This window comes from Poecile atricapillus, chromosome 1, assembly GCF_030490865.1.
Source record: "Poecile atricapillus isolate bPoeAtr1 chromosome 1, bPoeAtr1.hap1, whole genome shotgun sequence".
Lineage (NCBI taxonomy): Eukaryota > Metazoa > Chordata > Aves > Passeriformes > Paridae > Poecile > Poecile atricapillus.
The window spans coordinates 170,378,474-170,611,175 of NC_081249.1; the positions used below are offsets into that span (position 1 = coordinate 170,378,474).

Sequence of the window (232,702 nt, forward strand, 5' to 3'; positions counted from 1 at the left end):
TTAAAACTTTACCACTGTAAAAACTGTTATGTTCTAGCAGGAAAATCCAGGAAGTAGTACTCTGCAATATTATCGTACCAAGGGAGAAGCCAAGTAATTTCAAAAGACCTTTCAAAATCTCATGTGTGACAACAAGGCAAGGTCAGAAAAGGCCAATGACATTTGTCTCAGAAGGTAAGAAAACCCCAACACGGTTGGGGTTGTCACACAAAAGCTAACACACAGCAGTGGCTGAAGGCTACATGGAAATTGATTCAACACACTGCTTCAGCAGGATCTCTCTGGTGTCCAGGATATCTTGAGCATAAAAACTGACATCTAACTAGCTGACACATTTCAGAAGCTTTCATCCTAAAGGTACCTGGGGATAAACCTGGTGAATTTATTAAGTATGTCAGACACTTAATATGGAACCTCTGAATATTTAGAGCATTGCATTAGAAAAGGTAATAGCATTCTCTGCATCAAACTATAATCAGTTCTTTGCAGAGGGGCATAGAAAGCACTTGCAGATTGTAAGACCCAGCAATGAGTCCATTAGAGACCCACTGACAAAGGCATCACTTCATACACGTGTGACACATCTACTACAAAGAACCGAATTCCTGTCTCAGACCTTACATGCCACTGAGTAAAACCAAGAAAAAGAAAAGAAAGTCTACTCCTTTGCCAAGAATGAAAAGGAATGTTAAAGACAGCCATACTACTGGTTCTGGCAGGAGATACTCTTGGAAGAAGTGTGGTGACTCCACTTTAACAACTAATGAAAACACTAGCAAAGGCCAGTGAAGGCACAACAGCATACTGTTGAATTCTAGGACAAAAATTAATTAAAGCTAAAATCTTCAACACTTGAGAGATGTTATCAGCTCCACAAAATGTCCACTGGAATATCCATGATGATTTGGCAAGGCATAATTCAGAAAAGTACTTCTGAAATCTCGCAGACTTCAGTGGTATCCAGGCAATTGGTATATGCTGTCTTGGTCAGAGTCTCCTGAATTATTTTCCTTCAGAAGCATTTCACAGAAGTATCTGATGACAGCATGGAAGAACGCAAGATACCTGCAAGGATAATTCATAAAAACAATAGCTAAGGGCCTGAAGGAGCCCAGTTTTCTTGCTAAAATGTTTCAGGCAAGCTTCTGCAAAACATCTTTCTGTTTTAGAATATTTCTACCATTTCTCTTCTGTTTTTCAGAGATCCCATTCCTGCATTCCTTGCAAACCCAAAAACACCCACTGACATCATTGGGCAATGCATTGGGCATTGCATCAGGAATACAGGACTAAGCCAACAGAGGTTGTGGGTAGCCAAAACTGTGCTGGAAACAGTTCATCCTGGTTTGGTCAAACCAACTTTTGAAATCACAGATGGTTCAAAAATTGTGACCCTCCTAGGGTCCTAGCAGACCCCACTCCCTGCCATGCTCAACACAGAAGACAGCACTTCTCACCTCCTCAACCCTCACAAGCTTGGACCCAGAAACCCCTTTTCCTACACTTAGGGAAGCAGTTATTCCTGCTTCCCAGCCCAGCCCCATTCCCTTAGTCCCTGGCCCCATTCCCAGAACCAATTCATATGCAATGGGCTACGATCCTGCTGGTGAAGAAGGGCTAAGGGAGACTGTCTCAAAAAGATTTAAAATCTTATTAATGAATACAATATGAACTTCAAAGTCCTACTGGGGAGCACTATTTGTGTAATGGCAAGAAAGAAAAACAAATGTATCTTGAATCCTGACACTACTAAAGGCAGTTGAGAGAAACACCCAGGGAACCAAGATTTCAATCAACATTTGATTTGAGACTTATTCTTGTAGTGGATGGAAGGAATCTGCCTGAGAGAAGCATAGAAAAGGAAACTGGATGGAAAGAAAACAGAGATCACAAAGGCAAAGTGCAAGGGTTGAGAAAAAGCTAGAATGAATTACAACAAAAGCAGCTAAAACAAACAAACAAAACCATGTTAGTTAAAATGGGGGAAAAAAGCTTTGTTGGTATTAACTCAATAGGCTTCCTGTAAAGAGTCAATGGGTCCTTAATTTTCTGTTATTAGTACTGTGCTTAAAGAACTTTAATCATCTTTTTACAACCCAGACATACGACCAGCAAATAACCCCAGGCACATAAAGAGCAGGGATGCTGCAGATTCAGGACTTACTCTGCTATCAAACTGGCAAGCTACTTTTGGCCACTAGCTTGCAGGGGAGGGAGCAAATCCAGCCCTCAGCATGAAGATGTCTTATTCACGTACCAGTTGCTCCCATGCAGCTGCCAAAATCTTGGGATGGTTAACCACCTCTCTTGTCCTGAGCATGTTATGATCTACTACATTTATGAAAAAAACTCAATTCTTGGATTTAACAAGTCTCATCCAGCTATTTACTGCTGAAGGTTGTAAATGTGTGACCCCTGTCCCAAACCCTGAGGAAAACATAGGACCTCAAACACAAGACTTTGTTGAGAAAATTTCTTTCATGTAGGGGGATGACTCTAAAGCAAAAATCCTTTTTTCTATATTAGAAATATTTTCTATATTAGAAAAGAGCTGGCAGATCAATATTATATTGTAAACTTGGTTTCTCCCTACCCTGCACAGCACTGCACCAGTCTTTCAACTATAACTCCTACCCAGTGAAGCAGGAAGATAAAAACATGATTATTGTTTTCTTTACTTTTCAGGCAATGATAGTATACAGAGAGAAAAGAAGACAGGACAATGTCAGTATGACTAAGACCTTTAAATAGATTGGTTACAGTTCTGAGTATTCCTTCTGCAAAACTGACACCGAAATACAAGGACCAATTCTTGGTAATACTTCTTGTTTTCCCAGACAGCCTATCACTGGTACAAACTCTCTCAGACTTCCTGCCAGTCTCCTTAGATTTTGGATGATGTTCAGAGATTGAACCCTCTGGATTACAAATATCCACAGGAAGAAATCCCATTTTGCAGTTTTCCTCCTATTTACCTTCTCTGCAGTTAAACGTCTTCTGCTCCTTAGTCTCTTCTCTACCTCCAGCAGAACATTAGTTTCCCTGCTTCAGCAGAGCCAGTGTTCAGATGTTCCAAAGAAAGAAGAGCTCTAAAATCTCACCAAATTTCTCCATTGTACTTTTTGACAGACAAGGAAAACAACTTTTGACACTAAGGGTGTTTTTAATTATCATGGGGAGAAAGGACCTGAAACTACATTTCCCAACAGGCATGACAAATTGATTTTTATGGTGCAGAAGACTGTCATTAGCTGGCCACTACATTATTGTACTCACACCATAACAATCATTATAACAAGTGGATCAAAAGTAAATCACCTGAAAACTAAATAAATAAAGAACATTCACACCTCAAAAGCCAAATCAAAATTAGCAGAAGTATTCCTATATTTCAGCAGCCTTGCTTTCTATGAATACATTTCACGCTTAATATTCCATTTCCAGAATTATTTTTCACTTAGTTGCTATATTCACTTGCAACTGAAGAATGGGAAAGCCTTCTTTCAAGCCTTCTTTAAGTCTAAATCCTTTTGTGCAGCTTTGCTTTTAACTTTATATTTGGCTTTGAAGGAAAAAAAAAATTAAAATACCACAGTGTTTTCTTCAATCTTTTCATTAATTTCACAGAATTTCTAAAAACATGCAAGCCACATATCAAAACTTTAAACTACAATGTTCCATCTTGGGATCTGAAAGATTCTGCAGTTAATATTCACTGCAATTAGAATTCTTTATTGGGCAGTGGAATCTGTGTTCAATGGCATCTGAACATTGTTCAGTTATAAAGCACTTTTACAAAGACTGAGGCAAAATTTTCATGAAGTATCTGATAGTCAAAGGGAAACGTTTTTTGAATTAAGCAACACATATAAAATTTCACAACCTTCTTTGACAGCAGATGAAATTCACCTTGTATATCCTTGACCAAATCTGAAGTAAATCGGTTGATACCAGTGGAATGAAACTGTTGTCAAAACACTTAGGGCAGTCCTACCTCTTTTGGAATTAGTTGTAAAACTCACAATGACTTCAGATCCCATACATGTAGCTCACAGGCACAGTGCTGCTCCTGGCTGGCCTACTAACCTTTGTGACTTTACACATGCTACACTTCCCCTTCCAGTCTCTGAGGAAAACCCTCTGTGCTGTTGAAGGTTCCTGGCCTAAGGTATCTTTTTCTTTGTTTACTGTCTGGCTGCATAGATGTCTGGCACGGATTTCAAAGTACAGTAGCTCAAAAAAATTCTCTGTGCATATGTGCATAAACCCTGTAGTGGATTGCATCACACATCCTGCATCTGAAACTAAAAACCTTTACCTGGTTCTCTTTGGTATTTGTGGTTTTTGAAGCAGGAAATAAAATGCAGCTGTATCAGTAACACACCTCAGTAGTTTAACATCATTGATTAAAGTGGATTTACTCCAGAATGACCTCAAGTAAATGAGTTCATTATATTTTTATGTGTGGAAGAAAAAAATCCAAAATACTCTGAGTTCAGCACTGTTCACCTAATCCAGTTTCCATCTGTGCCAACATTCACGGTACATACAAGAAATTCTATACTGTACAGTTACTATATTACATTTCTTATAGTTTTGCAAGGCTTGGCACAGTCAAATGCTCCAAATAAATTCAAAAGCACATCAAAAAGTACCAACTTAGTATCAACAAAACAAGTCCCTCAGATCAATAAGAAAACTGTTCTATGAGCTTCCAAGGAGGTTGCTTAATGTATTGGAGTGGATTGTACTGAACTTGCTGAGGTCAAGCATTTAAGCAATACTTAGTTTACATAACCTAGTGATACACAATCAGAATTGAATGCCCAAATGAATGAAGGCAGAAATAGGAAAACAGCAAGTTAGATTCCAGCCCACCCTTTATATATATGACATAAATATATAATTTTTTATCTATGTCCTGCTTCAGTGAAACACTGTAATCACTCCTGCCACTACTGTCCTGGATTCAGCTGGGATAGAGTTAATTTTCTTCCTGGTAGCTGGTGCAGTGCTGTTTAGGTCCAGTATGAGAGTTATGTTGGTAACACAGATGTTTAAGTTGTTGCTGAGCAATGTCCACCTCAAGTCAAGGACTTTTCAGTTTCCCATGCTCTGCCAGTGAGGAAGTGCACAAGAAGCTGGTAGGGGCATAGCCAGGACAGATGAAGCAAACTGGTCAAAGGGATATTCCACAGCATACCATGCCTGGTATATAAACCAGGAGAGCTGGCCAGGAAGGGCTGGGCACTGCTGCAGGATGGGCTGGGCACGGGTCAACAGGGGGTGAGCAACTGCATTATAACTGTGAAATCCAATTCTTTTGGATTTTATTCCCCCCCCATTTTTATTATTAATTATTATTCTTTTATTTTACTTACTTTTTTTCAGTTATAAAAGTATTCTTTTCTAAACCCATGGCTTTTACCACTATCCAATTCCTCCATCCCACCAGAGTGAGGGGGAAGTTAACGAGGGGGAAATTAGCGAGGGGAAGGTCAGGTCCATGACACTTAGTTGCCAGATGGGATTAAACCACAATAACCACAAAAAGGGTTTTTTTCCCTTTTCATATTTAATAGTTGATTTTGTACTCCAGTCTACCATTGCTTACCTACCAGCCTTTCTAAAAAGGCTAGTGCAGCCATGGCACAACAGCAGTACTGGAGTCACAGTGAATCCTAAATTGTGATAGATTCTTGGTACAGGTGTCTCTTCTCAGACCTTGAATTTCTCACACGTCATGGATCTTGTCAATTTAGACACAGTGAGAGGTGAGTTCTAGCCTTTTCATTCCAGGAAAAACAGGACAAATAGAGAATGTACAAGGTCCTGGGAGGATTAATCAACTCCTCCTTTACTCTGGACAGTATGTGCTGGCCTAACAGGAAAAATCTGACCAACAAGACTGAAATCTGGCTTTTACCCACTCCTAGTGAAAGCAAAACTACTATGCAGTCTAAATAGATGAATAAATTTCTTTCAAATTAATTAACATCCTTGATCTTAAAGCATTACCACATCATAGGTTATTATTACTGTTATTCAAAGAAAGGCAAAAATCTAGTAACTCTTACAGAATAGTTGGGGTTGGGAGGGACCTCTAGAGATCATCTAGTCCATTCCCCTGCTAAAGCACCTATGGTAGGTTGCACAGAACCATGTCCAGGCAAATTTTCAGTACCTCCAGAGAAAGGGATTCCACAACTGCTCTGGGAAGCCTGGTTCAGTGGTGTGTCACCCACACAGGAAAGAAGCTTTCCTCAAATTCAGATGGAATTCCCTGGGTTCAGATTTTGCCAATAGTCTCTTGTCCTGCCACTGGGCACCAGTGAAAAGTCTGGCTCCATCCTCTTGGCATCCACACTTAAGATATCTGTATGCACTAAGATCCCCTCTTCTCTTCTCAAGCCTGAACAGGCCCAGCTCCCTCAGCCTTTCCTCACAGAGATGCTCGAGTCCCCTCATCATCTTTATTGCCCCCGTTGGACCCATGCCAGTAATTCCTTGTCTTTCTTGAACAGAGGAGCCCAGAACTGGACACAGAACTCACCTGGACCAAGCAGAGGGGCAGGACCACCTCCCCTGACCTGCTTACAATGCCCTAATGCACCCCAGGATACCATCGGCCTTCTTGGCCCCCAGGGCACACTGCTGGCTTATGGACACATTGCTGTCCACCAGGACCCCCAGGTCCTTCTCCTCAGAGCTGCTTCCCAGCAGGTCAGTCCCCAGCATGTGCTGGTACAGCAGTTTATTCCTCTCCAGCTGCAAACCCTTCATTTGCCTTTGTTGAACTTCACCTGGTTCCCCTCCACACAACTCTCCAGGTTTTGCTGGATGGCAGCACAGCTCTCTGGGGTACCAGGCACTCCCCCAGCTTTGCAGTGCCAGCAAACTTGCTGAGGCTGCACTCTGGCCCCTCACCCAGGGCATTGATGAATAAGAGGAATGAGATGGGACCTGGTGCTGACCCCTGGGTGACACCACAGGCTACAGGCCTCCAACTGGACTCTGCTGCTGATCACAAACCTCTGAGCTCTGACACACATTCAGTTCTCAGTCTACCCAACTGCCCACTCATTCAACCCACACTTCCTGAGCTTGTCCATGAAGATGTCAGGCAAAACAGTGTTAAAAGCTTTGCTGAAGTCAAGGCACACAACATCTACCACTTTTCTCTCATCTACCCAGCCAGTTAGTCCATCCTAGAAGCCTGTCAGATTGGTCAAGTATGATTTCCCCTTGGTGAATTCATGCTGACTGAACCTGGTAACTTTCTTTACTCACACATGCTTAGAGATAACATCTAGAATGAGTTGTTCTATCATCTGTCCAGAGATGGAGGTGAGGCTGACTGGCCTTTAGTTTCCTGAATCCTCTTTCTTGCCATTTTTGAAGACTGGAGTGACACTGGCTTTCCTCCAATCCTCACGTTTCTCCTGTGCTCCATGACCTTTGAGAGTGGCCTGACCTCAGGCACCTCTATTCTCCATCACCATGGAGAGTATCTTAGCAATAACCTCTGCAGTTCCCTCTGCACTGGTGGGTGCATCCCATTGGGATCCCTGGGTTTGCAGGTGTCACATTTGCCCAATCTCTAACCCAATCCTGCTCAACCAAGGAAAAGTACTCCTTGCTCCAGACTTTCTCTCCTGCCTCCATGGTCTGGGATTCCTGAGAGCTGGCCTCAGCAGCAAAGACTGAAGCAAACAAGGCATTCAGTAACTCCACACGCTCTATTCTTCATCACCACAGCACCCACCCCACTCAGCAGCAGGCTCACATTTTCCCTTTTGTTACTGATGTACTTGAAGAAACCCTACTTGTTGTCCTTGACATCCCTTGCCACATTTGATTCCAAGTGGACCTTTCCATAATTTCTACTACACATCTGAAGTGGAACACAGATCTGGACATCTGGACAGAAACACAGTACAAGTTTGTGAGTGGACAAGCATGGATTTCTACAGGTAAAAGGGTTAAGCATGCTGAGTTTCCCATATTTCTTGATCAGCTGATCCTAGAGAGGAGCTCTAAAGCCTGCAGTCCAATTCTGGCTTCAAAACATTGCCAGTTTGCCCTCACTGCTTGGCAAGAAACAGCAAAATTGTGTTAACAGTTTCTTTCAAGAATACATGTTAGTAAGTGCCAAATGACAGTTGTAATGACCCTGATGCATTTCTCTCCTTAGGGCTTTTTTGTTTAGAAGCTGGTTGCCGCCCACGAAGAAAAAGATCATTCTTTGTCATGAACTCTCCCATCACCCTGAGCTTTCTCCACTGCCACCAGCACTACACCTAGTAAGAGTAAAGTAAGAAACCACCTCCTATTTTACAAAGAGCTACTCCCACCTGGGATTATAAACACCAGAGCATGCATTAAAGGCTTGCTAAAATGCAAGGAGTCTTTCCATCAATTTTAACAGGCTCTTGGTCAGGTCTTGAGTCTCTATTTTTATGAAATCACTCATTTCTTCCCCTGTTTATGTCAAGAACCCTTTTAAATCCATGCAGAAAAACTCTATTTGGACTTCTGTCAGGGCAATGGTTTAATCATAAGTTAAATTAAGAAGTGTCACTGCAGCCAAAAGAAAGAAGCTAAGTCTGACACGGCACCTGTGCACTGCTTCTCTGGCTCAGCATTGACCTTGGTTGACAGGAACATGTGCCTGAAAAATGCACCCATGGGGAAACTCATCACAACATGAACAATCACAGTAGAATGATAAACACCCACACTGCACAAGAAAGCTGCCAAACCCTCACAGCAGCCAGGAGTCCAAGTGCATCTGGAAAGAAGTGTACCAAAAGAACATGTGTGTATGCACAAGTATGTACATATGTGTTTGCACACACTCTCTTGCCCCACTTTGTGCCTAGAGCACCATGTTTCATTATGTAATAAAATACATGTATAAAAATACTTTTCTGCTCCCTTATGACAGAGACAACTCAAATTATCAGGTTCCCTACATGCAATCATTATGGAAGGTTATGATGTCTTGCAGTGATTTAATCCTACTGATCCATTCACATACATTTTTCTCCTTAACAAGATAACTGACGTGTTTAGCTTTGAGCAGCTTAGCTTTCCTTTTAATAATTTATGATTACATGCTCCCACAAGATCATCAAAGCTGTGAGGAGGCCACAAAAACACATTCAGTAAGAAATTAGTCTGTGTTTCCTCTTAACTAATGGAAGAAACAATGGGTTTTAAATGTTGCATGGATGATTTTCTTGCACATGTGGTCTTATGCAAGATTCATGCTGTAAAAGTCTAAGGTTGGCAAACATCTTCAAGGATGAACTGAAGAGCCAAAACAGTCTTTATGGGCTCAGATTAGTTCCCCAATACAGGTACTTGCACAAGCAGAACTCAATGTATTCATGCAAAGATCACTTGAACCATGAAAGATCAGGTGCATTCAGTGTTCACATTGTCAGAATAAGCCTTTCTGAAAGTGAAATGCAGAAACGACCTGCTGTGCCAATGAAGACTGAAAACAATTCCTGCTTTTTCCTATCATCTTTCATCTAAAATATTTGCTGTCTCCTGCCACATCCAGCTATCCACAGACCAAGAGTAATGAGGGCAATAAAAGAAGTTGAAGATTCTTAGTTCTTCAGCATGAGAAGTATATTTGTAGCAACACAAGCAAGATTGCAAGAAATCCATTTTTTCTGTACCTGTATGTCAATCACAGGAGATCTGTATCACTCTTGTAAGAAGGAGACTTGGAAAAGAGTTGCAACTCTGGTGAAATGTATGGATATTCAGGGCTTAAGCAAAGGTGTAATTGCAATCTGCCTGTAAGAATGTCTGATAAACTTCAATTTGGAATGCCAAATCTGACACCTTTTAGGTAGCTTTCACATTGCAAGTGCCAACTCTGCTTAAGACGTGTGAAATCCTTGATGTGGCTAGAAAAAGCTGTGGATCAGCTCAAACAGCTGATCCTGCAGGGTGCTGAGCCGCTCAAGTCCCTTCACAATCACTGGCGGAGTGCATTCTTCCTGCTCTTGCCCACATGTGTGCATTGCAGCGTTTAGTCATGTAAATATGGGAAGAAACAGTGCATGGTTTTGTTTTTGTTTCAAAGACGGTCTGTGCCTGCAGCCTTGCCAGAGCCAGATGCTGTAACTCTGCATAGTGCTATTCTGCAAGATGGGCCAGAATCTTCCAGTCGCTGGGTGTGGTGGGTGCGAGGTCGCCTCATTAGCATTGTTTGAAGCTGCGTGGGTAGTTTCCATTGTGGTCTAGCAGCCATGCAGGACACACCCAAAGAGGCTGGGTAAACTGCATGCAGGAATTAGCCCACGCTAAATTCCACACTTCCACAGCAGGATTGCTACCCCTACTCCAGCAAGTTAGCTGAAAGCCTGGTAGGTAGATCTCCAGAGAGAAAAGATGGGTGAACTACTCAAACAGGAGGCCCTTCCTTCTCCATCCTACAGCACAGGACATCACCTTGGTGCTGAAGAAAAAGGTATGAAGTGGCTCACTTGAAATAAAGGTGAATTTAGTAGTAGGAGGCAGATCTGCTCAAGGGAGTGTCCCAAAGAGAGAAAACACCAAGCTGTCATGTCTTCAGCCACCTAAGCTGGAAATTCTGGAAACCCTGAGCATAAAAGGAGTAACTTCCTACTAAGGGTACAGAAAACATGGAAATCCCAGTATTTTCCAGACTTTCTGATTGCTGAACAGTAAAAACAGATTGCCAGCTGGGAGCTTGGAAGCCCTACAACAGACTTCCAGTCAGCCCACAAAGCAGGGCTGCCAGAGCACCACTGATAGCATGTAGCTCTGCAACTGCTCCGCAGAGCTGATAGTCAGAGTCACCTGTCAAATGCCATTTTAAATGAGAAGCTGCAGGAACCAGAGAGCACATTTATTTAAGAAATAAAATGTTTGTTGTTTCCAGCAGGAAATTATTGCAAAAATTCTGGTTGGCAGAAAAATTTCTTTTCATTTCCCAGATCAATTTTGACCAAAAGCCTCTCCCTTCGACCCCCAAAAAAATTAAGAAAACAAGATTTCTCATGAACCAGAATTTCTCTTCTTCAGCCAATTTAAATCAGTGAGAATTCAAAGGGAAAAAAGGAGGGAGAAGTACTGTTAACCAGTATAAAACTTCTCAAGACCCTTTATATTGCCAGACTAGTTTTCCTGTAGTCATAGATATTGATACCAGAAGCAGCAACAGCAATTTCTTATCTCCACCTTTACATGAGCCAAACTTACCGAGGCTTAACAAGTTACCACATGTCAGCAGAATCAAGCAGTCTTTCTACATCCATAGCCCTTAAGCAGCACAAGACAATGTGGTTTAACACAACCATTTTTGTTACTGGCTAAACCAAGTTTCATTGCCTTAAATATGCGTCAGTCTAAAAGTATAAACACTTCTATTTTACCTATACTCTATTTTACTTATAGAATATCTCAAGTTGGAAGGGACTGACCTCTCATTAACTGAGTTAATTAACTAATAATTAATTAATTACTGGTTCTATTTACCCAACTGTTTCAGATCAAACTTATGTCTGAGTCTTATGAGAAATCCCTCCCAATCACGAAATGTGCTACAGATCACTATTTAAGTACATCACTCTTTTTTGTATAAGGATGTGCTGCAATGCCCAGTTTATAGATTCTAAGGGGAACCACATTAAGTAATCTAAAAGTCATGCAGGAAATCTGTGGTGCAGCAAAGCCTCAAACTCAACATCTACATCCTACATCACTTTTAAACACTGGTATCTCCTCAATGATTTCTCCTTTGAGACTACCGTCTGTCTCAGTTTCCCAGGTTAGTTGTCAGGAGTGCTATATTATGATCATTGAAAATAATGAGATTTCTCCTATTGCTAGCAACTGGAACTTTGCAACTAATTTTAACAGGAACAGGCTCACTGAATTCAAAAATCTAAAAATACTACAATTCTTCCCTTCTATTGCAAATAGAGCAGTAGATTAGTTAACAGTTAGAGGGACTATGTATATATGTATGAAATAATAGAAATATGGTCATTTAGAATATGCATGCTGTTGTGACAACAGACTTAAGGTTTACTTCTGTAACCAGAAGCAACCTGAATACCCATGAAACATCCCACATCTGACTTCTGGCTTGTTTACTTTCTCAAGGCCCGTGTTAACTTATCTCTCAGTCCATAAGATTCCAAGTCTGATAGAGATTTCAAACTGCTACCATTTAAAGGTAACTGCAACAATTTAAAAGGAAAAATAGCCTTCATCTATGGGAAGTATTCCATTATTTTACCTTAAAATAGAGATGGGGGAAAAGGCACATTTCAACGCTGAGGTCAATATACAAGAGTACTAGCTGACCCTGCAACAGGACTGTCAAATGTAAGGATCAAATATCCCATGGTTTGCTGTGATTAAGGACATACTCACTTCTCAGCATTTGCTGCAGTTCTGGCAAGTCGTGAGACAGCAGACTTTAAATCTGTAACATGACTGATAGAAGTGTTGTTTTTAAAGGTTGAAAATGTTTTAGCACTAAATATTAAGTCACTCAGAGATTAGAATATGTATGGGATCAATTTTTCACCACATTTCATCAGACTTCTATGCTGTGAAAAACAGTGGGGTTACTCTGGCATAAAACCAACACAATGGAATGGAGACTCATACCTGTGGTCACTAACGTGGCCCAGTTGTATATACAAAAGGATATGGGGGAAAAATATTAAGAAAGGGTGTCAAAGTCCAAACATGTTCTAAAATGACTTTCCAGTGTGACATTAAGTTGACACTGTTTTTTGATAAATACTTTGGTAGCATTTTTTGAAGATAGTCTATGAGTCTCACTTTTCACTCATCATTGGGACTGCAGAATTTATGTCCATATCAATTACAGAAAGTTGCACCATCTTGCCACCAAGATGCAGGTGAGCCTTTGCAGTAGGACAAACTGAGTGACACAAAAGTCACATGCCATGCAAAGTCACAGACGGAAGCAGATTCCAGCAAAAAGCCTGACATCATTCTAGCTGTTGGGCTGTGCTGTCTCCATTTCAATTCTTTCTCAGACAGTTGGGCTGTGCTCTCTTAAATTCTCTCTCAGACAGTTTCTTACTGAATCCAAGACTACCTTTTGAGTTTTGCCCTTGGTTTATGTTCTCATAATAATTACACTCATTTAATGTCAGAGGAGATTCATGAAGGCCACGAGAAGATAGGCCAAGCAGTATGGAAGAAATTTCTGTGTTAGACAAAGCTGTGAGACACAAATCATGGAAGATGGTACTCTGGAGAAAAATGGCTTGGCAAGTTGAAATGAAGGCCATAAAGTCATAAAATTATAGAATCATTTGGGTTGGAAGGACCTTAAAGCTCACAGCCTTCAGTTAGAAAATTCATTTAAATCAACCAAAAATGAGAAGGTCCACATTGCTCTTTGCTCTTTTGGGTTTGTTTTCTTCAGTTTAGATCAGCTCTGCCTCTGAGCTCCTTCTGCCAAACTCTTGACAAGTTTAATTTTGAAAACTGACAACAACAAGGAAGCTTTTAACTGTTTTTATATTAATCTACTTCAACTCATTTTTATCTAGCTAGAGGCAGGGTTTAATCAATTACAGGTTCTTTTTCTAAAGAAGGCCTCAGCTCAACTTAACCACAGTTTACACTGTGGCCTACATTACTAAATTCCAATGGCATTTAACTTTTCAAGGTCTTTCTTTAGAGTGGTAACACTGAGTTTTACATGATACACAGACAAGGGTTTAGGAAATGCCAGATGGTTACTCCTGAAAGGATTTTCTGATGGACTACGCCACCACTAATGGAAAACTGAAGAGCACACTTAGCCAGAACATTGTCAGACATTAGGATTTCTCACTACTCATCACACACACACAAACAGAAAAAAAAAATCCTCTTTCATGCTTACTGGGAAGCTCCTGGAAGAGCCCAAATCTGCATTCCCTGCAAACCCCCAAATTCCCTTGGATTTCGCTAACAATTTTGAGTTGCACAAGCATAATTCCCTCTCCAAATAATAACTACTGCCAGAGCCACAAAAGGCATGACTCTCCTACAACTGTTAGCCAGAAGATTTAGCCTTTTTGAGTTCAAGTTGTCAAGCTATTCACTAGCTCTGGTAGTTCCAGGTTCAATTCCTGGTAATGATTAGGAGAACATTTACTTCACAGGGAAAACAGAATCCATCTCTAAGTACTACAAAAATTCTTAATATAGAGGAACACCTTTAGTTTTATTTTACTAGGCATAAATGTATACCCACATGCTCTCTCAATACATGATTGGGGGGAAAAAAGCATTGAAAACTGATTTGTAAGAGGAGATGCAGATTAATAATAAATGGTTATATAACACAAAATGGCACATAATATTAGGAATCATTAACTGCAATAAAAACCAGATGTCGCTGTGTCTGTAACAACCCCAAAAAACTCTACTTGTCTGTTACCTCTGGGGTTTTTCTTTTACATATACACTTACATGTTAAAACTTGCAATTTCCATGGCAAAGACAAGTCAGGGAGCTTTTATGTCTGAGCTTATGAGCTTTGATAATTTTCTAAATTTGCCTAGCATAAAACACATAACAACTTCAAGCAGATGACTCAAAAAATCACATAATATTATCTGTGTATGTATTTACAGCTTATGTTTAGGAGGAAAAATGCATTCAGTGAGAGAATGACATCTTTTCAGGGATTTAAACAAAACACACCAAAAAAATCAGAGAGGAATTAAGGCTTACAAGCAGGAAGATATACAGCAATAATTGCATAACAGCCTCCCTGATTTTTTTGCACTGGCTCAAGGAGGCTTACTGTATGAGCACACACTCTTTGGTACACTGCAGCTAAACACAGAAACTACTTAAAATCCCAACTCTGGAAAAACTTCTGAAAAACTTAATTTGAAATTCTGCTGCAGTCAGTGGGACATGCTTATCCATATTTATATGCTTGGCAGCTGAGGACCCAAAAGATCTACAGCAGGTTCCTCTTTCCCCTTGCACATTGAGGTGCTTTCAAATTCTACCAACCATTTACAGAGCTCCAGCTCTCAGCTGAATAAAATGCTTACAATAATCTGGAGAGCACAGTCTAGACAACCCTCATCCTGAGAACATATTTGCTACCACAGGGCACCAAAAGTCTTCAAAAAATTGTAAAATAGACAATTTCCTTCCCTTTGGAAAGAGTGAAGTCCGCTGCATGTGTTAACTTGGACTCACCATAACAATTGCTTTTTCCTCCACAAAATTTATTAAGGGCCTAATATCACACTCCATTCCTACAGTGATCAAATTCTACAAACACATAAATTATCAAATATCAGCATGTAAACTGTTACAATCCTTGTTGTCGGGAACAGTAAAAGTGTATGTTTAATCAAAATGAAAATTATTGTCTAAAGCAATAGGATACTTGTCATCTGTCTTCACAGAGAACAAAGTGCAAGCTCTTTTTTTTTCAGAAAAAATAACATTTATTGATGATATACAAATGTTAAGAAAGAAAAGTATAAACAAACAAAAGCTGTTTCGTCAAATTCACTAACAGGGACACAAAAAGGAAATGCCAAGATGCCTTACATTAATAAGATGCGGTTTATGACAGGTAGAAAGTTAACCCTTTCAAAATCATAGAATGGGTTAGGTTAGAAAGAACCATAAAGAATACCCAGTTCCAACCCTGCTGCCATGGGTAGGGACACCTACCACTAGTCCAGGGTGCTCAGGACCCTATCCAGCCTGGCCTTGAACTCTTCCAGGGATGAGGCACCCACAGCTCCCTTGAGCAACCAGTGTGTCACTACCCTCATAGTGAAGAAATTGTTCCCAATATCTAATCTAAACCTGTGCTCTATCAGTTTAAAGCAATTACCCCTTGTTCTATCACTCCATGCCCTTGTAAAAAGTCCCTCTCCAGGTCCCTTTTCAGCCCCTTTAGGTACTGAAGGTATCTAAAAGTCCTCCCAGATCCTTCTTTTTTCAAGGCATGAGTGATGCTGAAAACCATGAGACTGACTTACCTCATTTCCCTGCATAGTAAAATCTGTTTGTTCCACAATGGGAAAATCCCCCTTTTTTTTTTTAGTAAACTTCAAAGTTTATTTTGGTGCAAGATTCCCCTCAGAAACAGCGATGTGACCACCTAACCCAAGCTGGAGTGTGGTAATACACATCCATACTGCCCATCCTCCTGTAGCATCTTTTGCAATGTGTGCTGTTCACACATTGCAAAAACACTCGTTCACCGATAAACTCTTTATTGGGAAATTAGGTAAACTGGCCAACTATGTGTACCAATAATGGTAAAACTGATAAAAACTGGCTAGAGGAACACACATGCAGGAGTTTATAATAAGAGAGAGGAAGCCTTCTGGAGAGGAAAGAGCAGGGAAAAAGATAAAAATGGTCTCTGAAAATTCGAACCGTTTATTTTGTGTTTGTATATAACGTGTATTTACATTTCACAATAATAATAACAGGATCCACCAAGAAACAGTATCACAGTATGAGGAAAGGCCCCAACAGTTTTGCACAAGACTCTGCAGGGAAAACTTGTTCAGGAAAGGTCTTCCCCAAGACTCCTACCAGAACCTGCAAGCAGTTTGTAACCTGCTCCCTGGCAGAGCTCAGACACTCACAAATTGAGATGACAGCTGGGCATGGTTTTATGGAGCCTAGCAAGGCCCACACAGCGCAGTTGGGTGCCTGCATCCCTTTGCAGACCTATCTGCTAGAATTTTACTCAAGTTTACGCAGGCCATCTGTGTAACAGCCCAAGTGACAATGCCGGTGCACCGCCACCCACCGCACCAGTGACTGAGCAGCAACGCCGTCTCGCTCTTTTCAACCACCTTCTGCCACAGATCTCTCCACTATGAGCCACTAAATTGGAAACAAAAATCCATGCATGGCCATTTCTCATGGAAAGCAGGGTTAAACAACCTGAGCACCAATCTGTAAGGCAGTGGGAGTCTGAGAGGCAGATGCCCCAGCAGGGACAGATCTGGTACTGGTTACAGAGCCACAGCCTCGAGAACATTTTGAAAAGCTTACATATTGCACAGTTCCTTAGCTACTCCACACTGTGCTTCTGTACACTGCACTATAAAATCTCCCAGTGCAGTAGGTGGGCTGGCTATTTTTAAAGTGCTTTGGATGAGTTTAGGCTGATTATTATGCCTCTTTAATTCTCCTCCTTTTTGCAAAAGAGACTGAGTTTTGACTCAGAAATAAATACGTCTGGCAAAAGAAAACAATGTCAGGCTTTATGTAAAATTTACGCTGAACATAAAACTAAGTCTAAATACAAGGCAAAACATCTTGATAAGTGGTTAATAAGTTAATAAAGATACTATTCATCAACCCACTGGAGTTGAACATTACAGTGATTTATAGTTCTCTGGAATGTTTTTTACCGGTGTATTTATAACTACTTGCACCACATGGTCCTCACATGGCTAACCAGCTCTGCAGGATCTGTTTGTTATTTAAGAAAAGCATATTAACGAAATCTTAACATAAAGTGAGTGACCAGAAAATATAGTGACAGATATTATATTTTATAATCCATACATGAACTAAAAAATTTACCAGACCATTCTTTAAATAACTGTTAACATATTGAGCCAGCAGCAGTAATTCATACATATTAAATAAACAAGAAAGTAAAGGTTAAAATGGAAAACTGTTCTGTTGCTGTAAAAGTGAAACCTAGTGAGCTCCAAAGCTCACAAGATTCTGCTGAATCCATTCTCAGGTTAAAGAGTTTGAAGCTCAGCCTCAGGACATGTTTTAATTCAAATTTAATTTAATAACAAAGTGTCTCACTAATTCTTCCTGTCAAGTTAGAGGAGGATGTTGAATGCACTATCTGTGTCTTTGTCATGCAGCTGGCAGCAATGGTGGACTTTCCTAGAGCTCTGCAGGAGTAGCTAAAGAAGACCTCACCAATTCTCACTACATGAGCCGGCACTCAGTGTTCCGACTGCACTCCCAGTTGCTGCAACAGAAGGGTTATGAACTCTTGCACTTCCACAAGTCCATTTCAAACAGACTTTCAGTGCCAGTAGTCTTGCACAAAAGCATGTTTACAGATTTGGAAAATGAACAGAAAAATAATGCAGTTGCTCTCATGTTAAAATTTAACTGGACTTTAAATATTTTAGGATCCAAGGTCCTATAATTCACATCCAAATATAGACATAGACACATAAGGAATAAGATAATTTTAATACAAAGATAATTCCTAGAACATTGTTTGAGCTTTATTGACTAGTTAGAAAGACAAACTAAACAGCTAGCTTATCCTGGAAAGCATGAGACCCTTTTTCACAAATGACTGTGATCTACTTATTGGGACACAAGACTGGACTCAGCACATCTAAACTGATTGCATGCACCCTCTGGCTCTGAACTTTGGTTACCTTCCTCCTTGTCTCTATTCTTTTGAGATCTAGCATGAGCTGTATTAACACTTTTCCCTGGTTTTATCTAGGTGGCTTGACTTTGAACTGGAACAGAGCAGAGGAGACTTGCTTGCACAGCAACCCCCAACTTTCAACCACACGGCAACAATTAACAGCAACTTCTGTCACCACCTCTTTGCACTGAATAGATACCTCTGGGCTAACAGACCCTTGCACAGTAGCCCCAGGAGCCTGAGAGGCTGCAGAATCATCAGTAAGAAAACCCACAGTCCAGAGTCTGACATGTGCTGCATAGACTAACACAAAGTTACATTACAAGCCCAAATGAAGTTTGAACAAAGTGCAGCTACAGGCAACCCCTCTGTTCCGTTTCCAGATCAAATAGTTTGTGTGTTTGAACACTTCTGTTTGTTTGTTTGTTTTGCATCTCTTTCTGAGACCCTCTTTGTCTGACCTGAGTGTACTCCCAAGAGCGCTATCTAGACCAGTTTATTTCTCACTGTAAGTGCTACATCAGCAGCTTAGCACATTGGAGAGCTTCTTTCTAAATTCAAAATTGCCCTTGTACTTGGAGGCGTACAGCATGTACTTGAGAGCATCACAGGCATATCAGTTTTTCTCTCTGTGTATCCAAGGATGATGTTGCAGGGTACCATCTAAATCATCCCACTTGCAATTGTAAATAGTCCAGCGCTACTTTGCCCTCTATGCACAGTCAGTACATCCCTGAGACATGCAGTCACTGCAAACCTTTCTGCTGTTAAAGATGAAATGCTGACCCACAGTCCTATGACTATATGGGATCATGACCCATCAAAACCTGGTATTTCTGCAGCACAAATATATCCTGTGTGCTTATACAGTGATTGGAGCATTTTGATACAGTGCTGAATCATTTTGAAAAGTTGTAAAGTCATCCAGACCACATAAAACCTCTGGAGAAATGGGGCGGGGGGGGGGGGGGGGGGGGGAAGGCAGGAATGAGAGGTAGAAAAATTAAGACATTACTAGAAGTAGTCTGTGAACTTCATGAACCAGTTACAGAAACCCCAGATGCAAAACACAGTATAGAGCTAAATTCCAGCACCCATTACTCACCCTACTTTTGCAACATGAGTAAGTCATGTGTGGAATAAGATACTGCTCTGCATGAGACATCCATGGTTCAGTATAACCTGGACCACACTGCATGCGGGATTTTCTGTCCCAAAGCAAAAAAGCAAATCGAATGAAGAAAATAGAAAAATATGACAGTGTGCAAGTTCCAGGTAAACAATATCAGAAGGACAAAATGTGAGTTGCAGCTACATTTATATACACCTTGAACTCTGATTTCAGAGTAGATACACATAGCATGTTGTTATCAGGCATTTGCCATGGGGTAGATGATTTTGTTGGACCTTCTGGAGGAAGCAGGGAGAAGGAATGGTCAGATATTTTTTATCATCTTTAAAATGACTGGAATTTATTTCCAACTTTGTTCCAGCTGCAGCTCAGTTTGTTTTTTTTCCAAGATTCTAAGCATACCCTACCCGATGTGTGGGCTAGGCAGGCTTTAGAAATGGAAAAGAAACAAATTAGGAAATTGTGTCTTGCTTTTTCATTCTGTCTTTACTTTCTCAATCTTTCACCATTTCACACAGATTACAAGCTGTATCCCCACAGAGAAATGCAGAGCATGTTAAACAAGGAGCATTTTGATCAAATAACAAACTCTGAACACAGCTGTCTCCACAGTCAGTGATCCAGACTCCTTCTGCATGTCCTTTCCCATCACTAGTCATTCCAATGGAAGCTCCACATTTCCTATCTTCCGTGCTCTCCAAACACCTTCTTCTTTCCCTTTTCCACTTCCACTTGCTTCTTTTCCTCCTGTATACATAAGGAGCTACCTCCACACTGCCATATCAATCTCTCAATTAAAAAGGTGACATTTTATATCCAAAATAAAAAACCAAGCAATTGTGATTAATGATGAAGGAGGTAGGACTTCAAGAACAATGCACCAAGGAGGCAAAAATGTCTGTACTGGGCTAGTGAAATCTCTCTGTCGTGGCCTAATGACAAAAGGAAGCCAAACTGAAAACCCTGTTTGGAGCCTAACCTGTTAAGTTCTCAAATTTTCCATAAATTAGTGGTTTGGGGATTTCCTGTGTGGCAGCTGGCATCCAGACTACCATGCTTCATATCCATACATAAATTTCTTCAATTAATTTTTCATTGCCCTCTCATTTTGTATTTGTGAGAAACTAATTAATTGTTGTTTGAATCTTTTTACAGAACTAATACACAATGCTTCTATTAGTACCCTGTATCACTGCTGACATACCACATCCAATCCATACAGCCATAAAGTTTTGTTTCACATCCAGTCAGTAGTCACAAGCTGGTATTATCTTCCACAATAAAGCCAAAACAACTATCATTATATCACATCTATTTTCTAGCTTCAAGCAAGTGTATAAGGCAGCTTTGGAAAATATTCTCAACATACGTTTTCCAATTCATTACTCTGTAGTGCCAGTGGTCATGTAGTGCAAATTAACTTGTACAGTTTTGGATGTAAGCCTGAGAGTGAATGCCAACCACTGATTTTCCACAGCCCAGACTACACACATTCACAAATCATTGTAATACATATAATAATGCTTTGTGAAATTGTAAGTCTTAAAAGAGAGTTAATGTTGCCTTAAGAAGATCAGATGAACAAGGTAGTCACTGTAGCAGCTTTAACCTACTTTCCAAGTGTTACTGGACAACATGTGATGTATCTATATGCAGAACAGTGCTTGTATTTGGAAACATGATTTTCAAGAAATTTCAAGTTTTGTTGACAATTTTTCAAGAATCTGTGTAGTTTCTGCAGCTGCATATCATAGGGTTTTCAAAATGGGTTGACTCAGACACACCCAAGTATTCTTGTAGGGCTCTGTTATTTACAAGCCACTCTGTTTAAATGGCAGTTATGATTTGGCTATACTCATTACTTTGTTTTCATTGTCTTCACATACTTTCACATGTCTTTGTCTTGATACCATTAGGCTTCTTACCAATATGGAGAAACTTTAGATTTACTCCTTCAAAGAATTAATGGCCCCAACCCAGAGTCCCACTGACCACAGTGCATTTTGGTTAAGGTAAAACAGGCAGAACACCGTCAAGAGCAACCACAAAATCTAAATCTGAATTAGAGGGATAATATGGTCTATCTTTGTACTTTTCTGCAATAACAAAACCTTCACAGTGGCTGAAATTCTGACCTCACTAACACTAACCAACTCTCTCTAAAAGATTTCACTAATACGGTTTCACTGGTACAGGCACCTTACAAGTTAATTCACTTCTGCTATTATTTGTAATTTGAGAACCAGATGCATAGAAAATTATCGGAATGTTTACTCCTTAAAAATCAGTATAAAGACAGATAGGAGGGATGGAGAATCCTGAATATATAAACTCAAAAGCTTAAGCAGTCAGTACCAATTTTTCATATATCTGACACAATTTTCTTAATGGTTGCATCATAATTTACTAACGGGGCATTTGTCTTCTTCATTTATTTTCTTTCCCTTTTTTTCCCTTTAAATTCACAGCTGAAAATCAATGCAAACTCATTCAATGATTTCCCAGGAGAAAACTTCTATTTTGTAAAGTGAACATTGTGCTTTTGGGACCTCTCTGAAAACTCTTAACAATGTTACACCCTTGGGCCTTTCTGTCTTCCAATTCCTAGCTTGAAAGCTTGCATTCTCACTAGCTGTCCCTTTTTAAGTATGCTTTTGTAAAACTGCACTGAAGTGAAAAATGTTCATGAAGAACTTTGGTTTATTATTTTAAATAGCAAAGGTAGCTCTCCTGCCTCAATTTTGGCATCTTACAGTTTTTTGGGGTTTTTTTAACATTTTGGCCAAAAATATCAATAAAATAAAGTAATTTCCAATGTTACAGCCAACAAACTGATTACATTATTACTGGATAACATCACCTCTCTGGAATTAGGCTGCTAGCTGAGGTCTTATTATAGTGGTGAATTCACACTGCCATGGTTAGCATGGTTAGCAATGTCAGCATTTCAATTATAATAGTCTCTTCCTCCTCCTCCTCCTCCGCCTATCTTTTCTCGAAGGACTGAAATTTGGACTTAAAAATGAACTTAAGGGTGAAGGACTGACAGCATAATCCATGTCACTAAATCCATGGCTTATCATTTTAGCACATTTCTGACAAGTAGCTTTAGAGTATTTTTAAGTATAGGCCCGACTTCATGCCTTCATCCTATATCCAAAACTTAAGTGTGTATGCAGGATATGTATCATTACCATTACCTTTGTGGCTGGAGCTTCTTAATAAATAAATAATCTCTTCATATCAAGGAGACACTGCTTTAAAAACTGTCCATCCAGCTGACAGCTTGGACTGAAAGATGTGTGTTGCTACAGCCTCAAAATTGTGTTTCAAAACAGGGATGTTACGCACGAAGCCTGTTTCTCAAAAGCACTGCTGGTGCTGAGCTACGCAGCGTAAAGGATCTGAAAACACTCCACCTGGGAGCTGTGAGAAAAAGTGGGAGACCCGCTGCAGGCTCGCCATTAAGACGTCCGCCATACGTTTTTGCTGGGACGTGCCAGGAGGGCTCCATGGAAACCGCAGGCAGCTAAAACCCTGCCGCGCGTTCCCCGATCAGGGCAGAGCACAACGGTGATGACACGGACGCTGCCGGTCACTCGGGCTCCGAGTCCCTGTCCCGGTCCGTGCCCCGCGTCCCCTCCCCGCCCCGCGTTAAGGTTCTGTGTTTGCCCTTGTCCGTGGGCGGGCGGGCGGCTGTCCCGTCCCCTGGGCGCACGCCGGACGCACCTCGGGGACGGCGCGGGGCACATGGCCGGGGCTGCGCTCGGGGCCACGGCCGGGGGTCGCCCCGGCCCCGGCCCGCCCGCCCGCTCCAGCCCTGGCCTCGGAGCGCAGCCCCGCCGGGCAAGGGGCGCGAGGGACGGCCCCCCCCTCCCGGCCCCGACGGTCACTTACGTTGGGGGCGGGTGCCGCCGGGAGCGCTGCCGGCCGCGGGGACGGACCCCGGCCCGCCTCCGACAGGGGAGCCGGCCGGGAGGGGGGCGGCCTCCCGTTCGGTGTCGGAAGGGTGAATATTTGCCGGAAACCCGGGCGTTTATTCCACTTGGCAGAAGCGGAGGGGGTCGGGGAGGGGGCATGGGTGCGACTGGTGGCACGCGGTGCCCGGGGAAGGGGGCGAAGAGCGGGCCCGCGATGTGCCCGCTCGCCGCTCGATCCGCTGTGGGATCCGCTGCCCGGCGGCTGCCGCGGGCCGCCGTGAGTCACCCCCGGCCGCGGCAGCGTCAGCCTCGCCGCGGCGTTGGCAGCCAGACGAGCCGCGGCGCGGAGCCGCCGCTGTCCTCGGATGAACCCGGCGGGGCTGCCAGCGCCAGCCGAGTGCGCGCAAGGCGAGAGCCGAGGCTGTGCCGGCGCGGCGGCGTGCGACACCCCTGCGGCGGGGATGGCGGAGACGGGGCGGGGGGCGGGAGCGGGGGGGGGCAGCCCCTCGGCGGCCGGGCCGGAAAGGTAAGCGTGGGACAGGGAAGGTGCGGCGGGGGCACGGTCACGCAAAGGGCACGGTGCGGGGGGAGGCGCTGCCCCCAGGGCCGCGCGTCCCCGAGGACGTGGCTGTGGCGGCCCAGGGCTCTGGGAGGAGATGGAGGGGAGCGTGGGGGGCGAAAGCCCCTCCGCTCCAGGCACGGGGCGGATGGCTTCCGACAGCGGGGATGCTCGTCGGAGCGGACGGCAAACCCCACCCGGGCCCTGTCCTGTTTAAATAAGAAAAAGACAGCATCCTCTGCCCCGCGGCGCAAAGATCCGGCTCCTCTTGGGCGAAAGGTGCCTCGTTGCCCAACAGCATTACCTCCCTTTTCCCGGCCGGGGGGAGCGGCAGGAAATCGGGGCAGCTGCCGGCAGCTGCTGGCGATGTCTCGAAAGAAAGCCGCAAGCAGGGTCACGGCCGCTGCCGCGCTCCCACCGCCGTGTCCCCGAGGTGGCGTAACCCGGGGGAGGGGGGTTCATGGGCTTATCCACAGCCTCTTCCCTTGCTCCCACCTGTCATCTTTAGTTTTTCTTTATTTCTTTGCTGTCCGCCCACCCCATCCCCTACAGCTGGAGCGATGGAGTCCCTAAGGACAGGGCAGGTTGCCCACGCGAAAGCACGGAGAGTTTGATCCCCGGGAGGACATCTTTTGCCCTCTGTCCCTGACCCGGGTGTTCCCAGCGCCGCGCTTCCCGCGGGGCTTTCGACGAGTCCTGGGCACACCGGGCTGGGCTCCGCCGGGGGCGGTGGGGCGCCGCGCTACCCCGAGGAGCCGCGCTGGGAGGTGGGATGCGCCGGGAAAGAGCTCTGCATAAGGGAGACGAGACCCGGGAAGAGGGCTTTTAAGGAAATTCCCCTTCGGTGATGTGAGGTGGGGTGGGAGGGACGGAGGCCCTCTTTGCTCCGGGAGGGAGAGACCTATCCGCACACGCAGATCAGGTCGTCGCAGTGCAGCAGGTGCTTCCGAACCCCTTCGCTTCTTCCCCGCTCCGTCTCTGAGAACAGCGCCCGAGGGAGCCCACAAACACCACCTTAATAGCCGTAATAATTAAAAACAACAACAACAACAAAAACCCCCTTCTGCCTGGCCTTAATGATCCTTTACACACATTCCCCAGCCGCTCCCTCCCCCGTCCCCCCAGTGAAGGGCACTGATTATTCGCACTCCTCTGTTTGCCGAGAGCGCAGCCTGATGAAAGGACTTTATCCTCGAGTGACTCCATCGCTTGCTCCTCCTCCTCTCCCCAGCCTCGCTTCGCTCTCAGCCCTAATTGGGCTCTTGCTAATATGATTAAAGCCCAGTTAAATGTTTCTTGATAAATCTTGTCAAGAGAGGATCCCCCTCCGTCCCCTCCCCTCTCTGTCGGTTGTCAGAAGCCCGGTTATAGACAGGACATGCCCGGCTCCTGCTGTTCATACTCTGGTGGGAAGTTGGCATTTCACAATTGTTCCTTTAACAGGGTTGTTTTGGAGCCGGTCCTGGGGATTGTTCCTCTTCAGGCCGGGCTTGCTGATAAGAACCGCCCGTGGCTTTTATGTAACACGTTAGGATTTGGTCCTGGTCCCAAAATCGCACTGTTTCTTTAGTCTTTTATTTCATACCCACCCTCCCCCTCCTGCTCTCGCTGCTCTTAGTAGCCTGTTCCCGGAAAGGCTCTTGATCGATGCGAGCCGGCCAGGCGCGATCGTCCGTGTAAGAGCAGCGCGGGTCCCAGCGGAGCTGCGCGGGGGCGGAAGGTGCGCACCGGGGGCTGGTCCCGCACAGCCCGCCGCTCCCGCCCCCGTCTCCCGGGAAAAGCCCGTTTTCTTCGGCTCCTCTCTCCACACTCGGAGCCTTCGAGAGAGGGCTTTACTGCCCGTGCTGTGCGAGCCGCCCCGATCCTCCGCAAGTTTTGCGGCAGCAACACGGCAGTGAGCGCGCTCTGCCCTTCACCTGCGTCTGTTTCCTTGTGGTTTCACTGCAATTGAACTCGGGGGTTAAACCCTATCCCGCCCCCATTATCCCTGGGGGAATGTGGTTGAATTCGTAGGAATTAGGAACCAACAGTCGGCGTTGGAGGGTGAGGCTGGTCCCCCGGGCGCCGGGCCCCCTGCGGCCAGCCACGGGCCGGCAGCGCTGCGCCTGTGCCGGCGGCACGGACCGGCTCGCCCCCCGTCTCGGGGGGGCTCCTTGGTGGGCGTGTTGTCTGCTCGCACTTTGGTGTTCAGTTTTCTTTGGGATTTCAGAGGTCCGGCAGGGTCTGTTCGAATGTGTTTGGTTGCTGCTTCAGCCTTACTGGGCTTGCAGGCTGAGGGGGCTGTAGTTGTCGAGGGGGGGATGGGAACGGGCTGTTTGCTGCCCTGTCGAGCCGTGTAGCCGTGGCCTGGGAGTCCTTCGATCCGCGGCTGGAGGTGGTATTTCCCGATGGCACAACCTGGCTCTGGCTCCAGCCCGTGCCCCGCGTGCCGGCAGCGAGCTGCTGCCCCACCGCATTTCCACGGGGGGCATGCACTGCCTTCACCAGTGGGAAGCAGGGACAGGGGTCGCCGAGGGACACGGACCGCTGCCTCTCTCCCACAGCCCGGCGAAGTACTCCCCAATCCCTCCCGCTCGCCACCGTTTCAGCCCCACAGGCTGCTTCTCTTCTTGCCCGAGGCTCTCCCGGGGACAGGCGGCAGCGCTGCCCCGTCCGCCCTCGGGACCGCCGCTGCGGGGACGGGCCTGAGGGAGGCAGCGGAGGAGAAAGGTCAAAACGAAAAATCATCCCCAGCCCCGGGGAACGCAGCTCCAACAAAGGCGCTTGTTCCCTGGGCAGGGGAAAACCCGAGCCAAGGGACAAAACAGCGATCTCCCTCCCCGCCGAGCCCCGCTGCCTCCTGCGGGCGGCGGAGCCCGGGGCGGCGGGGCTGAGCCCGGCGGGACGGGCGGGGGGCGCGGGGCCGGACCCGGGCGGGGACCTGCGTCCCGCTGAGGTTTCTCCGCCTTAGTTCGAGCTAGCGGAGCGTCGGCCCTCCTCAGGCGAAGTTTGAGCCGCGGTTTGAGGATGGTTCTCTCTCCCTGCTCGTTCCTTCCCCTCTCCCCTGTGTGTTCCCCCTCCGGGGGGGGTCTGGGCTAGTGCGAGACCACAAGAGCTGCGGCCCCTTTGGCCCGGGACTGTCGATTTACCCGAGAAGAGTCCTAAATAAGCAGCTGTTTGTGCTCTAGCTGGAACGCTGGAGGCTTTCTAAGAATGGCGCTTTTCTTACACGAGGTTTGGGGTTTTTTTAATTTAATTTTATTTTTATTGGTACATCGAACCAGCCTACAGCATTGCTGGCGTCTTTCCACCAGGTGTCTGGGGCTCAGAGAAAAATTCAAATGAATCTGAAAATTGTGAGACAGTTTCCCTCCCCTTCTCCAAAATAAAATATGAGAAAGAATTGGTACAAACTGTCCCGGAAGGGATTCTAGATGGAAAAAGAAAAGCAGCTTCACTCCACCAGAGCGGTGAGGACCCAGAAAGGCCTTCTGCAGTCAGGAAGGAATCAAAGCACCTGGAAGATGGAATTTGACTGGTTTGAGAACCAGCTTCTGAGATGTGGTTACCACCCACAGCGAGGAACTTGACCCCAGGATCCAAAAAATCCCTTCTAGTACTCTTCCTAACAAATAATATTTTGCTTTTCTATACAACAACAACAACAAAAAAATTTAAGTACATTGTACACATTAAACTACTCTGCTTCACAGCACTCTTGTAGGTATGAGTCCCTGTTCCCGTTCTACAGAGGGGTGAACTGGTTTGCTCCAGGGGTCATGATTGGAGCTGAGGGCACTTGCTCGGTCCTGAGACCCAGAGCTCCCACCACCACCCAGCACTGCTCTGCTCACCGAAGTCCTCTGAGACACTGATGCTGTTAGGGATTGAGAGAGGGCTATCTGCAAATACAAGGGGCTGCTTTGCAAGATCCAGGAAATACCAACTCTGATCCAAGTATACAATATGAGGAAACATACATGCAACTGGGGGATTTAGGTTTTAAACTCTCAGTGTTTGACTATTATAATTATTTACTTAAATGCCACTTAGTCTTGATAAATAGTCCTTGTTACTTTTAGAAGAACCCAGCTGTACTTACTGAAAGATTTTCTACTCACCTGACTTAAAAAGCAATCATTTTCTGTCTGAATAAATAGAGAGGACTGACTGATGCTCATGCTTTCGATGTAGACAGCAAAAGCTAGATTCAAACCTACTTGCTTTTCTTATGCAAATCTTCTCACAGGATTAGAAGGGAAAGTAAACAGCAGTCCAACCTTAAGATCTTTTTTCTTTTTAGAAGCAGCCTGTTGTATAAATCTGAAATAGAAACTGTTTTCATTTGAAGATCAAATAGAAGTTATCTAGTGAAGATGACAAACAGGGCAGTATAATCTGTTTGCATTTTTGGGAAAAGGATAGCTCTGGTTTTGTTTCAAGGCAAGGAACTTTTAAATAATATTTAACGAAATAATTGACCTTGATGTTTAAACTACAACTTCCTTCATGTCATTAAGCTCATTGTTTTTTAAAAAAAATGTTTAGTATCTGAACTCTGGCATTCATTCTGCTAATCTCATAATAACATTTGTTTCATGTGGAATTTTGTTTGATGAACTCATTGGTGAAAGAGTAGAGAAAGAGTTCAGAACAACTCGAGCTTTACAGCTCATTTATATTTTTTCTCCCTGAAAAAATACCAAAAACATCCTTATGCAGAATGACTTTTTAGGAACAATTTTTCAGATGGATGGATCAAGAAGAAACTTTCTACAGCTGAACCATAAGCCTTGGGACAAACTGTTCTTTTAACATGCATTCTGACTTTTAAAAAATATTGCAGTCCTTGACTACAAAAAAGTGATTTTGTGGAGTTTGTCCTCATGATAACTAGGCTCTGAGTCTGCTTTTGAAATGTGAGAGAAATGGAACTAACTCCATAAAGTGTGTCTGTCACATAAAGCTTTTAGGACAGCCTGATTCACACTGTATCCTGCTCTTTGTTCAACTGACAGATTTCCAACTGCAGAATGAGGCACATATCTGGGGACTGCTATTATCTAAGCTAAATATGTACATTTTGGATCAGTTCTATTTTATTTGAACACTCACAATTTCTGTTTGGGGATCTTAAGCATGAAAGGATTGCAGTGATGTGCATTTTATTAACTATCCATCATTCTTTGTACATGCACAAAGGTGCATAAACATACACATTTACTAGTCTCTCTGCTCTGCAAGAGTTCAGAAAATTCCATGCAAATTTTTTTTAAAATAAAAGCAAATAAGGAACCAAACGACATACACATTACCATACAAGAAAATAGGAAAACAAACAAGGTGGGGAGAAATAAAAGCAATAAATGAACAAAGTTTAACTTAATTTTTATTTGTTTGTAAATGAAAAATACCATGGCAGAAGTGGATTTTTTTTTCAGTCATGTGATCCTTGAATTGCAAAACACTGGTATCTACCAAAACACTGTTTTGTACCCTGCACGTTGTGTACTCACTCATAGATGAAAGCTCTTCCTTTTTCCCTGCTGGCACACATTTTTTCTCTCCAATGAGCTCCTACTTTCAATACGCAGATGTCTGAGAAATCAGGTTGCTTCCCAACAAAGGACACATAGTTAACATTTCTGCTGATAAACAATATTTGAATTCCCACCACAGGGTACAAACAGTCAGTTCAATAATGTTTAAAGACCTGGGATCTAGAGAGCATGATGGTGTTGCACAACTGGAGATGTGACGTTATCTGGCAATCTGAGCAGGGTCACACCGGTCATAGGAAAATACAAATTCTGTGTCAGGAATCACATTGATGCAGGTTTTCTCAACTTCACACAAGTGTTACGTAGTATAAAAAAGAATAAATTGTCAGAGCCATCTCCCACTTCATCACTATCCTCCATCTCTTCTTCCCCTATGGCATAATGGGCATGGGACATCCCTCAGAGCATGCCATTGCAGTCCCTCAAGTTCCTGTCCCCAAGTGACTAACTGGTGACAAACTGTGTGGGACACAGGGCAGCACCCACATCACACCAGTGTGTTTCTAGGAGGCACAGCCAAGGGGCACTTTCTTTTACCCCTTTAATACAATCCTCAATCCTGTTGGGGTGACTCAACACCAGCAAGTGAAGGGAGGTGGCAGCCCCCATCCAGTGGGGTTATCGTGCAGTTTCCCTCCATAGGTTGCCTCCCTGCCTGCCAAGTTATATTCCTACCACTTACGCAGCTGCTCTTCACTTTTACATGGAATGAGAACATGGCACCTGGGCATGGCAGATCTTGACCTCAGATACTACAGATGCTGCAAGAGTAGCAGCTCTTGTTCAGCTGTGGTTACTTGCAGAAGCTACTGGCTCTATTTTTTTTTTTTAATATTATGAGCTTCAAGAAAAATAGTACAGTAACTCTTACCAGTGAATTAGGTGCTACGCCTGCTACAAGCCACATCAGACCAATAGCCTGTGTGTTTTGGGCTATGCAGTAGGCACCTAAGCTGAAAAATCTTTTCCCAACAACCAAAAATACCTTGCAACACACAGGCAGAGACAGAAGATGACATTTCTGTCATACAGGGCATACATGCTCATTACATCTTCTGTTTCTGTGATGGTGATTTGTGAGGAACCAACCTGGCATATTGCCTCAGCCCAGGGAGTAAACTTCATTTCCTCAGCACAAGTGTTAAGCAGGCAGCTGTGCAAAACCAGACTTCTTTCTGAGATGGAATGCACTGTTCTTCCATATTCTCCTGAGGATGATTTACCTTGAGATTGTGCTAGACCGTGGAAATTCTCTCACCCCAATATTTATATCAACACCCGTCACTCTTGTTTAGGGAACCAGAAAGAGTAACTGTGTTCTTTCATCAGTCTCTGGTTATGTTGCTTTAGAATCTTCTATCCTAAAAATCTCTTCTTGTCAGGCATGGTTATTCTTTGTATCCTCTGCTGAACTGGTATAGAGAATTTCTGCACACTGCAAAACAGGCAATGAATATTTCCCCCTGTGCCAAATTCAGTGGTTCTTATGGATACCATGTCAGTCAACTTGCAAAGAGCTTCAGGGTCTGTAGGTAACATGAGCTTAAACAATACCTGCCTGGATACATCTCCCTGCCTTTTCCTCCAAACATATCTGTGGGTCTGTCAAGAGAAGGTGCTAAGGGCGTGAATCCAGAGAGGATTAGGACTGCTAGCCACTGCAGCATGTCCCTGCTGCCTGCGCCTTACTAAAGCACAAAAGTCTTGTGATTGGCATGTCCTCCACTTCACTGGGTTACATGACACATGCCAGAAAATGTGTCAACCCACTCCCCATCTCTTCAGCATTATTAGCCTGGGGAGGGAAACACAGCCAAAGAACACGCACACAGCTTTGACAGGTTCTGCCTAATCCACCCACATAATGACATTTCTTATGCTAAGTGCCAGAGCGGTGTAGGGAGGCCACTGTCTGTACCAGCTGCTGGCAAGTCAAAGTTAGTTTCATGGTTATGTTTAAGATATAGCCTGATGTTACGTTAAGAAGTCTTTGTCTCCTGTGGTGCAGGGCTCAGAGAATGACATCAAAAGCCTTCCTAATTCACCCCCCGGGTCATCTGATTATAGGCATGGCACAGAGCCATGCTGCCCCAGGAGACCGTGACTCACGATGACATCCATGACTATCCTCTTATTCCGTGGAAGGAAGTAATGTGCCCAAAGTGCTCCGAGCATGAAACAACCAGGAGTAGATTACATCCTCCCTCGTGTCAGCTTAGCCCTGCTGGCTGTTGGGGCAGGCATGGGGCAGGCAAGAGCAGCCTCTGATTTCCCAGCCTTACCTCAGGGAAGCTGTTTCTCCCCATGCTGGGACAGACTGTGTGAGCAAGCCACACGAGAGGGTTTTGCTCAGCCAGGCAAGCAAGAGGACGCTCTGTCTCTCTTCTCCAATGTGGTGCAGCGTTACATCACAAAGTGAAACATCCGTCCCTCCTCCAATAGGCCAGGCGTATCTGATCATGAGGATGCTGTGTGTTCTCCATCCCTTGGCATTTCTCCTTGTAATTAGTCTATCTGTTTCTGATTTATTTATTTTCAGGCAGTCTTCTGCACCCTTGCTCCCTCATTTGGGCACATGGGGCAAACCACAGACTTGCCCTTAAACTACACAGAAAAATAAAATCAGAAACAGACTAACCACAAGAATCAATAGCAAGGGGCAGAAAGCACATGATTGGATACTGGAGCTTCCTTCAGAGATCCATCTGCCTCAAAATGTGATGTAACTAGGCTCACATACCACATCTGCAAAAGGGGGTAACAGATTCGTGTTCGTAACCTGACTGGCAGGGTGAAACTATGCTGGCTCAGAGAAGCCAAGGCATGTTCAAAAATCACTTCTAAGGAAGAAAAAGAAGTCCATTTTGTGTTCACAGAGCTAAAGCAATCACTTTCAAGTCTGACGTTATTCCTGTTAGTGTTATTGTTGCTTCCTAGAATTTAGGCTTGAATTTGGCAGAAGTCAAGAAACCAAGGCATACACAGAACCATTTGTGAGAATCAGTGTGTCTGTGTGCATGGGCCAATTCTTTTCTGAATAAACACCAGTCCCTGGGCTGCTGTGTAGTGTCGATATAAGATGGCAGTCAGACATGTAGGCTCATACCCATGAGGCAAGGCTATTTAGGGATGCAAGTTACCTTTTTTCCTTACAAATAAACACAACCAGAGAACGAACCACACCTTTCAGTGCCATTAAAATATTTGTGTTATATCCCATGGTGTTCCTTTTTTGTCTCCCAAAAGTAGCATCACTGCTTGGGAGAGAGGATCAGGACATTAATCTAAAATAGATGAGCAGTAAGAGAAATGAAGGACAAGCAGATGAGTATAAATATCTTCCTGCATATCCAGAATACAGAGGCTGTCTGAAAACCTTGTGATTAGAGTCAATACACTCGATGCAGCCACACAGCCAGTGTGCACTGCTGTCATTCCTATACTGAACAGCTCATTGGATACCCTGTGATTCTGCAGCCCTTCATCAGGTGAATGATGTGTAGTTGTTGTTCATGAGATAGATCAGACAGTACAGAAACCCTCCAGACAGAAAACTCTGCTTGCTTCTGACTAGGAAGAATAAATCTTTTCTTTTGGGATCCGCAGAAATACAGATGCAAAAGCAGGACGTGGGTAAATGAGAGAAGATAAGGTATTGCCCCTGAAAGCAGAACATCCTGTCTTCAAAAGGGTGAGTACTTCCAAACTTTCCAAATATTTCATTGCCCTCCAAATAGATCACAGGTCTGCCCCTCTTTCCTTTCCAGATGCTTTCCAAAATTCTAAGTCATACTAGAGGCAGGCAGAAAGCTGAAGTTCATTTTGAAAAAAGAGACCAAAAAAAGAAGTGAAACAAAAAAAAACCCTGAGCATGCCTTGATTTCTGTAGTCAACCTCCCAGACTCTGCCACAGAATTTTGTACATCTCCATGAAGATGTGGCTGATTCTGGTTGATTATTAGCAGAACTTGAGGCAGCTGTATAAACAGCAGATTTGTACACCTACAGGTCTTCATTCATTTCCTCCAGTGAGGTTTTTAATTTGACTGGCAGCTAGCCTATCTGGGCAGCTGATAAGAGAAGAAAAAAGTCGTGCTCCAGTCCTTGCATCGCCACTGCCTTTCCTCTGGTTCTCATCACAGAAGCATACAAAGAATTAAAGAGCTCTCAATACATTTATAGCCAAATATTTACCCTAAGCGAGGTAGATTATATTTGCTTATTGTACCCATTGCCACACTGGCATGTGTTCAAGACTGTCTAATTCCTTGGAGGGCTATTGAATAGTTTAAAAAACCCTTTGTTTATAATAAACCGTTTGGCAATGAGTGCACATTCAGTGTTGTCCAGGGTATAGTAGCTCCAGAGCTCACACGCCTGGTGTTTGGGCACTTGGCGTTGTCTCACTTCACAAACAGAGCACTGGGGACAGTTCTGGGATGCAGCCAATTTACCTTCATCTCTTGCAGAGTTATTAAGAGTATTTTGAAATTCTCTCAGGCATTTCATGAAGAGAAAAGATAATTCAACCATGGAAATATTCTTCAAGGAAATACAACTTCATCTTAATCAGCTTGCTTTTTTGAGACCATAGTAATTTTGACAACATTTTTAATGGAGACAAATTAAAATATTATTTACTGTAAATTATATTTAAATTATTGTTTTCTATAAAGTGAAAACATATAAGTAGTTCCTTGTTTTGTTTAATCTTGTTTTGAACTTTATATAGCATTCGTATATTTAACATTTCTCCTACTAAATTGAATATTTTAATGTCATTATAACTTTCGGGCTTTCTGGTGTGAGAATGATTTGACACTTATGGAACATTTCCACCATGCCAAATATATTTTCTTGGAATTTTCAATCCCTGAAAACTTCACCACCTTCTCTTTTTCTCCAAGTGTTGGAATTTCCCATAGGATTCTGTTTACTGACCAGCTCTGCTAAAATTTCTTTCTCTATCAAAAAAAAGGGGGGGAGGGTGTCACAAATGCACAACCGTAAACTTGTCAGGATGCATTTCTTATTGTTGGCTCATATGTTGCCCTCTTTTGGTAGCTTTTGTATTGTACTACACATAAAATATTTAACAACTGCTGCAGCAACTCAATATCCAAAGGGGACTGTGTGCTGAATGTTAAAACTAAGTAAATGCATAAAGAGAGCAGCAGGTTGTGAGTTTGGCACGTAAAGATCTTATAGAGACATCCTGTTGGGAGAGGCAAAGCACTAGTGTATTAATAAAGCAGCACAACATAAAACTGGACTGTAAAGGTTAGTGAGAAAGAAGAAAAATGAGAAAGATCTGTACTCACTCATGTGAATAATTTAACCCTATATCCTGACTTCAATCCTCTGATGAGAAACCTGACTTTGAAAAATTTGTTCCATCCAGATTTGTAAAGGGAAGTTCTGCCCTAATCATCACTCATTTGGTCTTTCCCTGTTACTTATTTCATAATCTATGCAAGGGTTTTATTGAGTTCTTGAGGGTATTGACTAGTAAAACCCAGAAAAGTGCCTGCTAATTTTCCAGGACTAAATCCCTACCAAAGTCAACACTTTCTTCACTAATTTATTTTTGAATGATGAAATTAAATCTGCAGCGATTTGCTAATACTAGCTATAAAATCATGTGATAGTTACAGCATTATAAGCACAGATTCATTATTTAAGCAAAACACTGAAGTGTTAATTTTTTCCAGAAGAGAGGTTTTTACCTACTATTTCTGACTAACATTTTTTAAAAGCCCCTTCTCAGTCTGTGCCAATGATTAAGAGTCTAAAGGAGATGGGTATTCACCTCCTCTTGACTTTCCAAAAGAACTGAGTGCTAACTCCCCCAAAATACCGTTCTTAGAGAACAAACTGCTCTCTACTTCTGATAATTCTCAGTTATAAGCACAATAAATGGTTACACAGAAGAGATATTCCCACCATATCTGTGATTCCAGTTCAGCATTCCACAGTCCTATTCTTCAAAGATTAATTTTCTTTGGTTTGAAAACCAGCATCAGGAATTCAGCTCACAGGAACTGCTTTATGAACAGTCACAGAGATGATTTCAGAGCTCAGAAGGGAACTGTTCCTCCCACCTTGAATTGTGAAGGTTCTGTGGTAACTATAGGAATTCTTGGGATAGGGAAGAACTCTGAGCCTTCCAATGTAAAGACATACATTCTCTGATGCTTTATTCTAAAACCCCCAGCAATATGAACTCCTCTTGAAAGACCATCTGACAGCCTTCCAATTTTCACCTTAAAAAAATACACCCAAAAGGCATGATTTCACTGCCATCCTCTCTCTGTTATGTAATGTTGGCTGGTTTAAGACTTTGCAGACCTTTGTTCCATGTCTAAGAATGCAGAAGCCGAGCCTCATGGTAATAAATGACTGCCTGGTGATTTTGATGCAGCCAGTATGCACCTTTTGGTGGCCAAGGGCTCAGAGACTTTGATTGTGTTTCCTCACAGATCTAACCAAGGCCCTTCCTGCTCCAGGCTAATGAAATGCTTTAACATGTGCACTGTTTAACCTGATATGTAGTTCCTTTGTTAAAGCCACCTAGCAGGGCTGTAAAGGGAGTTGTAAATCTGCAGCACAGCTCATACACTTTAAGCTAAGTTTATGCTTAATGAGATGTTTGGTTTGAGCCTGAGTCTTTCCCCCAAGTGTTTTTTCCAGCCTTTGAATCGTTGTGGGATTTCTTCCAACTCCTTCCAGTCAGTCAGTGGCTGGCAATATTGAACACAGAGTTGAATGTAATAGCACAGATCCTTTACGTAGGCACTCTTACCTCCCTGCTTCATGGTACATATCTGTATGTGCACAGCTTTTATAACTGTGCAAATTCATATCTCTCTCCCATCTGGTCCTCTCTCCACTATACCTTGAAACTGTGTCAGAAGTAGTGATGGCCAGGACGTGCATTCCAATGAATCCTGGGGTTTGTTTGGTTTGGTGAGGTTTTTTTTGTTTGTTTGCTTTTTGTTTTATTTTTGGGGTGGTTTTTTTTTGTGGATTGTTTGGGTAATTTTGTGCTTAGCTTTCTAGTATCTCCCTTTCCTTTGATATCATTATCTGCTTTCTTCTGTTTGCATTCTTTCCTGCTTTAGTATCATCACCACATTTCACTATTTTGCTGTTTACCTCTACTTTGAGATTACCATACAGATACTAAATAGAACAATGTCTGTCAAAAGTCCCTGACATGACCTACAAGACACTTCCACAAGCTACAACAATTGATCATTGCTCTTTGTTTACATTCTTTCTCCCATTTTAGTCTACACAGCAGTGTTCTCCGCCAAAACAATTGAATTTTTTTCTCTCAACACGAATACCTGAAACAGTGTCAAATGACATATTCAGTGCTCCATATATGCACTCACCCACATTCCCACCATTCTGTGTATCTCTCAGTTCACTCACTGAGGGTATTGCCTTGCTTGCTGAGTGCCAACTTGGAGCAACCTGGCCACAGCCTACAGCCTCAGTCCCCAGATCTGTAATACACAGAATTTATATGTTGCATATTAACATGAAAGGCACGTTTAATATGTTTTAGTTTTTACAAGACCATACTACTTGCTGTTACTGATATTATTTGCCTCAGTGTTTCCTTGGGATTAGTTGGACTATTTAAGCTGTAAGAAATATACAGAATTTGGCCTAAAATATTAAAGACATTGCCCTTGATTTATGACCTTTGAGGTCAGAAACTACCATTAACTATCCTGTCTAACCTTTTCTGTCACAGACATTACCCCATTCCCTACATACAGAGCCCAAAATTTCTGCTTGGCTGACATGTGTTTTCCAGAAAGGGATTCAATTTTGATATGTACACAATTGCTTTCTTGGGCAGTGTGTTTCAGCAGTTCATCACACTTACTGCTACAAATCCAAGCCTCAACGCTTGCTTAAATTTACTTGGCTTATATTTCCACCCACTGATTCTTGTAATATATTCATCTGATGCAAGACACTTTTTTTCTTGTTGTGAAGGTAATTATACACTGTAATCCAGTCATCTCATTTTGGTAAGGGAAACAAAACGTACTTTCCAATCTGCAAGCAGTTCTTGTGCTTTTTCTCCCACCCTTTTTCAGATTTTCTAGCACCCACTGTGCTGCAGCACACCCCAGCCATATAAGTCAACTCATATATCCCTGCTAACTTGTTCAAAGAGGGTGTTATTCCTTTTCCACACCATCAGATTTAGTCCTGTGTCCAATTGCTTCCCCGCAATGATCCCACAGACTTTTCAAGCACCGTCCCTGGGATATGATTTCTATTGCATTAATACAGACACCATTTGTGCATGCTTTAAAATCCTTCTTTTCTACAGAGGTCTTGCTTACCAAATTTGGGCTGCTCCATCTTCACAATTTATTTATCATTCCACCAATTTTAATTTTCTCCCTAATTTACTAAGCATAGTTTAACTAGGGATGTACTTGTCTCTCAACTATTAAGACAGTACTGGGGCCTGCCAAGTGTAACACCCATTTCTGCAAACTGACTCCAGAGCTTTCCTTCAGAGTTGACAGCTGCTTTTTGACACCTATCAGTTAGTCAGTTCTTAATCCACTCAGCAGTCACTCAATACCTGTTGTACAGTACTCATTTGTATTAAATGCTTAGACAGAAAAGGCAAACAAGTGCATTTGAATGCCAAAAAAATGGGTTTAGAACTTAAATCCTGGAAAGTGTTAAAAAGTCTAATCCCAACTGGTGCCTAAACACTTATAAGCACACAGACTTACGTGACTCATTGTAGGTCCACAGTTATGAAACCTCATGCTTTGTATATTTTTCTGTTGATATGAATTTCTCTTATCTGTGAAAGAAAAACTTAGACTGTTGGATAGACCACACATTGTCCTTTGTAGCCACACACACAGAGCTTTCTGTTTCTCTGCATCTCCAAAGGTAACTATTCCTTTTCAAAAATAATTGGCAATGTCAGTGTAAATCTTTCAGATACTACTTGTCATATTATTGAGTTCAGATTATGCAGCTTTGGTGACTTTCATCCGTATATTCAAGTATTCCCTCGTCTGTTTCTATCGATAGGATTTATTTATTTGTGTCACAGTGTTTCTTTCTTGTTAATTGCTTCAAGTTATTTTATGTAATTAAAGACAGATGGTAAAGCAAAGTTCAGTATCTCATCCATTTGTTAATCGGTGGCTTATGCAGCTCTATAAATGTAGCAGGGATGTTATGATTTTGGTGTTTTGTGTGCTGTGCTTTAAATTAAATACTGGGACCAGTTCCGAGTTATACTGAAGCCAATGACAAAAGCTGCCATTGACCAGGATCTCACAGTGGGAGACCATGGATGAGGAAAGCTGTGAGCCAGCTCAGTGTGGTGTTTATACTTTAGAGAGGCACACAGCTCACTCACTCCTACACCCAGGTCTCACCACAGACCTTTGCATCAACAGCTTCCACAATGTGTCGGGGCAAATGAGCAGCCAGGTCAGAGCATTAATGAAGAGGTTTATGGAAACCCACCACTGGTTTCAGCATTCTTTTGGTTTATTCTATTTTGAGGGAATTACTTTTTTATCATATGCAAAGGAGCAAAACATCTGTTTTCATTAAGGACATCTTGTTCTTCAGATTAGAGGAAATAACCAGAAAAGGAATAACAAACAGGAGTCTCCAGAGGGAAAAGAAGCCTGCCACGTGCTCTCTTGGGCAGCCATCTTGAACTGATCCAAAGCATTGGCAGCCTGGGAGCAGCCCAGCCGGATCCCAGATCCCAGCACAGATCCCTCACTCCCGCACAGTTCATGCACCACTCCCAACATGTTCATGGGCTTATTTCACCCCAGCTGTCTTTTACCTCCAGATCAATCTGGACAGTACTCTCCTTGCCCTGCCGGCTCTAGCATACTGTGTTATTTTGATGCCCTTATCCTTCCTCTTCCATAAAGAAAATGTTCATGGCATTCTTGCTGGCTTGCCTGTCTGTACCCTCAGCACAGGCACCAGCAATGGCTTTCTAACCAACTTACTTGCTCTCATCTTTCAGTCCAACAAGCAATTTGGCTTTATCTGTTTTGACTCAGTACAAGCCTGCTCCTATTGTTTCTCACATTCTTGCATTTCCACCACAGTATGTGTCTGACAGAAAAGCAATTCCTCAATTAGACTACAAGGGGTGTGCTGGGAATCGCAAGTCAGCCTAAGGATTTATGTGCTAGACCGAATTATCGTAACTGACACAACACTTCCAGCAAGTGAGTTTGGAAATACCAGAATTTCCCCCATCCCCTCACCACCACCACCCACTCCCCCCCACCTCCACTCTCCATTTTTTCCTTGGGAAAGCCAAATTAGAGAGAGTAAGGATTCCTCATCGCTACTGTGAGTCATGCTCACATTGAGCACATGGCTGGAGAGGTCAGCGATAAGGGTTACTGGACTTCAATTACAGAAAAAAATGGATTTTTCTAAAAGGCATCACAGTCAGAGCAACATGAAAGAAGAGGAATGCAGAAGCCACCAAGGCCCCTAAACCACAGGTAAAAGGGAAGCAGAGATGGACTCATGTTTCTCAAAAGAATGAGCAGAGACAAGTGGCATAGGACACTGCCCTTTTATTCAACTAATCTTTTGACCCCTAACATAAACTTTTATTTCCTCACCATGAATGTTTTGTTTACCAAAACAACAAATTCACCTAATTTACTCAGACAAGGATGGGATTTTTTAAAAGTGTTAGCACCACTTATTCTGGGGAACAAGCAGTGAGGCATATTTGAAAATAACTGAGTAATTTCTGCCAAGCAGGTGTCATGCCTAAACTCTATTTAAAATTCAGACATTGAACTTTAAGCACATGCTTAAGTCCTAATAAGAGACAATGCAATTCAAGCAAAGTGTAATTCAGCATGTGCTTGGCTGACTGCTTGAATCAGGTCACAACCAGTGAAGGATTATCAGCACCACCAGTCCAGCCATGGCTTGTAGGGTGGCACTTGAACTGCTGAATCTGCTATAGCAAGTGGGTTTTTTTTTCCTTTTACTCATTTTTACTCCTTTTTTTGTGTGTGTTCCTGTAAAACAGGTTTCACCCTTCAGGAAACCATCTGTATTTGGCACGTATTTGGCACATTTAATCTATTGTAAAAGAATGACAGTTGAAAATTTCAAACTGCTTCAACTATAGAGAAAAAATCTTCTAATGTTGATGCTGAAACAGAACTTAAAGGTTGATAGGTTGATAGTTCTTTTTTAATTGTTAAATGCTAAAGCATCAAGCAAATACACTTTACAGTCTATTGCATCAGGCTCTTTTTCAGTAGGTTGGCTCCTGCCAACAGCAGGTTCAGAACTGCCAGTTCTAATTAAAAACTTTATTTTAAAGATACATTTCACAGTTTATTCGTGGCATCCTGAGAAATTTAAATTGCTGGATTGAGCAAATGGATACAGTTTCTTTTCTATTGATTCCCAAGTGATGGCTTCAATTAATAGTTTTAGCAATTCACAATTGATGTACTATTGCTGTTGAAATATTTTTTTTTCTTTTAGACAAGTCACCTAGAGTGTATTCTCCAAGTTGTACCTATTTCTTTGCACAGGGTTTATCTAAATTTTATTTTCTTTTTTAATTTTGCATTGCATCAGTCTAAAAATGGCCAAAGATTATTCTGACCTCAAGAATTTCAGAAACAAATCTTTCAGTAGTCCCAGTTGTAACGAACAGACAATTGCCATCATAAACTCTGTATAAGTAGCATTGTGAAATCTCTGATTTATAAGCATATTGCATAGCAAAAACTATTTTGATAAGCCATGATTTTCCCTGCTATGTCCAGCTCTCTGGTTGCAGAAAAATATGAGTGAAACAGTTTTCTGCCTTCTAGATTTAGTGGGAAAATAGCGCCTTCCAGAGCTGAACACCAGATCTAGAAATGTCACACCTATGGGGGCTAAATTTTACTGAGGCTTATTTCTCTGCCACCTAAGGCGGAGAAATAATTTGAATAACATAGAATAGAGTTACAAAGGAGAAAAATATAGCCTGTGCTTTCATCATGTTTTTATAATTATTAATCAAATTCACAGTATATATTCTACTTCAATGGCTGCCACTTTTAATCTTGTATTCTTTATAAGCTTTTCAGATTAAATATATAGATTGTATGTTCTATGAAGTGATTAAATAATATATTATATCTTTATTTTGTTATTTGGTGATCATTAGCTGCTGTAGAGCATGTTACCAGCATCAAGTCCTCCAAATAACTTGTACAGACACTATCACATCAGAAAAAATCATTACAATTCACTAGCACCCTGTCTGCATTTTCACAACGATATAAATACACCTCAGTTGCTTAGAGAAGTCAGATGTTTGCATTTACCAACAGGTTTTAAGCAGGACACAGGGCAGAGATTCTTTAAGAGTTTCAGACTACAGGCAGTATCTTCCTAAGTTTTGTCATTGAGATTCACCCCTGTTTTCTGATCAAACAGAAACCTTCTGGTTTTGGTGGCTGAATAACAGCCCTGAGGCAAGCACAACTGTTAGCATTTGAAAGTGCTAGCTAGGAAATATTTAATGTGCTTTTAGCTACTTTTAGCACCATTAAACTGTCGGGGGAAAAAAATCACAAACAAACAAACATTAAAAACCCCGTCAATCCTATCTGAGGAGCCAGCTCTGCTACAGACTCTCCTCAGGTCTACAGACCACAGCTTCAAACCCACTGCAGAGTTTGAAATCTCACTCTTAGAGCAGCTGAAAGCTCTTTGCACCTGTATGTTTCTTTTTACAGTAAGAGCTGGATCTGGTTTCAAATGCAGGATAAAGAAAGACATATAATTTTGACTTAAGAGACATTTAACTAAACCGCCAATATATTCTCTTAATTCAAAGCAGGAATAGGATGAACATCTCCAAATCCAAAGAATGTATTATATCATCAACTCCTTGTTTTTAAGTGGTTCCAAATCATCAAAAAGATTGTGTAAGAGCAGCTGATTCCCAATATAGATATCCTTTTCTTGGGCACCAAGTCATGCCAAGACCCTGGCTGAAATTTTACAAGCGTCTCAGATTGTACTTTAAATAATAGTTATTAGTCATAAGGATTGGCTACCTTTCTTTTCTTTGAAAAGAAGCTATAAATGTATCAACATTTACTCATTTCTGAAATCATCATATTGTTCTCCAAAAGAGTTGGGTTAAATTTACAAAATTCAGAAACATATGTTGTGGGACGTGTTTGGGATACTTCTGCTTCTAAACTAAAGTTTAAGAGTATGTGTCCCATCCCAGCTGTGAATTCTATAAAAAGTATGTTCAGTCAGAAGTACAAACATTTCTGAAAATTTCTGAAGGTGAGATTTCCTCCTTATTTATGTAAAATATTTTCTTCTTGAATAAAAATAATCTGATAATTACTTTTATTCTCGCATTGGTGTACCAGTTCCAAGGACATTAACTAGGATTCTAAGTTAATAAATGCTGTATGAACAGGGAGAAAGCAAATTTTCCCTGCCCCAAGGGGTTTGTAATGTAAACTCCTAATTTAAAATTCATTAATTTTACACATCACCTTACATAACAATCACAATGCCATAAAGGAGTGAACACATGCTTGTAATTAAAGCCATGGAAGTCTCATCCCATTGTATGAAAAATAGCTCTATCATAATGGTCCTGAGTTTGTGCCAGAATAGCAGCTAATCATGGGAGAAAGATGATCTAACACTTACAGAACATGAAAATAGAAATGAAACATTCTGGTTCCAGCCTATTTTCTCTAGACTTGCTGGGTGATCTTGTGCGTGCTACTTAAGCTTTCCACCCCTCAATTTACCCATGTGCAGAACAGCAATAACAGTATTTATTTGACTCAGAAATGTTTTGTAAGAATAAATTCATAAATCATTAAGTCTCTTACGCACTCTCAACACACTTTCTACACAGCACCCATTATAGACTCTTGAGAAGCTCACAAGAACTACTGGTTTTAGCCCTACAATGCTTCTAAAAAGTAGAGTTCAGGGAATATATGCAGGAGCAAACAGGTCTATCATGGTCAAAACCTTTCTCTTCCTGTGCTATTTGCATTTCACCTCTAATATGCAATAAAGATAAAGCTAATCAAATTCATTTTGTCACATCATGACTTAAAACATTTTAGCAAATATATGTTCAGAAACTCAGACCAAGATTTTCTCCGTAAAACTTGTAGAGAAACTCCTTTGATTTTTAATTTGTATACTGTTTTTCTAAGGGATATCAAATGCTTTAGAAATTGAAAAGGTCACAGTAATACCTTACAAGGAGAGAAATTCTGGTAAATGCTACTTTGGATGACTTTTCATCTTAAAAGAATGCAGGGATATTGCTCAATGGTCATAGCATCACTGTGCTTGTACCTAGCAGGAAATGACAATACCAGATCATCAAGGTCAGTAGTCCCATTCATTGACAAAACCATTCATGATATGAGAATGAATGGAGTGTCTTGAAAGTTAGCAGTCTCTGATTCTCTGTGCAAATTTCACAGTTCAGGACAGTCTATCAGTGGCATACTTTCAGCATGTAATCGTCTGTAAAGTCACGTCCCAATAGAGATAATGAGGTCCCATTCATTATTTGCCAAAGAAGTGCAGCAATTTAAGCCTGACTCTCTTCTGCTGGAAAATTAAGTGTTTGAAATTTGGACCTGATCCTACCTTCACTGAAGTCAATGATAAGGCACCACCTGATTTCAAGGGAGCAGCAGCAGACTTTTTGTAATGCAGAGATCACATTAAATTCACTTACCCTCGCTCACAGAGTGAAAAGCAGGTCATGGGTCTGATGTTTGAAGCAATAATGAGGAGGCTTTAGAAACTAAATGGGATGTAGCTGATTATTTTAGCACAAATTGAACTGAAGTACTAATGACTTACCAAGCATTATTCTTATCTGTTGCACAACCAGCACATGATGATGTCCAGAAATAGTGTAACATCATACTTTGTTCAGCAAAAGGCTCAAGGGCTGATACTCTGTTCGCTCTAACTGACATAAATCAGGAGGCAACCTCACTAAAGTAATTGAATTACATAAGACTAAAATTAGTGAGAGGAGAGTTAGACCTGAGAAGGACCTCTCTAAGCAGTGAAAGGGAAGGTGTCACCTGCCCTCATCACTGTCCATCTGAGTCAAGGACCACCCCAGTCTGCTGAGCCCCAGCAGGGACTGCAGCAGTGCTTCTGTCACAGTCTGTGGCACTTTTGCTTGGGAAAAAAAAGGGTTTAAGACCAGAGAAAGAGTGACTGGATGGGGCCACCCCAAAGGAAGCCACAGGGAAGATCAGACACTTGAATTTTACTGTGATACCAACTTGTCTCAGTCAGACCCAGGCCAAAGAACAGGGCTGCTCTGAGCCAGTTTGCCTGGCCAAAGAGCTGGCACACAGATTGCAGTGAATATCCTGGAGATCTGCTCTCTTTTTGAAGCTTGTCCTATCTCCCTGACAAACACAGCTGCCCCCAGCAGAGAGGCATTAGCTGCTTCTGACATGGGCTCCCAATATCCCATATTCAGTGCAACATAATCTTTAAAGTTTTTCTCCAGTTTTAATGCAGTTTACTCACATATGTCATTCAACCCTCAGCGAAAATGCAAATTTCTTGGTCCCGTATTCAGCTCTACTCCTTCTTAGCCATGTCACATTCCCTACTACAACACAGTGATGTGCTCTGAGCACTGTCCTGCCATGTCCCCCCACAACTGCTCACCAAGATCCTGCCCCCAGTTGCAGAGTGCTCCCACAAGTCCCTGGATTGTCCAGAGGAGATCACAGCCCCTCATAAAATCCTGCCGTGAGTAGCAGCAAGATACACAGTAAGGCTACAGGTGACCATACGAGATCCCATTTGACAGAGAGTAAAGGAGCATTTTTCTAACACCAAGAACTGAAAACCAGCCTTTGAGCAGGACTCTGAGGCTGACAAAGCCATGCCCTTCCCTATTCAATGAGTGTTTCTACATTCTGAAGTCAGAGGGACACTGAGAGTATCACCAAAAAACCGCTTCCATCTTTTACACAAACCCAGTATCACGCTCTAGCAAGAGAGCCACAGTATTTTCAAACCAGTAACATGTTCATCAGGAGAGCCTTAACTCATTCCTCCCCCTATGCCCAGCAAACACTTGTACTTCTATAGCTGTGAGCATCTTCTTTTATGTACAAAAAGCTAAAATTAAGATTAATAGCTCCTGTGCAGAAAATCAGCATTCATTATAATGAACAACTCTAGCTTGTAAAGTTAAGGGGTCTTTTATATAATGATATTCACCAGCTGAATATCTTTAAGCAGTATTTTAGCTATTTTATATCTGCAAGTCAGCATCTTACATGGCTCAGAGAAATTAACTAAATTGAAGACTTAAACTAAATCAATGCTCAGCAGAACTGTAGCCTTATTTTTGGATGCCAAGCCACACTACAGAAAACTTTGTTAGAAAGCAAAGAGAATGTTATTTTTCAACAGAACTTCTGTGTGTGTGTGTGTGTGTGTGTGTGTGTGTGTGTGTGTGTGTGTAAAGGAAAACATTATTCACAGCTAAAGTTACCCATGAAGTACAAAATCAGAAGATTAGGAATACTGAAAATCTTATATATACTATAGATTAGGAACAAGAAATTATTTTTCTATAATACCTCACACTTGAGAAGTTTTAATTAGAAAACAAAAATTAAGTCTGTCTGATAACATCAGTGTGATATACGTCTTCATTTACAAATGGGTAAACTGAGACTGAAACGTCCTTTGTGCCAATTTGTGCCTTACCCAATCAATCAAAGAACAAAACAGCACAGACCTTCTGATGTCCTGGCTTCCACTTCACTGGTCAAACTTTTACCAGATCACATCTCATGCCAACAGGACCACATGCTAACAATCTCTTTGTATTTGAGAGTGGGACCCAGAGTTTTCAAGTCCATTATTGCAGTAACACTTCATCTGTTGTATTCCTGTCTATTAGTTTAGCATATACAACTGTTTTTACAGCCAAACAAAACAAGTTTAGGAATTCACATATTTTTATTTTAATTATTAATTATATTGTTTTCCAAGAACCTCATTTAAAATGCCATCAAAAGTCTTTTTCTCATTTGTCAAAAGCCTCACTAAATTTATTCCCCTTTTATGTGGTACTGGATTATTTACTCTTCATTTTCTGCAAGCCCTGACTAGTTACTAGATGGCAGACATGTCATGTCCAAATCCCAGAAACCTGCTTATTTTACTTCATAGGTCTTTTGAGGGTTTGGCTGTTTTCCTGATCTTGCACATGTGAGCTCCATCTTTCTGCGAATGCATCAGCCAGCCTGCCTGAGCTAGTCACAGGCAGGATTAGTAAAATCAGGCATCTGCAGATGTTAGGCTACCAAAAATGAATACCAGTGCTGTATTTCAGGGGCTTTCATTTGGTGAAGGACTGTGGGACTTGGCAGGGTGGAGGGAGTTGGGATACTCCTGCACGATAGCTTATCTGCATGAAAAGGAGCGTCAGTGTTTATAGGATTTAGCAGCAGCATGGCTAATGAGGACAGAGCAGCCTGACCCGTGGAAGTGTTGAGCAACCACAACTCCCATTTACTTCAGCACTTTTGTAGATCAGATCCTCAAGGATTTTTGCTCTTTGGAATAAGCCAATTGTGGTCTGCATCAGCCTTTTCTCTTGGCAGTGGTGGCCCACACCATTCCTTGTTGGCTTTGGCCAGCTGTGACCAGCATGGCTCCTGATCACAGACCATGTGACACAGTTATTTTTAGCATATCAAATTTTCAGAGAGACTAAATACCCAGTTTTTGTGAAGTTATTGAAATGCCTGTTTCGTCTTTTTCAAAGCATTTCTGTCTCCAGGTCCAGCAAACTGCTGCTTTTGACAAACTACAAGACACCATATTGCTACTGAGCAGACTGTGCTTGGGAGAAAAGAATCAATTAGATAATAAAAGTGTTAGAGGATTTGCTTATTTTATCACTTTGTTTATCCTTTGGGTTGTATTGTTCCATCAAGAAACCAAAGCATGAAGAACTACATCACAATTTCTCTTTGCTCTGACTCACACAAACCAAAAAAGATGGGTCAGTGACGGCTGCAGTGAGCTGCACCCATTACCACTCATGTCCTTTGGAAGGAGCCTTTGTTCATTTTTTCCTCACTTCTGGCTACTCTTCAGGAAGGGCCAATAAGGCGTGAATCTTCACTGATGATCTTCTGCATTGTTTTCTCTTCTGTATTAGTAGGAAAGAAAAAAAACTAAGCAGAGCAATATAAAATTCTGACTTACAGAATGTTAAGGGATTTTTTTTTGTCCCACAGACTTTACTATCTCCCTACGTCATTGCCATTGATTCATCTGTTTCACTGTGTGTAAAGCTCATCCTCTACTAGGCTGAATAGCTGAGTTATCATGAATTGCACGACTCATACCAAGGAGCTTGTTTGCAGTGTTTTCGTAAGGAAAGAAAATAACCTGACTGACATAGCTGTAAATGGATTGATTTTTAAAAATATATCAGTTTTCTAAAAAAATTTCCTGAAACTAATTGCAATGAGTTTCAACTTTTCTACAACAAAAGAGACACAAAGGGGTCTACACAACCAAATTCAGTTGCACTGCAAATTGTCTACCTACCTGGGTACCGATTCCTTCTTTGTCTGATTGAGAATACAGATACAGGCATGGGACTGCCACATGACTACTTTACTGCAGAGTTCATCTGCCTCCTTCCATCCCCCTTCCCCCATTTTCTGCCAATCTGTACTTCCTCCTTACTGTCAAATGCTCCCCTGGTCTACCTCTAAAAATGTAGCCCTTAAAATATCCTGACAAGCTCTATGGACCTGTACAGCATCAAGGAAAATTTGGCTATCAGAGGACTATTTGTCACACACTGAACTTAGCTCTGAGCTTCATTAGATCCACATATGGAGCTTCAAGGGTATTTGTTTGGGATGGGCTGTGAACTTAACCAAAGGTAACTCCCATTCACTGGCAGATGGAGGAGGTGGTGCCAGTAACATTACTGGGTTCAGAAATACAACACAGCTTGTCATAACATGTTGCTCTGGCAACATCTGTTAACAGCCCACAGAGCTATGTAGCACTTAAGCCAGATATAGCCATAATGTAGTTTTTTGCACTGAGCTGCAGCTATTTGTACCTTTCCCAGACAGCAACATGTATTATTTGCTCCTGGCCTCAGAAAACCCCACCATCTCCTTCAGGGTTTATTTCCATTTTTCTGGCATTAGGCTACAATGCCATGCCAGGTATGTCTCAGTAACAGCCTTTTTGGAGATGTCAAACTCAGAATTACACCAAATTCCTTCAGGCACTCCTGATAACACCCAGCCAGAGGCAGAGTTTGGTCCAGACATCATTGCTGCTCAGGCAATGGAGCTAATTTCTTAGAGGAATTCCTCCCAGCCTCACCAGCATCATTCCAGATCCTTAACAACATAACATCCAGTTTCATATACTCTATTCAGCAAAGGGAAGCTAGCCTGGCACCACTAGGAAAGACTATAGAAAAAAACATTTTTGCTTTTGAGTTCATATATATGACCATTTTGATGTGTTACAGCTGCAAAAGGATTTTCAAGGGCCAGCGTAGTCTCCTACTAGCCATGAGGTCATATCTACATGAATCCTCTATGGCAAATGTAGTCTATAAAGAGGGGTAGGTGATAAGGAAGAAGACAAGGACTTCTGTTTTCTCCTGCACCATTAGGATTTTATCACAAATCACAACTTTTTTATACTTTTAAAATTTTGAATGTACAATGCATGAAAGGGGTGACAATTTCCAGAGTGATAATTACATGAGAATATTTATGTTGTGATAAGGGAGCCCTTCAAGGTGTCTACAGAGACAGAAGTCAAAAGAGGTTAATGCATGCCACAGCTGTGCCATACCCTTCCTCTGGGTCTAGTAAGCCTGGTGGGTTTTTCCACTGAAACAGCAAGGGATTTTCCTATCAGAAGGCAGTTGGTATCAGCAGATCTCTCAGCTTATCTAGATGTTGCATCTCTTCCAATTTAAATGCTACATCAATGGTTATTAAGTCTGCATTGCAAAGAAATAAAACTAAGGAGAACATTCTGGAGGGTGCTCTGGATTCCATTAAAGGATTGAATTTCTCACTATATTACACTTTTTCCATATGGCTGAAACATGGAGCTGAATACACTTGTATACTGCTAGTGATATAATCCCAGATGGTGACAAATGACCTCATTTCAACAGCAACGTATAGATCTTTATGACACCAATACTCAGCCATGCTCTTGGGATACTCTCTCCAAACAATGAATGACTGGCAGATAATATAATGTTTAACTTTTGCCTTCACTTTTGTACATACTTTATGGCTAACACTGCAGAGCTACTCGTTCGTTAAGTACTCAGCCTTGTAACAGCGTTCAGATGACACAAGATATTCCCTGAGCTGCCAGCCAAGGATCTCCTTTGGCCTGCGAAGGTCAACTGTGGTGCAGGCAGTGTGTCACTATGTGTGTGAAAAGATATGCTCTGGCAGGGTAGAAGTGAGCTGATAACGTCTTACCCCTGCTTGGGCCCTTCAGCTGCCTCTTGGGGAAGTGTGAAAGGCTGCCAAGCTCAAGATGTGCTGCATCCTGCAATTTGGCTTTCCAGAGAAGAACAACCCCTCCCCCCAAACTCACCCACGCAGTTCTTTACCCCAAGAAGAGGTCATCACACAAAAAGTAGATAGGAGAGAAAAAGAGTGCACACTTGACTGTAACTGCAAAAGAGAGAAGTCTGGAGTCCTCTTGAGATGTTGTGTAAATGGAAAGCAATCTGGGCTGTCTCCATTTTTTACAGAAAGACCTCTGTGCTTTTGTGGACTTCATGGCCTGCCAGATGGAGACAGCTCCAAGTAACACTGAGCTCTTATTGCTGCAGAAAACCAAGGAGAACTATAACCCCAAGTACTGCAGGTGTAGGAGGGAGTACTTGTTCAGATGATGATTCATGTCAGCATCTGAATAAATAAGGTCAGACAGCCAGATATTATTCCAGTGAAGGGGAGTTGATTTGTTTGGGGGGCAGAAAGGAGGGGCTGTTTGTTTGTTTCGTATCATAACAATGTAAACTTGGCCCACTCTGACTTGGTTTTGGTTCTTTTTCCCAAGATTTAGTACTCATTTATTTTAATTAAGACCTCAGTTCAGAAGAACATATAACTGGGTGTAGCCTACCTGAACTGGAATAGCTGTATCAAAAGCATAAATCCTAATGTTAGCATCCACTGTGTAATCAGCATAATGTAGCCTTTATAAACATATCTGCAATCTGTTTTAAGGAAGATGTCTCCACTACAGACCATTAAAAATAAAAAATCACTTGCCTCAAAGGGGTGAAAAAGGATTAATTAGTTAGTGCTCGTGTAGCACTGTGAAGATACAAATCGTGGGACTGTGTTTTTAGTAAGCAAAAGATGCCAACAGGAAGCAGCATTGTTAAAGGCACGAGGACTAACAATGGTTTTGTTCTCGCATTTGTAAATGATTCTGCTACTGAAAGGTGTTGGCCTTTCAGCCTAGGAGACTGAAATCCTCTTTCTTCACCCAAAAGGGCCTTCATGGGCTGTGCATACTTTCTCACACTCCCTCACTAGTGTTCCTCACTCTTAGCTTATAGATGTTAGACAGTAGCCTATTCTCCATAGTCCTTTTATTGCTGGCCCCTGCCTCAGCTGCCAAGAGGGGTGCCATTTAGACTCATTGTTATGGTAGCTTTTATGATCTAGACATGGTGTCTAGGATCAGAGACTTCCTAGCAATTTTGCATATGCTGCTGCACTGTCATCAGAAGAGAAGAACTCCTAGTAGCCAGAAATGTGGGCAGAATTCAAAGCAATGACCTACAGATGAAAGGCACCCCATCTGGGCCAGTTAAGCCATCCAGACCCTGAATGCCAGCTCTTCACTGAATGAAACCGTATTGTCATGTGATGCTCAGAAGGGGAAAAAAAAAGAAAAAAGAAGCAGTTTTAACATATCTGTGGAAAACTGCTGTCTAAAGCTAGGGCTACAGACATTCAAACCTTGCTTACATAATATTTCTATCACGCACAATCCTCCCACCCAACTCTCCACATCATGCCAAGGTGCTGGAGGGAGGTCTTGTTCTTATTTATGCAGCATGAATACAAAATCAGAGAGGGTGGCAGAAACTTTCCACAGAAAGGTATGGTCCCTTGGCATGCTGAGGAAAATAGTAGAGCAGGAACAGCTTGTAAATGAGGGGGGAAGAGAAGGATTAAAGAAATTGAAATAACGGCATTCAAGTATTTCCTCAAAAAACAGGATGACTGCAGTCTTTTAAACCCGAAAACTCAGGGGATAAATACAGAGCAAAGCATCTTTACTCCCTATGTTTGTTATATTGCTCATTTACACAAGCAAAATCCTTTTTTACCCTGTTGTCCTCAGCTCCTTTTTCACCCCTTTGTCCTCAGCTCCTGACACACATATGACCTCTGTCCTCCTTCCTTGCAAGCAGAGGCCAGATGAGGAAGGTGGTTTTGTCACCTGGAGTTAATTTATTCCAGTCTCCGCTGTGCTGTGCTGCTGTGCTGGGGTGGAACCTTTTCAGATGTCGGGATGACAGGAGAAAGAAAAACGAAGCAGCAGAGTATGTGTGGCGGGTGGCCGAGTCATCCTATCACCACGTATTTGTGTAGTTTCTTTTAGTGCCATCCAATCTTTCCTTCTGTCCCTAAATGGCCTGTGTTGAAAATGTCCCTGCTTACAGTTGCTCAACTGGAATGAGGACAAATTGTTTGCAGTGGCCCCCTTCCAAATGCTTGTGCTGTAACTTTTGTCTTGACTAGTCTCTGGAGATATCTCTAGAGTGAGTTTCCTATGACTCGTTTGTGCTACCCCTAAGTCATGTCAGATTTTCTTCCTCTAGTCTTTCAACTTTGCAGCAGAAATCTTGTTTAAAACACCCCCTTCACAGAAAAATCCAGAGCAGGCAGAGGCTTAGTGCTGTTATGTCACAAGGTCCCCAGAGAATTAAAAGCGAGGGGGTTGGGTCTCAAGGGTGCCCGAGGTTACAAAGGGGTTCTAGTGGGCAAGGAGACCCACAAGCACAAAAGGGAATGGCCACATCAAGCAGCTCTGAGTAATTAATCCCAGTGACGTTAGGACTGCACTGCCTTCCACGCTAAGATATCAGCCACTTTAGTAGGTAGAAATGCCTCATCCCTTGGCCCTCCAGACCACTTCAGTTCAGCACTGAAGGGGTGATGAAGGTACTCTTCCCCCTCACACTCACATGTGAATTAGTCCAGGATGACACAGCATCAAAAAAAAAAGTGGGTTAGCAAAGCCTGAAGAACTAAGCCAAGAAAGGAAGGGTTTATAGTTCCAAAAAACCATTTGATGAAGTTTTGCACGTAGACTCATTAATAGGCGTTACAGAAGAAAAGGTTCTTTCCTCCCCTGTTAGATGTATGACCTGTTAGACATGTATATTTATATGTGTATATATATATATATAATATTTTCCAAGGATAACTGAATTCAAAGGCCACTGTCTGCTTAAATATTAGTTTTTCATCAAGTGTACAATCTGCTTTTAGAAAAGAAATGCAGACAAATATATTTAATGCTATGAAATGGTCTCCTTCAACACTACTAGGGTAGAAAACCAGGCCTTATGTAAAGCAACTTCCCTGTCCCTTTACACACTCTGCAGACGATAATCTGAGCATCCTCAGACTGAGGGAGGGTGAAGCCAGGTGCTGGGACTTCCATGATTCCTCACAGAGCCCCTGGGAGTACAAGGGCCGTGATGGGGAGCAAATTGCAGGACCATCAGCCCTTCCTACCTCTTGGTTGGAAGTAACTAGCCATCACAAACACCTGTTTCTGGTTCCCCAGCAGGACTTAGATTTCCCAGGGTTCCCAAGTCACCATGGAGCCCTCCTATGCAGCCCCCGTCAAAGCACCTCAGCACCTTTTGCTTTGTGTCACAGGAAATGGGAATGTGAAATAAAAAGAGGTCAATAGAGCTTAGTGAAGGCATCCCATGCTTCCAGTCATGGGGTTGTTCACTCTACACATTGGGTGGTGCATTGTTGCCGCTGAAGATGAATAGATCACACGGACACAGGTCGAGGTGTGGTGAAAGGAAGAGAGCGTTTATTTTTCCTCCCAGGATTTATAGGCTCCTGACCACAGCCAGGGATTGGATGGTCAGGATAACACTTTCCCACTGCACTGGCCATGAGAGATGCCCATCACAAGACGTGTAACAGAAAGAATGTACACATATCTATGTTTACAGTTACTGTCCTGGGAAAGTCTTTAGAAAACCATGTCAGCAAGCTCAGAAGCTGAGTTTTCAGGGCAACAATGCATCACTTTGCAATGGCATCTCCTGCTCTGTGACCATTTTCTGGTCTCCTGACTCAGCAGAGAGGTTATCTCCACTGCAGACATATCCCTGTATCTCTGAGATAACGTTACCAGCTCGAAGTGGACAGAGCACAGCCAGCCAAGGCATTCCAGACACTAGGGGTTGCTCAGTGTTATGAGGCTTAGCAAATACAAGGATTTTGTATGACTTTGCCATTATTCTGGGGATTTAAAATCATTGTCACTGGCTCTCTTTTATTCTTTTTTTTTTTTTCTTCTTTCCTTTTTTTTTTTTAACACAACCAGTGTCATACCGTGTCTCTGCCTACCAGTTAGCCAGCCAAATGATTGCTTGCATTGCACCAGGATCTCACAAAACACTAAGACTATTTTGTTTTTCATTAGCACTAGAGGGGAAAAATAAACAAGCTGGGCTCATGGTTTATAATTGCATATGTAATTACCATTTTAAGACCACTCTTTGCAATACAAATTATCTCACTGCCCTTTGTATCATCTCTGCAGTGCCTCTCAGAGCAAACATAAGCCATCTCTTTTTTGTCCATCATGCAGCCAGATTCCAATCTCGGATGTGCTGAAAACAGTGTGATGTACCTCTAAAAATGATCTGCTCTGCTAGCAAACAGTGACCAGTATTTGGAGCCATGCCTTGACATTCATTCACTATGTAGTTGGAAGAAGAACCTGTCCAGGCCAATCTTTGGGTCCAATCCAGCTGGCAAACATTTTATAGCACAGCAAATTTTTGTAGAGTTACTCCTGGTTTGCTTTGTTTTCAGCATCTCAACAGATCCATGGGAAGAGATCTGCTGATACCACAAAGGCAGAGTCTGCACTTGGCATGATTGGTTTCTTCCATATAAGTCGTAGGGAAGATGAGGAGCATATTGTCAATAAAACACAGACATTATTTACAATTCAACTTCTGAAAGCTGCCATAAAGTAGTGAATAGCAATGAATAAGCCCAAAGCCATTTTACTCTGTTTTGGTTACTACTTTATGCTCCCAGAGCTCAAATGTTCAAAGGGACAAAGCAGAGATGCCCAGAGGAGAGGAAGTCTCATTCTAAGAAGCCATAAAAAGAAATGCATGGCCACAGATCAGGGGATAATTTTATGTCTCACATGTTTTCTGACCCTATGAAGAGCAGCTTTAAATTGTTGCTCTCCTTCTTGATTTTAGTGGAGGCTGAAGCAGACACCATAGTTTACAAAATAGTGGGTGGGCATGAATCCTGAAAAAGTAGATCCATAACAAAATCTTGGTCACTGAGGCCAGAAGGACCCCTTGCCTACCCTTCTGTCTGTGGCAGGATTGATCTAATTACTCTATAACTGTTCCTGCAGATGGGTGTCTGGCCTTGAATAACTCCAACGACAGTGATTGTCCAACGGCTGTTGGCAGCTTGTCCAACTGCCGAACAGTTCTTCTACAGTTTTGTCTAATATTTAACCTAAAACTTCCCTTCTGCTTCAGCCAATTATTATTTGTCCCATCTCTGTTGACTAATGAGAATAATTGATCCTTGTCCTCTTTATAACATTCCTTTATGTCTCCCCTTATTATGTTCCCCACACTCTACTTTTGCCTTTAGGCTAAAGGTGCCAAGTTATCTTAACCTCTCCTCTTAGATCTGAATGCCAGACTTCTTACCATCTTTCTTCCACTCTAAATTCTTCAATTTGTCCAGATTTTTTCATACAGAATTGAATGCAGTTACTCCAGTTATGCTTTAACCAGTGCCAAGCAGAGCGCAATAATTACTTCAGTAACCTTACTGACCCCATCTAATAACAAAGGCAAAATGCAGCATGTAATTAAAAGCTAAAAAAATAACTATTTTTAAAAGCTAATTGCCTTAACAATCAGAACATTCTACAGCTCAGAGAACACACACTAAAGAATTTAAAAGTTATTGTTCATTCAAAAAACATCTTCTTCAATTATATTCCGTATACTGTATTTTGAGCTATGTTCAGTTTTACTCCTATTAGGAATGGTTTGCACTGCGTCTCTCACACTCTCTCACCGTCTTTTTATTTCCTGGAGATTTAACTCCTAGAAGCTCCATGGGGTCCTTTCTACAGTAGGGATGATCACGAAGGATTTTCCACTGTTTTGAGACCTTCTCCAGCTCCACCAGTATGGCCCAGCAGAGAATTCCCACTCATGCTTTTGATCTTTTAGACTATTACTATGTCTTCCAGCTTCACTAATGTCAGTGGAGCAGAGCCAACAGTGAGGCATTTTTAGAAAGCTTCCTTTACAAGGACAAAATATTCATCTCCTTTGCCAAGTCCATGGTGCCCTACCTTGAATCCCCTTCTCTCTGTGGTCTGGCTGGTTTTCTTTTAAAGGGCCGTCTGTCCTCGTCACATCATCAACATCGTACATGCCCACCACAGTCTGTAACTGCACATACTCCTGCCTTTCAATGGATACCTCTTCTGGAATAGAAATCATTGTTACAACCAGCACAAATGATTCAACACTACTATCAGTCTGCTGACAACAGCCATTCTTGGAAAATGGTTACATGAATTTCTGGAATCCCTAAAAATAAACAGATTTGGCTCCATTAACAGGAATGGCAAATTCAGACTGCAAACTCTCTTGACTGAGCCAATGCATTTAATTAAATTGGTTTGCTATTACGCTGATAAGCAGAGATATGACTGTTGTTAGTAGACGTAATAGTTTCTATTCTTGTTGCCTCATAGCACCTTAATTAAATTACAATTGTTCTGTTGGAAAACATGTCTGTGAACACCTCCAGATAGACAACACAGGAAAATATTCCTAGCAATATAAAAATCAGGAGTGTGATACTGCGTGGTAGATAGGAAAAAAGGAATAGGGCTAAGATTGCAGTAGGGAAGATTCAGATTTGACTTAAGAAAAACCCACCTGTGAATCATTGGAATATATCATCTGGGCATTGGAATAGATCATCTTGATTTTCCTGTACTGTGTATTCTTCTAGTACAAGTTAAATAAACAGCTGACAGGAATGACTCAGGCGTAATTGGTCCTACCTTGTTACACACAGATGATTGAGGTACTTTTGAGGACCCTTTCACCTCTGTTTTTCTATGGTTGTATTTCACTTTAAATTTCTGTAAAATGAAGTAAACCCCTGATCTCATTTACACACATCCGAGCCTCTCATATTCTATAAAATCTGTACATTTACAAATGAGGTCAGAATTTGGCTTCCAATAATAACACATTGTAACATGCCAGCAATTCCTCCATAATATGGAAAAGAGCAAAGTCCCTTGTTGTATAGGTCTTTTCCCTTAAGCAGCACATACAAGGCAAAATAATCACTGCTTTTTATAGCTAGACCTCATCCAAGCACTTGTGTAAGACCCTCTCATATAGCTAAGTAAAGTAACACCTCCACACATTTCCACCTGGAGAAAAGACAGCTTTGGAGGTCTGAATGAAATCAAACAGAAATACCACCTGCAAATGTATAGTGTAAAAACCAGGCATTGCTTGGAGTCCAGGCAAACAAGAACTTAAAAGACCTTGTATGTTTGCATGGTTCTTTGGTATTTAGGTATTTTCTTCTTTCTTTGTTTACTACAGTGTTCTGGATAGAGATTAAATTTGATATCTCAGTATCTGCTTTTTTTCCACTTACCTTGAAATAAGATTTGCACACATTTTTGTAGCTAGATTAAAAATGGCTAAGTGCTCTTTTAAACAATCCTCAGTGCTTTCAAAGGAGTTGTTCATGGCCTCTTACACAAATACGTCCCTAGACCCACATCAGGAACTGATCCCATCCCATCCCATACAAATACTTTACCCTCTTTGTCCAGAAGCAGTAAAGCATTCCTGCCTAAAACATGCCAGGACACAAAATCCCCATTGTATTCCACTAGCAAATTCTGCAGTAGGACTTAGTTTAAAGACTATTTGGGTTGGTTAAAGGCCTGCCATGGACTCAGTGAGGTTTGGGACAGACCCTTAACATACGGGTCTTAAGGACAGGAGAGCCTCCCTTTACACTACAGCTCTTAGGGAAATCACTGAGGTCAGCAGAGGCTGATTGTCTTCAGCAGATCACTGAGGTCAGCAGATGCTCAGTGGGAAAAGAATTTTGTGCTGATCCAAAGCTATCAGAGAAATAAGAAGGTGGGAAGACTGAAGAGGGTGAGTCCTCCCCACATGTCATGCAGACCCAGCTGGAAAAGCCAACCAGAAAGGTTCTTTGGAAATGACTAAAGAGGTCAGCACTCCCACATTGTGTAGAAATGATTGCATGATGTGGTTTTCATTTTTAAAATAAATTTAAGATTCCATTCCCTAATTCACACAAAAGCTAACAAAATAAAGTGGTTTTTAATGATGTACAAATCAATATTATAAAAATAAGTAAATATTTTCCTTGGGAAGAAAATGTCAAATACCTCATCCTTGTAACATGCTAGTTTGTATTTACACAGTGTACAATGTCCCACATCCCCATCATATGTCAGTAGCATGAAAATTTTTTATCTGCCATGTCTTAAATAAAGCTTGTGTTGCTGTCTGCAGTGTCCTTAAGCTAAATGTCATAGTCTTCACAAGACTGAAACAGAACACAGAGAGCAGTGAGCAGTAACCACATTAAGGTTTAATGCTGATAAACACAGAAGGTTTAACACTTGGCAAGCCAAAATTCCCCTATGACCTGAAGACATGCAGATCATGACCTGAGATTTAAGTGCTGCGTTAAGCAGTCAAGCTGTCTCCCTAAAGAAAAGACAAAAATAGCCAAAGACTTGCTGAGCCATTGGGTTGGCATATGTCAGGTGAGACCAGGCCCAAATCAGAGTCGTCCTGTAGCCATGTGGGGCCAAGCCTGACCTAGCCCAGCTTTTCTAGGCAGGGCTTCCTAAGAAGAAGGATTTTCAGAGGTGCTCAACACCCATTGTCCCCACTGACCCCCAGGGAAGAGGAGCCCTTAAGCTATCATGCAACCAGTCTCAACAAAAAGCTTCCGGTATTAGCTGGAGGGAGAGAGACAAAGTGAAATTACTTTCCCCTGTGTTTTCCTAACCATGACGGTGCCCCCTTGCTTTTCCTGTGTCCCTTCAAGAACTTCTCCTAAAAGCAAGTGCCACAGTCCTGAAAAGCTTGGGGATAGAGGTGGAAAGAGAAGGAAGTAGGGAAAGTAAAATGTGAAACAAAGGTTTTGAACGAAATGCTTAAAGATACGTAGGTCAACCTTTGTTTAAAAAAAAAGGGAAAAAAGGTCTGCAAGGCAGAGAAGTTGATTTGGAAAGATGAAGGTCAGCAGAGCAACAGCTCCAAACACCAGAGATAAAGAGGAGGAATGCAGCAACAAGAGGGGAGTGTTAAACAGCTGCCTGGGGGAGCTTAAAAGGGATGTTCAGCATGCTCAAAACACTCTAATTTTGCTATAGTAGATCTGCTTGTGCCAAATTCCCACACAGAAAAATGTCAGGGACATGAGACTGACCTTGGTATCATGGTTTTACTTCTCTTGCTTTCTTCACTGCAAGCTGTGTTTAGTTTGTGAATACACAAGTGTTCTATTCTCAAGTATTTATTGCATTCCTTACAAGATATTTTTGAGTTGATCAATATGAAGCTTATCCATGAAGTTACTATACAATTCCTACAGGATTAAAATTGGACATTTCTCTGTTTGTTGGTAAATTGCCAAATGCTGTTACAAGTAACACTCAATTGTAATAAACTTTTATTTAAGGTCCTAAGGTGCTCATTAAAGAGAGATGCATATATATATGTGTGTGTGTGTGTGTGTGTGTGTGTGTGTGTGTGTGTGTGTGTGTGTATGTGTGTTAAATTAGGCAATAAAAGAATCCCATGCTGCGTAAGACCTAATCAAAAGGCAGAATTTCCAATCTGGAGGGAATATTATTTCAACTTTCATTTCCATCTAAAAACAGGCCAAGAAATCAAAATATCGATGAAATTCATTGGTGGAGCACAAATAGCAGATTAATTTAGGTTTGAAAATGTCTATAGACAAAACGCTGTTTCTTCCAATTGAAAATATAATTGTCCCAGGTTGAAAAGTCCTGGAATATGATCCTCTTCTTAAATGGCTAGAAATCAAGACTGTTCTGCTAGAAATCCATGAAGTTACATTGGTGGAAACCTTCACATGGGTAATAAAAATACACATAATTACAAGCATTTGATAAAGCCAAGTGCTTTGGAAAGCTTTACACTTTCAAGCTTCAGGTCATAAAGTAACCTAGGAATCAGGAGGAAATTTCATGGCTTATCCCCATGGCTGTGATACTGGAGGCCAGGCAGTCTCTGCCTCATCAGGACTGTGGGGAGCACGTCTGCCCAGCAGAAATACAGGAACATCCATATTCTATTCCGTTTAGCAAATGCTGGGTTTATGGCACACACAAGACACAGGCTAGTGAATGTGACCGGGGAATGGCAGGGTCCAAACTGGCTGCTGGGCTTCACAGGCAGCTGAGAGACAACAGGAGGAGGCAGCAGCCGGCCCTGCAGTGGGAAATACTGGCTGTCAGAAGCAGCCAGGCAAGATCTGGCAATGCACTCCCAAAGAAAGTGGAGACAAGCTGTCTGCCCGGCTCTCTGAATGCAGAAGTTTTGGACCTGTGAGCAAAGAAACTCTCTTCAGACATTTGACTCCTCTCCAGAGTTCAGGAAATTAGAATTCAGTTATATTCATTGTGAGGGATACGAGGTGTCACGCCATTCTGCTACCAAGTGCTCCTTTTACTGAAGATAGCTCAAAACTACTCTTCCTGTTTGGGCTTTTCCTGTTCGTTTTTTTAAGCAAGATTCTTTCAAAAGGCCATAGCCCTCAGGCCAAAAGGTAATCTTTAGCCATCCACTTCGTTTTTCTGAGAAACCTGGTACCAACCCTGGTTGAAAAGTGTCAAAAAATACATGGATGTTTATTCCCACACAAAGCTTGCTCTGCAGGGAACCTGGGGACAGTTCAAGCTCTGGACAAGGCAGATGTCTTATCTGTATCACCAGAGAGTCAATACCAGCAAAATTGCCAGCTGACTTCTGATGTAAAAAGCAGAAATTGAAGACAAGTGCTACTACCATTTCTTCTAAGAGCGAGGACAAGCGTGTGACATTTGTACCACCAGCTGTGAAGGTGGTCCCCATGTCAGGAGCAGCAAAAACTACAGTGTGGGGAAACTGTAGTTTTAAGTCTGGCATGCAATAAATATTTTAAACACCATAAAGTTCAAAGCTGAGCATCAAAATTCAGGATGTTCATTTGTCCCAAATCTAGTCACTTGAACCTCTGAACATGACTACAGCTGCTGCTTGTAGAGGATTGTTAGGAAAAGAGAGAAGAGCCTTTGGAGTACCTCATCTGCAGGCACTCACTGGTTGTTCATCATTTTTTAAAAGTTGAAATCACCATCTGGTTTGTGTAAGGTGGTAGGGCTCTAAGGATTATACAACAAGGTAAAATAAGACTTGAGGAAATTAATGTCCCAACTTCAAATTTGAGACTTTTAGAGGTATTCAAAGGAGTTAAAACCCAATTGCAAAACAAGAAAAAAAAAGGCTTTTCCAGAGAAACTATTATTACAGTCCAAAAAAGAATGCTGAATACACTGAATCAAGAGTTTTATAGATAACTTCAGAACTAAGCTGAAAAAACAGGTTGATTTGTCCCCAGCCATTTATACTTAGCTGGGGGTAAATAATTTCCAAGATAAACTTAGTTATCATCTGAGTGAGAGAATGCTAAGGAAGGATCAGTCAAAACTCTTCCTATAGAGAGACATTGTTCATTCCTGACTCCAACCTCCCAAACCAATTCCATTCTACTACAGTCTTCTCCAGCCTCCACAGTGACTTCGTAAAGTCAAGCCCAAAGGAAGTGCAACACAACCTAACTTCAAGTCATTGAACCCTCACACAAAAGATGGACAGACTTTGCCACATAATTTTATCCAAATTTTTCAGGTCCCAGGCTATGACATTGGCCATCTAATCGTTTCTCCTCTTCAGAATAGGAAACAGCATCCATTTCAGAATTACTGAGAATGCTGGAAAATCTGAAATCAATGAAATAACTTGTGATCAGGGCAAAAAGAAAAAAGAGAATTCTAACTTAAGAAATCAGCTGCATGGGTCTAAAATTCAAGGCAAAATTCAAGACAACTGTATTTACTGGAGAAGAAACTAAAGCCTGATCTAATCTCTCATCCAACATCCAGCCACGGTGTCTGGACTTAACAGGGTCAGGTTATTTTCCCATAGTATCAAAACCACAACTAGAAATAGTCAAAAGAAGTAACCGTCAAAAGAAGCCACTCATTTCATTAAGTTTCCAGTACAGCTCTGATCAAAGTGACAGTTACATTTCAACAAAGTCTTTTGATCTTGTTGATGCTCAGCTGAATGGAATCATCACATCTTCAGAGCTGTGCCCAATGAGAACATAAATTCTGACTGCTCATTGCTGAAAAGATTGCTTGCTATTTTTATTCTGGTTGTTTTTTACTTTAAGGAAAAAGTTGGATTCTCTCTGTCAAAATCAACAGAAGAGTTGTTTAAAGGTATGACAAGATACACATTCACTTAATGGAATACATACAAGAGTCTTTACAATAAATTGATGAATTCCAGAAGTGGATTCAATACTACACAGCAAAGTCAGTCATGGTGGTAGATATATTAAGCTAAAAATGCAGAACTGATTCAGAGGAAGATTTCAAGACATAAAAAATCACACCAAAAACACAAGAGAAGAGAAAATACGACGTGTGCATGGAGCAAATGGAGATAACATTAGAGAAGGAATGCAACCAATGGGTTAGGAAAAATCACAATTAGTCCTGCAGCTTTGCATGCTGAAGTGTCTCTGAACCATGGTGTACAAAGCACCAGTAGCCAACACATCTTTGGTAACAGCCCACTGTCAGCTGGCTGAACATTATCTTTCTTGTCCCAGATGTTACATCACACTGAAGATGCTGTTAATGGATGTCAGACTAAAACCAAGTCAGTGCTATCATTGCTACAGCGGCATTTACAGAACTGCACATGAGAAATTAATCAGATCAAAGGGCAGAGAGTAAAAATTTATCTCATCCCTCTGTCCATATGGACATGCAGAGTATTCCGTGTTAAAAAATAAAAAGCTTCTTCCGTCTGTTAAAAAATTTGCACCAGAAAGTTTGAGATCAACAGTAGACCAAATCATGGCTGATACATCAGTCAATATAGCATTTAAATAGAGTTCACAGAGGAAAAAAAGTAATTTTGATTCCTGACTTAGAGAAATTCCTGGCAAAGGAAGTAATTATGCTCAACCCCCAAATAACCAAACACCCATCCACTGCATGTGGAAATTATTCTGCCATCATTTTACTACTCCAGCAGAGGTGGTGCATGGCCTTTCGAAGCTTTGGCTCTTTTCGAAGGCTGTTATTTTAAACATTTTCGTACTGGGAACTGCATGGAGATGGCAATTATGAAATTAGAGTGCAGTGTGGAGAATGTCACTTTGAAATCATTTAGCTCAGTTCATTTCCTTTTCAAGCACAATAGAAAGCAGATGGAGCAGGGAGGGCCAACATGCCACAGAACTCCCCAGGCCTTGGCCAGCACTCTCTTCCACAGGTCTTACAGAGGGGTCACCAAATCCTCATGGAGTTATTATTCTTTAGGAGCACCACATGCTAGAACTCTGCCAGGATCCTGGTCTTTGGAGCAAGTTGCCTCAATCCTAGGTTTGTGCTCAGCATCAAATATTAGACCTAAATTGCTAACAAGGTCACAGGGACACAAAGCTCGCAGCAGAAGTGCAGTGCAGGGGAGCCAGAGAGAGGCCAGTGGAGCACAGCAGGAAGATTAAGTGCTATGGAAAAGAGAGGCCTTGATAGAGGGAAAGAGGCCTCCAAAGAGTTGTCCAATATGAAGGAAAAGCTGTTACCAAAGGAAAGCGTTGCCATATGCAGCAAGAGTTGGACAAGAAATTTTAATCTTGACTTGCAGCAAAGATACACTGAGGTCAGGAGAGCAAAAATAAATGAAGTGCAAGGTGCAAGGGGAGTGAAGCTTTGAAACCTCAGTGTGTAGTTGATGCTGCATCACCGGAGGTGGCAGGGAGGAGTTACAGGAATTTCTCTCAGGGGCCATCTAGTTGAGATCTTTCCTCAGAGTAAGGGGATAACTTCCAGGGACATTGTCCTGCACAACATCTCTTGGATAACTTAATAAAGTCTGTTATGGCTTATTCTTTGTGTTTCTTATACAGAGAAAGAGGGATTCCCCAGAGGAGAATAATGTACAATAAGAGAAACAGATTCAAGTGCTGGAGTTGCAGTAGAATCTAACAGAGATTTAGGAAGTCCCAATCCATTCCCTGTTAATGTAACAGGACAGATATTCCTCTCTCAGTGTCAGTAATGCAGAGAGTCCATGTCCCACTGCCCAGGGTTACTTCCACCAAGCAGCAATCAGAGTGAGCCCCAGCCTCTGAACCACCTCATGCCCAGCTCCAGTTTGACCCACACAGCACACTCATCCCTTGTGCTCCACAGCACAGCAAGCACATCAAAGGTGAGCTGTGCTCCAAGCTTTCTGGTATCCATTGTCCAACATGCAGGCAGCAGCCACATCAGCACTGCTCCCCTTTGCTTCACCTCTACTGAACAAACTGCTTGTGTTCATCCACACATCCCTTGCTACTATTTCCCACCTATCACAAGATCTGCCTTCTTAAAAACAGTCCATTGTGTCAGGTGGACAGACTTGTTCAGGTGGACCTCCAAGGCATAGACAAGACTGATGCCAAAGGTAAGGGCAGCTACCCCAGACTGATGGCAGGCATGGGATGCAGTGTTATCCTCTCTTCCTGCTCACAGGAGGTGTCCATTCTCCCTGGAAGAATTTGTGCTGTGCATCTAAGATTACCCTTGATGGAGGCAACACTTCTGTATTCATCTGTCCAACTTTAGGGCTTCCTGCAGTTCCCCTTCTAGAAACCTGTAGTGAAAGAGAAAACTTCTGCAGTTTCCTTAGAGAGCTTTGCCATTCTGAGTTCTCACCAATATTACTGGTCATGTGTGCAATTGTGATAGAGGTCTGTGAGATTACTAGTTAGTCTGTTCCTGCAATGTGTCCACTGGAAATACAGAAGGCCGGTACAGGTTGTTACTCTATGTACACTCTCCAGATACCCAAACTAATAAAACTCCTTAGTATCCTCCAGAAATACCTCAGCAAAGAGATTTCCTCTCTTCCCCTTTCTAAGTCCTAAACAGAAGGTGCAGAAATAACTACACCAGACACCTGCAAAAGAACAGCTATTTGAAACACTGTTCTGTGCCATGGGAGCTAAGGTTTTCATCCTCCCTCAGAGATTGGCAACAGAACACTTTTCGGCACCTGGGCAAACCCTACTGACAGTCTCCTACAGAGATTCAGGCACTGTATCAATACAAGTATGGGTCTGGCTGCCTGCAAGCTCCCAGCAGAGCATGTGATCAGCTACTTGACCTCAACATGACAAATCTGGGGCGACAGGCTGGACAGGTCACTGCAGCCTCTTGCATAACCCATTCCAGGCCACCAGTAAGCCACCCATAAGCCAGGTCACCAAGAAATCATTCTGGCAGTATCTGTCTTTCGCTCCTCTGTCTTTCCTCCTCACATGCCCTTCAGAGACAGTGTCCCTTTCCAGCTCCACTGCCAGTCACACAGCATGTACAGAGGTTTCTCTCCACTTCTCTTCCAGCCACCAGGAGCTCCAGTCTCTGTCCAGACCAGAGAGGTAGCCCTAAGGCTACCAAATATACTCCTATGTCTCCAGATTTCTAAGCCAACACCATGGCTATTGCTCCCTCATTTCTTTTCTGCCTACTCATCTCCTTTGAAGTGTGTCTCCATGTTCTCCCTCTCTTTTTTTCACTGTAACTATAAAGAGACCTGTTGACCCACCACCCTACAGAGAGGTCCAAATCACAACAGGATGTGTGTGTGTCTCCAGCTTGATGCTGTTGTTCACCAGCTACAGCAACAAAATCATACAATCATAGATACGCTTAGGTTGGAAAGGAACTTTTAGGTCATCAAATCCCACCACTAATGCAGCACTGCCAAGACCACAATTAAAGCATGTCCCTAAGTGCTACAACTACATGTCTTCTAAATACCTCAAGGTGTGGTGACTCAACCACAGCTCTGGGCACCCCCTCCCAGTGTCTGACAACATTTTTGTTGAACAAATGCTTCCTAATAAACCTTCTAAACCTCCCCTGGCATAACTTAAGGCCACTTCCTTTCATCCTATTGCTTTCATCAGAAGAAGAGACTAATCCCCATCTCACCACAATCTCCTTTCAGGCAGTTAGTTGTAAAGAGCAACAAGGTCTCCCCAAGCCTCCATTTCTTCAGACTAAGCACCCCCACATCCCTCAGCTGTTCTTCAATCAGACTTGTGTTCCAAACCTTTAATGAGCTCCATTGCCCTTCTCTGGACATCAGTGTCCTTCCAGCCCCTCAATGTCCTTCCTGAAGTGAGGGGCCCAGAACTGGACACAGAACACAAGGTGGGGCCTCACCAGTGCCAAGTACAGGGGGATGATCACTGCCCTGGTCCTGCTGGCCACACTATTCCAGGTACAAGCCAGGGTGCCCATAGCCTTCTTGGCCACCTGAGCACACGCTGGCTCATGTTCAGCTGTTGTCAACCAGGACCATCAGGTCCTTTTTCATTGGGCAGCTTGTTACACTGGTAACAACATGGCAATATCACCACAGTGTCAGAGAGAGCCATCAGCCTTCCTTCTAGGAACACATTTCCAGGGCTGCATCTTCTTTCTCACCTGGTATTAAGAGGTCTCCACCTGAATGTCTCCTTGCATCAGGCCTGTATCTTTACTGGCCTCAGTAAAAAAATCAGGCAAGAAATCCTGGTGAGAAGTCTCCTTACTTTTGGGCACATACCTGTTTACTTTAGGTCTGTCATTGGTGAAGGTTTCAGCATGGCCAGGGCAGCCACCCTTCCACAGAGGGAAGGTGCCACCTCATTGCCCTGGCACTGCAGCAGTGCTGACCACAGAGGTGCTCCATGCCATGCCAGAGCACACAGCTCTGCAGAAACCCTGACCATGGAGTAAGAAGGCTGCCAGGGTGTGACTGGATGGGAATGGCTGGCAGAGGGACAGAGGGGAAGGTGTCTCCCAGTAAGCTGGGGCTGCAAGAGTGTGAGCTGAGAGACAAGACTGCTGGACAGGGAGTAGATGCATTAGACTAAAGTCATCTCAGTCAAATAAACTCCCTCTCTGCCTGTGATGGTAGCTTATTCCCACCTCTCCTGCCTGTCTAAGGGCTGGAGCACATGGGAGAGCATCTACTGTCTCGCACATCACTTTGAGCAGCCACTGGGAATAATCTGCCCTGGGTGCAAGGAGCCAAACAAGGTATTTCCTTCCTCACTGTGCTTCTGAAGAGCTTTCAGGAGACAATGCTCCTTCTGCATTTTGTTTTAAGAGAATCAGTTCATTCAACAGGGAGACCAAAAGCAACTTAACTGAAGAACATACAGCTTAAACTGTCGCTGTAGTTTCACCCTCTCTCCACTGCCCCATCAAAATTAACATAACGTTCTTGATGAGGAGGAATGGCTAAATCTTTAAAAAGAGACAGGAAGGTGTTTGAAACTCTAATGGAAATATTAAAAATATTTTTTCAAACACATTTTTGTGTATTAAGAGGCACAGACAATAATCACATGGTGTTTACACTGAGTTATTTAAACAGGAACATGGTGCTTGGCAAATTAACATATAGAACAATACTGCTCTGGTAGTTCAAATGATAATAAGACCTAATAGGATTTCCCTATCCCTAATTCTGCTGAATCCAAGTAAGACTGATTTACAAGTCATAAATGTACAGGAGGTGGCTTCAGAGACAACAAAAGGCATTTCTATGCTCTGAAAAACAAGCTTTGAGGATGTGACAACACATGAAAAATTCCTTCAGCTGTTCCTCTGCTCAGCATGCTTTGGGTGAGCTGAGGCTGCCCTAGCGGCAGGTTTGTCATATCTTGCTTCATTTCCATATGCATTGTGCTCCTGTGGCTTTATTGGCGGCTTCATCTCAGCTGGTACTGCACCCCACTGCATCAGCATCAGCACCAGCACACACAGAGCGAGTTCCCGGACTGATGAACGTGCAGAGAACAGGCAACGCTGGCAGGAGGCACCAGAAGTGTCCCTGCCCAGGGCAGGCTTGATCTCAGCAGGCTGCAGGGTTTGAGGCAGGCATGCAGGGAGCACAGAGAGGAACGGGCAAGTGAAAAGTAAGGAAGGAGTAAGGAAATAACTCAGCCAGCAGAGACACAGCTCAGCTAAGTCTCCTGAAAATTCCTCAGAGAATTAGAAACCCAGCAAGATAAGCACATATGCTGGCAGGGACATGCATGTGTGAAGGGTGTGCACGCACAGATGTACCTGCAGGGAGGGCTCAAATGTGTGAGCCCTTGTCTGAATAGCAATAACCTCCTGGTTCCATTTTACTGCCACATCAAAAATAAAAGAGGTGCTGGATTATATGGGCTGGGACCAGCATAACAAAATGAATCTGCACAGGCAACAGCATCTCTTTATGTTTAAAGAAGATGGAGAGGGATGCACGTTTATAAACACAACAGACAGCAGCACTAAACAGTTTTCAGTGAAATCCACATTCATGTAAAATTCCAGCATCTTGAACTAAACACCTTTGTTAGAAGTCATTGAATCCTAACAGCTGCAGCAAAATGCCTTCATTTGCAAGTGTTACTGGTGGATAAGCAAAATTATCTTGCTATTATTGCTATTTTTAGTAGCACCCATAATACTAGCTGCTTTCCAAACAGATTTCTCTCCAGTGAGCTTGCTACAACTGTTGTGTGCACGTGGATGTTAAATTATTTTCTTCTGTAGTACAAGTTGCTCACTGTAGGCTTCAAAGTTCAAAAAGCACCGTGGTGGGGAACACTGGAGTCAAACAACCTAGAGACTATAATTTCATGAGGGATATAGGAGCAATTCTTTTCCTGCAAGCACCATTTATCCTCTGGACAATAAGATTTTTAATGTTGAAAAACATGTTTGATTTTAAATTCATACTTAAATTCGTAAGAAAACACTGTGGTACTCTATGTTTGAACTAACAATTTTATTTTGTTTTATCACTGCTACAATTTCTGTGGACAATATAATCATCAAATACCTCTGTGAATAAAAAGTAATAAGTGAAAGCTTAAAGATTTAGAGAATAATATTTCAGGAATTCTGCCTCAAATAACCAGGTTTTTTGTTTGTTTTGTGTGTGTGTGTGTCTGTTTGTGTGTGCACTTGTGAGCATGAGGAAAGACAGTGGTGTTCTGTCAAATAAAAAGAAACATCATTCTCATTAGGACTGTGTTTATCACGCTTTCAAATGTTCTGCAAACCAATGCCCCTATTTGTCACTGTAATTCAATATAATAAAAGCTGTCAAAACTGCTCACTTTGCTCGCTGGAGACAAATTTGCTGAAGTTTTGCAGCATGAGACAAATAACACAGCACCAGATCCTCCAGCTTTTATTTCATTTTGCTTTATTCATATTGGCACTATTCATACTGGTTTCTGTAATTTTTGCTCAAGTAAGGGCTGAAAGTTTCAGATTTTGAACATGAGACTTTTTTAGAAATAAACAGCACAGAAATCCTATTTACGAAGTACATTGGGTGACTGGAATGGTGCTGCTTGTGAGCTTTATCTCTGAAATGTCAAGCTTATTTCCTTCAGATTATTGCAAAATACAAACTAACTACATCCTTGATGAAATTCTCTCAAGGTCCATGAGGTCACTCTCAGGATTAACCACCGCCTGACCTTTTTTATACAGAGTCCAGAAGCACTGTATTTTGGTGCCTTTTAGAGATGTTAGTCTGTTCCACTGAAAACAAAGATTATAGATCTCTTCCCTCATGGGAAAAACTTTGATGAAGCAACTCTCAGTTATTACCTTGTCCAGAGAATCCAGGACCACACTGTGTCCTTCTGGCAGTAGACAAAACAGACAAAGTTATCACTCAAGGACAGCCTTGAATAATGGCTACATTTTCCATGATTTTAAAAAACACATTTTGATGCATTAAATAAAGAAAACACATTAAGAGCTATGTGTTGGGACTAGGTAGAGTGGCAGGTCATGAGAAAAGCAGCTGGGACAGTGGTTAGGGCAGAAGATTAGAGTCAGCTGTTCTTTTTAGTCTTCACCACACTACTGACTTGTCCTGAGATTTGAAGAAGACTTTTATGGTAAAATCTATAAACTGGAGTCCTTCATCTCACTCTTTTGAACTGCCTTTCTGCATCTGTGCAGACCACAGCAGTTTAACATGTCAAAACATTTTCACAGGCTTAGATAAAAGCTGTGAAATATTAACATCTGTAGTGGCCAGCCAATGCCTTTTTATCTCTTTTTGAACACGTGCCCAAAGACCATTTGATGAAGATGTGTACACCTCTACACCTGTAAAGAAATAGATTTCTACAAAGACATGGGGGGCCTAGTAAGACCAGAGAACATGAAAAACAAGATGAAATCTACTGATGACTACAGCTCCTCTGACTGAATCCTTTATTGCAGCTGTATAGACAGACCCCTCCCTGAGTTTTTACTCCAGCCATTATTCCTAACTTGGCATCCAGAAGTCAGCCTTGGCTTCCAACCTGAAAAAAAAAAGGGAGATAGTTAGGCTAACATACTTTAGCCTCCATTAAGCATCCAGGTATTGTGCATGTGATAAAGGATTGGATAAAACAGTGGCAAAAGTCTGCTATCTTCCAAGGTTCAGGAAAATAAACCACAAAGACAATTCAACAAAGTCCTCTTTGTTCCTGAATAGAACCAACAAAATGAAAGGAATCTGGTGGAAGAGAGAAGGTAAGAAAGAGGTCTGCTGCAGGGAGCAAGTACAGACAGAATCGCTCTTTGCCGGTTCCTCTGACAGAGCAAGTGCATGATTATCACATGAGCCTCACAAAGACTGGAATTAAAGGGGCTGACTCGGCTGTCACATCGCTTAAGCTGCACTGAGGTCAAAGGAGTTCGGACTAACCGAGGTCAGCAACACACAGCCTGGGAAGTAGGGGTCTCTTTTTCAAAGCAACAATTGCTTAGGTTGATAAAAATAGATACCCAGAGCCCATGATGGTTTATAAAGCCGTCCCTTTATACCAGATTCCCACAAAGTGCTGTATATAATCAATAGCGCTCTGAAACGAGCAGAACCACAATGCAGGCAGTCAGGTGGTCACTAGAAACAAGTGTAAAGGGCAAAACACACAAGAGAAGTCACCATCTGTGCTAACCCCTAAAAGACTAAGGGAAAAAATAATAAGTCTGAAATACTGGCACACAATGATAGAATCCAAATGCAAACAGGTGTCAATGGCATGACCGTAGGGGAGTCTGCTATTCGCAGGTCTCCACATGTCTTCTGTATATTATTTCATGAATCATGTCCCCAACAGAGACTTCTCTTTGCTGATTTCCAGAGATGCCACAGCTACTGATAAATGTCTCTGTGCTAAAAATAGTACCTATTCTCTCCCATGCCCTCTGTCCCCTTTCAGCCTCCACTTCATATGAATCAGCTCCAAGAGAGGGGCACTGACCTCATCTCACCAGGAATATCAAACATCTCCACAGCTTTGATGAACCTTTTGATGAGAGTGGAAAAAGGAGAAATGTACACATCAGCTGCGTAATCGTGTGCTGGATGGGTCTGGATGCATCCTAAGATTTGTGTTTAAAAGCAAAACTGATACACATCTCCTCTGGTATGCAAGCACAGAAAAGCACCCTTTGTTTTTGTGTGGTTTTGTGGGGGGTTTTTCTGGAGGCTTCAGTAGTATTTGGATGGGGTCCACAGAAAAATCTGCTAATTTTGTCATAGACATAGAACTATATCATTTTTGTCATTATCATCACTTTCCAGATAAAACCAAGATATTAGTGTGTTTGTTGCTCCACAACATGGGTTAAATTATTGTTTCTGCCCAACAAACTCATATTGACCTTTGAATCCCAATTTTTGAATCAGGATTTTCTATCTTGATGTTATTTGTGGCAACAAACCAGATTTTAATATAGTTTTTGTAAATAAAGTCTGTGTCCCCCTCATTCCTCAAGCCACAGCACTGGGGCATCCTGGTAAAAAAATATCTGCTGTGACACTGATAGAGTGAACAGAGCCAAGTTTTCAAGAATCATTCTGCCCTCTTTATGGACAGGGAACTTGCAAAAAAAATAAATAAATAAATAAATAAAAAAATCCTGAGAGAAGACAAAGCAAAGAGGCCAACCTACGTGACCCCCGGGGGATCTTTACAGATGTGGTCAAGCTGATAGTGCAGATGAACCTGAGAAAACAAGTCCTTGGGTAAGCTCAGTTTTCCTTTACAACCTGACTGTTAATGGCTATGTGTTTACCTGTCCTTGAGGAAAGGGCCTCTATTGTGCCTTATCAAACACAGAGGAATTCCCAGTGTCCTCAGGAAGGTCTGGGGCAAAAGTTAAATTGATAATTCCAAATACGCTATCTGTGCCTCATCATTTGACACACTTTAAACTGGAAGTGCTGTTCTTTGTCCAGTGCTGTAACAGCAGAAAACTGCAGGTCTTTTTCATTTCTGTTCTTTTAATCCAATTCTACTGCATATTTTCTGTTCTCTTGTAAAGCTTTAGGCACTGCTGGTGCTGTGCCCCCTGGGTCAGATCACCTTGCCAAAGGAGATGCCAATGCCTGTTGTTAAGGGGTTTGTGTATGTGTCGAGGCCAGGTGAAGGACAGCAGTTTCCACTGATGCTACCTTACAGGATCCTGGAGGAAGCAACACTGAGTGATTCCACAGAGGGAAAGCCAGCACCTACAATGGCTGTGAAGGGAGTGAGTAAATCCTCAGACCATGGAATTTGGACTTTCTGATACACCTGGAATCCAGATTGATGAGAAGATGTGAAGATGAGAAGATGAGAAGCAGGCACTCCAATCATGGGCAAGGTGAGGGGCTTGTTCTTACAGACCTGGAAGTGTTTACTCCTGATCTGCTGGACACTGAGAAGGCTGCAATCCACCAAACAGTAGCACTCTCCATTGAGCATTCTCAACTGAAAATGTTTTGGTTTTCTCTGTAAGGAAACTTATTCTTGTATCTCCAAAATGATGGGAAGTAATGCCAATTTCTCTTTCTGCGTGTTGTCACCAGCTCCTCAACTCAGCATGTCTTGCTGGTAACTTATCCTTCCATTGCAATAAAGCAGCCTTGGTCTTTCACACCATGTTAAAGAAAATAACCAGCAGAGTATTTAAACCAGGCTTGGCTTGACTGCAGATTTCAATTGAGTTCAGCAGTAAAAGGAAACCCTATTAGTACTACTTCCCCACAGCTAGCTTTGCTCAATGCCTAGTGTTAAGATAAATTATGTTCTTCAGTGTGTAGGATGAAATAAGAGTTGCTATCACAGCAGGATGAGTTTCTCAAATCTTACTTATATTAGGCAGAAATCTTTTGTTCCCACTGAAGGAAAAATTTTGAAAATAGATAACCAAGCTTATCTTGGAGATCTAACACTTGGGGCCATAAGCCATGAGCCGTGTAGACTCAGTGCAAAGTATATCATTCTGTTTAACAGCCTTTAACAGGGACTTTGACAGAACTATTATTTCCTTCTGAATTATATATAAACAAATTCAGTTCTACAACTTCATCTCCAGACATCTCTGTTCATTGTTCTTTTATTGCCAGTATTCCTTGGCATGGTTTAAAAACTACTGAAGTATTTAATAGCTGTTTAAAAGTAACAGCTATTACTAGTTAAACTAGACATAAATGGAGGACAAGTAAATGTTGCCTTTGCAAGTAAGGTGTGTATGGAGAAGGATTTAAGAGAAATTAAATTATAAATCCAGTTACTCCATTATTCTCTGTATTTTAAGTGAGAAAGTAGAATGGGTTTGCAACATTAAGTACAGGGTAAGACTCTTCTGAGTCTAATAGAAATATGAAGGTACTGTTAGAGAGAATTTGCCAGTTACTTAGCCCTAGGAGAGCCACTTCTGGGACTGCTTAGGTAGGGATTCTTGGCTCTACATCTCAAATGTGATCAACATTTTGCTTGTAATTCTTGGTCACTAAAGGCTATGCCAGTTGTGAACAAGAACGTATTTTCCATTCAGATGGAGAAAGTAGAGGGAAAGGTATAATACAGAGTGTCTCATTTCTCTTGAGATCTATCCAAGACCTTAAAAAAAAAATCAATGGAAATCTTTCTGTTGAGTTCACCATGCTCTGGATCATATCCTTACAAAACTTATTTTATTGTCAAGTCCATTCCTTCTTTCCCATTCTGTTGCTCAATTTGCTCTCTGCTATTGGGAACTTTTTTGCAAATATTAATAAATCTGTATAATCTTTGGCCTTTAGCTTAGTCTCGATTCCATGGCACACTGTTGTACTATATGCGTGACTGCATGGTTGAGGGTTGCTCTGGAAATTACTCATAAAAATTAATTGTCTGGTAATACCACAATTGTCAATATGTGTAGGTTGCAGCATTTCCCCTGTGGGCTGTTGTAGCAGATCATAAAACTTCATTTCCAGGAAAGTTTCAAAACTTTTATTTTCTAGGGAACATTAATTATCAGAGTCCAGATGACCTGTCCCATTTCTCCATTAACTTCATCTCTTTTTGCTCTCATCAGACGTGGTAATTTGAAGGCAACTGGCAGCAGATCACAAGGCAGGCTCCTGGTTTTATGCCCTGGTTTCATATCAATGTCAGCTGAAGTGTTTAAAGGCAGCCAGACTCATAAGCCTAATCCCCAAACGAATGTTTGAATGTGACCATTTCCCCATTGTTAAACTTTTGTACCAACAGCTGATTTACAAGTCTGACACTTATGCAGACATATGCTTTGGCATTCTGCAGGCTTCCTGAGACTCATGCCCTCCAGCACTGCTTGTTGACCTCCCCTTCAAACTCAGGACATTGATGGACCATCACAATGGACAAGCCACCCTGGACCTACATGGTTGTGAAAGCTCTAGTCATGGCCCCGTTGGAGTTTACAGCAATGCATTCTTTCACTGAGAGATTATATTCCCTTGAGACCAAACCTTCTGCAGGTACTTACCAGTTCTTATGAAGTTCTTATCTGGGGAAGATTCTCATGCCTAGGATGAAATACATCAAAGAGCAAGAAAACTTCGACTCCTCCTAGATAATCATCCTGTGATCAAGACACTGACTGGTGGCACAGGAGTACAGATTTCAAGTTTCTGTTCTGCAAGATGTCAGAAACCCGTATTCCAGGCCAGCTTTCTGGCCACCAAATATCAAGCTATTCTTGTATTCTGTCTCTCCTGTTGGACCTGTTTCACTTTGTATAAATAAATAACCATTAATTGAACAAGGGCTTGAACTCAGGCTGCCCATTGAACTATTGCATTGGTCTTTCCCCAGGTCAGTGAACAGGTAACTGCTCGTGTGAAGTTAGCAAGTTGCAGAGCAACAGAGGCAGCTGAGGGGGTCCCAAAAATGCAAAGGAAAAAAAGAAAACCACTCAGTAAAGTAATTTAGTAGAGTATGAATCACCTGGTTTTCAGTCCTTGACCTGAATGAGGAAGAAGGACTCCTAGCTGTTCTAGGAGAGGCTTTGTCCGGTCATCTGAAAGGTCATAATTCCATCAAATTTTGAAAAGAGATAATATTTTAAAGTCATACTTTCTTCCTTTTTGAAATTTAAAAAAAAAAAAAAAGAAAAAAGAACACCTTTAGCTAAATGATCCTCTAACAAACCCCTTGCATTAGAATGCAGGTGCTACATATCTTTAGCATCACAATATCTTGAGTCTTAAAGTTTCTGGAACCTCTGCCCCAGACATGAAAAAGGACCTCACTGTTCCAGTTCCAATTGATTTCTTCACCTAACACTCTTCCCAACTTTGCTGGTATTTTTCAAATGAAGGTTTAAGTCTATTACTTGCACATTATTTTTACGTGATGAATATAAATTTTAGTCATATATTGTCAAACAGAAAGATAACTGAAAGCAATATGGAAAATTCAGTGATTAGTGTAACATTGTCATAAAAGATCATATAAAAGGTAAGACAAGGACTGGAGAGGTTGAGTCCTAATCTTCTTGCCTCACTGCTAGATAATATACTGCAATAACTTTAATATTTACATTTGATGGTCAAAAATATTTCTTTTCAAGCATCTCTCTGATAAGGAACTTGGATTAAGTTCTTTGATTATGAACTAAAATCCTTGTTTTAGTCAGATTCACCTCTCCATAAGCATATCAACAAATTGGTATTTCTGTAGACGTAAGAGTCTGCTTTTTCTTTAATGTCATATAATCATTCTCATAAGCACTTGCATAAAATCAGTTAAGAGTTAACCAACTAAAATATACAAATATGCGGGAGGTTTTATGAAGAACTACAACTTCAAAAGGAGTTGGTTTAGGGGTCATGACCCCATTTTTTGCAATAACTTATGCATCACGAACTTACGTAATTGGCAGCAGATAACATATCACACTCTAAGTTTTATGTCCTTGGTTTGACAACAGTGTCAATTGAAGTATTTGCTAACTGCAGAACAAATGGAGCCTCATAGATGAAAATGTTTTCATTCCAAAACTGATGTTTGTAGCAAAACATTCCCCCATTATTGTTCTTTTTTAATATTGCTAAATTCAGAAATGGATAGGGGTATACACATAATTTTGGACATCAAATAAATATTTCTGAATATAATTTATCCTAGCAAAATGGAAATACCTGAGAAAGGAAAGTATATCTTTTTCTAAATAAAATATTGTCAACACAAAAGAACACATATGAAGTGCCCTTGGATCTCTAAATCTTTGTTATCTTTAGAGCATGAATCAGCTTTAAGATAAATTATTGGGAAATGAGCAACCTGGATTGTAAAACGTTTTAGAAGGGTAGGTTTAAGCCTATGTCTTCCTTTTCCCAGAGATTGCATTAAACAGTAGTCAAGAGGCAAGTCTAGACTGCTTTTCCCTGTGGAAACTGGACACCTGTACCATCCACTTAAAAGGCCCATCCTCTTGGGACACTGGAATCTTCACAAGCCACAGCAGAAAATGCATAAAGCAAAAAATTATTATACAGAAGGGAGGCATTTAAAATAACCTTAGTGTCTTAAGGTCTTAATATCTATTTAAATTCAATGGTAGAGAAGCCAAAATTTATTGAGTCTCTCTTTGAGTGATCTGAGGCTTAGGAGTATAATTTGTTTGGGGTTTGGCTCTGAAATGTGTATTTTATGGGGTGCAGTTCTCTTTCAAGACACTTCTTTCTCAACAGTGAGAATATTGATACACACAATATTGAACAAAATTCCCAAAACTGTACAATAGAGAGGAAGAGAATGGTGGCAAATTTATTAAGGTGAAGTTTTCTGCTTGACTGAATTACAAAGTAACATCAGGAAACAATTATATACCATCAGTTTAGTAAAGCATTTGTGATTATTTCTCATCTGAATCTGCATTTAAACTGACCTGAAGAAAATATGATATGTGTTTTGAAATCTGGCTCACAGTATATTATCACCTATGATGTGTATTATTTGGTAGACAAAATTTTTGAGTTAACTTTGTTAAAAACTTTTGATATCTGGGAGAGTAAATTGCCTTCAAGGAGACTCCATGATGTAGCTAAACTAGCACAAGTTATTCATAACAGACAAGGAAAAGAAAAAATTATAATGAATAGCAGGAGGAAGGACATAAAATTTTAAAAAGGGAAAAAATGAAACTGATACACATAAGAAAAAGGGGCACCTTTTAGAATCACAGAATCATATAATGGTTTATGTTGGAAATGGCCTTAAAACTCATTGGGTCCACTACTAAGCCATGTCCCCAAGTGCCAGATCTACATGTCTTTTAAACACTCCTAGGGAGGGTGATTTCACCACTCCCCTGGACAGTCTCTTCCAATGCTTGACAACCCTTTTTCTTTAAAAATAGTTTTCTTAATACCCAATCTAAACTTTGCCTGGAACAAACTGAGACCCTTTCCTTTTTTCCTATTGCTTGTTACTTGGGAGAAGAGCCTGAGTCCCACCTCACTACAACCTTCTTTTGGGTAGTTGTAGAGAACAATATCGTCCCTCCACAAGCCTCATGTTCTCCAGGGGAAATTTGGCCCAAAGGGATGCCATAAACTGACCAAACTTATTTCTATTTCTCTATGTAGGAACAACTGTATCTTTCTTCTTAGCAAATCATTTTTTGCTTATCCTTTTCTTAGGATATGAAATTAATCCATTTCAGCATGGATTTTATTCAACTTCCATAGTGCTTTATTGTCCTTATCATTACAAACATTTTCCTGATGTCTGACTCAAATTTCTCTTGTTGGTATGTAATGTTGCATTCAGCTCTGAACAACACACACACAAAAATATTTGGATTGTATCTGCCACCAGCATTTTAGTTCATCCTTATATATTACACTCTGATTCTCATAAAAAAAACAAACTAATACACACAGACTTTCAGAAAAAAATAAATCAGAAAATGCATTCCAGAATTCCATATAATGATCTCCAGCCAGTACATATATGCAGTTTGAGGGACCAGCCCAGAACTATTCCAAAACCTTAAAGCTTGTATGACTGTGGATGTTAAGCCCTCAGCACCAACCATTTTACTCTACAGTTTTGCTTTCACCTCACACTCTTACAAGGCCACACTACTTACTAAAGTAGACACAGCTGCTGGCAAACACTCACCGAGAATAGCAAAAACTGTGATGGGACAGAGAAAGCTATTAATTAGGACAGAGGAAGTCAGATACAAAAAGGCAGCAAAAGGCATTTTATAGCCATGTTTGCCCCAGCTCCCCATAACATAGAATAATTATGGTCATGCAGCTGTGCAGCCCTTTGCCGTGGGGTGATCAACACTCTGGGTTTGATGACACAAAGGTAGATTGCAAGAGCCAAGAACGATATTGCCTTTAATAATGTCAGATTTTAATTTGGTATCTCAGAACATAACCAAGGATAAGATGTAGCTAAGATAAGAAAAAAAAATAAATACTTAATTTCAGAATACAATGAACTGGCATGACGTCTCTTAAACAATGGAACAGTCTCCCAGACTCTTCCCAGTAATGGAGCCTGTTTGTTTGGTGCTTTCATAGCCAGATTGGCAAATGCTAGAAAACAGCCTGCAGGATATAATCTTTCTTTGGCAAGAGATTGGGCTGGATGATCATTTCCATCTAAGTTTCCTCCCAGTTCAGGCTGAAGTTTTGGAAGTGGAATCTTACTTTCTTACTTTGTATTTACCATTTGAAACAGTATTTCAGCTGGAGCTCCTAGATATGACACTTAGCCTCAATAAATTCTGGTTAGAGCTCTTGGGATATGATACAAACCTCCTTAGAGATGACTGGACTGCTTCCACTGCTGTAGGGACTCTCAGAACAAGTCTTTGATACCCACAGAAATGGATGCATGCCTGTAAATGTGTGAGAAGTCAGTGTCACACGTCCCTTTAGGCTGGCAAGAAGTAGCCCAGCATTAGCAGAAACATTGTGCAGCACTATGAACAGGTGACTTTGCCTGAGCTACTATTTCCTGCAAAACAGTGGAACACAGTGACACAGCCTCTGGATTCAAGCTGACTTGTACCTTGTCAGTCTGCTACATGCTCAGAGGAAGCTTTCACCTGCTTTCATAGAAATGTCTTCGATTAACTGGTAATAAGCAAAAATAAATTTTCTAAATCCCAAAAGAGCTTCTCCCTTTTGACTCATAACATGGTGCCTCATCTCTTTAATGCCTGTCATCAGAATGTCAGTACACTGAGGCATGAATCAGTGTTATTTAATGTCTAATAAGGATCAAGCAATTAAGTATCTTGACCCAACAAAAGCAACAGAATCCAAGGGAACTGCACTGCGCTCATAGACAGCAGTCAATAGCGTTAGTGCTTCTTTGGAGCCAGTTTGTCCTGTCAAAATTTCTGTTGTGTTGAACCTTCTTCTCTAAAAATTTATTTCTTAAAAATATCCCAGTTTAGCTATAAATGGGTCATCTAAGCCTAACAAGTAATTTTGAAAAATTACAGCCACATTCTTGCGTGGGGAGGCCACATTTTTATTTCAGCAATATGGATATAAATTAGAACCTTTCCTTCTCTCTTTCTATAATAAAGAACAATGCTGTTTACTGGTTTATATATTGTAGCCCTTCAACACAAATACATGCACACTAAGACCAAGACCACCAATACCAAATGCAGAATTATTTATTGCCACCAGTACCAAATGCAGAATTATTTATTGCCATGTGAAAGGTACACAACACAACACAGCAAACATAAAAAAAAATTGAAAACAAGTTTTAAGATTAGGATTACAGAGCAGAAATAACAGGAGAACTTAAACACATTGCTGCCCCGAGAGGATGTGAATTTCAATGGAAAATAACTACCAAATGTTTCCAAAGTCAACCACAAAAAATCAAATAAGATTCAACTTAAACACAATTTATTCTGAAGATTTTGTTGTTATAGAGTCACACATGCATGTAGAATTCATGGTTAGTTCTCAAAAATTAAACTCTTCTGGACTCAGATTTGTGTAAAACCAAAAAAGGGTTTTAAAAAGAGAAATCCCTCTATTCTGTGAAACAGTTTCTGGGAACTTTCCTGGAAATCCCAGCAAGACCAGCCAAAGAAAATTATCTATGGGGAATTGTGATTGTTGCAGCAAATGTGAGCTTATACTCTGATTCATTTAATTAAGTTTTTTGAGTGAATAATGGGATACAAAACAAGGGGTATACTGAAGAAGAGTAATCAAGCTATAACAAGATCTCTCCAGTTATTAACTAGATTACACAAATGTAAATCCAGATCAGCAAAAAAGCCCTACCGCACTCACATGTTATGATTTTTCAATAGAAGCTTTAAAGCAGCATTTGTCAATGGTGTTAATTTTAAATTATATGGCTAGTGACAACACTGTATACCACCCAAGATTTCAGCATGCTGGGAAAATCACATTTCTCTTTTGAAGTTATATTTCAAAAAAACAATCATTTTTGAATTATATTAATGGGTACAGAGTGACAGAAGAAAACACACACAGTGAATAAGTTAAAAGAAATAAATAGATGTTTAAGAGACATATTAAACCTCCATATTCCAAAGCCTGAGTGACTTTTCATTTCTATTTCAATTTAAATGAATAGTAATGTACAATAATTGTGGTAGGAAAATAGAAACTGTTCTCTCATAAGCAATTCTGCTGCTTCCAAACAACAGCACTGTTAACACATTCATTTGTATTGTACTGTATTAGTAATAGTCAAAAATTGTTATGAACTTGTGGTTATTAAGTGAAATGCATTGATAGGTCCATGAATTCCTCTTGGACAAGCACATGAGACACTCAGCAACTATGGATCTGTGGCTATTATTAGCATTGTCTTCGAGTAGGTCAGCAGCTACATTTGGGTGAAGACTGGTCTCCAGTGGTCCACAAGGAGATGCACATCTAACCATGCTTATTGTGGTACAGCTTGGAGATATGACATTAAATCCTGGGAGTGTAACAGGGAGAAATGCTGTACTCAGAGATGGAGACTGAGATGCTGCTAAGTTAGAGCTGATGTTGATAACCTTTTAATGCAGAGTAGCAACAGAGATGAAAAGAGACATAATGCTTTATATTCATCTCTGCAGTTTCTGATGTACCATTCAAAACACCACCATAACTAAGGCAGGCCAGCTTGGACCAGGACTTCCAACAGGTTGTTTTTTTTCAAAGTATGCTATGTCTCAGTATGGCCTTGAAAATTTGCCTTAGTCACACCTTGTGTTTCAGATTACTCACAGGTTTCTGTGACATTTTTATGTTCAATCTGGGGAAGATCAAACAGGCCAGCTGAAAAAACTTAATGCACTTCATTTTTCCTACTAAAGAAATAAAAAATAAAAACGAAAATTAAAGAAAACCAAAACTTCAGCAAACAAAAGAAAAACCTACCAGATATATTTTGAAGAAGAGTTGTATTTTGGGCATTTTTAATACTATCCAGTTACTAGTACACCAGATTCTGGAGTGACTTTATACAGCTCAATTATATCAGAAAAGGAAGTTAAAATTTGCACCCCACACTTCAAATGCATATGGGGAGAGGAATTCTGCATTTGAACAGCTGTCTTATGTGGAAAGGAGTGACTTCATTCCCAACACACAAGATATCTGAACTGTCAGAAAGCTGCTAACAGCCTCTTTAGTACTGCCATCCTCATGTACCTCAGGACACAAAGACCTGGGCTGAACTCCAAAATTACATTGTTCAGCAGCTGAATGACAAAAATCCATCTAGAATTACAAAATTATACATCAAATTAACATGAAGTAAATAATGAATTTCGCAGTCCTTACTTACTAAAAGAATTTCCTCACATCACCTTTCCCAGAAAGTGAAGGCTGAGACATAATATGCAGTGATAAATTAAATCTCATAAAAACATTACTGACACGTGCAGAAGTACTCTGTTTTAAGTGCTTTCTAATTGAATGCCATTCAAATAAATGGCAAGTTATTGGGGGTCAGTGGCAAGCATTCCATGAGGATTTTTCAGCTATTCAGAGCTGTGAATATAAGGTGATGTATTGTTAAATTAAATATCTATACAAGAGGGCTGTGGTTACAGAGTTTGATGGCAGTGAGCACTGTACTGAATCTAAATGTCACCTTATTTATCATCCTGTATTATTTTTAGAATGTTTAGTGCTAGGAAATATACTTATGCAATTTTATACTAAAAACTCTCTATAAGAGAAAAAAAGTTGATGCCAGAACTTTTCAGAAAAAAATATTTTCTGTTTCTACAGTTCCCATAGCTGTGAAAATAAGCACCACTTCAACTATAGTCTATAACTGCATTCACCATATCAGGTCATTTTAGGAAACTCCCATGCAGGTGTTTAACCAACTATGGTTTGATGTCCTAAAGAAAAAAAAAAAAAAAAAAGGCATCAAACACCAAATAAAGTCAATAATTTTTACACACAGAATGGATAAATGTTTTATAAAATTCTTCTCTGGCCAATTAGAACCTAGAAATGAGAAAAAGTTCCAAACACCTTTAAAAGTGATTGATTAAATGCTGGAGGCAGTGTCACTGCCTCCTATTGCCACATGCTCAAATTTTATCGTCTCGTGTCAGAGACCAACTGGCCAAAGTGATGGTGGCAACCACTAACTAAGCAACTTCTGTCCTGATTACCCAGATGAGCTGCTGCTCTCAAAAAACAGGGCTGCTCAGCACAGGATCCTGTTTTCTCAGTAAACACAATTTTCCAGCTTTGTTCCCCTTAAAAAGGGAACATATTCATGGAGCCTACTAGGACTAAATTTGGGTGGTTCTTAGCAATAGATAGCTATTAGAACCAAAATATTCTCATTAAATCAGACAGATCTAGGATCCTCCCCTTCTTGCTTCTTAATTGTCACCATGACAATGTCAACACTTCAATCATCAGTGCTGAACATATGTGAGATGTGGCCCAGCTTGTCTCTTGGAGTTGTTACCTAGACTGCTTTCAGATGCACTGCTGCATTTGGCTTATATTTTTTCAGTTTTCTTGACAGTCAGAAAGCTGGAGAAAGGGGATGGGAATCAGACAACCCTTGTGGCATAGAGAAAATAGCAACATAATGCCCAGTTCTTAGGTTAACAAAACAAAACTGCTTTAAAGGCCAACTTCAACACCACTATTGGAAGGAACTAATGGCAGGACTGATTGCTGCAATATCTCTTTGGCATCTGACTCAAAAAGAGGTGTGTGCTTTGTCACATTAGCTGGGGTCACTGTAAGTCATATGAGGAGCAGATGAGGGAGTTGGGTTGGTTAGCCTGGAGAAAGGGAGGCTCAGGGGAAACCTTATTGCTCTCTACAACTATGTGAAAGGAGATTGCAGCCAGCTGGGAATCAAAGCAATCAGTGACAAGAGGAAATGGCCTCAAGCTGCACCAGGTGAGGTTCAGGTTGGACACCAGGAGGAATTCCTTCTCTGAAAGACCTGTCAAGCATTGAATAAAAGGGTTGTCAAGCACTGAAATGGACTTCCCAGAGCAGTGGTGGAGTCATCATGCATGGAGATGTTCAGGAAACAACTGGTCACAGCACTTAGTGCTATGGTTTACCTGACAAGGTGGTAGTCAGTCAAAGGTTGGACTCCATGATCTTGCAGTTCTTTTCCAACCTAAATGATTCTGTTTGTAGGAAAAAGTTGCAGCTGAGTTAAACAAGGGGAAATATTCCTCATAATGGAAATCTAAACCTTTAATATTGTAGTACCTTTAATATTATGTTACATCCTTAGTGTTAATTTGGTATAAAAGCATTTCATGAGCACGGTTTTATTTTTAAGCAAAGTCTTTGGAATTCTTTTAAAAGATGTTTACAGTAGTTAAAGAAAGATCACATTTTAAAGGTACATTTCTAATTACATTCTGGCAGAACCTTAGCTGGGAACACTACCAGCACTATTTTGATAGCAAAAGCTGTGACTGTTACATCAGCTAAGGTAATCTGCTGTCTGCTTACTATCACAATCAAATTAAAATACAAGAATATGGTCAGCAGACCATATATGTGACATAGAACACTGGGGTGCAAAAATTGGGAACAACCTTAGGAAACTTGTGAGTATACAGAACAGGACTGGAGTATTTCACTGGAAGAGCTAAACAGCTTCAAGGACCGAAACAGTATGAACAGGATGAAATCCAGAACTGCCTAGCTCAAATTCATGAAGCTGGCAGCAAAAAATATCACAATAAAATGGGCACTTGCCAGCTGCACGTGGAGGAGAAAACTCTAGATGGTTCAATCAAAGTCAGGGTTAGTATATAAGCCCCTAAAGAGAGGCAGCAATGGTAAACAATTCAAAAACACATGGGGTATTTCCAGCAGTGAGGGATGTGTTGGTCATACGTCACTGGAATACTGTGTAAAATTTAGGTCACTCCTTTCAAGGACAGACACAGCTGTGCTCCATATGGGGAAGTTCCACAGCCACAGCCCTGTCACACGGCCCCCGAGCATGTGCCTGGGCTCCCATGTTTGTGCCTGGGAAATCCCATGCCATGCACTGCATGAGCAGGAAATGCAGCCTGTGGGAAACGTGGATGACACAGATGGCCAGCAAGCCACAATCCGCCCGAGCCTCCTCGGTCACACCAGGCTCACCAAGATGGGTTGGCTCTACAGTGTGTTAAGAGAGGCTTCAGAACAAAATGTACCCAAACTTTTCGTTTGTCCTTTGGGTTTCCAGTAGATCCAAGCCATATTGCACAGCAGTGCTCAAATAACACAGCACATGTAGGGTACACCCAGCACGTCCCTGACATGCCATGCTCCTTGCCCAGGTGTTCAGCTGTCAAGCTGCATCTGCGTTTGTCTGTGACTTCCAGATGTCAACCTGACCGATGAGAATGACTGTGCTGAACCAGTGGCCATATGCTCAGCCACTATAAGCAGTGCTAATGCAAGGAAAAGGAGAGACCAGAGCCATTTTTTGTTCTCCAATTAATTCCTTCCTATATGATGCAGGAAAATGGACTTGTCATGAAACCAATGCAGAAAATTGCTTCTAGAAGGATCAGAGAAATGGAAAATCCATCTCATGAGAAGAAACCGTGCACACATCTGAACAGGTGCAGACCAATGTGAGCCTCAGCTGGCCTCATACTGTCCCAAAATCCACATGGCCTGAATTAAATCAGTGCTAATGAGGTCTCCAGCAGAACTCACCAGCTCAAGCTTAGCATTACACTGCCATAGCCCTACAGGCAGCAGGAGAGGCTCAGTTCGTATCCCAGCTCACTGAAATGGTGAGCAGAGAGGCTGGGTCTGCCTGTCCCCATCAGTGCCAACTCACCCCACAAGAGTTTGGCTGGTTAGTCCCAGTGGAGCAGTGCCTGAGGGGGTAGGACTGCCCTTAATTATTTTAAAAGTCTTTTCTAATCTAATGATTCTACAATTCTTTAATTCACAGAGAAAGGGGAGACAGGATAACTGCCCCAGCAAAGAGACAATGTTGGCACACCAACAAGCAGTGTAAATATGTTATAGATACAGTTAAGCTGAAAATATGAATAATTCTATCCATTATAGCAGCAAGATCCTGGAAGAGCTCTCACAAGTAATGGAGGAAAACTGCGACAAATTTTAAGGTGATGCTTGATTTTTCTGAGCACATCTGTGCCAGAGAGATGTCTGAAGCACCCGCAGTTGCCCCATAAGACCCCATCCTGAAAATCTCTGTTCACTGTGAACTGCAAACCAAAATCCAATTGAAATCAGAAATTTAATTAAAAGCAGCACTTCTGAGCCAGCTGCTGCCAGGCATTACGCTGGTAAAAAGTGACAGCTGCTTCATTGGCAGTGCAATGTCAACAACTGTAGAAGAAGCCAGGGAGTAGACATGGACCAAAACTGCTCAAGGATCACCCCATTTTGAAGAAGCTATTTGTAAAAAGGCTTCAGAGGCTTTTGTCTATGATTTCATCCACTAAGATACTTTACTTGTAGTTTATATTTATATTTTGCTGCTGTCTTCCTTGTTTGGGGTTTTTTTGGCTCAGTGGGATCATAATGCCAATTAAAATTAGTTAAGAGAGAAAATGTCAGTTTTTCCAAATACAGCATAATTGTTCTTAAAAAACTGTTCTCTCATTACCTATCAAATCCAGGGTTTTTTTGCAATAAATGTGCATTTCAGAGATCTCTGCCATTTATACAAGTGGATTTAGATCACTTTGATCCATTTAAATTGCATATGCAAGTATATGATTCCCATTTTTAAAAAGGAGTCATTAATATTTTTCTAAAAAGGCAGTATTTCCTTGTTTTAAGAAATTCAAATTTGGTTTCGAGTAAGACAGAATAGCAAGGAATTAGTATTGTGGCCATTAAATTAAGTTCCACAGGGAAGGGTGGACGATTACACAGAATAATTCACACATTGAAGACAGTGCACTGGAACCCAGTGTTTCATATCTGAGTTTAAAAGTAACTATTTAGTCTTTGGGGTTTTTTTCCTGCTTGAGCTTCAGGTAGATGTGATGTGCCCTCAGAAATGATGAGCTGCATCACATAGATATGCTTGTCACAGTTTTTCCCTGTGAAGAGACTATATTGCTTAGCCTAAGAATAACTTTAAAATTCACAGAAAGTGAGAACTGTTGAGCAGTTAAAAATAAAAAGTCATAGGAGGACGCACTGTTAGGCATAAACATTGAGACCCTTCAAATCAACTTGAGCTGTTGAGCTAACCTAAATATTTCAGGTCAGATCCTGATCCCAGTGAATTCAAAATGATTGGCAGCGATAACTAATGTTTCTCCTTTTATTTCTGTTTTCCTGCTAATGAGTATCAGATATAACATTGCAAGACTACACTGTAAACAAAGTGCAAAGTTAATCATTTTCAAAGGAACATTTTATTCACAGTAGGCTGTGTAGCAAAGGAATTAAGCCTGAGTAAATAAACCATTAATGTAGATGAGAATATACAGAAAAATAAAAAATAAGAAGATGCAAGTTAAAAAATTAGTGGGTATATGATGAAAGCAAAATATACTGCTTATGAGGAAAATTCAACAACTGAGTAAAATGCTGAGTAATTTCATTTGTGTGTTAAATTATTTGCAATTTCCTCCATAAAAGTAAAAAATAGAACAGAAATTCAGGATTTTTATGCCAAAGATCTTTTCTTCATCCAAGAGCAGATGAGCTAGAAGGTTTACACAATTTTATGTCATTTAAAATAGCCCATATAAACAACACATACCTGTCCAAATTAACTGACTTCCAATTCTTTCTGGGAAAAGTCTGAGCAAGAAATACTGTATTGCAATATAAAATAAGCAAATTTCATCTATTTTGGAACAAGTGAAGAATTACATGTAGTTCGGATACATCAAAATCTTTCTATCTGGCTGCAGAGGCCTATTATTAGGATGTGTTAAACCTCCCCAGAAACTTCTTTCTACTATTGATAAACAATCCACACATTACATTGGAAGATTAAGACATGTATTCTTTCCAGTACTTATGTATGTTTGTCATTAATCCAAAACAACATTGCCAAACCTCCACCACAGAAATAGTAAAAATAAATACCAAAGGTCTGGGAAGAGAAATCCTGAGGTCACAAAGAGAAGGTAACTTCAAGGGAGTATCCTGGAAATTAAGTCTTATAAATCATCATGGGCTGAAAGAAACAAATTCAGCAATTGCATAATGCCAATTTACATGGCTAAAAATAATAAGAGTCGTGGGGTGAATGCCAGGAAAAAAAAATCACTGGAAAACTTCACAAACGTTTATGTTCAAATAAAAGGCTTGAAGCAAGAAAGCTGTTTGATGAGAGCCTCAGTGCACAGCACTGGTGCCTTCCAGCCTCCTGCTTGGAATGCTGCTTGCTTCGAACAAGTCAGTCGTGCTTACAGCAATCATTTACACAAAACCAGACCCCATTGTGTTCATAATATATATTTTAGTGATGGTGGGCATAAAAGGTCAGCAGAATAATCATCTCCATTCTATATTCAAAGTAAGCTGATACTCCTGCCTTTCTGGGTTAAACTCCTCCATTCTTGCTAAAATGTTTGCTCCTCTGTTCTACAGCTTATTCAAAACCATTGAACTACTGCTGGGTAAAACCATTTATATTGTAGAAAATGAGGGTCACCCTGAAGATTATCCTATACATGATCCCTAAAGATTTTCCTTGAATAAATGTTTTGTAAATACTATTTTTTCCTGCCTTCCCCTCTGAGTCTGTTAGAGACTGAAAATGCAAACGTGTGTATCATTTCAGGCAGGGCACATGCAATCGCCTCAAAACCTGAGAATTATTAAGCTATATTATATTCAATTTCTTTATATTCTACTGCACTTGCTGAAGAAAGTGAGATGATGAATATTTGACCCTGAGTTTTCAGAGTCCCTTTTGTCTGTTATCATACTACATTGGGCTTGGGCAAAATCAAAATCACAAGGAAAGCACCAGGAGTTTTGCTGCTGATCACTCACAGCTTTCACCATACAAACCTTGGGGCTCAGAGGACCAGCCTGTGACAAAGACTTCCAGACAGCAATGAGAGCCCCCTTGACAAAGGATCTCAAAGGAATGGTGTCCCCTTTACCCTGACAGAGGCTGGACCCAGTCTTTCAACTCCAAACTATCCCAGTAACACTTTGAGGACATACTCTTGCCATGCTGCCTTTTGAAAGATGAAAAACTAATCTGAATTAACAGCCTGCTGTGCCCCTCTCCCTAAACAGTGTTAGTGTATTGAATTTTTCTGTCATGCACTGAAGTATATTCTGTCGTAAGACACTGCACATGGTGAATTTTGTTACAATCTTCTTAGGGGAGATTCAGATTCAAGCAGATTGCATCTCTTTATCCTCATCTACAGCACACCTGAAACAAAGACAATGGTAGAAGCATTTTCTGTTTTCTGCCAAGGACTTCATCTGTATTCACTGTGTATAAAGTCACTGCTTAAGTATAACTCTACGGGGTTCCACTTCTGGACTAGACTGTTGTCTTTGCTGCAGAGCAAACCATTCAGATGACTGTGATTATACTGTACTACCAGGGGGTCTGGCCTGAGCTCTTGAGCCACAGCAGCTTTTGAGCAGTTTTCTTGATGGGTAGCAAGGATGTGCTTGGCATGGGGGTTTCTGGATAATCTGATTTCCCACTGATGGAGGTGTGTTAGCAGCTGCTGTTGAAGTTAATATTGCTGGCTCCCCCAGAAGCCAGTTGTGCACCCTATCCAGCTACATTGCCCAGCAGGACCTTGCAACAGCCACTGTAACCTCCTGTACATCTCCTATGCTCTTCCACTACACAAAAGGGTAAGAATATCCACATTTGCAATGAAACTTGTTTCTGCTCTTAACACATACTAACTATGCAATTTCACCCAGGGGCAGATGGATAATATTGCTAAGTCAGTCTGATGGTCCTGTTAGCCCCGCCTTGGCCAGGAGCTGTGGCCATTTCCCTTGTGCCTCCCCTGCATCACAGGTATCAATTCATTTCATCATTAGCAAGTTTACGGAACTAACCTGTCAGGAAATAGCTCTTTTTTTCTAAAGCCAAGCTCTTCTGCCCTCTAAGTCCCCAAAGCACATCACTGCAGATCACTTCAAGATCACACAAGACCCAGTGCAAGCAGAAGTGAGAAAGGATTAATGGGATGGAAAGTTGCACCTTTTGTAATTCAAGTTGCATTGAAAGTTATGCTATTAGACAATATTTTAGGGATTCTAAAGTAAACCCACTCACCAAAACCATCTGGGTTTAAAACCAGAATTCTTTAATCCAGAACCTTTTGTTTATCTAGTTTCTACCCCAGCCTGACAGGCTGCTGGTACAACAGGGGCACTGGAGAGCATCCAAGGAGAGGCAGGTGCAGAAACCCACTAACACATCGGGGGGATGTACACTTGGTCACACAGCAAAGCCTTGGTAGATGGTTCACAGGCTCAAGAAAATGTTGGTTTCCACTTACTCAGGATGAGCACTGCACTAACAGACCATAGCTGTGGAATCAGCTCTCTCTCCAAATTAAACTCTTTCCCTGTTCAACCCAGAGTCAGCAAAAAGTGAGGGGAAAAATTTTTGAAAGCTTCAGTGCAGGGAACCTCTTTGTTATATATGACACACTTGTCAGGTATTTGAAGGTAAGAGTAGCAGGGTGGGTAGGAGATTCAAAGGCCATGGCTCTGCTAGGGATTTTATAGACAAATCTGCAGCGTTTTCTTTCCATACTTCAGGCATTGCCTAGATGTTTGGATTCGTATGTTTTTTCTGAGTCATATATATTTTATTTAAAAAAAAAAAAAAAACACAAGGAAGATAGGAAAATAAAAACAGGTGTCATCTAAAAGTGGTGAAAGATTGAGAGAGAGACAGCTCCAGAGACAGCCAGACCCATGTACAGTCTCCAGCATATGGTAACTTTTTTTCCAGAGATGTCACTACAAGCAAACAACTGCAAATGGAGTTTATCCACCACCAATTTCAGCAATATAACATTTACCCACTTCTTACAGATACCAGACAGGTGAGTAATTTACCACTGCACCTCTCTTCAGTCACCAAGTAGCCACTTAGATGAGTAGAAATTGTCCAACTCTTATTTCAGGAAAGTCTTTTTCATTTCCTTCACATAGAGTTCTACCACATTAAGGACATGGAGCTTAGATGACATGAGAGGTGGAACTCTTCCAAAATACATTTCAGTTCCTGTCAGAAAGTATTGCGTGCCTTTGTGCAGGAAATTATAAAATAGAAAATAAACATGTAAATATACCATTTCAACACAACCTCTACATCAAAGCAGACCTGATGGTTTTAATTTCAGCTTTTTGAGGTTTTGCTTTTATAAGTTACTGAATTTATTTTGTAGCTCCTGTTTATGAAAAGAACTTTAAAAGAGTTATAAATTACATTTATCAAATGAAGAAAAACTACAGCTATAAAGTTCTCAGAAAAAAGGAAATAATGTGAACCATGTATGTGCACTTGTGCGAGGACACACACACACAAACTTATGTATTTTTAAGTTAGTGACTGCTGAACCACAGACCACATGCAGAAGAGTAAAAACCACCCGTAACCAGATGTGCCACTGTAAAACCCATATTTTAGGATATATTCTATGAAATCCTCAGTATACAGGAAAACGTAAGTTCCCACACTATTAATATCAGTGATATGTATTCCTAGAAAGACTAACTACCTTCACACACCTAAAAATAATCCAAGTTCCAACTGGGACGTACAGCCTTTGGGAAGTAGAGAGGGGGTTTACCAGAGTTAAAACACAGGATTTTGAAAAACATCCAGCTTAACACAGACATGAGAAGAGCAGCAAGATGTCACTTCAAACCTTCTGAGAACCAAAGGGCTGCAGAAGGAATTCCACCCTTTCCCACGGAGTTAATACCTGAGCGCTGCACCTTGGCTGAGCATGTCAGAGCATGGCTTGTAGGACCACGCAGAGCCACCGTTTGTTTCACCGTGAAACAGTGGCCTCAGGACACGCTAGAATTTTCCTGGGGCAGGAAAGTGTAGCAGTGGGCTAGTGAAGCAAAATGCTTCAGTTCTCTGCTCTATCCACAGTTGAATAGGAAACCCCAATTCAAAGGTTTCCTTCTAGCTGTAAAAACAAAGCAAAGCTGTTTACAGGGAATGGAGAAAAAGTCATTTCCAAAGTCCCTATCCAGCTGTAAATAGAGTATATAAGACCAGATAGCATTTTTACCTCGGACTGATCTAGTAGAGCAAAGTTTGTTGATATTCAGGGTTGCAAACCCATCTGTTTACTCAGGCTTTGTCTGTCAGCATAGTTTGAAGAGGTCACTTTGAGAGATCAATTTTTTTTCCTGGGGGTTTCTTCAGAGCTACCACAATTTGTTATTGCGTCTCTTTAGAGGCTTTAATTTGTGGTTTTCAAGATTGCATAACTGCACAGAGAGGTGGTGAGAGGCCCACATGAACAGTTCAAAATAAGTTTGACAATATAGTAAATATCTACTCAGTAATTTTCCCTGGACTGAACACCGTGAAATGCCAAAGAAGCTATTAATCAGGCTAGTGGATGAACATGGCTTTGTGAGGGCTGGAGCGTACGTTTCTCTTCAGATGCTAAAATACTGAATTACCTTTATGTTGACTCCAACTAAAGATGATGCACCAGGGCGCTACAAACCAGGCACCTGATTAGATTGCTCTGAACCAGCCTATTCAGAATCAGATAAAGAAAAAAATAAAATGGGGTTTTAATTTTGCTTTTTATTTAGGGTTCTTGTAGTAAGTTACATAAAAATGAAGCAAGCTCCCTAGCCTCCCATGAGGAGGTTTGGCATTCATTTTTCCATTTCGTAGATGATAGACAGGAGGCACAGACACGCACAGTCATTTTTGGAGCATGAACTGCACCTGGGAGAATTGGGGGTCTTTGGGAATTTGCAGCCAGAGACCTGGCATTGGTCATAGGCAGAAGCAGGGCACCCAGGACCCACAGGCACACTGGGTTGCATCTCCCAAAGTCAGTGTGACAGGCACCTGGGTGAGTGGCAGCTGCAGCAGTAGCTCAGAGTTGCATGAGCCACATTTGCATAGCAGAGGGCAGTGTTCAGCGCTTTGGACAAGTAATGTCCTTTTCTGAGGAAGCTGGTGGGGAAATGATGCGCATGCTGCAAGCTGGGAACCCTGCAAAAATGGAGTGGCAAAGTTCTGAGCAGAAACACCAAACCACGATTAAGCTCTGTACTTCTGGGACAGGTCTCCATCTAGTTCAGCCGGAAGGAATTTACAGGTCATAAATTCCTTCTGATGGGTGAAGATTGAAGGTGGCCAGTCAGTGAACACTTTGTTACCGATACACCCAACCCAAAACCACTCGCGTGTCCACTCTGTGGACGGCACACAGGTCATGCTCGTGAGATGACACCTCAGCACTCAGTTTAAGAGTTTTGCCAGACCTAGTCTCGTGAGAAGCTTGTTTGTATGTCACTTGACAGGTGCAGAAAAGTACTGCTGTCTCCTCCTGGGACGGCGTAAAGGAGTGTCTCGCTGCTCACGGGGATGGAGCAGGACCCCAGTGAGCAGCGGGACATCGCAGACGCAGCGCTGTCCTGTCGCCTCCACGGTCCCCCCTGCCCACCCATTGTGCCGCTTCCCGCAGCCCCGGCCCCGCAGCGGCCGCGATGCAGCCCCGTACTGCCGAGTGCCGCAGGGGGCAGGTGCGGGGCCCGGGCAGGTGGCGGGGCCCGGGCAGGTGCGGGGCCCAGGCAGGTGGCGGGGCCGGGGCCGGGCGCGGACACCCCGGCCGGGGCTGAGGGCCCCGCGCTCCCGCCGGCGCCGCGGCTTCTCGGCCAACAGCTCCCTCTGGCGGCCGCCCGCGCCCCTCCTCCGCCCGGGGCAGCGCCCACCGGCCCGCGCCCACCTGGTGCCCCAGCGCTGGGGCCGCCGCCGCCGCCGGGGCCCGACCCGCCTGGCGCGGACCCGGGGGAAAAGCGGGGCCGGGGCAGCGCCCGCCGCCCGTCCCGCCGCCGCCGGAGGATGTGGCCGCGGGTTCGAGACCCGGGTGCTCCCGCGGCGCCGGTGCGTGCGGTGGGGCGGAGGCTGTGCTCGGGGGGCGACCGGGCTGCCGGGGCGGGGAGGGGAGGAAGGCGCGGGAAGGGACGCGGCGAGGGCGGCCCGTCCCTGTCACCTGCAGGCGCTGCCGGGACGGCCCCGGCCCCGGCCCCCGCTCCCGCCCCGGCCCCGTGGCCGCACAGCCCGTGGGGAGCCGGGCCGGGGGCGGGCTGTGCCTGTTGCATTGTCCTTGGCGGGGCTGTCTGGGAGCGCCCGCCGCTATCTGGGGCCGGGGACCCCGGCGATGCCCTGTGTCGGACTCTCTGCCCCGCCTGATAGCGGCTGCACCCTGCTCCGTTGCACGTCCCTCGCGGCTCTCGCCGGGGCTCTCTCCCCTTTTGTCTGTGTATTTTTAGGTCATTAGAGTGGAGGGGTAGGTAATCCCCAGGCTCAAGTTCCAGAGGGGCGGGTTCTGGACGGAGGTGGAGTCACTTTTCATTTAAATCCCTGACTATAAAATGGGCTTAAAGAGAAGCGGGATCTCAGCTGTGCTGCACAGACCCCGGCACGCAGGGTGCGTGGGGGCCCCCCGGCAGCCAGCGCCCTGCAGCACAAGCCGCTGCGATGCTCCACTCCGTCGGCGTTCACACCTTGCAGCTGCTCACCCAGGCGGCCGCCTGCATCCTCCTATTTCCCCGCTTCCTGCTCACCGCCGTGATGCTCTGGCTCCTGGATTTTCTGTGCATTAGGAAGAAGATGCTGACGATGCCCACGGCGGAGGAGGCGGCCAGCGCCAGCGAGGAGCCGCCCCCCGACGACCCCCCGGTCTGCGTGTCCGACTCCAACCGCATGTTCACGCTGGAGTCGCTGAAAGCCGTGTGGCACGGGCAGAAGCTGGACTTCTTCAAGTCGGCGCACGTGGGTTCCTTGGCCCCTAACCCCGAGGTGATCCAGCTGGACGGGCAGAAGAGGCTCCGCATCCTGGACTTCGCCCGCGGCAAGAGACCCCTCATCCTCAACTTCGGCAGCTGCACCTGACCCCCGTTCATGGCCCGCCTGAGGTCCTTCCAGCGCCTGGCCGCGCACTTCGTGGACATTGCCGACTTCCTGCTGGTGTACATCGAAGAAGCACACCCCTCCGACGGCTGGGTCAGCTCTGATGCAGCCTACAACATCCCCAAGCATCAGTGCCTCCAGGACAGGCTGCGGGCAGCTCAGCTGATGAGGGAAGGGGCGCCCGATTGCCCCCTGGCCGTGGACACCATGGACAATGCTTCCAGCGCCGCCTACGGTGCCTACTTCGAGAGGCTCTACATCATCCAGGAGGAGAAGGTGATGTACCAGGGAGGCAGAGGACCAGAGGGCTACAAGATCTCGGAGCTGAGGAGCTGGCTAGACCAGTACAAAACCCGGCTCCAGAGCCCCAGCACGGTGGTCATCCAAGTGTAAAAAGGACCTGGCAAGAAGCGCAGGGGTGGAGAGGCGAGGGAGGGCGGGAGGAGAGGTGGGGAGGGAGAAGGCACTGCGTCGCGGATGGCAGGAGCTGTCTTCCCGCGGGGACACTCGAAGGAGGCTGCTGTGCGAGCTTTCGAGCAAGACGTGCCATAGTCCTTTCTCTATTCAAATCATGTTGATTTGCCAGCCACGCTCTGTCAATACTGAATTTCCATGTGCGTTTTGTAAATAACTCTCTTTCTTTCCTTTTTTTTTTTCTTTTCTTTTTTTTTTTTTTTTTAAGAAGCGTTTACTATTTTTTAAGGAGGCTATCTTCCTACGGGATCTGCTCCCAGCTGCGTGTGTGCGCGGGTGTGTGTCTGAAAAGTTGTGTACAAGTGCTCCGTGCTGCCTAGCAAGTGCTAACTGGGATTTCTAGTATTTCTTTGTGATGACCGATTTTGAAATGGGTTTCTCTAATGCCAGGAAATCGCGTCTGATGTTGTCAAATACTAGAACTGCCAATAGCCAGAGCTGGACGGAATGTCCTATTTATGTGGGGGGGGTTTTGTAAGACGTTCGTTCACCTTCCTTTTTTTATGAATTTTTTTAAATAATAAAGGTTGAGTAACTACACGTCTAAGGTTGACTGCCTTTCTCTATCTTCAGACCGCTACGTTCACTTTCCCTTTTGCCTACCTCGCAACACCCCCCGCAGCCGAGGAGGGGCAGGCGGAGCGGCAGGCGGGAGAGGATGCGCTGCCGGGGGCTCGGGGGCGGCGAGCTCTGGCTCGGCGGCGGCAGGAGTGCGCACCGCCCGCGACCCGGAGGAAGGGGAGAGTACTGGGTGTCCCCATGGGGAAATGCAAACTTCCGGGGCTCCTGGGGGAGCATACCGGTCAGGAGGACCGCGTGCTCCCTCCGTGACCCCGGCGAGCCGGCCCGGGATTGAGCCCTGAGCCCTGGAGGGCGAAGGTGCGGGGCTGACCGGCGCCGTGCAGGCAAGTGAGTCCCGACCAAATCACAGTCTGGGGAAAGCCGTCCTGGGCGGGAGAGCCTCCCCGCCGAGGACACCTCGTCTCGGGCACGCAGGCGGTGCCGGAGCGGAGCCCGGACGGGGGCAGCGCGACCCGCACCTGCGGAGAAGCGCGGCTGAGGGGCTCGGGCAGGAGGGCAGCGCCCAGCCCGGCTGTGCCAGGACCAGCCCCGCCCCCGGGGCCCGGCAGCTGCGCTTGAAAGGGTACGGGGTGCCGAACCTTGCTCTCCTGGATCCCGAGTGAGACAGGTGAGACAAGGTGTGGAGAGCATCCCGCAACCTCCGCGGGAGCCGTACAAAGCTTCCCAGAAACAGTGGGTCTTTAAAGACCACCCGTGGCGCCTCTGAACGCCTCCACGTCCTTGACAGCAGCGGGACGAGGCGCCTGAGCTGTTTAGCCCCTAAGTTTTGGAGAGGGGTGCACGGCCCGAAGGTAGGGCAAGCCGCGGACGCGGCTCTCCGCAGCTGGGCACCGAGTCGCGCCCGCAGTGCTAAATTAAACCTGCGGGAAGCTGTTTGTAAGGGCGTTACAGCCCCTGCCTTGACAATGCTCCTCTGGACCCGCAGTGCTCCTTCCAGTCTTTCAACATTCACGGTTTAGACCAGCACGCGTAGCCGCTCCCGCCTCTCCCCGCAACAAAAGCAGCCCCGAGTGGTCCTTCACAGAGAAATCAGATGCTCTGACTCCGCTCGTCCAGCCCCTTCGCCCCTGCAACCCCCCTGAAAATCGGGCCGCTCTGTTGAGCTGTCAAAGGACCCGGCTCAGGTGCCCGCTTCGGGCTTCCCGACCCGCCTGGCCATTGCGCCTGCTCTGGAGGGCTCGAAACCCGTTCAGCCCTTCGTCCCCTTTCCGCTGGCCCCGAGAGCGGCCCCCCCGGCACCGGACTCAAGGCACCGCTTCTGCCCGGCTCAGGTGCCTCCGGCTGACGCTGGGGCGGCGGGGCGAGAGCTTGAGGTGGTCTTGCTTCCCCTGCCCGGGCGCTGGGCGCCAAGCACAGAGCCCTCTGCGAGGTCCCGGAGCGGAGGGCAGCCTCGGCGGCAGAGCCAGCAGGACAGGCTGCGGCAGGGCATCACCCCGCTCTCCTCGGCATCGCCCCGCTCCCCCCGGCACGGGCAGCGCCCGCCCAGGCACGGCAAAGGTGCGGATGCCTGAGCCGCGGCCAGCCCCCGCCAGTGCCTCCCGCCTGGTGCACGGGCACATCAGCCTCGGCTCCCTCCCGCCACCCCACGAGGGGCGAATGAGCGCTCCTCGCTGGTACGAGCCCGCCGAGCACCAGGAAACCTCGCCCTGCCCCGCTGCGGGACAGCAGAGCCCCCCGCTCCGCCCGCCTGCCCGCGGCTCCCGGCGCGGCCCCGGCCCTTTCCCAGCCCTACGCACGTCGTGCCGTAAAAACCAAAGGGAGAGGAGCAGCGGGTCTCTCGGCTACAAGGGCAGCCTCTGTGCATGCGATTACTCTTTCTCTCTCTCCCTCTCTTTCTTTTATTTTTTCTTTTTTAGCTTAGTTTTCCTGACTTTACAATAAAGCCATTCTTTGCTTTCTCACCTCGTTATCTCTTTCCTTTATCCGCTTTTGGCAAGCTTTAGTTGTAATCCGAAGTTACGGGCAAGACCCGGGCACATCCCCACCCCAGCCTGGCCCCCAGGATATTTTCCGGTCATACAGACAGAAATGGTCACTGTGGGCTTTAATAATAACAGAAACAGCCTCATCTTTACTCTACTACTAGCAGATCTTGGTCAAAGGCTATATGAGGTCAGGATTTTTTTTTCCCCTAAATAAGTCAGCTTTCTAAAGCTACATTCCTCCTTTAAACCAAACACAGAGCTCTTATTTATCACTTTCTCTTTAATCAGCAACAGAAGAAAAATTTGCTATGAATTCCTGGAATCACTGAAAGAGATCACACTTTTCCTTTGCACAAATCAAAGTTATCTGCTTCTATTATATCCTCCACTTAAAATGAATCATAAGCTTCCATCCCACTGAGCTTTCTCAGGGATACTTGTTTAGCACAGACGAGAACAATACGCTGTACATCTAAAGAGCCCAGGGCGGCAGAAGCCTCTCCGACTGATACAAAGGATTGAGAAACGTCCTATCTTTAAAACGCATTTTTAGTGCCTTTCCACCTCCCTAGTGCATGACAAACAGAAGTCAGAGAGTGCGGAGAGATTTATCAGAGAGAGATCTGAGTGGCAATTACATGTTCTGTCAATAATTAATTGAATTATGTCCTCATCATAATTACATACAGTCCTTTAGCCAGGAGGAGAAAGGAAAGAAGTTGTGGTGTGGTCAGAGGGGGATCTCAGGACATGGTTCCAGTCATTAAAAATGTGATGTAACATTGCAATCTGGTGTATTCTGAGACACAAACGGGGAAACACAAACAAAACCAATTACTAAAATATTATTTGCTTTACAGCAGGGAGACAGAAAAAACACTTGCCTTCATTAGTTGTTTTGATTACTGCTTTCTGCTGGGGATTTAAAGGTACTTTGCTATGCAAAGACCAAAGGTCTTGCTCATTTGAACTATGACCTATATGTTGTAACCTTTCTATTGTTCACTGCATACTACCTGACTACATCAGATGTTTCTGAGGTTTGAGATAAAAATATGTTTGTCCAGAAATTAAAATTAGTCCAGCAAAGCATCCTATACTCAATACAAATGTAGAAATGACACATTCAAATAATCTTGCAAGCATATTCTTACTCTGACACTTATTTTTCTGTACTTCTTCCAGTCATAAGGGAGATAATCATATCATTATTAATTTATTATTTACTAAGAGCTGTTAGAGTACTCTTTTGGTACACAAATGCAAGAAAACAAAGAGCTCAATTCAGTTCTCACACAAGTTTTGCACTGGTGTAACTTCAATGACACGGGTGTAGTCACTTCAGAACCACCTGGGTGTAATTATGATCAAAATCTGGGCTATTGCACTTCCTTTGCTTTTCTAATGGTTCAAAACCTCTATTTTTCTACAGCATGCTGTGGAAGACAGACAGCTGTTTGCATACAGAGCTCAAAAAATCATCCTCAAGTTCCTCCTCTCTGCCAGTGCCAGGCTCCTATATCCTGCCGCAATTTAGGCATGTCAGCACATTTCCTTACTGTTCTGCATCCTCCCTACAGCATGAGAGTTGTAAACCCCATGGATATGTGTTTCCTTCCACTTGTTAAGGCACATCCTCCTGGTGTCTTGAGCTTTAGATCAGGTAGCTTTTCATTCTAATTGCTTTTAAGATCCAGCTGCCAAAAGGGAATTTGACACCTGCTTCCCTCTTTGCAAATTTATCTTTTCAGACAAATGCTGGATGATGCCTCTTGAAAAGTGGGGTTCATTTATGACCTCCACTTAATCGACTAACTCATGTATTTCTCATCTTCTTAGCCTTCCACCTGTTTCTTCAGAGGTTTTGGAAGTGGCTTACAGTGGTAGATGCACTAACACTCAATGGCCAAAAACAACTAGAATTGCAAACAGTATTCAGTACTTCCTAGGTGAAAATCAATACAGAACAAGGTTAAAATCCTTCAGCCAGTATGTTTCATATGAGAATCCTTCTCAGGGCTTGTGCCCTCAAAAGTAAGGCTCCTTCTGCCTGGTCCATGGAGTTCCTGTGCTGATCAAACTCAAAAGATCAGATCTTTGGCAAATTAATAGCTCCATCCTGACTTTGCTCATGGAAGCATCTGCTTCCATTTCCTTTCAAGTAATAAATATCCTCCATCCTAAAAGGACCTTTAGGACATGGCTATATGGGGTAAGGTAGCTCAACCCCCTACAGAGCCCCCCAGTACCCAGAACTGCCCCAACACAGAGGTGATCCCTGATAAAGCCATCCAAGAACTGCATTTCTTACTGGAGTCCTCAAGAATGAACCAGCACATAGTTCTCAGCAGAAGGGCATTCATTATCCATTATAAATGGATATTATAGAAATGGGCAATGGGCATTATAGAAAATTATAAACAGATTTGGATTTTACTGAAACCCCTAGCAATGAGGGAAAGAACCATGACAAAGCTTTCATTCTTTCATGTCCATCTTCTCACCATATTAGGTTTATAAAGCAACTAGTGCTTCAGTAGTCTGCATTTGACCAGATTTTTACATTCCATTCCAAGTCACCCCAGGTTGTATTTTTAGGGTCATATTTCTATTTTTCTTACGTCTTACTTTTCTTGCCTGAAGAGTCAGTCAGGATATACATTCAGAATAACAGCATATTCTGAGCTGGAAGGGACCCACAAGGATTATCAAGTTCAACTCTTACATGAATGGCCCATATGGGGATGAAACCCACAACCCTGGCATTATGACTACCGTGCTCTAATCAACTGAGCTAATCCCTTGCAGTAGACAAAAATTCAGCATAGTTATTTAATCACAACCGGTTGTCACAGATAAATTCTCAAATTATGCACCATCTTACAGAAATTAAATGAGGTGTCACAGCACAGAACCTCACTTCAAGTATCATAAATTTTAAAAATTTTGTTGAAACATCTTCCACAGGTTTCTCTGAGTTCATATAACTTTGCAAGCATAATTATGTCAAAGATATCTTTAGTGCCAAAGACCTGATAGTGAGAATAATGCCTAAGAATAAAAAAATAATTTCATAACATGTGGATAAATTTTGAAATGTATGTTTATTAAAAAATACATTTTATTACATTATAAATAAAATTTTAATATATATCTTATGAATTGTAAGAATTGTTCTAATGGAAGTGACCCTTAAAAAAACTATGGCACCGAGCTGAAGAAATTCTGGAAGTTGCACAATTCCAAGCAAGAAAAAAAACATTGTTTATTTGATCACTTTCCATTTGTGATGAAGGATAATCAAGAAAGAATAGGGCACAAGGCTGCTGGACATAGAGAACATACTGTGCCACTAACACATAGATGCATACAATTGCAGAGACCAAAATTAGCCCAAAGTGTATTTGGAAAGTGTATTGCAAAGGGAGAGGCAGGGAGTTGTGCATTTTACAGAATAAAATTGTTATTTCAAGAAGTGATAAATATATTTTTTTTTTTTTATTACAAAGTTAATTTCTATGTCTTCTCACTCAGAAGAGGAACACATCCATTGCATGTGTGTTGGTGAATAATAAACAGTTTTGGGGAAATGGAAGAGATTAGATGAAACTCAGTTGTCTAACTCCCTCTATTTCATTTAATCATTTAATTGTATATTGCCTTCTCTAGAATGCATACCACTGGAATGATTATGCTGGGCTTTAGTTTCTCTGATGTACATGCAGATCTGTGTGCATTTCTGACAGTGTTTAGTTGACTGAAGTAACGTTGATACTAAATAATCTACCATGACATCAAACTGAGTCAATTTTTCTATCTACCTGATCAGAGCAAAAGTATGGTAAGCAAAAGCAACAAAAGAATTTGGAACTGTTCCCCGGAACTGACCGTCCAGACCTCTCCTATTCCCATGAGTTGTCTTCAGTTGATTCATTCAACCATAATAAATTCCAGAAGTTATCTATTGGGAGGAACAGACTGGAAGAAAAAAGAGCAGATTGAGGAAGAAATGTCATGGATCTTGCATTTTGGTTTTTTTTACTGAGTAAAAGTCTTCTGGTGCCTTTTCATGAGCACAAAGACAGGTTTGGAGGAACTCCATAGTGATTTACCAGTCGAACAGAAACAAATTGGTACGTACCATAGAAGTACATCTGTTTTTTAAAGCTGGATAGGAAGCTACCCAGAGAGATGTATATTAGCACTTCCTGCAGACACTGCTGGAAGCTGCAAAGATCTTTTTTCTTTTACCACATACTCTGTGTCACTATGAAATAATTTTGGAATCTTCTGGTTTGTTAATAAATCTAAACCCAAGAAAAGAGACTGGACAAAAAGGGAAATCAGGGTTTATTTTGTCTTTCCAGTTATTGAACGTGCCCGCTGACTCACAGCCCATTCCCAGATCTGTCAAGCCCCTCTTGCTCAATGCAGTAAGGCAGTGGTTCACAAGGCAGAAGATGGGGAAGAAGCCACTGAGGTCTCTAAGAGGGACCACAGCACTGTACTACAAATGCATGAGATAAGGGCCAAACTGTGGACAATGAGAAGAGGGAGAAGAATATCTATTCCTGTGCACAGCCCTGACAGCTGAAAGACATTCACAGACAAATACTGTCTCTGAAACCTGGTGCTATTTTTGCTACCAGGTGAGCAATCAGGGCATTTATTGCAATTCCCATGTCGTTTGTTTTTAGACAATGGATGTGTCATCATTGCAAAATGGAATTTGGGGTTTTTGGAAAAGAAATCAACACTTAAGTCATACTTAGAGCAAGTCAAAAGATACCCAAGGGTATGATTGCCTTGTATGCTGTTCTTTTTAATAAGGCCAAGGAAAAGCATCACTGGATGGGATCATAATCATCTGCTGCTTTAATGCAGACAATCAAAGAAGTGTCCTTACTGATGGCTGTAAATTCATCATTATGGATACCACTCAGAGTCATTTGGCATGACATTTTTTATGCATAGAACAAAAAGTGCAGTATTAGCTCCTGAGTGATTGGATGAGTTGTACATCCATTAATGCGCATAACAGAAAATGTTTCCTAGCTCCGACTTATCTCTCCTACACAAACTGAGAAGATGCAGATTGACTTGCTGCTGTTTACTCAAATTTTTGGTGCATTTTTTCATTCTGTCCTAAGTCCTGTTTATTTGGGAACCTACTATCATCATGCATTGTAGATTTTACTGCTGAGATCGTAGTAGTCTGGCTGTGTTTACATATTATGAAATTTACTGGGTGACAGACAATATGAGAGAAAATTGACCCCATAATGAATAGACATTTCTCAGTTCACTGCTTTGGGAAATGAAGGAATTGGTAGACCATGAGCCCAGGAAATCTGGAAAAAAATTTAATCAAAATTTTTATCCACCCAATTGACAGTTCAACCTGGTTAAAATCCATGTGTCATTCTTCTGAAAACTGCAAAATTATTCTACCAAGAATTCATTATAACATAAAAACATTAGAAGTAAAACACAAAAAAGCACAAAACCCAATGCTCATTTTCATAATAGACCACCTTTTTCATTTAACATGTTTAATTTCTAAATGTAATTTGATTAAATTTTCCAGGAAAAAAAAGTATTGAAAATTCTATTTTGGGATTGTCCATTTTGGCCAATGCAAAAATACACATTTTCCAGTTATTCAAGCGAAATAAAATATTCATTATTCAAATTCCCTGGTCTGTAGTATGTCTTCCTTTTCATGAATTGTTCAGGAATTGGTTATAATCAGTTAATTTATACAAACACTTCATCGATCAAATTAAACGAAAAAATTTCAGCCAAGAATGCATCAAATAATTGTTCACTTAAAATATTTATTTTGACTTGATATAGAACCATCACTTACATGGATGTTGTCATATTTGCTCCCTTGCTGATTATGTGGCTTTTTTTTTCAGAGAGGGAATACCAAATATCAGGTAATGACAGATTTCAGAAGTGAATTATCAGACAAATAACATTAAATGTTTATAAGATATATAAATTTTCTATCCAGACAGCAGCATTATCTACTTTTAAGCCATTGGTACATTTTCAGAACTCTGAACCAATGTATTTTATTTAATAATATGCACAAACTACAGTTTATAGGAGAGACCTAGCTTACAGGAATGCTCTTAAAATAATAAATAAAAAGCCTACATTTTAGCATTTAGGCTTCCAATATGAGCAATAGGGAGAACTCAATCCTACCTCAGCTGCCAGATATTGAGGACACTCACTTAAAGGAAGATATTCTGGTACAAGCCCAGCCCATGTCCATGGATCTGAACCTGGAAATTTCATAACCTGGACAATGTCATAGCCAAGGAAGGGAAAGGGAAAGGGAAAGGGAAAGGGAAAGGGAAAGGGAAAGGGAAAGGGAAAGGGAAAGGGAAAGGGAAAGGGAAAGGGAAAGGGAAAGGGAAAGGGAAAGGGAAAGGGAAAGGGAAAGGGAAAGGGAAAGGGAAAGGGAAAGGGAAAGGGAAAGGGAAAGGGAAAGGGAAAGGGAAAGGGAAAGGGAAAGGGAAAGGGAAAGGGAAAGGGAAAGGGAAAGGGAAAGGGAAAGGGAAAGGAGAAGAGAAGAGAAGAGAAGAGAAGAGAAGAGAAGAGAAGAGAAGAGAAGAGAAGAGAAGAGAAGAGAAGAGAAGAGAAGAGAAGAGAAGAGAAGAGAAGAGAAGAGAAGAGAAGAGAAGAGAAGAGAAGAGAAGAGAAGAGAAGAGAAGAGAAGAGAAGAGAAGAGAAGAGAAGAGAAGAGAAGAGAAGAGAAGAGAAGAGAAGAGAAGAGAAGAGAAGAGAAGAGAAGAGAAGAGAAGAGAAGAGAAGAGAAGAGAAGAGAAGAGAAGAGAAGAGAAGAGAAGAGAAGAGAAGAGAAGAGAAGAGAAGAGAAGAGAAGAGAAGAGGAAAGGAAAGGAAAGGAAAGGAAAGGAAAGGAAAGGAAAGGAAAGGAAAGGAAAGGAAAGGAAAGGAAAGGAAAGGAAAGGAAAGGAAAGGAAAGGAAAGAAAAGAAAAGAAAAGAAAAGAAAAGAAAAGAAAAGAAAAGAAAAGAAAAGAAAAGAAAAGAAAAGAAAAGAAAAGAAAAGAAAAGAAAAGAAAAGAAAAGAAAAGAAAAGAAAAGAAAAGAAAAGAAAAGAAAAGAAAAGAAAAGAAAAGAAAAGAAAAGAAAAGAAAAGAAAAGAAAAGAAAAGAAAAGAGAAAAAAGAGAAAAAAGAGAAAAAAGAGAAAAAAAAGAGAAAAAAGAGAAAAAAGAGAAAAAAGAAAAGAAATTTTTATCTAAAGCTTCTAGGTCAGCTCTAGGATAGACTTTTGGACTTGCTTGTAATTGCTTTCATTGTCTGACTGGTCAGCACAGTTACTTATCTTCCCCTGCTGTGCATATGACCAAGTGTTGTGTAGGCAGGTGTGCTGGCCAATAAAACTTCAAAAAGCAGTGAAACGTTCCCATCAGTGCAAGCAACAGTTCCCAGTATAAGTAATTGTCTTGTCATATCTCCCTAGACCCATTCTTTTCCTTTCTTTCTCTCTCAACTGAATTTCATCAGAAATGTTCTTTATCCTTCAACATAGCCTCATGTTACTTCTCTGCAGCTCTGCTGCCCTCCATTCTAAAATCTGGCATTACAGTGAAACTTCCAAGAATTCCATTCTCTGAAGCATTATGAGTCACACTGTAGTCCTCAGCAATATTTTTAAAACACCAATGTTTTTTTAATCACTCTTGAGACCCACAGAAGAAAGTAAGGATATTATCTTGCTAACTTACAGTCGTGGTTGTTTTTTCTATTGCCACCCACACTCTCTCATCTTTCTCCAGATACTCTGCTCCAGTCTCTCAATAGTGCAGGCATATGGTATTCAAGCATGCCAGAGTCTGACTTCAAGTTTTAGTCATTTTTCTCCCTGTAGAAAGAATGGAGGGACATTAAGCCTATGACCATTTGAGAGCTTTCTTTATAGGACAGCTTTACTCGAGTTTATACTCATAAAAAATTATATGCTATACTGTAAAACTAACAAAGAAACATCAGGTCTAAGGCATAATTTATCTTATCTGAATACCAGCAATGGTATTCATATGCCTGGTATGTCAGAGGCAGCACAGAAATCACTGGTCCAACAGTGAACATAGGAAGGGGAGAATTTATGCCTGCTTCTGGCAGTGATTTTTAAAAAAAGCATTTTAACACAGGAGAGGGTTATCTTCTGGAGCTGTTGTAAATACTATCCCTGATAAGAAAAACATAAATCTTTATCCTACTGTTTGAAGAACTTCCCATGTTAATTAGAAAAAAATCCAAGTTACTAAGACATAGTAAAGTTATCAGCTCATTTTCCTTGTTTCAATGCTTGCTCCTTTATTTTTTGAGCATGAGGAATGAAGCGGCTTCTATTACAAAAGAGTTATTTTCAGCTTAGGACTGAAGTTCCACAAATTGCTGTTATCTGCTGTGCAGATTCTCATGTGACACACTGAATAAATATACTTTAAGGTAAGCACATACACTGGGTGTTCAATAAAGATCCCTAAAGACAATCACTATCTGAGTTCTGTAGACATCAGCTTTTGCATGAAGCACTTGAGGATGGCTGGCTGCCCCATGATAGTTTTTAGACAAAGCTGCCAGGAAATAAGAGCATGAAGAGACCTAGATTCTAAATTACCAGCTGATCATGTGAAGAAAGTACATACTTAGGTCTCAAAAGTTACTGGAAAATGGTCAGCAAGCTTGTCTGTGCAAGAGATGGTTGAGAGAACTGTGAAAATAAACACATCATTGAGAAATGGAGGTAGGATGAGTGAGATTTACTTAAGAAAAGGTGAGAACAGTGTTAAACGAAATAGAAAAGAATCCATATTAAATAGTAGCATTAATGCAGGAAGCTATGAGTGATCAAGACAACTCAAGAATCACAGTTAGATGAAGGATTTTATACACATTTATATATGTATTTATTTGTCTACCTAAAATAAAACAATCATACTGAAATTGCTCATTTTACATCCAGCTCATACCAGGCTTTTCTGTCTCACTACCTCATACCAAAACTTGTGGAATAGCAATAAACTTGCTTTTCATTTTGGTAGGATTTTGCTTCTACTCCATGTGTCTTTAAGAAATCTTGACTAATTTTTTTTATTTGATTGTACCAATACTAAAATTAATACTAAAATTGGAGTATGTTTTAACTCCTGGGCTGCACCCAAAGCAGTGTGGCCAGCAGGTCAAGGGAGGTGATCCTGTTCCTCTACTCTGCTCTCATGAGACCCCACCTGGAGTTCTGCATCCAGTTCTGGGGCCCTCAACACAAGAAAGACATGGAGCTGTTGGAGTGAATCCAGAGGAGGGCCATGAAAGGGATCAGAGTGTTGGAGCACCTCTCCTGCATAGAAAGGCAGAGAGTTGGAGAAGTTGGAGAAGAGAGTCTGGAGAAGATAAGGCTCCAGTTCATTGTGGACTTCCAATACCTAAAGGGAGCTCATCAAAAAGAGGGAGTGCAACTTTTTACACAGACAGGACAAAGGGGGAATGGTTTTAAAATAAAAGAGGAGTCATTAGATATAAGGAAGATATTCTTTACCCAGAGGGTAGTGAGACACAGGAACATGCTGCCCAGAGAAGTTGTGGATGCCTCATTCCTGGAAGTGTTCAAGAACAGGTTGGATGGCACTTGGAGCAATGTGGTTTAGTGGAAAGCAGCAGGGGGACTGGAACTTGATGATCTTTAAGGTCCCTTCCAACCCAAACAATTCTATGATTTTAAGATGCTGTAACTATCAGGCCAAGACATTTAAAAATTGCTTTACTCACTGTGGGTGTTTTTAAGACAAAAAAAGAAAAATCTCTAGGAAATAGGTCAAAATAATCTAATGTTAGACTTTTAAATCTATGCTTAGTCTTCCTTGTGTTGGTAAAGTTGTTAATTCTCAGTGACAGATATCCACAAATCTCAGTGAATGAGTATGAGGTACGACTCGGCTAAACATCACACTATCTAAAAAATTCATTATCATTATAGATTTGGGAGCCTATTTAAATACAGGCATCCAGTTTTGAATGTTTGTCATAAGAGTGTAGCGGTGATGAGCTCAAATATTTGGTAACTGCTGATGTCATTGATGAGCTGCAGAGATTTCAATTTTCCACAGAAGATGCTGTTAGTAATAGAACACCTCCTTAAGCCACTTCTGTTTCTTTATTTTTATTATTTCTAAGAAAAATAATGTCCTCACCATCTCTGAACCCATCGGTGTGATTTTGTGCCTTGACTACGAACAACTGTGGTCTGGGCAGCACACGTCAGCCTTAGCAAGGAGAATGTCATCAGTCAAAGAACAAAAGCTAAATCTTCCAGGTGACTCTGAATCATCCTCCTGAATGATACTTCATACTACCCCTTACTGGCTTTTCAGGAATAATTAGAAACAGGCAGAAGTTGCACCATTTCTGTAAGTTTAAAGCAAACTGAAATCAGAATTGAATTGTTTGTTGCTACGTTTTCAATACCAGAAAATGTCAAGAGCGCAGGCAATTTCCAATTGAATTTACCCATGCTTTATTCAGTGCTCCACAGGCAGAAAAGCCAAGTGACACAATAGGGAAATCTAGCACAAAGTATGAAGTATGAAGGCTGAAAATGAAGACTGTTATGAAATTTAGAAACGTGATACTGATGTGAATGTGCATGTCTCTAAAACATTGTCTTCTATTACAGATCTCAGATGTGTATATGCCAGACATAGCTGAGAGCCAAATCCTACATTAATTTGCTTTCTATAAAAGTTGCTTACATATGTATCTGAAAATCAAAACACAGAAAATAATATCAGAAAGCTCATAAAGACAATAATGTTTAATTAGTTACAGGTTAGTAACTAATTAGTAGAGATGCAGGACCTTACCTTAAATGATTCTTTGTTTCATTTTGTTTTCCTTGTATAAAATAAACTCCTGGAATTTGGTTTTCATTATAAGCATTCTTTAATGAACTCTCTGGTGCTAGTTATTTAGTCAGAAAAATAAGTGGTATTTTGTTCATTTTATCTTCTTTTTCTATGAAAAAAACAAAGAAGCAAAATAGTACTTGGGGGAATCAAAGGGTAAGTATCCAAATAATTTAGTAGACAAAGACTGCATATTTTAACAAGTCTACCCTAGTATGGCAATATGATGGGAGTTACAGCTGTGACAGATATTTCAACTGGAGAAAAAGAAATGCAGATCTGGAAATGGAAGTCATGTCTCAAAAATGTATTAGGCTTGTCCAAAGGAGCATGTGGATAAGATGATCTGATAACTGCAGTGTTGCAATTCGATACTTGGATACTCAGGTGCATATGTCATGGATGCATGGATTTCCATGGCACTTTGGGAAAACTCACAGGCTTTTAAGAGAATGAAGCTACCATGGCACAAGAGGAATGGTCCTCTTGAGTATTATTAGCTTTTTTCAAGGAGAGAAAAGAAGAAATGAGCAGCTGGTTGTCAGAAGGGAAGAAGTTGCTTGCAGGGTGTTACAAGGTCTCTGCTGGAATCTCTGCTGTTCAGCCTGCTCCTGAGTAACCTCAAATAAAGACTAATAAAAACTTTATATGTTCTGCTGATGATTCAAAATTACTCAGGACAGTCAAAACTGAAGTTGTGCGAGGGAGAGTATAGAGGCACCTTGCAGTCCCAGATGACTCGATGGTAAAGTGACAGATGCCATTAAATGCCATTTCTAAGTAGGAAAGAAAAAGCTGTGTACTCATTTTTGCACATAATGCCTGACTGATATAACTCTGAACAACAAAGTCTACAGAGATTTTAATGACTTCATTAAATTAACTATTAATTTATTTCCATGATTCAGGGTATTCCTGACAGTGTCTTTTCAATTCATTGGTGTCTTTTAGACTACCACAGTATTTTTTATAATTCCATTCAGAGATTAATCTTCTCTGTCTTCAAGTGCTTCATAAATATAAACTAAAAATTTTTATAAACTATATAACTACCATAGAATGAAAACCGAGCTATTTCAGTTAAAGGAATTACACAAAATGCTAAAAATCTGTCACATAATTCTCTACCAGAAAACTGTCATTTCCATTGAACCCCTTCTTAAAAGAAATTAAATTAAATTTATGGGTTTCTCAGGAAAGTGGAAAAAACTTTTAAAATGTAGATATATTTCAATCAGACATTTCTGGAAAATAAAGGTTCAAATTTTCACATTATAAAAAATAGCAAATATTTCAACTGAATGTCTTTATTTTAACCAAACAGTAGAACTCAAACAACCCAAAGTAGCTTTAAACTGAATCCCTTTTTTTAATTATATCTTCTTTTTTACTTTTTTTTCCCCCCCAGGAGATGTTCAAGAATTTCTTTTTCTTGTTCCCACTTGGAATTACTTTATTTTACAAAGTATAAAATTTATAGTATAGAATAACAAATATATAAACAAACATATAACAAACATATAAAGTATAAAAAAACAAACAAGTTCATTAGCTGACCAAATCAGGATCTGTTTATCTAATGCATGTCTTGAGTGGACAATGCCAGAAAATCTACCTTTGAAAAATTCTTAGTATCTTCTGTATAGAAACAATATCTGTCTAGAAGTACCTCTTCATAGATTAACTTTCCTGAATAGAGTATGTCCAGTATTGTTCCCTGAAATATTTTTCAAGAGGTTTGTGCATTTATAGTGGATACTGAAAAAAAAAAACCAGAAGTGTCCTGTCCCAGACAAAGCTAGTCTGAAACTAGAACTTTTACTGAAAGATGAGGAAAAATACTGAAGCGCACCCCACCTAATTTTAATAGAGGACTTCATATTAATCTCACAGTTTTTGGTATTAAAGCACTGCACCATGGTCTGAAAAATTTGTTTCACCTGCTCAGTCAACCTGTAATTCTATGTTCAGCCTGACTAAAGCTCTGGGCATATGAATAGTTTGTATTAACTACAACTTAGTTTGTATTAGATTTCTTCAGCTGCTGCTCTTTACCCTTGCAATCCCTCTGTTACGTATGAAATTAAAATGCCTTAAAATAACTCAATACACTAAAAAATGTCTGTAGAGAACTGTACTACCTGGAGAAAAGGTTCCTAGTGTAAATAAATACCTGAATGTGTGCAGGTTTTCAGTGGTGCCCATTGAACAGGACAAGAGGCAATGGGCATCAACTGAGACCTGGGAGCTCCCATCTGAACATCAGGAAACCCTGTTCCTGTGAGGGTGACTGAGTGGTAGCACAGGTTTCCCAGGGAAGTTGTGGAGTCTCTGTCCATGAATATATTCAGAAGTCATTTGGACATGGACCTGGGCAAGTTTCTCATTTGACCCTGCAGGAGAAAGGGGGTGGTACCAGATGACCTCCAGAGGTTCCTTCCAAAGCCAACCATTACACGATCCGTGATTCTGTGAAGTATCACTCAAATTGACAAAAGATTAAAGAGAAAAAATGAAAGAATAAAGGAAAAATTAAAACAATCATCTTAAACAAGAAAACTAAGGAAAAGATGCCTGAGCAACTAGAGTAGCAGAATCTTACTGGTACATTTATTTATAACAAGTACTTAATAAGAGCTAGGAAAAATATAAACTGGAAGGAGAACATATGCATCCACAGATCATAGAAGAATTACCTAGCTAGTTTATGAACCACTGACAATTAAACTGGTTTGCCAAGAGAAGCAGGTACTGAGAAATGAAAAAAAAATCCAAAGAGAAAAGTATGGTTAATACTTTTCACAAGTAAGTCCAAGGAATTCCAGTACTTGCTTTCCAGTATCTCGTCTCCTTTCAGAAAAGCAATTGGATACATGCTATTAGGAAAAAAAAATACGGAACCAATAAGAGACCAAGAGCAGACTAGGACCATAAACAACAGTAGAAAATGAATAGGATCAAAAGACCACAGGATAATTCAGGTTGGAAGATACCTCTGAAGTTTATCCAGTCCAGCCTCCAGCTGAAAGCAGAGTCAGCTGTGAGATCTGACCAACTTATTCATATGCAGATTGGTCTTGAAAACCTTCAAGGACTGCATAATTTCTCTTTGTAATCTCTTCTGATTCCTGAGATTCTGATCTGTTCTTCACTGACCAAACTGTAAATAAGCTTTTCTTTAAATCCAGCCTGACCTTGTCTTTTTTCAACTTTTGCCAATTATCTCTAATCATCCCATCATGCAGCACTGGTTCCATCCTCTAAGATCCCCTGAAAGCCATATCTTCCCCATGTTGAACAAGCCTCAGCTTCTCCTCCTGAGGCAAACCTTCCAGTCCCTGACTATCTTGGTGGCCATCCACTAAACTTGCCCCCGTTTTCAATTGAAATGATAGATTCTGGGCAAGATGTATAGCACACTCACTTCAGAGATAACCATAATGCAGTGATGAATAGTCTTTTTAGAACAGTTTGGAATTTTTCATCTAAGAGAACTGATAATATATAAAAGATGCTGTTTGAAACGATCTCGCTATTCAGGAATGAAGATAAAGTATTTCTTAACTTTTATTGAGATCAAAGTCCCACTTATACAATTACATTTAAGAATCTAGTTGCATTTCTTAGCAGGGAGAGACTTGAGCACATGTTAAAGCACTTTCCTGAATCTGGGCAACAGTTGTTATATGCAAAATATAACCTGTAGCTGGTCTTTATATCTGATTACAATGCCTTTCAAAACTTTACCCACAAATGATTCATGTTTTCCCAAACCCTTACAAAGCCTTATGAACTGCAAAGCAATTAAAAGACCAAAGCAAAAGGTAATGGAAGAACATATATCAAGTTTGGAAAGAGGTAGTACCAAATGCAACAGAGTTCACTCACTTAAGTATTACTTAAGATTTCCATTAGCTATCCATGGTGACAGATAAACAGCACTCACATTTGTAAATTATATTGAGCCATTATAAAGGTTAGTGAAAAGACTGAAATATATTGCAAAGGAGTCTGAAAATATCGGATTATGAAAGCCAAGGCTGCTTGTCTTGCTGATACAAAATTCCTATTAAAACAATAAGGTGTGCAGAATTTGGCTTCTGGAAATAGGAAATAAAGAAACAAATCCAAAGCTCACTGAAATCAAGAGGAGACATTCTTCTGACCTCAATGGGCTTTGGATATCACCCAAAATGAGCTTCATTCTGGAAAAATGCAAGCTGAAGGAAATAATCTTTCAAAAAGTATAAAAAGGGAGAGAGGGATGCTTGGAAAACCTGGAAATCAAAGAATACCTAGGAGACTTTGTGTAATATATGATACGTGAAAAGAACTTATGAACACTGTTACAGGACTGTACCTTTTTAAAACCTTATTAGTCTAGAAATGAAGAAAGAATAGAAGATAGAAGAAAACCCATTCCATCCAATTAGGGAGCAGAAGTTGCAGGGATATCACATCACAGTGCAGGCAGGTTGTTTTGTATGGAATTTAAAATGTGCCAAGCATCAAATAAAAACATCACCAAAGGTAGCTGTCCCACTTAAGAAACCACTAATTTCTCAGCTGCTTCCCCAGATATGAGTCTGCTAGTATCTACAAAGATGAAATGCATACATCATTTGCATATAGGAATCCATGGTCAGCCTTCAATATGAAGTGTCGCGTCTGTAACGTGGTCCTCTTTTCATTTTAGTGAGGAAGGTCAACAGAGACTTTTAAGATTCCATCCCATTATACACAAACATCCTGTGCTAACCCAAGGATGTCCTCCTTTGGTGGAAGGATACCCACTTTCAATCTCCTGTATACCTTGCTGCTGTCAGATGGAGAAAATGTTTCAAGGATATACATATACCTCAGTGAAATGAATGTCTGACCTTATTGTCAAGATCAAATAGATTCAACATGCATGCTGTAAGTTCTCAGGATTCTTATCTCAACAATTATTTCCTACAATTTCATTGATGAGAAGTGGATGAGGGCATCTGTAAGCACATGCTATATAGCAGAAAATGATACAGGTAGTTTGCCCCCAGCTCGTCTGCTGAAGGCAGCACCTATTCTGTCTCCACTTCTGCAGTGAAAGAACCTAAGAATGGTTTGCATAAAGAGTAAACTGGTCATATTGAAAGACTGGCAGGCTGACTAATGCACCTACCAAAATTCAGAATGGCTTGCTTCTTCTCTGTCACTGTTGTTGCTGTTGAGGAGAGGAAAACTTTATTTCTCACCAAAATAACCAAACAAATCACTCAAAACCAAACTGCAACACAAACATGTGGCTCAACAGGTAATATTGATGTGGCACTGCAATTCACTACTTCAGTGGTCCTCTTGGTTCTATATAATTTTTCTTGTAAGACATAGATAAGAAAAGGGTGAAGACAATCATAAATTTCTGAATAAATATATTGGAATAAATAATTATAAGATGATTGTTATAATGATGACAAAGCTCCAGATCTATTCTAGAATGTCTTTAAGTTCATACACTGTAAATATGCTATTTAGTACCATCATTTCTGGTTTAAAATCCTTCTATTCTTAGATTTTAAACAAGAATTGATATTTTTTTTGGAATTGTATAGCTAACCCTTCAGAGAAAATGTTGGAAAACATTTTATTTTGAAATATTCATCCTTATGCTTCATATATTCTTGGACCACTTCACATTTAAAGTTCATTGGGTTTTGCTAGAAATTATGCCTCAACATGACTGCAATTCTTTCAGTGGGCTCAATCCTGTGGAATCCTGAGCACTAATTTCAATCAGTTCTCAGGTTTTCTCTGAATCTAATCTTTTGTGACATCATAAAAAGTTTGATGGAATGAAATCACAAAGAAAGAATTCATTCTCATGGGCAGGAAGATAAAGGGGCACATGGATTTTAAAACACAAAGATTATAAAAAAGGTTCTGCAATAAAAATGGGAAAAGAGAAATTGCAGATAACATGGTATACAAGAGAACCCTTCTGAGTAAAATGCTTTGGAAAATGTTTTTATAAAGCTTCAATCATTTTTTTAGAAAGAACAGCCCTATTATTCTAAATCTCTAAATCCTGCCTTATTTTATAACATTGATACTGGAAAAATCAAATCTCTTGCCTGAAAGCTATAGTTTCAATTAAAAATGATGTTAAGCATTTTTTTCAGATATATGAAAAGAGTGTCAGGATTATAGACCACCAAATTGGTGGTATTTTAAGAATCTGACAGGCTCAGCACCATGTGCCATTCTAGCCTCTCTGTGTATCCTTTGTGGTTAAAACTCTTAAGCACTTTAAATTCTTTTGGTCGGTATTTTTTTTGCTTTCAGGGCAGACAACTAGAAGCACATTCCAAGTAACTATTTATGGTGTACAGAAAATTATAAGATACTAAAATCACCTCTTTGAAGGTGTTTCCAGGCGTTGTATAGTAAAACAAATATTTTATTTGTAGAAAAAAAAAAGTTGTTGTTTTAAACCTAGAATATAATTATCTATGTTCCAAATCAAATGAAAGACAGTAACAGCACAAAGACACAGCAAAATAATACATGTCAAATCCTAGAGCCTTTATTTTGGACAAATTTCCCATCAAGCTTTGGTGGCAGCTTTGCCTGATGAAATATGGCTGAGCCAGACCTGAAATAAGCAAAAATTTAAGAAGCCACATGAGTGGAATAAGTTAAGGAACAACAAATGAAATACTTATTTTTGTTGTCTGGAAAATAATGACCATTTATTGCATTATTAGTATGAAAGTAGAAGTCCACTAAACCAGGAGTCCTCAGATACATTTATCCAGATACAACAGAGGACCAAAAAGATGTTTGAAGAAGCAGATTACTTTCCAGAATATTTGATACAGGCTGGAAGAAATATGTGAACAAAATTTTCAAATCATCAAGCTCCTGGAAAAAAAAAAAACTGACTGTAGCTTTGCATAACTTCATTTAAAAATGGCTCCATCCTCTCATGTTTCCTCTTTTCCAATGAATAAGACAAAACTGCGGACTGCTCCTGTGCAAATGACATATCTGCATGTTGGGGTTCTTGGTGGGGAAGAGGCCAAAGTTCCTGTGCTGCAGCCAAGAAACACACCTGGAAGCAGGTTCCTTGGATCCCAACTCCTGGGCAAGAGCCGCTGGACATGCAGCCCAGCAGACTGTCCCACTGGGCAGAGCAGAACGCTGGGAGAGAATGAGGAGCTGCCAACCACCTGCAGCTGGTATATCAGGTCATGCAGCAGGAGACAGATTCTGGCACTGCGCTAGGAAAGTCTGTAAGACATACCCCTATCTGTGGGGGTGAGTGGATGCTGGAGCCAAATCTATGAGTCTCACACTCGGTGCACAAAAACTTAACAGCTCAGATGGATGGGTAAAATCTGTATCAGTGTAGAAACTGCATGCCATGAAAGCTTTACAGTTCTGCAGAGGAATCTGGTTCTGCTCTGTACCATCTGTGCACCAATTGTGTGGATTGTTTGTTGAGCTTTGTTTGGTTGGGTTTTTTCGTTTGAGAAAGATACATAAGTCAGTAAAAGAATGCACTTCAGGTCAGTTTAACTCCTGAGCTATTCTTTTCAGACTTCACTACTGCTGACTATAGGTTCAAATTTTGTACAAGAGTTAAAAAGATGATTAGTGCCTAATTACTGTTTTCTGCAATTTATTTAATTTCAAAGGCAAAAATTTTATTTCAAATTTGGCTCATATTAGAAGGGGAAGTGGAAAAAAATCTGGAAATACAGAAAAAGTATGATTAGAGATCTGATTTTCAGCATTAGATCCTTACAGCTGCCTGTATATTTCTATGTGCACGTAATACACTCACAGTCTGTTTGAAACATAATGACCATGTGATAGTAAATATCTGGCACAGCCAGACCATGAAGTGGATGCTTTCATTAGGTTTGTGCTTATACCAATACTAATATGATGCATTTGTTTGCATGTATTCTTACAATATACACACAAATTAGACTGAACGATTCTTAGCAACAAGGAAAAGAAACAAGAAAAAAAACTATAGGCTTATACATACATTAAACATTTATATAACACTGCATCTTCTATGTGAATAACAATAAACATATTTCAGTCTACAAGCATGAGTAAACACATTTAGGATGACAATTTAAAATTAATATCCACAGGTACTCCAGACATACTGTAGCATTCCTGGAGTGAAATCTGAGACTAGTAAAACAAATAGGAGCCTTGTTTAATCAGGATTTTGAAGACTGCAGAAGTCCAGAGGTGGATCCAAGAGAATCCTTGAGGAAATTTAAGATCATATGATATCAAGGTGAAAAAAGGCATCACTCCTATCTGCTTCTCCTTACAGGAAACACAACACCTTATGCTCTCAATCAACTGAAAGCAGCAATGAAAGAGATGGACTAAGACTTGCATAAACATTGGTAAATGTCCTACAGGAATGTTTTTTAAAATCACAATGTTCTTTTCTGGCTTCTGGGGTTTTGGCAGGAGCTCCAGTCTCTAGGCCCATTTCTGCATACACAATTTAATGATGGGCTTGATTAAGAGACAGTAATTCCCGAGAGGTTTAGCTGTCTTACTTATTGACATGAACACAAGTACAATGCCAAAATCAAATTGTTACATCCCAAACCAATTAAAATTCACAGATGCAAAAGCACGATGGATTCCTAATTTTTCAGGTTTCATGTATTACTATTGTTTTCCACTGTATATAATTTATAATGCTTCATAATTGAAGCAACAACCAATCTGGCCTTGCAAGACCTTTTGACAAACAACAAGTAGCAAAAAACATCAGCCTACATCTGCCCATGAGGGAATTACATTGAGGTCCAGTTATATTTGTCCCAGTAACTCTGTCTGCCAAGTGAGCCAGTTTCCCTCAAATGAGAATTTAAAGGAAGAACACAGATGTTGGCTCTGGGGTAAGCTAAGACAAGACTGCAAAGGCAAATTCTAGACAGTGAACTCTGTTACCGGGTAGTTCAGAAACAAGGCGATGAGTTCATAAAAATGAACTTGTTGACCTCCTACACAGGATTACAAATTTCCAGCAAGGTCAGTAGGATTTTCAGGCATATAATATATCTCAGGACAGAACATAATATGCTCTCAAAACTGGCTTTTCATAACTGAAAGGCAATATATAGAAAACATCCTTGACATCCCCTGTATTTAACAAATGGTACTGAACTTCACACTAATTGACCATTTTCTTTTTCCTCTCCCTGGCAGACTCAAGGAGAAGAACCCTCTCCTATGGCTCTACATTCCATAAAAACTCGGTTTCCTGAAGTCTTTTCTCTTGCAGGAGAAAATGGAGATGATCCACAGCCTGCAACTCTACCATATATTCTTTTGCTGGAATAAGAAATGTTTTTAGATCAACAACTTAAGAAGCCAATGGAGCATCTGTGTGCCAACATTAAAGTCTCTTTTCAGCTGTGAGAATTCCATGCTTTCTAAAAGCCTTGCCTTCTCATAGGAAGATGGCCAAAATCTCCCAGATAGCAGTTTGTGGCAGAAATCTACAAGTTTGGATCACTAATTACTGCTTTTGAATATATATCAGTGTACATGAATACATTATTCTGTATGTCTTGATTTCTCTTTTATTATTTCCTTCAGTCTGACTTCCATCTGAATTCCAGTTTATTATGAAATTTTGAATGTCTTATTTTTCATCCTTTTTCAGTCTTGTGGTTGTTCTCATCCTGGCATTCAGTGACTTTTCCCTTCACTTGTTCCTTTGTATTTCTTTAAGGCAGTGAGCCATTCCTGCGGTGTTGGATGGGGATGGGGAAAGTTGCCAGCTAAATTTTTGATGCACGTGCAGTAAAAGTCCTCTCCCCACAAATTCAGGTTAGTAAAAGGTAACCCTTGATGGAGTTTCTACAAACAGTGGCACATTCTTTCCAGAGGTAATTGCAAGGTCTTAATTTGTCTCAATTACTCACACATACTATATGCCCATATATTTGTCACCTAATATGATAATGTAACAAGCACTTATGCATATTAGACATATGAATATGAGTGCAAGTATAACATTTTTCAATATTCCAAGTAGCACAATGAATTCTCAAATAGCCTAGTGCTCGCAAATACCATTTCATGAACAGAACAAAAAGTATCTGTCAAACAACCAAAAACATTCATGTACAATAAAATACAAATATGTTCTTTGTATCTTACATTTTTAGAAAATTTTTAGACAATTATATTTCTCACATAAAAATACTTTCATCTAATCCATATGAAATTTTACTTTCCATTTGCTGTACTAGAAACACAACAGTGTAATAATCTTCAAGAAAAAAAAAGTGAAATGAACTAGATAGAGAGAAAATCCTTGCTTTCTATTTCATTATTATGACAAACTGCAAAACTCAAATATTGAATCTGAGATATATAAATTATATTGTAGTTAACATAAGTCTGATGCAAAACCCACTGATATATTTGGAAAACAAATGAGTTCTACAACTCACACAGAAAGTCATCAAGCTGAGAATCAAACACAGAAGAGAAAAAAGCTGGAAAGCAATATAAACTGTGTAAAGGTTAGTGATGGTACAATGAAACTTTGACTATTGTGTTCCATGCCACTTCAAGAGATGTTTAGCTGAAAGAGAAAGGTGTCAAAGACAAGTAATGAAAATGTGGTTACAGGCACAATATGACCCTATTATAAGAAGAGACTGAAATGAATAAGTGATAATATGACACAGACATCAGATAATTAAATTTTGGCAGTAAATGCCAAGAGCAGTTATGTCCACAATGTTATTTCACAGGAATTCTCAGCAAAGAAATACATAAAGGAAACTTCATGGTTTTGATCACTACTGTAAATGAAACAAAGAAAGAAAATGGAGGGGCTCAGTCATAACCTTCAACTGCCTGCCAAAGTAAACAAGAAGGCGTTTGATTTTCAGCCAATAAAGATGAAGTGAAAAATGAAAGTGGGAAAGCTCTGCATAGAGCTTTTTCTGGTAGAGAAAGACAGGCAGATGTGCATGATGCTTTATTTATGGCTTTGGTAGAATACAAATGATTGAAAAAAAAATTTGAAGCCCTTTTTAAAAAAATATTTAATTTAGAAAGTATTAGTCTTTCAGATGTCTGCTGAAGATGTCAAACAAGGTACAGAAACTTTGCAAAAGTGTTAAATCAGTTGGGGAAAGTGCACTTTTCTTTATTAATGTTGTTTCCCATAGAAACTAAACTCAACTATGGGTTTAAGCTTCCAACTACATTATCAGATTATCTAACATACATTTTTTGAGACAAGACTACCAGAGAACATTGATAGATGATAGATGAGAAAGAGTCAGCAAGAAAGAGACACAAACTATTTCTGGAGTTAACACCCTGTACAACAGAATATAAATCAGCAAAGTAATAAATTCTGAAAAACACTTTTTAACACATTTCATGAGATGAGAATTCATATTTCCACAGATGTTTGACAAAAGTAATTGCATTTTCCATTTTGGCCATTACACAACTTCCTCAAATCAGTTTTAAAGTTAGCCCTCACACTGCTTCTGCATGTGGATAAATGATCAGTGTTTCCTCCAAGTCAGGAAGTGTTGGCACACCACACCACTGCATGCAAATTAAACTTGTTTTGAAACTGAAACAAGCAGTAGTTTGATATTGGAAAGATATTTTTTCTAAAATAATTCACAATTTAATGGTCATTCAGAGGCAGAGGTCAACAATCCCCAGCCCAATAAGATTGCACTAGATTGTATACCAGGAGTGAGACACCGACCTTTTAGATTTAGCCTGCTGCTATCCATTTGTTTGGCCATCTCTTTCTCTATTTCCTTCTTGGTTTTTCCCCCTTACATAGAATTTTATTGGTTTCTTTGATACCTCTTCCTGGTAGAAAGGTAAGAGATGATTGTTCATTGTTAAAAGTGATGAAGTGCTCATTTTCCATTGTTATAGAAAAAAAAAAATATGGTTCATTGGTAATTGTCTTATTAAATACTTGATGTACTCTTTGACACTATGACAGATCATTGACTGCAAATACTCCCAGAAATTTTGTCTTCCAGCCAAGGATGAAACTTAAAACATGACTTTAAGTCAAAATTGAAAGGGAGGAAACTGAAAGATGCAGAGTGAATGGAGAACTATTGCAATACCGTCTTACATTTTCCACTGTGTTCAGTATCCTGCCAATTAAAACATGCTTATCAAGATATTTTCTATATCTTTCCATAAAGTATACCATTATGTCCTATGACATAACCTAAGAAAGCATGAGATCCTAAATTATAAGGAAAGCCAAGCTGAAGGAATTATGGAAAGAAAATACTTCAATAAGCAATACTCACCTCTAGAGAAAGAACCAGAAATTATGACTATCAGAAGTCCTACCTATGCAGGAGGAAACATTTAAAAATAGTTTTAAAACATTTTACAGTGACATGTATTTATCTTCCACATACTGAACACAGTGACAAACAAGTGTAATACAAGAAACAAAGCCAATTTTAAGGAAAAAAAAATGTTTGCTATTCAAGCCATAGATCTAGTAACAGATGGAAATTGAACCTTTTAGACTGTTCGTACCATAATGACTACTTGGAGAACTTACTAAGTCCAATTATAGCCACAATTAGCACTTTTTAAGGACATAGATGTATAAAGAACTGAGACAGATCTAACACCAATAAAAAAGTACCCTGCTTTCTCTTATGTTGGCTGATCAGACCCTGCAACTGGAAAAGGATTCATCTTTTTCACCACTTCCCCAGATTTTCCCTGTTCTGGCTTCCAGGGAATGGATTTGTCTTCATGATTTTTAGTGACACCTTCAGTTCTCTAAGTAAAATGCACTACACAGTTTTTTTCCCCGTGGTGCAGCCCCAGCACATTGCCCTCTATCCCATTTCTCCAGTAATGAAGCACTGGGCAGAGCCAGAGGGCACAAAATGAAGTTTTCCAGAGATTGTTGGATGATCCCAGTGGGACCATTGGCAGTCAGCTTACCTGGGATAGACCAACTCAGAGCACTGCTCTACTATCAGAGAACTTATGTAGAGCTTTCTTCCCTTTCCTCTAGGCAGCTCCATGGTATATCCCACTTGCAGCTCAAGGTCCAACAATGTCTCTTAAGCTAACCTAGAATCCTGGCACTGTTTAACTATCACTTTCCAATACACTGTATCTTCCTAGAGCTCCTTCTCATAGAATTTCATCTTCTTTCATTCGTAGACATATTTTAGTTAAATATTATCTGGACAAGAATTATTAACCCACAATGCAGACTGAATGCCTCTTAAAAAGAACTTCTGACATCAGGAGGTTGTTGATACACAATTATTGTTTATTTAAAGAGCTTCTGAGAAACTGTGAGAAGGCTCATTGCTATTTATCCAAAAGCATGGATGTTAGCCTGCAGTTGGAATGGAAACAGACTAATGTTTCCAATGAAAAAAACCCCTTCTAGCCAAATTTTAATTGAAGCTAGATTGCAATTGAAACATTTTTTTTGCCTGGGGAATAGAAGACTCTGAAAACAAAATTGTATCAATGAATTTGGGATTATTTTAATACCAAAATAATAAACAATATAAATTATATACAGAAAACTATTTAGAAATTCTTTTGTGAATAAAGAAAAGCCAAAACTTTTTTCCAGAAAATACTGAGGTGGATACTGATGTGTTTTTCCAATGTGAAAATACTTATCTGGTGGAAATCTGATATCCCTAGCTCTGTCTGCTCATGATCATAGACTAATTCTCAAAATTAATTCTTAGGATTTTCATTCCACAGTTTTAAAATGAGTATCAATGTGTTCTGAAGGCTTTGTTGTCTCTTAGAATTTCGCGTTAGGCATTAAACAATCACCTTTCTTTGTATACACTGTTTACATCTTGCAGCAATGCTTATCTTTAATAAATGGTGGTCCAACAAATATTCTGGAACAGACTAATTGTTTATCACTACAATTCACAAATTTGTCTAAAGAAGAAGAGATGCTGTTATTCTGTACCTCATAGAAATAAAAATATAAGGCACCCAAATACGCAATTGTTGTCTTTTTTATTTACAAGACACATATAATAAAATCTATTCAGTGAAGCAGTTTGTAATTCTTTATTCTTCTAGGAAAGCTTTATACAGAAGCTTCCTCTGTAATTCAAACTTATCTTCACACATACACCTTACTAGATCCTAGCTAAATACTCTGGATCAAGACCATAGCTGTAGTGTTCTATAAGCAAGGAGTGTCTGGAAAAATTACTCTTAAAATGTTTGGTTCTCTGGAAATATCAAAACTAGTTACTTTAAAGTTTGCATAAAACGTGAGATCATGGTGAAATTAAAATGCCGTCAATGGCTATGCAGAAAAATTGTGGAGGATGGGGAACTTACAGGTGTGTCTTAGTGCTGCCTAGGCAAGAGCTATTATACAGATATTTCATTGTATTTAAAAGATAAGAATATTATGAGCCCTGAAGAACTATCTTCTAAGGGCTAACGCTAATGCTATCATATAGAATATTACTGTTACGCACTACTATCTATTCCCTTCAGTAATTAATTAGCTCTGATAAAAGACAGTTTATTCACTTTGAAATACTGGTTGACTTCCTCTCTCAAGTCCTTTGATTACTAGACATGCTGAAGCCAGGATTCCTAGCTTGCCAGTTATTTCAATAATTTCTTTCAGTAGCCAGAGTCTCCATCCAAAATCTGAGTACAGAATGTAGAAAATAGGGGCATCCTGTGTCTATTGCAAGTTCCCTGGGAGGAAACATAAATCAAAAACCTAAAATGAATAATGCATGGCCAAGGCTTACAATCTTCAAAGCCCGTGAAGGCACAGATCATCTAATACCAGTAATTAGTAAAACATTGTTCCCTTTGCAAGAGAAGACTCCTGGCCAACAGAACTGGTCTAAGAATTCTAAAGACTGTGGAGTGGAGCTTAATTCTGGAAATGAAAATGAAGGAATGATTAGACAGCAAATTCTCAATGAGTACTGAGTGTCCTAGGTTGGCCAGTGATCTATAGCTATGTAAATCACCCCTTATGAACAGGTAAGACAAAAGAATGGGAACCTACATCTGCCATATCAAGAACAGTCAGGAGTGATGTCGTGGCTGAGAGACCATCTGGTCTTCGTTAAAAAGAGAGAAGGAAGTATTAGGACAAAAGAACACAGAGAAGAAGCCATCTGAATCTGTGTCTATAAAACAAAGCCAAATAGTTCAGCAGCCAGCACTGCAATGGTGTTGAGAAATAAGCAAGCCCACTTAGACTGAGGAGAGAGGAAGTTGATCCACTTAAGCCAATTCAAGAAACAGTCTTGGAGTAAAACACACACATACCACTGGGTAGTGATATGGAGAATTTAGACTCCCTGGCATGAGCTCTTCTTTTAGTGATTAGAGAGAAGATGAAAATACAAAAGCTTTCTTAACTCCTGAGAAAACCTCAAAGTCTAGGTGCCTTTTGCACAGTATTTGCATCTTGAACAATCAGCAAAGAGCCACATGTAAGCTTGGTCATGTAACTTAACCTTTGCATGTTCTGCACAGCCAAAATGAGACTTTGGACTAAATCCTCAATTCAGGAGAAGCAAATATATTAATTGCAAAAGATACACAAATCGTTCCCTTTCAACAAGAGAAGTTCCTTGTATGAAGACCAACAGCACATCTCTAGTCATATTACAAGGACAAAATTTTGCATCTCGAGTGCCTGTGATGTAGCAAACCCATTGTAATAACTAACATGGACCCATTTCAAGAACTTGTGGTTTGAGAAAAGATACTGTTTAAGACCAGAGGGCATATCTAGGACTTGATATTTTTTTTCCCCCAGCAACAATAACCTTTGAAGAAAGAGTATATTCTCTAGAAAGGTTGATCAGGCAGTAAATGGAAACAGCAGTGCTAAATATGCAAGGCATTTTGGGGGCCTGTTTCTTCAAATAAATACAGATTTGGGGCAGGTGCCAAACTTAAGAGGGAGAACAGAAATTTGGGGACTGTTCCTCATCAAAGAGATTATCCAATAATAGGGAAATACCAGAAGAATCCCCTTCCCACAAGGTGAACTGCACGTCTGTTCTTTCCTTAAGCCACAACTAACATACCATGCCTAAAATATGAAGTTGTTCAAAGGAGTAATGACACACATTCTTGGTGCACACAATATCACCCTTAAAACTACAATACCAATAGCCCTGAAAATGTAAATAGTGTTACAGTGTTCATCTCTGTACTGGATCTCATAAAAAAAAAAACACCCCAGGAAACCTTTTATCCTTCAATGTGTCCAACTGTACACTGGTGTCCGAGGTCCTGCTCCTAAAAACAAGGTCAAAGCAGAAAGCTATCAATTTCAACAATGGAGGGTCTAATTCTACGTGTAACACTAGACAAGAGACTCATATTTTCAGGTAGATCATTAGTCAAAGACCAATTTCTTAAGTACAGTATTTCTTGCAAAAATACTATGTGAACATAATAAAGGGTTAAGCAGAAACATTTAAAATCAAAACACTTATCAATTCTTTCCACTTTTATCCCTATTCATATCATAACTCCTCAAAAAATAGTGAATTATTTAAACAGTTGCAGATGGCATAAAATGCGTTTGGAATACCCATTAATTTCTACAGCTTAAGCAGCAGCACGCTTTGTCTTAAACAGTCAAAGGATGCCTCAAATTTGATTAATATCTTCCTCAAATAAGTGTTTTCTGCCTTGTGTGGAAAAAAGAAAAAATTAGTAAAATTTTATTTTATAGTAAATACAAACTAGCCAAAGTAGGAAATGAAAGAATTTTGGAGTTCAGAAAGGGATGGGAAAACATAAACTACATTAGATATGACAAAAAACGAGTGGAATGACCAATTAACTGAGGTTCTAAACAAACTCAGAAGTTTGATGAACACTAATTGATTTATTACTTCAATTAAGTCTAATAGTACAGGAACACAATAGGAGGAAGCATTGTTGATGACAAAAATTAGTCAGGACAGTCAAATCTAAAACTTACTGCTAGCATTTGCAGAATTATGCTGCACTGAGCACAGGAAGTAAAATTCATTAACTACAAAGACAGTATCTCTGACTTTGGAATTTCCTGAACTGCAAACTGCTGGAGCTGGGAAATTCTGAAAAAGTAACATGATTACATGAGTAAGTATTACAAAAGTAACAATACATGATTGCCCTGTTCGAACGATTTTTTTTCCAAGAGTATTTTATTTTAGCCAGTGGCAGAGGTGGGAAACTGGCCTAGGGTAACCTCTAGTTCAACCTAGGACTCATGTTCTTAAAATGGATGTGGATGCATAAAATCAATAAAGGCAGCATAATACATAAGGTGAAATCATATAAAAATATAATCTCTTTTTATTATCGTAATGAAGGGTGGTCTAAAGAAGACTAATTCTGGATAATTCTTTGAAAATAGCACTTAAATATATACCAGGATTCAAAAAGGCACACAATACAAACTACTAGGAAAAAAACCAGGAATAATTCTAAAACAACATAAAACTACCATGTTCCCAACATCTACAAGTTTTGACATTCTATCTCAGAAAAAAAAGACCTTATAAAGCAATAGTTTTTAACTTCTACAATAGTATCTATAAAACTACAAAAACAGTATCAAAGACAAATAAATGTGGAACAGCTTCATATGGCTGCTCAGGGCCTGGATGGGAGCTCTGTTCACTGGGTAATAAACTGGCTGGATGGCTGGACCCAGCGAATGGTGGTGACTAGATTTACATCCAGCTGGTGACCAGCCACCAGTGGTGTTCCTCAGGGATCAGTCTTGGGGCCAGCCCTGTTTAATATCTTTATCAATGATCTGATGAGGGGATCAAGACACCCTCAGACAGTCTGTTGATGTACCAAGGGTGATTTGCCAGAGGGCAGAAGGGCTCTGGACAGGCTGCATTGATGGGCCGAAGCCAATGGTGTGAGGTTCAACAAGGCCAAGTGCCAGGTCCTGCCCTTGGGTCACAATAACTCCTGCAGTGCTACAGGCTGGGGACAGAGTGACTGGAAAACTCCCCAACAGAAAAGGGCCTGGGGGTGCTGGTCAATAGCAGCTGGACTTGAGCCATTGCGAGCCCAGGTGGCCAAGAAGGCCAATGGCATCTTGGCCTGTGTCAGCAATAGTGTGGCCAGTAGGAGCAGAGCAGGACCATCTCCCTGTACTCAGCACTGGTGAGGCCATACCTCAGGTGCTGTGTCCAGTTTGGGGCCCCTCAATTCAGGAAGACCTTTGAGGGGCTGGAGCATGTCCAGAGAAGGGCAATGAAGCTGGGGAAGGGTCTGGAGCACAAGTTCTATGAGGAGCAGCTGAGGGATGTGGGGGTGTTTAGCCTGTAGAGGAAGAGGCTCAGGGCAGATCTTGTTCTCTACAGCTACCCAAAATGAGGTTGTAGTGAGGTGCAGGTCACTCTCTTCTCCCAGGCAACACATAATAGGATGAGAGGGAATGGCTTTCAAACTGTGTCAGGGGATGTTTACATTGGATATTAAGAAAAGTTTCTTCATGGAAAGGATGGTGAAGCATGGGAACAGACTGTTCAGGGAAGTGGTGAAATCATCATCCCTGAAAGTGTACAAAAACCATGTAGATGTGGTGCTTAGGGACATGGCTTAGTGATGGACCTGGCACTGTGATGTTAATGTTTGGACCTGATGACCTCAAGAGTGTTTTCCAATCCTAATGATTCTCTGTTTCTATGAAAAGGAAAACAAAACACAGCAAGATGCTTCACTTAAAATAATCCAGAAGACTGAAAGCAAATACTACTAATATTAATATTGGGATAACTAAAGTCTTTAATGCAATTAAAGAGGCTAACAGAGAAGAATAATCTGGGTTTTGTTGCTCTGCAAATAATAAGGCTCACCAACAGAATTATCACATCTCAAGTGAGAAGCCATATTAAGCTATCCTGACCTTTAGTCTCATTTCATGTGACTGATCTGATATTCTAAATTACATTAAGTAAATGGGGTCAAGGACTTATACGTAAATATTCATATAAAAATAATATAAATAGAACAAATGCTTACAATTATTATTATTTTATATGTATTTATTTTTATGGAAAGAGCTACTTAAAGTTGAATCAGATTAGCAATTAGAGTTCAGGAAAATGCCAGCCACAGTAGTTTCCTGTACATTTTTACACCTTCTTTTGAAAGCACAAATGTATCAGCAATTTTCAGAGACAGGATACAGGACCAGATGGAATTCTTATATTCAGATGAACATAAAGTACAAGCCTTTAAGGTTCTGATTTTTCACAATTCCTGAATAATTTTCATCTTATAGAGCCACATATTATTGCAGGCAATATACTTATGAGGTCTTGTTTATGGTTCTGTATTGTTGATGTTTCCCAAATCTTTACCCCAGGACTACTTCTGCTAAAATATACTTCTTGTCATGTCCCACAGCCCAAGCCTACCGATGTTTTATTTTTTCTTTTAAATTCCAATATGACTTAGGCACACTGAGTAAACAGATTTAATAAGCTGAACTCAATCGTGACTTCTCCACTTACATTTTTTGGCAGAAAATGCCTTTCTGAGTTTCTATTTCAGTAAGATTCACTTAATACATCCAAAGCTGAGTAGGCTTTGATCCACAATTACAAAGTTAATATATATGGAGAAAGAATAATGCTGGGAAAATGCTCTCTTGGCAAATAGAAGCTGGAGCAAATTAATCCCACAAATTTCCCACCTTTAATGAGTTCAAACCATCATTAATAATACTGAAATAGTTATTAACATTTATATAAATATAATGAGAAAAGGTCTTTGGACCTGCCAGCAGGATCGAAAGCTATTGGAACTTTTATCACATGAGCAAGATCAAAACTAAAGCAGCTATACTCCTTTTTTTTTTTCTTTTGCTTTAAGTAACTCCATAGCCCAGGCATCTGACTATCGTCTTGACTTAAAGTCCTTGGCTATAACCCAAAGACAGGTTCAAATAAGGTTCTTTGATTCCACACACATGCACATACACACGTTCTTTCAATCCACTCTCCTTGCATGCAGGAGTCAACAAGAGTTAAGGGCAGCACTTCAAAGTACACTCAGCACTTTGCAGGATGTGGCCCTTTATCCTTATTTGACCCCTTGTTCTTGCTTAGTTCTGTTTTTACCAGTTCTACTAATAATGTTCCTCTGAAACAACAAATATTGTCCAAACCCCACTGATGCCTACTGCCATCTTTCCTTGAGATCCTATGCACCATCTAACCCCAAGTTACTAAATGTAGTTTATATATTCTCTGTCATTAATTTTAGAAATTAAGATAATTCTGAAAACCAAGACAATAAAATTCTCACTGAAATTTGCAAGGTTGGAAATTCTTTAGTAAATATATATTTTTTCCCTGAAATATTGTTCTATTGAAGTCTGTAATGAGATGTCTATTTATTTTTTAAAATATCAGGACTGAATTCTCATTGCTTGTGATCCTAAAATGTGAATTAGGGTTTACCCTGTCATCCAGTTACTCTAATTTTATTCAGACTGGTAATCTGTCTAAACTGAAAACTCTCTGCCTGTATCTTTAGGTTCTCATTCAACACAAATGACAGCATTACATTAGTGGGAAAGAGGAATGATAGCATTTAGAGCTTGTTCTGACAGTCACTTAAGATGCATGTCTGTATCCAGGACCTCACAGACACCATAGCAGAATTCAGCAGTGTATGCACAGCAGTTTTACAAAATTAGCAGTGATGAGTGCATTAAAAAGTCATTGTTTATGGATCATCAAATGAACTATTAAAATTTCCTACAAATCAGCCCCCAAAGGCTGCATTTTTTAATACATGTTTAGATACCAAAACAAAAGTGACTTGAACTTTTTGGAAGATAGTCATCAGTTTGACTGTTTATGCCCCTACATAGCTGTTAAGGAATCACATTTTAGCACCAAAGCTTGCAAATATTCTGTATTTAACAATGTAGACATGTAGCTTGTCAATTCCTTAAAATTTCTGTTGTTAAAGTAATCAATACATTTCCCACAAAGTTTTAGAAGAGCCAGGATGGAAGTTTATCTGATTGGAACCTGAATTGTGGAAACAGCAATGCAGAAGGATTTTTCATTATTGGCTTTTTAACAAGAATGTTCCTAATTTCAAGAAGCTAGGTAAAAGGAAGAAAAAGTTGTCCTCCATTTGAAACACATTAATTGTTTAAAATTTTTTTAATTTTTTGATGTTTACAGAAGTATAGTAACTTTGTATTTTGTTTCCAAGTAAATTAAATATGAATTGAGTTTTCATCTTTCCTCAGGTCCAGTAATAGCTATGGAAAGAAGCAGCTAGCAAGACAGGGAAGAGCACCCCTACTGTAGTATTTGACACTCAGGTTAACATCCCAACTTCTCTGAGATCTTCTTTTTAGTGTTTAACCATCACACCTCCTTTCCAGGCCTCTTTTTGTTCATCCACAATATAATATTCTTATCAGAATAATCAGATATTTACCATATTAATATTTTTAAGTGCTTACATAGTCTTAGATTATTGGCACTAAATAAATTAAAATTGCTGCATACAACTTGCAGACTCCTTACTTAACAAGTCTCATGAGATAGTTTATTAGCAAATAAATTCTCTGTGAGAAAATGAGAACATTGCCCACATATTAGTGTATAAATTCAATATTTTAAGAACTCCATTCATAGAATCATCTCTTTCTTGGAAAAATTGGCACTAGAAATTGCTTAGCAGTAGTCCCTATTATTGTTATTTGCACTAGAACCCATATCTACTGCATTATTAGTACTAATGCATTAATAAATCAGGATGTGTTTTTATATTAGTAAGATACAGTAGATGACTACTGTATGATTGTCAGAAAAAGTTATAATGTGCACACCAAGTCATACATTACAGATGTTGGATGATGTTACAATATAACATATCACATTAAATACAGTCCAGAAAATTAATTAAAATAAAAAGATAGGTCGCAATACCCTGTAGAAACACCACTTTCCCAAAGTCTGTCTTATACACTACAATGATTTTTTATTTTTAAGTACAATTTAAAAGACAGAATTCAACAATCTGTTTTAAAATACTTAAAAGACAGATATGAACGATGCTCACAAAAAAGCTTTGGAATCACAAATGCCTTTCAAGGCAAATAGTAAAGCTGAATGGTCTATTGGTTGTTTTCAATCAAAATGTATTGTTCTTATCCCATATAGGAACTACAATTTAATATATGTCACAGCTCACTCCTTCCAATGAATCTGTGGTAGGAATCCTAAAAAATGCTGGCCACTGTCTTCTCAAATTTGATATTACTGCACTATTGCTAATCTCAAAACAGGCAACTGATTCACCTTGAAACATACTTTTTAATCTACACTATGTAAACTTTTGGTATCTGCCCCTAGTTTTGGAGCATTTTAATGTAATCAGTTTCCAAACTAAAGGCTATTTTTACACTTAAACACACAAAAAAATAATTAGACCAAAACAATTACAAGAAAATAAAAATACTTCAGTCTGGAACACAATACATAATATTACATAAGCCACAGGCACACATATGCAGAATGCATAAGGTCTCAGATTTTGATAGTAAATATTCTGTCATTCATCATTTGCCGCATTCTTGATATCGCTCAGTTTTCAGAATCCTTCTTGTGATATGAAACCAATTTTTGGTTTTCACTGGAATCAGTAAGGAAGTAAAGGAAGAAAGAGGCAATTCAGGAAAAAAACCCAACCCTGTGCATTTACCATTATATTAAATGGACTAAAGCAAATTAAGAAAAATTCTAAGCAGTCAAATAAATATTAAGGGAAGTTCAAATATGAACATTCAAGAAAAATTGAAGTTGTTACATACTCTAAAAAGCACCTGGTTCTTCAATTGCAGACTGCTTGTATGTAGTCAAAATTCACAGTAACAAAAAAAAGGAATGAAAGGGTAAAGAGAGAACAGTAAGGACAACATCTTGGGTTCCTCATCCAAGTTTTTTTCTTCTGCTGATAAAACTGAAAGGAACACACATTTCATTAAGCATTTCAATGTATAAGTCAGTTACTCTAAGACACCTTTGGGGTCACATTTTGTGATCCATTCAGTATAATCAACTGCTACAGTCAAAGATAGTGACTAGATGACATTTAGTCATCTAGTCCCTTCCATACCAAACCATTCTATGATTCTATGAATTGAGAAGCAAGCACAGAACAAGAGCAAAACAATTCAGCTGGAGCACTGCCTCATGTGGATCATAACTAAGTTGAAGAATTTTACTGGTCTTCTTTCTGTAATGCTGCAAGGGCTGATGTAAAACTGAATTTAGAATCTGAAAGTTCTAAGGTTGTCACTGCTGGCCCTTTGCCAAAAAACTCAGCCCATTATCATTAACATATTTTGAATCATCCTTCACCAGTTTCATCATATAATTCTCACAGAGGCAGTGCTCACATACAAATCTGGTTGTTTACTGTAGTGAAGCTCAGAAACATAAAATCCTACCCTTGGTCCCCACCCAGGCAAGCTCTACTATAAAATACTGTCTATTCAAAAGTCTGAAGTTTTTTGTGCAACTTGTATGCACTAGTAAATAACAATAAAATATGCAGTTCCTTTTAGCAACAGGAGTACTCTTCTACAAATCTCAATTCTTTTTTAGAATGATTTGATAAATCTGTTAATGCCAGTGAGAATTCTGGTTGTGAAAGAACAGCAACATCAGGGACTAGTCAGGAATATGGAAAAAGCAGAGTACTGTGACTAATATTGTTAATGCCTCTTTACACAAGATTACAGAGTCACATTCTCAAATCCTGAGGGGAATTTGGCCTAGTAGTTCACCCTCTCTGATACTTTTAAAGAACAGAATGTAAAGTGCTAAAAATATTTTTTTGGCAAGAAAATTATCTGAGACACTCTTAGGGGTAAAATAATTTCACAGTAGGTGGGTCCAGGCACAGGAAACAGTTTGGAAGGTAATGAAGAAACTGGAGTTGTGATTAACAGACAAAATAATATTATGGAGTCATGTTCTCCATTCCTCAAAAGAAATGAGATCAATAACAAACTTTTTGCATGAAGTGTCTCAAAGTATCTACTTAATTTTTTTCCTTTGACTAGTAAATTACTTTGTAAAGTGGTATTATAAACAACAGACATGTAATGAAAGAATGGTTAGAATGTAGAGTCTCATGGGATTTTTTTAACTATCATACAATATAGCAGAAGCCATAGGTGTTGTTTAGGTAAACATGCATGTTTGTTTAGGTAAACATGCAAAAAAAACCAGCACGTAATATTAGTATTTAGTTAAATATCTTTAAAAGTACAATTTGACTTACGTTGCTAATTCCTCTACTCATAAGTTTGTGTTCTCAAACTGTAAAGGAGCACATAGAATTTAATGATTGATTTTTAAAGATAATATCAAGGAAAAATGGGTATCCTGTCCTGAAGAGAACAGGAAGTGACATAATTACTCAGAAAAAATCAAGAATTAATGTTATTTTAGATTATTATACCAACACTACAGCACTATTTGGTTTAGGCAAAATGTTCCTTATTCTTAAAGCACTTAGTCTTCTCACACTCCATTACCAGCAATTTTTGTAGCACTGTTTCCCAGGAGAGACCTGCTGAAATACAGAAATAGGCACTCCCTGGAAAAGCTGTGTGACTCCTCTGTCTGGTAGCACTTTTGTTACACAATATGTTGACCAAAACATTTAGAACTCTTGCTTAATTTAGAAATTTGTTTTTATCTCATATCAGTTTCGTTTGCTAACTTATTCAAATATAGAAATATGATCTCCCATCACAAACCAATATGTTGATGACTTTAGTACCATATTCTTCATTCACTCTTGCACTCAGCAACTTCTTCAGAGAAAGGCAGTAAAAAGTATGCACCTAGAAATGGTGCCATTTTCAAGCTGAAGAAACAACTCCCCTCTTGCATCAAAAGGTTCTCAGTTTAAAACATAAGGCATGAAATTTAATAGCAAATGGCTCCCAGAACCAGATAATGAATGATTTTCACAGTGGTGAGTACTTATTCTCTTATGGTCCCAGCTCAACAAATAGGACAACTAATTTTTTAAGAGGCCGTATTCTGGCCTTCTGTTCTACTTGGTAACAAATTAGTAGTTTTGTTGTTTCACACTACTGAGAGTATGTAATAATATTAAAAAATGAGAAGGACATAGCTTATTTTTCAACATCCCCAGTCAACTTCTCTTCTCCTCATGTAAGATTTAAAATCTCTATCAGTATGAACCTGCCTGTAGCCTAGGTCTCCACTGAATCCCAGGAGGAGCTACGCCCTTCACAAGCCAGATTCTGATTTATACCATACCTAGAGACAGTTGTTTGAAAGTCTGCAAAGTGAAAAAATAATGCAGTATTTTTCCCTCACAAATCCCACAAAGCTGTACATTGAAAACAATTTAACTTTCAAAAACTATAGCTCACAAATTGATACAAAAATTATACCATCATATAAAGTGCTTAGTAGTAAAATAGATTTTTTTTTTAGTAAACACATTTTTTTTCTGACTTCACATTATGGAAAATCATGAAGTTCTTTTATTCTAGAAAGATTAAGCAGTTGGTGTGGAACCTGACTGGAAAAAAGATTCTGCTCTCTGTAGTTCTATAGTATAAAAAGTACTTTACATCTACACTTCATTGTACCTTAGGTTCGTATGCAGACTATTCAAATAAAACAAATTCTCAGCACATGCTTATATGATCTGTCTATTCAATTTATATTAAAAAGTAATTCTTAATATTTTCCAGATATTTTGCTTGGGCAGCAATACACATAGGAGTGACCTGATACTTAATAAGTTTTGCATCAGATCTAAATTACAGCAACTGAAATCAATGAAGACAGATTTTCAGATTTGCTGTCATAGCTCTGCCACATACAGTTGGTCTGCTTTCTCTAACTTGAGATCTCAGGGCCCTTTGTTTAAGACTGATTGCTTCCAGATGTATGGGATAGTATTGGTGGAGAGAAAGAGAAGGTATACTTCACACTGGTGTAATTGAAATTGAAATGAAAAACACACTCTGCAAATCAAAGTCAACTCCTGCAATGTATTTATTTATCCCCTCCTCTGTTACATGCTAAATTATTATTTCTTATATTTTTAGTCAAACTCCAGTAAAACAGAGACATTTTGCCTGCACAATTTCTTAGACATAGGACTCAGTGCTGCCCTATTCAGGGCAAGATGAAAAAAACCTTATTCACTGAAGAACACCTGTCCTACTGAATTGAATTCAGTGAACCCATCTGTAAAGTGACACATTTGCCATATTAAAGATCTAATATTCTAAGCACTGCATGCAGTACATCATTACACCGTGACAGGGGCTGCTTCCCGTGGTTATTAGTGGAAACAGAGTGTAACTGTGCCAGACTGCTAGTTCACATTCTCCAGGTCATTGCTGTGCAAATATTACCTGCACATGACATTGTAGCTCTTCATTGACCTGTGAGAAATACATCTGATGATTTTATTTCCTGTATTTCTTCACAGATTTCTAACAGAAGTGAACACTCTTACATTATTGGACTTTTTGTGCAAATCAGCAAGCAGCACGAATTTTGAAGAAGCAGATAAAATGAACCATGTTATAGGTCAACAGAGAAGGATATTATCCAAGGAGATTTCACTATTCTTCCTGTGTTGTCTGTCCTGCTAATTCATTTCTGCAGAGCTAACAGTCAAGGCCCATTGGAAAACAGGGTATTGGATTAGAAAGTTTATGTTTATCACAGAGCTCTTCAACTGTCCATTCTATACTTCAATGAAACACTGAGAAAGCTCTGCACTGGAATCGAAAACAATAAACCATGGACTCCATAGCCAAATATAATGTTTCCAAATGTTTCAGAATAATCCTAAAACTCCTACATTTGTATTTAAGGTGAGATTCTTACAATTATGAACATATAACACTGCAAATTATAATTAATATTTGGTTTTATTGTACTTCTTATTACATAAACAGTACTTTTTCCAGAAGAAAAACTTTAAAAGGGAAAAAACACCCATAGAAGAAAATAACATTTCAAAAAGCACATCAAGTGTATACAATTTTCAGTCACATAATATCAAATTAATTTGCTTGTAGTCAATGGGAACACTAAAACACATACTAACCAATATAATACTAAAACTCCAGTTTCTTATGCCCTTAAATGATTAGTTCTGGATACATAGAACCAAGAAATACGGAATTCAAGACAGGAAAGCAGAAATAGGTACAGAAGACAGATTCACCTGGTGGTACTGACCTATTGAAGAGAATGTGGAACTTAAGTAATTTTTCATTGCTCTCTCAACATTACAGGTTTATTTTTACACAGCTCAGGAGATAAAGAGAATTATTTTGGTCACCTATGATGTAGGACCTGTCTTCATATAAACAGATCACAGCCTGTCACAAACACACAGTTCTCTTTTACAGATACTCTAAAGCCTTTCCCCCAGGACATCTGGGTATTATTTCTTCCTGACATAACTTTTCTTTTCTTTATTTATCTGCAGAATACACATAGCAGAGGCAGAAATTCTGTGACTTCTCTTTATTTTCCATGGACAATGCTCAACTTTCAGAGAAGAACTAGAGGAAAATAACAAGTCAGTCTTCATTGGCAATTCAAACACTGCCAACAAAATCACAGGTTGGTGCTTTCTGTCATTGGCCAATCTGCAATGTAAACTTCAAACTGAATTTTTGGGGACTAGACGCATCCAGTTAATTCATGAAACATAGTGTTATGCTGTGACATACAGTATTTTGTCACTAGCAATGTGAACTGGAATTAAACTCATGAGACAAGCAAGAGGACCCATAAGTCAATGTAAGACCTTTCAAGCATTGTAACATCTGAATTCTCTGCATGGTGTTTTAAAATAACAGTGTTCATTGCATAGTTACATCTGACCCTCAGTGGTGCACTACTTAGAGTACTAATAGTTCTTCTTGACATGTTAAAAATAGTTGTCGCCTCATTCAAGAGAATTGTTTCTTGACTAGTTATTGTTCTATGGTTGTAGAATTATGTTGTGACAAATTTGATATTTTCATATTGCAGTTTACCACTGCTGTTTATATGACTATAGCAAACACTGCTCAAGAGCATTGTGGAACAAAGGCAATGATTCTCTCTGTGCACATGAGTTGTCCAAATCAAGTATTTCCTTTGGTCCAAGTACAGACCTCAGAGGAAAAAAAAAAAAAAAGGCACTGCAAAAGTTTTGCAATATTAATTGAATGCTGGAGAAAAGAATACAGCATTTTTATGTTCTTATTTTTGCTTTTGTTTTTTAAGGATAATTCACATGGAAATTAAGAAATCATTTACTTTGAATTCTTTGTACAGAAAAGCAACTTGGCACAGTAGGAACAAACACACTTTTGAATTAAAAAATTAATTTATAAAAAACAAGTATGAATGATATCATATCAATACCAGCAGAAGTCCTTTAGTATCCAATGTTTATATTTTATGGAGCATTAAATGGTAACATTTAAAAGGTATAATGCCACTTCCTACAACACGTCTGCTAAGTCTGGCTATGGAGAAGAAAAATGGGAGCATTGTTAAGCCAGGTATGTGGTCCTCAAACTGGACCTGATACACAAGTGAGCTGGCTGTGTGTCAAATGGTCTTCAAAAGTAAAATCAGAACAGTGGAAACATCAACATGTTCATTCCCATCCACTCTGCTTCCTGCTTGCAGTAATTGCTCTGTACCAAAAGCTAAAGCTATGTCTTTAACTGGGTTTTCTCTGTTTCCTACTTTCACTTATGATTGGATCTATGTGGTGCATGCATGAATGGGAAGCATCAAAACCTCCTTATTCCCAAAATACACAATTAAACATTTAGATAAGATTTCTGCAAAATGTGTCACAAAAACCCACAAACCCTAACAACACAAATGCACACAGAAAAAAAAAACATTTTTAGAGGATGAGTGAGAAATAATTCAATTTTTTTACTATCTATACTCACAGTAAGCAAATACACTTTCAGTCTAGACCAGCCATTTTAGTAAGTTTAAAAAGCTGATGCATTGAAATTGCAGAGTTTGTTCTCTTACACCAAATTTTTCTTTTCCTTATTTTTCCTTAAGCCATATGCTGAATTTTTGAAATTTCAAACAAAAAAAAAAAGAAATCAAGAATATTTTATGTGCTTGTGCATAACAATATCTAGAGACACTCTTAACAGGAGAGTTAAATTTTAATAGCAGTGTTGAAGAGGAGACTAAAAGGTAGCTGGTGGTCAACCATGTTAAACACCACACCTATGTGACCATAAAGTGACACCAAAGTGACCATAGCAGAAGTTCAATAGTCTGGAAAATCACAAGAAATATATATATATAAATATATACAAAATATATATAATGATGCTGGTGGTTGGAGCGCATATTATCATCCCATTGTATGCAGCATTCAGCTATTTTCTCCTTGTTGTGTAATGGAAATCAAAACTCTGAATTTATGAATAGTAACAACCACACCCCATCTTTTCAACACATATAAACCAGCCCCCACTCCTGTAGCTGGAGCCTTGTGTTAACACATTCTGCCACTAGAGGATAGTGTTGCCATATGACTATGCACAGGCCTTAAGTACAATGAGTACATAAAATTACTGAAAAGTTCAAGTTGTTTGTTTTGTAAAGCTAGGGGAAAAAAATATATTTCAATAAATGAATTTTTTTTCCTTGACAACCCTGAAGCCTCTTTTTTAATAATAATAGGAAAGAGCAAAATCATGTTACATAATTTTTGATTAGCTTATTTTTAGTAAATTTAATATGTAATGTTAGTAATCTTTAACATGTTATATGTTTTAATAAATGAGATTAATGCACCTCAGGCTGAGGGTGCTACCTGGGAATCTCTTGGAAGGACACAGCCTTGATGCAGGGGTCTGACATAAAGCAGGTAACTGAATTTTTTTCTAGTGGTACTTGTGAGAACTAGAGGTATCAGACTGGAAAACTGACTGAGGACTGTTCTGAGGAGTAGGAGCCAGATCAGGCCAAGCTTGGGAATACTCACGCTAGTAGTAGGGAATCAGAAACTCACTCCTCTAATACATCACTTACACCTTCACTTCAGCAAAGCGGAGATAAATCAGCTGCAGATTGCCATTAAAATGTGCAGATCACATTTAGGAGAAAAACCTATGCAAGTCTCAGGAATATGCTGTATTAAAGAAAAAGCCATAATGAATTGCTGCAATCAGGAATAAGAAAGGAAAGGAAGCCATACTGTCTCAGTCATCCCCCACAGTTCTACCTGACACACTACATTTATGAATTTCTACATGTTCAAAATAAGAATTCTAATTTCTCTGAGAAAAAAATCAAAATCTAACTTCAATCTGGTGATGATATGGAGAGTATTCTTCCATGAAGAGGGCCAGGATACATTTTACATACATGTTTCAGCAGTGGGAATCTACAGTGGAACACAATTAACTCATTTAGACCTATGGTGACTTTATGATGTTATTTCCCACACTGAACACCACACTCTTCAGAACCAGAGAGCATTTTTTCTTAATGTTTATTAAGTGCTCACAATTTACATTACTAACATGACAATACCTAAAGTAAAGTGTCTATTTAATGAGTTATTTTGTATTGCTTTAATTTTTAGCAATTGATAATATTTAGAGAAGAAAAACAACAATACATGTGGCTTAGAAAATACAACCTATGGGAGAGATGAAGAATTTGAGAGCACAGAACTTTAATTCTCCTTATAGATGAAAAAGGTAGTTATAAAAAGATAATAATTTATTGCTCAATGTATTCACTAAAAGGAGGACTGGAAAAAGAACAGAAAATATTAATTGAATACTAAATTGAAAACAATTTAAATATATATAGTGATAATTCTGCCAAGCAGTAGACTCACTAAGAAGGCTGTAAAATCTTCTTTACCAAATGTTCTCAGTAAATGTAAAAGTGTTGTCGTATATTATTCAGGAGAAAAAAGCTGACAAGAGTAATAGGTTATCATGGATTATCTCTTCAGGAATATTCCACCTTTCCTACATATTTGCAATTCTTGTATGATCCTAAACTGTTGTGAGACAAAAATCTCTAGTCACTTGCAATCTTAGTAAAATCAATACAAACTGGGAAAATGGTATGGAGTCTGACAGGTCCACTCATATTATTAGCAACAGTAATATGATTTTTTTAGGAAAAGGGATCTGAACAAGTTATATACAAAAGCTATTAAAATTAAGAAAAATCCACCCCCATTCTTGATGGGATTCTTTCAGTTGTAAACACATACTTAGCACACTTTCTCTATGCCCTTGTACAAAAACGGCCATGTAAATCATTCTCTCCTCTTTTTTTAGCTATCAGTTCATCAATAATATTGAGCAATATCCAATCGTGGAGACTCTACTAACAATTTCTCTAAGTTTTTTCACAGTACTGAAACCAGTGAATAGAAAAAGTAAATAGTAGTTACCAAAAACAAAAGAACCCAAACACTTCAGCTTTGTCATGCCACAACTGAAGCATTCTTCTTTCAAACAGAGTTATTTAAATTCAGTTAGGAATATAATTTCATTAGGTAATCTTAATTTAAAATGAAGCAAATTTGAGTAATTTTGAACCCAGCAAACTCCAAAAACATTTAACTGGGATTTTTCCTGTGAACTGCTTCATTATGCATTATATTTCTACAGATAGAAGAACCTAACTGTGGTTGTTTTCATAAACTTATTTTACTCCCATTTTAGCAAACTTTTGTATTAACATCACAATCAAGCTTTACACTTTACTGTTTGAGATTATATTTAAGCAATAAAATTCTGTGTGTGATCTCTGCATTCTAAAGAAATCCACTAAATCTATCAGATCTTCTATACTATGAACTGCTTCATTCAGGTAAGAGTTTGGGTTTTTTGGCTATGACTGCTGAAACTGGCTTTAAGTTGCAGTTCTGATTTTCTTAACAATTAATTTCATTTTCCTTGAAACATTTGCAACAGCTATTTAATTGCATACAATGTCAGAACATGGGTCCTTCATTGCTCAATTAAATCATTGTTATTATTATTACATAATGCTATTATATCTGCATTAACAGGGTATTTGGCTGTAGGTATAAATGTTCAGGCTCATTCAGTTTTGCTTTTAAACGTACATGATTAAGCAACTGTGAGTAGATAACTGCTGGCAAATGATCTTTACCAAAATGGCCAAGAGCTTTCATAAAAAAGAAGTCCAAATACATTGTCAACAGAGATACTAAACTCAGATGTATGAAGCATTTTAATCAGCATTAAGTCGTTTTTTTGGGCAAGGAGACCTGAAACCGAATTTCAGGTTCTGGACCGTGACCATTCACACATTACCCAGGGACATCAGTATAATTATTCTTGAAATTTAATCAGCAAGTCACAGAGATATTAAGAAATTATTTTCTCTCATATTTCCCCTTCCAGTCTCTTGGCTTTTGGGATATGGCTACGAAACATCTTCCAATTGCCAGTGACTCTGGAGGACCTGGATTTTTAATGTCAGAGTTGCAGCTGGCTTTTCTAATTTACACAATTCAGACACTTTTTGCATAATCTAAATAATAAAAACAAGAATGTTTTATATCCCACCTTAATACCCATCTCATCTTTAATGTAAGAGCTATATCTGAAGCTGAGTTTGACTTCAGGAACTTACTCATACCACTGAGTCAACCAAGGCCGTGAACCATACCCTGCTGAATGAGCTACTTATAGTGGTCAAAGTTGTGCAGATGTTGCAATACTAGCAAAAATGAAACAACATTTGTCCCACTTGAACAATAACAATAAATATGACTACAAAAAAATCCCCATCTAAACCAGTTTAAGGCCCCTCTGTACCTGTTTATCTACATATCCTCTTATACTTTCTTACAGAAGGATGAATACCAGGAACAAAAAATGCCTTTATGCAGATCCTTTTCCTGAAGGTCAAAACCAAAATGAGCCATCAGACCAGCAAGGAGACCAGTCTGCAGCAAATCCTTGGAGATGCTGTAATTCATGCTGTCAGTTACCTACCAGGCACTGGTTGTCATAGCTATATCTCCTGTGTACAGTGTACTGCAGTAATACAATCTTGAAGCCACAAAGGCATAAAACCTACAGAGATCTGTAGCAGAGGTAAACAGCCAAGCCTTTGGTGGTTTTGGCCAGTCATAATATCTGATATTAAAATTAATTTTTTTAAAAAATAAGCTAAAAAGAACTTTTATCTTGTAGATGTCTTGGATCAAGGATGAAACCTGCATGCTGTTTTCTCCCAGACACATAATTATTTTCCAAGTCTATACAAACCACTCTTTGTAAGGAAAAAAAAGATCAATACTTAGAAAAAAGCAACACTTCCAGAGACATTAAAAAAACTTAGCAGCTTGTACAATCTTCTTTTGGCTGCAAGCTTTTAATCTGACAAATGTTCAGATCATATTGTTCAGCAATTTAAAAATGAAACTCCTCCAAATGATAAAACTGTAAATTATGGATTTGAATGGCTTAAGTTCTAAAGCAATAATTGCATTGCCTGGTGAAACTGTTAATTAAAAATGTTAAAACACTGATCAAAACAAACAAAATTCTCTAGATATTTCTGGTTATTTTTCTAGCACTGACTTTAAGAGAGCTGCACCAATCCATGTCAGCACTCAAGTCCAAAGCATTGCATTACTTGTTTCATTGCATTAAGTGATTTATATTATTAAGTACCAGTTGTTTTAGTTATAACAAACTGTTATACAAGTTACTCTTCTTTGTTCACACTCCGTCTTTTGGAAAACTATTTTGAAACAGCGATAAAACTTATTAATGTAGTATAGATTCTTATGCAAACAGTATGCAAACTCATAGATCAATTCTAATTTCATTCTTATGCTTTAATTCCGTTTATCTCTTAAAACAGAAAATACAAAATAACTTGCCAGGGCTACTAAGAAGATGCTGGAACTCAGAACCTAAATAATGATTATATAGCTCGTGCTGGAAGAATTAATAGCAACATCAAAGCTAGAGCACAATCCACAAATACATTATTAATGATGTTTTCTTCTCCAATCAGCAGATGGCCACTGAACAGCTCAAGTGACTGGTAATAGGATACACAGCTTTTCATCTCCAAGTATCTGCATCAGGTCTGTCTCAAGGGGGTTGTAACTGAAAGGTATTATTTGACAGGCATTCAATAGCAAAAATGTAATAGCCACTCTCAGTCTAGAGACTCTGCTTTTCCTGTGCAATCTGGTTAACAAAGCTGCCATGTTATTTTCAAACTCAGGGTTGAGTAGGCCAGGAGACTTGATTATCCTTTTAGGTCAAAAGGGTCAGCCCATGAAAACAATTTTGAAACCCAGGTGCAAGTGGGACAAGGGACGCAGCGGTCAGTTTCCATTAGTGTCCACCAGGTGCTTTTTTCAATTACTAGATTAGCTTTTAAACACACAAACAAACAAAAAGACAACAAGAAAAAAAAAACTTAAATGAATGGGGAAAAAATAGTGTAATGAGGTAGACTACTGCTTTCACAAAAGTTTGCATGAAGGACATGATGTGTTCTTCTGCACACTCAGGGCACAAAAATTTTTTGTATGGATACAAACATACAGTATGAATGTAAAATGTCTGTACTGTCAAAAAAAGAATTAGTAAATTGATAAAATCAATTGTAATTGTGATTGTAACTCCCTTCTGCAGGAAGCCCAGCATCTGCTGTTCTCAACAAAATTCATCATGTTCAGTGGTCTCCATGAGCTTTGAATATTAGAGGTTTTTTATGTTTACTGAACAGAACCACACTCACATTTGCAGGGAATCCAATTGAAATTCAGGGGACTCCAATACAGACTCAAAGGCTACCTTTACCACCTCATATCTGATAGAAAAATTCATCATAATGCAGAAACCTCCTTTTTGTGAAAAGGAAATTACCACCAGGGTATATTTGGAGTAAGCCTAGCAATAGACATCTCAAACATAATTAATCAGTCAATTTCAAACACAAGGTCAGTATCATATGATAGGTTTTTTTATGAGAACATTTCTGAAAACGTATCAGGAATGAAAGAGAATTCTACGTGTAAAAGTGCTGCAGAGATCTAGCAATAGGTGATAGAGTTGTTGAGTCAGAATTCTAAAAAATACAACTTTGTTAGCTCCTTGACATCCATGGACATTATCCTCATGGTTTATCTTCTTCAATATCAGTACAGAATATAGAAGACAGATGCTAAAGACTGCTCTCCAACAGGATTAAATCCCTAAGGTTAAAGGTGGCTGAACATACAATTTAAATCTGTATCTGTGTATACCTATAAAAACCTATTACAGTCATATCACAATAAAACAATTGAAATTCAGTTTGTATTTAAAGTTACTTGTAATCACTGTTATTAGAATCACAGTCCAGATTGTCTCCTTCCTTATTCTAGGCACTGTAGAGACAAATTGCCATAAAGATAGACAAGAGATATATGAGAAAGAAAAAGAAACACTGAGATTAACTTGCCAAAACTGCACTGCAAATTAATGGTCAAATTAAGAATAGAATCCAGATCATTAAAACCCCAGTCTGTTGCTGAGCTCACTGAGTATTCCCTCAGGCTTTTTCCAAGACATTTTTATTAGCCATCAGTGTTTACTGGCAGTAATTAATGTTAGACCACAAAAAGACCTTTTAAACAAAGCATCTGAATTTACCATCTATCAAAATTCCACTTCCTCTGTAACATTTACAAAATAATCAAACAGTTGACTAGGAGGCTCCTGAATGTTCATGCTGCACCAAATGTATTCAAAGTTCACTCAAGCCTACACGAGCCTCTCAGGCCAGCCGATGTCTTACCATCATCTGCAGCCAACAGCATGCACAGGAACGCAAGGAGCAGCATCAGGTGATGAACTTTATCCTTAAGGCCAAGCAACGCTGACCTAGACACAGCTGAGAAGCCTGGAAAGGTACCATCAGAGCTTGAACACCCATGGCAGTGACTAGTGAGCCTTTGCATCCCTTAACTTATGTATACTTAATAAATTATACTATTTAGTTGCTCAGCTTATGATCACTTTCCCCTCATTCTGCTTTCTAGGCCACAATTTATGCATATAACTAATTTAGCATTTAATTGAATAATACTGTATATGATGCATACTGTTTGGGAAGTATATAGCAAAACCAGATTTTTCTGTGAAAAGGACATTTCCCTTACATTTCAATTACAGTGCTATAATGCTTCAGCCTTGAATTTAAATCCCTGGTTGGTTCCATAATACAAGTAAATTCAAAAAAAAATCTTTGAAGATTAGACATTAGTTCATCTAGTTTCTGGCACTCTAGATAAATATTAAAATGCCTTGACATATTTAGCAGAAATAAAATTCAAATCCAAGTTGGTGCAGTCAGAAAAACATCTAATTAACTTGGCATGATGAGTAGGATTTTTATATAAATGTATGTAAAGAAACCTTTATTTATGTATCTTACATACCTTATCTTGTTTCTGTACACAACTTATTTACCTTACTACCATTATCCTCTTTACATATATGAAAGAAGCTTTAAATGCAAAGTGCCCTGGGAATTATGAACAGGCACTTACCAGTCTTCTTCTTTTCTCTGCTAACAACAGGGATTTTTAATTTCAATTTATATTAAAAAGCAGATAACTTTAATTCAAATGCCTGCTAATTCTTGCTTTGAAAAAAAAAATGGAGTACATAAAGAAATCTGGGCATTATCTATATATTAGATAACACAAGACAGGCAAAGGGCTGTCCATAAAACTACCTTGGTAGCCCCAGTGAAAGGAAGACCAGCTTTCATAATTGGTTCTTGAATCATCTTGTTACATGATTATGGAATACTTCTCTGAACAGCCAAGAAATGTATGAACCAAGAGTCTTCAGATAAAGTTGAAAATAAACATATGAGAATAACAATAAAAGCAAAAGCAGAGAACATACAGCATGCTGGAGATGGGAGCTGGTCTGGGAAATTAAACTCTCAGAGAAGAGTTGTGATTAATCAGCTGTGCTGACATAAATACATGCCATTTTCACAGCAGTAAACTGTGGACAGAAAAAAAAGGAGCATAAAGTTTAAAAAGCATGAACCTCTGTGAAGGTAATGCATGAAGTATAAAGATTACGTGTCATGGTTCTGTGGAATGCATGCAGACAAAAAATCTGTGTCAAAGGCCTTGTTTTATGACTTCTTAGTAATTGTCTACCCAATACTTCTAATCAACTTCCTGATGTTCAAAAGAAGTTCTAACATAGCTAAGAACTGGTGATATAATGTAAATACAACTCATATCTATGCAAAATTTCTGAAATAAATACTGAACATAAGATGCAAACAAATTTAATGTTGGGGCAAAGTCTGTACAGGAATACCAGATAGTCAGTACACAGCATGATATAAATACAGATGGAAGAGAAATCTGCACTTAAGTTGGTCTAACATTTCCTATTGTAAGATTCTGGTTTGAAATGCTTATAAGCTTTGCCAATGTTTAATTGCTTTGTCTAAATTCTTTCAGAGTATCTGATTATCTTAAACCTTCAGTAAAAATGTGACTAAGCAAAAACATCGTGGTTTGATGAAGCTGATTAATTCTTAATAACTCTTATATTGAAAAACTGAATTTAGAATTATGAATTTCTCAGTACAAACAGACTGGAGTAGAGCTCCAGGACTGATCTAGCTGGAGGGCTACAAAGGTGAGTAAGGGACTGGAGTGTCTCTCTTATGAGGAAAGGGCTGAGGTAGCTGGGCCTGTTCAACCTCAGGAAAAGACAACTGAGAGGGGACCCCATCAATGCCTACAAGTATCTGAAGGGAGGGCGGCAAGAGAATGGATCCAGGCTCTTCTTGGTGGTGCCAAGCAACAGGACAAGAAGCAACAAGCAGAAACTGATGACCAGCAAGCTCCACCTGAACACGAGGAAGAAATTCGTTATTGTGCACTGACCATGCATTGGAACAGATTAACCAGAGAAGCTGTGGAGTTTCTCTCTCTCAAGAACAATCTGGATGCAGCTCTGTGCAATGTGCTCCAGGACAACCCTGTGATCCCTTACCACCCAACTCATTCTATGATCCTGAGACTCAGGACTTCTACCAGCCAGTAGAATCTACAGCTGAATCAGAAGCCAAGGCTTCCATCACAACACAGAAGGAGATTATGAATGCACCTGCGCTATCAGTTTGAATTACTGTCTGTTTTGTTCCAAGATCCTCTTCATTGGCATTCACTCTAAATGTGCACGTTTGATTATTCCTGGAATACCCTCTGAATCAAAATAACAAGGCTTGCTCTTAGAAAAATTCTATAAGCCATTCAGTGATGAGATAGCTCTAGGAAATGGTTTGAGAAAAAAATATCTCTATTCTTGGTCAAATCCTCCAATATCATCCTTGCAAGCCTTTGCCTGACATGACCCTGTAGCATGTCTCTCTGACAACATGGCATAGGAGGAGATAAGTGGTGTGCCGCAAGCATTTCTCCTTTTATCTTGGGCAAACAAAAAAAGTCTTGTTATTAAAGAACCTTTCAAAATTGTTCAGATGTCTCATATGCAAAGGTAGACTTCAAAGTGCATCAAGGGAATCGGTCTGGCAGAGGCTTCTAGACTATCACATTTTTTGAAGACAGGGAACCCTGCAGGATTTACCCTGACTACCAAACCAGACCTGGTTGAGGCTGCTTCATGCCAAGGAGTTTCAGCGTAGATCCAGGCAATGATACTTAAACCCAAATTTCATCCTTCTTAGAGTACACAGTAAGAACTGGCCTGATCCCAGTATGTGAGCACAGCAGAGGAGTGATGCCTGTGCAGTGCATGCAGAGAGGCTGTGGAAGGCCTGCAGAGCTCTGTAAGATCCCTGCAGAGCCTGCTCGGTGCAGCAGCAGGCAGCCTGCCCTAGGAGGAGCAAGACAAAAGCTCTGCTGGTGGAAGCTACTCCCTGCAATCGGACAAGGAAGTATGGATTGCTCCCGAAAATCAAAAATCCAGCGTATGCATCATCTCAGATGATGATCGCTTCTGAGCATATGCAGACACAGACCCTCATGAGTCCACAAATTCATGGTACTTGCAGGGTTAAGTCCTGAGAATGCCTTCTCAGTGTGTCTTTCAACTCTTCCCACACTGAGATAAAAATATACAGCTATATTAGCTATGACAAACCCTAAAAACAGCAGAAAAAAAGGTATGAAGTGTTGAAGGAGAAAATCTTGTATGACATCAACAGGAGGTACAATTAATTGGTTCTCTTCGTTCATTCTATAAATACCAACTTAAATATGATAAAAATGAAAATGTAGGAGTTTTAGCTGCAGTCACCTTTATGTTACTAGTCTCACTCATATGATACAAAATTAATCTTTCCTTTGATGTAGTGTAGGAAGAAGGAATGCTAGTACATGTATGGGAACATTGTACTTAATGCAGCAAAAACCTGGAATGAACAAAGACTGCTAAAAATTGCACCAAAACACAACATTAAAATACATTCTGGACATGAAAAAGAGATGAACTATCAAAAATAAATATGTCCCTTCTACCTCCTAAATGCTAGGCACAGATAATAAATTTTAAACAGATTATTATATTATATTTTCAAGTAACTCTTAACTCATTATAAAGACAAAAAACAAACTCACAGAAATAGTGGAAATGTGAAAGCAGACATCCTAATTTATAAATGTCACATAGTTGCATCTCTTTGAGGTTTTTTTCCTGAAAAGATTCAACTCCATGACATACAGCAAAGTCTTGCTTTTAACATCTTTTTATTTGCTTCACTGAGGCAGAACATCAAGCGATTTGTACAAAGTGTTTTAATGTTACTATTTTTGTAATTCTCATCTCTCTGGAATTTGGGTATCAGCACACAAATTCAGGCACTTCTCATAGGAATTGGCATTCTGGATAAGACAAATGGTTCATCCGGCTTAATAGCCTGTGTTTTACTTTGATCATCATCTGAATTCCCCCATGTAGGTCATTTTAATACTTAATAACCACTGTGGTACACACAAGCAGATAACATTTTTTTAACTATCATTAGATATTTTTGTGATATATTATTTGTCCAGAATATTTCTGAATCTCTGTATAGATGCCTGTCATGGTTTAACCCCAGTAGGCAGCTCAGCATCACACAGCTGCTTGCCCACTTACCCCCAATGGAATATAGGTGAGAATGAAAAGGGTAAAAATGGGAAACTTCCTAGGCTGAGAAAAAGACAGTTTAATAATAATGAAAAGAAAATACACAAAGAAGAAAATATGAAAAAAAAACTAAAACAATTTCTCACCAGCAGCCAACAGATGCTCAGCTAGTCCCCAGGTAGTGCCAGCCCCAGGCAACCTCCACACACCCCCATCCAGTTTTACTGCTGAGCAAGATATCACACAGTGTGGAATATCCCTTGGGTCAGCTGGGGTCACTGCCATTGTTATGTCCCCCCCAACCTCTGGTGTATTCCCAGCCTCCTCATTGGTGGGGCAGGGTGAGAAGGAGAAAAGGTCTTGAGGTTGTATAATCACTGCTCAGCAATAACGAAAACATCCTTATGTTCTTAGTACTGTTTTCATCACAAATTCAAAGCACATCTAGCCCCATAGAATCTACTATGAAGAAATGTAGCTCTATCCCAGTCAAAAGCAGTACAATGCCTTAGTAACCTTCTGCATGAGTTATCCATTCTCATTATTTATGTTTTTCAAGTTCATTTTAAAATTAAGTTGGCCCAAACAGAAACCCGGAATACTCCATGTGTTAATTAATATGGACAATGGCTACTGACAGGAGCCTGTTTGCAGCCATATGTGATATTTCCAAGTGGTCCAGAAGCTCTATTAAAATTTTGGCCTGGGCACCCAAACCTGGCCCACTTTGTCAGAGCTGTATTTGTTTCCAGCCATGTCTCCTTCCCACATGATTTATTAACTGAACTTCCAAGGTGGACCTCAGGCTTACATTGCAGGTGCACCATTCTCTCTGGCTCTGGTCTCCTGGATGAGCCCTATAAACAATCTTCTGTCCAGCCTTGCCTTCAGTCTAGATCTCCAATCTCTTTCACAGGAAGTCTTGTCTCCATTCTGGCCTTCAGCTCTTTCTCCTGTCACTTTTGAGTGGATTTTTAGGGTGGATGCCTGAATTCTTGCCTTGCCTTGTCTCAGGTACTGTCACCATCCTGACCCCACTGGGTCAATGCCCTGGTAAGAGGCCTGCCTTTGCTTTAGCCATGCTCTGCTCCCAGCTCTTTCTTTCTCATGGAGCATCTTCTGCTGCTCCCCAACACAAGACAAGCAAGCTGGCTACTGATTTTGCCAATAAGTCTCTGGGAGCTTACTGAAAAGAATGTTAACATGAGTTTCACAACATACCTGAAGGAAAGAGAGTTCTGATTTTTTTTAAAAAGGGAAAAATCTCCTAGCAAACGTTTTCTATAATGTTATAATTGCTTGAATAACTAATATTAATTACATTCAAATGAAGCCTTATTTATTTTTTTTAAACTTAGAGGCAAGGAAGACAGTGAAAAGGATCTAGAACAGACAAAACTCAGAGAAATCTGTTCACTGTTCCACAGTGAGTGAAAATTCTTAAAGCTACGATTCAGATAGCATAATTAATCATACATTAACATTTTTTTTCATTTTTTACTAGTCCAAATTTTACAAAAATACAGAGTAATATTACAGCTAGAAAGCATCCAATATGACACTACTACACATATATATGTTTAATTATGGCTCTGAACACGCATCTCTGGTTCTGTGTTAAGTGATGCCAATAATTGCCATTTGTAATTATGTGGTCACATGTAGGGCTAAAATATCATGTTGTTTACTTTCATGAAGTTCCAAGTTTGACCTGTTACTAATTACCTCAAAAGAGTCTGACTTTTATACAGCTGTGAATAAATTGTTTTGTAACCTTTACAATACTGCAGATTGTGACAGCAGGGCATCCAACACTAACGGATTTTAAAATAATTGAGGAGAATTAAAGCCTTACAATTTATATTGAGAGCAGCATAAGAATTATTTAATGTGATTCAGGGTAAGCAGAATGAATCCATGCTTGTAAAGAAAGTTCCTGAAAGATTTCTAAGCTTTTTTGTGAAGTTGAGTATACTGGTTTTGCAGCTTTTGACATTAGATTGCATAGAAGCAGAATCTATTGCAGGTGCTGATTAAGCAGTTTGCTCCCTCAGTTAGTTCCTTGAGACATAATCTGCCAGTTCCACTATTCTTGCCAGGAAAGTTACCTTAAGTAGTATTTTGGCTCATGAAAGCATGAGAAAAAAAATTGTTTCTATTTCAACCCATCTATTCCAGCCTCTTGACAGCAATTGATCCTTCAGGTTTCAGTTCTCTATATCTGACACAGTGTGCCAGACAACAAAAGTCTGTCAATGAAGAGATGTTTTGAGAAACAGCCTGACAATGTTTGACAATTATGTATAATGATGACAGTTCACTGGCTGCTGAAACCTTGTCCACAAGTGCTATTGCATAGTTTCAGCTGAGCCAAATTAACAGCTTCCTACCAAAAGGTCTCATTGTCTCCTGTCGCCAGTGCTCAGTTAGTTTTCTGCCATTTTAACAAGCTGAACTGGCACACCACCCAATTAAACCAGAGACAGTGCATGGGAAGCAATAAAGTCATACAAGTGGGGATGGAAGATGTTATCCCTGTCACAGTGACAGTGATCCATTCAGTAAACTCAGGCCAGAGCATGACTGCTCAACCGCTGTAAAGGGATTAAAAAACAAGCAACAAAAACATGAAAAGCAATCAACCAGATGACAATATTCAATACAGCTGGAAAGGACTGTGTAAATATTCCCCTTTCATTGGCACACAGGACACTTGGCCCAGTTTCAAGCTATTAAATATTATCCAGGTGTTTTACACAATACTTGAATTGTTTGGTGACTTAACTTTTGCAAATTTAGAGAATTTGATCAGTACTGTAAAAAATTCATATTAGAAACTATGCTACATGCACTAGGTTTTGATGTTTTAATTAGAGTGATAACCTAATCAGTGTGACTATGTTCTGGTTTTTGAAAACACCTAGTTTGCATAAAATGTTCAGAAGTTAATGCAAATATTAATATAGTCATATTCACACACAAATTACATCACCTTATTTACATAGTTATTCCTATTTCATAGCAGAATAATTAGGCCCACAGAGCCATACTGTTGTAGTAAAAGTAAGATTTCATCACTTAAGTCACTTATCTTAGTCTCATGTTTTATGAAGACACTAGAGCATACAGATGAAACTATTTTTCTTGTAAACCTCCTCCACCCACTGATTATTTCATATAATAGAGCAGGCCTTGAAAAACACAATTGCTTTCTGTTACTGGTGAATTAGACTCTGCAGCAAAGCGAGGTGAGGGGGAGTCAAGTTTTCACAAGAGTTTCTACATCTGTGGTCACAAAGAAAACCTCATAAATGTTAACTGAGTCAGTACCAACTTTTGAACCTGTATTCAGTTCAATGTATTGATTCAAGGTTTCCCAACTAACTGCAAAATAAGGACAGACAATTTTTGCTGCTCCTATTCAGACATACTTGGGTAAGAACGATACTGACAGAGTTTTTCCATTATTTAGAAAAGCTATGAGTACTAGCAGCACAAAAGAGGCCAAGAGCCAATGAGAAACTCATTAAGCTGCTTAAACTGATCTAAATCTAGGCTGTTGAGGTCACATCCCGCCCCCGCCACATATTTCCACCCCCTTCCTTCGGCCAATGCTGGTGTTTACAGAAGCAGGTGGTAGTGTGCCAGTTCAAGGCAAAAAAAAAACTCAAACAACAAACTCCAAACCAAAACTAAACCAACACACCAACACATAATTTTGTGAGGACAGTTTTCAACCTGATCAATTCTACAAAGAGGTTTAAACTTCACAGTACCAGCATCAGTGCAGGGGAGGGAGACAGCAGCTGGGAATTAAGAGTAGTTTAAGCTTCTACAAAATTGTAACCTAACTAAGAAATGGAAGCTCTTGCATTTATCCTTAGCTATACAAACCCTTTCACACACTGATCAAACTCCAGACTACAGATGGAGGTAGATTTTTTTCCTTTGCTGTCTCGTAGTACTTCAAAAATCCATGTTATTCTGTTGGTCAGAAATTTCATTTACCAGTAGCAACTCATTCATGACTCACTCTTAGCAGAGGCACAACGGTGATAACTGCACCTCATTTCTTAATTCTCAAACCAGAGAGGTTGAGAGAAAGTCTAAGAGGCAGGATAACATGCTTCCTAGCACTTAGGAAACAGGAAAGAGGACTGAAGTCAGAGGAAGCAGCTCTCCACAGTCAGTAAATTTCTTTGCAGTGCCTGGAAAAGGGAAAGTTTCTTTGTCTTTCTCTCCAGAGCAAAAGCAGTGTTCGAATATAATGAATACAAGCTGATACAAGTATCTAACATTAGATACTATACCATCAGACGCAACTGTTTATTAGAATTCCATATCCCAAAAATGACAGCATATGTGCTTGCTCATGCTGGATTTGATACTCACAGGCTGGATAAGGAATGAGACCAATTTCACTTTTACCCCGCATTTATTAAGTTGCAATTCTCCCATCCTTTAGCAGTACAACACGGTTAGAATTTAACAAGTATGTCCAATCTAAATGTAAAACATTTTACGTCTTGATGCTATTATGAGTGCTAATGACCTCTGCTCTTTTCTCCTCAGTTAACGGTAATTTGTGGCTTAATCTGACCATAGGAGAAATGCAGTTTGCAAATTTTCCAGACTGAGTACTTGCACATTTCTTCTTTAGTCTAGATTGTCCTAAATTTTGTATTCCGGTTTTGGGAGATTAAAAAGTGATTTGTTTGGAAAAAAATTACCTCTGGTACAGGTGGGCATCATGAACATATGCACTTCACTGAACTGAACTTCAGGCTTTTAAAAGCAATCAAGATATCGTTTCAAAACCAGGCTGCAACTTCGCAACGCTCACCTTCCTCATCCACATACTGCAAGCGCACATTGAAGTCCTCAAAATGACGATGGACACACTGGATTTGTACAAGAGGGCCAGCGAACTTCAGGTATGCCCTATATTATCTCTTTTTTTTCCCCTTAACGTTTCCGCTCCCCAGTGACGAGCGCCCGGACGCCCACGGCGGAGCCCGTGCCCCTCGCCCAAGAGCGGCTGAGGGAAGCGGGTGCAGGGACCCCTCGCTTCCCACGGGCTGCCACCGGCTGAGAAAGAGCCTGCCGGAGGCTTGGGGCCCTGAGGACACCTCAGCGCGTCCCGCTGCCCGGCTCAGCCCGCGGGAACACCCCGAGGCGTGGCCGGAGCCCGGGCGGAGCGGAGGAGCCGTCTGGGAGCCCCGGACCCTTCAGGAGAGCGCAGGAGCCGCCGGGGGGCGGGGGCACCGCCAGCCCCGCCCCCCTGGTGACGCGCCGCGAGCTGCGGCCCACGTGACGCGCACAGCCAATGGGCGGGCAGGGCCCGCTCCCCGCGGGCGGGGGAGGAAGGGGGGGCGCCGAGGCCGCCGCGGAGCGGGGGAGCGGCAGCGCGGGGCGGGCGCGGCGCGGAGCGAAGCGGGGCCGGCGGGGGCTGCGCCTCCGCGGCCATGCCGAATAAAAACAAGAAGGAGAAAGTGAGTCGTGGGGATCGGGAGAGGCCGAGCTCCGCGGAGAGGCTATGGGGTGCAGGCCCCGCGGGGAGGAGGGGCCTGGGGTGGGGGGCGGCAGCGGCGAGCGGCGCCCGTTCCCCAGCGCTGGGAGAGCCGCGCGAGGGGCAGCCCCGGGTGAGGGGTAGCTCCCTCCTCCGCTGCTGTGTGCCGGCCTCCTCCTCGCCCCGGGTGCCGGGGAGGGGGCAACTCCCGGCGGGGCCTAGTCTGGGGGTGCCGAGGCGGGGTCCTGGTACCGTCTCGCCGGCGGCCGGCGGAGGGAGGGAGTCGATGGAGGGCGGCCGTGGGTTTGGCGTGCGGGGGAGTGCTGGAGGGAGGGGATGAGAAACGTGTCCTCAGCCGGGGCTGGCTGAGGCGGAGCGGGGAGCGGGGGGGGGGGGGTCTCGTTCGGGGCTGGCCCGGGGGCGTTGGGGAGGGGGAAGGGATTATTTCCACGGCAAGATGAGGGGTCTGTCCCCACGGCTACGTGCCCGGGCCCCGTCCTGGAAAGTTTCGCTGCTGCGTAGCTCTGGCTGTAGTGGGAGTTGCGCTTGGGGGATCTCCATAAGTAATCAAGGAGCGCTAATCGCCCCTCGGAGTCTTTCGGCTCCTTCTCCTGACAGTAGAATGAACCTGGCTTTGGCCCCGCTTTGCCTCAGGCTCCAGGGAGTGATTTGTCTGGCGGCTACGAAAGGGGCTTGCACAAGTTATGATCGCAGAAAACTTGTAAATCCGGCAGGAAGTTAGCTGGATTGCGCTTTATTTTGTGTGATAGGCAATTAGCCATGAGTGGAAGTCAGAAACAGTGAAGTGTGCTGTCTGCCTCAGGCAGCTGCTGCCCCTCTCGACCACTTCTGTTTGGCTTTTAGTTTGTCAATTGTCATTTTAAAATTAGATGTAGGGACGTTGAGTGTTGTGGTTTGTGAGGGTTGTTTGCTTTAATATTTTCCCAATATCCTTGGCACTTTCCATGTTGAAAACATTGAAGCTTTTCACTTTTCTGAGAGTACCAAATCTCAAAAATGGGTGAAGGATTCAAGGTAAGTGCTATGCTGTGAAGCAGAAAATTGAGTTGTGGGCCCACTTCTAACACTAGACTTTCTAGCCCTTAGAACAGACAAAATAATAAAGTATAAAACGTGTACTATACTGATGCTAGTTTCAAAGCTAAAGGAAATATAAAAGTTTCTGAACCAAAAAATCAAACACAGCAAGGTAGAACTAAGTAATTTCTTAGAATCACTTATGTTTGAATCACTTGTATTTTTTATCCCTGCCTGCTTACCTGTGTGAAAACTTATCTTTATAGGTGAATTTTGAGGCATAAATAAAATTACAAAGTCTTTCTTCAGATACCAAATATTTAAAGTGGCTTTGTAGAGACTGATAGTTCAATATTATCATCTTTCAGTTAAAGAGTATAATTTTTATTCTGCCAATTTTATTACTTTCATGAGTGTCTAAAAAAGCCTGATTCCTTGACTTGCAAATCTATCTAGATCTCCTTTTTTAAAAAAAAAACCCTTAAACTGCAAACTTTTTTTTAAGGAACCTGCAAAATCAGTCAAGAGTGGAAAAAGTGGCAAAGATGGACAAGATAATCAAGAACATGAGGTAAATATTACTAAAAAACATAGTATTTTTCACACTTACTTGTAGTTACTTCTAAAATGTGTTTTAAGTTTTTCTACATTGTAATTTTAACATGACAGGTAGTTTTGAGGGAAAATCATTGTGGAACTACTGCCCTGGTATTTGGTAAGATAAGAGACAATGCTTTAAGGAAGTCCGTTTTATTTAGAGTAAATAAATATTTGCTTGCTACAGTCTTAAATACTCATCTGTTTCCTTTTTTGGTTATGAGATGTACATGAGATGTACATCTATCTTATTTTCTAGTCTTATTGTGAGTTTTTGAGCTTCTCTTCTTGTCGTTTTTAGAATCCTCTGTAATTCCCAGAGGTCTCTTCTCTCAAACTGTCGATGCTGGCATGTCAGTTAAGTGTCAGTAGCCCGGTTTATTCTCAGGAGACCTTAGGCTTAATCAAAGGCTGCCAGCTGTTGTGTTGTGTTCCTTTTTATAGTTATATGATGAACTATACCATTTTTTACTAATTATTCTGTTGATTTATTTACTTCTGCATTTCTCTCTGTTTTGCCCACCAGCAAGGCACAGCAACTTGAAAAGGGACGATTAAATCATTATTCACGTGCACACATTCATCCAGAAACTTAGAGTTAGTACTTTTGTTTGACTTGGAAATCCACCGTTTACATGAATTTCCTGAAATTTCCTTTAAAATATTCATAGTAGTCTGAATGTAAAATGATTGACTGAAAAGTTATGTATTTCAGCCTCTAAACATGTCTTGATACTGAAGGATGATTTTGAGAACAAAATACTCAGCAGCTTTACTGTTTCCCCTGCTCTGAAATGACTCTTGGGGTAGGTGGGTTGGACTATTTATTGTATGCAGTTCATTGAGTTCTCATTTATCTGCTCTGCAGAGCGATTCATGCTATTGCCATAAATTAAGATCATTAAAACTTGTAAATTATGTGTAAAAGTATTTTGGTAAATTCCCATAAGAATGACTGAGTTTCAATGGAGCTTCTAGAAAGGATCTTAGCTACTAGGGTAGCTTGTAGAATGAAGTGGGAAATGTATCAGTGTAGATGTTTATAGTGGTATAAATAGATGTACTTCATTGTGATGTGTTCTGTCTTTATAATATATTGCTATAGTATTAAAAAGAGTCTCACTTGGGCATAATTTTAATTCCTGTGCAGTTGTAAGGCTCGTAATTGTCAGTATATTTGTAGTATATTTGTTGACTACTTATTTTCTCAAGCTTCTGAGTGACAACCTTGCTGAAACCAAGACTTATTTTTATTCCCTCTTGGTACTTAAGGATTGAGTGTTAAGATCCCCAAGATAATAAGTGAAGAGCTTTGTATGCTAGCCAAAAATGTATATGTGGGTTTCTTTGTCATTTATTTCTGTCTTTGTAGACCTAGATATTTGGGTTTTAAACTTGAAATGTGAGAGAGATTAATCTCAATTGAAAAATATGTTTTACTGTTTATACACTGTTTCTTTTGTCCATCCAGGTAAAATTCTCAATGAAAAATACAGTTCACTTGTCTATGATACTTGATCACATGTTAGCAGAGGCTGAATCGAAAAGGAACTGGGAATGTGACTGGCACAGTACGGTTCTCATTCCCAGTGGCCATTATTTAGTCTCGGTATAGTTTTGAAAACCTCAGTGCTTGTCTCATTATCTTAATTAACAGAGTAATTGCACACAAATAGTAACGTAGACTTTGCATTCTAACGTGGCTGGCTGTAATCCTGCTGTATGTTAGCTGGTGCTTATATGAGCAGAAAGGAGGCTATTTATTAACATAGTGAAGATTGGTAAATATGGAAATATTCAGGAGCATGCTGTTAATACATTTCTAGGTTTCCTTTCTCTTCAGAAAAGGGTGTCTTGTGTCTTTCTACATATGTTTTAATATGTCTTTTAAAAGAAATCCTTTTCTAGACTGTGAGTAGGTTTGGAAATATAACGGTTTATTTCAGCTTTTTGTTTCTCAAAATGCATTTAATGCATATGCATTTAATGCAAATGAAGTTAATGCAAATGGTAGATTGTAAAGACTAGAAACCGCCTGCTATTCAAAGAACAGGGACAACACAAGCATCAGCAGCCCACAAATACTTTATTTATAGACACTTTTATAGCACTTAACTAAATTCATGATGTCTTGAACTTCTATAGATAAAAAAGTACAACAGTTCTTAGTATTGACAAAAATGAGTATGTGTTTTTCCTGTCTTGCAGTCAAGGAAATGAGGTTTCAGTTGATGGAAGCTGTACAGCAAGTTTGAAAAGGGATTGAAATGTTTCCTGGTATACCAGGTCCAGAATGCCCATTCTGAAAGAGCGTGAAAATCGCTTAAGCTGATGGTTCTTGCATTAGCTGTGCGTAGTAACTCAGTGTAATTCTAAAAAAGCCTTGCTACATGTGAAGTAACATGGATCTTCCTTCTGAATTGCTATGTGGTCAGCTGCTGATGCTCGAGGAGAGAGAATCAGAAACAGAGTAGATGCATATGTATGATCTTCCATCCTGGTATACTTTTCTTTAAGCCACTATATGGATTACAAGGTTGTTTAAATGAAAGTTGTGTAAAACTGGTTTTAAATTACTAATTATGTAATTGACATTTATATATATTTTTAATAAATATTTTATATTTAGGGTTTTTTTTTTCCCCAAAATCCTGCTTAATGTCCCCTAGATAAGAGGTCTCCTATTACTTTGATTGTCCTTCTCTTGTTTCCATCTACTGTTCTGAATTTTGTGACACAGGTACCAGAAAAGCACAGTCTGTATGAGGTAAAGGCACCTTGTCCTTCTGTACCCAATGCCATTACTTCAGTTGCATGTTGCTCGTTACTGAACGCTTAAGAAAAAAGCTGTCTTGGTTTGAAAAGACAGGTGTCTGCTAAGGAAGGCAGGAGTTTCTTTTGAAATGGAAAATGTGAACCCCCTCATTCTGAATTATTATAATTTTGAAATTAAAGGGTTTTCAGGCAAAGATATGAGAGTAGGAATAACTTTTTTTTATTAGTATGTATAAATAAAAGAAAACCAACTATAACTTAATAGGAAAACTAAAAATAAAATAAATGTAGTAGTACAAAAAACACTGACAGAGTCAGAATATAACTTGACACCCTGTTGGTTGTTGGGTGTTGGTAGCAGTCTGATTAAGTGGTGGCTGTAGTCCTCTTAGAGTGACAGACATGCTTTTGTTGAAGCAGTGATCTTGCAGAAGGGTGTAGTTTTCTTCTGAAGGTCTAGTGGTGATACAGAACAGTCTGGTTTTCTTCTGAGAATCCAGTGGAAAAAGGCTGATGTGGTGTTCTAAGTGTCAGATTATATCCAGGTAGGAATGCTTGGCTCCTCCCCCTGGGTGGAGCATCTCACAATGGGATGATGTAATTTTATCAGTCATGCAATGAGACTCAATGTCCCATTAACAGAAGATACTCCCCTGGAGGGATAATGGGTCATGGAAGAGATACAGAACATTGCTACATTTGGTTTTAACAGCTGGTAATAGAATACATACTTTTGGTTACAACTTTCATTGCAACTTAAGACAAAAACTAATATGGTTAAGATCCTATCTAAGCTTATTTTGTAACCTGTTAGTAAACGTTAATAAATTAGACTAAATAGTTGCCAGAACAATTAGGTAGAACCTCCTATTTCATCAGTTAGTCCAGCATATTAGTGTCTTCAGGTTGTGAACAAAGGCTTAATCTGTTTATTTCCTCACTATGGGAGTAGTGACTCTACTCTGGTAAATTCTTGGGGCCTTTGTTTAACAGTGGCCATAAACTAATACTGAAAATTAAATCCCCTGGGTGTGGTGATTGTCCATTCCAGCACTTAGTACCTTGTGGACATATGTCCTGTGATCTAACTGGCTTTTGAAGAATTATTTGTCAGCTGGATAAGCTTAGTTGTAGAGTTCTGTTTTGTCACAGAGGTGTGGAGGTCTCCTTTTGAGTTGAGGCAGTAGTAATTTATGGACAGTCTAATTTTTTTAGAAAAGGTGACTTGGTAATATTTAATTACTGTTGAAAAACATGACCTTTATCTCTAGAAAAACCTAACCTAACACCTAAAATAATTCAAGTGCAGTACTTTAGAAGGGGTTTTCAAATACTACCACTGGGGAAGGAAGTTAAAATTTTAACCCTATATACTCTTTATTTCTGAGTATTTTTGTCTGTGGGAGAGTAGGTGCTAAAAGTTGCTCTTTTCACCAGTCACTGGAACAATCCAAGACAATTAATTCACTACTGTGGTTCACCTGGGGGGATGGAAGAAGTAGCTGGTAGCCATTCATACAAGACAATAGTCTTGTATGAAACTAGGTGACTGGGAGTGATAGCTTCTTCTGTGTCTAGCTGGACTGGCCTAAACTGACATGAAAATTTTAAATTTAATTTGTATTAATTTTCAGTCCAGATGCTGCGTAGTCTGTAGAACACAAAGACTATTTTTTTTCTTTGAGAAAGTATTGGCTTGGTGGCTATCAGCAAATGAAAACAGAAATTATAACTCATTCTTCTACCATGCAGAAAAGCAAACGGAAGACTAATGTGGTTTTGAGAAGCATGTGTGTGTGTATTATCTTGTTTCCACGTGCTGTCCTTGTTGGTTCTTTCTACTTTAAAGGTATTTTGTTGTTTTTTGGTTTTTTTTCTGTTTAATACAGGCAAATCGAAATGTAATAAAATGCAAACTGTATTAGCCATTTTTCTTGCTGTGCAAGAAATGGCTTTATTGACAGCATGTGCTGCTGATGTTGGACTATAATCACTGCCGAAACCAATTTTAAAAATAATTTAAAATCTTTTAAATGCTGATCCATGCTTCTCTCCTGCCACTGTCTCACAACCATCGCTTTTCACTAAGTTTATTACTGTAATGGCTTCCAGTGCAGAAATTTTGTAAGGCTTTGTTTTCAGAAGTTTTTCTTCTGTGCTTTTTGAGGCCTTTTTAATTTAAAAGGTAATTTCTTAAGCTACTTAGCATAGTGGTAATACTTTTCAGTAAATGAAATTGCCAAAAAATTACAGAAATCTGTTTAATGAGCCATCTTCAAAACACTGCAGCACAAGTAAGGATTTTCATTTCATCCTTCTGAAAGAACCTCCAAAGGTGGCTATCCAGTTTTCCATGATCAACTTTCCTATATTAGCCAGCACATAGTGGGGAAAGACTGTCAGTATTCTCACTACTACTTTTAATGATTCCCGATTCTATGAGCACATAGAATTGTCACTTCCATTAAAAGTAAGAAATTACAAAAGGAATGAATAGTAGAAGCAATGTTGATGTCATTTCATGCCTTTTTTAGCTGAGATCATATGTGGAAGTAACCTAACATTTAATGGAAAGCAAGGAATAGACAAAAGCAATAAATCCAGTATTATTTTGTGACAACAGGTTTCTGTGATCAGCAGCAGAAGTTATTTAGAAAGTTGAGTGGATATTCTCTGTATTTGCTGCTTATTTTCCTTATGTTTACTGTTTGCGATTTTCATTGTGGTGCTATTTACCCTGAGAAACAAATATACCTCACCTTGAAGATGGTGCATGGGGACTATTACACAGTGTCCCGTTTGAGACTGGAATTTTCTACTTCAGAATTTTTTAAGTTATACTTGAAAGTCTTGGCACAAGTAAGTACTAATTTGGCAGTTCATTTAGGCACCACAGCATAGGAGGTTGAGGTTTGGGGATTGGGGAGTGGAGAAAGTTCTGGGATTGTTTTCTCTTCCTTGTTAACATGTATTAGGACTACACCTAAATAATTTCTGGTAATACTTTCTTGTCACAGATAAATATTTGTTCACTTATGTAAAGCATCCATCATTTAGGTCTTTTCCATTATTGTTGTTCAGTTGTAGAATCATGGAATGGTTTGGCTTGGAAGGGGCCTTAAAGACCTTCCAGTCCCAATCCCTCTGCCATGGGCAGGAACACCTTCCCACGAGACCAGGTTGCACACAACTCCTTCCAGCCTGGCCTTGAACACTTCCAGGAGTGGAGCATTCACAGCTTCTAAGGGGAAACTGTTCCAGTGCCTTGCTACTCTCACAGTAAAGAACTTCTTCCTGATATTTAATCTAAACCTATTCTCAGTTTAAAGCCATTCCCCCTTCTCCTGTCCCTACATACCCTTGCAAAAAGTTTCTGCATCTTTCTTGTAGGTGCCCTTCAGGTACTGGAAGGCTGCAGTTAGGTCCCCCCAAAGCCTGCTTTCTCTAGGTTGAACAAACCCAATCCTCTCAGCCTTTTTTTACAGCAGAGGTGCTCCATCCCTCTAATCATCTTTGTGACCCTCCTCTGGACTTCCTCCAACAACAGCTCCGTGTCCTTCCTGTGCTGAGGGCCACACAGCTGGATGCAGTGTTCCAGGTGAGGTCTCACCTGAGCAGAGCAGAGGGGCAGAATCCCCTCCCTCCCCTGCTGCCCACGGTGCTCTGGATGCAGCCCCGCACACGGGTGGTTTCTGGGCTGCCAGTGCACATTGCTGGGTCATGTCCAGCCTCTCACCCAGCAGCACCCCCAAAGCCTTCTCAGCAGAGCTGCTCTCCATCTGTTCATCCTCAGCCTGGATTGATACCGGGATTGTCCTGAGCCTGGTGCAGCACCAGCACTTGGTCTTGTTAAACCACATGAGATGGGTTCATTTCTCAAGCTTGTTCAGACCCCTCTGCATGGCATCCCACCCTTCAGGTGTGTCAGCCCACACACCAGTTGGGCTGTCTCTGTAACTCAGTAGCACTGCATTTTGGATACATTGCATTCATCATCTTTGAAGTGTAAGATTGTTCTTCATAGAAGCTGGTGTCCTTAACAAAGAGGTACATTTAGCACTGACAGGCATCTTCATCACATCACATCACAACCCTAGCTCGGCCCTGGTTCTTCTCTTCACTATGTGCTCAGTGGTGTGCCCTAGCTGGACAGCAGAGTAGTCAGTGCTTTCATGAGCCAGTCCCATGCAGTAGTAGATAAAGGTGATCTCAAAACTGGTGGTCTTGCATTTGGAAGAAGACATATATTATGAAATAAAATTGAAATTTCAAACAACTCGTCGTCTCAAGTTTGAATCATGGAAGGATTATAAATAGACAGTATTAGACACCTTATGTAGCTTTCTAGGGCTATTAATTTGGGATTTTACTTGTAACATTAGCAAAACAGGATTTTAAAGTAAAGCTGTGTATGAAGTTGAGATGGATTTTCTCTCAAATCAGTTATAACTGATACAAAATAAAGTCTGTGGGCTTTGGAGTGGGTTTGTTTGGTTTTAAATTGGTGTGCCAACTTTTTTAAGAAATTAATTTGAAAACTAATTTTTTTATCATGTCTTGCAGTTCTGTTTTTCTTTCCTAGAGAGATTATTTTAATGGGTTGATATAACCATTAAAAAATACTTGAGTGTGTATACCTTTAGTACTAAACAGGAAGCTATTTACTGAGTAGAGAGGATGGCATATATGTTATTCTTAGAGCATCTGCGTAACTTTTTGTCTTTAACTTCTGTAATTTTCCTATTTCCAATTTTTATTGACATCTTGGCTTTTTGGTTTTGGGAACTGGAATTTCCTTCTGTGTTCCAAGCAAGGGCACGTTAATACTGAATGGTGGAGGAGTTACCTTAATGGCATTTGTTATGGAACTTTAACATTATGCTTTTAAAATTAATGGCATTATTAAAGTGTACCAAATACTGCTGTACACAAGTATTTTATTACCTAAAATGGACTGCTTCTGAAAAAGAGGATCTTATGCCCTTCTACTTCTTACACAAGGCTGACAACTACTTGTGTAACATAGGAGGTGTAAGAACTGTGTGCAGTTTAGTATTTGCTATCCTCTGCTTCCTAATGGTGTTTTTAAGCTCTCTGAATCCTTACTGAAGGGAAGCAGCACAGCAATGAAGGTAAAGGCTGTTCTAATCAAAAGGAGCAAAGTAACTTCCAAAATTGGATACCAGCATTTTGTTAACTGAAAACATCCTTTTTATCCTTAGTTTCAAATTGTTTCTCTTAAATTTTTTTCATAAGATTTAAAGCCTACCACTCAGAGAGTACTCAGATGTACATTAACACATGTAATACAGAATTATTAATGTAGTTACATCTTAGAGAATACAAACAGTGAGAAAAAACAGGTAGCTATGAATTTACCCATATGTTCACAGACTAAAAACATACCTTGTGTACATTTCCTCCCCCTCCATTTCATTTGAGGCCAGAATAAATATGTAATTCTAGAAATGGGATGGTAGGCTTTGGGGTTTTTTGTTTGTGTGTCCTTCCCTGCAACAGGCTTAGAGGGGTATTCATAGAAACCAACCAACCAAAAGCTAGGAAAAAAAATCCTGGCCTATTCCTGAATATGCTTCTTAAAAGGTGACTGCCAAATATTATCATATACTACACATTTATGGTGACTTTTATATACTTCCTCACCACATCTCATTTTATCCGTCTGAAATACTGACACGTAAGCTTCTCCAGTGACATGTCAAATAAAAGCATGATGAGAGCCAAAGATGAAATTATTTGGTGTAACAGTTCCGTAGAAGCACTTAAGGTTATTATTCATAGAATCATAGAATGGTGTGGTTGGAAGAAACTCATACCCACCTGCCATGGGGAGGTACACCTTCCCCTAAACCAGATTACTTGTCATGGGCTATAACTCTCTCAAATAGTATCTAATACAAATAACCAAATTGGTGGGCAGGAGACGAAGTAAAAAAAGATTTCAATATGAGTGTGTGAAGTGAGAAGCTTCTATGAATAGATCAGGGAGCACAAAAATATGGACCTCAGTGGTAAAGCCACATGTGCAGTTGCCTTAGCTCATCAGTAGCTGTATATATTTAAATTTACAGTAGAGTATAGGAGTGGGTGCCTAAAGCAAATGAGTTAGTGTGTGATTTCCTTCAAATATGGGAACCTTACATGTGTATGTGTGTACATGGGTATGCATATATATATAAAGAACAAAGGTAGTTTTTGTTGCTTTGGTTGTTTTTTTTTAAAGGCTCATCAGAGAGAAATTATAAATGAAAATCAAGAACTAAAGTAATTTAAGCCAGACCATCCTTTATCCAGATTCTTAATCCTTGTATTAATATAAATATTTTAAAATAATACTCAGGACATTATTTGGTTTAAAGCTTATTTAATCAGCTAACTGGTGGTTGCAGGTAACTATTTATTTTTTTTTTCTAAGGCCATTTCTTGCTTTGAAGTTTTGTGATAGAAGATACATTAGGAAACAAGGGTTGGCTTTGCTGCTTTTGTGAAGTACCAGGTGCTCACAGATGGTGGTGTTTTAGCAAATGCAAAGCAGTGTGAATCCACTGAATTCTGAGCCTGGGCGCCCTCTCATCTTTGCCAGTACTCTGTGACCTTGTGCTGAAGCTCTGAGTGAACGGAATCAAATATCATCTTGTTGCTGGAGTAAACTAGTTAAAACAAAATTAGGTTTACAAGAAGCAGATGGAAAACAAGCCTTTTGCTACTAATATTAATTGTGAATGTAAAATTATAGTGTATTAATGTCAAGGATGCAGCACACTAAGCTGAAACATGGGATTGGTTTGGTGTGTTGCAAGTCCAGTCTATTACACAAATCTGTGATGATACAATTCTTTAGAAGATAAAATTTGAGGTCTGTGTATAAGCTACTAACAGGAAATACAAGCAATGCTTTGTGTTGTGAAAAATAAACAGCAGCAAGAAAGGCAGAAGAGCTTCAGCAGGTTGTGGATCAGTCTTCTAAACTGGTTTGCGACTGTAAAGTTTGTTGTGGGTACCCATCCACAGCGAAGAGGCCCAGATGGCCTTCACTGCTTGTAGGACACATCCCAGTCACTGATGCAATTCAACAGACTCCACGCTGTCTCTGGCAAAACACTAATGGAACTCCATAGTTAGACATTGAGAATAGCCAGCAGTAGCACTGCTGTATGTAAATGCAAAGTCATGGTTGTTAAACGAGTACTGCAACATAAATCTGTAAGTGCCAAAATATACAAACTTTGCCATTACTATCCTGTTGAAAAGTTAATCTTTTTGCTTATCATTATAACAGCATGGATCCTCAAAGCTTTAGGATGCAGCTCTTGCTGTAATAAAAACATAGTAAGTTATGCTGAGATGTTACACTGGATAGTAATCTCAGAGTGCTTAACAATAATAAGTGTATTTGCTGGAAAGGGAGCTGCAAAGATCATTCAATCCAGGTATCATTCTGGCAAATTATATTGTTGAGGAAAAACAATAGACATCTAAATTGCCATCTGTGTGAAACCACCCAAAGCCTTCAGCACCATAAGCTGCCTCTCCAGAGACTCCTCCCTAAGTTGTCTGTCCAAACTGGCTTGTGGTGGTAAAACTCTAGTGAACAATAATGGCATAGTAGCAAGAATCCTTAACAAAGAACTTCAGACACATCTGGTGTCCAAAATGGTAGCCTGCAAACTTGTTTCCCTGTTTCTCTGCTGTTTTCATCTATGTTGTTTTATGGATCAGTGTTTCCTTTTTTATATCCAGTATACTCCATATCAAGCTTTGTATAGTTTGTACTGATTCTCTGTATATTGAACATCCTGATGTTAAAAATCATGTCTACTTGCTCCATAATAAACTCTGCCAGTACTTGTATGTACTAGAATTGCTGCAGACTGAAAGCTCTGTCAGGCCTTATCTTTAATACCATCAGTAAAAAGAGTTTATTCTGATGTTATCCTCTTGGAAGTCATGTTGAATTGCTGCTGTTAACAACACAGAGCTGCCATCAGCTGACAAATACTGCTCTCCTGGTTGTGTTGTCTTGAACAACTTTGCCTTTGTCCCAGCTGCTGATGTCCCATCACCAACCCACTTCTGTAGGCATGGTGTGGATATATTTACCAGGTTGATGGTAGCTGGGCCATATGCCAGATACAATCTGTCCTTGTTCCTACCCCCAAACTGGTAAATGAAGATTTGCAAAGGAGAGAGCTCTGTGGTAGTGTTCAAGATTCTTGGAGTGTGCAGAGATTTTCACACTACTTTGAAGTTACTGCAGAGGGGAAAGAACTACACGGAAGGCTCTTTAACTGCTCTCCACCCATTTTGACTCCTTGATCTTTGATTTCAGTTCTCAAGAGATTAAATTAAATTCAGCTTCTCAGCCTAATTACATTGATTATGTGTTAAGCCTCAACCTGTTAGCCAAATTATTTTGGTTTGGTACACACTGGGCCCTCATGGAGTTTTTAAAATCAGGTTTTTAATGTCCCTTTCACGTTTTGTGATGATCTATGTTTAGTTTCAATAACCTGTATTTCAATTTCATTGTAAGTATGTTTTTGATATAATCCAAAATGCTTTCATAGCATTCTGAGGCTGCCTTGGCAAGAAACAAACTCTTCTGGGTGCTGTAGATCAGACCTCTATTTATCTTAATGAAAAATAAGTCCATGGAGGCTACTTACTATACTAAAAGGAGAAGAGGGAAGGGATTAATTCTGCATTAAAATAAGCATTTTCCCTCTGTTTCAGATTCAGACTGATGTATAAAGTGTTCTGTGCTTTTTGCTCTTGTATTTCACAGGGAACCTTAATCATGTATGAATTGCTACAGGGTACAGATTTTGTAGTCCAGAGTTTTTTCTCAAGGTTTTGCTGCTGCCATTGTGGAATGGTGTGCACACTGATATAAACTTGAAATCAGTGGTGATACTTCTTTGAAGGCAGAAACTTGCATATTAGCCTTAGACAGATCTATGTAAAGAAATACCATATAGGGTGCTGCCACCACCATGTTTCTTCAGGCAGAGGATCTCCATTGCCTTGTGCTTAGGAGATCTGATTTTTGTCACTAGTAAGCCATTCAGTTACCTTAATCTTTTATGACAGATGCACCAAGGTGATTTTACTATCATTTTCAAAACCTCACCCTGCTCTTACTGGTTTATCTTAGAAAACACTATGCAAACTTGCTGCATCATTATAGAGTTGACCCTACTCTAGGCTTGGCTTGACTTTTGATTTTGTGGATCAGAAGGCTTTGTGTCCTTTGGTCTAATTCAGTTACTAGTGAGTGTGCTTTGAAAGGTAAGGTCAGAGTCTTCTGGTTGCCCTTGTTTGTCAAGGTAGCTTGAATAGCACTTTGGGGAGACTATCAGAAAGGGAAAAACAGGTTCTTCTGAAAGACTTATCGATGTACATGGCATGCAGGGTGGATCCTCCATCTAGGTCCCACCATACTCTCTCTTGTGTCTTAGATAGTTTTCCAGAAGTAAAAGTTGCATTGTGGGATGCTTGATGATTGTTAGTTTAATTTAAAAAGAAAAATCAACTGTAACTATAGATGTGCTTGCTCTACTCATATCTTTCTTTCCCTGGTTGCAAACTCAGCGTTGTGTTCTTATCTTTACCTGCCTGTGTAATGTCAGAAGGGTGAAAGATCCAATTTTGCTCAAAAGAGTGATGTCAAGAAAAGGAATGTACCACATTCTGCTTGATGCAGGATTCAAGGGATGAAGAGATGCAAGGGTTATCTACCTTGAACTGTTGTGACTGGCAGGAAAACTCTCTTGAATTAATTTTAAGCTTAGTCCTGGGCATTGAGAAAAGTAAGCTGTATACTTTCAGTTCTTAAAATGAGACTTTAAAAGTTGAATTCACACTTTGGCTGATTGTCTTAATGTTCATTGAAGTACATAAAGGTCTAGCTTTTCAGAAATAAATTGATCAGAAAACCCGAGGGTTGTGTTTTAATAATGATTTGAAGAAATATTTTCAATGTGTCATTTTTTTCATAGCAGTTTGTGCACATTTTTAGATGTTTATCAGCACTTTTGGAATTGAATGTGTCTGCCTATATAAACATTTGAGTAGGAGGGAGCTGTTTGCCAGAAGAAGGGCAAGAATAGGTATTGCTTATTCTAGTCTTCAGAAGAGAATTGATAAAATGGTGTCTGCAGCTTGACTGTCCTGGTGTCAAATACATTAAACTGTTCACTGATGTAGCAGAATGTCCATCGTTTACTCTGGGAAGTTGTGGTGTCTGTGGTGGTTTGGTTTATTACTGGGGGGAGGAAGCTGAGCTTGGCTCTTCCATCTGAACTCAAAGGCACTGTACTTCCATAGAAAGTGTGTTACCTTGAAATCCTTAGCAGATGAATACACAATTGTTAATCTGAATTCGTTTACCTTTTTTTAAGAGATGTGATTATAATTGCTGAGCTTTGTGGCTTAAGTTGACTTAGCTCACTTTCCAGGTGCTCTTCTATCCAATGTTGTCTCCAAGCCCTGGAGGCCAGCTCTTTCATGATAGCATCATAATGCCAATCGCACAGGTCATTGAGTACAGCTGTGTGGCACTGAAATAATGGTTTAGAAATTATTCTGGCAGCTTTCTGGTATGTGCTGGCTGACAGGAGCATGACTGAAAAGCGAGGGTGATCATGGTAGGAAGGAGTTGGATAAATGGTCCAGTGATTCAGGGCTAGAATTACTCTGGAGTCATCACTTCTAGATGGGAAGTTGCCATAGCAACAAAAAATGCTTCCTTTCAACATTCGAATCAGAAATGTTACCCATCCTCTTAAATAACCACTTTTGGCTAATTTTAGAATTTTTCTGCCATTTAAAATACTTGCTTCCCTGCGATGTGTGCTACCTTAGGGCACTGTAGTGTGTGCATGTGTGCAGACACATGACTGCACCTGTTAATTTGAAATGGAGAATTTGTTTGGGAATAGAGGAAAGAGGAAAACAGCTTTTCCTGTTCCAAGTAATGAAAAAATACAGGTGGCAATGGAAAGTAGCCAGTTCAGAAAAACACCATTAGGCTCAATAGCAATATTGAAAGTACAGAATCCTGTGCAGTAGTAATGTTTATGATGCATCTTAATTAGCATTTATTGCTTAATACTTAGTAAGTCATTGCTTCATAATTCTTAGTGCTGTTTTTCTTCTAGCTTAGTCTATTAATATTTTTGTTTGTAATGCTTTTTAAAATTTCAATTAATGGATAGAAATTATCTTGCATTTCACTTGTATTTCAGTATAAACATTTTAAGCATTTAGTGTCTGAGATTAAAAAGTGAAATAGTCAGAAAAATGCAATGTAACAAGTATTAGTTGTACATAAATGCTTTCATTTTGCTGATGTATTCTGTTTTTACTGCATCATGCTCTAGAGTGTTTTTGATAACTGGGACTTAAATATTCACTATTGTCTCCCCTTATTTGTTCTATAAGGCTGTATAAGGGGTTTTGCTTTTATAATATTCAATTTGCAAAATGGTCATCTTAAACATATTTAATGAAACTTATATTAAGTGCTGTATATATAATATAATACAATTGTTAATCTAATCTTGAAGCATGTATTCTTTCCCAGTTATGCTGCTAGAACAAAATTTGAATGAAATTACGTGGAGACTCAAAAGGTAGATATTTATGTATGGTAACGTTTCCATGAACACTGAATGTATACACTACAAGACTATGCAAATTGCTGATGAATAAGCTTTTCTAAGAATACTTTTCAGAACATGAAGAAAGTTCGTTTATCTTATTTTAGCAATATCTCTATGAAAATGCCAGTGATGTTATTTTATCCAGGAATGAAGCTGCTTTCATACCTGTAACACTTAAGAAAATTCTAATTAAATCAAGTCAAACTGCCGAAGTACCAGTGTTACAACTTGATTTCCATCATGAATCCCATTCCTATCTGATTTTTTTTCCCTATTACTTATCTTGTGGACACTTTCTGATAAAAATACGGTCTTTTCTGTGAGGAAGAAGTGCCAAGGTATATTTTAAGACATGTGTGCTTCTAGTTTGCAAATTTGAGAGACTTCTACAGCAAATTAAGGGCCTACAAAATGAATTACAATGATATTGCAGCAAGAGAACCTTGTCAGCTGTTTCTATATTTTTAGTGTAGGTCACTCCTAGATGTTTTATCATTTTTGTAATGAATGTCATGAAATCATTCATATTTTAAAAGTTAACTATTGCCTCCTTTGAACTGGCTTTTCCTCCTTAAAAAAAAAAAAAGGAATAAGGAAGGCAGTACCACAAGTTCTGACAGGCTTTTGTTAATGATGCATTTTATTCAGCTTGAGAGAGAGCACTGTCAAGTGTAGTCAAGGAAATAACAGCAAACAGGAAACCTGTAGTGGGAACCATTTTTCTGGATTTATGTTATAAACTTCATACAGAAGTACAGTGACAATCTAATAAGGATTATTACAGTAAAAGCAACTTGCTTCGAGTAGGCAGTAAACCACTACAGATCTTAATGTATGTTTTAGAAGCTGTTAAAGCTACTACAGTAGTAAGACTCACTCTTTTAACTTCATATCAAACCTGACTGCCCTAGCCAGGCTTAGGAGTCTGGCAGCAAGGCACAGGATGAATAGGCAGTGGAAGGTTCACCTTCTGTGCATAGACAAGTTTCTCTGCTCCCTTCGAAGATGAACTTAACTACCTAAGAGACTTCTCAGGGGCGGAGCGGTGAGAGTAGTTGAGGAAATGCATTATTTGAAAATTTCTTTTCAGTTGTGTGGTAACTTCAAATAAATGGGCTACCGCATGTACCAAGGTGAATTATTCCCGTCTGTATGAGGGCTGTGGTACAGAAATGAGTGCTGAAAAGATGAGCAGAACAATAGGTGGCAGTACATTCAGAGGATAATAGATACAATAATTTAATTAAGAACATATTAATTTTAATTATAATAGAATAATTAATTTTAATTATTTCTGTGACTAAAGTGGCTTTTAAGAAGATTTTTATTTCTAAGTTCAGCTGTAATTAACTGCTTTAATTTCTTTTTAAACAGGTGTCAAACAAAAAATCAAATAGCACTCCTCCCCCAGCACAACTATCTAAAATCAAAGTACCAGCACCACAGACTGTAGTGAAGAAGGAAAAGCGTCAGAGTTCTTCAAGGTTTAATGTTAGTAATAACAGGGAGCTTCAAAAACTGCCAGCTTTAAAAGGTATGTCTTTCCAAAGCAGAATTACTCTTGTGGGGAAATTTGGGCGTGAGACCGAGAAGCATCTCAGCTATCATACTGCTAATATGTGGACAGCATACATAATACATCAAGTAAGCACATATGCAGACTGCACATACTTGCACTGGGTGGTTTTTTCTTTTGTTCTATCTGCATTTGAGGACTTCCAGTATGCTGCTTTCTTGGCAATCAGTATGGCAATGTCTGTGTGACAGCATATTCACTCATCTCGCATAAAAGCAGAATACTTGGGCTCTCTTTGCAAAATATTAGGCATCTGTACTCAGTGCAGTGTGCTCAAACCTTGTTTTGTTTGTGATAAAATTTCTCTTGACATTGTTAGAAGACCTGGTCTATTGGTATGGATGGGTATGTTTTTCCCGAGCATGGGTCAGTCAGAGTGGTGCCTTTTTAGTACATGTGAATTTTTCCTTTGTTGATTTTAAGGCTTTGTTATCTCTTGGATTTATATTTACTTCCATCTGTGACAAAAAAATGATGATAATTGATGCCTTTTCTCTTATTAACCCAGCTTTTATCATCTTTATTTGCTCTGAAGGCTTATTTAGAGGAAACAAGAAAAAAAAATACAGTTTTGAAGTGCAGTGTGTAGTGCTTTACAGTGTTCAAGATTGGCAGTGAAAGTCTAATAGATCAGTGGAATACACAAGTAGTACTGGTGTAGGCAATGTGAAATTATTAGGGAAATTACTGGATTCTTTCCTCCACTCATCGTTTTCTTAATATAATATTTATATTAAGTGTTTCTTGAAAATAAGCTCTGTGTCTCAGCCTATCTGAATTATACTGCATTTCATTCAGATCAAATTAGATTGCAAGAATTTCTCTTCACACAGATACTGTTTTTAGGAAAAGAATCTGAAATAGTGTCCATCGTGTTAGTATAGCAGCCTATACACAAGATGCTGTTTAATATATTTCAAGACTAAACTACTGTTTATGTAGTTAGTTAATTTCAATCGATTTATTAAATTTTTTAATATGAATATTTAGCACCACAGATTATGAATAATATGTTCTGTCTTTTAAACTGACATAGAAGGTTCACACACAAGCTGTGACAACCAGGACATGAGTGACATAAGCAAAAGACACTGAATTAAAGTAATGATTCTTATAAGAAGTTATGCCTACAGCCACATTGACTGGCATAACTCAGACTCAGCCACAAAGAAAATAATTTGTTTCTTGGTCCTATTTTAAATACAATGGTTCTGGTAGTGCCTGGGACTGCAGCTCAGGGATACCAGAGCTGAGCATGCAATTAGAAGCAGTGTGGACAGAGAGCTGGAAATGGAGAAAATGAGTGCAGACAGGACAGGGGAGAGCTAATTCATTCTACAGTGGTATAGGTGAAATTTAAGATCTGTTTCTAACTTGGCTGTGTTGCAGTTTAAACCAGTAGCATGTGTACCAGTGAAGTACAGAAGAATGCATGATTGTTGTTGGAGGACAGAGGAGTAAAAAAAAAAAAGAAAATTCTTAAAAATTGTCTGAGGTATCTTCTCAGAGCATTCTAGCACTTTTTGACACAGTGTACCTAGTTGTGAAGAGATGGTAGGAGTATTGTGCATTCTAATTGCCTCGAGTCTGCAATCACTCCCCACACCCTCAGGTGAAAGAAATGAAAAGGTCTTGAGCTTCTCCCTGGTGGATGCCTGATGCTGTGTGTATGTCCCCAGGCTGTCAAGGGCCAAAGTTGGTTATGGAGCACTGGTGCAATTGTTGATCTAGTGAGGAGTAGTAATTGCCACCTTTTACTGGTAAAGGTAGTAATAGCTTTATTATCAAGCTGTACCCAATCTCATGGATCATACCAGATGTCTGCATAATGGCCGTGCTCACTGCATGTGCTTACTCCTGAAGTAATTCCAACCTACTAGGGCTGCTGAGAATACTGTTGGGGCATGCTGTTCCTCTAAAAGATTCTTGATACTTGTCCCTCTAAGAGATACTTGACTTGATGTGCATTTAGGGGATCAAACAAGTTAGGGAAACTTTCAACATTTTTGTGTGCTGTTTAACGTCTGTGTCTGGACAGGAGTTAAATTGGATTGGCAGGCTGTAATTTAAAGGACTGAAATGATTAAAACAGGTTTGACTTCTATGAAATGCTGGGAAGAACATAGTGTTCCTTCAGGTTAGCTGCACTTAACCAGCTTTCAAACTTCTGTTACTCATAACAGGTGGCTGTAGTACCTGGGTAACCTTACTTTTGTCTGTAGTAGAGCAAGAGATGTGTCTTTTCTTATAAATGTTGCATTGACTACTGTGTGGTGTGAGGTACTTTACATGAGACTGTATTTTAAGCACAAAATATAGACTGGAGTTATCTTTGCATACTTTAAGGTCCCTGTTAGATATGTGAAAGCTTGTAATTCGTAAGATATCTAAAACCACCTTTCTTCTGCATCACAGGTCTGGAGATGAGGTCAGCAGATCACTTGAAATAGTGGGAGGGAAAGGAGGAGCTGCCAAAGTGGCTTTTCATCAGGATTTCTTATTATTTGTTCTTCAGGCATGTTGCAAACTTTCTCTTGGGTGTTACACAAAAGTGCTGCTGATAAGCTTCTGGAAATACCAGCATATTTGCCCTGGTGACTGGTATTAGTGGGGTATGATTTGTGAACATTGGAGCAATTTATTATTAATGTTACGCATCCTCAGATTATCCAGGAAATGGAGGAGCAGATAGCTCAGATAGTGCACAAAGAAAAGGAAACAGATTATGAATTAAGGGGCTCTGAGAAGAGAGCTGAACATAGAAAGGAGAAGTCTCTGATGTAGTTGGTTTGTGGAGCATCAAGATCCATATATTAGCGAAGCTCCCTGCAGCACAGTGCAGTGCAACCGGATTTAGTCGGGTAGAACATGTAGCTTGCCTGCCCACAGATAACCTAGAAGTATCTCTGGAGAAGTGACTTCAGAACAGTGTCACACATCTTGAAAAGATCTTACCTATTTTTACCAAAAAAATAAAAATTCTGTGCCAACAAACTTCTGCTTTGTTGATTTCTGCTTATCCAGTTCACTTTGTTAGCTAACATTGGTAATACAGGTAATTAAGTTACAGAAAATTGACTTTTGCTTTACATTGTTTATGAGGAAAAAAATTACTTACTGGACTTAAGATGTGTTTTGTTTTATTTTCTTGTGGTTTGAAAGCTTGCAGATTAATGCTTTATTTATATCAAGTATAAATGGCGAAGGGATGCTTCAGCCTTTAGAAACTTAGCAGTTTCTTCATTTTCGGTTTCCTGAGAAAGCAGTTTGTAATTTAGGATATGTTAAAATTAGTATACTAAATATAAAATATTAAAATTACATGAAATTTTTTAATTGTTTACCATTTTAAAGATATGTTCATTATGAAATAAACAACGTAAGTTCAGTATTATTATGTAAATAAATTTTAGAAGTAGCGTTTCCAAGCTTATGCATACCTGAGTACTGACACGGTGAAGGAGTTTGTGTTTTTGCAGATGCTCAATTCAGCTTTATGAAAGAAGCTTGAATTCATTGTTACATTATTGGTAATTTTTTCATTGTAAATGAGATTTTTAACTGTGCAAACAGGTGAATGTACTTGTATTTGTACGTTATTTTGCATTAATGTGCTGATTTTAGTGAACAGTAAGTGCAGTAAACTGTAAAATAGAAATGACTTTACAAAGTGGTGAAATTTTTAAGTATGTGGTCTGAATCTTTACTATATGTAAGAAAATTTCACAATGAGAATTTTTAAATATATTAAAACACCCTAACTAGGATAAAATGTTTTATGCACTGTCAAATACAGTTGTCACAAATTTAACTTTAACCTTCAAGTAATCCTCATTAAAAGGAATGTTCTCTGTCAGTTCTAGAATAATAAATTCGGAAAAATAAGTCAGTACTACTTAATATTCTGAAATGTTGCAAACTTTCCCAATGAACATATGTTAGTCATGCATATGTAAATTTGGTCACGATTCAAAAATACGCTTTTTTGTAGCATTTTCATATATACTTTTCTAAAGCTGGGTAAAATTCTTTTACATCCAGATAAAGGCCTCTTGGGATGTGGTGTTGTGATTTAGTTTGTGCATTTAAGATTGGGGTTTTTTGTTGGTTTTATTTGGGGTTTGGGGGTTTCTTTCAGATAAAAGTGAACATTGTTAGATAAGACAGAGATCGGACATCAGCTTTTATTTACAAATACAATTCTGAATTTATTTTTAGTTACTATTTGCCTCTTGGAGTTGTACTTTTTGATCACAAAGATATGGATGCAGTATTCTTATAAAGGTTTCTATGAAGGTAGGAGCTTCTTACCTTCATGAATTGAAGCTACATTGATAGCTGAGTACATATGTACTGACTTTATTGCTGAGAAGTATAGAATTGGTTTTTTAATGTAGAATATCTGCATGTGATAGGATTAAACAGATTCTGGTATTTTGTTGTTGAAGGTCTTGCCACACATTTTGATCAGTCCTGGTTTTGATCTTCTGGTGATGTCAGTTTCTGCTTTAGCATGGTTTTAATATTAGAAATACTATTAGTCATATCAATTTGAAAAACTCAAAAACAACAAAAAATATCCTACCCAATAAAAGTGGGAGGTGGAAAAGAAATGAACATGACAGGTCATTTTTCTGAGCACATTTCATGCAGAGAGCATGGTTCGTGGTTTTTTTCAAGCAAAGACTTCAGAGCTCTGCCAAATTCTGACTCTGTTCTGTGTAAAAGAACATCAGGGTAGTGTCTCAACTTGTCTGCCTGTGATACAGGACTCTGATAGTGAGGCAGGCATTATTAAAGCTTTCCTAATGTTTTTAAGTTGTAAATGGCTGTCTAGGAGATAGCTGTGTTTTCATCATCTATAGAATATTAAAGTCTTATGAATCAAAATTGCAGAAGAGGTGATTCTAGTTTGAGTCTGATACCTAGAAAACAATTGTACCAAATTTTAAATTATAAAACTGTTGAAACTGTGAGAAAGGAAAAAGTGAGAATTGCTCAGGAGGTCAGAAATGTAAAATTATTGTGTGTTTTCTCAACTATAAGATAAGTAAGCAAAACTGATACCAAGTAAATGGGAAAGCAAGTCAAGTTTTGTTCTCAGTACTGTAGAGAAATTCAACCATGAATGTTGAGAATTTCTACAAACTCATATTGGAATATGTTTAAACTTAGGCAGAATGTGTTACCTGTTCATTTAAAAAGAGCATCGATGTTAATGATACAAAAGAGACTGGATGTGTGCAATATAATTGAATTTATGAGAATCATGGCACTAATGGACTGCTGAGGGGTTTTGAGGCGCATTTTTCATATAAGCTATTGAAATTGGAGATCTCAATGTTTAAGGTTACTTTCATTGCAGAAACCTACTCCTGTCACTTGTAATTTATGTAGAGAACAAATATGCACTACTTTGGCCTTTCCAGTTTAATTGTACTTCTAATGCCCATGCATGGCAATTAAGGAATTGTGTCCGGCTGCAAGGTAGTAGCATTCCTGTTCAGCTAAAAGTATTTTATGCAAAGTAAGATGGTAGATTAAACAAGATAATGCTGCTATAAAATATAATTTGCCCTAATACATAATTAATTTAAAAGGCAAGACACTGAGGCAAAACAAATTAATTCTCATGTGAAATATCAGTGAATGCAGTTTCATGAAACAGATCATTCTCCTTTCCCTTGTATGTGATCTGTAGTGGAGTAACTCAGTATGCTAAATGCTGTCCTTCTGATCCTGACTGTGTTTGTGCTTTTATATGTTTCTTTGGTAGCCTAAAGTTGTATTTAATTTATTAAAACAAAAAGTCCATAATGGAAAATACTGCAGAAGCTTGTTCTTTCCTATATCAGTATGGTAGTGTCAGTGACTGTATGTATTATATTATGTGAAGGAACTCTGGAGGCTCTTTGTCTTGTTACTTTAGCAACTTTCTCCTTGAACTTTGATCTTAAAAGCATTATCAGTATTGCCTAAACAGACTTTCCTGAACTGATTTTTCTTTTAAATGTTTAAAATATTAAAATTTGTGTAGTAAGCATATACATTTTTTAAACAAAAACCAGACAATTGTTTGGTGTTCATACCGAAACATATGATCTATCAGTAGTTATAAAGTAATTAATATTAAAATATTTAGAAATTATGCAGTCTGAATTCCTATGTAGCATTTTAAAGATTAAGAAACATGATAGCTAGTGAATGAAGAACTACCAAAAAAAACGGTTGTAGAGGAAAAATACTTTGCTTGAGTGTGTGAATTCTTTTCCTTCAGCTAGTTTTACATGAAATCATAGGCTTGGATTAATGAGCCGTTTTTCATTTCAACTGCCCTATCAAACACCTACTCATTAGTCAGCAGCTGAAAGTGTTAGAAGAATGCACTACATCTGTCACTGGCAGCATTTCCTGCCAAACTTGTTTCCACTGAAGTTTGGATAGAATCCATAAAAATAGGATTTAAAATGTGGTATTGTCTTATTTTCCAGATTCTAACCTGTCTCTGAATTCACTTTAGATCTCTCTTAAAATGCCTTTTATTATGCCCTCATTCACAAAAGGAACAGTGTTCCATTACATGGATTCTCATTACAATCAGACCTACACGTTTTTGCTGCTGCACTGAATTTCTTTCTTCTTAAGACCTCTACAGATCAAACATTGAATTTATACATGTAAATATCAATCCGTGGTTGTTGGATAACTAGCCTGGTTTCAAATTTTTACTCCTAAATGTCATTTTTGCACTTTGTTTCTTAAAAGTGGTATGTGTGACCTATGTAATAAGGCCACAGACATCAGTAAGTTTTGTGTTATTTTGGTGGATTTCGCACAGGACTTGATCAAAATAGTGTGCCAGTATTTGAAATGAGCTTCTGCAATCTGCCCTAGGAATTACATTTTTGTACCAATGGTATTTTTAAAAGAGATTTCTTTTAAGGTAATGATTTTGCGTTGTACAGCTTACTGAACTCAGCCAATATCTAATGGTTTTTCTCCTTACCCCCACTCACAAAACTTCTTGAGTATACATGATTGATTGAAGGAAAATGTGGCAGTGTTGAACCTGTGTGCTACACTGACCATGCAAATACTAGGAAATCCAGATAGAGACAGGAAATCCAGTCACAGACGTTTCCTAATTCCTCTTTTAACCAATTTTCGCTGTACTAGAAGGAGTGAATATTAAAAATTTTTCAGTGAGGAATTGTCTTTTGCCATGCTTCAGTCTTGGGAATTTTTTAAGGAAGCTGCATAATAGTTCATATCGCTTTAATTTATCCAGGTAAGTATATGTTTCTTATCGCTGTATTTCTTTTGATAGCTAGGTATTAACATGGTGTTTACTGCCTCTGTTTCCTTGAAGAATTTCTTCTTGGCTGTCCTTTGGAATTGAGTCAGAACCTACCTAATAGGAGAAGCCTATATCATCCTTATTGCTACAGGTTCTCCTCCAGAATGTGTAGCATCCAGTACCTTTCCTTCTCTAAAACCAAGTTACCATCTTTGAGTAACTCATTGTTTAGGGTTGTGATGAGACCCGTGTTTTCTTTTAGCCTGATATCATTTATGAGAATAGTGAGTTTCATGCAGGCTGTAATTGGAGGGGGGGGGAAGTAAACTACATTGCTCCTACCAGAAAAAGCAAGTCTTGTTTATTCCTGTCCCCTTTTTTGTGTGTCTGTCTGGTGGGCCAGATAATGGAATCAACATGGCTCAAACTCACCCTTTTCTCGTTTTAACTATGCTCAGTTTCCTAATCTGGTTCAGCCATACAGCTACACAAACCCTTGTACAGCAATATCAGACAGTTGGGCACCTGTGCCTCAGAAGAGAGGGTATTGCAGCAGTAGCTCCTATAGGTTCAGCTTAGACTGCCATGGAATACTGTCTAAGTTAGCAGAAAACTAACCTGACAATAAAGTGGCTTTCTGTTGGTTTAGGGGGTTACACCAACTCAGCTGGTGACCACTGAAGCAGATGAGAGCAAAATGTTTTCAAATGTAAAGAAGAGAGGAGTGCAGGAAGGGGCCTGAAGCAGCCTGCAACAAGGCTGGCTTAGGTTGATGAGGAATAGCAATTTTGGCAATTGTGGAATTATGCCTTTAGTAACCTTAGAGCTCAGACTAAATGTCCTCCCTCTCTCAATCAAAACATGAAAACTCATATACTCTGAGAGGTAACCAACCCAAGTGTCTTCATGTAAATAGAAGTTAATGTAATTTAAATTATCTTACATTGTTGATTCTGCCACTATCAGTTGGACTAGTAGGTGATGTAGAATGGAAATAAAGGCAACCTTTGGGCCAGTGAATTTTTCTGTGTATTGTGGAGGAGTGAGAAGCAGGGTGAGTAGTTGTTTTTTAAATCAATAACCCAAATGGAGTGTTTGTTTTTGAAAAAGTGGTACATAGCCTCCAAGTGTAAAGAGTATTCATCAGCTGTAATGCTGGATCCTAACTAAATTACCTTTAAGGTCCCTTCCTACAAAAACCGTTCTATAATTCTAAAAAATTACACAGCTATATCCTGAGAACTTTATAGGAAATTTCCTTCATTCCCATCATTGGAAAGTTAGAAGTGATGAGCAGGGTTCAGGGGAAACCTGTAATAGCTACAGTTTTACTATATTGTCAGTATGGGTTTTTTTTTGTTCATTTAATGCTAAAAAGGGATAGCTGAAGTTAATACTGCAACAGAAATGTCTTCATAAATTTGTTAAATTAAGCTCTTCTTCCTCACATTGATATTCATTCGCTCTGCTCCACTTGAACTAATATTCTTTCCCTTCCATTAGGAAGGCAATTCCTAACTCAATTTTCTTTGCAATTTTTTCCCCAAATGAAGTTGCTCAATATAATTCAGCTTAAGTAAATATTTTCCTTTGATGGCAAATCAGGTATTTTAAGACTGAAACAAAGGGAGGGTATACAAACCTCCTGAGCAGAATGTACTCTCAGTCTGTACAATGGTGAGAAGACTGCAGATGTTGTTAACCAGCAAAAGGTCTTACGAAGACCAAAGTACTTCAGCTCCACTAGTGCCATGTCAGAATGATACCATAAATACACTGGATAGTGGGTGTTTTAACCAGTTTCTCAGTGTGTAAGTACTGGACTCAAGCCTAAGAGAGTCCAGCAAAAAAAAAAGAAATTAGAACATTTCTGCAGGAGAAAACTTAATGAATGTGACTACTGAGTGTTCTGCCAATAGGACTGCTAGCTCTGTGAATGTCACATTTACTCTCTAAAGAAGAGAGAATTTTCTAGGGGGCTTGACTATTAAACCATTACCTAAAATTTGCTAATGAACCTCCAACTATGAAAGTCATGCTTCTGTATAAATTAGGAAACAGCACTGTAATTAATGTTCCCTTTTTGCTCTGTTGTTAAATTGTGTCCGTGGCCACAGGGACAGCCTTCCTGATCATTTAATCTTTGCAAAGAGTTTGAGAGAGACAGAAGCAGCAGCTGACTATGAAGCAAAGACATGAGTAGAAAGGAGTGATAGAGCAGCTGTTCTTAAATAGATGGTTACCAGAAAAACTGGAATTTTAAACCTAATTTTTGCCACTTCATATTGTGGTTTATTACTATAAAATAATCTAATTCTGCTTTAAGTTCAGGAAAAGAAACAGAATTTGCTACAAGATCCTGTATGTAAAAATACTTCAGAAAATTACCCAAGTTGTTTCGTTTTTTTCCTTCATCCATCAAAATCTTGTAGAAAACCTTGTTAGAAGTCAGTCTTGGTTTTATTTTTCAATCTAGTTTTTTTAAAGGCACATCTCTATGGTAGCTTTTTGTTTTACAAGGCTAAAACTCACACTGAACTTGGTGATTTTAAAGGTCTGTTCCAACCTTGATGATTCTAAGGTATACTCAAGGGATATACAGATACATAATGTGAATTTTTTGAGAATACACTTTCCCTGGTTTTACCTACATTGTAAGGACAAAGGATTTGAATCTCTGTAAGAGAAAAGGTCTAAAAAGTTCATGTGGTTCGTTTTGATGTTGTCAAAAGCAGGATCAACTACATTTATGTCACACATTATATTTAGTAATTTTAAAAATTACTAGAAACTTTGCAGTAGTTTTTTTCAGTGTGCTTATTGTGATAGGATTTAATTTAATTTCTTACCTAATCTTCTTTGAGGTAGGATGCATTTACTGTTTGTAGTGAATGTAGAAAAATTAATTCCTTCCACCTCCGTAATTATTCTTTAAAGTATTTGTATATTCTCAGTAAATCCCTTCTATTTAAAAACAAACAAACCAACAAACGAACAGCCCACATACCACATCAAGTAGAGGAGCTTTATTTTTTTAACTAAGAAATATTTTAAAGATTTGTTGTCTTTGGACCTTCTCATCCAGGATGTACTACTTCAAATTGGGCCTTGTCAGCGATCATTAAATCCAATTGATTTCTTTGTGTGCCTTATGGATGATATTCTTCTTTTTTGTATCGTGGTTAGTCTTTTCCCTTCACCAATTGAATAATATTCAGTACGGCTCTAACTCACCTTTGGCAGTGCATTACTGTAGTGTGATGTAATTTTCCTAACCAGGTACACATATGCCCTATAATTTGTTTTTATTTCAAATTTTCATCAGCAAATTACCTAATGGAAAAGGTCTTCTGATGTGCACCCTTTTTTTGTTTGGTTGGTTTGGTCTGGGGTTTTTTTTGAGCAAGTAAAAATTAGGACAGTGTCATAAATTAAGTAATCTGCATACCCATTTGCACTAGTATGTGACATACAGTATTTGGGGAGAAGGGCAGATTTGGAGACAGCAGAAGTAACAATGCCAGTTTCTCTGACCATCACTCCCAGCAGACAAAATGGTCCTTAAAATAGCTCATTGTAAAAATAAATGTGCAAGTCTCATATGACAAAAAAAAAGGACTGCTCACAGTTTTGTTGTAAGTACCTTAAAAAATTGAACTAACAAGTTCAGAAATTGTTATGCTGTGAGGTTTTTTTCTATTGTACTTCTAAGATTATGCAGCAAAACTGCTTTTGTATGCCTATATATAGCTTTTTAGTCCTTTTCAGTAATAGTTTTAAAGGTTATTTATAATTACTGATCTTTTTAGAAAGGAAAACCAGTATTTTGCAATATCCAAATTTAGGAACATTAGCATAAACTGAACGCAAGATCCATTTCTGGGTTGATAGAAGTATCCAGGTCCATTTCTAGATTAAAATAAATATTCAGCCTAAAACATGAGGTTTTAATCTCCTGCTTGTCATATATATGTTATTTTTCATAATGTACATACTAGTAACAAGTGGTAAAACAGTTAATGGAATGCTTATGAGGTTTTATATTTCTAAATCACCAATAATAATCCAAGAACCTGTATCTTATCGTGAACTAACTACCTTTTGTTATGGCCCTTGAAAGGTAAAGTTGTAGATGTTGCGCTCAATGCTGTTTTTTTCCACGGTTAAATTGAACATTGGTTTGATTATCCTGGGAAATCGTACTGAAGGAAAGGCTAAGGAAAGAGAAAAACTAAAAATGCATGCGCTTTTTCTAGCAGGTGCTACTGAATATTATCGAGGGGGCGGGGGTACAACAGCAGCAATGAGATCATCCTGGTAATAATAAAAACCCAAACCCAACGCAGCAGAGCCGTCATCTCCGCAGCCGCTCCGCCCCTGCCGCGGGCGGCGCGGGGCCGGGGCCGGCGCGGGCGCGGGGGGAGCCCCGCACCGGCCGCGCTCATTCGCGGCCTCCTCGGTGTCATTTGAAGTTGCTGCCGTCGGCCAATGGGGCTGCTCCCGCCCGCTGACATCACTCCCCAGCCAGTTCCCTCCAGCTGCAGAGCGCTTCAGTTTCTGTCTTTTTTTAAACTAAAATGGAGGCTGGTTTCTTGCCTTAAGGAATACAGTGCCGTGCCTGCTGGAGCCTAGATGTTGACATGTAACAGAGCTGGCAGCAGGATGGTGGTTGACGCAGCCAATTCCAATGGGCCGTTCCAGCCCGTGGCCCTTTTGCATATTAGAGGTGAGTTATTGTGCGTGTGAGAGTGAATCGCGACCCTCTGACGAGCGAATAAATGGCTATTGTGGAGCTCGGAGAAGGGGAGCAGGAAGTCCTTTGTAGCTCAGTCCCTCTCGGTTTGTTACAGCCGCAGTAAAACCGGCGGAGAGCAAAACCCGTTTTCCATTAAATGTGTTTGGGGAAGATTTAAAAATTCGTGGAGGCATTGCATACATAGTTAAAAGCAGGTTTTACAGCTTTCTGCCGTAACTCTCCCATCCCCCTTCCAAGCTGTGCTGATGTCAAAGGATGTGAAGTCACTACCCCAGAAAGGTACTGAGGGGGGGAGGGAAGAGCCAAGTTATCCCTATACCATTTCTAAAGAATCAGGGCAAACCTTCGGTGTGCTTCAAAGCCTTTTTTTTTTCTTTGAATTGTTCAGATAAAGCTCCCTTAAAGTGCACTGCAGCTTGTAAAAGAATTGGAAGTGTGGGAGAGGAAGAGGGGGGAAGAGATGTGACACTTACTATGAAAATATCCTTTATGTATTTAGAAGGCATTTCCTAGAAGAGATGCGGTTTGACTTTAACAAGCAAGCTCTTATGTTCCTACCATGTTGTGTGATTCTGAATGTTCAGTTCTTCACTGAATATGTTCTTTTGGATTTATAGAATTAGTGCATTGCTAATTACATTTTCTATAATTTGAAAATTATTTGAAAGCATCATGTTAGTATGATGCTTCTGTACAGTATTGAGTGTGTACCTCTTGTTCTTTTTTTTTTTTTACTTAGTAAAATTTTGCATTGTGTCGGGGATTTTTGGTATATTTTTTAGCTGGCTCTTAAGCAACCAGTGCTTTTTTTTTTTTAATATCTGCCTTAGGGTGGTTCTGGTTCGGAACTTTATGAAGGCAGAACATATATTAGCTAGGATGAGCACACCTTGAACAATGGTTTTTATATGCAAGAAATATAGCTGATACCATTCTTAATTACCTTTGCTTCTCAGCCTTCACTGGCGCAGGCTAGATGATAGTACTGGAAAGAATATTTTTTTTCATTAATACTCCATACATTAAAAAATTTTGCTTTGGAAGCTTATAAAATGCAACTGTTGAGAAGTCTGTTGTTTTAAGTAGGAGCATGGATGTACAGGTATTTAAAAATCATGATTTTGCTTTACCTTTTAAACGAACCATAACCTTCTCTGTCTGAAGTGGCAGTGGATGAATTCTAGAAAATTAATTTTGATATGTGACTGGGGAGGAAATCCAGTAAAATTCAGTGAAATTGATTTCAAATAGGGACTGTTCTTGTTGTCAAGGAAATAAAAATGGAACTGCCTGACCTGTGGACAAGCCCTTGCTGTTCACTCTGTACAAATCATCTTAATTTTCAGTTAGATGCTGCCTTTTGGAAAGGGAAATGCACAATCTTTTGAAGGTGGAAGTTAGGAAAACAAACCAAGGTTGGAATCAGAATGATGAAATATTGCGATGATTGTCCTTAATCCTTTGTCTCAATATGATAACAAGGTTCTTGTCATTTAACTTATTATCCTGCCTTTGCTCCAATGTAATACATAATTGTGGAAATGATGGATTTTGTGAAACAGTTCTGAAATTTACTTTCCCAAGACCTATTTTTTTTGGTGCACTGAATAATACAGTAGTGAAGAAGATGTTAAAGGGTTTTGTGGTTTAGGGCTTTTTTGGGTGGTATGGTGTTTTTTCTTTTTGGTTGGTTACAGTTTTTCAGGGGATTATGAGTATAAAATTTCTTGTAAGCAGTTGAAGAATAACTGGGAGATTGTTTTTCATTTTTCAGGTGGCAGGAAATAAGATGGGTCTCTGGTATTATAGCCGAGAGGAGTTTCTTTACACCAGGAACGTCTCTTCCATACATCCATGTGTGCAGAAGTTCCTTGGGGTTTTTTATGTGTAGCTCATGTCACCAGTTGCGTTGATGCTACTAGTACTGGTGCTTCCAAAATGAAGCCTGTCAGAGCAATACAAATGCCAAAATCAATGGCAGTAAAAATAAGCTGGTAATTCTGAAGGCTAATGGCACATTATTACTCTTTGTCCCAATGCATGCTGCTTTTACAATTGTCCTCTTGCATCATCTGTTGTAATATAGGATTAAATTCCTAATAGAAGTGTTCCTCTTGGCAACTGTAAGAGCTAAAACTTGAAGGTCAAGGACAGGGGGTAGGGGCATAAGCCCCTGGGGTGTTTCTCATAGATACAGTTCGTTAAAATAGAAAAAATATTTCTTAAGCACCAGCTCCATAAAATCTTTAAAATTTTGAGATGGTGTAGCTACCATATTTGAACTCAATCTTGGTTCTAAAACTACACATGAAACCTTGTAGACTACCCTGTCTACATCTTTGAAAATAAAAATTGCAATCTTACTTTTAAAGTTCATTCCAAGGTACTTTCTGTACCTGGATCATATGAAATATGTAATGTTTGCATAATCAAAGGGAAATTTTTAGCAAACAATGATGTCATGCCAGATCAGAACCTTTCTCCTGTGTGTCCTGAACTGTAGGGAGCTTGGTTGTCTGGGTTGCTTATAGCTTTACTTAAACAACACAATTGGAAAAACAGATGCAAGTGTTTTTTTAAGAATTATGTTAAAGCCTTGTGAATAGGAAATAAGAATGTCAGAATTTTATTGACTGTCATTGCTGACGCTGGTATCTCCAACATCACCAAAGGAAGGAACAGTAGGTACTTGTAGGATAGGATGTTACGGCCACAAATACCCCGTTGTCCAGCAGTGCATTTGGCTGCCAGTACTCAAGCTCATCTTTGGTACAATGCAGCCGTGTAATCCTGACTCAGACTGCTGTGGAAAGAGCTGTGAGTCTTGTTGGGGTTCCCCTTTGATTCAGGAGCTGTCATTAGGCTCAGGCCTGTGGCATTGCTTGTTGCCTCAGCTATTTTGCAGCTGTGTGGTTGTCCTGTCATGTGCCTCGCTGATCTGGATCCTGGTGTGTTGACTACCCAGCTTGGTGTCCCTCTTCACTGAGCACTTGCTCAGCAACCATGGGACTGTCAGCTGACCCTGCTCAGTGTCAGTATAGCTGCTCTGCTTTCTTCATTCAGGTGCTGTGAGACTGTGACCTTTGTCACAGCTGTAGACTGTTGGCAGTTGTTCAAGAGCAGCGCGTAGAAATTAGAAATGCAGGTGACTTTTGACCCATTGTTGGAAAATAACAAGCACCAAAAAAGCCTAATCCACACCAAATGCAAGTGGTGTGGTACCATTGCTGTACATTATTTGCTTGTGCTAAAAACATTGGTTCAGTGAGAGTGATTGGCCTGCTGGGGTAGTGAGCTTTTGGTCAGCAACAAGCTCTCCTGGAGATCTGAGTTATGCTACTGCTACATCGGTCTTTCTACAGTACAAAGGTAGCTAAACATTATGCCTTTGAGTTGATTGTCACTGATTGTCATCACGAACTGAAAACTTAGTTGTATTGGAGTGATATAAAGCTTCCAGGAAAATTACAATTTCAGTCAAAGCAGCTGTTACAGCCATGGAATAACTATTGTGGTTTGTGATCTTGAATAGAGACTTGACACTGTGAAACAACTGTAGCTAAAGGAACTCATCATGAGATATCTGCATGGAGAGCTCCTTTAGGATCTTTGTGCATCAACAGGCCACTTGCAATCAAGATGACATTAAGGCAGCACAGAGGGTTATTAGGTATTATGAATTGAGTATTTTTAGAGCAAGGAGAGAAGCAGATCTGGATGGTGGTTTCAGGATTCATCCCTCCTTATGGGGCCCTTCGGGCAGCTAAATGCCCAGGGTGATGGAAGTTGATTCAAGGCCCTGACTGGTCAAGCCACGTAAACAAGGTGAGGCTTGGGGAAAGGAAACATTTTGATTTCCATCTCAGCACTTCAGGCAGAGAAAGTAGCTGTAAAAGCTGCACTGATTAGGACAAACAATAAACGTTTGTCACTAGACTTCAGAGTTACCATTTTATATTTACTGTTGATTGTTCAAAATCATAACTGTAGTACAGAGTGTAGTAACAGGTAGAAAATAATAGTAATTCATTCTGTAGGCAAAATATGAATGCTCAGGGGGGACCAGACATTTTTCATTAGGAATACAGTTCAGTGTTGATAAGAAAAATCCCTTAATATTGTTTTGTCAGAGCACAGAAGTAGCCCAGATGCCAATGTTTTCATGAACTCAAGATATATTTTGAACAAACTACATATAAAACTCTGTTCTGATCTGCAGTGGCATAATTAGCATAATGTAAAGGTTACTTTAATGACTTGGTTGCTGACTGCTGGAACTGGTAATGTCTGTTAATGCTTTTCAAAAATTATTTTTAAGATGTTTTGCAAGACATACTGAAAGTTGTGTGGGAAGAAGGGTGAGAACACCCTGATACTATGTTAGCTCAAACTGATGCTTCCTGTAGCCCATAACATGCTTCAAATATCTCATTGTCCATCCTTCTCCTTTGCCTTCCAGAGTAGCAAATGTTTTTTGACAGATTTGACTTGTCATCATTTCAGTTACTTTAGATTTTGTGGAAGATGCATTGACTTTTTTCCAAAGATGATATTAACTTCATCCATTTTTATTGTGTGTTGCTTGTTCATCTTGAGTGAGGGACCATGGGAGGTAGTTCAGATTCCACCTTTACATAGTGTCCTTCAGGGTAGAAAGTGTCAGTGGTAGTGTTGCTGTGACGTAAATATCTGAATATTTAGATAGAAATTTGCATGTTCGTCAAAGGTGGTGAGAGATCATTGCTTAGCTGGGCAATTTATATCTTAAAGGAGAAAAGCTTGGTGCTTTCATTTTAGAAAAAAGTCATCATGTGTTTGTCTTGAAAAATAATTGACCTGAAAATACTTCTGTCTAACCACGGTTGCTAAAAACTGTTGTTAGACTGTTGCTTTGCAGGAATTGTTTCTGAGCTGAAAGAAGAATAAAAAATTATCCATTTTGTAATTAAATGGGAAGCAGAGCCCAAAGCTCTTGCTTCAGGAGTTGTACAGACCAAACTCAGCAGGCAGAGCAGTAACCATTTACCTCATGATAAAAGGGAACAAAGGGAAGCTGAAAGAATTGGATTTGTTTGGTCTAAAGGAAGGAAGGTGGAGATTTGATCCTCAGCTAACTGATGGGAAGGTGTAGAGCACAGAGCCATGCTCTTCTCAGAGATCCACAGTGAGTGAATGAGAAGTAGCCAATATGACTTGGCAAACACTGGAGACTGCAACTGTATGCAAGGCAAAAATATTTTCACCATAAAAGTGGTTAAAAGCTGGAATAAGATTCCAAAAGGGGCTGTGAAGTCTCTAATTGGAGATACTTTGACTGGAGAGCAGCGGGGTTTATCTAGTGGGGATTAGACTAGCAGAAATGACTGTCCCTTCTGGTGAAAATTATTCTATGATTCTGTCGTTCCTTGGTGTTTGTGGGGCCAAAAAATGACTGACCTTGCTGTAATGTAAAAATATTACAATATGAATTTAAACATAGGGGGTTTTTTCAAGGTCAAAGAGCAATATTCTTACAATGAACTCTATTTCTTTTTAGTTACTAAGACAGTTACTTGGCGCTAGCATGCCTATTTAGTAGTACTTTTACTTCTGTTAACTCAGAATTTTTGGTGTTAATGGTTTTTAAAATTATTCTTACCATGTTTTAGCAAACTGTTAAAGATGGGTCACTGGAACTGCATGCAGTATTAAAAACACTGGCATGCTAAAATGATGTTTTATTAATTTCTAAATCTTCAGTTAGCTCAGCAGCACTCCATACATTCTGAATAATATAGAACTAATAAATGAAAGTAGCCAGTTATTTCACCCACATTTCTTTACATTTATCAGCTTTTGGAAAGATCTATTAGATCAAATTAATTTGCTCAGTACTGTGAGATTTTTCTCTTGCCTTTTTTGACAAGTTTGAATTGACAATGAGTACAGCTTTTAACAAACTGTGTGACCTTGCTGTTCATCTTCTGTGGTGTTTATGAAAATGTTGAACAGTGTCATTTCTAACACATCCTTACGACATGTTTGTAGTAATCTTCCTGCATTATAACAACATTATGTTAAAAATATAAAAATCCCAGGGTAATTGTCATTTAGCGACTTCTAATACTTTCCAAGAACTTGCTGCATTTCAGTCATCATTTCCTTTATGCATGTAGACTTTACCTTTTGGGTTGTGTTAACATTTTATTATACTCTGAAACTAGCCTATTCTGATTATAAAAGCATACCTAAAAATCTCAAAGTCACCTTTCATGATACTGTTTTTTTTCTCTTAGTATATTCTGCAGCAGAAAATTATTCTGGTTTATACCATCTGTATTTTCTGTGTAACTATAATCTTCACCTTTGCATGTGTCTTGCACTTTCCACATAAGTATGTATTTTAAGGATGGTGAACTTATTTGGTCTGAGCACGTATGTTTATTTAAATCTTAATTTTCTTTAATTGTTTAGCACATTTAAATTCAGTAAACATTTAAGATACAGTCACTCCTTGTTGTGAGACATGAGCAGAGCCTTCCTGAGAGGGAAGGTACATAGAGGAAACATCTTAATTTTCTTCTGAGATGCTTCCATAGTAGTGATGAACTGTGTTAATTCTGATTGAATTTAAATTTTAAAATGGAAGGATTGTTTGTACCTTTGTGGAAATATTTTCATGCAAAAGATCTGAACTTTTTTTAGCCCTGCCAATCCAATAAATGGGATTTCGCATGGTCAGCACGCACCTTCTGTCCTGCTTGTGGGTCATAGTTGTTGGGTTTTGACTTAATGGATAAACCTCAGTTGTGATTTAAAGGAGATGAAAATGCTTGTTCTTCCCTTTTCTCTCACATTAGCAAATTATAATTTGGTAACGTGAAGGGATGAGAACAGGTATCAACCTTGTGTTCAGGCTGTTATGTTCCTGCCAAGCCACCTGGACTCTGTTGGTACATGGCCTGACTCCTGGAGCTCACAGTCATACATTTTGCCAAAAGTCTCCAATTTCTCCTAGAAAATTCTGAGCCACTGCTGCTCTTCAGCATTGCTTAATGACTGGTACACTTAATTCTTAGCTTTGAAACCCTTCCACTGTTCCTTTCTAAAAGTGTTACCTCAAAAAGGAGAAGTAAGGCCATCTTCCTCAAGGACAAGCAGCAGTTTTATTCTTAATGAACTTAGGCCTCTCGTATATATGAAATTATAAAAATTTTCATCTGTTAGTATTAAATACTCACCTGAATTACCAAAGGATTGATATTAGCCAACAAATGGTTCCGTTGTATTACTTCTTTGTTCTGGTTTGCTAGATTTTTTGGAAGGACATTCAGACATTGCCAGACATAGACTGATGGTTTTTTAATGTATCTACCAAAGAAACTCATGGGGGGTGTTTTTAATACTTGACCAAAAGCAGATTTAAAAGGGGTTGCTTAGTTATTATTTGTGCTGCCTTTAATTTTAGCATGGTTACATGCTTATTGGCCCTCCACTTACCATGGATCACATTCTATCAAAGAGTGTATTTTACCTTGCTCTGCTGCTTTTACTGTTTGTTCTCTGTCACACCTCCTTTCTTGACTTTGTGGAGTTGCTTTTGCCTTGGTATAGACCCCTTGCCAATATGAAGAGTGTATGTACGGGTTCTTTTGCTTGAAACAATGAGGATGTTAAGTGTTCACACTGCATGTAAAATATCTGAGGGCATGACTGTAAAATGTCTCTAGAGGGGACTTTTTGTTGAGCTAAAAATACCATGAAATTATAGGAAGGCAGTCAGCTGGAATTTTTACATTACTTTTACTGACTCATGGAGTAACATGCATGCCCTTTCAAGGAAGCAAAAATGGATGCCCTCAAATTTTTATTCCTGCTGTTTCGTGATAGTTGCTATGAAATACATTTTAAGGTAAAAATTAAGTATCTGTTTGTGTGGAATTTTTTTTTCCATTTCTGTTTGAAGAAATAATAATAATTAAATCTAGTCTAATAATTAAGACTTCTGTAAAATCAGCTAATTAATTCCATGTGCTGTCAAATAGTTAGCTACTGAAACTGCACTGTAAACCACACAGATTAAGTGGGCACCAGCAATATTTAATAGATACAGGGTTATTTGCATCATGTGCAGATAAGATGTTCATCTAGGGGAGGTGTTCTTTGTGCTCTAACCTTTCTGCCAGAGGGTGGACACCTCGTACTGGTGAAAGCAGGGTCTCAGCAGCCTCATAGAGCTGGTGTCTGCCCTCTGTGCACCACCCTGTCTGATAAAACGGAGGGAAATGGCACTTGGAGTGCATGATGTTTTAAAGCCACATCCACACAGCCTTTAAATCAATTCCAATTTAATGCACATATAAATCATGTGGTACCATTTCTGCCATAACTTATCAATGAAGTTTTCTTTTATAAAAGTGTAGTTAAACTTAGGGGTGAGATCTGACTCTGCACTGTTATCAGTAATGGAAGTGACAGTTTTGTTTCAGCTTTCATAATTGCTCTTGTTACTGATAGTGATCTGAATTTTATGAAGAAAATATTTTCTTTGTAAGTTACGCAAAGAAAAAATATACATGAAATGTAAAATTTAAAATCTAATTTAAAAATTTTTTATTTGGGACCTTTCTAATTGTTTGTAGAAGCCTACCAATTTGAAACACTTTTTCATTTTAAAGATTTTTATGGAAGGCTTTTAATTTGCATTTTGGACTAAATCAACCAGCTGTATGGCTTCACACAGCCTCTAGAACCAAATTATATTATTACTTTTATAAAGTGAATACATAACAATGTCAGTGTTTCAAAGGTGTCCTGTGTTCATTCAAGGCATGTTGGAAAGAAAGCTTGAACAAAATTATCAAAGCCTACAAAAAACAAATGTGGTGTCTGTTCTTTGTAATAAGTGTAATAAGTTTTTCTTCAAAATAATTTTCCAAACAGATTAGTCACAGCACTAGAATCTTTCTTCTAACCTATTCCCAGAATATTTTTATACTTCTTGCTTCTATTACATCTATTCTTCTGTGTGAAGTGTCTTAAAATCCAAAAATTGATGCACAAGGTTTTATTGAGGATTGTCTTAAAGTTGTTGGTATGCTAGAAAAACTGCATTGTTCTTGTCCCAGTACAAAATTAAGGTTCTTAAGGCTTTTGAATCGGAATATTACACATCCTCTCAAAACCAAAATTTTGAGCATATATTTCATTGTATAACTTTTCTCACTTTATAATGTTGGAAACTCAGTAATCATTAGTGTATCTTAAGGAAGAAAGTATTCTAAAGCTTGTAGTTAAATAGAAGAAATTACAACATGTTGCTTTCATTGCGCATTAAATTTTCTGTTAAAAAGGGAAAATGTAAATAGAATAATGAGTATTTTGGAAAATGTGCTGGGAGTGAGATGTCTTAACATGTCCAGGACTTGTGGACATGTAGTAAAGAGTCAGTCTTGAATTCATAGCTAATACAACTAAGCAATTTGTTTATACCCTGTAAATTCACAGATTTTTTTTTGAGGCTTCAATTTAAATGTATCCCCTAATGCAGTTCACTCTTTCTCCTGTGTGGGAGGGGTGGAAATTTGGTGGAAATTATCAGCAGAATATCAGCTTTTCTGGCAGCTAAGCAGTAGGGACACTATCGCTAATAGGTACATTTTCAGGTCTTACTAGAATTCCTTTGTGAGGACATTAATTTAACCAGAGACCAAAGACATCTGTTGAAGCAGATGTGTATATTTTCAGACAAATGTGATGGGAGGAAGATAATGTTGGATTGTATAGGAATAATTCTTAGGTTAAATGGGAAATCATTATGCTCTTAATTCCTGACAAATGTGCAGGTATATTGTATCTTTAGTTTTCTTAGATGTTGAAAGTATTTATTCTTAAATGGGCATAGTTGGCTTTCTAGTTTATTTGAGTCAGAATTTTCATTGATGGAAAGTAATTTTTATTTCCTAACAGAGATTTACTCATAATTGCTCTTAGCATTTGACATGGCCAGCCTTGACTGCTAAGCAATTTACTGACCTAGTTCTAAACTTTTCTTTATTTTCTTACCAAATCAGTGTTTCTTTGTTGTTCGATCATTTCTTTTACTTGTATCACCTCATACAAGGCAGCTAAGTTTCATAGGATGTGGGACTAAGAAGGGGCTGTTCATGTCAAAAAATGAGGAAAACTATGCACTGAATTGGAGTTGTTTTCCAGTGGATACAAAATAACCAAACCCAAACAAAAAAAAACAATCAAACAAGAAAAAACCTAAACCAACCAACCAAAAACCCACCCACCCCCAAATAAATACCAAAAAAACCAGTACTAGAGATAGGCCTTCAGTCTGCTGAAGTCTACTAAGAAATTGTTCTCAAGAAAACCACAAAAGCCCTGTTGATTTCTGGTGAAAACACGTTTGCATATCTTAAAATGATGTGTGACAGTTTGAGATGTTGATCAGCCATTCAGGACCTTAGTTTGCATCTCAAGCTCAGTGTTACCTGTGGTGTTTAAGCTCTTCCTATGAAAAAAAGACTTACCCTTCTATTTGTAATTTTAAATAGAGTCGTGAATTTAGAAAACTAAATCAGAGTTGTCCTCAGGGAATATTTATGGAAGTTTTTGTTAATTTCAAAATAAATGTTTGCTTCAGACAAGCAAGGATGTTCTTATAACTTAACCAGAGTTCCTATGTGGGGACTGGGCCATTTGCTTTAGGTTGCATTGGAGTGTGATACAACAAATCAGTTTGATCATAGAAAAGCCAGGGGGGCTTTTCTTCCTGTGTTGTAATTTATTGTGTGATCTATTTCTAAGCCTACACAAGATCCAGCTTGTGACATCTGTTAATGATTATTCTAAGTGTCATCATTAAATTCACCAATTTTGGCATTCAGAAGCATCCAGCAGAATGCAAGCAGCAGCCCCCAGGTTTAGCAAATGTACAGGTAGTGACGAGAGGGGGAGGCAGTCTGACAGGCTCTGGAGAAGGAACCAAGTTATTTTACATTTTGGTGGTTGGGTGTTCTTTGAATCGTATTTATCGCAGATGTGTGACAGGTACTATTGACTGACAAGTTACTCAGAGCGGTATCTGACTAGAATTAGGGATTGGTGTGTGGAGTTGGGTGTGTTTAAGGAAACAGTGCATTTGCTTATAGCAGATGGTTAGGCTTGATTACCTGATAGTTATTTCATCCAAGTGTCCAAAGTGACAGAGTTTATTCAGGTTTATGTGTTTCTTCAGTTTATTTAATGCAAATCTTCTCAGTTACACCGTACACTTTATGTTACAGAACATAATTAAGGTCTGTCCTCACAACAGTAGTGCTTAATTTTCTCAGAGAGACTGTTGGATATATTTAAAAACTTTAAAAGTTTTCAAGGGCATTTGAAGATGTTGGATAACTTGAGAGTGGATTCAAGCATACTCTAGTGGCTATGAAATTGAGGGGTTTTCTCTTAGTGTTTTGTGTTTAAAAGTGAGATTTGCTGTCATATTAACTGTATGTGTGCCGGAAAGCTTTGCTGAGAGTACTTTGTTTGGTTTCTCTCTTTCCCAGTTAAGACACTTTTTTTATTCCATTGTCTATTTGATTATCCTCCTTGACATTTTTCTCCCTAGTTTTCAGGTAGAATTTCCATTTCATTAGCTCAAGCCCATTTCGGTTTGTTTCACATGTCATTTCCTGTATAAGCATTCCTGTTTTCCTCTTTATGCTATGTTGATCTTAAAATATTTATGCAGTTATCAATTTTGCATTTCACTTTTGTTTTTGAATGTTCTAATATAGCGGAAAAATCCTTATTTCTCTTAACTATTATTACAAATACCCTCTTAAGTTATTTTTAAAATTTCACATGGTTTCTAATAAAACTGTTGACTTTTGATAAAACTCCTTGTAAAGCAAGAGCTTGGTTCAGAGTGGCATTAGTCCACTTTTGAAGAGTCATTAGATAATTTGGTGTACGTGTTATTCACTGTTGATCTACTCTTAGCGTCATTAGACTTATGATTTATACCTGGGATGAAGATACTGGCATTAATTTCAGTGCCTGAGGTTGTTTAGTATGTAAAAATTATGCCAAATATTTTAAAATGACAGCAGACCTTTTTTCCTATTTTGTTATTAATCAGTCCTTAAAATCTCCCATCTTTAATCCTTGACAGTTAAATGTCATTACTTAGTTCCTCTATCCTCAAAACCATGGTGTAATCTCTGTTAGGAGATAGCTGCCACCGGTGCTGGATTCCCCAGTGACTAGAGATTTCAGAGGGGATTTGTGTTGTAAAGCACCTGCCTTGAGCTTCACTCTGGGACTGACAAAATATGTGCTTCCCATTCCTTTCAATCTCTTTTAAGCTGTAGGATTCTTGAGGTGTTGTAATTTTATTTTTTTTCTCTTTTTTTTTTTTTTCAGTTGCTGTTTAATTAGTCTGGTAATAGCTCATTTGATTCTAACAGCCTTTTCTTTTTTGCATTGCTTGGGAAAATGTATTACTTTAAAAGCCTCATAATCAAATGAAAAGCCACTCTTCTGAATGAAAATTTAGCCAAAAGATTTCTTTACATAGAAATCAAAAATACGAAATGCTGTGTACCTTAATGAATTCCAACATGTTGCTGTTGCCTTCCTTTCCTCACTTCTGTATCATAGAATCATGTCATAAAATGGTTTAAATTGGTAGGGACCTTAAGGAACATCCATTTCCAACCCCTCTGCCATGAGCTGGGGCACCTTCCACCACACAGGGTTGCTCAGAACCCCATCTAACCTGGCCTTGAACACTTCCAGGGATGAACTTTCTCAGTGCAACCTGTTATAATGTCTACATTAAACCAGCTCTCTATCAGTGTAAAGCCATTACCCCTTGTCCTATCACTCCATTCCCTCATAAAAAGCCCGTCTCCAGCTCCCTTTTAGCCACCTTAAATACTGGAAGGTGCTATAAGGTCTCTCCAGACTGCTCTTAATATGCAGAAGAACCCCATCTCCCACAGCCTGTCTTCACAGATGAGGTGCTTCAGGCCTCTGAGCATCTTCATCACCCTTCTCTGTGCTCACTCCGGCAGGTCCCTGTACTTCCTGTGTCAGAGACCCTGGAGCTGGATACATGATTAAGACTATTTCTATACACAAGCTGTCACAGATGAAATAACTTCCTTATTGTAAGTGGAGTAACATGGTAGTTGGAGAAGGACCTTAAACTTATACCTCAGTTCTTTTAGAGTAAGCCTCTGTTCCTTATGACGCTTTACAGCACTGACATGTACATCCCTTTATCTTCAGTCAAGAGATAGAGAGCAGAAGTTTGTTCCTCTTTTGTGCCACTTAAAATGTTTATATGTGGTGCTTTCTTGAGCTTCTTGAGAACTTGCACTCTGTTTTTCCATGAGTGTTCCTGTGGCTTTTTGGTCACTGTGGTAATTTTTCTTGTTTTAAGCATTTCTTCTGGCAAAGAAAGATTTCTGCAGGGTCAATAAATGAAACAATATAAACGGCAGTATTTTCTATGCATTTGTTAGTCCAGTGTATCCATACAACATCTTGCCTGCTTTATCTGCAGCCAAACTCCCAGTACTTGAGGTGATTGTTATACTATAAAATGTATTGTGTATAATTTTAGTACTTTTCTGTATTCCTTGAGTTTATTTTTATATGCTGCTAGAAGAAATAGCTTTAATTAAATTTGTCCATGCATGAATTGGAAGTTTTCTTCCATGTGCCACCCACTTATTTCCAGTATCATGTGTTAGGATAGAATTCTGTTAATGGGAGACTGTCATCTTTAATTAGTGTTAATTATTGTCATCATGTTTTCAGTAAAATCACTGAAAACTATAAAGAGTTGGTCACATAATAGAAATGCAATAAAAATCATTCCAGAATAGTGTTTGTTGCTTTGAATTTGGTTGATAATTAAACCATTTCAAAATAAGTTAAATATTTTAAATGGAATTTTATCAAATGTTAGTTCAGCTTTTGTAATAGTCTTTCTTTTTTTTTTCTACTTCTTCTCATTTTTAAGGACTTGATCACTAATTTTGGAAAAAGTATTAGTTCTTGTAAACCCATGTTTTGACAGATTAAGTTCTCCTTTCCCTACTGTGTAGTTCCTCTGCCTTAGTGTCTGGCAATTTCCATTTCTCTTATTCAGGGCACTAAATTCTATTCTTTGGAAAAAGGCTGCTGTGGTATCATCAACCAAAGTGTTCTAAGGGAACATTGCAAGATGCTAGACTCCCCTTGCCGAAGTATATAGGGCATCTTACAAAGTTTCAGTAAAGCTTTAATGCTGCTTTTTTTCCCAATGAACATCAAAATTTAAAGTGCACTAATACTTCTGACCAGCAGAAAGGACCATGTGACCAATAAATTTAGGCATAGCCTCTGGGTAGCACTCTAGTTGACAATTAAATGTTGTTTTTCTAAATCATTAACAATTCTACTCCTTCATTAGGGTTGCTGGCATGTTTAATGAGATGTTTTGTCTACTTGCAAGAAGGAGTCATCCAACATGCTCGGGCTTTTGCTCTACGTCAGTGTATTAAAGGAGCAGTTACTTTCAGCATATGATTTTTAGTTTCTTTTTTTCTGTGACCTTGTTCTTGCACATGCTCCTTCCCCTTTGTGTGATGATATTCTCTGGCTTAAGCTTCTGTGTATCTTTCTATATGAAAAAAAACTAGCTGCCCATTTAAAATGAGAGGAGCTTTATTTACTGTGTGTGCATAGTCCTGATTGGTAGCTGTGGGTATCTGATAGTGTTAAAGAAAAAAAAGAGCTACTTTTCTTTCAATGAAACAGGGACCTGTCAGCCAACCAAATCTCTGTACCTCTGCTAAGATTTTATATATGAGTTAAAAAGTACTCACACAACTGAGATGAATTTTGTCTTTTGAATGTATTTTTTGCAAGTTTACAACCATATCTCTTGTTTTCTGCTTTTAAAATGATGTAACATAGTAAATTCTGCTGGCCATAAATTGTGTTTTGTGGTAGGAATTGCATCAGCTCTTCTCTGTGTCAGAATATGACCTAAAACTTGAAATTCAACCTTATTTCAGCTCCTATCTGTACTAGAAATCAGCTGTTTTATGTGATGTCTCTGGGTCACCTACTTACCCTGCTTTCCCTTTTGTCCTCCATTCAGCAACTATTGCATTACACTGTTGTCACAGAAAAATGGGCTTCAGTGAAAAAGGTAGGGGGTGGATCTATCAGCAGTGCCCAGTGATGTCACAATTACAACACAAAACTAAAAATACAACTTTCAGATTTGAAGGAACATAAAAAATGTAATTGAGAAAACAGTCTAGAGTCCTACATGGCAAAAATATTTGCGTGTCATAAAACACTAAATATGCGCTCAGGCACTGAAAACACAAACTTCAGTGTTTTCTCGTTTATTTTTACTTCAGCTAATTTACTTAAAAACCAGGAAAAATTTGTTATAATACGAAGACCTCTTGATTTGTTAGAATATTCACGTGTTCTTTAGCTGGTCTGTACATTACAAAAGAAAAGGTGGCGGTGGTAGCTCCTGGGTGCAAACCAGTGCCACATCCTGGCTGAGAAGCACGTGAGGTTAAGGACAGCTACCAGCGTGAAGCCTGTTGGCAGTGAACTCACACTGTAAGAATTGCTGAAGACATGCCTGCATATTCCAAAGAATGTTTCCATACGGAGTTCAGTGTTTGAATTTAAGCTTTTCCAGCAAATTTGTGTTCTGCTAAGGCACATGGTAGCTGAGTACCTCTGATCTTTACTTGGCTGTTGCAAAATATGGACTGGAAGTGGTGCCTTTCAGAGTGAGATATTGCTCTAGTTAATCTGATAATAAAAGCACAGCTAGTATCAGTTATAAAGTGGAAAGTAACTTGCTTTATACTCACCAGTATACAGAAAAGTCTGGCAAGGCCACAGGCTAAGATGATGTTGAAAATTTTATACTGAATAGCTATTTCTGTATTGATACTGTTAAAAAAGAAGGGGAAGAGCTTGCATGTCTGTAGGTTGTATAATTTGATCCAACAGTAATCCTGTGATTGTAAGGAAAAAACCTCTGAACAACCCAAACAAGACAAATAGCTCATCCCTCTGTCCCAGAGCCATACCTTGCTCTCATAATATCTACCATATTTTGATACTTTTTCCGGTGTGTATTTCTGTCTTACAAAAAGGACAGTAGGATAAATGATGCGGGCTTAAAATATGCCATAAGAAATTTCTTTAAAGCTGTGTCAGGAACTGATGGACATTCAATCCAAATATAAGACTGACCTTCTTTGGGCTTATAACAAGCTGGGTCCCTGTTCCAGTAGAAGAGCAAAGGTAGTATTCATTTAAGGTATGAGTACTGACAGGGATATGTGTTTGGAGTGAATAAAAAAGGTTATTTTACTGCTACTGTTTAGAAGCAAGTCCTGTGAAAATTATGTAAATTGTCACTACCAGTTGGGGAAGAGGGGTAGAATATATGGGGTTTTGGTTTGGTTTGATTGGGAGTGATGGGGTTTGGGGCTTTTTTTTAAAAAACATTGCTTAGTGAATAGCTCTGAGTATCAGTTCTGGTGTAATTTTAAGGAGTAGCTTCTGGATAATTATTCAGTCATTGGGGAATGGAGCACCAGAGTTGCACAAGTAGTAAATTTTTTTCCCCAGTGGGGGGGAAATTAATGCCAGTTAATTAAGCAAATGGAAGTGAGAGGTTATTGCTTAATTGAATTGGAAGGTGATTTAGAAATTGGTATGCAGAAAGAACATAACCAGATAGTCCCTGACAAATGTCTGAGGATAAACGACTTGTTGGGTGACCCAGAGTTGCTCTGAAGGTGTGCAGACATGCTCTGCAAAAAAAAATTATGGGCTACTCAAGTCATCTTAACCATCTTATGCTTGGTATCATGCTGAAATCATCCTTTCAAACCTTAAAAGTAGGGATGACCCTGGTTTCAAGGCAACTACTCCAGACAAAGTGCTAGAAGAGTTGTGAGACGCTTGAAAGCTGTGGATGAACACTCCTAAAGGAGGGGGTTATATCTCACTCAGATAAACAAAACACAGTTCATTAGAAATAATGTGTGGTTCTCAGTTTGTATAGAGATCTCTCAAATAATGAGGATGACTCAGGTACTTAAAATAGTTAAGCCACCTCAGAATAAATGGCAAGGGAGGTGGCTTGCCTAGCTGAGGGTGTTCCTTGACCTTCTTAGTTGTCAGTCTTTAACTTTCACTGTAAGCTGTAATTACATCTTTAATGCTTCCTCTCTTTAAGGTTAGTGTACTGTAATCACTGTAATTGTATGTCCATTACTTGTATAATTATAGTCTTTATTTAGGCTTTGGATTTTTTGGAGTATGCATTCATAGCACAGTATCCCTAAGTGTAACTGTTGTTATGCTTCAGGTTGAACCACTTTCCATTTTACAATTAATTGGGGAAAGGTAACCATCCAAACCACTTTGTATGTCTGAGACATTTTACATTCAGGTCATAAATTTGGCTGGCTTTCAGTATGCAAACTTCTCAATTAATTACTTTTTTGACATTTTCTCAGGAGAAATTATTCATTACTTTAGTTTTTAATTCAAATTAAAAAAAACATGGGTATTCAGATACAAAATTTGCGTGGCTTTGTTCACAACACTGGACAGGAATTTTGGTTTATTTGTCAGAAAGTTGTTGCTGTGCATGGGACACCTGTTACCTAGCACCTTCTTTCTGCTTCTAGAATTCTGCCACTGTCTCAGGTGTCTTGGTGACACTGAAGTCTAACTGGTTGTGGTTTCTTTCACAAAGGCAACGTTTTTATTTTTTATGTTCTTCATTATTATTACTGTACACTTTTCTTACTGGAATTATTCTTCAGAGCAATTAGGCGCATATAACTTTAAAAAATATTGCCAGTTGTTTTAAACCAAGTAAGTCTTCCAGGTTTATTATGTAAAAAATACTTTGGAAAGCAACTTCTCTTCAAGAGAGAGGAGCTATTCCAGCTTTGTTATCCTAGGAAGTTTTTCAGGCATTTATAAGGGGAGCAACTGGTATTTAAACTGCTGGACTGTAGATCTGTTGCACATTCAGTTAATTAGGTTGTACATACACTGTTCTTGTATTCAGTAATACCACTTGAAATGCTTAGATGGTAGCTCTTGCTGCTTGTGTAAGAAAATTCTAGCATTTTATGATACTGTAAGGAAAAAGGAAAAGTCATCAGCTGGAAGAAATGGGAGTAAATTGCAGAACTATTTACAAAGTCAATCTAGTCCTGTTTTTTAACATGCCTTAGTAGTTCATATCTAACAATAAAAAAGTCATGCTGAAACATAAAACATATTACAGTATAAATTTAGGCAGACTCTCTGTGGTATGTTCACATTTTATGTCTTAAGCTTCGTGCTGTGATCATGTGGCCATTTTAATTGAACACAAGTTTTTGCTGCAGTCAAAACATGGTACTGCTTTCTTTACCTCTGGCCAGTTATCTAGTATTTCTTAAATATTTAAGTCCTGATCCTGCAAGTTTTTGCTGTGTGTAATTTGTAATCTCTCAGATATCTGTCATTTTAACAGCTCATGGGATTACTTAAGCAAAACACAGAGCACATGCAGGCATTTTTTCAAGTATATATTTTTTCTATGCAGTGTCTCTTTCTGACACAGGTAATTTTTTATATCATCCTGACATGGACAGGGTATTTCAGTGGGGTTCATATTCTGGACGATGATATTTCTGAAAATTGTGTGAAGATTTAGAAAGTTTGCTTGTAATCTTAAGCAGTTCTATACCTGTGTTTCACAAAGTAAAAATGGAGAGGGCAGTTAATCCACTATTGTATAATTTAAACATTGTATAATTCTTTTCACTTTTCAGATGTTCCTCCAGCGGATCAAGAAAAGCTTTTTATCCAGAAGTTACGACAATGTTGTGTACTTTTTGACTTTGTTTCTGATCCACTAAGTGACCTAAAGTGGAAGGAAGTAAAACGAGCAGCTTTAAGTGAAATGGTAGAATATATCACACACAATCGCAATGTGATTACGGAACCTATTTACCCTGAAGTAGTACATATGGTAAGTGATTTAACAGTGAGAACTTTCTGTTTTGCAATTCAGTGTTGCTTCTTCAGTTGTATCAATTTATCTTAAGAATTTTTGCTGAAATCTTTGAAGAAGATCAATTATCTGCAAAAGAATAACAGGGCTTTGAAATTTTACTGCCAGTGTTGATTTTTTCCTTTTTCGTAAGACAGAAACTAGACACATATATGAAGCAGAATTAGATGATGGTTTAAGCTGGTAAAACCAAAATCTTGTATTTATAGGGAGGGAAGTTTTATTTATATATATATATTTTTATTATTATTATTATTTTTTAAAAAAAACCCATGTAAATTGTAAAACTGAAATTTTAAAAAATTGGACTATTACAATTAAGATCACCTGTGCAAGCTTGACACTTGTAATCCTGTTCAGTGCCAGAGTGACTTTATTCTGTGTTCAGAGGCAAGAATGAGAGTCAGACTTTATTAAGTACATAGGATGGCAGATGAGGTTTCTGCTGGAACAAGTTATGTGAACCATTCAGACTTGCATTGTCCCTCCTTTCTCACTATCCAAATCCTGCCTAGCTAGACTTAGTGTATTTTTCTGTTGTGTGCGAGTCCTCTCCAGAGGAGGAAGCTGCAAAATTACAGCAGAGTCTTTCAGCTCTCATCTTGGTGGTGATGAGACACCAGTGGCTTGGAGTAGTAGTTGGGTTGAGGTCAGTAGCTGTTGTCTGCAAAACCCTGAGAATAGAAAGCATCTGTTGAAATCCCTAATAAGCCTACAGGAAGTTCTTGGCTATGTGTAACAGGATGGTTTTTCCCAAGGCTTTATATCTTAGAGTGAATTTTCAGTGAGTTGAGAAAACGGCGCTGCTTTAACATAAATGGGAAGTTAGTCAAGTTTAGTGGTCCTCCTGCAAATCAGAGACCTTCTTCAAAGATTCTAAGGATTTATAGTATGTTGGATGTTGCTTATGATGAAGATTGTTATCTAAATCAGCCCTAAGTGTTTACTGAGACAAGCTATTTTAATAAGAACTTCTGAGTGTATGAGAATACTCATAACTCTGGATGTCAAACATGCACCCAAAGCACTGAGGATGGTTAATGAGGAGATGTGGGATCATGGCTTTTCCCATGTCTTGATAACTTATTTATATCTCTGGGTTTTTTTCTAATTTATTGCTTGTTTTGGACTACTTGACACTGTTAAAAGGAGAGATACAAAAGATAGTAAGCTTGCTGAGACTTTCTTTGGGCAAAGTGGAGTTCATGATGAATTCTTGAATACCAAAGTCAGACATCGGTACTTGCTCTGTGCAGGAATTCTTAACTGCCGGACTGTTCATTGCTTCTGCTTTTTGTGCCTGCATTATCTTCCTCCATCAAACAGTTATGGCCAGAGTACATTTGGCTAAGGAGAATGTATACTTTCTTTGTTTTCAGATGCATCCAATGGTAACCTGTCTGCACTTTGGTCAGTTCAGCAGATCTTGCAGTGGAATTTGGCTGCTGTCTTGGTTGCCAGTCTTTTGCTGATAGCATGCAGTGTTCGAAAATTGGTGAATTTAAAATGCTTTTTGTGTGCAAAGGTCTAAAGGGTGTGGGGTTTTCTTGCACAGGTTTTCAACAGCACTGTGGGAGACACTGTCAGTGAAGGCACCTGGACTGGTATTTTGAGGTTAAATTCAGATAGTTTTTTTTCCTTAGGTTTTTTTTTCCTTTGGTCATTTGTTGAAACAACTGTATTCTTTCTCCAGTAGTGTTATTATCTTTCCTTCAGGCATGTATGTGTAGATTGTCATGTACATTTGCTACATTCTAGACATAGGTATTAATTGATTGTGAGGATTTTAAGGAAAATAAATGTTATGTCTTCATGTACTTTAAAATTCTTCCAAGAAACATTGATAAGTTATGTGCAGCTACTGCCACTGAATTATATTAGTAAGGAAGAGCATTTTCAATAAAGTTATGAGGATCAAGAAATACTCAGATTTGAGAATGATTCTCAGTTTGGAAAATTTGTGGAGTTGGCAGGGAAATTTGGATTCTGCTATGCCATTTTGCTAGACTTCACAGCTTGGAGGTTACTTGTTTTTGCATATGTACATGCTATATCTGTGTGTGCCCAAGTTCTGTTTGATGTTATTAAATTATTATTTAGGCCAATCACTTAGGGCAATGCATTTCACAGGTTATGTGTTTACTAGAAATTAAATGCTTCCTTTTCCATAGCTTCAAACATTCTTTCTCTCTGACAAAAGAAACATTTACCTTATAATCTTATTCTTTAGTCTTTGTAGTCTTAATGCTTATGTCATGTCTATCCACCCCACCCTTCTTTATTTACTTTAAGTATTCTGGACTAAGTTATAGTATGATCTTTTCTTTAAGCTATATATTCATCTAGTGGCTTAGCTAATAACTTAATGTTAAGCTTAAGTCTTTTTTTCAAAAGGTATGAGAAATTAATTTCTAAAATGGATTTAATGTTCTTCTTTCAGAGTGGTTTCAAGGGTATTTTCCCTTTCTTCTTCAAAGAGACAGTTGATATGTCCATCAAATTAATTTTATATTGCTAAGCAAAGATGTGATGAAAAAGGAAACGTTTTATTAACTGCTTGTTATACAAGTTCCATTTCCTAGGTGTAATATAGTTAAGTACCTCTTCTCAAAACTATAAATGTGTAGGCAAATGTCTGAGTAAATTTTGTAAATGAACATGATGTATTTAGGGGTTTGCGATGAAAAGCATCCATTGCGGATTCTTACTTAGAAAATAATATATGCTTTTTTTCTTTAGCTTGGCTTTAGAACAAAGCAGGGCTTTATGAGAATATTCTGTTGTGCATCAGCACATAGGGTAGTACTACTTTTTTTTTAATTGTTACTATATATAGGAACAGATCTAATTTTATTTGGCAACTGAAGTGGTTTTCAGTGCAACTTTTCATGCATTATTTAAACTACATACTCAGTTATATCCATGTGAACTTAAGGTTTTGTTGGTCTCTTGTTTGGTTGATTTTTTTTGTTTTTGAAGGGGCATTGCAGGTGTAGTGTTTTCTGTCCTTGCTCTAGAACAAGAGGGATTGTTGTGAATAGGGGTATGCTGCTTGTTGCTCTATTAACTATAAGGTTGGCTTTCTTCATATGAATACACAAGGCACAGACTTTGGGTTTATGTGCCTCTTCATTCAGAGCTGTTCACATCAAGCTTCACTCAGGCTGCTCAGCAGAAGGGAGGAGAAAATGTGTAGTATCTCTGATGCCTACTTGCTCAAAAAGAATATTCTCTAATTGCATGAAATGGGCCACAAGAAAAGCAGGATTTGTGACTGCCATTGCAGCAAGAGCCCCTGAACCAGTAAAAATGCAGGTTGTTTTCCTTTCTTTTTTTGTTCTCTCATCCTCCTTTTATGTCCTTTGAAGTCAAGTGTTGTTAGTACTGGCAGCACTGACAGAATTTTGGCACAGTAGGCCAGTATTCATAAAGATTCTAATTTCATAAGTCTGGGGGGGGCTTGTGGAATTTTGTTGGTGGGAGGGGAATGTTTTTCAGATATGCTGTTTACTTCTGTGGGAAATTTGCCTTAGAGGAAGTCAGGCTTTGCAGATTGTGTCTTGTCTGTTTGGTCAAGACTGAGAAGTTAAAAGAAAGATCAGCCATTTGATGGGTAAAGGACTCACTGATATTAATTCATTGTAAATTTTCCTAAACCTCAATGTCTTAATAGACAAGAGAGTTTCTGGTTTGTGCTTTCAATGCCAGATCCTACAGCTTGATTTGAGCAGATTTGTATTCTGTTGGTCAAGAATATAAAATGCAGAACAGATCACATCAGGCTTCACTGGTTCCATTACTCATGGAAAAAAGTACTCTAGGTTGTTAATCTTTTTCTTTTCTGTTTTCAAAAATGCAAAGTATAAAACTTCGTTGCTAACACCTGACATGACCCAGATGTTCTTTTTTATAGTGAGAGTCTGAAACTTTAAGAATTCATTAGATAAGCTTATTCTTCCATTTGTTTAACAACCTTAGCAAGTTTTAAATTTCAAGTCTAGTCTTCTGGGTTTGTTTTCTTGGAAGACCACTGATTATTGCAAATTTTCACCATATTTTTTTAAAAAAGGACAGAGGTGGTTAATTACTTGATGTCCATGCTTTTAAAAAGGTGAACATAAAGACATATCAGCTTTACTTGCAATTACTCTGACATGTCAGTCTTCCCAGCCTAAAATCTGGGAAGAAAAGCCCAATAGGGATGTGAAAACAAGAAAAGTGAATGGGATGACATGAAGTGCAGGAATAGGCACCAAAGCTCGCCCACTTGAATCCTCACTGAAACTGCAGGATTTCATTTCCCTTCAGGAAAGGGAGTGAAATCTTGAAATTGGAGGAGAAAGTTGAACAAACACTCTAGAAAGGAAATATGGTCAATCAAAAATTAAATTGAAAAAAAACCAGAAAACTTGAAATGGAGTGACTACAACCAAATGAACTGAGATGAAAGGAGGTGCAGTGAACAGGACCAAAACCCACCAAAATTATTCCCATTAAAATGCCTAAAATTTGGGAAGAAAGGGAAACAAAGAGACATAAGATAAACAGAAGAAATAAAATTTCAGAAAAGAAACTCAAAAATACCTGATAGGATGTGAAAACAAGAAAAATGAATGGGATGATATGAAGTGCAGGAGTAGGCATTGTAGCTTGCCCACTTGATCCTCATGGAAATCTCAAGATTTCATTCCATTTCCTGAAAGGAAAATCTTCTTGGAATTGGAGGACAGAGTTGAACAAACACTCTGGAAAGGAGATAGGATCAATCAAAAATGAAATTTAAAAAAACAGAAAATTTGAAATGGAGTGACTACAACCAAATCAGACCTATGTCTCAGTTCCTTGAATGAAGGAACATTATACAGAAAAACAGAGCATCATGATGATTTTTCCCTCTTGGGAATACAATGTAAGCCTTGCAGATTTAGCTGATGCAGTTTGATACTGCCTCCCACTGTCTGCTCATCCATCTGTCAGATGTGAGATGGCAGGACAGCACATACGTATGCTCATTGGCCCTTGTATTGAGACAAGCACTTGGAAACTCTAAAATACATGTGTATCAACAACCTGAAAAGTAGTTCATGTTTCTCGACTGGTCCACTTCCAGGATGCTAAATGCTTTTCAGAGGGTTCAGAATTCAAATATTGAAAGGATTAGGGTGTGTAGCTCTCCCCCTTTAGTGCTCTTTATTGTCAGGTATATGGACATGGTTTGAGAGAAATACCACAGGGGACGGTGATGATGTGGAATTTGGTTTTGAAGTGTTCCCATATGTGTGCAGCCACTATGAGAAATGAAACTCATATTTTACAGAGAAGAACAGATGTGATTTATCTTTGTTTTGCATCTCTACTTCTGACTTATACTTCTGCAGGTTGCTGCAAGGCCTTGTAAAGTTTGTGAAAACATTTTACATATATTTGCTTACGTACATGTCTGTGTGTAGAGAGATCAGAGCAGTGTCCTCATAAACACATTGTGACAGTAGTTTTGTGCTTCAAAAAGTACTTACTGTGTGGAAAAGTGTTCTCCAAGTTAGAACTATTAAAGAAGTATGAATGTTCCTTACTGTTTCAAATACTGCATTATATAGTTTGTATTTTTGCAAATGTTAATTAAAATAGTTAATGTAAAGAATTCTTAGTCAAAACCATCTTGAAAGTCTTTTTCTTAGTAATTCAGTTGTTTCAGAGTTTTTAAAGGCACATGTCATTTCAGTTTGCAGTTAATATGTTTCGAACATTACCACCATCTTCCAATCCAACGGGAGCAGAATTTGATCCAGAGGAAGATGAGCCAACCTTAGAAGCTGCATGGCCTCATCTACAGGTATTACATAGAGGCTGAGGCATCGCAGTCTGTAACAGAATTTTGACATTAAATTAATTGTGTATCTGTTCTAAGTTGTTTAGGTTATGTGTTTATCTCAAATCAATTACTTTTTAATGTAATTTTTAAAGTGTGTTCTTTGAATTAAAATGGAAAATCTTTAAAAAAAAATCAGTTTTTATAGGCTAAAGGCTCGTTGTTTCTTGTGGTAGAGATGTAACTACTGAGATTTTAGGTGAGCTTCTGTTTGTCACTATGAATACTTTGATCTGGCTCTGACACAGCTTTAGCTTTCAGAGGTACCATGACAAACAGAGGAGAACAGAGGCTTCTTAGAACATGTAATTCTGGGCTTGATAAATATTAGATTACTGTGTGTCATTTGAGTAAAGTGTAGTGATGGAGCTCAGCAGAATTTCTGCAGTTTAAAGAACCTCCAGTTCTTGTAATTTGTCAGGAGAGCAAGAGCAAAGTTTTTACTGTGTGTTATATAGATCAGTATAACTAAATACATTTTGCAGTTCTGAGCAACTAATCAGCAATTTTAGTAATGTGATGCTTATAAAATGGTTGTTGTTTAAAAGACTAATATTGAGTTTTTTGTTGTTTGTTTTTTCCAGCTTGTTTATGAATTTTTCTTAAGGTTTTTAGAATCTCCAGATTTTCAACCTAATATAGCTAAGAAATATATTGATCAGAAGTTTGTATTACAGGTGAGGTAAAAAAAGATTTTTTTAATTTCAAGCTTTAAATTATTTTTACAATGCATTAGATTGAATTAAAGTGCATCTTCTTTCCCTCTTTTTAGCTTTTAGAGCTCTTCGACAGTGAAGATCCACGTGAAAGAGATTTTCTTAAAACAACTCTTCACAGAATATATGGGAAATTCTTAGGCTTAAGAGCTTACATCCGGAAACAAATTAATAATATATTTTATAGGTATGTCAACATCTTAATATTATGGTACATATGATCAGGTATGCAGTTAAAACACTCCAAGATACTGCTAGCAATTTTTAAAATTCTTAATATGTTTATACTCAATATTGCTACATCTAATAATAATTAATACCACTCTGGGAGATTTAAGTTAGGGTAGTCTTGCCCATGGCATAAATCTGGCAGCTGGAATTTGAGTATATGATTTAGTGGGTGGTTTGGTATCTTTGTGGGAGGCTTTTTTTTTTCTTTTTACTTTTTTTATTTTTTGGGTAGTAGTGTTTGTATTACACTAATGCCTTAATAAGGTGTAGTTATTTATAATGCAGAAAATGGGCTGAAATTGAGTGATTGAGAGATCTGTAATTTGCTTGAAGGAACATGTTTTCTGCCTCTTCTTTCCTCAGAATTGACATGCGCGGTTGAGCTATTGTGAAATATTTGTTTGTTGCCATAGAATGAACTGTAGTATTATCACTGATACAAAAAAAAAAACAAAAAACCCCAGAAAAACTAATCCCCTGTATTACCAAAGGTCTTTGGAAGTGTGTTTTTACTGCTGTCACATCCAGTGTGAATGCAAGATTGTGGTGCCTGTTTTATTTTTTTCTTTTTGATATTCTTTGCTTTTCTACAAATTACAGTGTTGTATATCAGTTTTACACTCCTTCCATCATTCTCCTTCTCTACCACTGTTTTCATCCCAAAATGAATGTGTGGCTCTCTTTAAGACAGTAGCAAAAGGCTTCCAGGCCCTCAATGCCATATCATGAATGGCACCCGGCAGTACCAGCTGTAGAGGGAGCTGATCTTCCCTGCCTGTAGCAACAACTGAGCCTTTGGAAGGGATACAGAGGAGCTACTTTGAAAGAATTAGTGAGCCTGTACTGTCTCGCAGTCAACTGGAAGTTGATTTTACAGGAAAAGTGAAGAGCCAGTATAACCCAAGGAAAAAGTACAGGTGCAACTTAAAGATGCAGATTTTTTTTTTCCCCACACATTAATAAATTCCCCATGGATTTTATTAAATTAAATCCAAAATGCATAATTTGGTCAAATATCTGAACCGGATGGTAAAACAGTATCATAGCACATTATATGCACTTCTGAAAAGTGTTTTTATTTTCACATATTGCACTTCACTTTCAGAGATAATGGAAGTCTTCAAATACAGATAGTTCTGGCTCTAAGTTTTTGAAAGCCTAAGAAATGACCCGGTCATTAGATCAACTTTGTATAGTTTGTATGAGACAGTTTTCAATCTTGTATGTATATGGGAGATTACATAATTTGCACAGCCATGAAGTTGTGGAGAAAAAAAAAAGGCAACCACAAACTTACAGAAAAGCTTACTTAGCTGTATAATATTTAGGAGCTCAAAGTTTAAAAATTTTGCATCCAAATGTAAACTGGTGCACTTGGATATGATCACCAAGGAGGGAATTTGTTCCAGCTTCTGTCTAGAATTAGTGAATTGGGCTGTGTGAAATGATGAACTCTTAAAGTGTGTGTACCACTTTAAAAATACTTCATTTTCATATACTTTTACCTTCAAGTTGTCAGTTTACTACTATGCTTACCTAAGAAGTGCATGGCCTTCATTTGTCTTCTAGTCCTTGACCAGAATTACATTAATTCTTTCCCCATAGTGCATTAATCTATTTTTGTTCCCTGAAGTAAAACACTTTTTTTTAAAAATTATTAAACCTGTATGTGCCTATTTATTCAATCCAAACCTTTTTGCATCAGTGTGTTTAAGTTTGCTTGGAATTGTTGTCCTGAATTATGTGGAAAGGATCTTCAAGGATTAAAAACTGTCACTTCAAATATTCTGGATTAAGAGTAGCTGTTAATATGTCAGCCTATGACAAATTTTAAAATGAAAAAATGCTTTCAAATTAGTGGAATTATTTTCTTCTAAGAGTAAGTTTTTATAATGCATAGAACTTTGTCAATAAATTTACACTTGGGTGAAGGAGGCTGGAAAGGTGACTGCCTGGTAATTTACAGTGCTCTGTCAAAAAAAGAGTTAGGAAAATGTGACTTCCTTTGTTCATTACAAGTCTTTTATACAAGCCCAGAGATGTGTAATGCCAGACAGCCTTTTATATCCAGAAGTAGTAACTGTTTGAATACCTTGTGCATTTCTTATAGAAGGCTGAGTAAGGACATTTAATTATGCCAGATATTCTTGAGTTATTTTAATATTTAAAGTGTTATTTGCTGTCTTCTGCATTATTAAAATGTCATAAAATAAGAATATTTGGAAAAGCTTGAGTTTAGGCTCTTTGTTAAATGTGGGAGAAAGAGTAAGCAGGTATGAAGGTTGAAAAAAGCTGGGTGTGCTAGTGATTTTTGTTTCCACAAAGTTTCTTTTCCACTATGTCTCTCTGCTTTCCTTTTACTGAGTGACTAAAATATTTGGGATCAAGGCTGCCTGTAATGTTAGATGGGGCTCTTGGTATATAGATTCATATTTCTCTTCAGCAGTATTCCAATAAAATATTTCATTTATTTAGGTTTATTTATGAAACAGAACATCACAATGGCATAGCAGAATTACTGGAAATACTGGGAAGGTAAGTTGCAGGTTTTGTTTAATTAAACTCACTTGGTTTTAAGAGTAAGATTTTTTTTCAAAAATCAAGTGGTTTTTGTGTAAGATTGTAGAAACAGGAAAAATTTGAACCTTGTGGCTATGTTTTGGGATATGGCAGTTTTTGTAATCCTATTTTTTAAGTCTTGTTTTCTGCTTAGGATCCTTGCAATTAACATTAGTTGTAAAGCAGCTGTCAGTAGAATGCAGTGAGTTGAAATTTATTAAAAATTCTTCACTGAACACATATTGGGTAAACAAAGGAAGCACAGATTGTGAAACTTCAGAAACCTCATTTTGCTAACTATAATTTCTCAGACTTCGGTGATGTATCTGTAAGCCTTTGACACTAAAATTTTACAATTTAAAGCTGATAGCCTCATTGAAACTAGTGAGTTTTTTATTAACTGTTTTCTGTAATCCATGTGCAAGCTGTTGGCATATTTTTATGCATTAATACTCTGCAAAAGCTCAGTTAGGATTACCTTGTGGTATTTCCATATCTTTGCACATTGAAAGTAACAGATCAGCAGGAGCTGGTTGCTCAGGGTTATGTCTGGTCAGGCTTCATTTATCTCCAAGGATGAAGACCCCCCCCCACAACCTTTCTGGGCAACAGGTTTGACCACACTCAATAAAAAAAGGTTTTTTCTTGTCTTTGAATTAAGTACCCTGTCTTTCAGTTTGTCTCTTGTCCTTTCAATGCACATTGCCAAGAAGAGTCTCACTCTTCACACCATCCGTTCATGTAGTTTGTACACATGGGTGAGATCCCCCTGAGCCTTCTCTGCTTCTAACTAAACAGTTTTTTCAGCCTCTCTGTGTATGTCAGATGCTCCAGCCTCCTCACTGAACTTTACTGGACTCCCTCCAGTATGTCTGCATCCTTCATGTCCTGGACACAAACACCAGATGTCAGGGCTGAGCAGAGGTGAAGGATTACTTACCTCAACTTACTGGCTTCTAATGCACCCCAGAAGACTGTTGAAATTTGAAATATGTTTCAAATTTCCTAGGTCTACATGCTCGCCCAGAGTAGTTCTTTAATTTTCAATTAAATGTCCAGTGAGTAAAGGAGTTACATGTCCATGATTACTTCAACACACTATGTTCAGTAACACTCATCAAAGCTCATCATGAAAACTATAAAGTTTAAGTGCTAGAATATGGAGCTAAATCTTCCAAATGGTTACTGCGTCACCAGCTTTTTCATTCTTGGTTTTGTTAGGTTAGCTTTAAGTATTGCAAATTTAAAAGCGATGTTGGTTTGGTTTGGAGATTTTTTACCCCCTCAGGCTTCCAAATCAAAATTTCTAATAGCTCAATGAGGCTTCTGTGCTGTAACTCTTCTGTATTGGTTATTCATCCAGTCTGTTAAGAAGTTTCACCGAGCACGTTGTTAGCACAGAGCTTCTTGTTCTAATACTGTGGTTTTAGATAAAGGTACCGTTAACCCAGTACTGAGCTACATCTGCACTCAGCTGTAACTGGGATGTCTTGTGTTGGGATGCTGTTTGGTTGTTCTCCAGGGCCTTGCAGAAATACTGTTAAGCAGAAGTCATATTTTGACTTGTCTGCTCTCCTGGATTCTCTCTTCTATATCCAGTCTGTTTCACTTGTTAATGCCATGAAGAAGCTGGGAGAGATGTGTATTCAAAGCTTTGAAACAGTGAGTAGTTCATAGTGAAGGGTGAAGTCTAAACTGTAGGTACAGTTCTGTGCAGCTTGGAGGAAGAATTTGAGACTTCTAAAAACTTGGTTAAGATACGGACAGAGGTTGATTTGACTGTTCTATTTGTTTGTAAATATTAGGAAATAAGCCCAAGAATTCTTGTATATCCTGTACATTAGTGCAGACTTCTATATAATTACTGATCCTTATTCTTGAATTTCTTTCCCTGGCAGCATAATTAATGGATTTGCCTTACCATTAAAAGAAGAGCACAAAATATTCCTATTGAAGGTTTTGTTACCATTGCACAAAGTGAAATCACTCAGTGTCTATCATCCACAGGTAAGTTTTGCTTGGTGTTTTTCATATTAGTGTTTAAGTAACCTTGCTTGAAGAGGTTGGCAGACTTGAGTAAGTCTGCTGTGAATTTTGTTCTAAGCTCCAAAACTACCCTGCTAACCGGCCTGGGGGAAATTACATTAATACATATGCCTATAATGCTTGTCAATAGAAAAATAAAAAAAACACCTGTGTATACAGTAATACCTTTTTGAAACCACTATAGTGTTTATAGATGAAACACATGTAGTAGATGGTTAATATGAGAGTTCTTAGTATTTATTGATACAGGATTCTTTATCTTGTCTGCAATGTTTAGACATTAAAAAATTGCAGAAAAGTATGGTTTTAATGAATGGCATTTATAAACACTTTATTCTAAATTACATGAAGCAATTCAGCTAAATTCAGTTTGTTGGTGTTTTGAAAGGAATTGGGAATTTAGTAGGACATCATTATTTAATTCAATAGATTCTTACAGAAATACACAGAAAAAAAGGGGGCTTCTGAATTGTATCGTACTTCTAAACCATCTGTATCTTTTCTGTGCTAAATTTAGTGCCATTCAGAATTTCTATAGGAGTGAGAAATCATACAGTGTGAGAGAAAATACAGTATTGTTGTGATATGCTGAAATTTTCTGTGTGAGATTGTTACACAACTTCTGGGTTTTTAATTTGAAAGTTCAATATTTACTATGTAGTTTCAGTATTCCCGAGTTCTAAGTACCATTTATTGGAATAAAATTACTAACGATTTGTATCTTTTAATACCTTTTCTATAATTAAAATTCTCTAATGATGAGAGATGCTTGTAAACATTTGCTTTGCATCATGTCTTCGATGGCTTGTGTCAGTTGCTGTTGAAGTAATAGAATAAAATACCTCCCATTTCAAAATTTATTTTTTATTTTCTAATGCTGTGAACAAAACCTGTTGGAGTGTGAACAGCAAGACCTTTTGTATTTCAGCTAGAACAGATACCTGTGATCACCAGCTTTATTACTGACCTGAGACATATTGTTCTTTATCTGTTCCCCTTAATTCACAAACTAATTGTCCAAAACCTTCAGCTAACTTGCATTGCTGTTCAGCATCAGTAAAAACAGGGTAGTGACGTGGGGATGCCTCTTACATGTCCTGCTGAATGAAGTGGAAAAGTAGCTCAAGTGGGTTTAGTGTGTGAAACACCGGAGTAGATAAAAATTCACATTGAAACGATGGCAGATAGAAAGATTGGCTGCTAAAGACATACATGGAGAAAGTTAATTTTTGTGTTAAATCAAATTTACTGTAGAATAGGGAAGAACAGCAGCTGTAGTCATCTCAGTACATTCCTCAAATTACCATGGGGCATTCCTCGTAGGAATCATCAAAAAAAGGAAAGAATGGGGTCATCAGCTGGACTTCAATAAATGGAGAGTCTTTAGGAAGATGATTAAACAGTCTGTGAGATGAGCAGTGATCTCCCCACTTACTTTGGGATTGTTGGCTTCTGGAGTGAAAGGGATGTAATATTTGACTATTTAGGCACAGGTGGACAGTCTCATTTTCAGCATTGCAGTTGGTACATACTGTAATTCAGCCTCAGGTTGCATCTGCTTACATTGATAGGCATATAGTTATCATTAGTTGTGATATATAAAAAATCCCAAGATTTACAGTGTTCAATGCACTTTTATCTAATTCAGGTTGTGAAATAGAAAACACTTAATCAATCAGCATGGGACACCAAAATGTTAGTGGAAAGCATTCTAGAGGACAAGGTCATGACTTTTAAATCCCATATTTGAAAAGATGAAGTGTGATGAAATGCAAAATACTAGGTCTAAAAAAACCCCATCAAGTCGTGTGTCTATATTGTAACACAGAAGAAGGTGAGGACAGACTTGCAAAGGTTGGAAAGAGTTGCTAAAGCCTATTTACCCTTCTGTTTAAGTTGTCTGTTAAAAAGTAAGTTTCTAAATTTTAAATTTTTTAAATTACAGAAAAAACTTGTATTTTATTTGAAGCATTCAAAATTGTTCTTGACTTACGCTAGTGATTTCAAAATGTGTTCAGTTTCATAGTGAGAATTATAAAAACTCTTTTTCTTTTACCAAAGCTGGCGTACTGTGTAGTTCAGTTTTTAGAAAAGGACAGCACACTTACAGAACCGGTAAGTTTATTTTGCTATTATTACATATTTTGAACTGTTAATATACATTACATCTGTAGACTGTTGAAGGAGGTTTGGGGAACCATTTATTTGTAACTGTTTATATTTGAGTCAAATATTTAACCATTTTGATCTGTCAAATTCAGTTTTTTCCAACAGTTGTTTGGAATATCCCGAACTAATCAAAACAACATTAATAGTATAGGTCTTACAAAGAGACCAGATTTTATTCTGCTTATTTTGTTCTGGCTGAGGAGATAGGAGGTGGTGGATCCGGGAGCAGTTTAGTCAGAAATTAGCTTGCCTGAAGTGTGCTCTGGTGAGAGATGGATGTTATGATGGAACACAGGTTTCTGACACACAGCTACCTATTGGTGCAAGGGTTTTAAATCAGATCCTGTTCATGTCTACGAGCCTTGGACAAAATCAGACTTTGGTCTGGCTGCACATAACTGCATAGATGAATAATTTTAACTGTCCTCTATAGTGTCTAGTGGTTTGTTTCGTTACACCCATTATCAAGTAGGTGAGAACTAATCTTTTTAATCAGTATATCAATAAAACAATTGCTGCTAACAAAAGTGCACATTATTAGTTTATGACCATTTCCATTGTGAAATTAAACTTGAAATTTTCTTGAAAATTTCTTGAAATTTCTTGGAACAAATGGAAGTAGGCACCTGAGCAAGAGTTCTCTTCTAACTGGAGCTTTTAATATTTAATAAGACAGCACATGTCATACATTCTATCATTTGTACTGCATGAGATCTTGTTTTATTAGCTTTCTTCCAGACATCAGATAGGATATTGCATAATTCCTAGTAGAAATCTAAACTAATAATGCAACCAAGTTTGTTTCCTTTTTTGATGCCAAATTAGTATGTGATTACAACTTTCTTTAAAAACTTAGCACACACATCAGCAAAGTACTAAGTTCCTCTTCAAAGGATGCTAGTCCTTTGAAATTTAAATGCTTTGCTCCCCCTTATAATTGCCACATGAGACTTTTTGAGAAATTTTTTTTTTTAAGTCTATGTATATTAACCAAAGCTTCATTGAGGTCTGCTTTCATGATTAAATAATATATATGTGAAAGAAGTGCTCATTTGTCTAAGTTGTCTTGTCAGTGATGATATTAAATGTTGCTTACAGCTTTTATATTTAAAAATCATAGAACCAAAAAATGGTGTTTTGAGTGTTCATGGTTTGATAGGTATGGAAGCTAGGTAAATAATGTATTAATCATGAAGAAAGTTAAGACTAAGATTATAATAAGATGGCCAAATCAAAGTTTAAGAGCAATGTATCTGGAGTAGTTGGTCACCTGTCAATTCAGACATTTATAGTAAATACTTTGTTAAAATATATTGATAGAATTTAATTGCTTGTGTTTTGGATTACATCCCCGAAAAGGCAGAGATTTAAGGTAGAGACTGCTGTCACTTATGTGGCGAGTCATTTTCCTGATAATGAAGTAGTAAATTTTCACTTTGATCATATTAAGTTAGATGTTAGGTTTTTTCCTCTAGTATGTTGATTATTATTTTTGAACATGTCTTTTAGATGTATAACTTAATTTTCTGAAGAAGTGAGTTTAGACCAATTAATGGTTATCTTTCTTTCTGTAGGTGGTAATGGCACTGCTGAAATACTGGCCAAAGACTCACAGTCCAAAAGAAGTCATGTTTTTAAATGAACTAGAAGAAATTTTAGATGTTATTGAACCATCTGAATTTGTTAAAGTTATGGAACCTCTCTTCAGACAGCTAGCCAAATGTGTGTCCAGTCCACACTTTCAGGTCTGTATTTACTACACATACAGTGATACCAGAATTTTCGTAAAGCAGACGTGTAATGTATTATTCACATAGTGAATTTTACTTCTTGCAAAGAAGTCTTCAATTCTGTGTCAAGTTGCAGGGATCCAAACATTACCGTTTATTTTTGATAGTGCAATATGTGCATTCATCTTGGGTGATTCACTTCAGTGTTATGCTTAAGATAAAAAAGCTGAAAAACTCAGTATTTTCAGAAGTACCTGAACCCTTCCAGTACAGTGTTTGCGTTTCATTACTTGTAATACAAGTTCTGCAAATGCTTGTTCTTTTGGAAAACATTTCTTTTCTTGAATTTCAGAGTTCTTGGGTTATAGATTGAATCATGTCCCTAGCAAGGAAAAAAACAGTTTTTCTGTCTCTCTTTCCATCAGCTCCGTGACTCTCATTAGCACTAAAAAATCCAAGTCTGAGTTGCAACTTTTCTTACCTTTCCCTTATATTTGCCAAATGTTGTAATTATTTGCTCTGTGAGAGATTGAAGAAGTGTTCCTTTTTTCATGTCGTCTTAGGTTGCAGAGCGAGCATTATACTACTGGAATAATGAATATATTATGAGTTTAATTAGTGATAATGCAGCAAAGATTTTACCCATCATGTTTCCATCCTTGTACCGGAATTCAAAGACGCATTGGAATAAGTAAGAAACACTTGTACAAATTTCTGTTACTTCACTTATGTGTAGTTCTAATTTTAAGAGTTCAGATCTGTGAGTTGGTAGTTTAACAGTGTTGAGCTGTTTATTCTGTGACATTGAAGTTGCTGGATAAAGAGACTCCTGTTGTCAATTTTTAGGAAGTATTAAGAACTGTGGAAGATAGTTTTTCCTGTTTTAATTAAACAAGAAAGAGTATTTTAGTGCATCTAATCTATGACATTCTTCTATAAATATGGAGTAAATTTGGCATTCATCTGTAGTTCAGATATTTCTAAAGACTAACTTTGATTTCTGATCACTAACCTATTTGCTGATTTGCATTTCTTCTGCATTATAGTGAAATGTCTTGTAGATCAGATCATTTTTTCCCTTTCTTTTTATTTTCTTTTTGTTTACTGCTTTCTTTTCTTCTTTCTCCATTGATTATTTTCATTTTTTTCCCCCACAATATCGTAGTACTTACGCATGAAAACAGTCCTGGTCAGTTCCCTTCTGCAGCTGTTCCATTGTAAAGTGCCTCTTTATTTGAGCCATTGTGCAACTGCTGGGATGGTGACAGTATCCCAGTCTGGCTCTAGCTGTGAATTGAGGACTGCTGATGGGCTGGCCAAGAATGAGTAATCAGTCTGCAATTAAGCACTGGGAAAGAAATGGAAAATAAAATGATGTTGAAATGGTTGCTTACTGTCGCTGGGTGCAAGCAGTAACAATTAATGTACTCATTAATAAAATTCCAATTCAGTGATGCAATTGTACATAGTAAATGTGGGTTGTTGTTGGTTGGTTTTTTCTGACTTTCAAGGTCATGCATTCATTTTATTCTGAGCAAAAGTCATGCTACCCAGTACAGCTGCACTCTTACTTGTAATTCCATATACAATACAATCATTTAACAGATTGCTTTTTGAGCAGCAGTACATTATAGCCTGGAACTGTAAATTAATCTGTAAAAACGCCTCATAAAGCAGATTGGTTTTGTGTAATTTTTGTGACATTTTCAACTTTACTTTTCTAACACATTTCTAAAGAGTTCTGGCATAATTGTTTTTGCTGTGTGGCAGTTTTCTAAAGGAATGGGGTCTTTTTTACACTCCTTTTAATCACTAACTCTTTTTTTCTTGAATTTATCAGTTGCCAGTGAGTTACTTACATCAAGATCTTTAATGTCATACTGCATTTTCTCTAATAACTGTTACAGATTAGTGTCAGCTACCAAATTTCACAACTAGCCCTCTATTGATACACATAGTGTTAAGAGTGAAGTTCAAACGTCAGAAGTGTAAGTGATGACTAGTACTACAAATAAAAAAACTGCATTCAAAGTTGGTAATTCTAGTACTTGTGTTAGGGCTCTTGTGGGTAAATTGAAACTTCCACTAATTAATTTTGTTTCCACTTATTCTGAAATGATGTAATTTTCCAGTTATGTAGGCTATTGGCTACTGTTGACCAGAAAAAGTAGATTTCAAAGTTTAAAGTACTCTGAGTTTCACCCAGAAGTTTTACTTATAGGACAATACATGGCTTGATATACAATGCTCTGAAACTCTTCATGGAGATGAACCAAAAACTGTTCGATGACTGCACACAGCAATTTAAAGCAGAAAAACTGAAGTAAGTTTTCACGTCAGTGTGTCTGTCTGTTCTTGAGTAATTTGTTCAGAGTGCTTTAGCTCTGAAAAAACACTGTGTCATTAGTGGGAAGTTGCCCATTTGATTCCAGTACAGCAGTCTCAAAGTTGACTTGCGGAAACTGCTTCTTATATGTGAACTGAGAATCTTCGTAACAATAAGGTGTCTCATGTAGGCCTAGACCTAATACTTCTGGGGTTACCATCTTCGTAAAAACTTACGTTTTTGAGGGGGACACTGCTAATGGTGGAGCCCAGTGCAGAGGATCTGTTAAACAGTTTAGTTCACATCCTGTGTTTATTTTTGCATGCTTTATTTACCCAGTGTTACTTCCTTTCATGTTGTCACTCAGTTTGCCCCAAAATACTTTGCCAGTATTTTTCAGCACTGCATTGTGTGTTAGCGTATATTCATATTATTATAAAAGTTACCTGAAATCAAGTTGTTATTCTACTGTAGTGCAAGTCTCTAGTACAGATTTTATTTGATGGAAGAATCCTGCTAAAATGAGATAGAAAAGTCAGAAGTATTAATGGTTTGGGTCTCATTTTAGGGGCTGGAAGCAGTTAATAGGTACTGAAAATATCTGGATTTGAATTTCACTTTAAATTTCAAAGTTAACAGGGATTCTTTCAAGTAGTGCTTCAGATTAGACACCTATTTTAAACTGATATACCGGAAGTAGCACAAATTCTCAATGTAGATTGATTTGTCCAAGTTTTGAAGTTCCTTATTAGAATTCAAGAAGAAATAAGCTTGTACTGTAACAAATTCTTAAGGTATGTGTTTATAGATTACAAAATGTGAATATTGGCTCTTCAATAAAAGACTGTAATTCTCTTTTCTCTCATTGCACGTAAGTGGAACCCCTTTTAAATGAGAAATCAAATATTTTCTTCTCTGATTTTTGGGAATTTTTTGTGTGATGTTCTGAGTGTGAACTGAAGCAGAGTGCTGAGCGATGAGCTGGTAACACCAAAACCAAAATAAAAAATCTCTCACCACATAAGAACTGAAAAGTGGGATGGTTAAAGGGTTCCTACTTCCCATCTTGAATTAACTTAATTGAGAGCTGGAGGCAAATTGTGTATGTCCTTGTATATAACTGCTCTTCTTTTTTTTTTCTTGACATTTGGATCATCTGCTCTGTGCACTGAGAGCATTTTTAGCAGTCTTAAAAGTCTTTAAAAATTTTAAAAACTCTTGAAATTCTTTTAAATTCTACCAGCATTCAAAGACAGGTGATCATTCTAGTCTCTGCAAGAAGATGTTTATTTGTAAGAAAGAACCATAAACAACCCCTAGACTTTACATTTTAAAATTTCATTATGCATAAGAAGACAAACTTTTTCTACTTTATTTAAAAAAGAGAAAAAAAAAGGCATTTTTGTCATCTCTCTGGGCTTGTTACTCCCTAGAATGAGCACGGTTTTGTTGCTACTTCTCTGTTAGAGTTCAGTTCAAAATGTCTCTGGTGCCTTTTCCTTTACCCTATTACCTGAAGCCATGGGGCTGACAAGTAAAAATCTCTGCCTTTTTCATTTTCAGTTCTGGACTTTTTATTTACCAATATAGAATTCTAATTAGTATAAATAAAACACAAATATGCTTTCAGCCTAGATCAAACCTTCTTTTTGTTTTAATTTTTACTTTTAGCAATGTACACGTTCTAAGGATAAACTGGTGTCAGCCAGTTTGTTGCTTTCATGAGAAAATCTTGAGGTTTTTCCCTTTTAATGTTGATTTGAAATCATGCAGTATTGATCTGATGCAAATTATCCTCAACAGTGGTGTTTTGGGCAGTAGACTCAAACAGGTATAGCTAAATAATTTATTTTGTTGAATTCTTTTACTTCTGTATGATTTTTTTTTCAGAGAGAAGCTAAAATTGAAGGAACGGGAAGAAGCATGGGTTAAAATAGAAAATCTAGCCAAATCAAATCCCCAGGTATTTAGAAAAGATTAACATGATCATGTTTAAATACTCTAATTTTGTTAAATATCAGTGGGGAAAGCAGGTCTGACTGATCATGGAAATAAAGGAATTTCACCAACTGTATTATGAAAGATACACAATAAAAGTACTTTTCAAATTTGTAACCTTTCTCTTGTGCAAGTAATTATTTTTTTTAAAAAAAGGCTTCTGAAAAGTATGATATGAAGTACTTTTTCCTTTCCTTATAATAGGACTTATACCATATTGCGGTTTGACAAGTTATTGTGCAAAATTATGGAAAAATATAGAGAGGCCATAATTGGTTTCTCTTGAAAAGCTGTTTTGCAAACAATATATTACAAAAGAGATCTTTCTGCAAACTGTGAGTTTTGACTGGTCAGTTTTCCTTTGTGTCAAATGGATTAAAATAATGTAAAATAATTCTTGTCTGATGCATTCGTTCTCATACTTGCACTGGGCCAGTCTGCTGGTGAACCTGCTCCTCAGGCCTTTCCTAAAGGGAAACATCCGGTCCGGCATTACTTGATATGACTCGAATTATGATAAAGAAACAAAGGTCCTTTAGACTATTCATTGTATTTTGAAATTACGGGAGAAGGAAATGGTTTGGCTTGGGTTCCCCACCCCCATCCCCTTCATTTGCTTGGAGATTGCTGCCAGTTTTCCTTTGTCTCAATCATGCAGTTTTCTGGTATGAACAATTTAAATTACTTTGCAGCCAGAATTTTATTATACTATAGCAAGAAACTTAATGTATATTTCCAACTGTATATTTCCAACACCATCTAGATGAGTTTAAAGTGGTGGAAGAGGGAGAAATGATACTCTGTAAACAGAAGTGGGACACTTTCTGATCTCAGTGCTATTTTAAAACAAAGTATGAGGTAATCTCTTTCTCTAAGAAGAGGAAATTCATAAATGGTTTTTTCCTCTTGGGTCATTTGTCAGGGAACAATTACTAAATGCTTAAGTAAAATCTATTAAAGTTAATAAAATGTCAGTTGACAACAGATCAACTAATTGAATCAAAAAGGGCTATTTATATGAATGCAATAATTGTCTTTAAGTGACAAAATATTTCTCTAATGACATAAATTATACAAAAGCCTTGCTTGAAGAGTACTTGATATACATGGTCATTTGCTATCACAAAAGATGAGCTATTACATGTTTGGCTAAAAAAGTGGATTGGGTTGTGGAAAAATTCAGAGTTCTGCAGTACCAATTTCCTTTTCTTTCCAAGGAACTTTCTGTAAATACATTTTCTGATACCAGTTGACACCATCTGTATGTTCTGCAGTCTGCTTGAAGAAAGCTAATAGTTGGAAGAAACTTAAAATAAAAATTACTGAATGCACTGAATTGACATAAGGATATAAATGCTTTTAATGCTCTAGATAATGGATTTTTAGGAGTTTCTTTTTTCCTGGAATGTCTTCTAACTTTTTAGTTTGTCTAATGACTGATGGTTTTTGTTGTTCAGAGCTGTTCCTGATTCTGCATGTCACAAAAGTACAATTTAAGATTTTAAATCATTATATTTGTTAAATCCTTGCTTTGAGGGTGTTTTTTTAATTTATTCTCATCTACATTAAGTTATTGGTACACTCAGATACCAAAATATTTATGAGGAAAATCTGATGAAAACGTCTGTGTGTGCATGTAAATAAGTTCTAAACTCAAAACTATACACTTAATCTAAATTAAAATAAGATCTGACATACTGAGATTATTGGACAACAAATATTTTAATTAATAAAATATTTTTATAATTGTTCCACTTTCCAAAGACAGAAAAGTTTAATATTTTGCTTTGAAATTATATTAACTGTATATTAGGTAAGTTTGGTCTTCTAACAGTGTATTTTCTCTTCCAATACAAAATTGCATCAGCAAATAAAATGATTGTGTATGGATTACTACATTGTTCACAGAACACTTGACCCTTATATTAATAAAGTTTCAGATAACTGATTGCCAGAGTAGACATGCAATACTGACAAAATCTAAGTGTTTGATAATTGAGTCTCAGATAATCAAACCTTTTTTTTTTTTTTTCAATGCTAACTGCATTTTTCAGCAGCATATTTTTGCCAGGTGTGAAAGTATCAGAGTTCCCTTCTAAAATCTATTACTTAGTCCCTGGAAGCATAAAATATTGAAGTTAGTCTCAAATAACTAGTCATATTATTCAAATGTTCAAATACACTCCTAGTATTTAATTATTATGACTAAGAATGATTATTTTAACATTTTGCATTTTATTAGTACCCAACATACAGTGACACGAGTTTGCTGAACAGTCCTGTTGCAATGGAAACAGACGGGCCTTTAATTGAAGATTTGCAGACGCTGAAAAAGACAGTGAAAGAAGAGGCTTGTCAGGTAAAGCCTTGTGAAGATAGCAAAGTATTCCAATTTATGAGCTAATGTCTTTAAGTGACTCTTAATCAAAAACTTGACTTGTATTTTCAGCCCAGTTACCATTTGTTCTGTAGTAATACACTTCATCAGGGCTGCTACTTTCAAGTGATAGCGTAGCAGCCAGAAATAGTGTTATGTTTCTAATGCCTGTGAATATGCCAGGTAGTCTCTTTTAAGGGTTCTTCTCAGAAACTTCGTTTTTATTTTCACTTAGGAATAGCTTTTTGTGTCATGAGAACAATGATGATGCTTTAAGGATAGTGAGAGCTATAGCTAAAATCTACAACATCATGTTCTATTCTCTATATAAGGGTTTTGATTTTTCATAAGAAAAGCTTGTCAGTACTAGAATCTGACTATATTTTATACATTTTTATTTGTTATTCAGAGCCTTCATAGTGATTAAAGCTCTTGTGTTTTTTAAAAAAAATATGTAAAGTGCCCACTCTTCTGTCTTCTTCCTCAGTCCACCATCTGTCAGGTTCCATTACCCACTGCAGGGTGACAGCTCTCGAGGTCATTTCTATCCTTTTGTCTTTAGCTAATGCTCAGTAATATTCATATCTCTTTAATTTAACATCTGTTAAGTGGAATTATAATACCAATGTTCAAACTAGAGATTTCAACTTGGAGCTGGTTGAAAATGGAGAGATGCCAGGTAACATTGCAGCATCACTAAGATTTCTGGAAGGAATATCTGCTATATAGTACTATAAATCTGTCTAAATCCACCTAAGTAAGACTGGAGAAATGGACCCAGAAAAAAACAGTTGAGTTTGGAGATAAAGTCTGTTAACTTGAACCAATGTATCTAATAAGACATTTATAAAAATAAGCATGTGGTCAACCTAACCTCCTAAATTACTGTGTTAAAATTCCAGTGTCATCCTGCAAGATTATCTTTTACTTATTATTTGTTATGTGGCATTTTGGGTGAAGGTTTGAGTTAAAGAAATGCTGGAATACCTCTGAGGCACACTCAGGGATTGCTGTTATTTAAACACTTACGTATGTTGTAGATCCCTGTGTATTACATGTAAATCTTTGTGGCTGAATTACATCCCTCTCCAGGACAATGAACAAGAATACCATTCCCCTGAATGGGAATGATGGATAGAGCTAGTCCATGAGGAGCACTGGGCTGAATAAACTTTCTTAACCTCTGCCTTTCTTCATACCTTGGATAGCTTAGCCAGGCCCACTTGAGGGAGAAAGGGGCCTCCTTTCACTTGCTTCATAGCCTAAAACCAGTTCTAATGGAGAAAGGTGCATACAAAATTATTTAGAAAAATGAGTACTGCTTAATTTATAGTTGTGTTGATCATAGTGTCCATCTTTGACTGGGCTATTTCCTAGTACTTAACTATTTTCTTAGGGTTTGTGAGACCATGGTTCACTTTCTATCCTGGCCAGAGAGCACTAAAATTCCTACTTCCTAAGTCTTGAGTGCTCCAACATAAATCCTAGAAGAAAAGCAACCAGAGTAGAATTCTGTGCTAGTAGTTGGGACAGGAAGTTAAGAACAAAATTCCCAGTCCCAGCTGCTTGGAAGTTTGAAGATTTGGGCCAGTATTATAGAATACAGAAGCAGTAATGTCAGCCCAGACTAAAACCAAGGACTCTCATCTAGGTTTTACCTTCATTTCTACAAGGAAATTAAGCTTCATTTCTTTATAGCTTCATGGGCTATGAAGTTTGGGCTGCATACAGATTCATTGGTGGCTTTCCAACTGGAAAACTACTGCGTCATATCCCTATGAGTGAGCTTGATTTGCCACCTTCCACGATTGTAAGAAAGGGTGGAGACCTAAAAAATGAAACTAATAGAAAATAAAAAAACAGTAAAGAAAATTCTGAAAGTAAAGTTGGAACCGCTCAAGTGTTCCACAGCCGTCTCTCCCAAGTGCATGCTTTCTTCCCTTTCCTTGCTCACAAAGTGTACAAAAAGCGAGATAACTAAAAGATGATAAGCCAAGTTTTCAAAGAGAAAGGTCCTGTCCTAGCAGAGCTAATAGAATGTCTTAAATCAGGAATTATTAGCAGTATTATTAGTATTAGTATAAAAACTAAGCCTGCAAGAGAATGGTTAAGTTTGGACCATCAGGCAGGAAAAGAGTTGATTAAGGATTAGAGTATTGCAGAAAGCAGGTGTAGTGGGTAGCATTCCTGCATCAGTCTTTGAGAAGACACTGGACAGACAATTAATACATCCCTTGTGAAGTATCATCAGCAGTTGATGTTAAAACAAGATCTACTATAGTTATCAGTTGAGAAAAAAAAAGAGCAGTCAAAAGGTCAGCTTTGTTTCTTAAATTAAACTTCAGAAATGAGAAACTAGGTAAAGATCTATATAGTTTCAGTGAAAGTAAGGTTTATGCCAGAAGCTGGCAATGTAGCAGAATGCCCCTATTAAAGAGGTCAGGAAAGTAGATCAGGATTTTTTTTCTGTATGAGACTAATGTGAGCATTTTTAGTGAATGCTCTGCCACAATAAAATTGGACCACTGTGACTTAATAACTTTGAACATGCCAATAAATAAATGGCTAAGTAAATACCAGGCAGGTTTTTTTTTAAGGATTTATTTCTAGGGGAAAAAAAAAATAAACAAGCAAAGGGTATGAAGTTGAAAGCTACTTTGTTAGGAATATTGTCTGGTTTTGAGAGAGCATTGGTAAAACAGTAGTGATGTCATGATAGCTTAGAATTTCATAGTTGTTTCTAGTTTTCCTCTTAGTAAAAAAATTGATTTTAATACTTGGAACTGCATACCTTGTAGGGTAAGGAGGAGAAAGTATAAACTTCTTTCCAGATGTTTTGTATTTCTTTTTTGCTAAATGAGCATACTGATGTGTAAGAAGTACTCTTAAGTTATGTTTAGTAATTAGTATGTTTGGCTAACTTTGTTCTATTTTTATTTCAGGCACAAAAAGATCAGAAAAAAGATCGTCCTCTTGTGCGACGCAAGTCAGAACTGCCTCAGGATATCTATACCATGAAAGCCTTGGAATCACATTGCAGAGCTGATGAATTAATATCACATGATGGGCATTAAACTATTACAGTGAAATATTATTTTGGAGGAAAAGTTTTTTTTTTCTGGACTCAGTTCTACAGTAGAACTTAATTTTTTGTGCCATACCAATCAGTTACACACAAAGTCAAAGCTTTCTTCAACCCATTTCTGTAGGCAATAACTTAATAGAGTATGCAGCTCAAGATTAGTAGTTCAAACAATGGTAAATTACCCAGTTTAATTTGCAGAATATTGGGTTAACTATAATCAAGTGGACACAATTTCCTGGAGGTGTTGTCATAGTACCAACCAGCTGTTAATGTGCAGTTTTTATAGTCGTATTTGAGAAAAGCATTCTATAATCTTTCCATCTAAATACGTGAATGACCAAAAGTTGGTACTAATGATAAACGTGTGTTTTCAAAAGTAAACTTATTTCAAATACAAGTATTAAGCTTTTTCTAGGATTTCTCAGCTTTACAGTTGTTTCAACATTATCGCTGTCTTGTTATATACCAGCAGTTTTGAAAATACAATTATTCTTTCGTATTCTAAAACATGGCTTACAAACTGGTAACATTCATGACAATCCTCAGTCATCATTCCTTTCTAAGAATTCTGTAAATTCATTTCTCTTTTACTTAGGATAAAGATATATATATAATCTATATATACCACATCCTAATACTTTATGTAGATTTAAAGCCATATCTTCCAGTCTTTAGTGTATAATATGGCACCAGTATTCCAGATACGAACTGGTAGAAGAATTTTTCCTAAAATGAAAATTTGTTTACTATGACTGGGAATAGACTGAATATAAAATTTCATTTTAAGTTTTTTCAAGTCAATAAAGTAACTCTTTCACTGTTTTCTCCCTTATCTGAGCTTTTAATACTCAGCATTTTTCTTGGGCTCTAGGAGTTCAATATTCTGTGGCAGATACTATGTGTGATTTCAGTTGCATTAGTTTTTATCTGAAAGATGAACACAACATCATAAGCTTATTAAAATTTAAAAAAAAAAACAAAAAAACAAACTGCTTCTTTTTCAATGAGTCTAAGAGCTGAGGAGATTGTGACCATAATTTTACCGTGAAAATATTTTTGTTGTTGTTGTAAAGAGCACATGTGCTGCAAATACACCTCACAAGTGAACTGAAAATGCATCTGAGTTGCTGATGATCTTCAAATGCTGCTATATATTCCACAAGATTACTTGCATGTAATGAGCTTTTTGTTGTAGATGGAAAAGCACGGGAGGAAAAATCTCTTTAAAAATATAGTGCTTTGTCTTCAATATTTGATTTCTCTCAGGGTGGCCAGTATTTTGACTTACTTATCCTGCTTACAAGCTGTTTGAAATGTGTTCTGCTATTCTAAATGGGTGATTAGTTTCTTTTGTCTCTGGCAGTAACATGATATAACTTAATGTTTAATGTCTTGATGCATAAAGAGATAAAAAATGTGGCTTCTTTAAAAATAGTTTTGTTTTACTTTTTAAGGAAGTATAACATCTCCTGCATCCATAAAAAAAATATTCTCAAAGCAGACATTCATAGTAACCTTGTGCAGATGTAGTGCCTGCTGTTTGTTGGTTGCATTTAACATTCAATTTCCAATATTTGTTACATTGTCTATTGGAAGAAAATTGTGAGTGGTAAATATTGGCTTACAACATCTAAATTTAAAGACCAACCCAACCTTTAAGTGGAATGTCCACTGTGTCTGAAAACATTTCCTGTAAAACTTGAAAAAGAAAATGCTTTACCATTAGGATAAACTACATAAAAACAGTTTAAAGATGCCTTCTACTTTTGAGGGGAAAAGGGTGCTTTTTTAATTGTGTAAAGCAACGTCTATGTATTTTGATATACCATTGTTTGAACTTCCATCTTTAGCTGGTAGATTATCAGTTACCTTTGATTTGGGTGTTCAGTATGTCTGTGCAAGAGATTGCTGAAAGGAATTATTCTTATGTTATCCAAGGGGGGGGGAAAAAACCCAACTGTATATCAGTGTTTGATTGACTGTGTGATACTCAACGTATAAGAACATCTTTCACTGTCTAGATTTTATTTTTCTTCTTTACTGAAGATAAACACTCACCAAAAAGGGAAGCATTGTGGTAATTTAGAGTCTTCAAGTTCTCTATAAAGGCATATTTGAAATTTTGGGCCACTGAACATTTGCTTAGGCAATATTCCAAAATCTTATCACCACTAATCATTTAGCATGTTTGTTATCAATATTTATATATTTCGTATAATCTTGTACTAAACAATTCTAAAACTAATACATCCAAAATAAAAAGAAAAATTAAAGTAGAATTTTGGTGACTGTTGTTCTTCATAAAGTTCTGTCTGATACCTTCCCCCATTTTCCAAAATTACACCTGTACATCAGGAATGTCAAAAGTAATATTACAAGTGTCTTTTTAGTGTGGCTTTAGTATGGCTTCATTTTAATATTGTACATACATTGTACCTTGTTTTATGGTAATAAGTAATAAAAATGTAGACTTCATATTTTGTACAGAATCGTCCTATGTACAGAATAAAAAGTTCCTAGAAACAGCAAAAATAGGTAAGTGGCACAATTATTTTTCATTAGACAGTATCTGTAACATTATATGTTAGTGGAATGTTAAGTTCAAATGTACCTACATATTTTTTAACATTTTGTAATTCAGTTTTTTGTTCTGGCATTGTTTCTGAAGAACTTCATACACCTGCCATTTAATATGCTTTTATCTAATTTTAAAACTTAAAAAAAAAGGTGTATTATATGGACAAATAAAGAACATGTGAATTTTACTTGCTCATCATGAAACTAAGTTTAACACAAGGTGTTTGGGGATGTGTTCAGATTATCACTGCCAGCAGAATTATCTGTACAAATTAACTTCATAAATTTCACAAAAGCAAAAACTACGGAAAGGCCATTAGGTTAAAAAAAAAAAAAAGCAGGAATAGTTGAAATTCAGTATAAAAAGCAGACTTTACCTGTTGAACAGCAATCAGTACTAAAATTTGGTAATACTTCAATCTAACAAATATTGAAAATGCATCTTTCATACCATAGTATTTTCTCCAGTAACATTTGTATATTGACAGGCTTCAAGCAAAATAGCCATAAAATTGGGGATTATATTGTGGCACTCAATACATAATCAGGTGGCAAGGATATAGGGAAAAACAGAAGTATGCAGTAAAAGTTGTCTTCCCTCTGCAATCCATAGAAATCCTCAAAAGAAGTAAGGAAATCAAGCACATAAAGCTGACGTTCAGTAACTGGGAGAGTTGGAAGGGGTGTTAGGGGGGTTGAACCTGAGATCAAGAGCTGACTACTGGCTTGAGTTATAAATAAAAGATTCAAGTTACAAGTTAGGTCTTTGTGTAGTGAAAGAAAGAGTGTTGTGCATGAGCTGAGTAGTAAACTCATCAAATCATGAATGAAAAACAAGATGCTGAAAAAACTGAGGATCCCGTTATTCACTCTTGGAAGTCAGGGTTAAATAATCTCAAAATACAATGCTTTAAAACACTGACAGCAATGACATTTTTTTCCATATAAATACCTTAGTGGGTTGCCAGCTTTTTCAGGAAATGACCTTTAATTCTTTCCTCTATGGGTATTAGTCTCAGAGGCTTTGACCAGCAGCCTTTTTTGGCATTGCTTTCATGGTTTGGCTTTGTAGAATTGGAAAGGAAGGTGCTAGTGTAGCAT

At 39.0% G+C, this 232,702-nt stretch overlaps 2 protein-coding genes and 2 long non-coding RNA genes across 6 annotated transcripts; 3 read left to right on the plus strand and 1 right to left on the minus strand.

Moving 5' to 3' along the window:
• Window positions 1–72,354: 72,354 nt before the first annotated feature.
• Window positions 72,355–77,227, plus strand: LOC131589188 (uncharacterized). The gene is made up of 3 exons (XR_009279694.1): window positions 72,355–72,497; window positions 72,797–73,247; window positions 75,046–77,227. It is a non-coding gene; the product is annotated as an uncharacterized LOC131589188 (long non-coding RNA).
• Window positions 77,228–94,559: 17,332 nt separating this feature from the next.
• DIO3 (iodothyronine deiodinase 3) lies at window positions 94,560–96,375 on the plus strand. Its single transcript, XM_058858359.1, has one exon. The coding sequence runs from the start codon at window positions 94,930–94,932 to the stop codon at window positions 95,752–95,754; it is 825 nt and encodes a 274-aa protein (XP_058714342.1). The 5' UTR covers window positions 94,560–94,929; the 3' UTR covers window positions 95,755–96,375.
• Window positions 96,376–101,625: 5,250 nt separating this feature from the next.
• LOC131589182 (uncharacterized) lies at window positions 101,626–154,791 on the minus strand. Its single transcript, XR_009279693.1, has 3 exons — window positions 154,428–154,791; window positions 106,108–106,244; window positions 101,626–102,320 (listed from the first exon to the last, which is right to left on the minus strand). It is a non-coding gene; the product is annotated as an uncharacterized LOC131589182 (long non-coding RNA).
• Window positions 154,792–154,946: 155 nt separating this feature from the next.
• PPP2R5C (protein phosphatase 2 regulatory subunit B'gamma) lies at window positions 154,947–231,554 on the plus strand. 3 transcript variants are annotated; one of them, XM_058857828.1, is made up of 18 exons: window positions 155,027–155,076; window positions 156,637–156,702; window positions 171,109–171,157; window positions 172,562–172,721; window positions 184,663–184,786; window positions 203,677–203,876; window positions 209,641–209,751; window positions 210,372–210,464; window positions 210,560–210,690; window positions 213,210–213,269; window positions 215,192–215,300; window positions 217,401–217,454; window positions 219,083–219,253; window positions 219,802–219,929; window positions 221,460–221,561; window positions 223,455–223,527; window positions 225,805–225,921; window positions 228,882–231,554. In XM_058857828.1, exons 5-18 carry the CDS (start codon window positions 184,693–184,695, stop codon window positions 229,011–229,013), a joined length of 1,575 nt encoding a protein of 524 aa, XP_058713811.1. In that variant the 5' UTR covers window positions 155,027–155,076; window positions 156,637–156,702; window positions 171,109–171,157; window positions 172,562–172,721; window positions 184,663–184,692; the 3' UTR covers window positions 229,014–231,554. The 3 variants fall into 3 exon arrangements, with proteins under 3 accessions (XP_058713740.1, XP_058713887.1, XP_058713811.1); XM_058857757.1 differs by lacking the exons at window positions 171,109–171,157; window positions 184,663–184,786 and having other exon boundaries at window positions 154,947–155,076; XM_058857904.1 differs by lacking the exons at window positions 171,109–171,157; window positions 172,562–172,721; window positions 184,663–184,786 and having other exon boundaries at window positions 155,019–155,076.
• The last annotated feature ends 1,148 nt before the right edge of the window (window positions 231,555–232,702 follow it).

Bases quoted from the DNA above. Each gene is read 5' to 3' on its own strand.
- PPP2R5C (XM_058857757.1), top strand. From the start codon at position 155,050: ATGCCGAATAAAAACAAGAAGGAGAAA. The intron at 156,703-172,561 runs GTAAATATTACT...CTTTTTAAACAG, and splicing joins AAGATAATCAAGAACATGAG to GTGTCAAACAAAAAATCAAA. The intron at 210,465-210,559 runs GTGAGGTAAAAA...CCCTCTTTTTAG, and splicing joins ATCAGAAGTTTGTATTACAG to CTTTTAGAGCTCTTCGACAG.